A 228,650-nucleotide genomic window follows, 5' to 3' on the forward strand; every position below is an offset into this window, starting at 1 on the left:
GAGCCACCCCCCGCGAGGTGGGGACCAATAGCCACCCCCTCTCCCCCCCTTGGCTATTGGGAGCCACCCCGCAGGGGGGTGAGCCACCCCCGCGAGGTGGGGACCAATAGCCACCCCCCTCTCCCCCCCTTGGCTATTGGGATCCACCCCGCAGGGGGGGTGAGCCACCCCCCGCGAGGTGGGGACCAATAGCCACCCCCTCTCCCCCCCTTGGCTATTGGGAGCCACCCCGCAGGGGGGTGAGCCACCCCCCGCGAGGTGGGGACCAATAGCCACCCCCTCTCCGACCCCCCTTGGCTATTGGGAGCCACCCCGCAGGGGGGTGAGCCACCCCCCGCGAGGTGGGGACCAATAGCCACCCCCTCTCCCCCCCTTGGCTATTGGGAGCCACCCCGCAGGGGGGTGAGCCACCCCCCGCGAGGTGGGGACCAATAGCACCCCCTCTCCCCCCCTTGGCTATTGGGAGCCACCCCGCAGGGGGGTGAGCCACCCCCCCGCGAGGTGGGACAATAGCCACCCCCTCTCCCCCCCTTGGCTATTGGGAGCCACCCCCGCAGGGGGGTGAGCCACCCCCCGCGAGGTGGGGACCAATAGCCACCCACTCTCCCCCCCTTGGCTATTGGGAGCCACCCCCAGCAGGGGGGGTGAGCCACCCCCCGCGAGGTGGGGACCAATAGCACCCCCTCTCCCCCCTTGGCTATTGGGAGCCACCCCGCAGGGGGGTGAGCCACCCCCCGCGAGGTGGGGACCCAATAGCCACCCCCTCATCCCCCCCCTTGGCTATTGGGAGCCACCCCGCAGGGGGGTGAGCCACCCCCCGCGAGGTGGGGACCAATAGCCACCCCCTCTCCCCCCCTTGGCTATTGGGAGCCACCCCGCAGGGGGGTGAGCCAACCCCCGCGAGGTGGGGACCAATAGCCACCCCCTCTCCCCCCCTGGCTATTGGGAGCCACCCCGCAGGGGGGTGAGCCACCCCCCGCGAGGTGGGGACCAATAGCCACCCCAATCTCCCCCCCCTTGGCTATTGGGAGCCACCCCGCAGGGGGGTGAGCCACCCCCGCGAGGTGGGGACCAATAGCCACCCCCTCTCCCCCCCTTGGCTATTGGGAGCCACCCCGCAGGGGGGTGAGCCACCCCCCGCGAGGTGGGGACCAATAGCCACCCCCTCTCCCCCCCCCTGCTATTGGGAGCCACCCCGCAGGGGGGTGAGCCACCCCCCGCGAGGTGGGGACCAATAGCCACCCCCTCTCCCCCCCTTGGCTATTGGGAGCCACCCCGCAGGGGGGTGAGCCACCCCCCGCGAGGTGGGGACCAATAGCCACCCCCTCTCCCCCCCTTGGCTATTGGGAGCCACCCCGCAGGGGGGTGAGCCACCCCCCGCGAGGTGGGGACCAATAGCCACCCCCTCTCCCCCCCCTTGGCTATTGGGAGCCACCCCGCAGGGGGGTGAGCCACCCCCCGCGAGGTGGGGACCAATAGCCACCCCCTCTCCCCCCTGGCTATTGGGAGCCACCCCGCAGGGGGGTGAGCCACCCCCCGCGAGGTGGGGACCAATAGCCACCCCCTCTCCCCCCCTTGGCTATTGGGAGCCACCCCGCAGGGGGGTGAGCCACCCCCCGCGAGGTGGGGACCAATAGCCACCCCCTCTCCCCCCCTTGGCTATTGGGAGCCACCCCGCAGGGGGGTGAGCCACCCCCCGCGAGGTGGGGACCAATAGCCACCCCCTCTCCCCCCCCTTGTCTATTGGGAGCCACCCCGCAGGGGGGTGAGCCACCCCCCGCGAGGTGGGGACCAATAGCCACCCCCTCTCCCCCCCTTGGCTATTGGGAGCCACCCCGCAGGGGGGTGAGCCACCCCCCGCGAGGTGGGGACCAATAGCCACCCCCTCTCCCCCCCTTGGCTATTGGGAGCCACCCCGCAGGGGGTGTGAGCCACCCCCCGCGAGGTGGGGACCAATAGCCACCCCCTCTCCCCCCCTTGGCTATTGGGAGCCACCCCCGCAAGGGGGGTGAGCCACCCCCCGCGAGGTGGGGACCAATAGCCACCCCCTCTCCCCCCCTTGGCTATTGGGAGCCACCCCGCAGGGGGGTGAGCCACCCCCCGCGAGGTGGGGACCAATAGCCACCCCTCTCCCCCCTTGGCTATTGGGAGCCACCCCGCAGGGGGGTGAGCCACCCCCCGCGAGGTGGGGACCAATAGCCACCCCTCTCCCCCCCTTGGCTATTGGGAGCCACCCCGCAGGGGGGTGAGCCACCCCCCGCGAGGTGGGGACCAATAGCCACCCCCTCTCCCCCCCTTGGCTATTGGGAGCCACCCCGCAGGGGGGTGAGCCACCCCCCGCGAGGTGGGGACCAATAGCCACCCCCTCTCCCCCCCTTGGCTATTGGGAGCCACCCGCAGGGGGGTGAGCCACCCCCCGCGAGGTGGGGACCAATAGCCACCCCCTCTCCCCCCCTTGGCTATTGGGAGCCACCCCGCAGGGGGGTGAGCCACCCCCCGCGAGGTGGGGACCAATAGCCACCCCCTCTCCCCCCCTTGGCTATTGGGAGCCACCCCGCAGGGGGGTGAGCCACCCCCCCGCGAGGTGGGGACCAATAGCCACCCCCTCTCCCCCCCTTGGCTATTGGGAGCCACCCCGCAGGGGGGTGAGCCACCCCCCGCGAGGTGGGACCAATAGCCACCCCCTCTCCCCCCCCTTGGCTATTGGGAGCCACCCCGCAGGGGGGTGAGCCACCCCCCGCGAGGTGGGGACCAATAGCCACCCCCCCTCTCCCCCCCTTGGCTATTGGGAGCCACCCGCAGGGGGGTGAGCCACCCCCCGCGAGGTGGGGACCAATAGCCACCCCCTCTCCCCCCCTTGGCTATTGGGAGCCACCCCGCAGGGGGGTGAGCCACCCCCCGCGAGGTGGGGACCAATAGCCACCCCCTCTCCCCCCCTTGGCTATTGGGAGCCACCCCGCAGGGGGGTGAGCCACCCCCCGCGAGGTGGGGACCAATAGCCACCCCCTCTCCCCCCCTTGGCTATTGGGAGCCACCCCGCAGGGGGGTGAGCCACCCCCCGCGAGGTGGGGACCAATAGCCACCCCCTCTCCCCCCCTTGGCTATTGGAGCCACCCCGCAGGGGGGGTGAGCCACCCCCCGCGAGGTGGGGACCAATAGCCACCCCCTCTCCCCCCCTTGGCTATTGGGAGCCACCCCGCAGGGGGGTGAGCCACCCCCCGCGAGGTGGGGACCAATAGCCACCCCCTCTCCCCCCCTTGGCTATTGGGAGCCACCCCGCAGGGGGGTGAGCCACCCCCCGCGAGGTGGGGACCAATAGCCACCCCCTCTCCCCCCCTTGGCTATTGGGAGCCACCCCGCAGGGGGGTGAGCCACCCCCCGCGAGGTGGGGACCAATAGCCACCCCCTCTCCCCCCCTTGGCTATTGGGAGCCACCCCGCAGGGGGGTGAGCCACCCCCCCGCGAGGTGGGGACCAATAGCCACCCCCTCTCCCCCCTTGGCTATTGGGAGCCACCCCGCAGGGGGGTGAGCCACCCCCCGCGAGGTGGGGACCAATAGCCACCCCCTCTCCCCCCTTGGCTATTGGAGCCACCCCGCAGGGGGGTGAGCCACCCCCCGCGAGGTGGGGACCAATAGCCACCCCTCTCCCCCCCTTGGCTATTGGGAGCCACCCCGCAGGGGGGTGAGCCACCCCCCGCGAGGTGGGGGACCAATAGCCACCCCCTCTCCCCCCTTGGCTATTGGGAGCCACCCCGCAGGGGGGTGAGCACCCCCCGCGAGGTGGGGACCAATAGCCACCCCCTCTCCCCCCCTTGGCTATTGGGAGCCACCCCGCAGGGGGGTGAGCCACCCCCCGCGAGGTGGGGACCAATAGCCACCCCCTCTCCCCCCCTTGGCTATTGGGAGCCACCCCGCAGGGGGGTGAGCCACCCCCCGCGAGGTGGGGACCAATAGCCACCCCCTCTCCCCCCCTTGGCTATTGGGAGCCACCCCGCAGGGGGGTGAGCCACCCCCCGCGAGGTGGGGACCAATAGCCACCCCCTCTCCCCCCCTTGGCTATTGGGAGCCACCCCGCAGGGGGGTGAGCCACCCCCCGCGAGGTGGGGACCAATAGCCACCCCCTCTCCCCCCCTTGGCTATTGGGAGCCACCCCCGCAGGGGGGTGAGCCACCCCCCGCGAGGTGGGGACCCAATAGCCACCCCCTCTTCCCCCCCTTGGCTATTGGGAGCCCCCCCACCCCGCAGGGGGGTGAGCCACCCCCCGCGAGGTGGGGACCAATAGCCACCCCCTCTCCCCCCCTTGGCTATTGGGAGCCACCCCGCAGGGGGGTGAGCCACCCCCCGCGAGGTGGGGACCAATAGCCACCCCTCTCCCCCCCTTGGCTATTGGGAGCCACCCCGCAGGGGGGTGAGCCACCCCCCGCGAGGTGGGGACCAATAGCCACCCCCTCTCCCCCCCTTGGCTATTGGGAGCCACCCCGCAGGGGGGTGAGCCACCCCCCGCGAGGTGGGGACCAATAGCCACCCCCTCTCCCCCCCTTGGCTATTGGGAGCCACCCCGCAGGGGGGTGAGCCACCCCCCGCGAGGTGGGGACCAATAGCCACCCCCTCTCCCCCCCTTGGCTATTGGGAGCCACCCCGCAGGGGGGTGAGCCACCCCCCGCGAGGTGGGGACCAATAGCCACCCCCTCTCCCCCCCTTGGCTATTGGGAGCCACCCCGCAGGGGGTGAGCCACCCCCCGCGAGGTGGGGACCAATAGCCACCCCTCTCCCCCCCTTGGCTATTGGGAGCCACCCCGCAGGGGGGTGAGCCACCCCCCGCGAGGTGGGGACCAATAGCCACCCCCTCTCCCCCCCTTGGCTATTGGGAGCCACCCCGCAGGGGGGTGAGCCACCCCCCCGCGAGGTGGGGACCAATAGCCACCCCCTCTCCCCCCTTGGCTATTGGGAGCCACCCCGCAGGGGGGTGAGCCACCCCCCGCGAGGTGGGGACCAATAGCCACCCCCTCTCCCCCCCTTGGCTATTGGGAGCCACCCCGCAGGGGGGTGAGCCACCCCCCGCGAGGTGGGGACCAATAGCCACCCCCTCTCCCCCCCTTGGCTATTGGGAGCCACCCCGCAGGGGGTGAGCCACCCCCCGCGAGGTGGGGACCAATAGCCACCCCCTCTCCCCCCCTTGGCTATTGGGAGCCACCCCGCAGGGGGGTGAGCCACCCCCCGCGAGGTGGGGACCAATAGCCACCCCCCTCTCCCCCCCTTGGCTATTGGGAGCCACCCCGCAGGGGGGTGAGCCACCCCCCGCGAGGTGGGGACCAATAGCCACCCCCTCTCCCCCCCTTGGCTATTGGGAGCCACCCCGCAGGGGGGTGAGCCACCCCCGCGAGGTGGGGACCAATAGCCACCCCCTCTCCCCCCCTTGGCTATTGGGAGCCACCCCGCAGGGGGGTGAGCCACCCCCCGCGAGGTGGGGGACCAATAGCCACCCCCTCTCCCCCCCTTGGCTATTGGGAGCCACCCCGCAGGGGGGTGAGCCACCCCCCGCGAGGTGGGGACCAATAGCCACCCCCTCTCCCCCCCTTGGCTATTGGGAGCCACCCCGCAGGGGGGTGAGCCACCCCCCGCGAGGTGGGGACCAATAGCCACCCCCCTCTCCCCCCCTTGGCTATTGGGAGCCACCCCGCAGGGGGGTGAGCCACCCCCCGCGAGGTGGGGACCAATAGCCACCCCCCTCTCCCCCCCTTGGCTATTGGGAGCCACCCCGCAGGGGGGTGAGCCACCCCCCGCGAGGTGGGGACCAATAGCCACCCCCTCTCCCCCCCTTGGCTATTGGGAGCCACCCCGCAGGGGGGTGAGCCACCCCCCGCGAGGTGGGGACCAATAGCCACCCCCTCTCCCCCCCTTGGCTATTGGGAGCCACCCCGCAGGGGGGTGAGCCACCCCCCGCGAGGTGGGGACCAATAGCCACCCCCTCTCCCCCCCTTGGCTATTGGGAGCCACCCCGCAGGGGGGTGAGCCACCCCCCGCGAGGTGGGGACCAATAGCCACCCCCTCTCCCCCCCTTGGCTATTGGGAGCCACCCCGCAGGGGGGTGAGCCACCCCCCGCGAGGTGGGGACCAATAGCCACCCCCTCTCCCCCCCTTGGCTATTGGGAGCCACCCCGCAGGGGGGTGAGCCACCCCCCGCGAGGTGGGGACAATAGCCACCCCCTCTCCCCCCCTTGGCTATTGGAGCCACCCCGCAGGGGGGTGAGCCACCCCCCGCGAGGTGGGGACCAATAGCCACCCCCTCTCCCCCCCTTGGCTATTGGGAGCCACCCCGCAGGGGGGTGAGCCACCCCCGCGAGGTGGGGACCAATAGCCACCCCCTCTCCCCCCCTTGGCTATTGGGAGCCACCCCGCAGGGGGGTGAGCCACCCCCCGCGAGGTGGGACCAATAGCCACCCCCTCTCCCCCCCTTGGCTATTGGGAGCCACCCCGCAGGGGGGTGAGCCACCCCCCGCGAGGTGGGGACCAATAGCCACCCCCTCTCCCCCCTTGGCTATTGGGAGCCACCCCGCAGGGGGGTGAGCCACCCCCCGCGAGGTGGGGACCAATAGCCACCCCCTCTCCCCCCCTTGGCTATTGGGAGCCACCCCGCAGGGGGGTGAGCCACCCCCCGCGAGGTGGGGACCAATAGCCACCCCCTCTCCCCCCCTTGGCTATTGGGAGCCACCCCGCAGGGGGGTGAGCCACCCCCCGCGAGGTGGGGACCAATAGCCACCCCCTCTCCCCCCCCTTGGCTATTGGGAGCCACCCCGCAGGGGGGTGAGCCACCCCCCGCGAGGTGGGGACCAATAGCCACCCCCTCTCCCCCCCTTGGCTATTGGGAGCCACCCCGCAGGGGGGTGAGCCACCCCCGCGAGGTGGGGACCAATAGCCACCCCCTCTCCCCCCCTTGGCTATTGGGAGCCACCCCGCAGGGGGGTGAGCCACCCCCCGCGAGGTGGGGACCAATAGCCACCCCTCTCCCCCCCTTGGCTATTGGGAGCCACCCCGCAGGGGGGTGAGCCACCCCCCGCGAGGTGGGGACCAATAGCCACCCCCTCTCCCCCCCTTGGCTATTGGGAGCCACCCCGCAGGGGGGTGAGCCACCCCCCGCGAGGTGGGGACCAATAGCCACCCCCTCTCCCCCCCTTGGCTATTGGGAGCCACCCCGCAGGGGGGTGAGCCACCCCCCGCGAGGTGGGGACCAATAGCCACCCCCTCTCCCCCCCTGGCTATTGGGAGCCACCCCGCAGGGGGGTGAGCCACCCCCCGCGAGGTGGGGACCAATAGCCACCCCCCCCTCTTCCCCATCCCCCCCCCTTGGCTATTGGGAGCCACCCCGCAGGGGGGTGAGCCACCCCCCGCGAGGTGGGGACCAATAGCCACCCCCTCTCCCCCCCTTGGCTATTGGGAGCCACCCCGCAGGGGGGTGAGCCACCCCCCGCGAGGTGGGGACCAATAGCCACCCCCTCTCCCCCCCTTGGCTATTGGGAGCCACCCCGCAGGGGGGTGAGCCACCCCCCGCGAGGTGGGGACCAATAGCCACCCCCTCTCCCCCCCTTGGCTATTGGGAGCCACCCCGCAGGGGGGTGAGCCACCCCCCGCGAGGTGGGGACCAATAGCCACCCCCTCTCCCCCCCTTGGCTATTGGGAGCCACCCCGCAGGGGGGTGAGCCACCCCCCGCGAGGTGGGGACCAATAGCCACCCCCTCTCCCCCCCTTGGCTATTGGGAGCCACCCCGCAGGGGGGTGAGCCACCCCCCGCGAGGTGGGGACCAATAGCCACCCCCTCTCCCCCCCTTGGCTATTGGGAGCCACCCCGCAGGGGGGTGAGCCACCCCCCGCGAGGTGGGGACCAATAGCCACCCCCCTCTCCCCCCCTTGGCTATTGGGAGTCATTGTGGTCTCAGAGCCTGTTTTGCATAATGTGAGTGGTATCGTCTCCTCCTGTGGAAATAGTAAACTCTTTCACAGATGGGTGTGCACCTTCATTGTATTGCTCAGGTAACAATGATATAATTAAATATTAAACATCAAGTCGATTGTAATATTTATCAATAATACTGTCAATTAATATTTTCCCATAATATTGATAATTAGTTTAAGTAGATTATGATGGACGTGAAAAATTAATTTTTAATAATTATGTCATTTATTAAAATAATTTTTACTATTAATGATTGCTTTTTTGCCAGCATCAGTTAGTAGTGATTTAAGTAACATTAATGTTGATATCATTATTTTATTATTAATAGTGTTATTATTATTAATACTAATCATTAACATTTTTAATCAGTGTTAATGTTTAGTATCTTTATTGTCATTGTTAATTTTGATTATAATATTAATTATTATTATATTTATTACTATTAATAATTAATAGACTTATTCCTGATATCCGGTGTGGAGCAAATATTTCTCCCAATATCGCAGAAAGTATACATTCCTCTGTGATGTTATTCCTAATAACCAGGGGGTAGAGGATGACATAATGGAAACTACCGCAGTGTGTGTACATCCTTTCGGTCATCTTGTTCCTTCTATCCAAAGTGCGAGAGCATGATAGTACTCCCAATATCCCAAGGGGCGTGGACCTCCACTGAGATATATTCCCTCACCTCCAGCCGGGAGAGGAAGATGGTATCTCCAATATCACAGGGGTGTGCATCCCCTTGTGATACTGTTCCTTATATCCTGGGATGGGAAGATAATACTAGTGGCACATCGCGGGGATTTTACACACCCACTGTGCTATTGTTCCAAATAACATGATATGATGCCCAGTATCACAGGGGTGGCACATCCTCCTGTGATATTGTTTCTTATATTCAAGGGGAGAGAATGTTATTACTCCCATTATCGCAGGGGTTGTACACACCTCCTGTGATATTGTTCCTAATATCCCGAAGAGAGAGCATAATATTACTCTCAATATCTCAGCGGGTGTACACCTCGTTTCTAATATTTTTCATAATATCCAAGATGGGAGAAGATGATAAGACTCCCAATATGCCAAGATGTGTACAGCCACCTGTGATATAGTTCCTAACATCCAGGTGGGGATAGGATGATATTACTGCCCATATCGCAGGAGTTGTAAAACTCCTTCGATATTTAGCCTACGATACTGAGGGGAGTGAATGATATTTCTCCCAATATAGAAGAAGGTGTACACCCCCCTGAGACACTACACCCAGTATTCACGTTGGGTGACGATGACAATATGCCCAATATCGCAAGGGATGTACACAAACCCTGGGATATTGTTCCTTATATCTAGAGTGGGAGAAGACGCTATTACTCCCAATAACGCAGGGCTGCGGCTGTACACCCCTCCTGTGATATTGTTCTTAATATCTGAGGCAAGAGAGGATGATACTACAGCCAATATTGCAGGGGGAGTACAGCCACCCAGTGATGTTGTTCTTAATGTACTCCACCTCCCTCCACCAGGGATATCGTTTCTAATATCCAGGGGAAGAGAGGATAACATTATGCCCAATATTGCTGGGGAGTGTGCACACCCTCTGTGATGTTGTTCCTAGTATCCAAAGGTAGAGACGGTGATGTTACTGGCCATATTGCAGGGGTGTACACCCTTCTGTGATATCGTTTTTGACATTCAATGGGGGAGAGGATAACATGAATTCCAATGTCGCTGAAGGTGTACAGACCCCTGTGATGTAGTTCCTAATGTACTCCTAATGTACAGGGGAAAGAGAAGAGTCTTGCTCTTAATATCGCAGGCGGTGTAACCACCCTGCCCCCTGTATGCTGTTCCTGATATGCAGCGGGGTGGAGGCTGATAGTACTCCCAATATCCCAGAAGGTGCACACACACCTGTGATATACTTCCTAATATCCAGCGGGAAAGAGGCTGATTTTACTTTCGATGTCGCAGTGGGTGTACACTGCCCCCAACCCTGGGGTATCGTTCCTAATATCCAGGCGGGAAGAGATGACATGGATGACAATATCGAAGGGGTGGACAACTCTTCTGTGATATGCTTCCTGATATCCAGGGGGTGAATGGATGTTATTACTCCCAATAACGTAGGAACTGTACAGCCACCCTGGGATTTTGTCCTTAATAACCACAGGGGAGAGGTGAGATTACTACCAACATTGCAAGGGGTGTACACCCTCCTGTGATATTGTTTCTTATATCCAGGAAAGGAGAAGATGGTATTACTACCAATATTGAAGAGATATACAACCCCCATGGATATTGTTCTAAAGATACAGGTTGAAAGCGGATGAGACTCCATCCAATATAACAAGGGGTGTACATCCCACCTGTGACGTGAATCGTAAAACCTAGACGAAGAGAGAATGACATTGCTTCCAAAAACTCACGGGGTGTACACCCACCCTGTGACATCGTTTCTGTCATCTAAAGGTAGAGATGGTGATACTGCTCCCACCACCAGAGAAGGTACACACCCCCTGTGATATTGTTTCTCATAACTTGGGGAGAGCATGATATTACTTCCAGTATGACAGTGGCTTGACACGAGTCTGTGATATTGGTTCTGCACATCAATTCTGTGACCCTCGTTTCCCATGCGTTCTCCCCACACTTTTGGAACCTCGGGAAGGCTTTGTCTTTGGGTACAGATGAAGAGACGAAGGGTCTGAGAGGTGAAGCAAGTTTGTTACTGGAAAGTGGTTCCGATCCAGACCCCAAGAGAGGTTTCTTGGATCTCACAGAAGAAAGAATTCGGGGCGAGTCCATAAAGTGAAAGCAAGTTTATTAGGAAAGAAAAGGAATAAAAGCAAGGCTACTCTGGCCGGGCGTTGCGGCTCACTCCTGCAATCCTATAACTTTGGGATGCCTAGGCAGGTAGATCACCTGACGTGGTAAGTTCGAGACCAGCCTGGTCCAACATGGCAAAACCGTGTCACCACTAAAATACAAAAGATTAACTGGGCGTGGTGGCAGGTGTCTGTAATCCCAGCTACTAGGAAGGCTTGAGGCAGGAGAATCGCTTGAACCCAGGAGGTGGAGGTTGTAGTGAGCCAAGATCACGCCACTGCATTCCAGTTCGGCCAACAGAGCGAGACTCCATCTCAAAAAAAAAAAAAAAAAAGAGAAAGAAAAGAAAATAAGAATGGCTGCTCCATAGGCAGAAAGGCACCAAAGGTCGCTGGTTGCCCTTTTCATGGTTATTTCTTGATCATACGCTAAACAAGGGTTGGACTATTCATGAGTGTTCTAGGAAAGGGATGGGCAATTCCCAGAAATGAGAGTTTCTGCCCTCCCTTCTTCTGAGACCATGTAGGGAAACCTCCAGATGTTGCCATGGCATCTGTAAACTGTCGCGGTGCTGTGGGAGTGTCTTGTAGTAGCTAATTCATTATAATTAGCACATAATGAGCCGTGAGGACAATCAGAGGTCACTCTCGTGGCCATCTTGGGTTTGGTAGGCTTTGGCTGACTTTACTGCAACCCGCTTTATCAGTAAGGTCTTTAGGACCTGTATCTTGTACCGACCTCCTATCTCATCCTGTGACTAAGAATGCCAGCCTCCTGAGAATGAGGCCCAGCAGGTCTCAGCCTCCCTTTACCCAGCCCCCATTCAAGATGGAGTCGCTCTGGTTCTCGTGCCTCTGACAAGTTGGCCTGGGTTGAGTGTTCCCTAGTGTGTAGTGGTTGGAGCTCTTCCTAGGAGTAAGAGGTATTGCCAGTAGGAAACAGGCCTCTGTTAGCCCGGGGGGTGGCACTCTGCCCCATTATATCGGCCTCATTTTAGTGGTGACAAAACTGGGGCTCAGAGACATCAACTCCCTCATCCCGAACCCCAGACTGTCAGTGGTGGGCTGGGGTTTGAATGTGGGGCTTGAAGACCATCATTTCCTCTGGTCCCCCAGACTCTGCTGCCCAAGAGGAACAGGATCCAGGATCCAGGCCCCTCATGGCACCAGCCAGGGTGGGCGTAGATGGGGAGGCAGAGGTCCAAAGCCCGCCGGACTCTGAAGCAGGTCAGGGACCAAGAGAAACCCGGACCTACGGGCCCCACCCCGAGAAGAATGGCTGCAGGCCCGGCCCAGCGGACAGGAGGTCTGTGTCCTCAGTCAACGTGACGGCGCTTCCGGCTGCTCCAGCCAGGCCGTACTGTCTTTACGTTTCCAATCATGCGGCCTCCCCTCCAATTCCCAAACCCAACCCACAGAGACAGCGATCTGGGGTCCACGTGAGGTTTGTCAGCAGCTCTGACCCGCTGCTTCCCGCCAGCCCCGCGGCCGGTTCTGGAAAGTTCTCTGCTGCCCCCTGGTGGGGAGGCTCGGGGCAGGGCTCTGGCTGCAAGCATGGGGTCCCAGAACCTCCTGGCTCTGTCACCTCTGCTGGGTGGAAAACCAACCCAGGGCTGAAGCAGCAGATGGGTGCCTGATTCCTTATTATCAGAGCTCCGCCCAATGACAAGTCTCTCTCCGGGCCTCAGCTTCCCTTCCATTAAACGAGGGGCTTGGGGGATACCAAGGAGGGGTAACTGCTTAGTGAGGATGGGAGCTTTCTTCTGGGGAGAGAATACATTTTGAAACTAGATGGCGTGAGTGGTTGCACAGGACTGTGAATGTACAAATGCCACCACATTATTTGCGTTGAAATAGTTAATTGCATGCGATGTGAAAGTCACCTCATTTAAAGTGTTTAAAAGAGGGGTCTGGGAGAGTGCAGTGTATGTGAGAATCACGTGGGACACCCACAGTCTCTGAACGTCAGTTTCCTTGCGTAAACTGACAAAGAGACAGTGTGAACTGTATTCCCTGGGGCCAAGAGATTCCAAGAAGGGAAACCTGGGATTCCTGGGACTGGGATGAGGGCCGGGGGCCGGAAGGGGAGGGGGTGGGTGGGGAGAGCTGGGGGAAGCCCAGATAAGGCTTTCAATACTGGGTAGCAGCGTCTACACAGGCGGAGATCCTTGCATCTCACTTCCCGCAGGGCTGACCAGTGGCCAGAGGTGAGACTGGCCAGGCTCGGCCCAGCCAAGTCTGGGAGCAAAGGACACTGAGTGAGGGATCCCCGGGGCCACCCTCACTGGCCTGCGGCTCTCCTGACACCACGAGAGAGCTCCAGGAGCTGACCTTGGGTCCTAATGGGGGGACACCTTCCTGGCTCCAGGCTGGCAGGGTGGTGTGGTGGTCAGTGTACTGGGCTCTGCGTGTCCGCCTCTACCTGCTGTGTGACGGTGGGCCAGACTCCTAACCTCTCTGTGCCTCTATTTCTTCAATGGCGAACAGGGACACTAACAGCCCCCACATCCGGGCACAGTGGCCTGAAGGTTAAAGGCAAGGTGGCACGAGACCTACAGCAAGAACTCTGAGCAGGGAGAGCAGGGAGCTGCCCAGAGTTCAATCACCATCTCCCCTCTGGCCGCCGAGGAAACCGAGGCTCATGGTGACCTGGCCCAGGTCTGTTGGACTCACAGTCCTTCTCATCCCCAAGATCAGAGGGCTGCCACCAGGGAAGGAGCTGTCCCCTAGACACAGCCCAGGAAGCACACAGGGAAGGATGCCATGGGGACTTCGGTATGTTTTTGCAATAAAAACAAAAACAAAAACATTTATTGCTATTTGAACCCTGCTTTTATGCTTCCATTACCCAGAAAATGAGCTACGGGAGACACCAGGAGAGGCAGGAGATCATCCTCCTTGCACAAAACCCACTCCCTCGGATACTGTCCTCAGCGAGGGTGGCTGGAGGCCAACCAGGGGGCCCACCCCCAGAGTGGCAGAGGAGGTAGGTTGACCCTGTGGACGCTGAGCTCTGTGGCGAAGGTCCTGGCCTTCTGGTAGACAGTAGAGCCACTTCTCGCAGTCCAGGAGGAAGTTGTGGGAGATGGTGGCCGGCCGCGTGTAGATCTTCAGCTGTGCCTTCTTGTTGCCCAGGTCCACGGCGGCTGCCAGTGCCAGCTGGTAGTACCCGGCTGCATCAAACGGATCCTGAAGGGGACAGGTCATGGTCAGCAAAAGGGGGACTCGGAGCCCGTCTTCCCAGAGGCCGTTCCTGTGTCCAGGTCATTCCACATGTCCATCCGATGCTGGCTCACCCCATGAGCCCCGAAGCCTGTGACACTGCTGTGGTCTCAGCTGCAGGAGGTGGGGACGACCCTGACACCCCTGGAAGCCTTCCTGACTGTCCCTACGCCCCACTCACCCCAAGCCTCCTGCCCCAGTGCCACCCTCTCTGCAGGCAGTGGCTGCTTTCCCCATGGACTGAGGTCAGGGCAGATCCTGCCTGCTCTGAGAGTTCCATGCAGGACCCGTGGCTCCAAGCCACAGCAGGGGCACTGCGTTGAGTGACCCAGGCTCCCCTCTGGCCCCTGTCCATGCTGACCATTTCCAGGCCCTCCACGGGCCAGGCCAGGTACAAAACCATCTCACAGGTGTCCTCTCTGGCAATGTTCCCTGAAATATTGACGGAGTGTGACTCCCCAGACATCCACTCCCATTTTCAATGCGTCTTTGGCTCAAACTCACCATCCCTGGGTTGGGATGCCGCCTCCCAGACCTCCTCCTTCACCCTCCCATCCCCCACCCGGCTTCTCCCCAGGCACCTCCTCCACATGGCGGTCACCCAAGGGACCTCTCTAAGACCCATGCCTGGCCTGTCCCTCTTTACCATCTCAAGATGGCTCCCAGGGCCAATGACAGAGTCCAAGATGCAGCAGTCCATTCCCTCACTGCCCCGCCCCACACACGGAGCAGGGGGCGTGAGAAGGCCCCGAGTCACCGCCACCGCTCATCCAACGCCCCCCGGCCCAGCCGAACACTGGACTCTGTGCTGGGTGCATGGTTGAGCCTAACGTCCCTGCTTCCAGTCTGAGGGACCTGGGAGTGAACACTGACCACACAGGGTGGCCCGGGCTGTGGCAGAGGGAAGCCCAGGAGGCCCCAGACTCAGCCGGGTGTGGAAGGCAAAGGCTTCCTGAAGGGGTGGGGGCTTCCCAACTAAACAGGAAGGAGCCAGCCAATGCATATGTCTGTGTGTGTGCCTGTGCATGTGAATGTGCGTGTTTGTGTTCCTGTGCGTGCATGTCCCTGTGTGTGTGCCTGTGTGCATGCCTGTGTGCACGTCTGTGTGTGCGTGCCTGTGTGTGCGTGTGCCTGTGCCTGTGTGCATTTGCGTGTGCATTTCCATGTGCCTGTAGTGAGTGACAGCCTGAGCCAGTAAACACCTAATCCACCCTATTCCAGGGCTCACTCTCATGTGTAGACTAAAGGGGACCCCATTTTAGAGGCAATTGGCAAAGATGCCCATTTACCCCTGCTTCTCTGCCAGCCTTCCAGGTCCTATCCAGCCCGGCTTCTTCTCCCACTCCTCTGGTCCCTGGGTCCAGAGCCTCCTATACATGGAGGAGGGTGTAGCCTTGGAAAGACAGCCGCCATTGGATAATTCCAAGGGGACCTCCCTGTGGGAAGCTGGCCTGTGCTGACAGCATAGTCACGATGAGGCCCAGAGGGCTGTGCATAGGAAGGAGGACTGTGCATGGGAAGGAGGACTGTGCATGGGAAGGAGGACTGTGCACGGGAAGGAGGGCTGTGCACGGGAAGTAGGGCTGTGCACGGGAAGGAGGGCTGTGCACGGGAAGGAGGGTTGTGCACGGGAAGGAGGGCTGTGCACGGGAAGGAGGGCTGTGCACGGGAAGGAGGGCTGTGCACGGGAAGGAGGGCTGTGCACGGGAAGGAGGGTTGTGCACGGGAAGGAGGGCTGTGCATGGGAAGCAGGGCTGTGCATGGGAAGCAGGGCTGTGCATGGGAAGCAGGGCTGTGCATGGAAGGAGGGCTGTGCATGGGAAGGAGGGCTGTGCATGGGAAGCAGGGCTGTGCATGGGAAGGAGGGCTGTGCATGGGAAGGAGGACTGTGCATGGGAAGGAGGGCTGTGCTACTTGGCGCTTTCCTTTCTCCTGGACAGGCGGAGTGGGCGGCAGGCTTGACCAAGAGAGATAAAGGCCTCTTCTGGGAGGCCCGTCCCCCTGGGTCCCAGGCGTGCCCCTGAGTGGTGAACAGCGTCCCCCTGGGCCTGACACTTGGCACCTCCCTATCTGGCTGGGACTTGGGAGGCCACAGAAACTCCGTCTGACCACCAGGTGTCGCCAGTACTGGGCGGGGGCCTCCCGGGCAGCCCCAGGCCTGCGGTGGGGTATACGGGGCAGGGTCTTAGGGCTGCCCCAGCTCCTCATGTTGTTCTAAAGCCCCCAAGATCTCGGCCCTTGGACTGGAGTGCCCTGGCCCCTCAGCTCGTAAGGAGCACTGACACGAGGCTGGTGTGATGCTAAGGAGGGGCGGTGCCCGCTGGGCAGATGGGTGGAGACACCACAGGTCTCAGTCTGCCAATCCCAGCTCTCCACCCCTGCAGGGCTGGGGGCAGAAGGAGCACAGCACCTCCCCTCGAGACACACCCGACCTAACAAGGCCTCAGCCTGGCTGGCTGGGGCCCCGCCCCACTGCACCTGCCCTGAGCTGGGGTTTCCCTGTCTGTGAACCCAATGGTAAGACACTGGTCCCACCCCACCCTTCTTGGGTGATGGGAAGATTCAAGGTGTCTCGGGACTCCAGGAAGGAGTTGCTCAGTGCAGGCTGGCACCCTGGGCAGGCTTCCTAGAGGAGGCGCCAAGATTTGGGTTAGATCTTGCAACGTGGATTCAATGTGAGGATGATGCCGTCCTCTGAAATGTCACTCTCCCGACCCTGTTTTCTTTGTTAAATGCACCTTGATACTTGACTGTCAAGACTCAGCTTTGGTGTCACCTCCTCCAGGAGGGCCCCCTGACTACAATCCCCCTTCTTTACCCAGAGGCTACCATTGCCCACTCATGTGTCAGCCTCCCTGGCTGAGACTGAGTTCTTGAGGGTGGGGCCTGGCCATCTGGGGAGCTAGGTTTTACCTGCTAACCTTGCCGGCTCCTCCAGCTGGGTGTAGAGCTCCAGGGAGGCCACTGGGCCATTCCTAAGGAAGGCTGGAACCCAGGCCTCTGGGGTCCGGATGGAGATCCCACTGCAAGGGGGCCAGGAACACCCCGAGCCCTGACCCTCCCCACCCACCTTCAGGTCGTAGAAGATGATGTCACCGAGCACCAGGTACACCTTCACGTAGTAGAGGGTCTCCTCGTCGAACTCCAGCGGCGAGTTGCAGAGCTAAACGGCCTTGAGGTAGAAGTTCTCCCCCAGCTTGCCATGGCCCAGCCGGTGGTGCAGGGCGGCCAGCCGGTGGTAGGCCACACGCTTGTTCGGCAGGTCCCCTGGGGTGCAGGCCAAAGGGGCAGGTGTGAGGATGTGGCTCTCTGGGGCAGGGAGGGAACATGCCCCTCAGGAGCAGGTATACAGACCCCAGGCAGCACACGTGGCTTGTCTCCAGGCACCTGTGGTCACCTGGGCAGCTCTGGCCATTCCCTTCCAGGTTCCCAGACTCACTTTTCCATCTGCAAAGCAGAACTAATAAGGCCTGCCCCTGTCTACTGAGAGGCTTTGGCAAAGTCGGACTTGGATGGCCCAGTTCTGTGCCTACACATAGCCACCTGCCTTTGCTCACCAGGGGAGCCCAAAAGCCATGCAGTGCAGGTGCTCCCGGGCTCCCCGGCTCCAGGCAACCCACAGACGTGACATCCGACTCCTCCTGGGTGTGTCCTGATCAGAGCCCCCTACCTTGGGGAGTCGGCTGCACACCTACTGTGTACTGGGCCACGGGGCACAAGGCGCTGGGGCATGTGGCCTGCCTAGGGTTCCCTGTCTCTGGAGGGGGACAGACGACCCTGGCACAGCACCAGGGGATGCACGGCCTTAAGGGGCAGACTGCTGGAAGGGGAACTGGGATTTTATCAGCCAGAGAGCCATGTGGTTGATGAGGGTGGGAAGGGCACAAGAGATAGGGAATGTGTCACTCAGCCTGACACATACAGGGACCAACGAGATGCCTGGGATGTCTGGAAGGCAGAGGGCACACTGGGCGGCCCTTGTGGTCAGCAGCGGGAACAGGCAGAGGAAGCAGAGCTCAGTCAGGCAGGGAGCTCTGCACTGCGTGAGAGACCTCGGGCTGTGCCCCACAGCCGGACGGGGAAGCCAGTTGGGCAGATCTGCCTGCCTGGACAGGAGACCAGGAAAATCCAGCAGCTGTTTCAGCTCCTGGCCTGCAGACCTGGAGGCTGGGCTCTGGCAAAGTGTGGGTCCTGGCAGGGCGGGGGCTCAGGGGATGTACCCAGGGTGATGCTGAGTGCTAGGGCCATGTAGGCAAACTCCAAGTCCTCCTGGGGCTCCTCCAGTGTGGCCAGCAGTGACACCAGCTTGTTGCAAGCTGTAGCTGCAGCTCCACCTTGCGGTTGCCCGTAGTCACTGCCAGGGGCAGGGCCCGGTCCTACCACACAGGCAGGTGGGGTCAGGTTTCCCGCAGCACCCACCTTGCCCAGCGCCCTCCTCAGAGCTCAAACACGTGCTTGGAGCTTCCCACACCCCAGCTACCCCTGCACCTCGACACAGCTCTGTGCTCTGGGATAACACACAGTTCAGACATCCAAGTTGGGGGCTGAAGAGTCACCTGAGGCCCATCCAGCTACACTCGACAGCCTCAGACCAGCCTCTCCCACCTGGGCACCGGAGGTCTGACTGGGGGGAGCCAGCACTCCTCTCTGCTCTAAAAACACCACATTGATCTGTGCCCAGGGCTGAGCCACACCGTGAGCTCAGAGGAAGGGAGAAGCCGTCCCACTTCGGGGTGTATGCAGACCTGGGTCTCCCACTGATATGCTGTGTGTCCTTTGGCATGTCCCTGTGCCTCTCTGAGCCTCAGTTTCCTCATCTGGAAGATGGGGACAGGACTTCCCACTCAGGGTTGCTTGAGGTCATCAGGTACAAGGGGAGAGCCATTGTCACGTCCAGGCCCCGAGCGTTTGTCCCAGGCAGGGGCATGGTCAATATCATTCCCGGTGAGACCACTTGGAAACTCATCATGTGCATGGGTGGCCCTGCCTCCATTTGGGAGGCCTCTACCCTGCCACACCTGTGCCTCAGCCCTCCAGGTGCTCCACTGAGGCCCACCCACATCAGCCCACAGACCAGCTCACCCGGTAGAAGGACATGCCTTCCTCCCGCTCCCAGGCCCCATTGAAGAAGATGTCTCCAGCTGCCTCAAACAGCTCCAGCCCCAGGTTGAGGTTGCCTGTGTACAGGTCCACATTCTGTGCCACCTGAAAGGAGACAGAAGTTCCCTCAAGACCCACACCTAGCGAGGTGGCTACGCGCACCTTTGCTAGGCTCCTTCCTCTCACACACTACAGGTACACTTGAGCATTTTTCAGACCCTGTGCATTAGGGCTGCCCCCACCACTGGCATGAGGACAATGAACTGATGCTCCTGAGTGCCAGGAGGTGACTGAGCAGCTGCAGCCCAGGAGCCCGACACCTGTGATTCCTACCAACAGGGCTAGCCCTAGCCCACTCCCCCTGCACTCAAACCAGTCTCCGTGGCCCCCAGATTGCTGGGAGCCTAGCCCCTGGCTCCTTTCTGCGTTGCCACATCCCTGCCACATCAGCAGTGTTTGTGGGTGGGCCTGGTCCCCTCTTGGCCATGAGCTCTTCATCCCTCTCCTCAGCTCAAGGAGGTATATAGCAGGTGCTCAATAATGAAAGCTTCATCAGGCTCGTGGGCTTCACAATTTGTTCCAGATCACACTGTGTTTGGGAAAGCCTCTGAAAACAGCCACTATGATAGATTCATTTTATAAGGAGATGTGCCACATGTCGCTTGGAGCAAGTTCTTCTGTGTGTTAATTGAGTGGTCACATTATTTGAGCATGTGCTGTATACCAGCAGGTGCTGTGCACTGTGGGGGGCCCGCGCCTCTGCCCTCAGGGAGAAGATGCTGGCCACCGGGGGAGGATGTGAGGGAACCAGTTGGAGGGAGGGACAAGGCACACAACAGGTGCTCAGCAGTGGCTTAGGAATGAGTGGATGGATGGATGAATGGATGAGGAGATGTAGACACATGGATGGATGGAAGGGTGTGTGGATAGATGAATGCTTGGATGGATGGATGGATGGATGGATGGATGGATGGATGGATGGATGGATGTGTGGATAGATGAATACTTGGATGGATGGATGGATGGATGGATGGATGGATGGATGGATGGATGGATGGATGGATGGGTGGGTGGGTGGAATGATGTGTGTATGTATGTATGCGTGGGTAGATAATGTATGGATGGGTGGAGGGTAGATGATGTATGTACATGTGGATGGATAGATGGTGGATAGACGAATGTATGGATAAACAAATGGACAGATAGATGCATGGAGGGATGGATTAATAGGTAGATTGGTGGGTAGATGGATGAATGATGGATGGATGAATGGACGAACAGGTGAATGGATGGATGGGTGAAAGGATGGATGACGGATGGATGGATGATGGATGGATGGATGGGTGAATGGATGGGTGGATGGATGATGGATGGGTGGATGAATGGATGGGTGGATGAATGGATGGATGATGGATGGATGGAAGGATGAACAGGTGAATGGATGGATGATGGAAGTATGGATGGATGATGGATGGATGGATAAATGGATGGATGATGGATGATAGATGATGGATGGATGGATGGATGGATGATTGATGGATGGAAGGATGAACAGGTGAATGGACGGATGATGGAAGGATCAATGGACGGATGGATGGATGAACAGATGAATGGATGGATAGACCGGTGAATGGGTGGATGATAAAAGGATGGATGAATGATGGATGGATGAATGGATAGATGGATGAATGATGGATGGATGGAAGGATGAACAGGAGGTGAGCGGATGGATGATGGAAGGAGGGATGGATGATGGATGAATGGATACATGGATGAATGGACAGATGGATGGATGGAAGGATGAACAGGAGGCAAGTGGATGGATGATGAAGTATGGATGATAGATGCATTCATAATGGATGAATGGATGGATGGATGGATGGATGGAAGGATGGATGTATGATGGAAGGATGGATAGATGATGGAAGGATGAATGGATGGATGGATGTACAGATGAAAAAGTGAATGGATGGATACACGGGTGAATGGATGGATGATAAATGGATGGATGAACGATGGATGGAAGAATGGACACGAATGGATGATGGATGCATGGATGGATAAATGGATGGATGGATAAATGGATGGATGGATAAATGGAAAGATGGATTGATGGAAGGATGAACAGATGAATGCATGGATGATGGAAGAATAGATGGATGGATGGATGGATGAAAAGTGAATGGATGGATACATGGGTGAATGGATGGATGAGAAAAAGATGAATGATGAATGAATAGATGGACAGGTGAATGGATGGATCATGGATGGATGAAAGATGGTTGGATGGATAGAAGGATGAACAGCTGAATGGATGGATAATGGAAAGATGGATGGAAAGATGGATGAAAGGATGGATGGATGGAAGGATGGAAGGATGGAAGGATGGATGGATGAATGGATGGACGAACAGGTGAATGGATGGATGAAGAAATGAATAGATTAATGAATGATGGATGGATGGATGGATAGAAGGATGAACAGTTGGATTGATGATGGAAAGATAGATGGAAGGATGGATGGATGGATGAACAGGTGAATGGATGGATAAAAAGATGGATGGATGATGGATGATGGATGGATGGATGATGGATGGGTGGAAAGACGAACAGATGAATGGATGGATGATGGAAGGATGGATGGATGGATGGATGGACCCACAGGTGTATGGGAAGATGATGGAAGAATGGATGGATGGATGGATGGATGATGGATGGATGGAAGGATGAACAGGTGGATGGATGATGGATGGATGGATGGACAGATAGATGGATGATGGAGGGATGGAAGGACGAAGGGATGGATGGATAGATGATGGATGGATGGACGGAAGGATGGATGATGGATGGATGGATGATGGATGGGTGAATGGAAGGACCCACAGGTGTATGGGAAGATGATGGAAGAATGGATGGATGGATGGTGGATGGATGGATGGAAGGATGAACAGGTAAATAGATAGATGACGGAAGGATGAATGGATGGGTGGATGGACAGGTGAATGGATGGATAGACGGGTGAATAGATGGATGATAAAAGGATGGATGAATGATGGATGGATGAAAGGACAGATGGATGGATGATGGATGGATGGATGGAAGGATGAACAGGTAAATAGATGCTGGAAGGATGAATGGATGGGTGGATGGACAGAGAGTGAACAGCACAGGGGTCCTCCTGCATCCCTTGCCACCCCCCTGATGTACAGGTCCACCAGCTCACTCTGTCGCAGGATGTAATAGATCTTCCCTGCTTGCAGCCAGGCATGTGCCTCCTTCTCTTTCTTCTGGAGGTCAATGAAAATTCCCAGACTTCGTTTGGTGTAGTCCAGAGAGGATTTGTAGGCCCTGGAATCACTGGAATCAGACACAGGTGTCAGAACAAAGGCTCTCATCCTCCTGGAACCAGTCTGCCTCCTCTCGTGGGTCTGGTGACAGATGAATCTGGAATGTGGGGACTGGGAACGGCCCTCTTGTATGTGCAGTGTTCTGCCCTTCCCAGGCTGCTGGGAGGGCCAGGGTGAACACACACGGCATGGAAAAGATGAAGGACATCCTTCTGAGGGAATCGAGCATCATGCTGCCCTGTGGCAGGAGGAATGTGCTAGTCCATCTCCCCTGCCTCCCAGACATGGCCTGTGTCTTCTCCAGACGCACCAAGAGCCGTTAGTGTTCAGAGGCTATCTAGGCCGATGGTTCTCAAGGTGTGCAGGCATCACAGTCACCCGGAGGCCTGTCCTTATAGCTTGCTGGCCCTGCCCCCAGAGCTTCTGGCTCCACAGGCCTGGGCCAGGCCCTAGAACTCCCACTTGCCACAGGCTCCTAGGTGACATGGATGCTGCTCTGCTGGTCCAGGGACTACACTTTGAGAAGCATGGCTCTAGCACACTGACCCATTTTCCTTCTGTGAACCTGAGGCCAAGACTGGAGCCAGTCTCCTGGGTCCCCATGGAATCTGGCCCCTTCCCTGCTCTCTCAGTAAGTCCAACACTTGAGGGGCTGTGACTGCAGCAATGTCACCAGGCCCTGTGGGTGGGGTGGCCAGGGCCATGGTTACCCCACCAGGTCAGCATGCTCAGGGGAAGCCGAGTGGGCCACATATGGGACGTGAGACCTTGAAACCCTGCCCCGGGGAAGCAGGTGACACAATTGGCTCTGTCTTCTGTGGGAGAGAAGCCACAGGTGGCTGCTGTGGTCACATTTAAGGGGACAGATGAAGGCCAGGAGTCAAGACTCGGGGCAGGCAGAGGTCAGATGACAAAGGCCACCATAGTAGGAAGAACAGCCCAGAGTGCACGTGCACGTACTGCCTCTGCTGGGGTTGAGATGACCTTTGACCCAACAAGGGAGACTCAAGCTGGGACTCACAAGCCAGCAGCAGCCCTGGGACGACCCCAGACCCACCAGCTCAAAGCATCTGATGGCAAGGAACCAAATGATCCAAAGGAAAGGGGCTGAGGAGGCCCTGGGCCAGCTTCCCTGTGCCCCCCTCCCTGCCACCCCTACCCCCTTGCACCCCTCCACACCCCCACCACTGCAAAGCCAGTCCTCACCACTAGGTGCCCAGGGACAGGTAGAGCTGACTGGTGGTCTCCAGGAGCTGCCCTCTCCAGCACCTGGTCGGCCACCTCGCGGGCAAGGGAGAGCTGGAACTCATGGTAGATGACACACTGGGTCTCGCTGGGCATGACGACGCTGTAGAAGTAGCACAGCCGCTGGACGGCCCGCTGTTGGCCTGGGCAGAAGACAAAATGGAAGACGTCAGCCTCCCAGCATCGAAGCGAGGCTGGCTGGGTTCAGAGGCCCCTGCTCTGTGCTTGTCTCTTTCACACCTCTGTGAACCTGGGCCCCATAGGCAGGGAGCCTGGGCTCAGACAGGCCATGCACCTGTGCAAGGGCAGGCGCCGAGCACACCGTGACATGGGCACAGCTTGGTGCACATGCTCATGGTACAGGCCGGCCTTCTTTACAACTCCCAGGGCCGAGGTTCTGGCCAGGCTCGGCCCCTGCACCAGGCCATCTATTTCTGCTTCACAAAGCCCCTCTGGCCAGGACCAGGGCCACCTTCAGCCTGAGATGATGAGACCAGGGACACAAGTAGCCCCTGTCACAGATGGAACCCTGAGAGAGCAAAGCCAAGCATCACGTCTGCCACACACGGCATCATGTTGGGGGAATGGGGTTCAAAGCCGGCCCCTGGCATTTCCACACATGCTTCTCTCATGCAACAAGGCTCCAAACCCACAGGCTCACTGGCCTCTCCCAAAGCCAGGGCGCTGGGAACGGTGGAAAGCTTCTGATTTTCTAGTGTCAGAAACATTCCGAAGATTAACAAAGGAAACCAGGTACGCCGAATGGACATCTGTCACACACGCCCCCCAACAACAGCTGAATACACAGTCCTCTTGAGCGCCCATGGGACATTCCCCATGACAGACCATGTGCCAGGACACAAAATGAGCCTCAGTGAAGGGAGAAGGACTGAGACCAAAGCACAGGTGTTCTTCAGCTGTACTGGCACGAAACTGGAAATCGACAGTGAAGGAAACGTGGGAAATTCAAAAATATGTGAAAACTACACACTCCTAAACAACCAGTGAGTCAAAGAAGAGACCATCAGGGAAACTGAAAATTAATTTGAAAAGAATACAAACAAATGCACAGCCCAGGCCAGCACGGTGGCTCACACCTCTCATCCCAGCACTGTGGGAGGCCGAGGCGGGAGGATCGCTTGAGTCCAGGAGTTTGAGATCAGCCTGGGAAACATGGTGAAACCCTGTCTCTATAAAAAAAAAAAAATACAAAAATTAGCCGGGTGTGGCTGTGCACATCTGTAATTCCAGCTGCTCAGGAGGCTGAGGCATGAGAATGACTTGAACCTGGGTAGAAGTTGCAGTGAGCCAAGATTGCACCACTGCACCCCAGCCTGGGCAATAGAGCAAAACTTAAAAAAAAAAAAAATAGCACAGTGTATCAAAAACACCAAGATGTAGCTAAGGCAGTGCTGAAAGGGAAATTTATAACTGTAAATGTCTACATTCAAAGAAAGAAGAAAAATCTCAAATCAAAAGCCTAACTTTCCACCTTAAGAAACTAGAAAATGAACTAAACCCAAAGTGAATAAAAGGAAGAACATAATAAACGTGAGAGTGGAAATGGGAAGTAAAAATACAGAGAATGGAAAAACAAAAGAGATAATCAACAGAACCAAAAGTGGGTTTTTTGAAAATAATAACAAAATTGACAAATCTTTCACCAGACTGACCAAGAAAACAAAGATGGGGCACAAACGACTAAAATCAGAGACTGAGCACCATGGCTCACGCCTGTCATCCCAGCACTTTGTGAGGCCGAGGGGGAAGGATCACTGAGGCCAGCATTCAAGACCCCCCTGGGAGAACATGATGAGACCCCATCTCTAATAAAAATAAACAATTACAAACCCAAGTTTCTAAAATCAGAAATGAAAGAGGAAACATGATTGCCGACCTGACAGAAATAAAAGGATTCCATGAAAACACTACGAACAATTGTACACCAAGAAGCCAGACCATCTAGACACAACAGTCAGACTCTTAGAAGGACACAAACTACCGAAAGTGACTCAAAAATGACCCCAAGGAAGCATGTGGGGTATCAGCCCCGCCCTCGGTCTCCCCGACCGTTCAGCTCAGGGTGGGGAGACAGGGAAGCATGATCCCCGTTCCCTGGCCTGCATTTCCAAGTCTGAATCCCCCAGCACCCAGGGGAGGGCCTCGTAGGAGGAGGTACCACAGGCTATTGTGCCAGGAGCCACCGGAGGCTGCAGTGGGGACTGGGGCGCTGGGTTCCTGGAGGGTCTCCTTCCAGTCAGAGAATGTCCCTGGGGAAGAAGCCTGGGTCTGAACCCCCCAACCTTCCTTGGGCAGATGTGTGGGACCGGGGCCCCTTCACACGGTCCTTTCCAAAATCTCATCACTCCTAGGGCCAAGAGTGGGTGCCAGGCCTGTGCTGGGAAATGAGCAGATTCAGATTTGGGCACAGCCCCTGGAGCTCTGGTCCAGGCCACAAGAGGCACCTCTGAGTGGTCTCACTATGCCATGACAAAGCGCTGCAAGGCAGAGGGGACTCAGCAGTATCCCTTGTCTCAGCCATTTCCCTGCACTCAACTTCCTCATCTATCCTCTGCGGCCTAGATTTCGGACAGCCCTGCCCAGCTACTGTCCGTTCACTGCTCGGTCTGCAATGACTGTTCGATAGCACTCCGTGGCTCCCCAGTGCTCTTGGGGAAAAGGCCAAGCCACAGCCTGAGGCCCCAGGCCCTGCTTAGCTCTCCAGAAGAGCTTCTCACCATCCAGCACCCAACCCACCCACTCCCAACTCTGCACCTCCCTGCATAAGCCCTGCTCACTCACCCCACTCACACCCCACTCATCTCCGCTCCCACTTCCGTTCACTCACCCCCACTCACACCACACTCATCCCCACTCACACTCCCACTCACTCACCACCACTCACACCCCACCCATCCTCGCTGACTCACCCCCACTCGCTCACCCCTGGGCCTTCACACAGGCTACACCATCAGCCCCTCATCCACACCTATTACTTGACTAAATCCTCTTAACCCTCTGGGCCCAGACTAAAGAGGCTTCCCTAACCCGGGGCCAAGTGCTGCCCCGCCATCACGCCACTCACCCTTTTGTGGCTTCTCTGGCCTGAAGCTCACATTCCCACGCTCAGCACCTCCCTCCCGAGGACCCCACAAGTCCCTTTTGTGGGTGGGGCCTGGCACACTCAGCACGAGCTGCTTTTGCGTGAACTGCTCTGTGGCTTTGGGCAATCACCCGCCCCTGTGTCCTCTGTGAAGTGGGATGACCGGTGCACAGGGCTGCCGAGATACCAAGCAAACACAGGCACAAGAACTGGCGTTCAGGGCCTGGCTCATGGAGGGGCCCCAAGTCCTAGCTCAGCACAACATGCCTTGATCCCAGGGTTATGTCTCGGGATTCCCAGCACACAGGACTTTCCGTGCTCAAGGCAGGATGGTCCCTGGGCAAACCAAGAAGAGCTGCCTGCCTCAGTAGGGTACAGAGGGCCTGGCCCTGCATGGGAACGGCCTGTCTCCAGGGCGTTTGCCAACATCTGCTGCTGGCCATGACTCAGCGCTTTCGATGGTGGGAAAACCACCACTTGTTTCCGAATCACAAACCCCAGGTGTGCCCTGACCCAAGTGGCCCCAGAAGGCTCACAGGAGGAACTGGGGCACTCACTCTCCACGTGGTCCATCTCCACGGCCACCAGAAGGACCCACTCGTAGTAGCCCTTGCACTGCTGGGCCGGGCCCTGGCGGGTGAAGAGGTAGCCCAGGAGTATGTGGGTGAAGTACCGGCCACACTCCCCACAGGGAAGTCTGAGTCTCCAGGAGGTAATGCTGGGCCAGCTGGTCCCAAAGTTGGCCAGCAACACTGCCTGGTTCCTCCGATGGCCCAGGTCCCAAGGCACCGGTAGTGCGTGGTAGTAGCCCTTGGCTGCCTGCCTCGTCTGTCCCCTCCTCTTCAGAGCCACGGCCACCAATGTTGGCAATCACACCCTCCTGGTCCTCGCTGACCACCACTGCATCCTGGACAGACTGCAGGATGTTCAGGGCCACCAGGCTCTGCCTATGAAGCACATGCAGCCAGGCCAGGGCCACCAGGGGGTCCACGATGGCACGGACTCCGGCAACAGCACAGGCTTCCACCGCCTGCGTCATGAAGGTGATGGCTGGGCCATGGTAGCCATGGTGGCTGTACGGCTGGGCCAGGCTGGCGTGGAGAAGGCCGCGCAGCGCCTGGCCTGTGCCCGGGATTAGGGAGGCCAGCGCTCGCCTGAGGTAGTGGGAAGTCTGGGTGGGGAGGCTCTGGGGCTGGAGGGCGTTCTGGAGCACCAGGTTCACGTTCCTCAGCAAACCATCCAGCGAGTCCTGTGTCCTCAATGAGGCCACCTTGACACAGCTCAGCACCAGGTGGGGCAGGCACTCGCGGCTGTAGATGACAGCCAGGAGTAGGCAGCAGTCTGAGAGCCACGCAGCGTCTGGGGCTCCCGAGTCCCTGTGCAAAAAAAACAGCTGCTCTAGGAAGGGCAGGGCCTCCTCAGGCTGCTTGAGGTGCACGTGGTGCCTGGCCAGCAGGAAGCAGGCCCGGGCCTAGGCTTGCTGGCTCTGGCCACCCACCGCCCACTGCAGCACCAGCTGCAGGAGCTCCCCGTCCGCCTCGGTGCTGCAGATGTGGTCAGGCGTCCCCAGGGCCAGGGCCATGGCTCTGGGAACCACCTGTGTACACTTCTCCTGGTTCTGCTTCCAGTAAATGCCGGCCAGGTTGGCGTACACAGCCACCACCAGGAACAGGTCCCCGAAGCTGCCCTCCAGGGCCCCCAGTGTTTCCTCCAAGTACACCCGGGCCTGGGACAGCTTGAGCCTCCTGCTGCACAGCCGCCCCAGGAGGAAGCAGAGCCTGGCCAGGGCCATGAGGAGGCCACTTTTCTTGGCCGCCCCTCAGGCCTGTGCCAGGCGCCCAGTCAGCTCCTACTCGTCGCTAAAGCTGCTGAACATGCTGCTCAGCCATGGCAGCGCCAGGTTGTACAGGCCACAGAAGCTGGCCTTGAATCCAGAGCTGTTCAGGAACAGCAGCAGTGAGCTCAGGGTCTCTGGATCCTCCCAGTTGTCCTCAGCTTCCAAGCAGAAGGAGGGCTCCTCGGGGTCCTGCAAGCTCACGTTGCTGGATGCTACACAGAGACCCCAGGACGCTGGCTCCTGGGGGCAGCCTGGGCAGGTCTTGCATTGTTCCAGAACATTCTTCACCTTCGGCAGGGTCTCCTGTGGCTCCAGGCCCAGGCAAGGTGGAGGTATTTCTGCAAGTCACAAAAACACCTAGACAGATTAGAGTCCAACAGTGAGTCCTTGGTCCACTTGGGGCAGGATCCCTGCATCCCCGTCCTCTGTGTCCCTGGCGCAGCTTGCCATGAGCCCTTGAGAATTATGCGTAATGCAAACCCAGGGTCTGGAGCACGTACGATCTCCGGGGACACAGAGAACACGCAGGCCCGTGGCCCGACTCTCCTACAAAATCACCCTCCTGTCCTGCTTTGTCGCCACCTCACAGCATGGTTTTAGGAGACTATGTCAGCTCAGTGATCCCTCAGAGATGCCTTTCCCTTTAGATAGAATCAAAGCCTTCTAACTGGACCCATGTATATGCAGCACTACAACTACAAATGTAACTTTTGTCAGCATATTGGGCCCCCCGGTGGGGTACAGGAATCCATGAAATCCTCAACAGCCAATCAGAGCTATTGATCAGCTCAAAAGCTGCTATGCAAAATTGGTAAAGCCACCGACGGCACAGGACAGGGGTGTTGTACCCATGTACCCAGCTCCGTGCAGGGAAATGGACCATCCCTGCAGGAAGGATGGGAAAGCTTCCAGGCCCCTGTGGCCACCTTCACCTTGGATGGTCTGAAAACCTGAAGCCCTCGGTTCCTAACAAAGGCCAGCCTGCTCAAGCAGCCCACTGGTGCCTGCTGGCTTTGGTGGATTCCTAGCCAAAGCCCCCTCCCAGAGGTGAGCAAACAAGCGCATTTCCTGTTGGAAAACCTGGGATGAAAGGAGGCATTACTGGGAAGGAAAAAACCTAGATTTAAACAGACCCTCTGTTTTAAGCTCACTTGCAAAAAATATTTTCAATACAAACTGCCTCCTTATTCATCTGTAAAGCCTTGGCATTAAAAAAATAAATAAATATGATTTAGAGGCAAATGTGACCTGACTACACTAGATGAGCTAAGAAATCTCCCCCACCCGGCAGAGGCCCACAGCCCCTCCCAGCCACTACCCTGACCTCCAGGGCAGCTGGAGAGCCACCTGCCTTTGCTCCAGAGACTTTGGCAGAGGGTGGAACCACCCCCTCCCCGAGGCAAACATACAACAGCCTTCCATTCCCCACTGGCTTCCCGGGCCTCCTGTGGGACCTTGTGCCTGCATCCCGAATGTACTGGGATGGATCCCATTCCCAGAGAACTTCCAAGGGCCCTTGGTGCATTCACATCACCAGGCTGTCCACATGCGGACCCTGTGTGAGGGGAAGCGACAGAGCCTCAGAGGGGAGACGGGAGAGCCTCCCTGAATCAGCCCCTCAGGAAGGAGCAGACCCTTCAGGGACCTCAGTTGAGGCCCCTGCAACCTAAGGCTCTGAATTCTGCTATCCGCTAAGGGCTGTGTGGCCTCCCATCTCTGAGGCAGAGCACAGGGCAAGCTGCAGCTTCTCCAGGTCATGAAAAAGGAACCCACAGCTACATGTGGGCCCCAGCAGTGGAAAGGATGCCCCACCTCGGTCGGGGACCAGGCGGGGGTCAGCATGTTCATTGGAAGAAGTGTGGGACCCCACAGCCTCCAGTGCCAGAGTAGACGGGAGGTTCAGGCCCACCTCAGGCGACGTCCCCCAAGCCCCCAGCCCGCACCACAGAGGGGTGACTGTCGCATCCAATGCCCACTGTACTCAGCTCTGTCCCCTCCTCCGGCATTACCCCAAGGCCCAACGCATAACCAGAGGAAGCCTGAGCCACTGACAAAACCCACCTTGTTCCTGCGGCTGCTCGGTCACAGCTTCCTCTACTGAGTCTGCCAAGGGAGAAAAGAGAAGCAATGAACACCCCCAGCCAGCACCTCTGGGCCCATGTCAGGTTGAGCTGGTGTCGGTGTTGCAGGGTGAGAGCATTGCAGGGTGCAAGGGTTGAAAGTCACATCATCCTCTTCCCTCCTGGATCATGGGAACAACATCACTGGGGGGTGGACACTTTCTGCGATATTGGGAGTAACATCGTCTTCTGTGCCTTGGAATATTAAGGACAATATCATGGGGGGCCGTGTACATCTTCTGCAATATTGGGAATAATATTATCCCCTCTCCCCGTGCATACTAGGAAAGATATCAGAGTGGGTGGTCACCTCCTGCGATATGGGGATACCATCTTCTCCCCTTCTCCCCTTCTGGATATCAGGAAGAGTATCACACGGGGGTGTAAGGTGTCTGCGATACTGGGAGTAATATCAACCTCTCAGCCTTGGAATATTAAGAAGAATATCACAGGGTGGATGTACACCCCCTACCATATTGGGAGTAATATCAGCCTCTCCTCTCCATGGATAATAGGAACAATATCCCAGGCTGGATGTACGCCTCCTGCTCTATGGGGAGTCATATCCCTTCCAGGGTACTCATAACAATATCACAGGGCGGGTGAACACAGCCTGCGATACTGGAACTATTATCATCCTCTCCCCATCCGGATACTAGGAACCATATCACAGAAGAGCTGTACGCTCCCTGCGATATTGGGAGTAATATCATGTGCTTCTTCCATGAATATTAGGAGGAATATCACCGGGTGGCTGTCCATTCATTGCTATGTTGGGAGTCATGTCATACTCTACCACCTGGATATTAGGATCAGTGTCACAGGGTGAGTGCACACCTACTGCGATATTAAAACTAACATCATGTTCTCTGTCCCTGGATATTAGGAACAACATCACAGGTAGGTGTACACCCCCTGCAGTATTAAGAGCAATAATATGATTAATTAGTAAACATCAATGATCGATTTTAATAATTACCAGGCTGATCTCGAACTCTTGACCTCAGGTGATCTGCCTACCTCAGCCACCTAAAGTGCTGTAATTACAGGCGTGAGCCACCGCGTCCAGCCAACACTTCTTGACATCTCTTTTTGGACCTCAAATTTAGCATGCCGAAAACACATTTCTGATTCCCCCTGCTATAACCCACTCCTCCCATAGTCTTCCCGATCCCAATAACAGCATCTCTAGTCTTCCAGTTACTCAGGCCAAAATCCTTGACATCATCCTTAAAACTTCTTTTTCTCTCTCTTGTCATCCAACCCATTTAAACTCTCCTTTCAAAATATATGCCAGACCTAACCACTTCCCACCTTCCTCATCATTTCCAACCAGGTCCAGCCCTCATCATAGCGCTCTGGGTTACTGCAAAAGCCTCCCAATCGCCAGGCACACTGGCTCATGCCTATAATCCCAGCACTTTGGTAGGCCAAGGCAGGTGGATCATCAGAGGTCAGGAGCTCAAGACCAGCCTGACCAACATGGTGAAACCCCTCTACTAAAAATATAAAAAATTAGCCGAGCATGGTGTGGGCGCCTATAATCCCAGCTATCCGGGAGACTGAAGCAGGAGAATCACTTGAACTCAGAAGGCAGAGGTTAGAGTGAGCCGAGATTGTGCCATTGCACTCCAGCTTGGATGACAAGAGCGAAACTCCATCTTAGAAGGTTAAAAAAAAAAAAAAGCCTCCCAACCCACCTCTCTCCTTCCGCCTTTCACCCTGGTCTGCATTCTACCTTCCACTCTCAAACATTTCCGAAAAAAAAAAAATTATATCCACAGAGAGAGAAAGTACAAATGGGGTGAAATGTTTGGGGAATCTGAGGGAAGAGTATATGGGAATTCTCTATACTATTTTTGCAACTTTTCCATAAGTCAGAATTATTTGGAATTCAAGAGTTAAACAAAGAAAACAAAAACACACTATCTCCCTTTGTGAATCCATCCTGTCTTTCCCCTGGCAACTTAAGGACGCTCTCAACTAACACATCTATTTTTTCATGAACACTAAAAGAACTCTTGCCGAGTTTTGACTTTCTGTGCTTGGCAGTAGAAGTGTGTGTGTGTGTGTGTGTGTGTGTGTGTGTGTGTATATGTGTATGGTGTGTATGTATATATAGAGAGGGAGAAATATATATGTGTGTACATATATAAATATATATTGTATATTTAAAATGGTAATGTGTATATATATAAATATGTGTGTGTGTGTAGATATATATAATACATACGCCATAGCCTGTCCTTAACCAGTTCTAAACTTAGTCGGAAAAACACATACCTAAGCAGAGAATTTCAAAATAATATGATGAATATTTTGATAGAGGGATGTGTTGCTATGGAACACGCTGCTAAGACACAAAACCTCCTAGATGGGGCAATGAATGAACGAAGTTTTGCACCTATAGGCACCCCCTCTGATATCCCCTCAAATGTTTATAGTTATATGCATTTGCTTCCCCCAGGACCCCTATTTCATAAGGGTTAGTCCTAGAGCCTAGCAAGTTCCTACTACAGCTGGCACACATATGCCATTCAAGAAACAGTGGCGGAGTGAATGACGAGTTAAGAACCATTTGTCAGCCAGTGCTCAGTAATACAACATGCACTGGTATGCAAATTATATTTTTGTTGAAAACAACTGCAGGATCACAAATTATCTTTCCAGAGAAAGCAAACCTCAAAAGCTTCTTTACCCTAGTAAAGCACGTTATAAGAAGCTCCCCTTATATGAAAGAAAACCTCATTCGTTATCAATGGCATGTAAACCTAATAGGCCTTCACCTCTGATGACATCTCTTCCATCCCCAGGAGTAGATAAAGGAGGTTCCGGAAACCCTGGTAGTTGTGAAGGTGGCTCCCAGCTCTGACAGTCTTGAACCCTGCGGGCACGGAGGTCACACAGCAGAAGAACAACCAAGGCAAGCATCATCAGGCTTCGAATATGTTTGAATCAGAGACGGCAAATAGGCTGCAGCCAACTGAAAACACCAGAGATTCATGGTGGCCACCTGAGAGGTTATGCTCTTAAAAAACAAAAATAAAAAATAAAAATTAAAAAATTAAGAAAGGAAGGGGTCAAGAATCCATCAGGTCTGACTGAGACGTGTATCAGTGACTAACACCCCGTATGGCAAAAGTACTCCGGTGCGCTTTGGGTACTCACAGCTTCAGCAGTATTCAAAGGCGTGTGCTTCCCTAAGACTAAGCCACGGGAATACCCCCAGCAACACTGCCAGGAGAAACGTCTCACGTGGATTTGGCTAGAAATACAGTTGTCTTTAACAAATTAACACTGAATAAATCCTGACTTATTAGAGCCTGTGAGAATGACATTCTCAATGATAACAGTTATCACTACAATCTCCAAACATCTGCGATCCTGCAGGGAGGAGCTGTGACAGTGCAGGCCAAGTGTCCAGAATGCTTCCCAGACTGCCTGTTAAAGAATAAAAGAAATGAAACCTCCCCTAAGAATGTCTTCACTCACATTTAGCCAGTTGTTCCTTTGTGTGCATCTCTGTTCTAAAATGGCCATTCTTCCCCACAGCCTGAAGTCATATGCTAAAATAAATGACACTCACATGAAGCCAGAAACGTGCAGATGTGAGGAAACCACCACAAAGGAAATGGGCTGGAGAGTGTGGCCAGGAGGATGGTACTTCCTAGGAAGCAATTACTTCATCTCTGCCCATGAAGCAGGCAGCTGTCATTGTCCCCCAGGCCCACGCCAGCCACTCGAAGTAGGTTCTAACCAAACTACCTCCAACAAGCAATGTAAATACACCACACAATTGGCTTCTGAAAGGACACCTTGCAACCAACAAGAAACTGTTAGCACAACTTTGACAAACTGTGCAACTAAAAACCTTGGAAAGGGACAAACACTGCCACATTTTGACTCAAATAGTGTTACGTGGTAGCACTGCAATAATTCACTGAAACAAAAGAATGAATGAGGAATATGTTTATATAGGAATCAGAGGAAGCATGACTAATCATTTAAAGAAATAGGTCAAGAAACTGCTACGTTCAAATGCTACCGTGAGACACTGTCAGGGCCTTAGGCAAATTCACTTCTCTTGGTCCTGTTTCTGGGTTCATCAAGACCCAGCTTTGGACTAGGGAATCTGTTGCTTTCCAATGCCTTCCTTCTGTGATTCCAGCCCAGATTTTAGGACTGCTCTCCCACTTGGTATATGAAAGCACTTTCGATGTAGAACAGCAAGAGTACATTTCTGTATTGAATGCGGCTTGGGACCTACTCTATGAGGAAGAATATCATCATGTAACTTTAAGCATGACGACAAGGCGCACTCTAGATAAGGCCACGTTTTCTAAGTACAAACTTTGTGAACATTATTTTCAGCTGCTGGGCTTTTTCTCCACATACTGTGAGCCTGGAGGACATTTTCTCCCTCGTGGTTACACATTCAGAGTCAGGGAAGGTGACTTTAGCAGTAAAGAGGGGAGTGCAGTGAGAAGTGATTGGGCACTGAGAAGGGCAGACAGGGACTCTACCTCGGTGGCCTACAGCATTCCTGGGCCTCCGACTTTACTTTTCCATCTGTACAAGGGATCTAAAGGCTAGTGATTCTAGGCCACGACAGCTCTTCATACACACATACACAAATATCACACGCCTGTGTGAAAAGCTGTGACACTTGGCTGATTTTCTGAAGAAGTTATCTTGTATCATTTCTACTCAAGTACTCCACCTCCTTCCAGACAAGTATCTGAGGATGATGGGCTATCCCACAGCCATGTGTGTAACCTCTGCTGCTTACGATCCCTGTTCACATAGCATTTTCCAAAAGCATTTGGTGGGAAGTGACGGAAGAAAGAAGAATAAGGTTCTTTCAGCCCATTCATTCATTCATTCAACAAATATTGACTAACTATCTACGTGCCAAGCACTGGTGATATAACAGGGAACATACATTTTTGTAGGTAGAGACAGACAACCAAAAAATATGTTAAAGAGTGATCAAGACTGTAGAGGAAAATACACCAGGAAACAGGAAAGAAGAATACCCCTAGCCACCCTACACTGGGGTGACGCTAGTGTTACAAAATGGAAACAGCGGCCGGGCGCGGTGGCTCACACCTGTACTCTCAGCTCTTTGGGAGACTGAGGCAGGCAGATCACCTGAGTTCAGGAGTTCAAGATCAGCTTGACCAAAACGGCGAAACCCTGTCTCTACTAAAAACATAAAAATTAGCTGGACGTGGTGGCACATGCCTGTAATCTCAGTTACTCAGGAAGCTGAGGGGCAAGAATCACTTGAACCTGGGAGGCAGAGGTTGGAGTGAGCCGAGATCATGCCACTGCCCTCCAGCCTGGGTGACAGAGCAAGGATCTGTCTCAAAAAATGTAAAAATAAAAAAAAATGTAAACAGAGAATAAGATACCAAAAGAAAGAACATGAACGATTAATTGTAACAAAAGCCTTTGTAAGCTGTTACTTTCCTTCCTGGATCCTTGTCCCTTACAAACAGAAAAAAAAGGCGGATGGGGGTAGCATCAAAATGATGTTTTAAGATGGCTTCGGGTTTCAGATGTCTGACAGCCATACTCATGTACTTCAAGGAAAAAGCTCTAGCTCTAGAAGCCATCTGGGCAATGGTTTAATGTCTTTTTATTTTTTTTCCAGAGAGTTTTAAAATACAGGAAAACGTGTGTGTTTATTTGGCTGCTCTGTGCCCGCACACGTGCAAACTGTGCTAACAGGTTTCTCCAAGTTTTGCTGAATTTGCCAGCTTGCCATAAACAGGCTTCCATGTCTTAATTGTCTATAAATAACACAAACACACAAAAATGCAAATCAAGACAAACTGTCCCTTCAACTGCTGCTGCCATGATGACAGCAAGCGACAATTGGCCAAATCAATACGTGGAGACTGAAGCTGTCCGGCAGAGAGCACAGGGTCGACTGCTTTTCCCATAGCATTTAAAGAAACAAGCGGAAACGGCTCTCCACACAGGACAGACACGTCCTTTGTTCTTTGAATCAATACTGCCAATGCCCAAAATACTTTCTCCATCACACTATCTATATGGAATTCACGTTCCTTCCAATACCATGAGTAACACCAGTGATAGACTATGTTTAACCATAATGACCCATTAGCATTCATTTTCCTCTAAAATGTTGAAATAATAACACTGAGTGTGGGCTCACGAGGTGCCAGGCTCTGAGTTTGATCTCGTTTAGTTCTCATTGAAATCCTGCAAGATCAGTAACATATTCTCTCATTTTTCATAGATGAGGAAACTGAGGCATAGAAAGGCTAAGTAAGTTGTCCATGGTCACAGGTGATTTAGGAAGTTTTCTTCAAACTTTCAAAAGTTAACTACTGCCACTATTACACATGGGTTTTTGTTTGCTTTTGTTTGTTTTGAGACAAGGTCTTGCTCTGACCAGGCTGGAGTGCAGTGGCATGATGATGGTTCACTGCAGCCTCGACTTCCCGGGCTCAAGTGATTCTCGCACCTCAGCCTCTCCAGTAGCTGGGATTACAGGCATGAGCCACCACACCTGGCTAATTTTTTAATTTTTATTTTTTGTAGGGATGGGCTTTCACCATGTTGCCCAGACTGGTTCCAAACTCTGGGCTCAAGAGATCCTCCCAGGTCGGCCTCCCAAAGTGCTGGGATTACAGGTGTAAGCCACTGTGCACAGCCCTACAAATGTGACTTGTACAAAGTCAGAGCAGTGAGCAGGAAGAGAACAGAGACTTCAGCGAGTCTCCTGGCTGTGGCAATGCCATATCCCTCCTCCATACCGTAATGTGTCTACACCCACCAAGCTCCTAGACGTTGAAGGCAGGCCAGCTCAGACACGAAACAGCAGTCAAGAAAGAGAAGATGCAGACATGCGTCTTGATTTCAGCTCGAGCGTGCCTCTCTGCCCTGCAGCTGCACAGGCAGAAACCAGGGGCCGTGAGTCTCAGGCAGTGTGTTTGGTTCCTGGCTGGTTATCTTTTGGGAGACCATCCCATACAATTAGTGTTACACTTCTCAAAAAGGAAGTGTGAGTTTTATAGAAAAATCGATTCCATTTGGGAGAAAGGCCTAATAAAACCACAAAAGGATAACACATTCATACAACAACAAATTCAATTCATCTGTCACAAACTGAAATCCCAAAGCCCTCGGCACACAGCTGCTTTTCTGAGCTGAAATTCAACTCCAGTTGAGAAACAGGTCAACTTTTCTAAAGAGATTTCTTTTTCACATGCCTTCAATAAAAATTCCTTTCCCTCACTTGTCATTTTCCAGATTTAATGGCTCTGTTGGCCTTTCTCTCATTTAGGCCGTGAACACTGACTGCATGTCTAATATGGCCAGGACTCCAAGGAAGGCACCCTAGGGAACACAGATGACCGCAGCACAGCGACAACCTCAAGGAGCACACACGGGGAAGGCAAGATGATACAATCGAAGACTTCACACAGAAAAGAACTTGGCATCCATACCCCGTCCCATTTCTAGAAAACAACGATGCTGACTTAGGAACATTTACCGAACAGCCTGCAGTGTGGAGGCAGCACGAGGGGGTTCCATGCGGGGAAGAGCCCCTTCAGAAGGCGGCGTTCAAGCAACGTGGAGGCAGGAGACGTCCCCACGCACAAGGGGCAGCCTGGGCGCCTGCAGAAATGCCCATGCATCTGGGAAGAGGGAGAGAGGACAAGATACTTAAATGCTCCAAAATGAATAGAAGCCTCCCAAGAACCTCCCCCGAAATGGGGCAGGGATTTACAAAAGACCAAACCGAGCATGCGCAGTTACCTGAACATAGCGCCACCAGAGCGAGCTATCAAGGAAGAAACAGGGTCACTAGAAGCCTGAGCCTCTACTCCCAGCTCTGCAACTCATTCACCCTATGACCTTGGTGAAGGCTCTTAGCTCTGTGAGCCACAAGAGAATCATGGGAAAACAGAAGATATGAAAGTGTTCTACCTTTTTCACAGAACTGCTGAGGGAATAAAATCAGATAACGGATTTTAAAATTCTCTGTGAATTACAAAGCAAAATGCAAACGTATGAAATCATTCTTAGCATTAATAACAGCACTGTCAAATTAAGAGAAGAGTTAAGACCACAGCATTTTCCATCCCCCGACTCCCGAGACAAATAGTGAGTCCAGCTGACGTATTTGGGCAACCCCAGTATCTAGGCTTTGAGAGTCTCAAACAGCTCATGAACTCTGACAGTATCACTCCAGCCCAGTGCTCATTAAGTTCTCCAAGACAGCCAACTGACCTAAAAAACTACAGCTTTTTCAGCTGGACTTGAAGCCCTCCAAGCTCACAGCACAGCTCAACAATGAAGAAGAGGTTTTCTGCCACTAGACTCAAAAGCTGGCTTTCGTAGATTCCCATAGAAAGAACATTCAAGGCCAGGCATGGCGGCGCATGCCTGTAATCCCAGGAATTTGGGAAGCCGAGGCAGGAAGATCACCTGAGGTCAGAAGTTCAAGAACAGCCTGGCCAATATGGCAAAGCCCCATCTGTACTAAAAATACAAAAATTAGCCGGGCATGCTGGCAGGCACCTGTAATTCCAGCTACTCAGGAGGCTGAGGCAGGAAAATCCCTTGAACTCAGGAGGTCGAGGTTGCAGTGAGCTGAGATCACGCCACTGCACTCCAGCCTGGGTGACAAGAGCAAAAGTCCATCTCAAAGAAGAAAAAAAAAAAAGAAAGAGCATTCTTTTTTGCTGATGTTAAATTTCCTGTGCTTAACACAGAGAAATCATACAACACTGAAATCCCAAAAAACATATCATAAAAAGCATTTAGTGACTAAAGACATTCAATATAACCTGTAACAGTGAGTTCCCCTCCTCTTTCCAGCCTGCTCCACTAACACTGTGACCCTTAACACAATGCTTTCACTAACACAGAGGAAAATTAATAGGACCGCTTACCCCTCTCAGCTGACAGCTAAACCACTCTTTCTCCCTGGGCTCACTAAAGATGACCTTTACCCAAAACCAGGCTGCAACGACCCTGTAGATGTTGACTAACAATTTCAAAATTCCCATATTCTTTGTCCACTCCTAAGGAAGATGAACTGAAGCCAGGTGTCTCCAAGTCAGAACTAACAGAGGCCTTAAACATCAGATGGCCCATTCCGTTCATTGACAACCGGGGGATCTAAAGCTGAGCTTATGGAAGAAAACAGCCTGTTGAGTAACAAAGCGAAAACCAAAGCCTAGTCACCCAACCTCTGGTCCAGATCTCCTGTGACATTCCAGCACCCATACAGGATGAGTCTCCCTAACCAGAAACTCTGAAATCTACAACTTTTGAGTGCCGACGTGATGCTCAACGAAATGTTCATTGGAATAGCTCAGACTCTGGATTTTTGAATTCAGGAGGCTCAACCAGCAAGTATAATACAAATATTCAAAAATCCAAAAATGTAAAGAAATCTGAGACACTTCTGGTTCCAAGCAGTTTGGACGAGGGATATTCAACGTGCATTTTTTTTTTTTTCTCTAATGAAGGAAATTAAAAACGAGGCCCAAGCAAAGTCATTCAATCCATACTAAAGTCATTCAATAGTTTAATTAGTACCCATTTAAAGTTAAGTTCTACCCGCAGATATTTAAAAGGATGAATACATACATGCCTATAATTCCAGAAGTTTGGAAGGCCGAGGTGGGAGGATCACCTGATGTCAGGAGTCCAAGACCAGCCCGGTCAGCATGGTGAAACTCCATTTCTACTATAAATGCAAAAATTAGCCAGGCGTGGTGGCGCACACCTGTTATCCCAGCTACTCGGGAGGCTGAGGCACGAGAATCGCTTGAACCTGGGGGAAGCACGTTGCAGTGAGCCGAGATCACATCACTGTACTCCAGCCTGGACCACAGAGCAAGACTCTGTCTCAAAAAAAAAAAAAAAAAAAAAAAAGGAAAAAGAAAAAAGAAAATTTAAATTGTGTTTTCACATGGAGCCCATGTTCCCAGAACACAAACCCTGCTCTGTGCTCCAAGGGCACACAGGGTGCCCCTTTATCTTAATGTTCACCATATTCCATGACAGCCATTGGCACGTGCCCGTCCATCACACTAGACTTCCTGTGCATGAGACAGGGATCATATATTATTACCTTTCTGTCCCCAGTGTCTGGCCTAGAAGACACTCAGTAAATGATTCCTGAATTAAGTCACTTACTAAAATATGTTAAACTTGTATTAACAAAATTGATTTAATAAGTTTGCCAATGCAGCGTTCATACCACACAGCTTAAATCTCAACCTGTGGATTTATCTTGTGTTCTGCTAGATTATCACCTATTAACATTCAGGAGGCACCTAGTGTGTGCTAGGCATTACTAATTGCTGGAGACCTAGCAGTGACAAAACAACATTCCTTGTTCAAAGACAAGTTCTAGTATAAAGAGGAATAGAAGGAACAGGCTAGATTGATGAGAGAGCTAAGAAAAGGACAGGCTGCCATGGGAAGCACCTGGTCTTGTCTGGATGGTACACAGTTAACAAAGTCTGAGTGCTTCGTATAGCATAAGATCATCTCCTCCAAAGAAGCGAATGAAGCTTTGATTCCCCAGTACCAGAAGTCACGATAAAGGTGTGCACAGCCACATGCTTAGTGTAGGAAGTGAAACCAAACGAACAAACAAAGCTCCAACTTCCAGAGGCAATGGTCCAATTATGAAATCCTCTGGCTACGTTCAATTGAAATTCAAGGTATTCAAGAGGCCAATATTTAAGGGATAAATTAACCCAACCACTTAAAACTAAAGTAGTCAAGGGGTAAAGGTATAGTACCTTTTACAAATTTATTAGCTCTTAATATTTACATTTAAATATGACGACGATGGTGTAATAACTTTATTAACTAGTTATTATGTGTTAGGCACGAAACTAAGCACTTTACACACACATTTGCACGATCCTGTGAGATGATAATGACCCCTTGTCATCCCATTTCATAGATGAAATTTAGGTTTATATAAGCTTAAAAACTTGCCCCAAATGACACAACTACTTAGCAAAACCCAGGCAGCCTGACTCAATAGGCCTTGTTTAAAGAAGTAATATTTATAAACTGTCCAGCACAGCGGTGGTACAAACAAGAGTTCAGTAAATGCCTAAAGAGTACTTCATACCCAAAATCATTTCCCGCCAATCAAACTAGACTTACTCTGGTTCTGCATAACCAACTGTCAAATTATTGTTCCATGAAGAAAAGGTGGAATGGGTAGAGATCAGGAAAGAGTGAATAACTGCTAAATATACTTGATGGCAGGTAGTAACAGGAGGTGGCATTTAGACTGTTTCCACATTTGTTTGGGTAACACTTTGTTTTCACAGTTCTAAAGCACAAGAGCCATTCTAAGCTGGTGAAAGCGTAAGGCATGTCTATGATCCAGGCCTCCAATTCACTGTGGATCAGTGGATCTCAACCTTTACGGTACATCAGAACCACCTGGGGGTTTTTAACAGCACTAGAGCTGCCCAGGCTCCATTCCTGCAGATTCTATTTCAACTGGTCAGGAGTAAGCAAGCATGCTTTTTTCACAACCATCCAGATGCAGCTAGGTTTGCAAACCACTGTCCAAGATGCTCTCACACTTCCACTCAGTTCAACACACACTCACTGAGATTCTAAGCACTATGAATCGGGCTAAGTTAACAAGTCAGGCTCCACTCCCTAATAATATTGGCAAAGAAACCAACATCAGAGATTTATTCCAGTCCAAACCAAACAAATTGCCGGGTGAAAAAAATGCCCTGGCATAGTTTGCCATACAGAACAGCTTCCTGTATCTTCCCGGTCAGTAGCCTAGAGACTGACTCTGAGCCATGAGAATTCAGAGTCAGAGAAAAATGCCAGTCTGAGGCATCTGCCATACTTCTATCACACCCCCAAAAGCGCCCAGCTACATTTCACATCCACTGTCCTAACAGGGGTTGAAACAGGGAAGAGCAGTGCAATACAGAAAACAGAGCCTGCTGGGCATCAAAAGGCTGGAGAATTCCAGTCCTAGCCCTGCTACCAATCGGTCTGGTCACTTGTCTCTGGTCCTGGTGTGGCCAACAGTTACGCGAGAGGGTGAGGCATAAAAACACAGATGTCAGGCAAGCTCCAGCATCCAAAATACATCGAAATTAAAAAGCATTAAGGTGATATCAAGGAATGTATGCCATCAACCAGAAAAGTAACGGAAATATTCCTTTTCCCATTCTTAAGAAATCAAAAGTGGAAGCAGAAAATTGAGCAATCAGCCTACTAAGTTGACTGCGGCAACAGAATACACTCACGGATTCTGTTCACAAAAGGAGGGGTGACAGACCAAAAGGAGAACTGCAGAGCGTCCCTCTCTCCTCTGTCCACCCATGACACCAGCATGTGAGCGCGTCCACACGCAGCGCCCAGTCTCCTGTCCCACTGACGCCAGAGTCCACTCACCGCAAGCCTACAAAGTGCCACATGTGCTAGGATGCTCCCTCATCTCATCACCATAGACATCCCTGCTGGACGTGAGTATGTGACAGACGAAAATCACGGAGGCCTAGGGAAGTTGAGATCCGCATTCCCACTGCGGTGAGGGCGTGCTTGAGAGGGACCCCACGGCTAGGCCCTCCATGCCGCTCTCCTCAGTAATCACTCCCAGACCAGAGCAGCGAGGGGGAATTTTCTTCCTCTCACTCTTTTCAGCCCCTTGGCTGACCCAGCATTCCCCAGAAAGCTATCGAGTTCTGGCAGCTCTGAGGCCACAAAGCCACAAAGGCACGGGACACACAGCCCATCTGTCTCTAACGGGTCTTTTACTTGGTCATGCTGATCATTTCTAAGAGCAGATGGGTTAAAAAAGACTTGGCAAGTTACCACGAAATGGCCCCTCCACTCCTCCCTGGGGGAAGGCTGACTAGTGAGCAGTCAGGCCGGCTTTCTTCCCCCACTCCCTGCATTCCTGTCCCCAAGGAGCCACAGACAATCCCACCAAATAGAGGCAGGAGACAGCCGCCTCCTTCCTACAGCTGGAGGGGGAAGGGTCCTCTCGGGCCTTTCTAACTGCATGAAAACCAAACTGTGAGCTGTACTGACCCGGGCCTCACCCATGTTGCAGGCATGTACAACACAGGTGCCCAGTGCTATCATCAGGCAGAACTACGAATGTGTTTTCCATCGTTTTCATACAGTGATTCCAGAACCGTTATCCACACAGCTCCACTTCTCACACATACGACGTGCTTCACGGATTACACAGCATGTTCACCATGCCCCTCATCCGCTTCTCCCAGCAGCCTTGTGTGATCCCTTGGGTATGCTTCCTCATACTGAGGTTTGAAACCAAAATTTTCCCAAGAACATCCAGCTAGTGTTAGAACCAGGATATGAGGGCTTCTGATTCTAGAACCGGTATTTGTGCCACTATTCCACATGGGCCCCTCCAGGGATTTCTGCCTGATCTGAAAATGCAGACAGCAAATCCGTCTCTCTACAGTCCTGGGGTTCCCTATAGACAAGAAGTCAAACTTCTAACAGAAAGCTTATACTTATTTGGAAGGCTACCTGGGATATTTCTTTTAAGTTAGTTTGTTCATGTTTTGGAAAGATTGTTCCAATGGCAATGTGGGGCATGAAGTGTAGAAAGGATTCCATGATGAGACAGAGAAACAATTCGGTGGCTCTTACAACAGTTCAAATCAGGCATGAGGCACGACCAGAAAGGACAGAGGGAAAATGTATTGGAAAGAAATGCAAAATGAAGTCCACTCAGACCCAGGATGGAAAAAAGGGGATTAAGCATGATGGTGGTTTCTACTTTGAAAGACTGATGAACAAGGATGTCATTAACTACTGCAGAGTGGTATCTGGGGCCTGGGTGCACCAGTTTGTTTAACCATTCACCTGCTGAGCAGTCTCCGGGCTGTTTCCAGTTTCTAGCCTTTATAAATGCTGCTGCTATGAACAGATACATACAGGCTTTTGTGTGAACATAAGTCCTCATTTCTCTGGGATAGCAGCCCATGAATGTGAATGCTGCCTCCTACGGCAATTGCACATTTAGCTTTTTAAGAAACTGTCAAGCTGTTTTCCAGAATGGCCCTACCATCTTCCATTCCCACCAGCCAAGTGTGAGTGATCCGGTTTCCCTGCATCCTCACCAGCATTGGTCTTGTTACTACTTTTTATTGTAGGCATTCTGATAGGTGTATAGTGACGTGGCTTTAGTGTGCATTTTTCTGATGGCTCATGATGTTGCACATCTTTTCATGTGCTTATATGTTATCTGAAATGTCTCTTCAGGTCTGCTATTCATTTTCAAACTAGATGATTTGGTTTCACTGCTGAATTTGGATAGTTCTTTATATATTATAGATATGAGTCCTTTATCAGACATGTGGTTTGCAAATAGTTTCTCCCAGTCTCTATCTCCTCCTTTCATCTTTATTTTGTATTTCACGTTTTAATCCATGATCTATTTTGAGTTAATTTTTGTACGAGGTATGAGGTTTAGATCAGAGTTCAGGTTTTTTTTCGTATGAATAATCAGGTAGTCAGTAACTTTTTTTAAGAGACAAGGTCTCACTCTGTCGCCCAGGCTGGAATGCAATGACAAGATCAGAGCTCACTGCAGCCTCAACTCCTGGGCTCAAGTTATCCTCCTGCCTCAGTCTCCTGGAGTAGCTGGCACCACAGGCAGGTACCACGGTGACCAGTTCATTTTTTTAGTTTTTGTAGGGACAGGGTCTTGAGCCATGTTACCCAGGCTGGTCTGGAACTCCTAGGCTCAAGTCATCATCCCACTTATATGGGGCCAGGCAGTGGCACATGCCTGTAATCACAGCACTTTGGGAGGATGAAGCAGGAGAATCACTTGAACCCAGGATTCCAGACCAGCCTGAGCAACAGAGGAAGGCCCTGTCTCTGCAAACATTTTAAACATTAGCTGGGCGTAGTGTTGTACACCTGTGGTCCCAGCTACTTGGGAGGCTGAGGTGGGAGGATCTCTCGAGCCTATGAGGCTGAGGCTGCAGTGAGCCATGATCGGACCACTACACTCCAGCCTGGGAGAAAGTCAGACGCTCTCTCCAAAAAAAAAAAAAAAAAAAAAAAAAAAAAAAAAAAAAAATCCTAGAGCATCACCCATATTAAAGACAGGTATTGTCTTTTTCAAATTTAATTACTGTTATATAATGGACATGTAAAATGTCCAGTTTGAAAGTTTGAAAATATATAACTCTAAGTATTCTTACCTTAAAATTCTGATTCCTACCTAAGATATTGCATACTGTTTACATAAGTATCACAATGCCTGGACAACAACTAAAAATGTGTAAGAGTAAGAATAATGAGCATGTATGCCTATTAATTAAGGTATTTTCCCCCTTATTACATAAAAAAGTCATCACTGCAAATCCCTATGACCGTATCGAAAGTAAACCTACAGTTTTACTTCTCTATATTATAAAATGCAAGGTTAAAACTCGAATACTAAACATTTCCTGAAGCCAAGGGTAGTTTACTTAAAATAAATGCCTAGGGTCTATATCAAAAATATGAAAAAGCTAGCTACTTCATAGCCATTCCAATCTAAGTTCAGCTTTTTTTAATTGACACATAATTGTGTACTGTACATATGTATGGAGTACACAGAGTGATGTTATAATACATGTAATGTATGTGATCAGCATAATTAGCATATCCACCATCTTAAACATTTATCATTTCTTTGTGTTGGTAACTTTCAATACCCTTCCTCCAATTATCTGGAACTATATATTCTTTTTTTTTTTTTTTTTTTTTTTTTTTGAGACAAAGTCTTGCTCTGTTGCCCAGGCTAGAGGGCAGTGGTGTGATCTCAGCTCACTGCAACATCTCCTTCCCAGGTTCAAGCTATTCTCCTGCCTCGGCCTCCCTGGTAGCTGGGATTACAGGCACCCACCACTATGCCCAGCTAATTTTTGTATTTTTAGTAGAGATGCGGTTTCACCACGTTGGCCAGACTGGTCTCAAACTCCTGACCTCAGGTGATCCACCCACCTCAGCCTCCCAAAGTGCTAGGATTACAGGCATGAGCCACCGCGCCCAGCCTGAAACTACATGTTCTTGTTGACTAGAGTCATCCTATGTTATAGAACACTAGAACTTATTCCTATCCAGCTATAATTTTGTATCCTTTAACAAATTTCTCCCTATCTTCCTCTTCCCCCACCCTTCTCACCCTCTAGGATCCTCTGTCTACTTTCAACTTCAATGAGATCCACTCTTTTTTGCCTTCCACATAAGAGAACATGTGCTGTGTAACTTCCTGTCCCTGGCTTATTTCATAATATCTTCCAGTTCCATCCACGTTGCTGAGAATAACAGGACTTCATCCCGTGTTATGGCTGAATAGTACTCCATTGTGTATAAACACCACATTTTCTCTATCCATCATCTGCTGTTGGACACCGAGGCTGATTCCATATCTTGGCTATGGTGAACAGTGCTGGAGGAAACATAGAGGTGCAGATGCCCCTCCGACACTGATTTCCTTTTCTTTGGGTATCTACACTGTAGTGGGACTGCTGGGTCACACTGTAATTTCATTTGCAGTTTTCTGAGGAACCTCCATACTGTTTGCCATAGTGGGTGCCCTAACTTACTCTTACTCTTTTTCTTTTTTCTCTTCGAGACAGTCTCACTGTGGCCCAGGCTGGAATACAGTGGTGCAATCTCGGCTTGCTTACTGTAGCATCCGCCTCCCGGGTTCCAGTGGTTCTCATGCCTCAGCCTCCTGAGTAGCTGGGATTACGGGCACCCGCCACTACACCAGGCGAAGTTTTGTATTTTTTAGTAGAGATGGGGTTTCACCACGTTGGCCAGGCTGGTCTTGAACTCCTGGGCTCAAGTGACCCACCCACCTCAGCCGCCCAACAGTGCTGGGATTACAGGTATGATCCACCGCTCCCAGCTAATTTTTGTGTTTTTAGTAGAGACGGGGTTTCACCATGTTGGCCAGGCTGGTTTCCAACTCCTGATATCAGGTGATCTGCCCGCCTCGGCCTCCCAAAGTGCTGGGATGTCAGCGTGTGCCCCACGCCCAGCCAGCTGCTCTAGTGTACACCCCCCTACAGTGTGTAAGAGCTCCTTTGTCTCCATATCCTCGCCAGCACTTGTTACTTTTTGTCTTTTTGATAATACTCATCCTAACAGGTGAGATGATACCTCACTGCGGTTTTGATTTGCATTTCTCTGATTATAAGTGATGCTGAGCATTTTTTTCACGTATTTTTTGGCCATTTGTATGTCTTCTTTAAAGAAATGTCTGTTCGATTGGGTGTGGTGACACAAACCTGTAAGCCCAGCACTTAGAACGCTAAGGCAGGAGGACAGCTTGAGCCTTGACCAGCCTGGGCAGCATAGCAAAACCCTAGCTCAAAAAAAAAAAAAAAAAAAAAAGGAAGAAGAAAAAAGAAATATCTGTGTCTGTTCAGCTATTTGACCTCCAAAAACTAAGAGCCCATTTTGGAATCTAACAACCTGCCTGATTCAGAGACAATCTGTGTTTGGTTCTACTCTGCTACTTCTTATGTGACTTTGGGAAGTTCCCTTAGCCACTTTGAATTCAATTTTCTCAACATTAGCCAGGAATAAGTAGCACCTGCCTCTGCTGGTTAACGCTGAGGACTGAAAGGAGAACCTCCACAACGCCACATGACAATGCCGCCTGGCGGAAGCCCCTCAATGCGGGGCTGGTAGGATCATCTGAAGCTAAGTACAACTTTCCTTTCCACTGTCCCAGGCTCACTCTGCATACGATTAGCAAGGAATAGAGAATAAAGGAAACAGAAATAATTGCTTACTTTTTAATAAGAAATTTGTAAAAAGTTGAGGTGGTGGAAAAATAGGAGGGAGAGGAGGGGAAGGAAAAGCAGTCGGTCACAAGTTTTAGTCCAGGGCTCATACCTGGCCTCCTCACTCAGGCAATCACCAGTCCCCACTCCCTGGGGAGGGGTACTTTCTCGGCTGGCTTCACCCACATGGAAGGCACTGCCACAGGTGTTCAGAAACCAGGAGCACCTTGAAATGGGCAATGTGCTTTGGGTAGGAGACCTACAATTTCCCCAAAGAAACCAGGGCATAAAAGTGACCCACATAGGAGGTACCAAGGCTGTAAATACTTGGTGGCAAAAACTGATGTCATACCTGCTGTACAGGAGACACACACCCAAATAAAACTTGCCAAAATAGCAGAGAAAAAAATACAGCAGACATCCAGTGCCATTCTGTTACAGAAATATTTATATCCCAAAGCCAGGGACCTCTCTGAAACACTGTGTTTATTTCCACGTTTCATGGAAGATGTTTGAGTGCGCTCACGTGTGTGTCAACAAACTTCCAGTCCCTGCTCTAAACCCTGTGGCTCCTCAGCAAAACCCAAAAACAAATATCAGTTTTCCTTCCAAATGAGAAGTTTCCTGACTTAGCGAAACCAGCATCAAATCCACTTATTATGAGATAGCTGATTACAGGCAAAGCCCTCTAGTCCCAGGATGACTCCCCTCCTGCAGGAGCGGGAAGGATGGCCATAGCACTGGCCTGCCAGACCACATCTCCAGGCAGTTCGAAACCATGGCTGCTCAGGTGAGCCATGATAAAAATCGAAACCAAGTATCTCTGAAAAGTGTACATGTCAAGAACCAGACCTCGGACCGGACTCAGCAGAAATGGATGTTGCAAGGTTTGTTCAGAGACCTCCTTTCCATGCCCCCTTTCCCCGGGACCTCCCTCCTTGCACTAGGGGCCCAGGGCCAATGGACCTCTCCCTTATCTCTAGCCCAGTGCATTTTCAGGAACAGCTCCCAGACTGTACCAGACCCTGAAATGTATTCACTGAATGCACTATTTCTTCAAATGGTCATAAATCATCTGACTATAACAACAATTGTTTTAAAAGTGTTCTCTCTCTCTCTCTCTTGGGAATTCTGTCATGAGTTTGAGCAAGCAGCTTTGCTTCTCCTTACTGCAATTCTATCATTTGCAAAATGTTAACAATTACTGTGTTCACCCATAGCATTGTTGTAAAAAGCCTTAAGACACACTTCATGTAGCCTGCCTGGAGCACAGACACTGTCACATGGTAAATGCCCACTGAAGGTGAGTTATCTGTAGCTATTATTACCCGCCACTCCAGCGAACGAAAGGAGTCGATCAGGTCTCATCGTATCACCATGAAAAGATGTCCATGTAGACTGTGCAGTGGGAGTAGGGGGACTCAGTGTTTATCAGGTACTATTTTGTTTTTTACAAAGTGTACATATATATTTGTAGGTACACTGGAAAAGATCTGGAAGGAAATACACCCAGTGTTAATAGTGACTACCCCAAAGACACATTCATCCAAACACACAACAGAAAAACACTATCTTTCTGCCTTCCATATCATTTGAACTATTTTCAATAAGCATCTATGGCTTTTGTAAAGTTTTTGAAAGGAATTTATTGCATTTTTTTCTGGAGAAACAAGCAGGAGCATGAAAAAGATGGAAACAGAAGGTAAAATGGAATGGGACTTAATGGAATTGAGTCCAAGCCAGGCTCAGCAGGCACACGAACCACGCACCTCTCACTACAACTCAACACCAGCTCTCTCTTCTCTTGGTCCAATGGCCCAAGACTTAGAGATAAAATGTTTATTGTGATCACATCAATCACACCAAGGAGCTTGGAACCACCCTTTCAAACTCCTCTGGTTCTGTGTACCTGCCCGGGGCTGTTAGTTTTTCTCCTGTGTCTTTGCTGGACTGTAATCCCCTAGTGGTGGAAATGCACCGTGACACTTAGCCATCATCCCCACAACACTCAGCACCGCATAGAGACCAGGGCAGTGATGTCCACTCGGACTGTGATTCCACTTATAAAGCAAAGGACCAGGGACCAGATGCGACTTGTCTTTGGTAACTCACCAGCTGTGGCTTGAACCAGAACAAAGCCAGGTCTCCTGATGCCCAGAAAAGAGCTAGTGCTTGTCCCACTAGAAACGCGGTAAAAATGTTTTGCTTGCTGTGAAAAGATGCACTACTGGAGAAGATGGGTGCAACTTCTCATGGAGGCATTCAGCCCAGATCACCAGGAAACAGAGCTGCCGGATGAGACACTCGGCCCAGACCACCAAGAAACAGGGCTGCCGGATGAGACACTCGGTCCAGATCACCAGGAAACAGGGTTGCCGGATGAGACACTCGATCCAGGTCATTAGGAAACAGGGCTGCTGTAAGAGACACTCGGCCCAGGTCACCAGGAAACAGGGCTGCTGTAAGAGACACTCGGCCCAGGTCACCAGGAAACAGGGCTGCTGGATGAGACACTAAGCCCGTCCACTGGAAAGGAAATCTGGCTGGGCAGTGGAGGGAAATTCACACAGCCCAATGGCAGCAACAACACGAACAAAAAATACCTGCCTGGAAAGCCATAGCCTGGCTAGCAAATTCGAAACAGAGCCACAATCCTAGCAGCACACATCACTGCAACACAGGGCTTCAGTCAGTGTGAGCACACTTTAAGTAGAAATGTAAAATGTCCATGTTTTATGGAACAAGGGGGCTATTTGTGTGTGTGTGATGTCAAAGAAAACAGCTGAGAAGAAACTGTTGGCAAGGAAATAGAAATAGGCGCCCTTACACATTGACAGTGAGATAACGGTATGGCCCTAACAGAAGGGAATCCAGCAACACCCATCAACATTTAAAATTCGCAGAACCCTGGATCCCACAATTCCATTTCTAGCAATGCATCCTATGAACATATTCACGCAAATACGCAAGAATTATGTACAACTCAGCATTGATTAATCCAAACGGTTGGGAACAACCTAAATACTTACCGGTGGACAACCGTGTTTATCTTATGCCAACATCTGTGTTTTTAAAAACAAGACACACAGGCTGGGCACAGTGGCTCACTCGTGTAATCCCAGCACTTTGAGAGGCTGAGGCAGGTGGATCACTAGGCCAAGATATCCAGACCATCCTGGTCAACATGGTGAAACACCGTCTCTACTCAAAATACAAACATTATCTGGGCGTGGTGGAGCACACCTGTAGTCCCAGCTACTCAGGAGGTTGATGCAGGAGAATCGCTTGAAGCTGGGAGGCGGAGGTAGTAGAGAGCTGAGATCACGCCAGCCTGGTGACAGAGCAAGCCTCTGCCTTGGAAAAACAAACAAACAAAAACTGGCAAGAGTGGTCACAGAGCAGTGATGGGAGTAGGACTGCCTTTCACTCTCCAGGACCTTTTGAATGTCGCTCATATTACGTATTCAAAATATATGACTATAGCAAATATTTTCAAAGTAACTATGAAAAACTGGGAGAATAATAATATCTAACACACAGGACTGCTGTATAATTAAAGGATGAAAAACATTAAGCACTATCAGAGTTCAAAGGAAGAAGGATTAATTCTAGCTTGGATGTCACAGCGGGGATCATGTAAAGGAAGCGAGTATCTCAAGTCTTGAAGGATGGAGACGATTTAAAGAGGCAGAAGTGTGGAGACGATGTCCCAGATGGAGATAAGAACATAGGTGAAGACGATGGCCCAGATGGAGATAAGAACATAGGCGAAGACGATGAAGAGATGAGAAGGTATAAATTCTAAGTGCAGCTCTGAGGCTGGGCTTCAGAACAGGGCTTAGGAAACAAGCTGGAGCGCAAGGGTCATGGTGGGAATGGAAACACTGAAACCCAAACTTGCATATCACGACCTGATCATGAGCCTTGAATGCCAAGCCAGGGAACCTGTCCTTGATCTTAACAATGAAAAATCACTTGGCCGGGTGTGGCGGCTCAAGCCTGTAATCCGGTGCTTTGAGAGGCTGAGGCGAGAGGACTGCTTCAGGCCAGGAGTTTGAAACCACTCTGGACAACACGGCAAGACTCTATCCTTACAAAAAATTTAAAAACTAGCTAGGCAGGATAGCACACCTGTAGTCCCAGCTACTCAGGAGGCTGAGGCGCGAGGATCACTTGAGCCCAGGAATTTAGGGTTACAGTGAGCTGTCAGGGCACACCTGCATTCCAGCCTGAGCAACAGAGCAAGGGCATGTCTCAAAAATCAAATAAAATGAAATAAAATCACTACAAGTTTGTATAGACATAAAGTATAAAATCATACCCTATATGATTTAATTTTATAAGAAAACGACACAACTAAGACACAAGCAAGGGCCCTGGGCTCACGGCGCTATCTTTATAGAAAGGAATGAACTACCACGTTTATTTTCATGGCATCACCAACTTAGATACAGGATACAGTATTCTGGAACCATCTCTGTATCAGTCAAATCAGATGGCCATAATACCGTAGGCAAATACCATCAAAAACACCATAGGCTATGTGGTTTAAACATTAGTTTATTTCTCACAGCTCTGGAGGCTGGAAGTCCAAGATCAAAGTGTCGGCCAACTCAGTTCCCGGACAGGGACCTCTTCCTGGCTTGCACACAGCCACCTTTCTTCTTGTTTCCTCACACCGGGGCAGTGGGAGCTCTCTGTTTTCTCCTCTATTTTTTTTTTTTTTTTTTTTTTTTTTTTTTTTTTTTTTGAGACAGAGTCTTGCTCTGTCACCAGGCTAGAGTGCTGTGGCACAATCTCAGCTCACTGCAACCTCCCACCCTCTGGTTCAAGCAACTCTCTGCCTCAGCCTCCCGAGTAGCTGGGATTACAGGCACGTGCCACCACACCAAACTAATTTTTGTATTTTTAGTAGAAACACGGTTTCAGGATGGTCTCAATCTCCTGACCTCGTGATCTGCCCACTTCGGCTTCCCAAAGTGCTGGGATTACAGGTGTGAGCCACCACACCTGGCCTGGTTTCTCTTCTTCTAAGGGCACTAATCCTGTCAGACCAGGGCCCATGCTCATGACCTCATCTAACCCTAATCACCTCCCAAAGGTCCTACCCCCTAATACCATCACACTGGCAGTTAGGGCTCCAGTACAAGAATCTGGGGGAGACATAAACATTCAGTTTATAACAATGTCTTTTCAATCCTGTTGAAAAAAACAACCAAATGAGTAGGCGACAAAGTACCTTATATGTAAACAAGTCGGGACTTTTCATATTTCTGCTAACACATTAAGGTCAATTTAAAATGTCTGATAACAAGAGTCAGAAGCAGAGATAAATGAAAGTTAGTTACTCTGCATTTTAGGCCCACATTGAGCTGTCTTTCAATGACATTGTGGTACAAGGAACACTGCTTTCTATTCCTGGTTTTGTCACCAAAAAAAGCTGGAACATTTCCCTGTATTTCCATTTATCTTGAAAATCAGTGGACTGACCTAGCAGACCTCCAAGGTCCCTTCCATTCACAAATTCCACAAATAACTTCCTACCAACAGATACTACACAAATAAACCACACTGACGAAGGGGAAAGCTAACACTAGCAAACAATGAGATGCACACAAGACAAGACGTATAGAGAAGTGGATCAACCACAAACTGGTGGACGATGAGCCGGCGGTGGATAAAAACACATTCCCTATCGATGGACAGACAAGCAAGGGCGCCGAGGTAGTATTGTTGAAGATTTCCTATTTTAAACCTTCAAGATAAATGGCCCAATTGTTTATATTCATTCTGATTAAATGTGAACGTGAAAACTTCCTCCAGGGGACACAGACATCTAAAAAGTTCCCAATGTATCCAATTTGTCATTTGATATTTTTACTGACAAGAAAAATGAGGGACTGAATATACAAACAGATCATGCCTGATCATATGTAGAAAGACAGAACTCAGACCACAACCTGTAGCTGCCCACCCAGGAAACCAATCCCCTATCTACAGTAAACAGCCAGGAGGCCAGCCAGGCTAGCACTTCAGACAGGAAGCCAGACTGCTCTCTCTCCACAACCCAGAAACTAAGAAACGACTCTGTCCTAGGTGGCCAGGACTTGACTCAAAACTAACAGCCACCCTAATTTTGGCCCCTGTTTCCAGTTAGGATCATTCAGAGAAAGCCAAATATACCCCTAATCAACCAAGGACACTCCGCTTCTGCACAGCCGCCTCCAGCCCTCACAACAGCCTCCACTGGGAGCCGTTCTTTTCCATCCTGAAGCTTCCCCACTCCTCATCCGCCATTCACTTGCATATCAGTCTGTGCCACACGCAAGTGATGGTGCCAACTCTCTTGCCACAGCACTTCTGAGAAAGTCGCCTCTGCCTGTCTCATGTGGGCAGCCTTCCTTTATTTCCCCCAAAAAACAAGTCTTAAATGAGGGGCTTCTCTCTATATGGCCACGCTATACAATTCAGAAGCCCAGCATGGCAGATTCCAAGCCTGGAAAGACCATACACCCCTCAGGTCCTCTTTCCACAAAACACAGCTTCCTTAAGTTCTTCAGTCACTCCCACCAACCAGGGAAGGAACCACGTGTTATGGAAAGATCAAGGGCCTTGACGTCAAACTTCTAGGTTCATCAAGTACTTCATCTTTCCACTTAAGAAATTACATGGCCTCGGCCAGGCGTGGTGGCTCACACCTGTAATCCCAGCACTTGGGGAGGCTGAGTCGGGTGGTTCAACCGAGGTTGGGAGTTCAAGACCAGCCTAACCAACATGGAAAAACTCCATCCCTACTAAAAATACAAAATCAGCCTGGCATGGTGGTGCATGCCTGTCATCCCAACTACTCGGGAGACTGAGGCAGGAGAACCACTTGAACCTGGGAAGTAGAGGTTGTGGTGAACCGAGATCACGCCATTGCACTCCAGCCTGGGCAAGAGCAAAACTGAGTCTCAAAAAAATAAAAATAAAAATAAAAATAAAAAATTGACGTGACCTTGAACAATTTTCTTAACTTCTTTAAGCCTCTATCTTCATCTTCAATAAAATAATTTTACCTCCAAGATTGCATTAAATGGAATCCCACAGGAAAAACAGCTGACAAATTTAGGGGACCAACAGCTGTGCACTCCTACTGTCGCCCCACTTTACTCCAAGAGAGAAGCGGAAGATGTCCAGAAAAAGCCTGTTGATCCCTACACCTCAGCATCCTGTGTTCACACAAGGCGCAGTGGCACCCAGACTTACCGGGGTCACCCAAATACAAGACATGTTTTGATTTTTCAACTTAGGTACACATGACTTCTAACGTTCACCATATATGATCCATAATTTAGAAGAGATTTTCCTACACTACCCCGTGGTTCTATTTTAGCAGACTTAGATGTGCCATAATAGCTCACTCTCTGAAGCCCTCTTCAGTATCAAAAACAAAACTTTAATCTGTAACACAGTTATCAGCAATGAAAGTGGAAAAGGTACCTACGAGTCAAAATGACCCTCTGCCCCGCCCCGCCCTACAAAAAGCTGTTCAGGAGTATTTGGGCTGTTTATGAGAACGCTGTCTGTATTCCCAGGGACAGACAAACACCTACCCTGGTTAGAAGCTGCGCTGCTCAGCCTCCGGGCTAGAAAGCTCCCCACGCCCTCTACCCAAGGAGAAGAGAAGCAAATGGGGTGGCCAGGCTCCAGGAGGTGGACTGTTTAGTGTGGTTTCTGCAGTCCAGGTCACCGCCATGGGTGAAGTTCTTCCTTCCTTCTTTTCCACCCAAGTGGCCAAGGTCCTACGGCTGCTGTGGGGCCTCTTCCCTATGAGTCAGCCTAGCCATTGTTCTTTTTTTTTTTTTGAGACGGAGTCTCACTCTGTCACCCAAGCTGGAGTGCAGTGGCGTAATCTTAGCTCACTGCCACCTCTACCAACCGTGTTCAAGCAATTCTCCTGCCTCAGCCTCCCAAGTACCTGGGATTACAGGCACCTGCCACCACGCCCAGCTAATTTTTATATTTTTAGTAGAGACGGAGTTTCAACTTGTTGGTCAGGCTGCTGTGGAACTCACGACCTCAGGGGATCCACCTGCCTCGGCCTCTCAAAGTACTGGGATTACAGGCATGAGCCACTGCATCTGGCCGAGTCAGCCCAGCCATCCTGACTTTTTGTTGTGGTAAAACTACCGTCTTCCACGTCTACCTTCCAAGTAGCTAAATCAGAGATCTGGCCCTTGGAGCAGGCTTGAAGAATCCCTGTTTTTGGTCCTCAAGAGGTCCTACCAGGGTCTGCGACAATTCCAAGACTTGTGTTCTTAAAGAGAAAAGAAACCTCACATACACGGCTCTCGCAGAGCTCAGGCGAGCCCGTATCGGAGGCAAGGCTTGGGAGGCGGCCCTAAGGTTTGGGTGTGCCATCTATGATAACAGATAAGAGATCTGAAGCCAGCTGTCTAGGTTCAAACCTCAATTCCAACAGCACCGGCTGTGTCATGTTAGAAGACGTCCCCAGCCTCTCTGTGGTTCAGTTTCCTCACTGTAAAAGGGCCACAATAATAGAGCTGCTCTAAAAATTAAGTGAATTGGTGCATATAAGGTATTCAGAACAATGCTTGGCACATGGGGGAGTTCAATAGACACGTATTGAACAGAGTAACTTAGCAATTAGTAAATATACTCATGCAGGCCAGGCGCGGTGGCTTATGCCTGTAATTCCAAAACTTTGCGAGGTTGAGGCGAGACGGTCATTTGAGCCCAGGAGTTTGAGACTAGCATGGGCAACACAGCAATATTCCATCTCTAAAACTGTGTGTAACATACATGTCTATATACACTCAAATGTTCACAGTGTATTTATAGTATACAAAATAGCTGGAATACAGAGTTAACTATTCACAATGGTTACTTCTAGAGAAGGCGGAATGCAAATTTCAGCTTTTTACCCCACATATATATTCTTGTATCATCTGAAATATTTAAGCAAATTGTATGTATAAATTTGCCCCGAAACACATAGCAGAATAATGTAGTTTTGACTCAAAAATCTTCAAATCATGATGGAATTGTCCTGTGAAAGTAAAGTTATAGAGATAAAAAGCCTCCCTCCAGCCTAAATGCTCGTTCATATGACCTATATTACACAAACCAATGCAGACGCCCCAATCCTTTCCCCACTGTCATAAGAATTTTTCAGTGAACTGCATTCGCCTTTACAAACTAGATGATAGTTAGAGTTACCAGGCAAGAACGTGGATCCAGTTCTGCTTTTTCAAAGCCCAATGTTCCTCCCATAATAGCAATGCATTCTTCAACCGGTCAACTGCCCCCAACACCTGAGCTCTCTGTTGTACACAACTCAACGAGGCCTGGGAGAAAGCAGGTGCAAATTTCACTTACTCAGTAACAACACATCCCACCTGATTCCTCTGCTGGGCTAGTTCTCAAGTCATCTTTTTCTAAGCTTTCATTCGGCTCTACCACACGTACCTAGGCTGGGTAAAACACTTTACCAAGTTTTTTTTTTCGAGACGGAGTTTCACTGGGTCGCCCACGCTGGAGTGCAGTGACGTCATCTCGGCTCAGAAGCCAGCGCCCGGGTCCATGCAGTCCCCTCCGCGGCAGACGCGGGGATCCGGGGAGCAGTGGGGACCGGCCCCCACCCGCAGGGCGACCGGGACCCCCGCGCAGGCCCACGCGGTATCGCAGCAGGCGCGAAGCCCCCGGTGCCACCCGAGGCCGAGACAAAGCCCAGGCGCAAGGACCTCGGATCCCGACTTCGGACCCTGCGGAATCCAACTCGGAGCCGCCACGCCCGGCGTAGAGAACCCCGCCCGGTCCGCAGACCCCGTCACCCGGTCTCACCTCAGGCCGCCCGCTCACAGGGCCCGCTCCTCGCCGCGGCGCCTGGGCCGACTGGAGCGCAGCTGAGCAGCCTACAGAGCGGAGGCAGCCTCAACAATGGAGTCCCGGGGCGGGGCCGCCGCCGCCGCTTCAGCGCGTGTTCCCCGCTCAGGATCCGGCTCGGAGCAAGGAGCTGCAGCTGGCGCGGGGCTGCGGCCGGGACACACACCCTGCAGGTGCACACGGCCCCGCCCGCCGCCCGCCACCCCGCCCCCAGCGGAGGCGGGCGCCCAGGGCCCGCCCCCCGGCCAACGGAGAGCGAGCTGCACGGAGAGGGCGGGGCCTGGGGGAACAAATGGAGGTTGGGCGGGAAGGCGCTGGGACTGGGCGTACCGGGTCCCGCGGGAGGACTGGACCCAAGAGCTGACCGGATCCTGGCCTTCTAGAAGACCCAGCTCAACGTCCACCTGCAGTCTGGTCTACAGGACGCGCTCATCTCAAGCCCAGAACTCAGGCTTTTAGGGCAGAGAGCGAGAGACAGGCTTGCTTTACAAAAAGGGAAACTGAGGTCCAAGGAATAGGATTGCCTGCTACCGGAAGTCACGTAGTCCCATTCACTCGTTCACCTTGTCATTCAGCAAACATTTGGAAGCACGTATGGTGGGCGTTAGGACTGAAGAAGGGCCGGGCGCGGTGGCTCGCGCCTGTAATCCCAGTACTTTGTGGGGCCGAGGCATGTGGATCACTTGAGGCCAGGAGTTCCAAACCAGCCTGGCCAACAAGATGAAACCCCATCTCTGCTAAAAATACAAAAACTTAGCCGATCGTGGTGGCGTGTACCTGTGGTCCCGCTACTGGGAAAGCTGAGGCAGGAGAATCGTTTGAATCCGGGAGGTGGAGGTTGCAGTGAGCTTAGATCGTGCCACTGCATGTGCTCCAGCCTGGGCGACAGAGTGAGACTCTGTCTCCAAAAAAAAAAATTAATAGATGGGAAGTAGAAGCGAACTTAGGCCTTCCCTGAAGGAGCTCGGCCAAGGAGTACCTGAAATGTCTCTGCATCTCTTTAAGGTCTGATAAAGGAACCAGGAGCAAGCACTAATCACTTCCCTTTCCTGCCTCAGAGCTTTCATGTGTTTGCTGTTCCCCACCCGAAATGCCAAGTACCAATGGTATTTATTTATTTATAGAAATGGGGTCTCCCTATGTTGCCCAGGGTGGTCTCAAACTCCTGGCCTCAAGCTATCCTCTCGTCTCAGCCTCCCAAAGTGTTGGGATTACAGGCATGCACCACTGTCCCCAGCCCTGATCGTCTTTAAAACCTCTTTCCTCATCTTATTTGAGATTCCTGCTTCATGTGCCCCCACACCCTTGGTTTTTCTGTACCTCCATAGCTGCTCTGCCCAACTTGTATATGTCTGGGCTCAGGCCAAATGCCCTTCCATTTGCAGTGGGCACTGCCACAGGAAATCTCATGCACTTCCGGGCTTCACAAACCATCCACATGCTCTGCTGCCAGCCAGAGACATCCATCCCAGTCAGATGCCCAGCCCTGACCTTTCCCAAAGCCCCAGTTGGACACAGGGAAGCATCTCCAATTTTCCGCGGGCCAAAACAGAGTGCTTTATTAGTGCCCTAAGCTGCTCATCCACATTCTTGTGATTCTCTGTAAACAGCCCCTCCATCCACCCAGCTGCTCAGGTGAAAATCTCAAATTTTCCTCCAGTCCTTCCTCCCCGAACCTCTCATGCAGCCCTCTGCCTTCCTAGGACACTGAGCACCCCTCACTCCCAGCACCAGCTGGGGTGCTGTCTGAGTCGCTGCCACCCACTTGGCATGAAGTGTGACCTCTCGCCCGGTGTGGTGGCTTACGCCTGTAGTCACAGCACTTTGGGAGGTTGTGGCGGGCAGATCGGTTGAGGCCAGGAGACTGGGACCAGCCTGGTCAATACAGTGAAACTAAAATACAACAATTAGCCAGGCATGGTAATGCGTGCCCATCTTCCCAGCTACCCTACCCAGGAGGCTGAGGCAGGAAAATTGCTTGAACCTGGGAGGCAGTGGTTGCAGTGAGCCAACATCACACCACTGCATTCCAGGCTGGGCAACAAGTGAGACTCTGTTGCAAGTTAAAAAAAAAAAAAAAAAAACCCAAAAAACACACAAAAAAAAACAAAAACAAAAAAAACAAAAAACGAAGAAGAAGGAGAAGTGTGACCTCTCTAAGGCAAGGCAGTGTCCCACTCTGATTCACTTCCATGTGCAAAACAGGACCTGCACCCTGAAGGCACTCACTCAGGGAGGCTGCTGGGATGGGTGGATGCACAGTTAAGGTCTTCATGGTGGCTGGGACTGACCCCATCCCCATCGCTTTTCCCACAGACACCTGTACACTCATCACTCCCACACTCGCACCCACCACTGAAAGCCTGGCCCCTAATCTGATTTGCCTAACAAGCTCCCCAGATGAACAACACATGCTTCCCTACCTCTCCCCTGCTAGGGCCCCACCGTGTTCTGGGATGTACTCAGGGATCAGGAGAACAAAACCTCAGGGAGTGAAAGGACATTCCAGGATGCAGGCCTCTGCATCCCCCTCCATGCCCTCACACCTGCCTGACACACCCTCACCCCTGTACCTGGCCAGCTCCTACCAACCCTTAAATTCTCACCAAGTTCAGTGGTGGCAGCCACACCCTAAAGTGATAGACCTCCCAATAACCTATGCCCTTGCATAGTCTTCCTGACCTTGGGTACGAGCAAAACCGGTGACTGGCTTCTAACCCATAGAGCCTGGCAAAAGCAATGCGATGTCACTGTCACGGTGCATCACCTTCGCACACTAGAGAGGAAGGTTCCGCCTGCAGGCGCTCCAGGAAGGAGATACTGTGCTGAGAAAGGACCTTTGGAGGGGCCCCCGTAGGCAAGGAAGCAAAAAGCTGGGCCCTTGCCAATCGGGTCTGAGGAAATGAATTCTGTCAGTAACCTCAGTGGACCTGGAAATGGATTCTGCCCTGGTGGAGCCTCAGATGAGGATGCCTCCCAGCTGCTTGGCGTGAGATCCCAAACACAGAATCCGCTAAAATGGGCTCAACTACTAGCTTGCCAAAATTGGCTTAAAGGTGTGTGGTGTTTTAAGCTTCTCAGTTTTTAGTTATTGCCTACAAAAGTGTTAAAATGTGAGACAATAACTTAGGTCCCCTCCCCATCACACATTCTTCTTTCTGGCATTCATCACAATTCTACTTATTGATTTAAAATCTCCCTCTTGACTGGGTGCAGTGGCTCAGGAGTTCCAGACCAGCCTGGCCAATATGGTGAAACCCCATCTCTACTAAAAATACAAAAGTTAGCTAGACGTGGTGGTGCAATCCTGTAATCCCAGCTACTCTGAAGGCTGAGGCAGGAGAATTGCTTGAATCCAGGAGGCAGAGGTTGCAGTGAGCCGAGATGACACCATTGCACTCCAGCCTGAGTGACAAGAACAAAACTCTCTCTCAAAAAAAAAAAAAAAAAAATTGTCTCTTGCCACTAGCATGAAGGTCCCATGAGAATAAAAATGGAAACTCTTGCTCATAACAGTGTCCCAAATGCCCAGCACGGTGTAGTTCTAGGGCAGTGGGTCGATGGTGGACACTGTTGGTTGGAGGACCCAGCTGGCCCTCCCAGCTGTCTTCTCCCTAGTCTGTTCCATTATAGAGAACAGAATAGTTTCTTGTCTTTCCAGAGTCCCTCTTAGTGGGGATCGGCCAAGTGACATTGTCTTGCCCCGGGAGACATAATTGGAAGTTGGGTGAAAGGTTTCTAGCCGTGGTGTGCTGGGGTGATTTGAACCAGGACATGAAAGCTGACCATCCATTGTCCAGGAATTCTGCAAGTTGATTGTTCAACACATTCAGTACTTAAAAATATCAAATAATATGAACTCGCAAATTAAAAAATGCATTAGACCAGATGCAGTGGCCCATGTCTAACATATTGGAAGCCTGAGGCAGGAAGATCACTTGAGCCCAGGAGTTCAAGACCAGCTTAGGCAAAAAAGGAAGACCCTGTCTCCACAAAAAATAATAAAATTAGCTACGCATGGTGGTGTGTGCATCCAATCCTAGCCACTCAGGAGGCTGAGGTGGGAGGATCCCTTGAGCCATCTGTTCAAGGCTCCAATGAGCTATGATAGTGCCACTGCACTCCAGCCTGGGTTACAGAGCCAGACCCTATCTCAGAAATAAACATATTTCATATATTAATAAATTTATAATAAATGTATATTTATATACACATTTATGTATTGTAATTATATATTTAGACATAAATACATATTTCTTGCTTTATTTATTTATTTATTTATTTTCAGACGGAATTTAACCCTTGTCGCCCAGGCTGGAGTGCAATGACGCAATCTGGGCTCACCGTAACCTCCACCTCCGGGGTTCAAGTGATTTTCCTGCCTCAGTCTCCTGAGTAGCTGGGATTACAGGCACGCACCACCACACCTGGCTAATTTTTGTATCTTTAGTAGAGATGGAGTTTCTCCGTGTTCTCAGGCTAGTCTCAAACTCCTGACCTCAGGTGATCTGCCCATCTCAGCCTCCCAAATTGCTGGAACTACAGGTGTAAGCCACTGTGCCCAGTCTATATGATATATTTATATATTATAATTATGTATATTAATTTTATATAATTATATATAAATATACAAACTTCCTTGCCTTCTCTTGTTTCTACCTACAGTCAGTCCCATGACTTCAAATACTATCTACATGTAATAATTATAAATGTATATTATATATATACATATATATATATTTTTTTTTTGAGACGGAGTCTCACCCTGTCGCCAGGCTGGAGTACAATGGTGCAGTCTCAGATCACTGCAACCTCTGACTCCCGGGTTCAAGCGATTCTCCTGCCTCAGCCTCCCAAGTAGCTGGGCTTATAGGCACCCACTACCACGTCCAACTAATTTTTGTATTTTTAGTAGAGACAGGGTTTTGCCATGTTGGCTAGGTTGGTTTTGAACTCCTGACCTTAATTGATCTCCCGCCTCGGCCTCCTAAAGTGCTGGGAATACAGGCGTGGGCCACCTTGGCCAAAATATTTTTCTGTTTCCAAGCATTTTACATGAGAGGAAAGTGGAGAATAAATCATCTGACACTTTACTGTAAAAGAAATCTTTGTGCCTCTCTTCTTTTCATCTTTCCTAAGTGTACATATTACCAAAATGTCTTTAGGTTGAGGTCCCTCCGTGAAAACTTTACAGGGTGTTGTGTCCTCAGCCACCCTCCTGTCTTTCTCTAGTCCTGGAATTTTAAAACTGTCTGGGGATGACCCAGGATACCCACAGTGGCCATGTCTATTGGAGGGTCTAGTGACTATCAGCCCCGGGGTCATCTCATCGCCAAGGACAGCCTGAGGTAGGGGGTAGACTCGCTCAGGGGAGCAGCTGGATGCTCTTGGCCTTAGAGGAATCTCTTGGTATAGTTTTATCTAAAATGGTGACCCCTTGGGATTATTAAAATTTTAGGACATTAAAATGAATGGACAATTCAACGTAATGTCATTAAAGTTAGGTCATTAAAACTGTTCCTCCAGCCGGAGCTTTTATTCCTCGGAGACACATTGATGGTCTGCCAATGGGATACTGATATTGAGAGGAAAAGGTAGAAATGATTTCTGCTCTCTAGATTGTCTCAGACTTGTGAAGAGAGAAAAACTGTCCCAAAGGACAAGGAAAACCCACCCCAGAGAGGATATGCAACAACCTGAACATGAAAATGCACTGAAGGCACACAGGAGGACAAAGAGCAGTGCCAGTGCCTCCTAGGTGGTCACTGAGTACTTTACTGAACAGGATGGGTGTCCCGAGGGATAGAATGGCTGCCGTGACACTTAGAAAGGTCTGTGTTGGAGTCAGCACTGCCTCTCCCTGAATTTGTTACCTTGAAAAGGCTTGTCCGCTTATTTGTGTTTCAGTTTTTCATTGACTGTAAGATACATTTTATCAGTACAGCTTGAAAGATAAACATACTACTTCCAAAGAGGCAAGGTAAAATGGTGTATTTTATTTGCTAAAAATTCATATTTATTTCTTCCCCAGAGTGAGTGTAGTAAGTTTTAAAGGTCTGTTCTTTTTAAGGGTAATTTCAAATGGAATTGTAGGACTTAGCTTTATCAATGTTACTGGTGAAATAAAAGTGTGATAGATAAATTGATGATTTACAAAGATTCACCAAAATGTCGGTTTCCCTCTTGTAGCATGGTGAAGAATTAATGACAGTGGACACATCTGTATCCTCTTATCTGGATATTCGAGGGTTTTGTTTTGTTTTGTTTTGTTTTTGGAGACACTGTCTTGCTCTGTAGCCCGGCTGAAGTGCAGTGGCGCCATCTCTGCTTACTGCAACCGCCGCCTCCCGGGTTCAAGTGATTCTCCTATGTCAGCCTCCCGAGTAACTGGGATTATAGACACCCACTACCACACCCAGTTAATTTTTGTATTTTTAGTAAACAGGGGGTTTTAGGCCTGACACAGTGGCTCAGGTCTGTAATCCCAGCCCTTTGGGAGGCCAAGGTGGGCCGATCATGAGGTCAGGAGTTCCAGAGCAGCCTGACCAACATGGTGAAACCCTGTCTCTACAAAATATACAAAAAAATTAGCTGAGCCTGGTGGCAGGCATCTGTAATCCCAGCTACTCGGGAGGCTGAGGCAAGAGAATTGCTTGAACCCGGGAGGTGGAGGTTGCAGTGAGCCAAGATGTTGCCACTGCACCCCAGCCCAAGCGACAATGTGAGACTCCGTCTCAAAAAACAAACAAACAACAGAAAGACGGGGTTTTGATATGTTGGCCAGGCTGATCTCAACCTCCTGACCTCAGGTGATCGCCCTCCTCAGCCTCCCAAGCTGTTGGGATTACAGGCATGAGCCACCATGCCCTGCCCATTGTATTTTCTTTTTATTCCCTAAATTTTAATATGTTTGAGTTTGTCTGTTCCTTTATCACTGTTTTCTTACATAAAAGAAATTCTGCCTAATCCTTCATAAAAAAAAATCTTCCTGTGACTTCTGAAAGTGTTCTGGTTTTATCTTTCATATTTGAATGTATAATAAGTTGATTATGGCTCACGGAATAGAGAAGAATGCAATGCATTTTCCCAAGTAGATGCCAGCCTGGTTTGTCTCATATTTTAAAGTGCATGTGATTTCTTTTTCTATTCTACAGTGCCTACTCTATCATTCCTCAACTTTCCATATAAATGCTGGGTCATTAAGACTTTCTTTTCCCTTGGTCTGCTTGCTCATCTCTCTGCTAATACTGTGCTGTCCTGAATATTTTTGTTTGAAAATCTTAGAAGTATGTTAGACAAGCCATCACTCTTTTTTTAGATGGCTAAAAATCATTAGACATTTGTCATTTTTACTACGTGTGAAAAAGTAGTTTTTCTTGCCTAAAAACAACCCGATTTGGGAATTTATGTGATTTCATAGGAATAGCATCTGGAAGTGATGACATTAATGTCATTTTAAAAAACGTGTGTCGTATTTCCTCTTATTCTTTTCTGCCTTGACATTGTGCAATAGAAATTTTTAAAATTGTTCTATTAGTATTGTCAAATATCAATTATTGGTTTTATTTACTACTCAATTAAATTTAACGAGCCTACTCTGTCTTGGTTTAATCACATGGAATGGGCTCAACTCCCCAGTTAACAAGTGACAGCACGTGTAAAGTATTGTCTACCAGGGAAACTCATTGAACACTTAGTGTTCAGACAGTGTCTTGGTGTCTGGTTCCCTAAGCACCACTGCAGTGACGCAAAATAATAGACCTTCAGCAGAAAAAGTTTTGGCAAATACATTGCATAAGCCGTTTAGATGCAGTGAGTCATTCTTATTAGGGTTGGTGGAATCCCTTTCAAAATGTAAGTTACTAATACAAAGATGGAACTTTGCGAGCAGACGTTTTTAAGAATAAGTAGTCTCAGGACTGATAATATTAACTCCCTTATGCACATCAGGTAGGACTTTATTATGACAGATACTAGAAATGTACAAAGTGAAGTTAAAAGGTAACTCCTCGCAGCACATCTTACTCCCTGGATTCTCTAATAAGATGGGTGTTTCTACTTTGCTGTTGCCTTTTTGAATAGTTAGATTCTAGCATTAGTACTGCTGTGTGGGAGGGAGTATGTGTGAACAGAGTAAGAGTTCTGACAATCAAGGCACAAAATAAATGCTTGGAAATTTTAGAATCATGCAAACAGCTTATGGATTGAGTACAGATTCCCAGTGCTGTCAGTCTCACCCATCCTTCTATCCCCATGTGTGGAATGTTCTAGGACTCCATGGCTTTTGAGGATGTGGCTGTGAACTGTACCCAGGAGGAATGGGCTTTGCTAGATTCTTCTCAGAAGATTCTCTGCAGAGAAGTGATGCAGGAAACCTGCAGGAACCTGGTTTCTGTAGCTGAGAATGACAAAACATTTCACTTAATTACAGAAGTATTTCCCTATCATCAGTGCTATTTGTGATTTGGAATGTAGCAGGGGAATGATTTGGTGAAGAAATCAGGCATGGGCACTGTGTACAATGAACATTAAATCTAGTAATGTTTCTATAGTTTGTAATAATTCATGATAATTTTGTGGGTCTGTATTTTAGGAAACAAATGGAAAGACCAGAATATTGAAGATCACTTCAAAAAACCTGGGAAAGATATAAGATAACTTGCACTGAGAAGAGGAAATAAAGTCCTCTGAAGGAATCTTAGCTTGTCATGAACTTAAAAACAAGCAATCAAAACAAATGAGAGTCACTTGAAATTTATTTCTTTTTAGAAAAATTTCACCCGAAACGCAATGTACTTCAGTGTAGCAGTCAGTGTTTGGAAAACAGTTTACTTGAAAATAGTACTACAAAATTGTGTACATGAATGTTACTAATTTGGTCATAGTCATGCAAGTGGTAGCTGTGTTTTCAGTAGTAACCCATTTACTTTCAAATAATTCAGTCATGGCAAAAAAAAAAAAAAAGAGCGTTTTCCTTGGTATTGGTAGCAGTGTAAGTCAAAGACCTATTAGTAAGTAGAAAGTTATTAAACCAAGCAATAATTATGTGCTTTACATTTTTTTTTACAGAAATCATATGATACAGAGACTGTGTGAAAGCAAAGAAGGTAGTCAGTATGGACAGTTGTCAGCCAAATTCCAATGCTTGATCTGAATGAGAGCATTTCTGCTGGATTAAAACAATGTGAATGAAGTATTTGTGGAAAAGTCTTTGTACGTCATTCTCTCCTTAATAGGCACATCCCAGCTCACTCAGGATACAAACCATATGGAGAGAAGCAATATAAATGTGAACAGTGTGGGAAACTCTTCGTTTCTGTTCCAGGTGTTAGAAGACACATGATAATGCGCAGTGGAAATCCAGTTATAAATGTACGATATGTGGGAAAGCTTTTTATTTTCTCAATTCATTTGAAAGACATCAGAGAACTCACACAGGAGAAAAACCCTATAAATGTAAACAATGTGGTAAAGCGTTCACTGTTTCCGGTTGTTGTCTAATACATGAACGAACTCACACTAGAGAGAAACCCCACGAATGTAAGGAATGTGGAAAACATTCAGATATTCTTGTTCTTTTAAGACGCGTGAAAGGACTCACACTGGAGAAAGACCCTATAAATGTACCAAATGTGATAAAGCCTTCAGCTGTTCCACTTCACTTCGTGACCATGGAAGCATTCATACTGGAGAGAGACCCTATGAATGTAAACAATGTGGCAAAGTCTTTAGTCATTTGAGTTCCCTTTGTAACCATAGAAGTACTCATACTGGAGAGAAAGCCTATGAATGTAAGCCACGTGACCAAGCCTTCAGTCGTCTCAGTTCCCTTCACCTCCATGAAATAATTCATACTGGAGAAAAATCCTATGAATGTAAGAGATGCGGTAAAGCCTACATTCGTTCCAGTCATCTTACTCGCCATGAAAGAAGTCATGATATAGAGGCTGGGTGTAGTGACTCAGCCTATAATCCCAGCACTTTGGGAGGCCAAGGAATGTGTATTGCTTGAGCCCAGGAGTTCATAACCAGCCCGGATTAAAACAGCGTGAAACAACCTGGGCATCAAGGTGAAACCCTGTCTCTAGAAAAAATAAAATAATGCCAGGCACGGTGGCTAACACCAGTTACTCGGGAGACTGAGGCAGGAGAATGGTGCGAACCCAGGAGGCAGAGCTTGCAGTGAGCCGAGATCGCACCAGTGCACACCAGCTTGGGCGACAGAGCGAGACTCCGTCTCAAAACAAATAAATAAAAATAATTAGCTGGGCATGGTGGCACATTTCAGTTGTCTTAGTTCTTTTTCAAGGACCTAAAAAGCAACGTTGGGTTGGCGAAAGCCCTGTGCATGCGGACCACGAGGTCAGGAGATCGAAACCATCCTGGCCAACATGGTGAAACCTCGTCCCTACTAAAAATACAAAAAGTAGCTGGGTGTGGTAGCATATGGTTGTAATCCCAGCTTCTCAGGAGGCTGAGGCAGGAGAATCACTTGAACTCAGGAGGCGGAGGTTTCAGTGAGCCGAGACTGTGCCACTGCACTCCAGCTTGGCGACAGAGTGAGAATCCATCTCAAAATAAACAAACAAATAAATAAAGCCCCTTGAATGTAAGAAATGTGGTAAAACATTTACTCTTTCCCATTCCCTCATAAACATGAAAAGGCTCACACTGCAGAGAAACCTTAAGAATGTAGGAAATGTGGTCAAGCCTTCAGATTTTCCTGTTTTTGAAGATTTGGGAGGACTCAGAGTGGAGAAAAGCCTTTTGAATCTAAATTTGTGGTAAGGCCTTCAGTTGTGTTAGTTCCATTTGAAGACATCAGCTCATTCCTGAGAAAAACCCTATGAATGTCCAGAATCTGGGAATGTTTCATTTCTCTCATCCCCACTCAAGGACAAATGAAAATGCACACTATAGCTGGCTGGACCTTGTAAATACAAGAACGTACACAGGATTAAAACTCTAATAGTTTAGAAACTGCAAGAATATTTTCAGTTTTCACATTTACTTGAAACGTCATGTGAAAACTCCCACAGGAAAGAAGTTCTATAAGTGAAGCTTTTCTAATTTGGAAAGCCTGATGCAAATTAGTTATCGTGTAGTGCTTGAAAAAATGTATGAAATGTTACACAAGTTACAAGTATATTGTTTTTTCCGTGACTCATTCTTAAAGAGTCTTGAGAATGCATTTCACCTTGTTTTGCAGGAAAACCTTGAGGTGAGAGTTCTGTAAATGCTCTTTAAGAAGTAGTACTTGAGTTTCATAGATAATGATATTAAGTTTGTTGGTAGAATTTTTGTCTATTCATTTGATAATGTGCTGGATTCATGGTTGAATTTTGATGTTTTTCTAACATGGAGGTAAGTTTAATTTTTTTGTTTCATTATTATCTTTTTTTTGAGATGGAGTCTCACTCTGTTGCCCAGGTTGGAGTGCAGTGGTGCGATCTCAGCTCACTGCAACCTCCACCTCCTGGGTTTAAGCGATTCTCCTGTCTCAGCCTCCTGAGTACCTGGGACTACAAGCGCCCACCACTACGTCCAGTTAATTCTTTGTATTTTTAGTGGAGACAGGGTTTCGCCATGTTGGCTAGGCTGGTCTTGAACTCCTGACCTCATGATTTGCCCTCCTCGGCCGCCCAACATGCTGGGATTACAAGCATGAGCCACCACACCTGGCCAGGTAAGTTTCATTTGTATGTATTGCCCTGTGATTAATGGACCAGTGAATAATGATTGTCAATTGTTGGGATAGTCTTACTAGCCTCATTTGGAAAATTTTGATTATCCCTTGTTCATTATACACATTCCACCTTTCCTTGTTAAAGGAAAAACTACTCTTGATGTAAAGATGTTTATTTTTTGCTAATACTGAGTTGGTATTAATTCCTAAGTACATAAAGTTTACCATAGAGTATCATCTCGTGAGTTCTTTGCATCTGTTGCCCTTTATTCTTTATTATTTCTGTCTGTTATTTGGATCGTTCACTTTGAATGAAGGAGAGAGGACTGTGATAGGAGGATATGTTGTAACCAGTCTGAGGGAGGAAGCATTCAGTCTCTCAGTCACATATGATAGCGTTGGGCTTTTCATCGATGCCTTTGGTATTGTAGTAGATCGTATTACACCATTATGGTATGATGGTTTATATATTGTATTTTAGAGTATTACAGTCTTACCAGTCAGTGTATCATGATTCAGTTCCCTACCAACCAACAGACAAACCAATCACGTACTCCTGTAGGAACAAAGGAACATCCTCGGCCTGGCGCGGTGGCTCACGCCAGTAATCCCAGCACTTAGGGAGACCGAGGCGGGTGAATCACGAGGTCAGGAGATCGAGACCATCCTGGCTAACACGGTGAAACCCCGTCGCTACTAACAATACAAAAAATTAGCCACGCGTGGTGGTGGGTGCCTGTAGTCCCAGCTTCTAGGGAGGCTGAGGCAGGAGAAGGGCATGAACCCGGGAGACAGAGCTTGCAGCGAGCCGAGATCACACCACTGCACTCCAGCAAGGGTGATAGAGCGAGACTGTCTCAAAAAAAAAAAAAAAAAAAAAAGGAACATCCTCACTTTTTAAATGTGATACCACTCTCTGCTCCCAAGTTAATCCCTGTTTGGGCCTGTGGGAACTTACACCATTCTCCTATATGTAATTAATAACTGATGTCTGGTTTTCCTGTATAGTAGATGTTATGTGTTTAACGGTGCCAGTAAAAGTAGGGTGCGAATTCCTTCCTCACCAGTGGGGTGCATGAGACGGTATTGAAACAATTGACAACACAAATGGAATGGACCAGCCCTCATGAAGGACACCTGCTCAACTTGACCTACCTGCTGTCGGCTGATGGTTCCGTAACACATCAGCAGTCACCTGAGTCAGAACCATGAGCTGATGTTGGGCCTTCCGTTTGGTCTGCACAGTGTTTTGTTTTCTTCAGGTGTTGTCATCTTCTCCCACACTAAAACGCTCTCATCTCCTAGACATGAATGTTTAATTGCACCCCAGCATGACATTTGACCTGTGCTTAGCAGGCAGTTTTGAGGCCCTGGCTTATTAATGCACGGAAGCACAGCACATAAGCCGACACTTATGTCCTAATTAGCAAGAATCCGGCTGTATCTCTGTAGTCCCTGCATCTACTCTGGTCACCATCTCTGTATGCTGAGGGCAGCCATGTGAACATTATTAATTATTGTACACTCCAATCAATAGTTATTATGTAGGCAGAAGTAGTGGCCTTGTTTGTTTCTTGTGCTGCTGCTCCCCTTGCCGCTGTCCCCTACACCCTCCTGATCAGGTGTACATCCATGGTGCCTCATGGTTCAGTCACTGATGAGTAATGAAAATGGGAAGCAAGAGTTTGATATTAGCCACTATCGAAGCATATGAAGAAGCATCTCAGCTGCTTGCATTGAAAAATTCCTAGCCAGTGTGTGGGCTTTTCTTATCACTGCTGCTTATCAGCATGTCAAAAGTCTCATCTTCGGACTGCAAGTCTTGCTGGCCTTAGACATAATGGCCTTACTGCATGTGGAGCTAACCCCAGGAAGATGGAGTGACAGTCTCTGGAGGATTAGGTGGTCTCCTCCAATGTGGCTTGATGGGCTCCTGAACTCTTTCCTGTAACTATACAGAGAGTCTACACTGCCAGCGATCGTGTGCCTCAACTCTGTAGATGTAGAAATTAAAAATATTCAAAATATTCTGAAACAGTTTCCATTGAAAGGAAAGAGAAAAGCAGTCAGGTGCCACGCTCTGGTCAAGAGAACTAGTAGATGGCTCACAAGAACACTCTGTCGCTACTGTCTGTGCCTCTGTCACAACAAATATCCTGATCCTTCAGTTTGAAGGGTGCAGGGCCATTTTCCTCCCTTTCCTACTGGTAGTTCTCAAGATAACTGTATGATATGCTGGGAATGCAATATCCTGATAATCAGGTGACATTGGTCAGAACAGCCCAGGCTCTGTTAGAGTCCGTGCTCGAAACAGAATGGCCTTTAATGCTTGTGTCCAGCAAACCACATCGTAGGAGAAAACCCAAGATGAGCTGCTTTCTGGGGTCCCTCAGTTGTAGTGCAAGTGAAGCATTTACAGTCAAAACTCCATCCATCTGCTCTGGATAGCCTTCCTGATCTTGTGGTAGCGGTTCATATTGAATCCTGGACTTCTGTTGTCTTTTGTTTGCTATTTGTAAGTAATAAATTCACTTCATGGAATTTATGTATGAATGTGTTTGGTCTCATTGTACTCAGAAAAGTTGGTAGCCATTGCACAGTGAACCCGCTTCATAATTGGTGAAAACACCTATGGCCCCCTTGTGCCACAGCAAGGAGGTTAATTCAGCCAAACATAAACTTCATGTTCGAAAAACCCTGTAGCACAATTATTACCATGTGGGAGGCCTTTAACAATGGTGATGCTGATTTGAAGAACTCTGAAAGAAGAAATTTACACAAATGGATTGGGTACACAGGAGTCCCTCCTAACTTAAAGCAAACCTTGCTCCCCTCTGCCTAAAAAGATTGGAGAGGCCAAGCACGGTGGCTCAGGCCTGTAATCCGAGTACTCTGGGAGGCTGAGGGGGGCAGATCACAAGGTCAGGGGTTCAAGACCAGCCTGACCAACATGGGGAAGCCACATCTCTATTAAAAATACAAAAAGTAGCCACGCATGGTGGTGGGCACCTGTAATCCCAGTCACTTGGGAGGCTGATGCAGGAGAATTGCTGGAACTTGGGAGGCGGAGGTTGAAGTGAGTCAAGACCATGCACTGCACTCCAGTCTGGGTGAGAGGGCAAGACTCCGTCTCAGGGAAAAAAAAAAAAAAAGTGGATAAGAACTGAAACAGGTTTAAAATTTCACCTAATTGGAAATACAAAGTTTACAAAAATAATATTTCAAATAAAATGCTAAATGAGTGCTCATTGAATTTTATGCCTCCACAAAGTAGGTTGTGAATTAACTTCCACATCTGTTGAAAGCCACAAAAGTTCGGCAGCCTCCGTGTCTGAAATTCACATGTGGCTCAAATAAGAATTATACCTGGGGATACCCCAAAGTTTAAATATGGTATCCACTGTGATATTATGAGGAATTACTGTACATAAAACAGATTGCCTTCCTTTAACTCTATAAATAATATTATCTTGCCTAAATTCTCCAAAACGCATCGCTCTGCAGTATCCTATAGTGGACATAGGTTTCCTGACCAATGAGCAGTAAAAGTAAGTGTGTGCGACTCACCTATGTTCTTATCAAAATGGAAATCCCCGAATCCCACCAGTTAGAACAACATGACAGAATGTCAGGATTTTGGAATATATAGGTTTTCTGTAAGGTTATTAGGTACTGATTCCATTTTTAAAATAGATATCAATATATTTAGATGACCTATTTCTCCTGTGTTTTAGTATCAATAGGTTGTGTCTTTTAATTCATTCAGTTGGTCTAAGTTATAACTTTGCGGTTATGGAAATTGTAATATTCTTTATTATTTTATCATCCATGGGCTTTCTAATATAAAGGCCTCTTTTAATTCTTCTATTATTAGGTTGGTGCCAAAGTAATTGTGGTTTTGGACCGTGAATTTTAAATTTTTATAATTAGACTGCAACATATCTTTATTAATCAAAATAGAACCCATTACAATGGACTGGGCACAGTGGCTCACGCCTGTAATCCCAGCACTTTGGGAGGCTGAGGCGGGCGGATCAGGAGGTCAGGAGTTTGAGACCAGCCTGACCAACATGGTGAAATCCCCTCTCTACTAAAAATACAAAAAGTAACCGGGCGCGGTGGCATGTGCCTGTAATCCCAGCTACTCAAGAGGCTGAGGCAGGAGAATCTCTTGAACCCAGGAGGCAGAGGTTACAGTGAGCTGAGATTGCACCTTTGCACTCTGGCCTGGGTGGCAGAGTGAGACTAGGTCTTTAAAAAAACAAAAACAAAAACAAAAAGAAACCATTACATTGAACACATTTTTGCCAAAGAGAAATAAACTTGTTTATTCCATGCTTTCAGGGTTCGATGAACTCTTGGAAAGCATTTTCTGCACCCTGCTGGTTGTGTAAGTGTTTTCCCTGCAAAAAGTTGTCAAGATGCTTAAAGAAGTGGTAGTTGGTTGGCGAGAGGTCAGATGAATATCGCAGATGAGACAAAACTTCACAGCCCAGTTTATTCAACTTTTGAAGTCCTGGTTGTATGACATGTGGTCACGCGTTGTGGAGAACCGGTCCCTTCATATTGACCAGTGCCAGCTCCAGGTGCTGCAGTTTTCCATGCATCTCATCGATTAACTTGGCATACTTCTCAGATGTAATGATTTCACCAGGATTCAAAAAGTGTAGTGGATCAGAAGACCGGCAGCTGACCACCAAACCGTGACCATGACCTTTTTTTGGTACAAGTTTGACTTTGGGAAGTGGTTTGGAGCTTCTTCTCAGTCCAACCAGTGAGCTGGCTGTTGGATGAAATCCACTTTTCGTGGCATGTCACAATCTGATCAAGAAATGGTTCAATGTTGTTTCATAGAAGAGAAGATGACAGTTCAAAAGGATGATTTTTAAAATATTTGCTCAGCTCATGAGGCACCCGCTTATCAAGATTTTTCAGCTTTCCAATTGGCTTCAAAAGCTGGATAACCATACAATGGTCGACATTCAGTTCTTCGCCAACTTCGCGGGTATGTGTAAGAGGATCGAATTCAGTGGTTGCTCTCAATTGGTCGTTATCAACTTCTGGCCCAGAGCTTGGGGATGAGGCTGCCATGACCACCCTGTTCTCTTCCTTCTGGGGTCCCCAGGAAGCTCCCAGGACTGAATGATCCCCATAAAACACAGTGTACAGGATGGGAGGGCTGGAGGTCAATTACGCCCAACACCTACCACCACAACCAAGAGGCCCCCATAGAGGTTGGCCCTGAGCTGTGTGTCCCTGTGGGATGCAGGCTCCCACGGATACCTCAGGGGATGAGCATGGGTCCTCCTGGCTGACAGAGCCTGGTGGGCACTGGGTGTGTGGGGCCTGTGTAGGTAGGTTGGACAGCACTGGGCCTAGCCAGGGAGCCAGGGACTGGTGTGGCCAAGTTGGGCAACAATATGTTGCCAGAACCGAAACTACAGTGCAATCAGCCCAGCTGGTAGGGAGAAGGAGGCCTGCCTGCCTAGCAGGACCATCCACCCCTGTACTGGCCCCAAGTCCAGACTGCCTGCCTGTACTGGACATTGCCTTGTCCAGGAGGCCTGGGCATGATGGTCAGGTGGTGTGTCCCTGGGTTCCAGGCCTTGGTGGTCCCTTGGGAGCCGAGCATCCTCTGGGCAGGAGGAGGGTCCACTGTTTGCATCGGCCCCTGGGGGTATGCCCCCACCCCAGCTCCTCAGTGCACATGGGGACGTGGCCAGGGCTCCTCACCTGCTCTGTGGCTCCAGCTCTGAGCAGCTCATTGGGTGACTCTGACAGCTTCCTCCCCAAAGCTTGGGTCCTCCTCTGTGGGAATGGGGTGTCCCAGGCCCCCTGCAGGCAGGAACCCACCCCCAGTGCCTCTGGTGGGCCCTTCTGGGCTTTCTTACCTACTGGCTTGTGAGACCCGGTTGTCCAAACTTGGTGTCCTATTTTTATTTTGGCCTTTTTGTTAGTGTGTGTTTTCTGTAACTACTGCTGTGTAGATCTTCTATTTGAGTTTTAGGTAGAGAATCTTGTCCACCCAGAGGTCCCCCACCCCAGAGAGCCTTCACTTCTCCCCCCACCGGGCTGGCCCTGCCTGTGCTCCGCTTGGTGTGAATGTTGAGTGTGATGGATCCACACGGCTGCTTGACCCTGCATCTCCCTTCTTCTTGCTGAGGCCGGTTCTGTTCTCTCTTTCTCCACCTGAACTGCACTTGAAGCCAAGACGAAGGATGAGAAGTGGTTGCTACGAAGGACCCTCCTGCAGCGAATCTGCTGTGAGGAGGCCGCGCTGGCCCAGCCTGTCATTTCCTTCTGTAAGCTCATTCCAGAGGTCGGCAAGGGGCGGCCTGTCCCTGCCTGCTCTTGTCGCCTGTGAATCAAGAATGGATTTTACATTTCCAACTGGTTGAACAAATAAAAAAATAACACTTCATGACACTGAGAAGTTTCCATGTCCATAAGTAAAGTTTGATGGGGGTGCAGTCATGCCCATCTCTTCACAGGCCACCTGCAGAAGGCTGCTGTTGTGCAGCCATGGCAGAGTTGCATCCTTGAGGCAAAGGTCAGTTGGCAAAGCTGAAAATACCGACTCCTAGCTCTTTAGGGAAACAGTTTCCAGTCCCTGGTTTAAGGGTTGTGTGGCAGAACCCCAGGATCTTGGTCAGTTTGTTCCTCACTCAGGGCCTGCTGTGGCCTTCGCTAGTATGTCTGCAAAGTCTGTGTGTTATGGTGCCTCTCATGGGGCGTTGAGCTCTGTCGTGCTAGATTTCAGGGTGTCTGCCTCATAGTCAACTGTCTCACCAACAGAGACCCTGTGGCCAGATTGAAACTAGTAGGAACTGTTGGTCTTTGGCAGCAAGGATACCTTAGAGCTGAGCTTCCACCCTCCCTGAGGTGGTCCCATGACACTCAATGTCTGGGTCAAGTTTGGGGCGGGGCTGGTGTCCTGAATTGCCCTGCGATGTGGATCGTAATAGCCAGTGGGGAGAGGGGGATGCTAGTACTCCCCATATCGTGGGGAGTGCCTCACTCCCTGCGATGTGGATCGTAATAGCCAATTACTCCCCCCTGCAATGTGTGTCCATTCTTAGCAGTCTCTTTTTTTCAGGATATTACGAACAATTTCAAAGGTTGTGTGTAAACAGCCTGCGATAGGAGAACGAATACCATCCTCTGCACCTCTGGATATTAGGAACCATATCACACAATGAGTGTACACTTTTTGGGAGATTTGGGATAATGTCGTCCTGTGTTTCCCTGAATATTTGGAGAAATATCACAGGATGGCAGTATAGCCACTACTTCTTGGCTGGAACATCATACTTTACCTACTGGAAATTAGGAGCAGTATCACAGACTGGGTGTCAAGCCACTGTCATACTGGAAGTAATATCATGCTCTCCCCCACAAGTCATGAGGAACAATATCACAGCGGGTGTGTACCTTCTCCGGTAGTGGGAGTAGTATCATCATCTCTTCCTTTAGATGACAGGAACAATATCACAGGGTGGGTGTACAATCTGTGTGTTTTTGGAAGCAATGTCATTCTCTCTTCTTCTAGGTTTTACTACTCATATCACAGGTGGGGTGTACACTCCTTGTTATATTGGATGGAATCTCATCCTCTTTCAACCTGTAACTTTAGAACAATATTCCATGGGGTGTGTCCATCCCTTCAATATTGGTACTAATACCATCTTCTCCTTTCCTGGATATGAGAAACAATATCACAGGAGGGTGTACACCCCTTGCAATGTTGGTAGTAATATCACCTCTCCCCTGTTGTTATTGAGGACAAAATCCCAGGGTGGCTGTACGGTTCCTACTTTATTGGGAGTAATATCAACCACTTACCCCCTGGATATCAGGAACCATATCAGACAAGAGGTGTCCACCCCCTTCGATATTGTCAGCCATATCATCTTCCCGTCTGCATATTAGGAATGATACCCCGGCGCTGGGGGCGGTGTACACCCTCTGCGATATTGAAAGTAAAATCAGCCTCTTTCCCGCTAGATATTAGGAACTATATCACAGGTGTGTGTGCACCTTCTGGGATATTGGTAGTACTCTCAGCCTCCACCTCGCTGCATATTAGGAACAATATACGGGGGGCAGGGTGGTTACACGTCCTGCAATGTTGAGAGTAATATTCTTCCCTTTCCCCTGTACGTTAGGAACTACATAACAGGGGTCTGTATGCCTTCTGCGATATTGGGATTAATGTTATCCTCTCCCCCACTGAATGTCAAAAACAATATCACAAAAGGGTGTACACCCCCTGCGATATGGCCAGTAACATCATCGTATCTACCTTTGGATACTAGAAACAACATCACAGAGGGTGTGTATACTCCCCTGCGATATTGGGCATAATGTTATCCTCTCTTCCCCTGGATATTAGGAATGATATCCCTGGTGGTGGGATGTGGAGTACATTAAGAACAACATCACTGGGTGGGTGTACACCCCCTGCGATATTGGGTGTAGTATCATCCTCTCTTCCTGATATTAAGAACAATAACACAGGAGGGGTGTACAGCCCCAGCCCCTGCGTTATTGGGAGCAATAGCATCTTCTCCCCCTCTCGATATAAGGAACAATATCCCAAGGTTGGTGTACATCCCCTGGGATATTGGGCGTAATGTCATCATCTCCCAAAGTGGATATTGTGCGTGGTGTCACAGGGGGGTGTACGCCTTCTTCGATATTGGGAATAATATCATCCTCTCCCCTCAGGATCATAGGCAAAATATTGAAGGGGTTTCACCACTCCTGTGATATGGTCAGTAATATCATCCTCTCCCCACCTAGATGTTAGGAACTATATTACAGGCGGTTGTACACTTCTTGTGATATTGGGAGTCATATCATCCTCTCTCACTCAGGATATAAGGAACAAGATACTGAAGGGATGGACACCCACTGTGATAGTTTCAATAATGTCATCCTCTATCCCCTGGCTATTAGGAATAACATCATAGAGGGGTGTACACTTTCTTCAATATTGGGAATAATATCATCCTCTCCCAGCTGGATATCAGGAACAAGTCTATTAATTATTAATATTAATAAATATAGTAAAATTTAATAGCAATCATCGATATTAATAATCACAATATAGTATAAATTAATACTGGTAAAAAATATTAACGATTAGTATAACCATCATAATATCACTATTAACAATAAAATGATGTCAGCAATTAATGTTACTTAAATCAATACTAAGTGATGTAGGTAATAAAATAATAATTAATATTAAGAACTAATAATATTGTTAAATGACATTAATATTACTAATTATTTTCAAGCATCCATAATCATATATTTAAAATAATTATCCATAATTAATAATGGTATCCTATTAATAGTGTCATTGATAATTATTAAAATCGACATAGATGTTTAATAATTAATCATATTATTACTCCTAATACTGCAGGGGGTGTACACCTACCTGTGATGTTGTTCCTAATATCCAGGGACGGAGAGCATGATTTTAGTTTTAATATCATAGTAGGTGTGCACTCACCCTGTGCCACTGATGCTAATATCTAGGGGGTAGAGTATGACATGACTCCCAACATAGCAATGAATGGAAAGCCACCCAGTGATATTGCTCTTAATATTCACGGAAGAAGCCTATGATATTACTCCCAATATCGCAGGGAGGGTACAGCTCTTCTGTGATATGGTTCCTAGTATCCAGAAGGGGAGAGGATGATAATAATTCCAGTATCGCAGGCTGTGTTCACCCGCCCTGTGATATTGTTATTTATATCCTGGAAGGGAGAGGATGATATGACTCCCCGTAGAGCAGGAGGCGTACACCCAGCCTGGGATATTGTTCCTAATATCCATGGAGAGGAGAGGCTGATATTACTTCCAATATGGCAGAGGATGTACATCCACCCTGTGATATTCTTCTTAATATTCCAAGGCCGAGAGGTTGATATTACTCCCAGTATCGCAGACACTGTACACCTCCGTGTGATACTCTTCCTGATATCCAGAATAGGAGAAGATGGTTTTAATGCCCATATCGCAGGAGGTGAACACCCACTCTGTGATATCTTTCCTAGTATGCAGGGGGAGAGAGGATAATATTATTCCCAATATTGCAGAAGATGTACACATGTCCACCCGTGATATTGTCCTTAATAATCCAAGGCACAGATGATGATGTTACTCCCAATATCACAGAAAGTGTACACCCCCCAGTGATGTTGTTCCTATGATCCAGGATGGGAGAGGATGATATTACTTTCAATATCGCATGGAGTGTACACACCCCTGGTGATACTGTTCCTAATTTCCACCAGGGAGAGGATGATACTACTCCCAATATCACAGGGATTAAAAACATGGGGGTATACAGTGTCTGTGATACTAGGAGTAATATCAACCTCTCGGCCTTGGAATATAAAGAAGAATATCACAGGGTGGATGTACACCCCCTGCCACATTGGGAGTAATATCCTCTCCCTTCCAAGATATTAATAACAATGTCACAGGGCCGGTGAACACAGCCTGCAACACTGGAATTATTATCATCCTCTCCCCCTCCGGATATTAAGAATCATAACACAGAAGAGCTGTACCCTCCCTGCGATACTGGGAGTAATATCATACGCATATTCCGTGAATATTAGGAGCTATATCACCGGGTGGCTATCTATTCATTGCTATGTTGGGAGTCATGTCATACTCTACTACACTGAATATTAGTGTAGCATCACAGGGTGAGTGTACACTTATTGTGATATTAAAACTAAAACCATGCTCTCCCTCTCTGATATTAGGAAAGACATCACAGGTAGCTGTATACACACTGCAGTATTAAGAGTAATAATATGATTAATTATTAAACATCAGTGACTGATTTTAACAATTATTGATGATACTAATAATTAATAGGATACCATTACTAATTATGGATAATTATTTTAAATATATGATTATGCATGCTTAAAATTAATTATTAATATTAATGTCACTTAGCAATGCTAGTAGTTCATAAAATTAATCATTATTTTATAACCAACATCACTTAGTATTGACTTAAGTAACATTAATTGCTGATATCATTATTTAATTACTAACAGTGATATTGCTATTATTAATACTAATCGTTAACATTTTTAACCAGTATTAATTTTTACTATCTTTATTGTGATTATTATTATCGATGATTCCTATTAATTTCTATTATATTTAATAATAATGATAATTAACAGACTTGTTCCTGATATCCAGCTGCGGGAGGACAATGTCAGGTGGGGAAGCTTCGTGCAGGTTCCCCATGACAGGGGGGAAAGCAACGGAATCCAAATACTGGTCCTTACTTGGGAAGCCAAGAAGGCCACTGGGAGGATGGGAAGGTTGGCACATGAGGGAAGGTGCAGAGGTGGAAAGGGCATAAGAGTTCCATTTATTTATCACAAAACACAGAACAGGACTGGGCCAGAGACTGAATTCTTCCTGTCTCCTGGGGAAAACCGGATACATGGCCTGAACTTTTTCTCTTCTGCAGGCAACAAGACCCGCAGAGGAAGGCTCCCTTCCAGACCTTTTCTGGGAAACCTTTGGAGAAGCCGCTGCCAAATCGAAAAGAATCCATGGAATCTTGGATTTATCTGAGGGTGAGTGTCACCATGGGTCCCTGTTCTTTGCTCCACTAGGTCACTCTGGTTGATTTTCTTTCCGGTTGCTGTGTGTGTGAGGGGATCGGGGAACCCCTCTTCCCTGCCTTCTTGGGGTCAGGGACTCCACGATCCTTCCAGGTCCATTTGATTCCAGGTGAAGGCATCTGAAGATGCCATATTTCCTGTTGCTTTCTTTCTGTGCAATGATGGCAAGCCTGTCAGCAACATCTTCCTAGCAGCGTGAGGAAATTAGTCCCTCAGGGACCCCAAACATGGAGGAGGCTCACCCTAGGAACATGCATGTTTTCAGAAAAGGCGTCCTGGGAACCCTTGAGCCACCAACCTGCCTTCAGAAGGGCATTAGTCCGTCCCACTTCATGGAAGGCTGAGTGGAGGCACTTTGATCCAGTGAATGCCCAAGACACAGTCTTTAGAAAAATGGTATTCTTAGATCATAGCTCAAGAGTGCATTTTTCATGGGTCTTGTCCCGATCAGCACTCACGTTAAGGATCTGTCCCTACTTCCAAGGACCGCCTGTCCATACCGTATTAAGAATTTCCTGCTGTGTGCACCTTGTCTTTGGATGTGGTTGATTTCCATATTGGCTCGATGCTGACGAACTTCTAACGTGTGTGGTCTCCTTTCTTTCAGGTTGTAAGCAGGCCAATGCCGGTCCACACAACCAATAAGAGGCCACGCGTGGACCCTGCCCTCACTGATGGCTCAGCTACGAAAATGTCTGACACGGTATCCGTCTTGGCTTCACTATCTCCCCTCAGAAAAGCCAGTCCGAGCTCCTCGTCAAGTCTCCGACCAAAGGAACGACAGACAGGGGCTGTGGCCGACATCCCTCAGCCTGGAGTCAGGCAGCAGGGCCCGGAGCCTCTCGTCGTGGTGAAGCCGACACACAGCAGGCCTCAGGGTGGCAGTCGAGAAGTTCCCCAGGCTGCCTCCAAGCCCCACGGCCTGATCCGGGTCATCAGCCCCCAGGAACAAGACAAACGTGCTGCGGTGACCTCACAGCCCTGCCCACCAGCCGACACACACAGCTTGGGCCTCGGCTCCAATCTCAGTTTCAGGCCAGGAGCCAAGAGAGCTGCCCAGACTCCGACTCAGGCTTGCCTGAACTTCCCCAAGAAACCGAGAATGGGTTCCTTCCAGATGCCCGAAAATGCCCTCCAGGGAGGTGAACTGGGGGTCCCGGAGACTCTCCAACCTCCGCCAGCTGCAACCGAACTCAGACCAAGTCCGTCTCCCCAGATGAGCAGGGGGACACCCGCCCAGGTGTCCAGCACCAACCGGCAGCCTCTGCACAGCAGACCTTGTCTGCCTACTGCCCAGGCCTGCACCATGTCCCATCACCCAGCGGCCAGCCACGATGGGGCCCAGCCTCTCAGAATGCTCTTCTGGAGACTGGAAAACGGATGGTGGAGCTCCAGCCTCCTGACAGCTCCCTCGTTTCCCTCTCCTGAGAAGCCGGGAGCCTTCCTCGCTCACAGCCCTCATGTCTCAGAGAAGTCTGAGGCTCCCTGTGTTGCTGTCCCCCTGAGTGTCCTCTATGAGTACCTTCAGGTTTCCTCCTCCTCAGAGAACAGCGATTCTGACCTGGAGTGAGACTACAGGTGGCCGGGGCTCCATTGCATCCAGCTCCCGTGATTTGGAGGGGTCTGTGGGACTGAGGAGCACAGAGCAGAGAGCAGACTGTGTGTGGTGACTCCCAAGCTCCCCGGCTGGGGTGCTTCTGTGGATGTTGGAGCCCAGGCCAGGCAGGGACCAGATGCAGAGACTCTGCCTCATCAAATTCTGGTGAGGGACATTGTAGTTCGCCGGGATCTCCGGAAACCCGCCACCAGAAGCTTCTGTGCCAGTGATTCGTTGCCTCAGAAACTGGGTGACGGTGACGCGCGGGATTCAGACTTCCGCTGTGATGTCAGTAGGAAACCGGGGAATGACTGTGTGTTTGCTCTCTAGATGACTGAATCAGGGAACAGTTAGGGAACCCTGAGAGATGCAGGCCTTCAGCTGTGCCCCGCCCTGACAGCAGTGTTTTGGACGCTGTGAAGCGTTCTGCGAAATGCGTTCTTGGGGTGTTTCCTCAGCCTCGAAAATTGGGCTCTGGAATGCCATTAGAAATAGGTGTGTTTAATTTGTTTTGAAGTGAATAAAATTCTCAAAAAAGATGACGTACTCTCTTTTGACTTTCATTCCGTGTTTGTGTGTAACTGATTTTCCAAGGGCTTGAAAATTTCTTGACTTGTCAGCAATCCAAGTCATTATGTCTCCGAAACAGAGTTGATTGAAGGGACCACAGGTCTTCGCAGGACCTGTGACTTCTTAAACATCCACAGGGGCAAGAGAACCTCAGCCCCACTCTACCAACACGCACCTAGTCAAATTCTGCCAAGTGAATCTCACGCACGCTAACACGTGGGGAGGGTTGCTTGCACCACGAGTCCCCATTTGGCTCACGGCGATGCCACGTGTCGGGTTTCACACGTATGTGTTGCACCGCAGTCCATTTCACAGTGCTAGAATAAATGTATTGGCTTTCTGTCGGTTTGTTGGAGGCAAAAACCTGTGATGTTCTTGGTTTTTGGTGGGAGAGTTTCACTCTGGAAAAGAAAATATTCTGAAAATGGAGGTTGTCCTAGATTGTATTTCAAGGTGAGTCTACTTGATGCCAGTGAAGCATATTTTGGCATATAATACATATGGTTGTATTATATTTTGTCTCTATTACCTCATTTTAAAAAACCATTTTGTGAAAAATGTCAGAGTTAGATATACCAATGTTAAATTTCTGATCAGGTGTCCAGAAGCACTGGAAAATGTGGCCTAGAATGCAAAATTCCCAGCCACTTCTTTGTTGAACTCTCTGCAGAGCGGCATTACATCCAGGGGTTTTCAAGGTGCACTAGTGTGGCATGAGCTGGTCTTTGGCTTCCTGTTGTAGTTGGAATCGTGCAGATTGTTTAGGGGTGGTGTCTGCTTGTCCCATCTTTCCAAGTCATCATTAACCTTTCCTCAGCACCCACGTGGACTCAGAACTTACCTAGAGTCACAGGCAGGTCTGGGAAGCTGGCCTTGAGCCTTTATGCAGTCCATGATGGTTCCATGCCTCTGATCCGCTGGGGCACATTCTGCAGAGGGATAGGCTGGCATAAGCTGTCCCTACCTTTCTGAAAATCATGGAGATTCCTGGTACCTGAAGCCACATAGAAATATCTGTGGAGTCTCAGGCAGGCCATGGATGCCATTCACAGGCTCCTGTTCTTCCACTTAATGGCAGCAAGAGTGATTCCTGAATTTTCTAATTGACGTCAAAACATTTTGGTGACTTTGTTGTGTCAATGACCACTCCTGTTTCTGTGGCATCCAGTTCACCTGTAAGGTTTTTGGGGATTATGTGGAAATTCGTGCATTTTTTCAGAGCCTCACTTCATCCTGGAGGCTCTCAGGCATGCACAAGCAGATTCCTGCCTTGGTGGCATCTTGGAGCATTGCAGGAGACCCCTTAGGTCTAGGAGGCACTAGGAGGTCCATCAGGAATTGGGAGGGCATGTGTCTGCCCATCTGTAGTGTGAACTTCTATTCACCTTCAGAATGCAGATTCTTCCTGAACTAAAAAATTATCTTCATCTTGGTGTAAGTAGCCACAAAAGAATAATTCATACTAACTCCATTAATAAAAATAACTGAAAATCAACAATGAAGTTAATAATGACAATGTTAATTATTATAATATTGATAGTAATAATAAAACAAAGGCACTAGAGATTAGAGATTCCCTTAAGTGAAGGACAATGTGAAGATATAGGGATACATGAGTTGTTTGGACTCAGAGTCCAATGAAACATGTTCCTCAAAGGCAAAGACAAGAAGCATAAGGAAAATATAAAGTTCATGGATGACCACCTGGGCTACTTTGGAACCCATGTGGGAACACTGCAGGCAAAGTGTACCTTGTCCTGGGACTGCCCACCACCCAGCCCCCACTCACCTTCATGAGGTAGGACAGCAGGATAACGGGGAAGGAGTCCATGCAAGGGATGCAAGACTTGTGTCACACCTGATTCAAAGAAGCACTGCTTATGACAGATGTTTCTCTCCTAACACTGTGTCACCTCTAACTGCCTGGCTGCATGTCTGCCATCTGTTCTTCTTAGGTCACAGGAGGGACAGACATTACTGTCCACCTATCTGCATACAGAGCCGTTGGAGGACATTACCCTTGTTGCTTCCTCTTTGAAAAAGGGCAACATACACGGCAGATGCCATTCTCTGTCTCTTTGGAAAACTTTGCCACCACATTTAAGGTTTTCTTCAGCCACAGAAAGCCACCTGCTTCAAAGTCTCACCCTCCACAAGTGGCAAGCACACAATTATTAATGGAGGCAAGGGATGCATAGGTTTTGCCATTTGATTCAATTGGGACAAATAGGGGAGGTCTTCTTAGCTGAACAGCTCTGTCTGTGCGGCCAGTTGACAAAGTCAGGCTGCATTGCCATTAGACTTGTCCCTTTGCACATAAGGCTTCCCTCCAATCCTTTCCACAGATGTGGATCCTGACATTACTTCCTAATAAACATCCTGCACACTAAACTTCATCTATATCCAGCTCTCTGGGAACCAAACCTGTGACAAAAGTGAAAAGTTTCTAGGGAAAATATGGTTTCCTTATCAGACAGGGATCAAATTCTGCTGAGCTAGAAAATAAGGTAAAGTCTGATGCCATCTCATGATTTTTTTTATTAGGACATTACCACTGCCAGCAAGAATTATGTGTATCAATTCATGGGGACAAAAATCATATTGGAGTGGGATGAGGTTGTTTGAGTTGAGGAGAAATTTTGACGAATGAATTTTACCCTCAACTTGAGTTCAGGAGAGGAGATGAAGATGAAAACAGCTGGAAATAAAAGGTGTCCAAAAATATTTTTCTGGTTTTTCAAAAATCAAATTTCAGGTTGGGAGACACTATGTTTAAATTCTAGAAGGATGTAGCATACTGAGAGGAAATAACTATAGATAAATTGTCCTTTTTGTAAATAATACACTTCATGATATGACAGGAGACCAAGGGACACAACACAAATTTGGAGTTAAAGAAATGAACAGACATTTTCGATATTCAGCTGTTATGGCAGAGATGCCAGAATGATGGATGTCCATGTAGCAGTACTTTTTTTTTTTTTTTTTTTTTTGAGACGGAATCTTGATCTGTAACCAGGCTGGGGTGCAATAGTGTGATCTCAGCTCACTGCAACCTCCGCCTCCTTGGTTCAAGAAATCCTCCTGCCTCAGCCTCCCAAGTAGCCAGGACTACAGGTGCGCACCACCACACTCAGCTAATTTTTGTATTTTTAGTAGAGATGGGGTTTCACCATGTTGGCTAGGATGGTCTCGATCTCCTGATCTTGTGATCTGCCCCCCTTGGCCTCCCAAAGGGTTGGGATTAGAGGTATGAGCCACTATGCCCAGCCCATGTAGCAGTACTTTTGAACTTAATGGCTGAAAGCATCCACCTCCAATTATTATATTTGCAAAAGAGTACAAACCATGTAATGAATTTTAAAGGGAAGACAAGCCTGTGGGGGCTCAACAGCCATGGCAATGTTTTGAACTTCTTTTTATTAAACACGTAAGAAGTAAGTGAAGTTCAAAACCTAACAGAATTGCCGGGAATTATTTGAAGAACTACCAAGATGACTTAGACACTATGAAATCCTTACGATACCCTCTGGTGGAGTTTCCTCCTGGAGCCAGTGATTTTAAGCCAGAGGCAAATGTCTCTGCAGGCATAAGAATTCGACCCAAATGTACTATTCAATTTTAAATGAGATGACAATAAAATTATCTGCTATATAGTAACAACTTTTTTTTTTTTTCTTTCGGACAGAGTCTTTCTCTGTTGCCTAGGCTGGAGTGTAGTGGGGCACTCTTGGCTCACTGCAATCTCTGCCTCCTAGGTTCAAGTGATTTTCTCACCTCATCCTCCTAAGTAGCTGGGATTATAAGCATGTGCCATCATGTCTGACTGATTTTTGTATCAGCAAAATTATTTCTGGGGTGGAGAGTTAGGGACCTTTATTCTCCCACATCCAAAAACATGTTCTCCAAATGATCTGTCAATAGAAATAACTGATACCTATATTTGCTAACCTATCTTTTTCTTTCTTTAAATTCAGAACTAGAGTGTGGAAAAGTTATATTAAGAAGGTTCTCTCAATTTTCAACACAAGTGATGGGCTAGGCACTATTCTAGGTGCTACAGATACACATTCACATACCCACAATAGTTTTGCCTTATTACCTCCTACATTCTAATAATGCATCAAAAGAAAAGTATAGATTAGCTTTTTATTTTTTTGAGATGAAGGTTAATTCTGTCACCCAGGATGGAATGCAGAGGCAGGATCTCAGCTCACTGCAACCTCTGCCTCCTGCGTTCAAGCGATTCTCCTGCCTCAGCCTCCTGAGTAGCTGGGATTACAGGCATGTGCCACCATGCCCAGAAAATTTTTGTATTTTTCAGAAAGACAGCTTTCATTATGTTGGCCAGGCTGGTCTCAAACCCCTGACCTCAAGTGATCCATGCACCTCGACCGTCCAAAGTGCTGGGATTATAAGCATGAGCCATAGTTCCCAGTCAAAGAGAATAGCTTTAAATAGAAAGCATGAAACCAAAAGAAATGTATGTCCATCAATTTTATACTGTATTTGGCCAGGTGCAGAAGATCGACTTGTAGTATTGTAAGGGAATAAGGTCAGTTCACATCTAATTGTTAGGACCAGTCGCCAGAAACCAAAAGTTGGAGGAGTTGTATCTTTTGAGGTGGGTTGCACAGGCAAGCAGCAAGTTGCTATCTCTCCAAAGTCCTAAGCTGTTCTATTTCTCCTACTGTGGAAAAATACATCTCCTACTTGATTTCCATTTATATAGGAAAATGCTTAATAAAACTAATAAGGGCTACATTCTAGGGACACAGCTAGACCACACATATACTGAATCTTGATTCTGGAAACACATCTTGTTCAATGTAACTGGATTTTCATGACTACAAAAATGTAACCCTGACACAATATTGGAGAGTCAAAAGAAAAGGACATTTTGGACTGAAATTTTTTATTTTAAAAATATGTCCTTGAGTTCTATTAATAATAGCCAAAACCTGGGAACAACTCAAATGTCTATCGAGAGGAAATCAAGAAACAAACTATATGCATATTATAGAGCAATATTGGGCAATAACGGGGGATAATCCACTCTATTAATCAATAACTTGGATCAATATAATCTTTCTCACCCTAAGTGGGGAAAGCTAAGCTAAAAAGTGTCCTGTAATATAAATAAATGTACACAAAATTCTAGAACAGACAAACCTAATATAAGCTAAAAAAAAATTAGAAAAGCCAGGTGCAGTGGCTCATGCCTGCTATGCCAGCACTTTGTGAGGTGGGTGGATCACATGAGCTCAGGATTTTGAGACCAGCCTGGCCAACATGCTGAAGCTACTCCATCTTTACCAAAAATACAAAAATTAGCCCAGTGTGGTATTGTGCGCAGGAATAGAAAACCAAATACTACATATTCTCCATTGTAAGTGAGAGCCAAACATTGGGTTATATGTTGTTTAGCTCTCACTTATGTGGAAACAATAGACACTGGAGATTCTTAGAGGGAGGAGGGAGGGTTGAGTACAAGGACTTAAAAACTGTCTATTGAGTATTATGTTCACTAGGTGTGTGATGAGATCATTCATACTCTAAACCTCAGCGTCACACAATACATCCATGTAACAAACCTGCACATGTATCCTCTGTGTATAAAATTAAAATTAAAAAACTAAAATGAACAAACAGATACGAGTAGGAATTTCTCAAAAGAGGAGATACAAATGGACGACATATATATAAACAATTCTTACCCTCTCTAGTCATCACGGGAATGCAAATGAAAATTACCATGAAATATCACTTCACACCTGTTAGAATAGCTATTATCAAAAAGATGGATGATAACAAGTGTTGGTAAGGATGTGGAGAAAAGGGAGCCTTTGTATACTGGTGGTGGGAATGTAAATTAGTATGGCCATCTTGGAAAATAGTATGGAGGTTTCTCAAAAAATTCACAATAAAAATACCACTTTGTTCCAACAATCCCACTTATTTTATTTATATACATATATATATATATATAAAATGGTATTTTTATATGAAGTGGTATATATATATATATGAAGTCATTGAAATCAGTATGTGAAAGAGATATCTGCACTCGTATATTCTTTTCAGCACTGTTCACAACAGTCAAGATATATGAAAACACATATGTTATCATTCATTCATGGACGGATGAATTAACGTTTTTTATATATATACGTATGCACAATGGAATATTATTCAGTATTATACAATAATGAAACCCTGTCATTTGTGACAGCATTGATGGATCTGAAGGGCATGAAGTCATGTGAAATAAACCAAACACAGAATGACAAATATTGTATGATTTCACTTGTATTTGAAATCTCAAATAAACTCAGAAGCAGAGAGTAGACTGGAGGTTGCCAGGAGCTGTGGTGCAGGTAAATGAGTAGGTGTGATTATAGTACAAAGTTTTAGATATACAAACATAAATAAGTTCAGGAGGTCTAATTTACAGCATAGTGCTTTTAGCTATGAATGCTGTATTGCATACTTAAAATATAATAGGAGGGTGAATTTTTTGTTAATTGTTCTTACTAATAGAAATAATAATTAGAATGGGAGGGAGAACTTCAGGAGGTGATGATTATGTTTATAATCTTGATGGTAGTGATGCTTTCACAACGTATCCTTATCCTCAAACTCACTGAGATATACGCATTAAATAGGTACAGCTTTTTAATGTAATCATATCTCAACAAAGTGTTTTTAAGGGAGGTTGGTTAAAAAATGTAAAAAGGAAAAGTAGATGTTCCTTTGCCCTTCTCCCACGCCTTTTTTCTCCCTGATGTCTAGAATTCAGAAATAATAGGTGGAAATTTAGCAGCCAAACTAGGGTATTTTCTAAAGTATAGCAGAGCAGATACCTGGAAGGGACCTGCATCCCTAATGACATTAGAAAGAATCTGTACTAGCCCTGAATGGTGTAACTACAGGATAATTTTGAGTGAAAAAGAAATCAACTTCTGTCTTGTTTAAGTAACTTCATTCAGGCATTAATTTTATAAACATGTAGAGAATACATACTCCTTATGAGTAGAAACAATGTTTATAAATAAAACAATGGTGATAAATAAAAGAAAATAAAAAGCCTTGAAACAAAGTGGTTTAATAGCTATTCATAGTTATTTTGTTGAAAGATTCTGCTGCTAATATTACTCAATATTTTTGTACGCTGGTGCAAGTAAGGAAATTTACATTGTCTAATAAAAATTATTTATCAATTTATAAAACAGTAAACATTTCATAGAATGGGGCTAACAATCTGCATTGCAAAATAACTTTCAGTTGATTTTATGCACAGTAATTATTGAGAATCCCAACAGATCTGGACCTACATAGGTGCTATCAAGACTTAAGGAAGAAAATTTTCCTGACTCTATCCCTACCTCCAGTTCTTAACAGATCTAGAGATTCAGAACTCAAATCCAGACCTCCTGCTTCCATGTGCAGTGGCCTTTCACTGTCCTGTTTCGCTTCACTTGTTGAAGAGGATTTGAGAATAAATGACCACGTGATTCAACTCTCTCCTCAGCTCTGAGGAATATAGCCCTGTCCTGGCAAACAAGAAGCTCACACAGTAGTAGAGGAGGCAAATAGACATTCACTAATCTAGCATACAAGCAGTAGGCACTGTACCATAAACAAGGCACTGTAGGGGTTCAGACCAGGAGCAAAGCAGGGATTAGCAGGGCTAGTAAAGTCTGGGAAGTGTTCACTAACAAAATGTCTAATCATTAACTAAACCAAATTATTTCTCAACATGGCCTAATTAATTGTAACTTAATATAAATGGTTGGTTGCTCATAAACCTTAATCTTTTGCCAAAATATTTGTAGCTTATGTTCCCATTTAACAAGGTTTTCTGGTCAAAACTATGCACCCACATCCTTCTAATGAACTTAGTGTCCAATAAAACATGGACTTTCAGTCATCCCATGAAGGTGATTTTATGTGCATAGTACATCTCTGTCTGCGAATATGCCTAATGAGGTATGGAAGGACACTTATTATCCAAACAAAGACATTCCACTGGTGCTAGAGAGCTACAGACGGAAGTTTTTTCTGCCTACTGGAAATAAAGCCAAGCTTTCTTCTTCCTTCAGCAGTGAGGATTGCTGTCCTCCTCTTTATCATTCTCTCTCTCTCTTTTTTTTTTAATGGGCCAAACTCTACCAAATAACAAGATAAACTTTGTGTAAGCCTTGGTAAGAGCAGAGTGTCTGACACCTTATGACCTTATGGTGCTATAATACTCAAAGCAAAAGCAAAATCACCTATGACCAGAAAAGGGAGTCACAGGAAATCTAGAAGACTTATTGGCCAAGAGACCTGCAGCCTCATAGTTCCTTAGCTCTCCAGAAGAACTCTCACGTGAAATGAAGTCAGTGGTGTTTCAAGTGCTTGAAACCCTCGTTACTCTACCTCTAAATGTGAATTAATTAGGCAAGTTTACTAGCAGTTACTAGACCTCAAAAGCAAGATAATCAGGCATTATTCTACTAAATATTGGTCTCCATAACTCCTCTATTTTCTTTAGGAAAAGTTAGTTAGCCTAAGACATTTGGCATAAGGCCTATGCCAAAGCTATGTTGGGGTCAGCCAGGAAGGATTCCTGGGGGTCTCCTTGAAAATATTACAGTAATCGAAGAAATCGTCAACCTATTGCCCCTCAGTACTGTTGGTCCCTTGTACTTGATTTTTCCCCTTAAGTTTTATTCCAATTTCTAACATTACCATTCCCTCTTCCTTCTCAGCAACTAGTCCTTCAAAGTAGAACTTAAACAATGACCAGACATGGCCCTGCAACAGAGCGTATCCTTCTACATTTAGCATGCAATCATGAATCACAGGTACAAGACCCCTTGAACAGACGTGGTTTTGGTGACTACATGTAGGACTTACTGCTTTTACCCAAGAAGAGGATCAGACATCCTAAGTAGCTCAGAAATTTTTCTGGAGCTCTTGAATGTGTAGAGGCAAGAAAGATTAAGCAACCTGTTGCCTTACATGAGGCATACTATCTTCTTATGTTTTCTTTTGAATTCAGGATTTCAAGGTTGGGGAAGGAGTGGGAAAGTAGCCATGGACATGTGAGAATGTGGATGATCCTTTTACATAGTCAGGAACGGTCAAATTCTATGCTTTATGTTGTTTGCTAAAAGACACTTTCCAAAGCTTTCAACAGAAAATGTAATGGCACACATGCCTATTCTTGGTGAACCCAGACTTTTTGTCTAGTCTGTGATAGTCAATTTTGAAGGACTGCTTAGGGTAATGAATCCTTCAAGTTGTAAAGATGAAGGGCAGTTTTTGGACAATTCCCATTTTTCTGTAGGAAAACTAATCTGGAAGAAGTAAAAGGGAGAGATTGAAGTGGGAGAGAACGGAGGTGGAAAATGAGTTCAGTTGATCAAATATTTGTTAAGCACCCACTGTATGTCGGGCCCTTACAAGGAAGCAAGCAAAGAACAAAAGCATGTGATGGCCTTGCTCCTAAGAAGCTAGAGACCAGTAACTTGGATTGCTATAGAGCAGAAAAACGTCCACAAGCCCCTACAATACAGCACTGGCATAGGATGAAGAAGAAGTTTCTTTCTATGAGATAAATAGCATACAACCAAATAAGAAAGTCAAAAGTTACACAAAGTTCAAAAACCTAAGGCACCAACCTTTAAGAGATCTGAGTGTTGGTGGTGACTTTGGAAGGAAAGTTATTATTAGGATTATTTTAGTACTAAGAGTTTTGAGCTGTCTATCCAATATTTTCATCTGTACCTCTGCTTTGGTAATACTGTGTGTATGTGTGCGTGCGTGTGTGTGTGTGTACGTGTGCCTTTTCATGTGTTTGAAATATATTATCTATCCCACACTCCACATTGGTTTGGGGGTTAATTACATACAGGCTGCTCTGAATCTATACTCTTGGGTACGGGGTTAAGCTACTCTACCACATTGTGAAGAGTTGATATGTAAGAGACTCTGAACATCTTATAAATTATCTTTAAAATGTTTCCTTTTTCGTGAAGGGAAGAATAAGTATTTGTAAACAAATGCAAAAATTTCTTTAACTAAATGAAAGAACAGTTAGTTAACCTTGTTGTGATTAGCAGAGAGGATAGCTGCAGACACTATAAAATCACTCAGCAACAAGATTTGACAAAACGTTAAAGATGGCTCTATTTTTCCTGTTTTATACAGGAAAATATTAAGGCCCTGGGAATTGAAGTACTTTTCCCAACAGTGGAGTAAATGTCAGAGTCAAGGCTGTGTTTTACATCTCGGTTTCCCCACACATCCCACCCTATGGTTCTGTTGTGCTGTTCCTTTGTGTGACTCCTCAAAGCCTGGTTAAAGGTGATACCGTATCAAATTGTATTAACTCAGTAGCACAAAACACCAGGGAATTGATTTATAAGAGTATTAACCTTGTGGCATTACTGAAGACCCATCTGATTAGTAGTTATCGAGTAGTCACCCTGGCTAAATATATGGGTTTGATTTTTAATTTTGAAAATGAAAAATATTTTAAAATCTATGTCTTACATCCATATCCCCAGGAAATTTTAATCAAGCTTTAAAACTTCCAAATTTAGATAAACTCATGTTTTTTGTTGTTTTAATTTTCACTCAATGAAAATAGAAAAAAAACTAATTGGATAGAACAGCACAGCAGAAGCATTACTTATCGCCAAAAATGGGATGCAACAAGACTGAAGAAGAAAATGCAGGACAGTGCTTAAAAAAGCAGTCTAATGAAAAGTGGGGTCTCCTCAGGGTGTCCTTAGGTAGACATTGCAGCAGAACTGCAAAGTTTTCTTTAGAAGGCTAGGGAAGAGAGGAGGAAACAGAGAAGGGGCAAGAGTGGAAAATAGAATGAGGCTCAGAATACCAAGCGTTAGTGCTGTCCCTATCACCTTCCTCACTTGATCACTGGGTGATCTTGGGCAAGTTTCCTCCTTTCCCTCAGCTCATTTCCTCATCTGGAAGGTAAGTCACTAGACAAGATAGTCTTTGATGTTCATTGTAACTCTAACTGATCTTCCCCAAGCAAATAGCTGGGAAAGACACCGTGCCCACAATATGCAAGACACAAGGTTTACAAGCAAAGAACAAATCAAAACAAAAGATGTTTTAAAACCCCTAATGTCACTTGAATTCTTACAAATAAGCAATGGTACATCATACTTTTACAAAGTCCTTCTGTGATTTCATTTTTAAAATCATTTCAAGTTTTATTTTACTTCATATTAAGATAATGGGAGATAAAGTGTTACATGGGTTCATGCAGGAATATATGTAAGAGACACAAAAATCCACAATAGGTAATTGTTATGTTAGTAGTTCCCTTTACTGAGGGGGAGCAGACAAAAGAATGTTAGAAAAAGCTTCATAAAGTGGATTATATAGAATGTGCTTTAAAAGAGTTTGGTATTTTATTGAGTGGGAAAGAGAAATACGAGGAGTTATTGTTCAAGGGTTAAAGCTATGCAAAATGAGTCAATTACAGAGATAGGCTCTAAAACATAGTACCTATAGTTATTACTGAGGTATTTTGTAATTAACAATTTGTTAAGAAGGTAGATCTTAGGGGTTCTGACAACAACAACAACAACAATAAAGGGACATAGGAAACATTTGGAGGTGATGGATATATTATTACCTGGATATTGGTTGTGGTAACAAGAGTAATATCTATGTGCAAATTTGCCAAACTGTATGCATTAATTACGTACAGTGTTTGTATAACAATTTTACTTCAGTTCCTACTATATTACCTGGCAAACAATACTTTATACTTAAAGTAAGAGCAATGATTATTGCATGTGCATGTTGAAAATAATAAAGAAAGGCCGGGCGCGGTGGCTCAAGCCTGTAATCCCAGCACTTTGGGAGGCCGAGACGGGCGGATCACGAGGTCAGGAGATCGAGACCATTCCACACCGTGAAACCCCGTCTCTACTAAAAATACAAAAAACTAGCCGGGCGAGGTGGCGGGCGCCTGTAGTCCCAGCTACTCCGGAAGCTGAGGCAGGAGAATGGCGTAAACCCGGGAGGCGGAGCTTGCAGTGAGCTGAGATCCGGCCACTGCACTCCAGCCCGGGCTACAGAGCAAGACTCCGTCTCAAAAAAAAAAAAGAAAAGAAAATAATAAAGAAAGCAGGTGACAGTAAGACATCCTGAGTCTTTTGGAAATAAATAGCATTCACCTGCTTTCTCATCCATTGAGATATCACCAGATTTATGTACTTGTGTGTCCCTGGAAGTTTCTTGTGGGAGATTTAGTTATTCTCTTTTCGTTAGGCTCTACTAACCAAGAACAAATCACAGACTCAGACAGCATCATAAAAAGGCCCAGACCCACGATGTCCAGAGACTCCAGGCTCAACCCACATTGATGCTGGCCCTTCAGCCATGAGACTCCATTTGCTTCTTCTTATTCTCCTTCTTTTTTCAATTCTTTTATCCCTAGGTAAGTTGGTAGCTGATTACTACAAGGTTCTGCAGATTAGAAGGCTATATCCCTGGCCAGACAAGATCCTAGAATCAGTCCTGTGGGTTCAAGAACCTAATATTTACAGCTTCACTAGGACAATAATAGGGAAAAATAGAAAAGAGACTCATTTAGCAGTAGTTCCTGTTGATAAGATTCCATCCATGTTTTTTGAACTAGTGAGTGGATATAATAATGGATGCTGCTGAAATTCAATCCTGTCAGATCAAACTGCCTACATATAAATTTCCATGTCCCACCAAGGCATCTCAAGATACAAAGTAAGAATACAACAGAATGTGACCTCAATGAGATGTCTTTGTGGGACCTCGAAATTTATATGCAGGCAGTTAGATCTGACAGGATTGAATTTCAGCAGCATTTATTATTATATTTGCAGAGGTTGCAGTGAGACAAGATGGCGCCATTGCACTCCAGCCTAGGCGACAGAGTGAGACTCCAGAGAGAGAGAGAGAGAGAGAGAGAGAGAGAGAGAGAGAAAGGAAGGGAGGGAGGGAGGGAGGGAGGGAGAGAGGAAGGAAGGAAGGAAGGAAGGAAGGAAGGAAGGAAGGAAGGAAGGAAGGAAGGAAGGAAGGAAGGAAGGAAGGAGAGAGAAAGAAAGAAAAAGAAAGAAAAGCAAGCAAGCAAGCAAGCAAGCAAGCAAGCATTAGTGAGGGAGAGTGAGTGAGAGTGAGTGTGTTTGGGCCCCTACTGATGATGCTAAACTATCACAAGCCCACACTCAGCCTTTCAACATTTGCTGGAGATTCACTTGTTTCCTTGTTATCTCCACCAAGGGCAGCTTCCTCCTGCTTCTGCTGCTGCAACTCAGCTAGGCACAAAGCATCTGTGGATCCGTTCTTTTTTCAGCAGGGCTTCATCACTCTGAATTTAAGTTAATTAGCTTTTTTTGAGACCTCAGTTCTGTGTTTTAAAATGAAATCTATGATCTATAGATTATCCAGCTTATTCTTTTTGTCAGGGCAAGAACATTTTTCTATAACTTTCTAAATTCTTTTTTTTTTTTTTTTTTTTTGAGACTGAGTCTGGCTCTGTCGCCCAGGCTGGAGTGCAGTGGCCGGATCTCAGCTCACTGCAAGCTCCGCCTCCCGGGTTTACGCCATTCTCCTGCCTCAGCCTCCGGAGTAGCTGGGACCACAGGCGCCCGCCACCTCGCCCGGCTAGTTTTTTGTATTTTTTAGTAGAGACGGGGTTTCACCGTGTTAGCCAGGATGGTCTCGATCTCCTGACCTTGTGATCCGCCCATCTCGGCCTCCCAAAGTGCTGGGATTACAGGCTTGAGCCACCGCGCCCGGCTAACTTTCTAAATTCTAAACAAAAGTAAAAGTTCACTTCTTTTCAGAATCCCCACGTGTCAGAAAGTGTTACTATTATCATCAGTTTAGTGATATTTATGGAATACCAAGTTGACTCTAATATCAGCTTTTGGGTTAAATTCTTTCTTTCTGATATGTAGCCTTTGAAATTTTATTTGCTGCAGATCTCTTGGTAGTGAACAATTTTCATTTTTATCTGTCAATTTCATATTGTGATTTTTGATCTTGAAAGACAGCATTACTGAGTACCCAATTCTGTATTAACAGTTATTTGCTCTCAACATTTGTTGATACTAGTTTACTCATTTTTAGTTTTTGCTTTACTATAATAATCAGATAAATATTATTTCCTTATAAATTATCCTTTTTTTCAATGTTTGTATGGTCTGGTGTTTGGTTTTAATGTTTTATAATTTAACTAAAGTGAGTTTATTTTTATATCATCTGTTAGAAATATATTCTTTGAATCAATGGATTTATACCTTTTCTTAATTTCTTTTTGAGAATCTCTTGAAATGGTGAATCCTTTTACACTTCTCTCCCCCCATATTTGAATTAAATAAATGTTAGACCTTGTGTTTCCATGTTACATTCTGAGTATATCATTTAAACATTTTTTTCTTCACTAGTTATCCTCTTACCTGTGTCTAATATATCATTAATAACTTGCATTTATTTTTAAATTTTTTTTTTGGAGATGGAGTCTCCCTCTGTTGTCCAGGCTGGAGTGCAGTGGTGCGATCTTGGCTCACTGCAACCTCCACCTCCCGGGTTCAAGCGATTCTTCTATCTCAGCCTCCTGAGTAGCTGGGACTACAGGCACCTGCCACCATGCTCGGCTAATTTTTATATATATATTTTTTAGTAGAGACAAGATTTCACCATCTTGGGCATGCTGGTCTTGAACTCCTGACCTCGTGATCCACCCATCTTGGCCTCCCAAAATGCTGGGATTACAGGCATGAGCCACCACGCCCAGCCAGACCTGCCCGTTTTTTCTATCATCTATATTGTTTTACTATTGTTTTTACATCTTTGTAATAGTAGATTGTTTCTTTAAACAATTGATACATACCTGCTTAATTATTTCTCCACATTGACGATTTCAATACATCTAGTTTTAAAGGGTTTAGATATGCTATTCATTTCATTAACTTTTATTCATGGTGTCTTGCTTACCTGATCATTTTTAATACTGAACTCATTGTTCATCCTTAACCTGACATCATTTTATGGTCTGAAATGAGAATGCTATTATCCAGACTTCCTCTGTGAAGCTGACTCAATGCTTTAACTCAATATAGAAGTTTCAGCATTAGCAAACTGGAACTTCTGATGGCCCAAGAGTCAGTAGTACCATCATTAGCATTACTGATCATAGCAGATCTTCCCAGAAGATCTGGGAAACCCTCACCCCCTCCATCAGCTATCCAATACAAAGTGCCCACTGCTCAAGCTCCAGTTCACAGACTATTTTTGTGTTTGAAAGAGGAGATATTTTAAGAACTTGCCTAACCATTTTCAGGGATAGAAATGTTTCAAAGAGATCCTCTACTATATATATGTTCTATAGCAGCAGTCACTTGAGAGCAGCTCACTTGCAGTCATGGCCAAAAGCCTAAATCTTTCTTTCATTCTAGTCACACCTATTTTGTATCTTTTGGGGATATCTCAGATTCAGATGCATTCATAGTATTCTATGATTTGCGACACTACTATAGATTCTTCAAAATGTTACAACATTCCAATGGTATGTTGGGAGGTATAGAAGGAGAGGAAAAACAATGGGCTCAAATCTCCTCTGACTTCTCTTCTTACAATATGTTTCATTGTTCAAAACTTTTAGAACTATATTAATACAGCATTGACAGTGGGCATTCTTCTTTTCCTTCTGACTTTAATAGGATTGAAGGAAGTGTTTTGCTATGAAATTGCTATATGGGTTGTATTCAGATAAATTTTGACTTTATAAAGCCAATATTCTCCTCATTATTTTTAAATGCTTACCAGGATTCACAGTATTATTTTCAGTTCTCCCTGTTTAAAGGCATATTTAAATAACTTCATGACTTGGGTATAGTATATATGTTACTGTGCTACAGAAACAGAAAAACCACCACCATATTATATTCTAAGATACTTGGTACACCAATTGCACCATCTTTTTTTCATCTAAGACATTCAATTCTTCCACAGGTGGGAGCACATGAATTAGCATCATTTACTACTCGTAGCTTTCACTACAGACTTTCAGACTTATGGTGCCTAAAAGAAATAGAATACTTCTAGCTGGGTTTAAAAGCTACAAATAAACATAGAAAATATACACTATTTTCAAAGTATCACTTGAGTGTTATGCATGTATTTCAATATTATATTGCTAATTTTAATTGTTCAAAGTTAAAGAGCTTAAACCTCCCCCTCATGCATTCCTGAATCACCCATTATTCCCACACATACATTGTTCGATACAGCATAAACCTAAGTAAATAAAGATGTGGCAAAATGAAAAAAATAAAATAACATTATACCATTCTCATCTGTGAATGGCATCAGTAGACAGATGTGAATAAAAGTAATGTGATTATAATTTTAAAAATCATATTTAATAGGATCCATTTATTATTAAATGAACATTAGGCTACTTAATGAATAATAAATCTTTGACACAATGAAAACTCTTAATGCAGAGTGAGACCAAAATGAAAGTAATAACTGTTTTTCTCCTAACCCTTGCTTTAGTTGGTCTTTCCACCAGACTGTCACTTTAAGGATATTATAATAGCACAAAGCCACCAGCTTTACCATTAGAGAGATCTTCATTAAATTATCTTTGTTGTAATAAAGGTTATCTGGAGGAAATACTGGTCTGGACACAATAATAAATGTCAAGCTTTCTAATATTTTCCACTTTTAGACACAAATTGAAAGGATCATTTATAATGTCAAAAATATACTTTTTTCTAACTAATCTATCCTATGACTAAGACGTTATTAGCAATTAAAGTAGATAGAGCAAATCTAAATGTGGAGAGAAAAAGTAATTTCCACTTGTTTGAACAGATGAAAGCACGAATAAATTGAAAGCCTGAAATATTAGCTTGGGGGAATAAAATCACTCGGGGGAGCAAAAGCAGGATATACCAGCCTTTAACTCTACACTTCCCCCAAGAAAAAATTTATAGATAGCTATGTACAAACCAAAATAGCGCTGGGAGGGTTCAAGGGACCACTTAAGAAACTATAGCAACACAGTGAAGCCAAAAAAAAAAAAAAAAAAAAAAAAAAAGAGAGAGAGAGAGAGTGAAAGAAAAAACAAACAAACAAACAAAAAAAAAACAAAAACGAATAGCCATATAGAAAAAACAACTCCTGAAATCAGCATACCTGAGACAGCAGAAACATCTTTTTTGGCTAGGAACGAAAAAAGCAGAAAGGGACTATCAGTATCAGCCACAAGGTGGAACCACTATGGCCCTCAGTAACCCTCTCTGGCAGAAGACACTGGCATTTTTGCCCTGCAGTAAGCAACAGCCATTTCTGAGAGAAAATCCAGAGGAAAAGATGAAGATGTACCATCCCTTCCCACATCCCTTTTCCCCCACCAAAAATACCGTGACTGTTGTGCCAAACCAGGATCGGAACTACTACCTTTCTTAATCTGCATGTGTCTCTGACATATGAGCAGCAACCATTTCAAAAGCTCCCACATAGAAATGCTCATACTAAATTTATTCTGTTACTTAAGAGTGTTTATGGATTTACATTCCATTTGTGGACTATCTCACTGGATCTTCTTTCCTGCAGTAAGAGGTGGTTTGGGTGCTGCTGAAGGTCATTGTCTCAATTTGTCTGGTGTTTGCAGAAGAGATGTCTGCAAAGTAGTAGAAGATCAAATTGGTGCCTGCCGAAGAAGGATGACGTGCTGTAGAGCATGGTGGATTTTAATGCCAATTCCAACACCACTTATCATGTCAGATTATCAAGAACCCCTTAAACCTAAGTTGAAATGAAACTGATGTAAAATAAAAATACATCAAAAGTGAAGTTATTTGCATCTAAGAATATTGAAGTATACATATTAAGTACTTCCATCTTGATAACCATCTTGTGTTTTCACTTATCAACATAAATGAATAAATACTAATTTCAAATATACCCAATACTATTTCTTTGTGAGTCATTAACAGATCTTAACAAAACCTTTAAAAATGAGAAAACTGTTACTTTTGTTTCCAAGATGGTGGATTGAAGGCATTGTTAGCCTGCCTATTGCACTTGGAAAGACAAAATGGTGTGTAGAGATTCACACTGAACTTTCTTTCAAGAAGCAACACAGGAACTTAACAGGAAAATTGAAATAAGCCACAGACCATTTGAAAGAAGCAGCAGGATGCAGCTTACACCATAAGCTAGGCAGAAAATTTTGAGTTTCCAGGGTGTGAGAGGGGGATAAACTGACTGTAAGATATACACTTCCATTGGGAAACCTATCAATCTAGGCCATGGGGGAAGGCCTTAATCGTACTCAGGGCTGGAGTTGATTCAGTGAAGAGTGACGAGTATATGAGGAGTGGCATTGGGATGTGCTTTGAGTCTCCAGCACGTTCCCAATTTCTGGCAGGATGGAGGGAAGCCATTTCTGATTCTACCTCAGAGAGGACCTCCCAGAAGTCTGCCAGCTAACTCAAATGGTGGTCACAGGTTGAGAGAACCTCCCAACTGAAATGTTTGATATAATTTTCTGTGGGGACAAACTCCCCAGGCCAGAACTGAGAGGTGAGTGGGACGTGTGATGCAGCAGCAAGCACAGGAGCTGGATGCCCCTGCTCTGCAGGTGGATCAGGAGGGGTTTGGCCTGAAGGCTGCAGTTACTGTCTCAATAGGAGAGGCTTATGGTATGGGTCAGTTTTGAGCTCTGAGTTTAGACTTCTTGAAACTTAGCTAACTACTCCCAGTGGAACACTGTGGGTGTGAGACCTGCCTCGCCAAGGATGTGGGAGCTGGATGGGGCTTACTGCCAAGCTGCTACTCCCCATTCTTCATATGGACTCTCCTTGTACAGAGGCAGAGGCAGCTTCACTTCTCTCTGGAAAATTACCCCAGTGGCCTAAGAACTGCCTTCCAATTCCCACTGGAGCCACTGCTTGTCCCACACGTAGAGAGCCAGAGCATCACTTTACCTGACCTAGTTCCCACTTGGTTTTGCTCAACCACCTACCCTGGTAGATTAACACAAATAACAGAAGAAACTTTTAGAAGCCCTTTGGCTCTACCCGTTCCCTGAGACACGAGAGTACCTCCCATGGGTAACATAAGGCAAGTCCAAATCTCACCACTACCACCACAGCTGGCAGTCTTTTGCAAGCACCACCTCCTGGCTGAAGGCCAACTGACACAGTCCATTAGAGCATCTTGAATTCAGAACATACAATGTCATGACAGGCCGGGGAGCCTCCTCTGCCCTAATTTGGCTCTCTATCACACATTCTCTCTCTCTCACACACACACACACACACACACGTCACACACACACATCAACCTACTGGCAAACCGAGGTAACACACACACACACACACACACACACACACACACACACACACACACACACCTGCTCAATTCAGGCCATTATCCCTGATGAACATCGATGCAAAAATTCTCAATAAAATACTGGCAAACCGAATCCAGCAGCACATCAAAAAGCTTATCCACCACGATCAAGTGGGCTGCATCTTTGGGGTGAAAGGCTGATTCAACATAAACAAATCAATAAATGTAATTGATCACATAAACAGAACCAAAGGCAAACACCAGACAATTATTTTGATAGACGCAAAAATGCCTCTGATAAAATTCAACATCCCTTCCTGTTAAAAACTCTCAATAAACTACGTATTGATGGAACATACCTTAAAATAATAAGAGCTATTTCATACAGCCAATATCATAAAGAATAGGCAAAAGCTGGAAGCATTCCATTTGAAAACCGGTACAAGACAAGGAAGCCCTCTGTAACCACTTCTATTCAACATAGTATTGGAAGTTCTTGCCAGGGCAATCAGGCAATAGAAAGAAATAAAGGGTATTCCAATAGGAAGAGAGAAAGTCAACTTGTCTCTGTTTGCAGATGACATGACTTCCTATTTAGAAAACCCCATCATCTCAACTGAAAAACTTCTTGAACTGATAAGCAACTTCACCAAGGTCTCAAGATACAAAATCATTGTGCAAAAATCACAAGCATTCCATTACACCAACAATAGTCAAGCAGAGAGCCAAATCAACAATGAACTCCCATTCACAATTGCTACAAAGAGAGTAAAATACCTAGGAATACAACTAGGAGTACAACGGCTGTGAAGGACCTCTTCAAGGACAACTGCAAACCACTGCTCAAGGTAATAAGAGAGGACACAGACGAATGGAAAAACATTCCATCCTCATGAATAGGAAGAATCAATATTGTGAAAATGGCCATACTGCCCAAACATTATAGATTCAATGCTATACCCATCAAAATACCGTTGACATTTTTCACAGAATTAGAAAGAACTATTTGAAATGTCATATGGAATCAAAGAATACCCCATATAGCCAAGACAATCATAAACAAAAATAACAAACCTGGAGGCATTACGCTAACTTCAAACTGTACTAGAAGGCTACGGTACCAAAACAGCAGGCTACTGTTGCCAAAACAGACATATAGACCAATGGAGCAGAGCAAAGACCTCAGAAATAACACCACACATCTATGACCACCTGATCTTTGACAAACCTGACAAAAACAAGCAAGGGAGAAAGGATCTCCTATTCAGTAAATGATGCTGGGAAAACTGGCTTGCCATATACAGAAAACCAAAACTTGACCCCTTCCTTACACCTTATACAATAATTAACTCAAGCTGGATTAAAGATTTAAATGTAAAATCCAAAACCATAAAAACCCTAGAAGAAAACCTAGGCAATATCATTCAGGACACAGGCAAGGACAAAGATTTCATGACAAAAATGTCAAAAGCAATTGCAACAAAAGCCAAAATTGGCAAATCGGATCTAATTAAACTAAAGACCTTCTGCACAGCAAAGAAACTATCATCAGCATGAGCAATCAACCTACAGGATGGGAGAAAATTATTGCAACCTACCCATCGGACAAAGGTCTAATAACAAAAATTGACAAGGAACTTAAACATATTTACAAGCAAAAAAAAACAAACAACCCCATCAAAAGTGAGCAAAGGATATGAACAGAAACTTATCAAAAGAAGACATTTATCTAACCAACAAATATATTTTTTAACAGCTCAACAATACTGATCATCAGAGAAGTGAAAATGAAAACTACAATGAGATACCATCTCACACCCATCAGAATGCTGATTATTAAAAAGTTAAGAAACAATAGATGCTGGTGAGGCAGAGAAGAAAGAGGAACGCTTTTACACTGTTGGGGAAACTGTAAATTAGTTCAACCATTGTGGAAGACAGTATGGTGATTCCTCAAGGATCTAGAACCAGAAACACCATTTGATAAAGACACATGCACATGTAAGTTTATTGCAGCACTATATACAATAGCAAAGACATGAAACCAACCCAAATGCGCTTCAGTGCTAGACTGGATAAAGAAAATGTGGTACCTATACACCATAAAATACTATGCAGTCATAAAAAGGAATGAGATCATGTCTTTTGCAGGCACATGGATGAAGCCATCATACTGAGCAAACTAACACAGTAACAAAAAAATCAAACACGGCATGTTCTCACTAATAAGTGAAAGTTGAACACTAAGAAAACAAGGACACAGTGAGGGGAACAACACACAATACGGCCCGCTGGGGACTGGGGGTGAGGGAAGAGAACTTAGAGGATGAGTCAATAGGTGCAACAAACCATCATGGCAAAGGATACCTATATAACAAACCTGTACGTTCTGCACATGTATCCCATATTTTTTAAATTTAAAAACAGGAAATACTTATGTACATACATACATACATACATACACACACACATTCTTCCCGGATCTTCATTCCTGGTAAGCCAAGGAACCTGGAGAAACACCAGAATTCTGTCCCTCTGAAAATGCAGGACAGGTCTACCTTCATCAGCAAAAAATTTTGGACCAAATGTGGTAACTGCGGGTCCACCCCACAATGAGTAACTGAAAATTGAGGCAGTATTTCAGATCCAAAAAAACAGATGAAGCAATTCGTGACACATTTGGGTTGTTTTTGCCTTTTCCTACTATGAAGAATGCTAGTAGGAAGAAGGAAGAACGGTGTACAAATATCTGTTTGATTCTCTGCTTTCAGAATCCTTTGCTTGTTTGTGTGTTTGTTTGTTCTTTCCTGAGACAGGACATCACTCCAGTCAGCGAGGCTTTTCCAGTCTGTAATTTTTGTTCTTTCCTTTTGTCAAGTTTTAGAAGATTTTATTTAATTTCTATTGAATTTTAAGGCATTTTTAGATGTGTATTAAAACATTATCTCACATGCTGTGTGTTACATTTCATTTATTTTCATCATCCCTTTTTTATTTTATTATTTTATTTTATTATAGTTTATATTCTAGGGAATATATGCACAAAGTGCAGGTTTGTTACATATGTATACACGTGCCATGTTGGTGTGCTGCACCCATTAACTCGTCATATACATTAGGCGTATCTCCTAATGCTATCCTTCCCTCCTCCCAGCACCCCACAACAGGCCCTGGTGTGTGATATTCCCCTTCCTGTGTCCAGGTGTTCTCATTGTTCAATTCCCATCCATGAGTGAGAACATGTGTTGTTTGGTTTTCTGTTCTTGCAGTAGTTTGCTGAGAATGATGGTTTCCAGCTGCATCCATGTCCCTACAAAGGACATGAACTCATCCTCTTTTATGGCTGCATAGTACTCCCTGGTGTATATGCGCCACATTTTCTTAATCCAGTCTATCATTGATGAACATTTGGGTTGGTTCCAAGTCTTTACTGTTGTGAATAGTGATGCAATAAACATATGTGTGCATGTCTTTATAGCAGCATGATTTATAATCCTTTGGGGATACAGCCAGTAATGGGATGTCTGGGTCAAATGGTATTTCTAGTTCTAGATCCTTAAGGAATCACCATGCTGTTTTCCACAATGGTTGAACTAGTTGATAGTTGACAGTTCTACCAACAGTGTAAAAGTGTTCCTATTTCCCCACATCCTCTCCAGCACCTGTTGTTTCCTGACTTTTTAATGATCACCATTCTAACTGGTGTGAGACGGTATCTCATTGTGGTCTTGATTTGCATTTCTTTGATGGCTAGTGATGATGAGCATTTTTTCATCTGTCTGTTGACTGCATAAATGTCTTCTTTTGAGAAGTGTCTGTTCATATCCTTTGCCCACTTTTTGATGGGATTGTTTTTGTTTTTGTTTTTTTTCTTGTAAATTTCTTTGAGTTCTTTGTAGGTTCTGGATATTAGCCCTTTGTCAGATGAGTAGATTGCAAAAATTTTCTCCCATTCTGTAGGTTGCCTGTTTATTCTGATGGTAGTTTCTTCTGCTGTGCAGAAGCTCTTTAGTTTAATTAGATCCCATTTGTCTATTTTGGCTTTTGTTGCCATTGCTTTTGGTGTTGTAGACATGAAGTCCTTGCCCATGCTTGTGTCCTGAATGGTATTGCCTAGGTTTTCTTCTAGGGTTTTTATGGTTTTAGGTCTAACATTTAAGTCTCTAATGCATCTTGAATTAATTTTTGTATAAGGTGTAAGGAAAGGATACAGTTTCAGCTTTCTACTAGCCACTTTTCCCAGCAGTATTTATTAAATAGGGAATCCTTTCTCCATTTCTTGTTTTTGTCAGGTTTGTCAAAGATCAGATAGTTGTAGAAGTGTGGTATTATTTCTGAGGGCTCTGTTCTGTTCCATTGGTCTATAGCTCTGTTTTGGTACCAGTACCATGCTGTTTTAGTTACTGTAGCCTTGTAGTATAGTTTGAAGTCAGGTAGTGTGATGACTCCAGCTTTGTTCTTTTGACGTAGGATTGTCTTGGCAATGCGGGCTCTTTTTTGGTTCCATATGAACTTTAAAGTAGTTTTTTCCAATTCTGTGAAGAAAGTCACTGGTAGCTTAATGGGGATGGCATTGAATCTATAAATTACCTTGCACAGTATGGCCATTTTCACTATATTGATTCTTGATTCTTCCTATCCATGAGCATGGAATGTATGGAATGTTCTCCCATTTGTTTCTGTCCTCTTTTATTTCATTGAGCAGTGGTTTGTAGTTCTCCTTGAAGAGGTCCTTCACATCCCTTGTAAGTTAGATTCCTAGATATTTTATTCTCTTTGAAGCAATTGTGAATGGTAGTTCACTTATGATTTGGTTCTCTGTTTGTCTGTCATTGGTGTATAAGAATGCTTGTGATTTTTGCAAATTGATTTTGTATCCTGAGACTTTGCTGAAGTTGCTTATCAGCTTAAGGAGATTTTGGGCTGAGAGGATGAGGTTTTCTAAATATACAATCATGTCATCTGCAAACAGGGACAATTTGACTTCCTCTTTTCCTAATTGAATACCCTTTATTTCTTTCTCTTGCCTGGTTGCCCCGGCCAGAAGTTCAACACTATGTTGAATAGGAGTGGTGAAAGAGGGCATCCCTGTCTTGTGCTAGCTTTCAAGGGGAATGCTTCCAGTTTTTGCCTATTCAATATGATATAGGCTGTGGGTTTGTCATAAATAGCTCTTATTATTTTGAGATATGTTCCATCAATTCTGAATTTATTAAGTTTTTAGCATGAAGAGCTGTTGAATTTTGTCAAAGGCCTTTTCTGCATCCATTGAGATAATAATGTGGTTTTTGTCTTTGGTTCTGTTTATATGCTGGATTATGTTTATTGATTTGTGTATGTTGAACCAGTCTTGCATCCCAGGGATGAAGCCCACTTGATCATGGTGGATAAGCTTTTTGAAGTGCTGTGGATTTGGTTTACCAGTATTTTATTGAGGATTTTTGCATGGATGTTCATCAGGGATATTGGTCTAAAATTCTCTTTTTTGTTGTTGTGTCTCTGCCAGGCTTTGGTATCAGGATGGTGTTGGCCTTATAAAATGAGTTAGGGAGGATTCCCTCTTTTTCTCTTGATTAGAATAGTTTCAGAAGGAATGGTACCAGCTCCTCCTTGTACCTCTGGTAGAATTCGGCTATGAATCTTTCTGGTCCTGGACTTTTTTGTTGGTAGGCTATTAATTATTGCCTCAATTTCAGAGCCTGTTATTGGTCTATTCAGGGATTCAACTTCTTCCTGGTTTAGTCTTGGGAGAATGTATGTGTCCAGGAATTTATCCATTTACTCTAGGTTTTCTAGCTTATTTATGTAGAGGTGTTTTTAATATTCTCTGATGGTACTTTGTATTTCTGTGGGGTCAGTGGTGATATCCCCTTTATCATTTTTTATTGCATCTATTTGATTCTTCTCTCTTTTCTTCTTTATTAGTCTTGCTAGCTGCCTATCAATTTTGTTAATCTTTTCAAAAAGTCAGCTTCTGGTTTCATTGACTTTTTGAAGGGTTTTTTGTGTCTCCGTCTCCTTCAGTTCTGCTCTGATCTTAGTTATTTCTTACCTTCTGCTAGCTTTTGAATGTGTTTGCTCTTGCTTCTCTAGTTCTTTTAGTTGTGATATTAGGATGTCAATTTTAGATCTTTCCTGCTTTCTCTTGTGAGAATTTAGTGCTATAAATTTCCCTCTACACACTGCTTTAAATGTGTTCAGAGATTCTGGTATGATGTATCTTTGTTCTCATTGGTTTCAAAGAACATCTTTATTTCTGCCTTCATTTCGTTATGTAACCAGTAGTCATTCAGGAGCAGGGTGTTTAGTTTCCATTTAGTTGAGCAGTTTTGATTGAGTTTCTTAATCCTGAGTTCTTGTTTGATTGCACTGTGGTCTGAGAGACAGTTTGTTATAGTTTCTGTTCTTTTATATTTCCTGAGGAGTGCTTTACTTCCAACTATGTGGTCAATTTTGGAATAAGTGCGATATGGTGTTGAGAAGAATGTATATTCTGTTGGTTTGGGGTGGAGAGTTCTGTAGATGTCTATTAGGTCTGCTTGGTGCAGAGCTGGGTTCAATTCCTGTATATCCTTAACTTTCTGTCTCGTTGATCTGTCTAATGTTGACAGTGGGGTATTAAAGTCTCCCATTATCATTGTGTGGGAGTCTAAGTCTCTTTGTAAGTCTCTAAGGACTTGCTTTATGAATCTGGGTGCTCCTGAATTGGGTGTATATATATTTTGGATAGTTAGCTCTTCCTGTTGAATTGATCCCTTTACTATTGTGTAATGGCCTTCTTTGTCTCTTTTGATCTTTCTTGGTTTAAACTCTGTTTTATCAGCGACTAGGATTGCAACCCCTGCCATTTTTTGTTTTCCATTTGCTTGATAGATCTTCCTCCATCCCTTTATTTTGAGCCTATGTGTGTCTCTGCACGTGAGATGGGTCTTCTGAATACAGCAAACTGGTGGGTCTTGTCACCACCAGGCCTGCCCTATAAGAGCTCCTGACTCTTTATCCAACTTGCCAGTCTGTGTCTTTTAATTGGAACATTTAGCCCATTTACATTTAGGTTAATATTGTTACATGTGAACTTGATCCTGTCATTATGATGTTGGCTGGTTATTTTGCTCATTAGTTGATGCAGTTTCTTCCTAGCATCGATGGTCTTTACATTTTGGCATGTTTTTGCAGTGGCTGGTATGGGTTGTTCATTTCCATGTTTATTGCTTCCTTCAGGAGCTCTTGTAGGGCAGGCCTGGTGGTGACAAAATCTCTCAGCGTTTGCTTGTCTGTAAGGATTTTATTTCTCCCTCACTTATGAAACTTAATTTGGCTGGATATGAAATTCTGGGTTGAAAATTCTTTTCTTTAAGAGTGTTGAATATTGCCCCACCCCTCCCTTCAGGCTTGTAGAGTTTCTGCCGAGAAATCCACTGTTAGTCTAATGGGCTTCCCTTTTTTTTTTTTTTTTTTTTTTTTTTTTTGAGACGGAGTCTCGCTCTGTAGCCCAGGCTGGAGTGCAGTGGCCGGATCTCAGCTCACTGCAAGCTCCGCCTCCCGGGTTCACGCCATTCTCCGGCCTCAGCCTCCCGAGTAGCTGGGACTACAGGCACCCGCCACCTCGCCCGGCTAGTTTTTTGTATTTCTTAGTAGAGACGGGGTTTCACCGTGTTATCCAGGATGGTCTCGATCTCCTGACCTCGTGATCCACCCGTCTCGGCCTCCCAAAGTGCTGGGATTACAGGCTTGAGCCACCGCGCCCGGCCATGGGCTTCCCTTTGTGGGTAACCCGACCTTTCTTTCTGGCTGCCCTTAACATTTTTTTCCTTCATTTCAACTTTGGTGAATCTGACAATTATGTGTCTTGGAGTTGCTCTTCTAGAGGAGTATCTTTGTGGCGTTCTCTGTATTTCCTGAATTTGAATGTCAGCCTGCCTTGCTAGGTTGGGGGAGTTCTCCTGGATGATATCCTGCAGAATGTTTTCCAACTTGGTTCCATTCTCCCCCTCACTTTCAGGTACACAAATCAGACGTAGATTTTTCCTTTTCCCATATTCCCATATTTCTTGGAGGCTTTGTTCATTTCTTTTTACTCTTTTTTCTCTAAACTTCTCTTCTCACTTCATTTTATTCATTTGATCTTCAATCACTGACGCCCTTTCTTCCAGTTGACCGAGTCGGTTACTGAAGCTTGCGCATTTGTCATGTAGTTCTTGTGTCATGGTTTTCAGCTCTCTCAGGTCATTTAAGGACTTCTTTACATTGGTTATTCTAGTTAGCCATTCAGGAAATCTTTTTCCAAGGTTTTTAGCTTCTTTGCTATGGGTTCGAACTTCCTCCTTTAGCTCGGAGAAGTTTGATCGTCTGAAGCCTTCTTCTCTCAACTCGTCAAAGTCATTCTCTGTTCAGCTTTGTTCCATTGCTGGAGAGGAGCTGCATTCCTTTGGAGGGGGAGTGTTGCTCAGATTTTTAGAATTTTCAGTTTTTCTGCACTTCTTTTTCCCCATCTTTGTGGTTTTATCTACCTTTGGTCTTTGATGATGTTGATGTACAGATGGGGTTTTGGTGTGGATGTGCTTTCTGTTTGTTTGTTAGCTTTCTTTCTAATAGTCATGACCCTCAGCTACAGGTCTGTTGGAGTTTGCTCAAGGTCCACTCCAGACCCTGTTTGCCTAGGTGGCAGCAGTGGAGGCTGCAGAAGAGTGAATATTGCTGAACAGCAAATGTTTCTGCCTGATTATTCCTCTGGAAGCTTCGTCTCAGAGGGGTACCCGGTTGTGTGAGATGTGAGGTGTCAATCTTACCCTAGTGGGGGTGTCTCCCAGTTAGGCTACTCCAGGATCAGGGACCCACTTGAGCAGACAGTCTGTCTGTTCTCAGATCTCAAACACCATGCTGGGAGAACCACTACTCTCTTCAAAGCTGTCAGACAGGGACATTTAAATCTGCAGAGATTTCTGCTGCCTTTTGTTTGGCTATGCCCTCTCCCCAGAGGTGGAGTCTACAGAGACAGGCAGGCCTCTTTGAGCTGTGGTGGGCTCCACCCAGTTTGAGCTTCCCCACCACTTTGTTTACCTACTCAAGCCTCAGCAATGGCAAGCGCCCCTCCTCCAGCCTTGCAGCCTCCTTGCAGTTAGATCTTGGACTACTGTGCTAGCAATGAGGGAGGCTCTGTGGGCGTGGGACTCTCCAAGCCAGATGCGGGATATAATCTCCTGGTGTGACATTTGCTGAGACCCTTGATAAAGGACAGTGTTAGCGTGGGAGTAACCCAATTTTCCAGGTGCTGCGTATCACGGTTTCCCTTGGCTAGGAAAGGGAATTCCCTTCCCCCTTGCACTTCCTGAGTGAGGTGATGCCTCGCCCTGCTTTTGTTGCTCTGTGTGCTGCATTCACTGTCCTGCCCCCACTGTCCAACAAGCCCCAGTGAGATGAACCCGGTACCTCAGTTGGAAATGCAGAAATCACCCGTCTTCTGTGTTGCTCACGCTGGGAGCTGGAGGCTGGATCTGTTCCTATTCGGCCATCTTGGAACTGCCTCTCATCGCTCCTTTAATGAACAAAAGGTTTTAGCTTAGATATCTTCCTGTTTGTCAAGTTTTCTGATTTTGACTTTTCAAAATATGCTGTCATATACAAGAAACCCTTGGATATAAAATTCCATGAATATTTCTCTTTTCTTGCAGTCATCACTTCAGTGGATGTCATCAATTAATCTCTGGGTTATAGCATGTTTTCTTGAAAGTGTTCTGAAGTCTATTTTGGGCCTTGAGAATTTCATCAAACTTAAGTGAATATTTCTACAAATTGAACGCATAGTCCCTTTTGATGCTTTATTATTTGCATATATTGCTTCCACAAGACCATTTCATGCAAAGACTTGTCATGTCCCCACAGCCAGATCATTGCAACATGATATAGAATCAATTGGTCAAAAATGGGAAGGTTATCTCTGGAATGTCTATTTGACTCCATTGATCTCTCCATTTTAATTAAGACACAATATGCTGTGTTAATTACATAACATCGCTGCACATTCTCAAATCAGAAAGTGTAGTTCCAACTTCTTGTCGTTCAATCGCGGAAAGAATGATCTTATCTCCCAGATGCACATGCTTGGAAGTACTTCTCAACACACACACACACTCTCACATCCAGACACAAAGATACAAATACACACACAGACACAAACTGTTTAATACGTACACAATTGTTAACTGGCATTGTTTTACATGAAATAAGGCAAATGTGTAGCCACTGTCCTAACTCAGTTCCACTCCTATCATATTTGCCCATAACACTGATTAGTAAATCTGATTCAACTGTTCTATAATCACAATTTAAGCTGTGTCCATTAAATTCCCTGAGGAATGCAAAAGGATACAACCAAAGACACAAAACTTAATTGACTGCTGATATTTCATTGTTAAATTGGGTAATTGATGGGTAAACGTAGTGGAACCGGTGGGTGGGCATTAGTTATATAAGGGGTGAAGCAGCAAGATACTTCATTATTAAAAGGTGTTTGAAAGAAATTGAAACACAGGAGTGTGTGTATTCAGCTGAAATAATATTAGAAAACCCGGAAATAAATCTCACTTAGGGTGTTAAAAAATTGCATTAGGGGAGATTCTGGGTCCATCGTCCAACTATGCAAACTGGATCTTGGAAGCAGGATCCCTTTCCTGCAATGAGACTTGTTTATTGGTGGTGGTGTTTCAGTGGAAACGATTTTAGAGAATGGCCCCTTCCTTTTGTGTATCTGCTGATTAGATTTCATGGCTGATTAGATTTCATGGGAAATCTGGGGTTTTAAACTCTATTTAAATGTTAACATAATTCATTCAAATGACAAAAAATCAACAGGTTCTTTGATGTGGAATCATCACAGATCCCTTTCTTCTTAGGTACAGTTATTAAAGTTGACCTACCAGAGTGAAACAATTATGGAGAATGGCCCCTTCCTTTAGTGTATTTGCTGATTAGATTTAATGGTACATTTATCATTAGGTATAGTGATCAAAGTTGACCTACCCAAGAGTAGAGATGTCCAGGGCAGAACTCAGGACTCTGTAGAATCACAGAATCTTGGATGCAACACTGTTCAAGCACATAAATATGCTCATTCAGAGTGTTTCGGTGTGACATGTGTGTGAATTGCAGTGTAATGAGCATGACACGCAGACAGGTTATCAAGTGGACTCACCTCAAAATCAGTTATGGGCATTACAGAACACTGATGGCAAGTTCCCGGATCCAGAGGAAAGAAACTCCAGCATCCTGTGTAAAGCCACGGCATCTGGATTTCTCATGCTTCCGGGGATCATGCTCCTGAAAATAGTGACTCCTTCCTCCTTGTGGAGCATCTTTCTCAGCAGCGCTCATTTCTTCTTCCAGGACTCTGTCCAACAGAAAGGGGAAGCCTTCTGATAGAGCACACCTGACCCATGAAAAGAAAAGGGAAAGAAAGGAGGCCAAAGGTCACACTCTCCCCATTCCACCATCCTCCCTAAAATCATCCTGATTTCATGGGCCCTGAGACCGGGGATGCTTCTGTACACCTCGAGGCCTTGCCACCTGGCCTAAATTCTATTCTCTTTCTCATTATCTGAAAATTTTTAAGAAAATCCCTAGAGCCAGGATCTTTATTCCTAGTAAGCCAAAAGTCCGAAAGAAACACCCAAATTCTGTCCCTCTTAGTTTGGGAAACAAGTCTACCTTCATCAGCATGACATTTTCCACCAAATGTGGTAACTGCAAGTCCACCACACAATGCTTAACTGGAATTGGAAGCAACATCTCAGACGATGAAAAATACATGCAACAATCCCTAAGACAAATGGTTTATTTTTCCCTTTCTTACTAAAACAACCGCCAGTTTTAACAATGGTATGCAAATCTCTTTTAGACGCCCTGCTTTTAAATCTCTATGTTTCCTCCTGAGACATGGACTCACTCCCATCACCCAGGCATTTACAGTGTTTAATTCTGGTTATATGCTATTCTCAAATTTACAACTATTTATTTCATCTCTCTCAAATGTTGATCCATTATCACATACATATTAAAATATTATCTCCCATGCTGTGTGATATGTTGTTTTTATATTCATCCTTTCTTAAATGAACCAAAGGTTTTAGTTGGATTAAATTGTGATTAGTCAAGTTTTCTGATTTCATGATTTCTTAAATTGCGGTCGTATGACCTCAATCACTGGAAATAGAATGTCATGAGTATTTCTCTTTACTTGCAATCATAAATACGGGGAATGTCATCAATTGGTATGTCGGTGATTGCATGATTTCCTGAAAGTCTTTCACAGTCTAATTTGGGCACTGAGTATTTCGTCTAAGTTCAGTGCATGTTTCCAACACTTGATGCTTTATGATTTCGGTATATAGCTTCCACAAGAGCATTTCCTGCAAAGACATGTCTTGGTCCCCACTGGTAAGTCATTTCACTCGAACACAGAATCAATAGGCTGAACATGGAAAGGTTATCGCTAGAATACTTATTAGACTGCACGGATTTCTTCTTTGATATTAAGGAAACAAATACACTATGTTATTAACTGTACTTCATTGATGATTCTCAAGTCAGAAAGTACAGGTCTGACTTCCTGTCCTTCAATGCCTGAAAGGATGATCGTAACTGCCAAAAGCACATAGTTAGAAGCACATCGCAGCTCAAACACACACACACCCAGACATATAAACAAAAACAAAGAAACACTCACATGGGCATGATTCCGCATGCCCACAAGTTCACGCAAGCAAACACATACACACAAACACACACATTGTTTTGTAAGGACAGAATTATTCCCTACCACTGTTTTAAGTAAACTAACGCATTCCCCAGGAGTTTTAAGTGAACTCCCTGGGGAATACAAGGGGACATACCCTATGACTCATTCTTTAACTGAGTGCTGATATTGGATTGGTGGACCGCGTACCTGATGGGTGGGTGGGGTGTTCGCGGTAGGCGGGGGTGAGTTATATAAGGGCTGATGCAGCCAGGTGGCGCGTCATTTGAAGACTCTCTCGGAAGAGATAGCGTCTTTCTGCAACGTGTGGTCCCAGCAGAAAAAGCTTGTGATCCTTGCTCCTGGCGACATGGAGGCCGATTCACTCCACTTGGGAGGTGAGTGGCAGTTCAACCACTTTTCAAAACTCATATCTTCTCGGCCAGATGCAGCTTTTGCTGAAATTCAGCGGACTTCTCTACCTGAGAAGTCACCACTGTCATCTGAGACCCAAGTCAACCTCTGTGATGATTTGGCTCCTGTGGCAAGACAGCCTGCCCCCAGAAAGAAGCTTCCTCTCAGTAGCAGGAGACCTGCTGCGGTGGGGGCTGGGCTCCAGAATATGGGAAATACTTGCTACTTGAATGCTTCCCTGCAGTGCCTGACATACACACTGCCCCTTGCCAACTACATGCTGTCCCAGGAGCACTCTCAACTTTGTCAGCGTCACAAGTGCTGCATGCTGTGTACGATGGAAGCTCACATTACATGGGCCCTCCACTGTCCTGGCCACGTCATCCAGCCCTCACAGGCATTGGCTGCTGGCTTCCATCGAGGCAAGCAGGAAGATGCCCATGAGTTTCTGATGTTCATTGTGGATGCCATGAAAAAGGCATGCCTTCCCGGGCACAAGCAGGTAGATCATGACTCTGAGGACACCACCCTCATCCACCAGATATTTGGAGGCTGCTGGAGATCTCAAATCAAGTGTCTCCACTGCCAGGGCGTTTCGGACACCTTTGACCCTTACCTGGACATCGCCCTGGATATCCAGGCAGCTCAGAGTGTGAAGCAAGCTTTGGAACAGGTGGTGAAGCCCGAAGAACTCAATGGAGAGAATGCCTATCATTGTGGTCTTTGTCTCCAGAAGGCGCCTGCCTCAAAGACGTTCACTCTACACACTTCTGCCAAGGTCCTCATCCTTGTATTGAAGAGATTCTCCGATGTCAAAGGCAACAAACTTGCCAAGAATGTGCAATACCCTGAGTGCCTTGACATGCAGCCATACATGTCTCAGCAGAACACAGGACCTCTAGTCTATGTCCTCTATGCTGTGCTGGTCCACGCTGGGTGGAGTTGTCACAACGGACATTACCTCTCTTATGTCAAAGCTCCAGGAGGCCAGTGGTATAAAATGGATGACGCCGAGGTCACTGCCTGTAGCATCGCTTCTGTCCTGAGTCAACAGGCCTATGTCCTCTTTTACATCCAGAAGAGTGAACTGGAAAGATGCAGTGAGAGTGTGTCAATAGGCAGGGAACCAGGAGCCCTTGGCGCTGAACACAAAGACAGGCGAGCAACGCAAGGAGAGCTCCAGAGAGAACCCTGCCTCCAGGTACCCGACTTAGAGGAGCACTTGGTGGAAAGAGCCACTCAGGAAAGCACCTTAGACCACTGGAAGTTCCTCCAAGAGCAAAACAAAACCAAGCCTGACTTCAACGTCAGAAAAGTTGAATGTACCCTGCCTCCCAAAGTGCTTGTGATTCATCCATCAAAATACAAGAGTGGGATGAACAACCGTCATCCTGAACAGCAAAGCTCCCTGCTGAACCTCTCTTCAAGGAACCTGACACCTCAGGAGTCCATGAACACTGACACACTCACTTCTCTGCAAGGGAGGACCAGGAGATCCAAAGGGAGGAACAAACACAGCAAGAGGGCTCTGTTTGTGTGCCAGTGATCTCAGGAAAAGTCTCCACCCAAACGCAGGAGTGCATGCGCACACACACTGACACACACACACATACACGTACACACACACACCCCCACGAGGGGGTTCACGCACGCACACACACACACCATCACATCACATACACAGTCAATCCGACATAAAGTAATGAGGAGCCCAGGTTTCTGTCTACACGAGAGGGACAACTGGATAGTGATGGCTGCGTTTCAGGATGAGCCCAGACATGGGAAACATCGAGTTTTGCAGTCGTGAGTCTTCTGAACCTGTGGAGGCAGTGTCTGTGTGTTTGTGTTCATGGTAGATGACATTCAGTGTGAATTTCTGAATATGACATATTGCGGTGTAGGATTGCGCGTGAGGTTATTGCAGGGGACGGGGTTGAATATTTTCTCTTGGGTGTGTTTCATTCGTCAGTTGTTGGTGAGCACCAGAAGTTGAAATTTTGTGAACGTGGGACTTCTGTGGTTCCTTCTCCCTACCTTGAGTAGTGGAAACTGGGACGCATTTGAAGAGAGGAAGGGTGTTCTTCTTTTGAACCTGCCTTGCAGTTTTTACATTGCTTGTTGAATGGCCCTCAGGCGCCCTAGGACTTGTGCCCTTGGTGGAACCCACAGAATGCTGGAGACAGACAGACAGACACACTTGCCTATTGAATGCTGTCCATTTCCAATGAATTGAAGCAGAAAATCATCCCACTGGTATGTGAGTCATTTGGAAGTAAGTCGTATTGATAATAAAGGAAATCAAACACAGGAGCGTGTGTGTATTCAACTAAAATAAAATCAGCAAGTGCTGAAATAAATCTCATTTGGTGTGTATCAAAATGGCATTTGGGAGATTCCGGGTCAATCGTCCAGCTGCGAAAGGTGCATCTCTGAAGCACAGTCCCTGAGCTGCAATGAGACTTGTTCATCCGAGGTGGTGTTGCAGTGGAAATGATTGTGGGAAATGGCCCCTTCCTTTTGTGTATTCGCTGATTGGATTTCAGGCTCCGTTTCTCGTTCGGTACAGTGATCCAAGTTGACCAACCCGAGAGTAAAGATGTCGAGGGCATAACTCAGGGCTCCGTACAACCACAGAATCTTGGGTGCAACCCTGCTCAAGCACACAAATGTGCGTATTAACAGTGTCTCTGTGTGACGTGTGTGCAAAGTACAGTGTGATGAGCATGACTGGCAGACAGTATGTTGCCATCGTATGTCCCCAACCACCGGAAATAGAATGTCATGAGTATTTGTCTCTTCTTGCAATCATAAATTCGGGGAATGTCATCAATCAGCCGGTCGGTGATTGCATGATTACCTGAAAGTCTTTCACCGTCTAAACTGTGCATTGAGTATTTCGTCTAACTTCAGTGCATGTTTCCAACACTCGATGCTTTATGATTTGAGTATCTAGCTCCCACCAGAGCGCTTCCTGCAAAGACTTATCTTGTTCCCCACTGGCAAGTCATTTCACTCGGATATAGAATCAAGAGCCTGAACATGGAAAAAATCAAGAGGCTGGAATGTCTATTGGATTCCCCGGATCCCTACACACACACACGCTCACAGGTGTACAGTCATTTCTACATAACATAATGTGGTCCTCAGGTTTTTGTCTATGTAAAAGGGACAACTGGTTAGTGATGGCCACATTTCAAGATGATCCCATATCTAATATGTTGTTGTGGAGTTGTGAGTATTCTGATCATGTGAAGGGACTGTCTCTGTGCATGTGTTTTCACAGTAGATGACATCCTGTGTGAATATCTGTAGACTACATTTTGAGGTGTAGGTTTTCCCCTCAGGTTACTGGATGAATTTGAATTTATTGTTCTGTCTTGGTTTGTTTTGATTAGTCAATTGGTAGGCGAGAGTAGGTGAAATTTTGCTAAAGTGGGATATAGGTGAATCATTCTCGTGAATGTGAATAATTGAGACTGGGATGCATTTGTAACATTGGAAGGGTGTTCTTACTTTTTATTCCAACTTTTTTTGCATTTGTTTCCAACTGATCTCAGGTGCCCTGGGTAGAACCTAGGTAATTCTTGGAACAGACAAACAGATGCTGCTAATTTTATGGTATGAGTTTAAGTTTAATTTAAAGGGAAAATTTTCTCACCAGTATGTAATTCATTTTCAAATAAGTTATACTTATCATCAATGGAATAATACACAACACACTGAAGTGTGTGAGTATGAAACTACAGTCAAATTAGAAAGTTCTTAAATAAACTGCATTTCATGAGTAAGGGATGGAATTTTCAGAAATTCGAGATCAACCATCTAGCTGTGAAATCTGTGTCTTTGAAGCAGTATCCCTGTCCTGAGAGTTGTTTTTCTCTGGTGGTATTTCAGTGGAAACTACTTTGGGGAATAGCCCCTTCACTTTTTATATTTGCTTGTTACTTTTCATTGTAAATCTGTGTTTTTAAACTGTATTTAAATGTTAATAGAATCCATCCCAATAAAACATAACCAACAGATCTTCTCATTTCTAATCATCACAGATCAATCTCTTGTTAGTTATGGTGATCAGTTTACTTACCTGAGAGTAAATGACACCTGGGCAGAACACAGGGCTCCATAGAAGTACAGAATCTTGGGTCCAACCCTGTCCAAGCATCAAAATGTGTATATTAACAATGTGTCTGTGTGAATTGTGTGTCAAGTAAATGGAGTTTAGTAAAACTTCCAGTAGATTATTAATTTGGCTCACTTAGTAATCAGCGAATGAGCTTTAAAGAGTATCAATGACCAGTGCCTACCCCTTAGAGATAAGAACTTCCAATGTCTTGTGTGAAACCATGGCATCTGGATTGCTCATGATTCTGAAGATAATTCTGTCCCCCATGGTTTCAGAATCACTGCAGGAGGTGGAAACAGATAACACATCAGTCCCTTGCTCTCTCTGCTCTCTTCACTCAGGAAAAGTCTCACTGGGACCAAGGAAAATCCTATGGTTTCCTAGGGAGAAGGATTTTTCTCAGGAGAGAAAATGGTGACTCCTTCCTCCCTGTTGAGCCTCTTCCTCAGGATTGCCCCTTTGTCTCTCCAGGACTCTGTTCATCAGACCTGAGATGCCCCCTGGTTGAGCACATCTGGCCTATGAACAAATAAGGGGAAGGAATGGTTCCAAAGACTGTACTATGCTCACTCCACCATCCCCTCTGAAACTATCCTGACTTCATGAGCCTTGGGTCAGGAGCTGTTTCTTTATATCTCTAGGCTTTGCCTCACAGCCTAAATCCTGCCCCATTTCCTACATCTTGTAAATTTTGACAAAACCTGTAGAGTCTAGATCTTTATTCCTGACAGGGCAAAGGGAGACACACCAGAATTCTGTCCCTCTGAGACTGCAGGACATCTCAGCTTCCATCAACATGAAATTTTGCATCAAATATAGTTACTGCAGGTCCACCTCACAATGAGTAATGGAAGTTGAGACAACATCTCAGACCCTGTACAGTTTTTGACCAAGCTCATTTAGTTTGGCAATGCTTTTACTCTATAAATCGGTTGTGAAAACACTTAGGATTCATGTTATTTAGTCTTTTAATCAGTCTGTTATTTTCAATGTATTTACTACACATTAGCTTAATATTTCTGATAAACTTTGTTGCAAAATTCTCAATATAATAGTGGCAAACCAAATCCAGCAATACATCAAAAAGCTTATTCACCAAGATCAAATCGGCCTCATCCCTTGGGTGCAAGGCTGGTTCAACATATGCAAATCAATAAATGTAATTCACCTCATAAACAGAACTAAAGACAAAAACCCCATGATTATTTCAGTTGACTCAGAAAAGGTCTTTGATAAAATTCAACGTTCCTTTATGCTAAAAACTCTCATGAAACTAGGTATTGATGGAGCATGCCTCAAAATAATAAGCGCCATTTATGACAAACCCACAGTCATTATCATATTGAACAGGCAAAAGCTGGAAGTATTCCATTTGAAATTTGGCACAAGGCAAGGATGCCCTCTCACCACTCCTATTCAATATAGTGTTGGAAGTTCTGGCCAAGGCAATCAGGCAAGAGAAAGAATAAAGCATATTCAAACAGGAAGAGAGGAAGTTGGACTTTCTTTTCTTGCAGATGGCATGATCCTATATCTACAAAATCTCATCACCTCAGCCCAAAAGATTCTTAAGCTACAAGCAACTTCAGCAAAGTCTCAAGATACAAAATCAGTATGCAAATATCTCAAGCATTCTTATACACCAACAATAGACAAGAAGAGAGCCAAATCACAAATGAATTCACATTTACAATTGCTACAAAGAGTATAAAATACCTACCTAGGAATACAGCTAACAAGGCAAGTGAAGGACCTCTTCAAGGAGAACTACAAACCACCACTCAAGGAAATAAGAGAGGACACAAACAGATGGAAAAACATTCCATGCTCATGGGTAAGAAGAATCAATATCATGAAAATGGCCATACTTCCCAAAGTAATTCATAGATTCAGTGCTATTCCCATAAACTACCATGGACATTCTTTACAAAATTAGAAAAAACTACTTCAGAATTCATATGAAATGAAAAAAGAGCCCATATACCCAGGACAATCCTAAGTAAAAATAACAAAGCTGGAGGCATCCTGCTACCTGACTTCAAACCATATTACAAGGCTACAGTAACCCAAACAGCATGGTAGTGGTACAAAACAGACACATAGACCAATGGAATGGAAGAGAGATATCAGAAATAAGCCTGCACATCTACAACCATTTTATTTTGGATGAAAACAAACAATGGGGAAAGGATTCCCTATTTAATAATAAATGGTGCTGGAAAAACTATCTAGACATATGCAGAAAACTAAAACTGGACCCTTCCTTATACCTTATACAAAAATGAACTGAAAATGGATTAAAGATTTAAATGTAAAACCCAAAACTATAAAAATCCAACCCCATATAAAAGTGGGCAAAAACTGGGTGCAGTAGCTCATGCCTGTAATCCCAGAAGTTTGGGAAGGTGAGGTGGGCAGATAACTTCAGGCCAGGAGTTCAAGATCAGCCTGGCCAACCTGGTGAAACTCAGTCTCTACTCAAAATACAATAAATTAGCCAGATGTGCTGGCAGGTGCCTGTATTCCCAACTACTCAGGAGGCTGAGACAGAAGAACCACCTGAATCTGGGAGGTAGAGGTTGCAGTGACCCGAGATTGTGCCACTGAACTCCACCCTGGGTGACACAGCAAGACTCTGTCTTAAAAAGCAAAAATAAAAATATTTTAAAAAGTGGGCAAAGGATATGAACAGACACTTATGCAGCCAACAAACATATGAAAAAAAAAGCCCAACGTTACTGATCATTAGAGAAATACAAATCAAAACCACAGTGAGATGCCATCTCATGCCAGTCAGAATGGCGATTATTAAAAAGTCAAGAAACAACAGATGCTGGTGAGACTGTGGGGAAACAGGAACACTTTTACACTGTTGGAGCGAATATAAATTCAAACGCTGTGGAAGACAGTGTGGTGATTTTTCAAAGACCTAGAATCAGAAATACCATTTGACCCAGCAATGCCATTACTGGGTATATACCCAAAGGAATATAAATTCTTGTATTATAAAGATACTTGCATGCATATGTTCATTGCCACACTATTCACAATAGCAAAGACATGGAATCAACCCAAATGCCCATCAGTGACAGACTGGATACAGAAAATGTGATACATATACACCATGGAATACTATGCAGCCATAAAAAGGAGTGAGATCATGTCCTTTGCAAGGACATGGATGAAGCTGGGAGCCATTATTCTCAGCAAACTAATGCAGGAACAGAAAACCAAATACACATGTTCTCACTTATAAGTGGCAGATGAACAATGAGAAAACATAGACACAGGGAGGGTAACAACATACACTGGAGCCTGTCTGGGGGTGAGTGAGGAGGGAGTGCGTCAGAATAAATAGCTAATCCATGTGGGGCTGAATACCTAGGTTACGGGTTGATAGGTACAGCGAACCACCATGGCACACACTTACCTATGTAACAAACCTGCACGTCCTGCACATGTATCCTGGAACTTAAAATGAAATAAAATAAAATTTTTAAAAACTTTATTTTTTCTAAGTCGTGTTTGCAATTTTCAATGTGAACTTTCTAGTAGACATTTATCGTATATAGAATTATATAGTTGATTTTTGAACAACTATGGGTCTGCCATTCTTTAAAATGCAAATTCTTTATGAGTGTGTGTATATGTACACATATGTGTGTATATATATTTGTGTGTGTATATATATGTGTACGTGCAGATAGATAGATAGAGAGATAGATAGATAGATAGATAGATAGATAGATAGATAGATAGACAGATAATGCTCCTGGTCTTCTGTTTGAGTAGGCTGAGAAGGAGGAGGGGGAGGAGTGATTGTTCTTGCAGTCTCAGAGGTAGCTAGGTGGAAGAGAATCTGTACAAATGAACACATGAAGTTCTCATTTGTAAGTGTGATTTAAATAATTGTACACCTGGACATAGAAGTGGAATGATAGACACTAGAGATCTGGAAGGGTGAGAGGGTGGGAGGGGCAAATAATAAACAATGGTTCAGATATCTGGATTCCTTGATCCCAAATGGTGTACAATTATTTCTCTTTAATTTGTGTCCATTTACCAGCAAGTTTGAGAGGAGTGAGCCAAGCTCAGAAAGGCATTCAGCTCTAAAATCAGATGTGCATGGCAATGGGCAGAAGTACCCTCTCCCTTTCTCAGAACAAATCCAAGCTTCCTTTATACCCCTTACGTACAGGAAAGTTATGTTCCAAAATGTATTTCTGCTGGAGGCAAAACATTTTATATTTTATGAAAAAAAAAACTTGTAACTTGGTAGAACTTAGAAATTAATATTGGAAAAACAGTAGGGCACTCTCTTTGAGACTTAATCTTTGAGACACTTCAGCAGCATATACAGCTTGTAATTCATCCTGAGAAAATCCAGATAGTATAAACTTGAGAATGTTCATGAGGAACGGAAAAGTACACATTTACTCACATATTTTACATTAAAGTTTATCAAGGGTAGAAATTCAAAAATCTGTTTTACTATGAATGTTCATATGAAAGTACAGACATTCACCTAAATTTTCCTGAAATTATTTAAAAATTAATTTGTCATTGGTAACAGAAACTTCCAAACATCTCCATTTTACAAGTTTCATTATCCATATTTTCTCTAAAATATTCAGAAGTAGAAAAAAATATATAGATTAAAATAGCTCCTATTTTTCAAATTTAAAATAATTGTTCAGTAACTGGGAAGAAAGGTTTACACAAATTGGAAATTCTGTATGTACATAGAAATTAATAAGATGAGAAAATTATGGCAAATAATAGGGGGCTTCAATAAGTTCATGCAAAATAACAATTATGAAAAAACTATGCATGAACTTTTAGCTTTTGCTTCAAAACACACATATGCTAGTTTATTTTAACTTTTTTTTTTATTTTTGAGACAGGGTTTCACTCCTCTCACCAAGGTTGCAGTGCAGTGGAGCAATCTTGGCTCAAAGTAACCTCTGCTTCCCAAGTTGAAGCGATTCTCCTGCCTCAGCCTTCCAAGTAGTTGGGACCTTGTCTGGTTAATTTTTGTATTTTTTGTAGAGGCTAATTTTTGTATTTTCTGTCGAGGCAGGGTTTTGCCATGTTGGCCAACCTCCCAAAGTGCAGGGATTACAGGCGTGAGCCACCATGCCCGGACCTGTTTTAACATATATGAACAGGATTTAAAACATCAGTCTGAAAAGAGCCACATGAATTCTGCCGAACTTGAATCCTGCCAAACCTGAAATAAGAACAAACATCAAATTTATGGTGAAGCTGGGGTACAAAAAACGGTGAAATAAATTATTCTTTATGAAAAGTCTATGGGAAAAATGACCTGAAGGATCAGTCGTTTACAAACGGATACCTGATTCTAAGAAGAGGTAAGACAATGTTGAAGATGAAGCCCACAGAGGAGGGGCACCCATTCCAATTTTTGAGAGAAAAAAAATTGTTTCTATGCCCTAATTGAGGAGAACTGACAATTAACGGGAGATATTATAGCCAACACCACAGACATCTCAATTGGTTCAGCTTACAGAACACTGACTATAACGTGAAAGTTGAGAAACTTTACATTTGATGAGTCCCGAATACCCTTGTGCCTAGATCAGCTATGGACAAAAGCAGAGCTATTAGTGACTATTTTGAACAAGCAGAATCAAGATCCTGAAGCATTATTTTGAAGAATTATAACAGGGAGTGAAATTGACTTTATCAATAGGATCCTGAAGGCAAAGCACAATTAAAACAATGGCTACCAAGAGGTAGAAGTGCTCCAGTCAAAGCAAAAGCAAACTTCTCAAAAGCAAAAGCCATAGAGGTTTTGGGGATGCTCAAGGCATTTTGCTTGCTGACGTTCTGTAGGATCAAAGCACCATAATATTTGCTTAGTAGGAGAGTTCTTAGAGAAAATTAGCAAATACTTTTGCAGAAAAGTGCCCTGTAAAGCTTCACTAGAGAGTCCCTCTGCACCACAACAACACTTCTGTTCCTTCCTCTCGACAAACACCAGTAATTTTCAAAGAGTTTTCATGGGAAATTATTAGGCATCAACATTACAGTCCTGATTTGGTTTCTTCTGACCTTATTTTTCCTAATCTTGAAATAACTGTAAAGGGCACCCATTTTTCTTTAGTTAATAGTAGAAGACTGCATTGACATGGTTAAATTCCCATGACCCTCAGTTCTTTAGCAATGGACTGAATGGTTGGGATCATCCCTTAATGCAGTGTCTTGACCTTAGTAGAGATTATATTGAGAAATAAAGTTGATATTTATATTTTTATTTTTAATTCCATTTTCACTGACATTTTTAAATCCCTTCACAATTCACGTTTGTCTCAAAGGTATTTAAATTTAGAAATCATATCAAGTGAGGTTGGTGCCACAATGGCCGAATAGGAATAGCTCCGGCCACCAGCTGCCAGCGCGAACAACACAGAAGATGGGTGATTTCTGCATTTCCAATTGAGGTACCGGGTTCATCTCACTGGGGCATGTTGGACAGTTGGTGCAGGACAGTGGGCACAGCCCAACGAGTGAGAGCCGAAGCAGGGCAAGGCATCACGTCACCTAAGAAGTGCAAGGGGGAAGGGAATTCCTTTTCCTAGTGAAGGGAAACTGTGACACAGAACACTGGAAAATTGGGTCACTCCCACCCAATACTGTGCTTTACCAAGGGTCTTAGCAAACAACACACCAGGAGATTATATCCCATGCCTGGATCGGAGGGTCCCAAGCCCACAGAGCCTCTGTCATTGCTAGCACAGCAGTCTGAGATCGAACTGCAAGGTGGCAGTGAGGCTGGGGGAGGGGTGCCCACCATTGCTGAGGCTTAAGTAGGTAAACAAAGCAGCCAGGAAGCTCGAACTGGGTGGAGCCCACTGCAGCTCAAGGAGGCCTGCCTGTCTCTGTAGACTCCACCTCTGGGGACAGGGCATAGCTAAACAAAAAGCAGCAGAAACCTCTGCAGATGTAAATGTCCCTGTCTGACAGCTTCGAAGAGAGTAGTGATTCTCCCAGCATGGAGGTTGGGATCTGAGAACTGACAGACTACCTGCTCAAGTGGGTCCCTGACCCCCGAGTAGCCTAACTGGAGAGCCTAACTGGGAGTAGCCTACCTGGAGTGGACCTCAAGCAAACTCCAACAGACCTGAAGCTGAGGGTCCTGACTGTTAGAAGGAAAACTAACAAACAGAAAGGACATCCACACCACAACCTCATCCATACATCAACATCACCAAAGACCAAAGGTAGATAAAACCACAAAGAGGGGGAAAAAGCAGTGCAGAAAAGCTCAAAATTCAAAAAATCAGAGCACTTCTCCCCATCCAAAGGAACGCAGCTCCTCACCAGAAACAGAACAAAGCTGAATGGAGAATGACTTTGACAAGTTGAGAGAGGAAGGCTTCAGTTGATCAAACTTCTCAGAACTAAAGGAGGAATTATGAACCCAGCACGAAGAAACTAAAAACCTTCAAAAAAGATTTGACAAAAGGGTAACTAGAATAACCAATGCAGAGAAGTCCATAAACGACGTGATAGAGATGAAAACCATGACACAGGAACTACATGACAAATGCACAAGCTTCAGCAACCGACTTGATCAACTGGAAGAAAGTGTATCAGAGATTGAAGATCAAATGAATCAAATGAAGCAAGAAGAGAAATTTAAAGAAGAAAGAGTAAAAAGAAATGAACAAAGCCTCCAAGAAATATGGGATTATGTGAAAAGACCAAATCTACATCTGATTGGTGTACCTGAAAGTGATGGGGAGAATGGAACCAGGTTGGAAAATACTCTGCAGGATATCATCCAGGAGAACTTCCCTAACCCAGCAAGGCAGGCCAACATTCAAATTCGGGAAATACAGAGGATGCCACAAAGATACTCCTCAAGAAGAGCAACTCCAAAACACATAATTGTCAGATTCACCAAAGTTGAAAAGAAGGAAAAAATGTTAAGGGCAGGCAGAGAGAAAGGTTACATTACCCACAAAGGGAAGCCCATCAGACTAACAGCAGATATCTTGGCAGAAACTCTACAAGCCAGAAGAGAGTGGGGGCTGATTGTCAACATTCTTAAAGAATTTTCAAACCAGAATTTCATATCCAGTCAACTAAGTTTCATAAGTGAAGGAGAAATAAAATCCTTTACAGACAAGCAAATGCTGAGAGATTCTGACACCACCAGGCCTGCCCTACAAGGGTTCCTGAAGGAAGTACTAAACATGGAAAGGAACAAACAGTACTAGCCATTGCAAAAAGATGCCAACATGTAAAGACCATCGATGCTAGGAAGAAACTGCATCAACTAATGAGCAAAATAACCAACTAACATCATAATGACAGGATCAAGTTCACACATAACAATATTAACTTTAAATTTAAAAAAGCTGGATGGAGAATGACTTTGACAAGTTGAGAGAGGAAGGCTTCAGTTGATCAAACTTCTCAGAACTAAAGGAGGAACTATGAACCCAGCACAAAGAAACTAAAACCTTGAAAAAAGATTTATAAATGGGTTAAATGCTCCAATTAAAAGACACAGACTGGCAAGTTGTATAAAGAGTCAAGACCCATCAGTTTGCTGTATTCAGGAGACCCATCTCACGTGCAGAGACACACATAGGCTCAAAATAAAGGGATGGAAGAAGATCTAACAAGCAAATGGAAAACAAAAAAAATGGCAGGGGTTACAATCCTAGTCTCTGATAATACAGACATTAAACCAAAAAGATCAAAAGAGACAAAGAAGGTCATTACATAATGATAAAAGGATCAATTCAACAAGAAGAGTTAACTATCCTAAATATATATGCACCCAATACACGAGCATCCAGATTCATAAAACAAGGCCTTAGAGACTTACAAAGAGAGTTGGACTCCCACACAATAATAGTGGGAGAATTTAACACCCCACTGTCAACATTGGACAGATCAACGAGACAGAAAGTTAATAAGGATATCCAGGAATTGAACTCAACTCTGCACCAAGCGGACCTAATAGACTTCTACAGAACTCTCCACCCCAAATCAACAGAATACACATTCTTCTCAGCACCACATTGTACTTATTCCAAAATTGACCACATAGTTCGAAGTAAAGCACCATTCAGCAAGTGTAAAAGAACAAAAATTATAACAAACTGTCTCTCAGACCACAGTGCAATCAAACAAGAATTCAGGATTAAGAAACTCAATCAAAACCACTCAACTACATGGAAACTGAACAACTTGCTCTTGAATGACTACTGGGTACATAACGAAATAAAGGCAGAAATAAAGATGTTCTCTGAAACCAATGAGAACAAAGATACAACATACCAGAACCTCTGGGACACATTTAAAGCAGTGTGTAGAGGGAAATTTATAGCACTAAATTCTCACAAGAGAAAGCAGGAAAAATCTAAAATTGACACCCTAATATCACAACTAAAAGAACTAGAGAAGCAAGAGCAAACACATTCAAAAGCTAGCAGAAGGCAAGAAATAACTAATATCAGAGCAGAACTGAAGGAGACAGAGACACAAAAAAACCCTTCAAAAAATCAATGAATCCAGAAGCTAGTTTTTTGAAAAGATCAACAAAATTGATAGGCAGCTAGCAAGACTAATAAAGAAGAAAAGAGAGAAGAATCAAATAGATGCAATAAAAAATGATCAAGGGGATATCACCACTGACCCCACAGAAACACAAACTACCATCAGAGAATACTATAAAAACCTCTACGCAAATAAACTAGAAAACTTAGAAGAAATGGATACATTCCTGGACACATACACTCTGCCAAGACTAAACCAGGAAGAAGTTGAATCCCTGAAGAGACCAATAGCAGGCTCTGAAATTGAGGTAATAATTAATAGCCTACTAACCAAAAAAAGTCCAGGACCAGAAAGATTCATAGCTGAAACCTACCAGAGGTACAAAGAGGAGCTGGTACCATTCCTTCTGAAACTATTCCGATCAATAGAAAAAGAGGGAATCCTCTCTAACTCATTTTATGAGGCCAGTATCATCCTGATACCAAAGCCTGGCAGAGACACACCAAAGCAAGAGAATTTTAGACCAATATGCCTGATGAACATTGACACAAAAATCCTCAATAAAATACTGGCTAACCGAATCCAGCAGCACATCAAAAAGCTTATCCACCATGATCAAGTGGGCTTTATCCCTGGGATGCAAGGCTGGTACAACATACTCGAATCAATAAACGTAATCCAACATATAAACAGAACCAAAGACAAAAACCACATGATTATCTCAATAGATGCAGAAAAGGCCTTTGACAAAATTCAACAACACTTCATGCTAAAAACTCTCAATAAATTCAGTATTGATGGAACGTATCTCAAAATAATAAGAGCTATTCATGACAAACCCACAGCCAGTATCATACTGAATGGGCAAAAACTGGAAGCATTCCCCTTAAAAACTGGCCCAAGACAGGGATGCCCTCTCTCACCACTCCTATTCAACATAGTGTTGGAAGTTCTGGCCATGGCAATCAGGCAAGAGAAAGAAATAAAGGGTATTTGATTAGGAAAAGAAGAAGTCAAACTGTCCCTGTTTGCAGATAACATGCTTCTCTATTTAGAAAACCTCATCATCTCAGCCCAAAATCTCCTCAAACTGATAAGCAACTTTAGCAAAGTCTCAGGATACAAAATTAATGTACAAAAATCACAAGCATTCTTATACACCAATAACAGACAAACAGAGAGCCAAATCATGAATGAACTCCCATTAACAATTGCTTCAAAGAGAATAAAATACCCAGGAATCCAACTTACAACAGATGTGAAGGACCTCTTCAAGGAGAACTACAAACCACTGCTCAATGAAATAAAGGAGGACACAAACAAATGGAAGAACATTCCATGCTCATGAACAAGAAGAATCAATATTGTGAAAATGGCCATATTGCCCAAGGTAATTTATAGATTCAATGCCATCCCCATTAAGCTACCAATGACTTCCTTTACAGAATTGGAAAAAAACCACTTTAAAGTTCATATGGAACCAAAAAAGAGCCCGCATTGTCAAGACAATCCTAAGTCAAAAGAACAAAGCTGGAGGCATCACACTACCTGACTTAAAACTATACAGCAAGGCTACAGTAACCAAAACAGCATGGTACTGGTACCAAAACAGAGATATAGACCAATGGAACAGAACAGAGCCCTCAGAAATAATACCACACTTCTACAACTATCTGATCTTTGACAAACCTGACAAAAACAAGAAATGGAGAAAGGATTCCCTATTTAATAAATACTGCTGGGAAAAGTGGCTAGCCATAAGTAGAAAGCTGAAACTGTATCCTTTCCTTACACCTTATACAAAAATTAATTCAAGATGCATTAGAGACTTAAATGTTAGACCTAAAACCATAAAAACCCTAGAAGAAAACCTAGGCAATACCATTCAGAACATAGGCATGGGCAAGGACTTCATGTCTACAACACCAAAAGCAATGGCAACAAAAGCCAAAATAGACAAATGGGATCTAATTAAACTAAAGAGCTTCTGCACAGCAAAAGAAACTACCATCAGAGTGAACAGGCAACCTACAGAATGGGAGAAAATTGTGGCAATCTACTCGTCTGACAAAGGGCTAATATCCAGAACCTACAAAGAACTCAAACAAATTTACAAGAAAAAAACAAACAACCCCATCCAAAAGTGGGCAAAGGATAAGAATGGACACTTCTCAAAAGAAGACATTTATGCAGCCAACAGACACATGAAAAAATGCTCATCATCACTAGCCATCAGAGAAATGCAAATCAAAACCACAATAAGATACCACCTCACACCAGTTAGAATGGCAGTCATTAAAAAGTCAGGAAACAACAGGTGCTGGAGAGGATGTGGAGAAATAGGAACACTTTTACACTGTTGGTGGGACTGTAAACTAGTTCAACCACTGTGGAAGACAGTGTGGCGATTCCTCAAGGATGTAGAACTTGAAATACCATTTGACCCAGCCATCCTATTACTGGGTATATCCCCAAAGGATTATAAATCATGCTGCTATAAAGACACATGCTCATGTATGTTTACTGCAGCACTATTCACAATAGCAAAGACTTGGAACCAACCCAAATGTCCATAATGACAGACTGGATTAAGAAAATGTGGCACATATACACCATGGAATACTATGCAGCCATAAAAAGGGATGAATTTGAGTCCTTTGTAGGGACATGGATGTAGCTGGAAACCATCATTCTCAGCAAACTATCACAAGAACAAAAAACCAAACACCGCATGTTCTCACTCATAGATGGTAACTGAACAATGAGATCACTTGGACACAGTAAGGGGAACATCACACACTGGGGCCTGATGTAGGGTGGGGGGAGGGGGAAGGTATAGCATTAGGAGGTATACCTAATGTAAATGCCGAGTTCATGGGTGCATCACACCAACATGGCACATGTATACATATGTAACAAACCTACACATTGTGCACATGTGCCCTAGAACACAAAGTATAACAAAAAAAATCATATCAAGTGTGAAATAAAGAAAATTATATAGAGAGAGGGAGAACAGAATCTATAAATATGCATATTTGTGTACATACATCCATATACATACATATCTGTGTGCATGCAGTAATTTTATTCTCCTAAAGCAATGCCTCTGCCTTCCACCCTCACTGTACATGTCCTAGTCCTGTGATGTCCCTAGAACTGAGCACTTGATTTCCTTCTCTGCCTCCCACATGAACAGGGAATAGAAATGGAAACTATACTCTGTGGTTACTGTTGTGAAAATCCATGTCCCCCACAGGCTAGTTTTGCATCTTACATTCCAGTTCCCATTGTAAAAAAAGCAAGCAACAAACAAAAACTACAAAAGAAAAAATGAAATATTTGAAAGTCTAGAGCCACAGAGGTTCCGGATTCACCCACCACCCACAGTGACCTCCGCCGCCCTCCAGACCTGAAGGCAGTTGCGCCTGAACAGCCTGCCTCTTCACCATCCATGAAAAGAGGTGACCTTAAACTTCAATAGATTTTACTCTGTTCAAAAGGAACCAGGTCAACATTCAAAGTCAGTGGTCTGGCAACTCTCAACTTTGGCCAGAAAGTATTGGAAACATTTAACGTGCAGTGGATGAAGCAGCCTGGCCCCACTGCACACAACACACTCGTGGGGACTCAAAGGAGGATACTCAAGATCCGCTGGGTGGAAGTGAGGACAGACCCAGAAACACGGGGGGTAGGGGGGTCAAACCAGTAAGGCTCAGGCCCTGACCTCCTCCTAGGCCCTGCCCCTCCAGAACTTGCAGTTTTTTCTGACCCAGAAGTGGATTTCACTGATGGAAAAGAAGTTCAGTATTTCTGGTCCAGCCCAGTAAGCTGCTCCCGTCGCCCAGCCTTCCACACCCCTGCAGACGTCACAATGCCTACTCCCACTAACCCCACAAGGGAGCTATGCATCGCCTAGAGACGGTCCTTGGCCTGCAACCCCGCGATGGGGTCCAGGGTCTGTGTCCATTTCTGGTTAAAATTGCTCTAAGGCTGGTCGCTGTCTTGGCCTTCCCTGCTTCCTCTCTGTTTACTTCTCCCCTCCTCACCCCCTATGAAGCTTTTACTCAGGAGATGGATTATCGCCCCTCTTCGAGTATCAAGGACACCACCACGACACCGCACTGTCTCCTTGACCCTGGGATTCTGCAGACCTCAGTCTTCCTCTGAGGTCCCCTCACTCCCTACCTCATTTTTTCCATCCTTCTGGGGCCTGGGTCTGCTATACCTCAGGCTTCCTCTTCACAGTCACAGACGGAAGGAGCCCCCTTCATCCTTGGGCTCTGGCCACAGTTCACCTGCTGCAGGACATTCAGTGGCTTTCAGTAGTTCATCCAGACATCCAGATGGAAGTGGGATTTCCTGGAAGAAAAGCAGGACCCCAGAATTACACTGAATTCTAACACAAGAGCCCAGAGTCCCCTTCTGCATGGGACATTAAGCTGCAAACACTACATAGGCACTTAATGCTCAGCTTCCCTTTTAACATCTGGTCCAGCTGTGTCCCTCCTCCTTGGAATATCTCAGAAAATATATCTCCACATAGAGTTGTTTAAACTCATCATCCTATGTGATTCCAGACCATCGGGGGTACAATGGGTCCTCACCAGAACTTCCACTCTGCTTGGAAGACTTAGAAAATCCTGGGGCTGCTCAGAGGGTCAGATTCCCATTTCTGGGTTTCAGAAAAACTTCAGTCTTCCCCGGACAAGTGAGGAGACAGAAAATGTCTAGTCTCTGGCACATCTTTTGCAAGCAATGGCGGCTCCCAGGAATCAAAACCATCAATGAATATATTTTTGAGACTCTGGTCAAAAGAAGAGTCATTCTGCAATTTCAGGTAGGATGGAGTGGTTTTGTGGCTCCTGAGGTGATTTTGAAAAGATCTGGACCCTCACAAGAACCATGGAGGACATTTCTGGCATTTCCAGACCAGGAGGAGTGACTGATGGACCTCCAGTGTTACTAGGAAAACTTTTTGTTGGACAGCTTTGCTTTGGCTTTCAGGCCTTCACATAGGTTGCTTAGATCATGGAAGTGCTTCTGCATTTCTGCATAGGCTCAGGATGCCTTCTCAAGTCGTCCCTGCAATTATGAGACAGTTTCTGTCTCCAGAGGTCACTTAGAATAACACAAGAGGCTTCACCTTCAAAGGGACACCAGACAATATAGCCACAGTTCAGCCAAGATTATCTGTGTTTACATACCTGTAAAGTAACACTCCTAGTTACCTCCATTAACGTGGACATCTTTCATGAATAGAGAAACTCTAGTGATTGTTATATAACAGCTGCCACAAAAATTAACCAATAAAAATAAATGATAAATGAAAAATATTTAATAATTATGATAGTGAACGCAATGACCTAAATAGTAAGAATTTTAATACTGGTGACAATATGAACATAAGGATACAAAAATCAATGTGGAGATTCTCCTAAATATATGAAAAGTTCACAAATTGGGTCCTCCTTGTGTAATTCGGAGTCAGAGTCAAAGAATTTCACTATGAAATGTGTTCCATGACGGCAAACATGAGAAACAGGTGAAAGGAAAGCAAGCCACAGGAGAGCATGGGCTAATAGGACCACTTGTGTGCAAACCTCTCTAGTCAAGGACTACCAGCCAGAGGTGAAGAGAGTTTGGCTTGTGTCTTGCCTACCACTGGGCACACAAAAGCTTTCGGTAGTGCAACCAGATGGCTGGTTTGGCCTGGCTCCCTGCAAAGAAGACATGTATCTGATCCTCACCAGCCCATCAGTCCTGGAACTCAGAATCCTACATGCAGTAAACATGAAGCTCCAACTCCATAGCTGACTTCACCTCCTTACTGTCCTTCTGCCATCTGGTGTTTCAGGTGCTCTCCAGATCTGGACTTCTTGGCTCCCCTACCTTTATCAAGTGAAGTCAGGATGTATCATTCTCAGAGTTCTCCTGCCAGTCCAAGGTGAAACTCACCAATACAGGCATACCCTGGATGGACTTCCTTGGAATATTTAGAAAACAATGAGCTTGCTCGGGGGTGGTGTGAGCTCTAGGAGTAGAGTTACGGTTTCCCATGGAAACCTGAGAGGACTTAGAATAGTCCCAGAGGCCTAAGCAGTCCAATCTGCCCTGGAAACATCAGGAATGATATACTTGGTCTTCCTGAGGCTCCAAACTTTTTCTAAATAAACTCAGAGGTTACAGAACCATTTTTCTCTCAGGAACTGAAGTGGAGTTATTTGCCTTCTGCCAGCATCTCACTTTTTTTATTGTCTAAGTTAGCTTTTGAGCCCAGAAGTAGATATTCCTTGTATTTGATTTACACAGGGAGCTTCCTAGAACGCCCATGCGTCTGGATACTTTCTGCATTCACTCAGGTATTCACAAAATGCTGCAGTTCTGCTGAAAATCTATGAGATGATCATTTGATCACCCGAGCAACTTTAGAATGTGTCTTCTACGGAAGCCCTGGAGCCTCCCTTCTGGTATTTCATCCATTGCTGGTACTGAGTACCCAGGGTGAAACCCTCCATCAGACATTGTCAGCAATTCCAGTATGGAGATGGCACTTACGTGATGGGGCTCAAGAATCAGATGGTAGAAGACCAGCCAGGAGGTGAAGTCTCAGTAGGCTTGGGGGCTTAATGTTCGATGCACACCAGACTTCTGAGACTCAGGAAGCGGGTGTGGATCTGTCTGCCCAGTGCTTCTCATCTACAGCCTGGACCAGCCATTTCTTGGGGCGAACTACTGAAAGTTTTTGTATGACCTGTGTCAGGCAGGACTCTGGCCAGACCCTTTTCCATAGTCCATTTGTAATGTATTTCCACGTGGCACAGGCATCTCCACTTTTGCCCAAGCCCTCGTGTGGCTCAGAATTATTCTCCCTACTGCCACTCTTCTTTGCCATCACAGAAGATATTTCAAGATGCAGCCCCAAGCCTCTCCCTGTAATCAATAACATGAGGGCTCATATGGGAACAATGCCACAGGCTTACAGGAATATGCTCTTAAATATCTGCTTTTTTATTATTCTCTTCATTAAAATGACATTTATATCACACCATTGTGATTGCTATTAATATTATTATGTGGGTACAGTTCTTTATCATGGATAGATTTGTGGTAGTTATTAGGCAATGTTGAATAATTTTGTTTATGTTCTGAAGACTGTTGAATTTGCTGAAGATGATTAAAAGACAACCTGAAAACATACATACCACAGCAACCCCAAGACTCCTACTGTACCAGCTGGTGTCCTGTAGAAGAATGGGCTTCCTGACTTATTCTTTTCTTTTTCGGGCAAGTACCTATTCATACCAGCATAGGAGATGGATGAAGTGCACCCTGGTCTTGCCATGGGCTCAGAAAGAATTCATACATATGCTTTATGTGCTTGGAACTCTATGTGTAGGCCTGTGAGCCCTAGAATGCACTTTCTTTCACCAACTAGTCCACCTAAAAGTTTTCTAAGTCAAATTCCCCCTCCATGCTTGGATAGGTCATGAATGGCTTTCTGTTACTCACCTAAGATGAAGGGATACTGCTAAATCAGGTTTGTGGCCAAGAAACTTTTACCTGGAGTGGCAGGAGAGGGACTACCTGTTCACCAGAGTCTCTGCAACATTTTCTTTTTCTTCTTCTTCTTTTTTTTTTTTTTTTTTGCGATAGAGTCTCACACTAACACCCAGGCTGGAGTCCAGTGGCACAATCTTGGCTCACTGCAACCTCCGACTCCCAGGTTCAAGCGATTCTCCCGCCTCAGCCTCCTGAGTAGCTGGGTTACAGGTGCATGCCACCACGCCTGCCTAATTTTTGAATTTTTAGTAGAGACGGGGTTTCAGGCTGGTCTCAAACTCCTGACCTCGAAATCTGCCCGCCTCGGCCTCCCAAAGTGCTGGTATTACAGGCATGAGCCACCACGCCCAGCCTCTGCAACATTTTCTAAGTCAGTACAGTAGTTCTTTGAGCCACTTTTTCAGTCAAAGAACTCGTGAAAAAGTCCTCCAAGAACTTGTGACCTTCTGGAAATTGTCAAAATCTCTACAGGTGTCCAGAGTCATCCAGAGCTGTATTGCAAACCACTGACTGGGTTCCACCATTAGTAAAGCAAATGCAAAATATGCCATGCCCACCAAAAAGAACCCAGAAGCCGTGGTATTTAGCTCTTTCCATCTTTCTTGCCTCCTGCAGGTGGGAGATTACAGAGTATGATGCCCTCCTACGCCTCTGGAGGACATGCCAGTGCCTAGAGGTACCAGTAGAGAGGGACCAAGAAAGAGCAGATGACAGTCAGGTGGCTGGGAATGACATTGTCCTGGGGTTTTTTGCTTGTCATGAACTCTGCCGCTGGGCAAATGTACGGGTCTGGACACATATCTTCTCTGGATCCCTGCCCCATCAGCCAGCTATCTTATCTCCTGAAAGCTGGTAGGTGTTGGTCAGCATGGTGTTGCAGGACCAGGGTTATATTAACATTCCCTCTTAGGCTGAAACAGCAGAAGTTAACACAGGAGTCCCCAGGTGTGCACATGCCAACCTCCAGATTGTTTTTCTTCTCGTTCTAGATGTTCATCCTTGCTTTCTGGGACTTGAAATAACCCTACACCACCAAATATTTATGCCTATTATCCACTTAGGGAAAACTTGTATGTCCCAAGTCCATAGGGTTAGTATTATTATCACTAGTACTAGTATCATGATGATCATCATTCCTGTTAATATTCATCAATATTTTTATTAGTACCATTGTTAGTATGGATTTTTCATTATTGTAGAGCAAGGAATATAGTTTATCCATTCACAAATGGTGTTCAGTTACTAAAGATGACTACAAGGCATGCTCTGCAGACATATACACACACAGCTGTGCTGGAGACCCAACTTTGCCACCAATTGCTCTTTCATAAGATGAGCTCCCTCAATACCCACCAGTTTTTCAGGACTCGACCTGAGCTGGTTGGGCTAGACCTGGAAAAGTTTCCTATTCTCAGCTGTACCTGGAAAAATTTTAAAGACTCTTCCAAGGCCCAGTAATAGCTTTTGGCAGCTTCCAAGACCAGAGAGGGTTTCTTGGCCATTCAGAGCCATTCAAATATTCTAAGTAAACTCAAGGAACCAGAAACCCCACTTGCAGTCATGAAATACCAGTGAATGGCTTCTGTGAGTCTCTTCAAGTTTTTCAAAGATAACTGCCTGGAAAGGCTGGCCAGGAAGTCACCCAAGCCCATCCCTCTGCAGGATGTTCTGTGTCAGCCAGGGACCCAGTGAATTGCCATTGAACAGAAGGGTGGAACAGAGACAGCATGCCTGAGCTTCTGGAAACATTCTAAGTGCCCTTGTTGGCCCAGAAAAGACTGGTGCTGCCCTACGAGGCACAGATATGGCAACCTAGCCACTCTAGGAACCACACAAGATTTAAAGGCTCCCAGGAAGTCCAGGAAGGGCAAACATGGCCTTTTAGAGCCATCAGATTTTATTCTAAGTCTTCGTGGGAGACAGAGCACTTGGCTTCATAAAAACACCAGTGGAGGTGATATCACTTGCCCCAGTATCCGGTCTTTTCCACCTCATCTCAGAGCCAGGCTGCCACCATTTCCCAAAGCTGCTGTGCAATGAAAGGGGAATATTCTAGGTGCTCTCCTGTGCCCATGAAATTCTGTGGCTGCACTAAAGGCAGGGGTTGTCCTCCGGAATGCTCTTCAGGAATCTGACAACACTAGTCAAGATTAGAGAAGTTCAATTCAAAGTCATACAAAACCAATCACAAAAAAAAAAAAAAAAAAATACATAGTGAGACAAAATGATGAACACACCTGCTAATAATCATGAATGACAATAACAACAATGATGATCTTAGTGATAATGCCACCAACACTGTTAATGGCAATAACAATAAACCTGAGGTAATGGGTGTTAGGGTCCCGATTCACCGATGTGAAGGATGGCGCCAATTTCTGGCCTTCCAGAAATAAAGGAAAAGTAAACACCTGAAGGAGGAGGAGGTGAACCTGGAGCTCCCGCCGGCCTCTGGGCGCTCCTTGGTGGAAGGAGAGGGACTTGGTCCTGAGCCTGCCCAGGATCCACCCGCACCAGAACTCGGGAGTCCCAGTCCCTGGATGGGCTCAGTCCCACCCAGGCCAGACGCCCCGGAGCCCCGGAGCCCGGGTCCTCCAGCCCTCGCTGCCGCCGCTCCTCGCGGAGCCCGGGCCCCCCGCGCCACCTCAACCTTAGCGCGGCTCTGCCAGGGCAGCGCCAAGGATGCTCCGGGCCCAGCGGGGGCATCCTGCCCCAACGGGATACTGACGCCCTGAGGGCGCGGAACAGCGCGGCCTGTGCAGGGCCCGCCATCTTGGGCCTTGCAAAAAGAGCTGCCTCTTCAACGCCCCCACCCGGAACCTCCCCAGAGGCCCCAGCCCCAAAGCCAGGGCGGCGACGCCTTCCTCACGCTGGGTAAAGAAAACTCAGGTCCTCCCTGGAGACCCGGCTCGCCGCGGCAAGCAAACCGCGCATGCGCCCTGCATGGCCGGACCGATGGGTTTCATTGCCCTTTGCCGGCCATGAGGTGGCAGCACAGGACGTTTGGCCTTTACTGCTTAGCGGTGGACCTGAGTCTGAATCAATGAAATTCAGGTATGGATCAGTACCTTTCTTTTGGAAGATCAAATGGAAATTGAGTACGATATCTTGTGCTTTAATTAAAGAAGATGGGAATAAAGAAACAAATTCGAAAGTTAATATACAAAAGTCGATTGATTCCCTCTACGTGAAGGGAAGAAGAGCTTGAATAAGAGAAGCATTCTGTGTTATGCTTTAATGCTGGAGATCTGCCACCATGCATTTGTCAAATCCCGTAGAATTTCACAGCACAAATAGTACATCCTAATGTGGCTCAGGACTACATAGAATGTCAGCCACAGTTTGAGGGTAAATTACATATTTAATTAAATAGATTAAACAATAAATAATGTTATGAGCTCTACCTGGACACAATCCTTGCCTCTCAAACCAGTTTGCCAAGGGCTCGAATTTCTTGCTCGTTATCCTCACACTTGACATAAACCCTGGCTGCTGAGTAAAATCAATCACTTGTGGAGATTTTTTAATATAATGATGTGTCAATTTCAACCATGGATAAGGCCATTTAGCCTTAGTAAGGCCTATCGTATTAAGATTGTGCCTGTTTTGCAAGATTTCAAGTCATCATCCCACTTATTATTCAGGAAACGTTTTCTCTTGAGTTTTAGGTTCAGTACTGAGGCTCCTTGATGGACAATACATTTTCCAATTCTGAGGACAAGGCAGAGGAGGCCCCGTCTGTGAGAACTTTCATTTTGCTTCTGGAAAAGTACATTGAATCAAATATAGGAAAGGCTTGCGTGGTGGCTGACAGGTTCGGCTGTTTTAGCATGCTGGTGTTTTACCTTCTGGACAGAAGTAAAAGGAACACAGCTGTGTCTGTCTCTGTGTAATAACTCAGGACTTACCTGAGTAAACTCTGGGGTGTCATGAGATGAACAGCTACCTCCACTTAGAGAGGCTTCAGGGACAAAATTTCAAGAGATTTCTGAGGGATAGAAGAGCAGGGCTGCCTTATTCTCTGATCCCAGGTAACTACTCAGAGACAGAGGCAAAGGCTGGGGACACCCAAATGCATATACTAGGTGTCTTTGATCCAGCCTCCGTTTCCTTGCTAAATCTATGCAATGACACACTGAGAAATCTGGCGAGTGGGGCTGAAGATCCCTGATGTGTCAGTTCCAGGGTTGGATGGAAACAAGTGGTTTTAGTGGACATGGAAGTAAAGGGAGGTGAGCTGTGAGGAAAGAGCCGTTGAAGACTGGGGAGACTCAGAAGTTGGGGTAGAATCTCGACCCATAATCCGAGGAGTGCAGATGCAAATCAATTTGTTAGGGCTGCATAAATGAAAGAAGGACTTTACCAACACACTAAGTTTTTCCAACAACCGATTGTATTCTTTGAATATTTGTAAGTGTTGATATTTTGGAAATGTTTAATGAGATTTCATATATAATTCTGCATTCAATTTATGCCCAGGTCACTTTGCTATTATACGTTTATGTGCTGCATTTTTATGAATAGACATTTTCTCAAATTTCTGAATTATTTTGCCAAACTATATGTTAAGAGTTTTTTCTAGAGGTCCACCTTCTTGACTCACTTTACTGATGAGAAACCTATCAGGTTTCTCCATAGTGATTTTCAATTTTAATAGCTCCTCAATGTGAGAAACTTAATGTTAACTAAGAAATGAATTACCCCTAAAGAATCTTCTCCTTTCAAGATGCTAACCGTGTTTTGTCCAGTGTGAAATCTCACATGTGCCACAAGCGTTACTCTGTGAAGAAAGGATTTCTCTTGATTTTTCAAGGCATAACTTCTCCAGTAAGAAGTGTTTGGTATTCCAAGAGAATTCATTGCCCTTGGAAAGACTTTCCCTTCTTATTTAGCTTATAAAGGATTTCCTCTCTTATTTTCCATTTTAGCAGCATTTTATCACTGTGTTTTCTTGTGAACATCAAGCCTAGTGCTTGGCTGAATGTTTATTCACAGAAAATACAAATAAAGGGTTCATCCAAATAAAGTTTTCTTACGTTATTTGACAACAAATTGCACATAAAAACATTTTAACACTGAACGCAGAGCTAGAGATTCTCTACCTGAAAGTCCCACACGTTTTAAGTTATTAAAACTGTTGCTGAAGACTTTTAGTTTATTATGTTGACAGTTTCAGCTCTCTCGTGTCATTTATGATCAGATCACTAACAAGCCTTTGGTACATATATGTCGTACAATTTCTCTTCCATATGAATTTATTGATGTGGACTGAAGAATAAAGGTAACTGAAGTAACGTCCATGTTGATTATAGTAATTCTTCAAAATGTGAGTCCTTTGGCATGTTTAGATGTTACAACTGCAGCTGAAGTCTCTTCCATATTCCTTACATTCGTCATTCCTAACACCATGTCATCTAAAGTCAGAATATGTTCTGAAGACATTTATCATTTTCTCTCCAGGGTGAATTTTTTGATGTTATTTAAGATTAGTACACTGACTGAAGGCTTTCCCACATAAATGGCATTCATATGGCTTTTCTCAAGTGCGTGTTCTCTCATATCATCTAAGTCAGAAGGTAGACTGAAGGCTTTCCCACATAGAAGACAAGCATGTGGTTTCTCTTCAGTGTGAATTCTTGTGTGTCCTCTAAAGCCAGAGGTTTGACTAAAGACCTTCCCACTTTTATCACATTCATAACGCTTTTATCCAAGGTGAGTTCTCTCATGTCTTTGAAGATTAAAGGTTTGAATAAAGCCTTTCCCACACTGATGACACTTATACGGTCTCTCTCCCCTGTGAGTTTTCTCATGTCTTCTAAGGTGAGAACACTGAGTGAAGGATTTTCCACATAGATGACATGCATATGGCCTCTCTCCAGTGTGAGTCATGTGCCATCTAAGGTGAAAGTAATTAGTATAGGCCTTTTCACATATATTACATTGATATGATTTACCTTTAGTATGAATTTGTTTATGTGGTTTAGGGAACAACTGATTACTAAGGGATTTTCCACACTGTTTGCTGATGTAGGGTTTCTTTTCACTCTGAGTTAACAAACGCTGAGTCATTGTGGAACTGTGAGTGCAATCTTCTCCCAAATCATTACATTCAAAGGGATCCTCCAGAATGAGAGAGTTCTCCTTTAGGGACAAAGATTAAAAGCTCTTAATGATTTACCAACATACATCTATACATTCATTTCACCACCTTTGAATTCTAGACCAACTATTCAGTGGTAGAGCCCAGTTGAAATCTTTCCAATGTTACTTGTGTGAAAGGAAATTAAATTTTGGCACCCCAAACTCATTGAACCAAAGGGAAAAATCGAGCTGGGAACAGGGTCACACAAACCTGCCTCCTCCTTCTGGTTCCTAAATAGTATGGCTACAAGATGAAAAGCTACATGCCTCCCCCATATTTTGCCCACAAGGAAATTCCTCATGAGCTGTTAAAGTTACACCATGGCAATGCAAACTGATAGCTTGTCTTTATAGGCGCAGTCATCCCCAGTTCACCAGACACAAATGCATATCTGATTGTTTCCCTGCCCCATTTTGCCTATGTTGTCTTATATAAAATGCAGCTCTCCTGCATTATTCCTCTGCCTCATTTGTTTATGTCATCTTATGTAAAAAATCCAGATTCAGTGACCCAGAAAAATGCATGAATGACTATTTTTTTCTATGCACCTTTTACATGAAAATTGTGTACTTCTCAATATCCCACCCTTTCCCCCTTTAAATTTAGAGAAAATCATCTTTGGAGAAAGGTATGTACCTGTCCCCCAGGTACATGTCCTTAACTCTGGCAAATAAATCTCCTAAAATGATTGAGACTTGTCTCGTCATTTTTCTCGTTTGACACTTGCGTACACATTGTCTCCTGCAGACACAGATATTTTCTCTTTTGTAAGATCCCAACTGCAGAGTTATTCTATTGATTGTGATGATATCAATATCTTTCAAAGTCTGAACATGAGCAATGTATATGCACTTGTTCTATTTTAAAGATCTCATGTTATGGTTTAGAACACAGGTCACTTTATTCACTGAATTCAAACTATCAATTTTTTTTTTGCTTAGAAAGCACGTAATGCCAGCCTAATTACACTCAGGTGACTGTGCGTCATTACTAACTTAACCCATTACCAGGTCTTTAACTTAGATGACTGGTGTACACAACTATAAAACTCACCATTGTCATACCGGTGGATGCGGCTTTTTTGATAGGATGCATGAATATCGTGTGTTTTTTCTTAAGGGCACTTTCCTTGTCTGAAATAATTGAAAAATAAATTGTTACCTTGGTATTATGGTAATAAAATTGTTTGAAAAACCCCAAGGCCCTTTTACTTTTTTTCAAAAATTGACACTTAGATGTGGCAAATGTGTCAAATGAAGAAAATACTTCAATAGAAGAAACAGATTGTACAGCGTCAGCAATTAGAAAAGTGCTTTAAAATTAAAATGTGAAAAGAGATAAAATGGAGATGAGATATCAGGCAGGTAAATAGAGGGATAGTCTTCACAGGGGTATCGGGAAAAGAGTCAGCATGTGACAGTTTAATCCCAACAGGTACATGAATTATCCTTTTCCCGAAAGTAAAAGAAAAGGCAAGAGGACACAAGAGTGCCATCTGACATATGAACAAAATGATAATAACATCTAAGGAATTCTGCTCCAGTAGCTTAACCTACATTTTAGAAATTACCACTCATTTAATAAAACTGCTAATTAATATTTGACTGATATTATTCATTGACAAAGCACTTCCTCCTGTTAAAGCACAGGACCTTGTTCCTTACACAGATTCTGGCCTTGGAGAAATTCTCTTCCTTCCCGCCAGAGCTCTTTTCCTTGCTCCAGCTGCAAAGTTATATAGGATTTGCTTATCTGTACCCTGTTAGTGGAAACAGTACATGTGTTTTGAGTTCACTGTCAATAAATGTGCATTATCACCAACTGTAAGGCAGGCTACCGAGGAAGAATAAAAACAGTGAAGGTCAGCTCAGGCCACAAGACCTAGAACACAGAAAACTCCCCAGGATTTTTCTGACCCAACGTGAGACTAGAAAATAAATCCAAACAAAAGGTCCATCAGGAAAAGGAAATTCAAAACAGTCAGGACCTATGAATGCTGAGTCCATGCCTAAGTTCCAAGACACAATGCATAATACACAGTCTTTTCAGAAAGAGATTAATTAAACCTCTGCACAGTATGTTTATTATTATTCTCATGCAGAACAAAAAAAACATTCGATTTACAAAAATAATTGGTGTTCTATACAGAAAAGATATTGCTATTGTTTTCACTAATTGGTCTCAGCCTAAGCATAGCGACTAAAGCAGAAGAGTTATTTAGAAAATAGTTAATTTAATACATTGAAAATATTCATTAAGTTCCTAGGTCTGTTCTGAGTATTAGAGACTTAGTACCAAGGAAACCATGAAATCCCTGTCAAGATTACATTCTAATTGCGTGACACACTAAATAAAACAAAATAAAATAAAATAAAGATATTTCTTTAGACAGATTTAGAGAGCTCAAACTTTTTTCAGATAAGATCTGTGAGAGAATCAGAGAAGAGATTAGAGTGAGATATGGGGAAGCTGTTCCAACACTTATTGAATGAATGAGTCAATGTGTGTCTACATACATATGTGAATGTTGAGGGACTCACTGAGGGACACCAGGTGACACACGTTTTCCAGCATTACATCTCTGTACAGCTTTCTCTTGGATGTGTCCATCATGGCCCACTCTTCCTGGGTGAAGTCAATAGCTACATCTTCAAAAGTCACTTTGTTCTAAAACATCACAGACATTTTAGTTTAGACAGAGAATCCCTTTTAATGTCCAGAGGAGGAAGGCTGAAATGACATAGGTAGGAGCTGGGTATGCAGAACACTCAGTGTTTTAGGTTCCAGCCAGTTCATTCTCAATACTAAGCTGGTATCTGCCTTTCAAATTCACTCACAGAGACATACCCACTCTTACTCCATTAAACTTTCCTATGAAGAAATATAGCATGAGATGTGGCATAATATAGCCCAGATATTTTTTAGTAATGTGTTAATCACCTGTACATAACTGATTATAAAATTTTCACTTGAACCTTCATAAATAAAACAAATTTACCATGAATTTCAAGTAAATTACAGATTTGTCACAAGGCAAATAACCATGATTTACTACTTTTTAAACACGACCGTGATTAAACGAATTATTTCTCTAGATAAAACACAGGTTTCTCACCAATCAAATGGTTAAAAGACCTATTGTGTGTTTTGAATAATCTAAAGAAGTAATAGAAAACATGTTTCCTATCTAGCAAATATTTATTAAATACAGGTCATTGGTCCCTTATTCATTAAAAAGTTAGAAAGTGATGAACCAGACTCCAGCATTCTTCAGAACTGAACAAGTTTTACACAGAATATAGGATTCAATTCATACATATAGTCACTCTAATGTTATGTAATTCAGGTGTTCATGACAAGGCTTAAAGACAGTCCAGCCGCACAAGACAAGACCGCTGAGGCTGCTATACTGAGGAAGTCTTAGTCTGATGATTCCTGTGATATGAAGCCTCCTGTTCTCAACTTTCTCTGATCAACCCAAACATCAGTTATCACTGCCTCTCTTTTAACTTTACCTTGTCACTTGGCTTGTTCAAGGATAAAAAGGCCTCTTTACTGTTTTGTTTTTTTCTAACCAGCCCTTATAGAGCATTTCCACAGAACCCTAAATTGTACTATATCTACTATATTCCTTCTCCTGAGTGTGCAACCATAATTAAGTAATTGTATTTCTTATATGTTACTTTCAGTTACCAGAAGGCAAAATGGTTAATTATCAAAAGGCAAAACGAATGGGGATAAGAATAATAATGACTTCTTTACTTGTCCTTTTGCAAAGTTTCTAAAAGCATAAATATATTTTATCAAACTCTCCTTTTTCCTCAACACTGTGCAGCTCTTGCCCAAGGCCTATCACACGGGATTTATTGAACTCAGCTGCTAGAACATCAGCCTCATTATTGGGCTGTGATCTTCTGCTCTTCACCCATCTCTATTGCCTGCATTCATCACAATCCTAAGTCTATGTCAGCCAACGGGACAGTTAATGGGTCAATTATTTCCCTATGAGGTTATAGGATGGATAGAAGAAAAAGAAATACATAAATGAGACCTCCATGTCTTTTCTTGTAAATAGCCTGCATAGGGGCTGGAATAAAGTAGTGTAATATTAGAAATTATATTGATAATTTAGGAATCATTGACACATGATACCCAACCTAGAGTCCTGAGAAAACTTAATTGGAGGCCAGATACCTGAAAGTCTCCTGATTGCATTTGGAACACCCAGGCTGGGTGGATTTTGCATCATAAAAACAAACAAAAAAAGAATAAAAATGAAACACCCATGCAAACTGGAGAAAACTGCCCATTTGCCAGCAATATGGGTATAATTTCAGTAGAAAGAGCCATCCCCCACTCACTAGTGAATGTATTGTCAAGAACTCAGTTTCTCTCTGTCTTCTTCTGGATTTCCACTTGCAGACACTTCAGGCACTAAGAAAAGCTGAGGTTGGAGAAAGAACACGTGAGACACCAGCCTTGTACATAATTTTCAGACCAACCTGTGATGAAAAGCCAGACCTTCACTGAAGGGTGACACCACCTGCACCACAGCCTGACCAACAGACACAAACACACAGAGGCCTCTCCTCTTTTCCCATGGTCAAAATTAGGAAGCCTATGACTATGGTTTCTGACAAAGAAGGAACACAGATATCTTATGAATGAGAGCATCAAAAGCACTGGGTTTTGTATGTGAATTGACACAAGTCCAGATATTCAATTCCCTCACTGATTTTAAAACACAGGGATCCCTGACTCCGCCTACATGTGGAATATGATTTCCACCTGTAGATAAACACTGTGGGATTTCTCAGATTTTATTATCCCAGCTTTATGCCCTAGCAATGTTTCTCCAACACCAATCACAGCCTTCTGAAACCTTACTCCACTTTTACTTTCTCTCAATTTTGACTTTTGTATTTCCCTTTGGAACTCAGAAATCAATCAAGTAAGAATCTGTTTTAGGGACAAGTGCGGTTGCTCTCGCCTGTAATCCCAGCACTTTGGGAGGCCAAGGCAGGTGGATCACCTGAGGTCAGGAGTTCGAGACCAGCCTGGCCAAAATGGTGAAACTCCATTTCTACTAAAAATACACAAATTAGCTGGGCATGGTGGTGTTTGCCTGTAATCCCAGCTACTCAGGAGGCTGAAGCAGGAGAATTGCTTGAACCCAGGAGGCAATTACAGTGAGCCGAGATCCTAACACTGCACTCCAGCCAGGGCAACAGAGCAAGACTCTGTATCACACACACACACACACACACACACACACACACACACACACAATCTGTTTTAGGATGGGGATAATCAACTCAGGAATTTATTTCACTTGGAGAGTCAACACTCCCATCCTGCTGATCTAGCCCTTAAAATCCCCCGCATCAGAAATTCGCAGCAGTACCCTGCGTCATGGTGTTTCTGTCCTGTGTATACAGTCACAATCCTCTAGGATGCTCAGAAAATACAAAATGACTTAGGGCTGAGAGAAATTTAGCGGCTCAATCTGATATTTTACTAAGGTGGTATCTAAAATTCTTGCAATCATGGTTTATATTAGTCTTTGTTAGTTGCAATATCTCTGATTATCATGATACATATTTGCTGAGAAATACTGATGTTCATGTGTATATTCATACATAGATATGTAGGTATATAGATGGATATGTTTATATGAACGCATGTGTTTGAGATGGGGGAAAACATGCATGTATTATTTCCCTGCTAAAAATATAAAAATAATTAAATATATTTTATGTACAAATGATAATTATGTGTCATAAACAAAAAATTAACTGACCTATTTGTACATGAAATCCAGGAAAAATAAAAAGGGTAGCTTTGTATTAATTGTGACATTGTGCTTACAGATATACACAAATTTCCTTATTTAACCCTTATAATAACCCTGCTGATTATAGTTTATTTACCAGTTTAATAAATGATCAACAGAGTTTGACAAATATGACAAAATTACAAAACTAGAAAATGACACAGCAATACTTTTAATTATATTCTGCCTTGTCACTGCCTCTTCTTGCTTTTTTACAAAATTACTCCCCTAACCAAGGTTCTCTATGATTCTGGGGACTCCAGGATTTAGACCCCAGTTCCCAAACTTCACTGTGTTTATTTTTACTGCCACATTTTAATGCACATTTACAGACTTCAACAAGCACTTTTCAATATCAACTTTTTTCTTATTTCTTGGACTATTTCCTACATCTGTTCATCAAGACTCCAGTAACATATGACTCCATCTGCCTGTCCCTTCCGTGAATGTACCTGACAGTACATGTATTATGTAGTCTATAATTCAAGCAGAACAGATATTCCTTCAAAACAGTAAGGTATTAGAGAATGCCTACAAAGCTTCAGTGAAACCAGCTGTAACCCTTAATACTATTACCATGTAAACTCTTCCTCGAATATCAAAATAAGATTTGGACTTTAGAGAATATCTGTGTGTGATTATAACCCAAACATGAACTAAAAGTAATTTAAATGGTCATATACAGACTGTGCCAGGGACAAAAAAGGACAAATATTATAAGAAAATTAAAGCACACTTATTTCCTAAAGGACTCTTGTGTGGAATCTATAAAAACTATTTCAAGATATAGAGATTAAATATATTTCAAAACACATACATACACAAGCAATCTTTAGGAGAAATTTTTTAAAACTTATGTTATGAGTCTAAAATTTTCATTAATTCATGGAAAAAATGTATTGACAAACTTCTCACCAGAGCAGGAATAACAACTTACGTATTTGGTGACTTCAAGATAAGAGCCTGCACAGCTTAGTATCTCCCTCCAGATCTCTCTCTCTCTCTCTCTCTCTCTCTCTCTCTCTCTCTCTCTCTCCTTTTTTGTTTTTTGACAGAGTTTCGCTTTTGTTGCCCAGGCTGGAGTGCAATGGTGAAATCTCAGCTCACTGCAACCTCCACCTCCCAGGTTCAAGCTATTTTCCTGCCTCAGCCTTCCAAGTAGCTGGGATGACAGGCATGCGCCACCTCGCTTGGATAATTTTGTATTTTCAGTCGAGATGGGGTTTCTCCATTTTGGTCAGGCTGGTCTGGAATTCCTGACCTCAGGTAATCCACCCGCCTCAGCCTCTCAAAGTGCTGGGATTACAGGCGTGAGCCACAGCGCCCAGCCCAGATCTCTTAAAAAGTCATGAGGAAGGAGCCATTCTGCATCCTCAATATTCCCTTAATATTTTAAGGACACTCATAACAACTAAGAGGCAGACTTGTGACTTCCTAGCCCTTTCAGGGCTATTTAGGCACACCTTAGTGAAGTATTAGGAATGCAGTATTAGGTCTCAAGTTCCTGGACACCAAAACCATGTTCTCCAACAGATCTTCAGTAAAAATAGCTGATGTCTATATTCTTTTGCCTGTCCTTTCCCTTCCTTTTAATTCAGAACTGCGGTCTTGAAAAGTGCTATTATTTAGTAGGTTCTCTCAATTCTCAACACCAGCACTATACAGTGTTGAGTAACATCTCAGGTGCTAGGGAAACAGCAGCCGACATTCTAGCAATGCACAAATAGAAAAGCAAAGATCACCACAGAGTAAAAGAGAATAGATTTTTTAAAACTATGAAACCAAAACGAATATATATCAGATTACACTATAAATGGAAAATCCTATTATCTTGACTGGATTGCAAGTCAAAACCTCTCATGACTTCCAACATCCAATATATTCAAAGCAGTTCAAGAATGGTGAAAGTGGAATGGAATTTAAAATTATTCTAAGGTTGCATGTGTGAAAGCACCATGCCTTGAAACAAAATATTTATTTTTAAAGTGCATAATGAACACTGCATACAAAGTTTGTGTAACAAGAGAGAGAAAAAAATCTCACATTTTTTAAAAAGGAATATGCAACATATTTACATATAATAAAATAAAATTAAACTAAAATAACAACAATGAAAGACACAATCTGACCTCTGAAAATCAAGGGAGAAATCTCTTTTAAATAAACTTGGCACAATTTTTAAAGTAAGTTATGAAAAATAATAATACCTGAATATAGTATGTAAAAGTACCAACACAATAAAGCTAAAACAATATCCGTGGAAAAATTATTTGCTGTAGATTACTTTTAAAAAATGATCTAAGTCCTTTCCTGAAGAAGGTAAATGAATGAAATTTAAAAATTGCCTGAGAAAAATCTGTGAAAGGAAATGAATATAGAGAAGCAGAATATAATTTAACTATAAAGCACACAAATAGAATTTAAAAATAAGGCCGCGTGCAGTGGCTCATACCTGTAATCCCAGCACTTTGGGAGGTGGAGGCAGGCGGATCACCTGAGGTCAGGAGTTTGAGACCAGCCTGACCAACATGGAGAAACCCCGTCTCTACTAAAAATAGAAAAAAAAAAAAAAACTGGCAGGCGTGGTGGCACATGCCTGTAATCCCAGCTACTAGGGAAGCTTAGGCAGGAGAATCGCTTGAACCTGGGAGGCAGAGGTTGCATTGAGCTGAGATCATGCCATTGCACTCCAGCCTGGGCAACAAGAGCAAAACTCTGTCTCAAAGAAATAAAAAATAAAAATAAAATAAAAATAAGTGGCAGCCAACATGCCCAACATGATTTTCTGTGATGAAAGAAATTCTCTGTATCTACATTGTCCAATGCAGTAACTACCACACATATGTAGTCACAAAATTTCTACTTTGGCCACAAATTTGGCTATTACTACTAAGGATATGCCATTTAGTTATTTAATTATAATTAATTTACAGTTTATAGCCACATGTGACTAGTAGTTACTCTATTGGTCAATGCAGATCTAGAATCTTGGAGAAGGCAGTTAAAATAATGAGATATGGTCAAAACAAAAATGGAAAAGGTGCACAAATAGTGAACACAGAATATGAGAATGTGAAGTAACAATTCACACAGTAAAATTTAATAATGAGATGCTGCCTTGATGGGACACATGTCTAATGATATTCAAGGCTTGTCTTGTTACAGGTAGAAGAGCAGGAGCAGGGCAGGAGAGGGCTCTTCCTCTACCCACTAGAAATGTCAGGTGATGGCCTGTTAATGATCACTTTGCCTCTCTAAAAATGACAATTAGGCAGCACCAGAGAGAGGCCATTTCATGGTGGTCTACACCTGTTAACATCAAAAATGTTAACTAAATGCAGACCCCAGGAAGAAGCAACTTCTTGGGCATTTATGTTAAGAGACAAAAATGGCAAAGCATAATCTTCTGGGGACACACTCCACTGGAAAAGGAAAGAAAACTTCAGATGGACATGCACATAACTCCCTAAACGCACCGTGCATGCTCAATTCCAAAGGGTAAGGAAAGCACTGTGCATGCCGGAAACTCTCCCTAAAGGAAGAATCATGGGAAAGAGGCAAGCCCATCCCAGGAGCAAGGTTAAAGGCCCTTCTCTTTTCTCTCTTGGACCTTCAGGCATCCACTTGGGTCTCTTCCAAGAGAATTTTCCTTTCCTTTCTGTTCTAAAGCCTTTTTAAATAAACTTCCACTCCTGCTCTGAAACTTAGCCTCTTTTTCCGCTGTATGCCCCTCAGTCAAATACTTTCTTCTGAGGAGGCAAGGACTGAAGTTGCTTATGGACCCATGCAGATATGCTGCCAGTAACTCGAATCTCTTCTACTGGTAACAGTATCATTGTAAGGGAATGAGACCAGTTCACATCTCAGTGCTCGGAGAACTCACCAAAAATAAAAAATTGGAGGATGCTGTGAACTTATCTACCTTCCAAGGCAAGTCCCACAAGCAAGAAGCAAGACTCTCTTCCCCCAAGGTCTTAAACTCTTCTGATGCTCCTTCTCTGGGAAAACGCATCCTCTGATTGGCTTCCCCTTATATAGGAAAAAACAATTAATAAACCTAATCAGCACTACATTCCAAGAGACATGCCCTGATTGCACAGATACTGAACCTCATCAAAACTTCATTCTGGAGACACATCCGGTTCAATTTGATTGGATTTTTGAGACAACTACTAAAAACCCCACATCAACTTGGAAACCAAAGAGTTAAGGCTATTTTGAAGGAAAAATAGGAAGATTCATTCCTTTTTTCATTCATAAGTACTTTTTTATTTTATTTTATTTTTTTTGAGATGCAGTCTTGCTCTGTCGCCCAGGCTAGAGCGCAGTGGTGCGATCTCGGCTCTCTGCAAGCTCCGCCTCCGGGGTTCATGCCATTCTCCTGCCTCAGCCTCCCGAGTAGCTGGGACTACAGGCGCCCGACACCACGTCCGGCTATTTTTTTGTATTTTTTTTTAGTAGAGACGGAGTTTCACCCGTGTTAGCCGGGGTGGTCTCGATCTCCTGACCTCGTGATCCGCCCACCTCGGCCTCCCAAAGTGCTGAGATTACAGGCGTGGGCCACCGCATCCGGCCTTATAAGTACTTTTGAGTGTATTATATGTACTAGAAAGCATTCGCAGTCATGGGGTACAGCAAGAAACCAGACAAACTCGAGTCTTATGGAGACTCTATATTCTAAAATTATTTGGAAGTAAACTGGACCTGAAAACAAATGGGAAGTGAATAGATCTAAAAAGTTTCAATATTCATGATGATGTAAAAAAATAAAATATATTGCAGAAATGAAGTCAGGAAGTGTTAGGGGGCATATGGTACTTTTAAGGCCATTGGTATCCTCTGAAATTCAAGCAGGCTGAATACATTTGCATAACTAAAAGGAAAGCAGATGCTAATAGAAGACAATGAAGAAAGAGCCTGAAAGACATTTCAGAGACCTTGGCTGGTGGCAGCCCCTCCCTTCAAAGGTCTGGAGGCCTATAAGGGAAGACTGGTTTTGTGGGCTGGGCCTAGGGCTGCACCACCCAGGGCAAGCGCAGGACAGTGCTCACAGCATTCTACCTCCCAACCACTCCAGCTCCAGCCAAGGCTAAAAAGGCCCCAGACACAGTTTGGATCACTGCTTTGAGGGTGCAAGCCATAAGCCTCGGCAATTTCCATGGGATATTAGACCTGCAGTTGCACAAAGTACAGGAGTGCGCTGCTGATAGAGACACATCCGAGACTGGGCAATTTACAAAAGAAAGAAGTTTCATTGGACTTACAGTTCCACATGGCTGGGGGGAGGCAGAAGGCGAAAGGAATTTCTTATATCACAGCAGGCGAGTGAGAGAATGAGAGCCAAGAAAAACTGGTTTCACCTCATCAAACCATCAGAACTCGTAAGACTTATTCACTACCACGAGAACGATATGGGAGAAACTGCCCCCATGATTCAATTATTTCCCAGTGGGAACCCTCACAACATGTGGGAATTGTGGGAGTACAATTTGAGGTGAGATTTGTGGGGGGACACAGAGCCAAACCGTATCAGAAGCCTTCACCTGGATTTCAAAAGATGTATGGAAAAGCCTGTATGTCCAGTAGAAGCCTGCTGGGGTGGAGACCTCATGGCAAATGTCTACTATAGCAGTGCAGAGGGAGAATATGGGGTAGGAGCCCCCACAGAGTCCCCACTGGGGCACTGCCTAGTGGAGCTCTGAGAAGACGGCCACCATCCTCCAGACCCCAGAATGATAGATCCACTGACAGCTTGCACCCTGAGCCTGGAAAAGCTGCAGGCACTCAACGCTAGCCCTTGACAGCAGCCATGGGGACTGACCCTTGTATTCAAAAGAAAATAATTGTTCTACCATAAAGACATGTGCACTCATATATTTATTATAGCATTATTTGCAATAGCAAAGACATGAATATTTTCTCTATCATTGGATAGAGAAAATGTAGTATATGTACACCATGGAATACTATGCAACCATTAAAAAATTATGTCCTTTGCACCAACATGGATGCAGCTAGAGACCATTATTCTAAAATAATGCAGGAAGAAAAAACCAAATACCATACGTTCTTAGTTATAAGTAAGAACAAAGCGCTGATTACACATGGATGTAAAGATGGCAACAACGGATACTGGGGACTACAAGAAGGGGAAGGGAAGGTGGGGACCAAGACCTGAAAAACATATACACCATGAAATACTATGTTTTCTACCTGGGTTACAAGATCATTCATACTCCAAGCCTCAGCATCACACAATGTGCCAATGTAAAACCCTGCACATGCATTCACTGAATCTAAAATAAAAGTTGAAATTTTTTTTAAATAGGTGAAGATCTGAATAGACGTTTCCCAGAAGAAGAGATACAAATGGCCAACAAATATATGACAAAATTCTTACCATCTCTAATTGTCAGGGGGATGCATACAAAAACCACCATGAAATGTCACCTGACACCTCTTAGAATCGCTGTTATCGAAAAGATGAATAGCAAGTATTAGTGAGGATGTGGACAAAAGATAACCCTTGTATACTTGTGGTGGAAATGCAAACTACTATGGCCATTTTGGATAATAGTATGAAGGTTTCTCAAAAAATTTTTAAATAAAACTACCTGCTGATGAGGTTGTTGAGATATAGGAACACTTTTACACTGTTGGTGGAATGTAAATTAGTTCAACCATTGTGGAAGACAGTATGGTGATTCCTGAAAGACCTAGAACCAGAAATATCACTTGACCCAGCAATCTCATTACTGTGTATCAACCCAAAGGAATATAAATCATTCTGTTATAAAGATACGTGTACACACATATTCACTGCAGCACTAGTCACAATAGCAAAGACATGAAATCAACCCAAAGGTCCATCAATGATAGACTGGATAAAGAAAATGTGGTACATATACACCATGAAATACTATGCAGCCATAAAAGGGAATGAGATCATGTCCTTTGCAGGGACATAGATGGAGCTGGAAGCCATTATCCTCAGCAAACTAACCCGGGAACAGAAAATCAAACACTGCATGTTCTCACTTACAAGTGGAAGCAGAACAATGAGAACATATGAATACTGAGAGGGGAACAACACACATTGGGGCCTGTTGGGAGGCAGGTGGAGGGAGAGTATCAGGATAAATGGGTAATACATATATGCATTGGAATATTATTCAGTGTTACATAACAATGAAATCATGTCATTTGTGACAACATGGGTGGACTTCAAGGGCATTATGTTATATGAAATAGGCCAGCCACAGAATGACAATTACTATATGATTTCACTTGCATTTGAAATCTAAAATAGACAAACTCACAAAAGCAGAGAGGAGAATGGTGGTTGCCAGGGGCCCTGGTGCAGGGGAAATGGGTAGATGTGGTTAGAGCACAAAGTTTCAGATATACCATAGAAGTAAGTTCTGGAGGTCTCATTTACAGCATAGTGCTTAGAGCTAAGAATACTGTATTGCACACTTAAAATTTGCTAAAAGGGTGGATTTTGTGTTCTTACCAAAATTTCTTACCAGTAATAATAATAATAATGGGGGGGGACTTTAGGAGGTGAAGGATATCTCTATAATCTTAAGGGTAGTGGTGTTCATGATGTATACTTACCCCAGACTCACTGAGATGCATACCTTAAACATGTACAGCTTTTTAAATGTAATCATAGCTCAACAAATTGGGTTAAAAAAATAAAAAGAGGGGGTTGGTTAAAAAATTTAAAAGGAGGGGTAGATGTTCCCTTGTTTTTCTCTCTTGGCTATTTTCTTTCCTGGTGCCTGGAATTAAAAAATGATAGGTGGGCATTTAGCAGCCAAACTGGAGCCTCTTCTAAAGCACAGCAGAGCAGACAGCTGGAAGGGGCCTGCGTCCCTAATGAATTTGGCAAGCATCTCTACCAGCCGTGATAGGTGTAACTATAGATTTAAGTGAGAAAGAAATAAACTTCTGCCTTGTTTAAGCCACTTTGTTCAGACATTAATTTCATATGCATATAGAGAATATATGCTCCTTATGAGTAGGAAAAATGTTTATGCCATATGGTTCGTAATGGGTATTCCGCAATGTAGGATGATGCTGATTATGATGACAATGATGACAAACAGCATGAAATAATAAGTAATGAAAAAAAGTGGCTTAATAGTTGTATATGGTTACTTTATTTAAATATTCTGCTGCTAATATCATTCAATGTATTTGTATGCCGGTGGGAGTTTTATTTGATGTAGACTAAGAAAGTTTACATTATTTAATGAAAAATACTAGATCAATTTTAAAAAACAGTAAAAATATCATGAGATGGAACTAAGCATCTGTATTACAAAGCAACTGTCCCAGTTGATTTTATGCATAATAATGATTGAGAATCCCCTGATCTAGATCCAACATATCTCAACCTTTATAGGTGCTATCAAGGAAGCACCTAAGGAAGACAATTTTCCTGACTATATCCATACCTCCAGTTGGTAATAGATCTAGAGATCTAGAACCCAAATCCAGACCTCCTGCTTCCATGTGCAGTGGTCTTTCGCTGTTCTGTTTTGTTCCACTTGGTGAAGAGGATTTGAGAATAAATGGCCACATGATTCAACTCCCTCCTCTGCTCTGAGGAATATAGCCTTGTCCTAGCAAGCAAGAAGCTCATACAGTAGTGGAAGAGGCAAATATACATTCACTAATCTAACATACAAGGCAGTAAGCACTGTAACATCAACAAAGCACTTTGGGGTTTCAGATCAGGAGCAAGTGGGGTGATTAATTCTTAGCAGGGCTAGAAAAGTCTGGGAAGTGTTCACTAACAAAATGTCTGGTCATTAACGAAAGCAACTGGTTTCTCAACACAGTCTAATTTATTGTAACAATATAAATGGTTGTTTGTTCATAAACTTTCATCTTTTGCCAAAATGTTTGTAGCTTATGTTCCCATTTAACAAGGTTTTCTGGCCAAAATTGTGCATCCACATCAGTCCTCCCATCAAAGCAATTTTGCATGCATAGAACACCTCTATCTATGAATATCCCCAATGAGGTACAGAAAGTCTCTTCTTGTCCAAACAGAGACATTCCACTGGTGCTAGAGAGCCATGGACGGAAGTTTTCTCTGCCTCCTGGAAATGAAGCCAAACTTTCTTCTTTCTTCAGCCATGAGGATTCCTGTCCTCCTCTTCACCATTTTCTTCTTTATGAGCCAAGTTCTACCAGGTAACAAAATAAACTTGGTAAGAACGGAGCACCTAACACCTTACAGGGATTCAGAGCAATCACCATCATCTATGACCAGATAGGGGATCTCATAGGAAATCTGGAAGACACACCAGTCTCCGGCTCCCTGGTTAGGCCCAATTCTGTCCAACCCACCTGTACAGGCCCCGCACACCCAGTGCCCACCAGGTCCTGTCAGCCAGGAGGACCCGTGCTCATCCCCTGAAGTATCCGTGGGAGCCTGCATCCCACAGGGACCCACATCTCGGGGCCAACCTCCATGGGGGCCTCTTGGTTGTGGTGGCAGGGTGAGGGGTAGTTGACTTCCAGCCCTCCCATCCTGGCCACTGTATTTGTGGGGATCATCCAGGCCTGGGAGCTTCCTGGGGACCCCAGAAGGAAGAGAACAGGGTGGTCATGGCAGCCTCAGCTCCAGGCTCTGGGCCAGAAGTTGATAACGACCAATTGAGAGCAACCACTGAATTCAGTCCTCTTACAGATACACGAGAAGTTGGCGAAAAACTGAATGTCGACCATTCTATGGTCATCCAGCATTTGAAACCAATTGGAAAGCTGAAAAATCTTGATAAGTGGGTGCCTCATGAGCTGACCAAATATTTTAAAAATCATACTTTTGAACTGTCATCTTCTCTTATTCTATGAAACAACAATGAACCATTTCTTGATCAGATTGTGACATGCCACGAAAAGTGGATTTCATCCAACAGCCAGCTCACTGGTTGGACTGAGAAGAAGCTCCAAACCACTTCCCAAATTCAAACTTGTACCAAAAAAAGGTCATGGTCACGGTTTGGTGGTCAGCTGCCGGTCTTCTGATCCACTACACTTTTTGAATCCTGGTGAAATCATTACATCTGAGAAGTATGCCAAGTTAATCGATGAGATGCATGGAAAACTGCAGCACCTGGAGCTGGCACTGGTCAACATGAAGGGCCCAGTTCTCCACAATGCGTGACCACCTGTCATACAACCAGGACTTCAAAAGTTGAATAAACTGGGCTATGAAGTTTTGTCTCATCTGCCATATTCACCTGAACCCTCGCCAACCAACTACCACTTCTTTAAGCATCTTGACAACTTTTTGCAGGGAAAACACTTACACAACCAGCAGGGTGCAGAAAATGCTTTCCAAGAGTTCATCGAACCCTGAAAGCACGGAATAAACAAGTTTATTTCTCATTGGCAAAAATGTGTTCAATGTAATGGTTTCTTTTTTTTTTTTTAAGACCTAGTCTCACTCTGTCGCCCAGGCCAGAGTGCAAAGGTGCAATCTTGGCTCACTGCAACCTCTGCCTCCTGGGTTCAAGAGATTCTCCTGCCTCAGCCTCTTGAGTAGCTGGGATTACAGGCACTTGCCACCACACTGGCTACTTTTTGTATTTTTAGAAGAGACGGGATTTCACCACGTTGGTCAGGCTGGTCTCAAACTCCTGACCTCCTGATTCACCCGACGCAGTCTCCCAAAGTGCTGGGATTACAGGTGTAAGCCACTGTGCCCAGTCCATTGTAATGGGTTCTATTTTGATTAATAAACATGTGTTGCAGCCTAGTTATAAAAATTTAAAATTCACGGTCCAAAACCACAATTACTTTGGCACCAACCTAATAATAGAAGAATTAAAAGAGGCCTTTATATTAGAGAGCCCATGGATGATAAAATAATAAAGAATATTACAATCTCCATAACCCACAAACTTGGTAAATTAGACCAACTGGATGAATTAAAAGGCACAATCTATTAATACTAAAACATAGGAGAAATAGGTAATCTAAAAATATTGATATCTACTTTAAAAATGGAATCAATACCTAATAACCTTACAGAAAACCTATATATTCCAAAATCCTGACATTCTGTCATGTTGTTCTAACTGGTGGGATTCGGGGATTTCCATTTTGATAAGAACATAGGTGAGTCGCACACACTTACTTTTACTGCTCATTGGTCAGGAAACCTATGTCCACTATAGGATACTGCAGAGCGATGCGTTTTGGAGAATTTAGGCAAGATAATATGATTTTCAGAGTTAAAGGAAGGCAACTTGTTTTATGTACAATAATTCCTCATAATATCACAGGGGATACCATATTTAAACTTTGGGGTATCCCCAGGTACAATTCTTATTTGAGCCACATGTGAATTTCAGACATGCAGGTTTCCCAACTTTGGTGGCTTTCAACAGATGTGGAAGTTAATTCACAACCTACTTTGTGGAGGCATAAAATTCAATGAGCACTCATTTAGCATTTTATTTGAAATATTATTTTTGTAAACTTTGCATTTCCAATTAGGTGAAATTTTAAACCTGTTTCAGTTCTTATCCACTTTTTTTTTTTTTCCCTGAGACGGAGTCTTGCCCTCTCACCCAGACTGGAGTGCAGTGTCATGGTCTTGACTCACTTCAACCTCCACCTCCCAGGTTCAAGCAATTCTCCTGCCTCAGCCTCCCAAGTAGCTGGGATTACAGGTGCCCACCACCACGCCCGGCTAATTTTTGTATTTTTAGTAGAGATGTGGCTTCCCCATGTTGGTCAGGCTGGTCTTGAACCCCTGATCTTGTGATCTGCCCACCTCGGCCTCCCAAAGTGCTCGGATTACAGGCCTGAGCCACCGTGCCTGCCCTCTCCACTCTTTTTAGGCAGAGGGGAGTAAGGTTTGCTTTAAGTTAGGAGGGACTCCCGTGTACCCAACCCATTTGTGTAAATTTCTTCCTTCAGAGTTCTTCAAATCAGCATCACCATTGTTAAAGGCCTCCCACATGGTAATAATTGTGCTACAGGGTTTTACGAACATGAAGTTTATGTTTGGCTGAATTAACCTCCTTGCTGTGGCACAAGGGGGGCGATAGGTGTTTTCACCAATTATGAAGTGAGTTCACTGTGCAATGGCTACCAACTTTTCTGAGTACAATGAGACCAAACACATTCATACATAAATTCCATAAAGTGAATTTGTTACTTACAAATAGCAAACAAAAGACAACAGAAGCCTAGGATTCAATATGAAGCGCTACCACAAGATCAGGAAGGCTATCCAGAGCAGATGGATGGAGTTTTGACTGTAAATGCTTCACTTGCACTACAACTGAGGGACCCCAGAAAGCAGCCCACCTTGGGTTTTCTCCCACGATGTGGTTTGCTGGACACAAACGTTAAAGGCCACTCTGTTTTGAGCAGGGACTCTAACAGAGCCTGGGCTGTTCTGACCAATGTCACCAGATTATCAGGATATTGCATTCCCAGCATATCATACAGTTATCTTGAGAACTACCAGTAGGAAAGGGAGGAAAATGGCCCTGCACCCTTCAAACTGAAGGATCAGGATATTTGTTGTGACAGAGGCACAGACAGTAGCGACAGAGTGTTCTTGTGAGCCATCTACTAGCTCTCTTGAACCATGAGGCACCATGGATGTACACCTCATCAGGAGGGTGTAGGGGACAGCGGCAAGGGGAGCAGCAGCACAAGAAACAAACAAGGCCACTACTTCTGCCTACATAATTACTATTGTCTTGGAGTGTACAGTAGTTAATAATGTTCACATGGCTGCCCTAAGCATACAGAGATGGTGACCAGAGTAGATGCAGGGACTACAGAGATACAGCCTGATTTTTGCTAATTAAGACTTAAGTGTCGGTTTATGTGCTGTGCTTCTGTGCATTAATAATCCAGGGCCTCAAAACTGCCTGTTAAGCACAGGTCAAATGTCATGCTGGGGTGCAATTAAACATTCATGTGTAGGAGATGAGAGCATTTTAGTGTGGGAGAAGATGACAACACCTGAAGACCACAAAACACTGTGCAGAACAAAGGGAAGGCCCATCGTCAGCTCATGGTTCTGACTCAGGTGACTGCTGATGTGTTACGGAACCATCAGCCGACAGCAGGTAGGTCAAGTTGAGCAGGTGTCCTGCATGAGGGCTGGTCCATTCCACTCGTGTTGCATTGCCAATTGTTTCAATAGCGTCTCATGCACCCCACTGGTGAGGAAGGAATGACACCCTAAGTTTACTGGCACCGTTAAACACATAATATCTATTACTAAACAGACAAGCCAGATATCAGTTATTAATTACATACAGAAAGATGGCATAAGCTCCCACAGGCCCAAACAGGGATTAACTTGGGAGCAGGGAGTGGTATCACATTAAAAAAGTGAGGATGTTCCTTTTTTTTTTTTCCTTTTTTTTTGAGACAGAATCTCGCTCTATCACCCTTGCTGGGGTGCAGTGGTGTGATCTCGGCTCACTGCAAGCTCCGTCTCCCATGTTCATGCCATTCTCCTGCCTCAGCCTCCCTAGAAGCTGGGACTACAGGTGCCCACCACCATGCGTGGCTGATTTTTTGTAGTTTTAGTAGAGACGGGGTTTCACCGTGTTAGCCAGGATGGTCTCAATCTCCTGACCTCGTGATCCGCCTGCCTCGACCTCCCTAAGTGCTGGGATTACAGGCGTGAGTCACTGTGCCCGGCCGAGGATGTTCCTTTGTTCCTACAGGAGTACGTGATTGGTTTGTCTGTTGGTTGGTAGGGAACTGAATCATGTGACACTGACTGGTAAGACTGTAATACTCTAAAATACAATATATAAACTACCATACCATAATGGTGTAATACGATCTACTACAATACCAAAGACATCGATGAAAAGCCCAACGCTATCATATGTGACTGAGAGACTGAATGCTTCCTCCCTCAGATTGGTTACAACGTATCGTCCTATGACAGTCCTCTCTCCTTCATTCAAAGTGAACGATCCAAATAACAGACAGAAATAATAAAGAATAAAGGGCAACAGATGCAAAGAACTCACGAGATGATACTCCATGATAAACTTTATGCACTTAGGAATTAATACCAACTCAGTATTAGCAAAAAATAAACATCTTTACATCAAGAGTAATTTTTCCTTTAATAAAGAAAGGTGGAATGTGTATAATGAACAAGGTATAATCAAAGTTTACCAAATGAGGCTAGTAAGACTATCTCAACAATTCATAATCATTATTCACTGGTCCATTAATCACAGGGCAATACATACAAATGAAACTTACCTGGCCGGGCACGGTGGCTCATGTCTGTAATCCCAGCACATTAGGAGGCCGAGGCAGGCAAATCATGAGGTCAGGAGTTTAAGACCAGCCTAGCTAACATGGCGACACCCTGTCTCTACTAAAAAGACAGAGAATTAGCTGGATGTAGTGGCGGGCGCTTGTAGTCTCAAGTACTCAGGAGGCTGAGGCAGGAGAATCGCTTAAACCTAGGAGGTAGAGGTTGCAGTGAGCCGAGATTGCACCACTGCACTCCAGCCTGTGCAACAGAGTGAGACTCCATCTCAAAAAAAGATAATAATGAAATAAAAAAAATTGAACTTACCTACATATTAGAAAAACATCAAACTTCAACCATGAATCCAGCAAATTATCAAATGAATAGACAAAAATTCTACCAACAAACTTAATATCATTATCTATGAAACTCAAGTACTACTGCTTAAAGAGCATCTACAGAACTCTCACCTCAAGGTTTCCCTGCAAAACAACGTGAAATGCATACTCAAGAATCTTTAAGAATGAGTCACTGATAAAAACAATATACTTGTAACTTGTGTAACATTTCATACACTTTTTTCAAACACTGCACGATAATTAATTTGCATCAGGCTTTCCAAATTAGAAAAGCTTCACTTATAGAGCTTCTTTCCCATGGGAGTTTTCACATGACTTTTCAAGTAAATGTGAAAACTGAAAATATTCTTGCAGTTTCTAAACTATTAGAGTTTTAATCCTGTGTACGTTCTTGTATTTACAAGGTCCAGCCAGCTACAGTGTGCATTTTCATATGTCCTTGAGTGGGGATGAGAGAAATGAAACATTCCCACATTCTGGACATTCATAGGGTTTTTCTCAGGAATGAGCTGATGTCTTCAAATGGAACTAACACAACTGAAGGCCTTACCACAAATTTAAATTCAAAAGGCTTTTCTCCACTCTGAGTCCTCCCAAATCTTCAAAAACAGGAAAATCTGAAGGCTTGACCACATTTCCTACATTCTTAAGGTTTCTCTGCAGTGTGAGCCTTTTCATGTTTATGAGAGAACGGGAAAGAGTAAATGTTTTACCACATTTCTTACATTCAAGGGGCTTTATTTATTTATTTGTTTGTTTATTGATTTATTTATTTAGAGATGGAATCTCACTCTGTCACCAGGCTGGAGTGCAGTGGCACAGTCTCGGCTCACTGAAACCTCCGCCTCCTGGGTTCAAGTGATTCTCCTGCCTCAGCCTCCTGAGTAGCTGGGATTACAACCATATGCTACCACACCCAGCTACTTTTTGTATTTTTAGTAGAGACGAGGTTTCACCATGTTGGCCAGGATGGTCTCGATCCCCTGACCTGGTGATCCGCATGCACAGGGCTTTCCCCCAACCCCCTGTTGCTTTTTATGTCCTTGAAAAAGAACTAAGATCACTGAAATGTGCCACCATGCCCAGCTAATTATTTTTATTTATTTATTTATTTATTTGTTTGAGACAGAGTCTCGCTGTGTCGCCCAGGCTGGAGTGCACTGGTGCGATCTCGGCTCACTGCAAGCTCCGCCTCCTGGGTTTACGCCATTCTCCTGCCTCAGCCTCTCGAGTAGCTGGCGTGAGCCACCGCGCCTGGCATTATTTTATTTTTTGTAGAGACAGGGTTTCACCATGATGCTCAGGTTGTTTCACATTGTTTTAATCCAAGCTGGTTATAAACTCCTGGACTCAAGCAATACACACTCCTTGGCCTCCCAAAGTGCTGGGATTATAGGCTGAGTCACTACACCCAGCTTCTATATCATGACTTCTTTCATGGCGAGTAAGGTGACTGGAACGAATGTAGGCTTTACCGCATCTCTGACATTCATAGAGTTTTTCTTCAGTATGAATTATTTCATGGAGGTGAAGGGAACTGAGGCGACTGAAGGCTTGGTCACATGGTTTACATTCATAGGCTTTCTCTCCAGTATGAGTACTTCCATGGTTACAAAGGGAACTCAAAGGACTAAAGGCTTTGCCACGTTGTTTACATTCATAGGGTATCTCTCCAGTATGAATGCTTCCATGGTCACGAAGGGAAGTGGAACAGCTGAAGGCTTTATCACATTTGGTACATGTATAGGGTCTTTCTCCAGTGTGAGTCCTTTCATGCGTCTTAAAGGAACAAGAAAATCTGAATGTTTTTCTACATTCCTTACATTCGTGGGGTTTCTCTCTAGTGTGAGTTCGTTCATGTATTAGACAACAACCGGAAACAGTGAACGCTTTACCACATTGTTTACATTTATAGGGTTTTTCTCCTGTGTGAGTTCTCTGATGTCTTTCAATTGAATTGAGAACATAAAAAGCTTTCGCACATATAGCAAATGTATAACTGGATTTCCACTGTGCATTATCATGTGTCTTCTAACACCTGGAACAGAAACGAAGAGTTTCCCACACTGTTCACATTTATATTGCTTCTCTCCATATGGTTTGTATCCGGAGTGAGCTGGGATGTGCCTATTAAGGAGGGAATGGCGCACAAAGACTTTTCCACAAATACTTCATTCACATTGTTTTAATCCAGGAGAAATGCTCTCATTCAGATCAAGCTTTGGAATTTGGCTGACAACTGTCCATACTGACTACCTTCTTTGCTTTCACACAGTCTCTGTATCATATGATTTCTGTAAAAAAAAATGACAAGCACATTATTATTGCTTGGTTTAATAACTTTCTACTTATTAATAGGTCTTTGACTTACACTGCTACCAATACCAAGGAAAATGCTTTTTTTTGTTGTTGCCATGACTGAATTATTTGAAAGTAAATGGGTTACTACTGAAAACACAGCTACCACCTGCATGGCTATGACCAAATTAGTAACATTCATGTACACAATTTTGTAGTACTATTTTCAAGTAAACTGTTTTCCAAACACTGACTGCTACGCTGAAGTACATTACATTTTGGGTGAAATTTTTCTAAAAAGAAATAAATTTCAAGTGACTCTTATTTGCTTTGATCGCTTGTTTTTAAGTTCATGACAAGCTAAGATTCCTTCAGAGGACTTTATTTCCTCTTCTCAGTGCAAATTATCTTATCTCTTTCCCAGATTTTTCAAAGTGATCTTCAATATTCTGGCCTTTCCATTTGCTTCCTAAAATACAGACCCACAAAATTATCACAAATTATTACAAACTATAGAAACATTACTAGATTTAATGTTCATTGTACATAGTGCCCATGCCTGATTTCTTCACCAAATCATTCCCTTGCCACATTCCAAATCACAAATAGCACTGATGATAGGGAAATAATTCTGTAATTAAGTGAAATGTGTTGTCATTCTCACCTACAGAAACCAGGTTCCTGCAAGTTTCCTGCATCACTTCTCTGAAGAGAATCTTCTGAGAAGAATCTAGCAAAGCCCATTCCTCCTGGGTAAAGTTCACAGCCACATCCTCAAAAGCCACGGAGTCCTAGAACATCCCACACATGTGGATAGAAGGATGGGTGGGACTGACAGCACTGGGAATCTATAGTCAATCCATAAGCTGTTTACATGATTCTAAAATTTCCAAGCATTTATTCTGTGACTTGATTGTCACAACTCTTACTCTGTTCACACATACTCCCTCCCACACAGCAGTACTAATGCTAGAATTGAACTATTCAAAAAGGCAACAGCAAAGTAGAAACACCCATCTTATTAGAGAATCCAGGGAGTAAGATGTGCTGCGAGGAGTTACCTTTTAACTTCACTTTGTACATTTCTAGTATCTGTCATAATAAAGTCCTACCTGATGTGCATAAGGGAGTTAATATTATCAGTCCTGAGACTACTTATTCTTAAAAACGCCTGCTCACAAAGTTTCATCTTTGTTTGTATTAGTAACTTACATTTTGAAAGGGATTCCACCAACCCAAGTAATAAGAATGACTCACTGCATCTAAATGGCTTATGCAATATATTTGCCAAAACTTTTTCTGCTGAAGGTCCATTATATTGTGTCACTGCAGTGGTGCTTAGGGAACCAGACACCAAAACACAGTCTGAACACTAAGTGTTCAATGAGTTTCCCTGGTAGACAATATTTTACACGTGCTGTCACTTGTTAACTGAGGAATTGAGCCCATTCCATGTGATTACACCAAGACAGAGTAGGCTCACTAAATTTAACTGAGTAGTAAATTAAACCAATAATTGATATTTGGTAATACTAATGCCACAATTTTAAAAATTTCCATTGCACAATATCAAGGTAGAAAAGAATAAGAGGAAATGTGACACATGTTTTTTAAAATGACATTTATATCACCACTTCCAGATGTTATTCCTATGAAATCACATAAATTCCCAACTCAGGTTGTTTTTAGGCAAGAAAAACTACTTTTTCTTACGTAGTAAAAATGACAAATGTCTAATGATTTTTAGTCATCTAAAAAAAGAGTGATGGCTTGTCTAACATACTTCTAAGATTTTCAAACGAAAATATTCAGGACAGCACAGTATTAGCAGAGAGATGAGCAAGCAGATCAAAGGGAAAAAAAAAGTGTTAATGACCCAGCATTCATATGGAAAGTTCATGAATGATAGAGTAGGCACTATAGAAGAGAAAAAGAAATCACATGCGTTTTAAAATATGAGACAAACCAGGCTGGCATCTACTTGGGAAAATGCATTGCATTCTTCTCTATTCCATGAACCATAATCAACTTATTATATATTCAAATATGAAAGATAAAACCAGAACACTTTCAGAAGTCACAGGAAGATTTTTTTTTTTTTTACGAAGGATTAGGCAGAATTTCTTTTATGTAAGAAAACAGTAATAAAGGAACAGACAAACTCAAACATATTAAAATTTAGGGAATAAAAAGAAAATAGAGTGGGCAGGGCATGGTGGCTCACCCCTGTAATCCCAGCAGCTTGGGAGGCTGAGGAGGGCGATCACCTGCGGTCAGGAGTTTGAGACCAGCCTGACCAACATATCAAAACCCTGTCATTTTGTTGTTTGTTCGTTTGTTTGTTTTTTGAGACGGAGTCTCACATTGTCGCTTGGGCTGGGGTGCAGTGGCAACATCTTGGCTCACTGCAACCTCCACCTCCCGGGTTCAAGCAATTCTCTTGCCTCAGCCTCCCGAGTAGCTGGGATTACAGGTGCCTGCCACCAGGTTCAACTAATTTTTTTGTATTTTTAATAGAGACAGGGTTTCATCATGTTGGTCAGGCTGCTGTGGAACTCCTGACCTCATGATCGGCCCACCTTGGCCTCCCAAAGGGCTGGGATTACAGACCTGAGCCACTGTGCCAGGCCTAATACCCCGTGTTTACTAAAAATACAAAAATTAGCTGGGTGTGGTGGTGGGTGCCTAAAATCCCAGTTAATCGGGAGGCTGACACAGGAGAATCACTTGAACCTGGGAGGCGGAGGTTGCAGTAAGCAGAGATGGCGCCGTTGCACTCCAGTTGGGCTACAGAGCAAGACAGTGTCTCCAAAAAAAACAAAAAACAAAAAACAAAAAACAAAACAAAACCCTCAGATATCCAGAGAAGAGGATACAGATGTGTCCACTGTCATTAATTCTTCACCATACTACAAGAGGGAAACTGACATTTTGGTGAATCTTTGTAAATCATCAATTTATCTATCACACTTTTATTTCACTGGTAGCATTGACAGAGCTAAGTCCTACAATTCCATTTGAAATCACCCTTGAAAAGAACAGACCTTTAAAACTTACTACACTCACTCCGGGGAAGAAATAAATACGAATTTTTAGCAAATAAAATACATCATTTTACTTTGCCTCTTTGGAAATAGTATGTTTATCTTTCAAGCTGTACAAGTAAAATGTATCTTACAGTCAATGAAAAACTGAAACTCAAATCAGCGGACAAGCCTTTTCAAGGTAACAAATTCAGGGAGAGGCAGTGCTGACTCCAACACTGACCTTTCTAAGTGTCACGGCAGCCATTCTATCCCTCGGGACACCCATCCTGTTCAGTAAAGTACTCAGTGACCACCTAGGAGGCACTGGCACTGCTCTTTGTCCTCCTGTGTGCCTTCAGTGCATTTTCATGTTCAGGTTGTTGCACATCCTCTCTGTTGTGGGTTTTCCTTTTCCTTTGGGACAGTTTTTCTCTCTTCACAAGTCTGAGACAATCTAGAGAGCAGAAATCATTTCTGCCTTTTCCTCTCAATATCAGCATCCCACTGGCAGACCATCAATGTGTCTCCAAGGAATAAAAACTCTGGCTGGAGGAACAGTTTTAATGACCTAGCTTTAATGACATTACGTTGTATTGTCCATTCATTTTAATGTCCTAAAATTTTAATAACCCTAAGGGGTCACCATTTTAGATGAAATTATACCAGGAGATTCCTCTAAGGCCAAGAGCATCCAGCTACTCCCCTGAGAGACTCTACCCCCTACCTCAGGCTGTCCTTGGCGATGAGATGACCCCGGGGCTGATACTCACTAGACCCTCCAATAGACATGTCCACTGTGGGTATCCTGGGTCATCCCCAGACAGTTCTAAAATTCCAGGACTAGGAAAAGACAGGAGGGTGGCTGAGAACACAGCACCCTGTAAAGTTTTCACAGGGGGACCTCAACCTAAAGACATTTTGGTAATATGTACACTTAGGAAAGATGAAAAGAAGAGAGGCACAAAGAATTTTTTTCTACAGTAGAGTGTCAGATGATTTATTCTCCGCTTTCCTCTCCTGTAAAGTGCTTGGAAACAGAAAAATATTTTGGCCAAGGTGGTTCGTGCCTGTATTCCCAGCACTTTGTGAGGCCGAGGTGGGAGATAAATTAAAGTCAGGAGTTCGAAACCCACCTAGCCAACATGGCAAAACCCTGTCTCTACTAAAAATACAAAAATTAGTTGGACGTGGTGGTGGAAGCCTATAAGCCCAGCTACTTGGGAAGCTGAGGCAGGAGAATCGCTTGAACCTGGGAGTTAGAGGTTGCAGTGATCTGAGACTGCGTCATTGCACTCCAGCCTGGCTACAGGGCGAGACTCCGTCTCAAAAAATACATATATATATATATATATATATATATATATATATATATATATAAATATACATTTAAAAGTATTACATGTAGATAGTATTTGAAGTTATGGGACTGACTGTAGGTAGAAACAAGAGAAGGCAAGGAAAGTTTTTATATTTATATTTATATATAATTATATAAAATTAATATACATAATTATAATATATAAATATATCATATAGGCTGGGCACAGTGGCTTACACCTGTAATCCCAGCAATTTGGGAGGCCGAGGTGGGCAGATCACTTGAGGTCAGGAGTTTGAGACTAGCCTGACCAACATGGAGAAACCCCATCTCTACTAAAGATACAAAAATTACCCAGGCATGGTGGTGTGTGCCTGTAATCCCAGCTACTCAGGAGACTGAGGCAGGAAAATCACTTGAAGGGTGACAAGGGTTAAACTCCGTCTCAAAATAAATGAATAAATAAAACAAGAAATATATATTTACGTCTAAATATATAATTGTAATACATAAATGTATATATAAATATACATTTATTATAAATTTATTGATATATGAAATATGTTTATTTCTGAGATAGTGTCTGGCTCTGTCACCCAGGCTGGAGTGCAGTGGCACTATCATAGCTCATTGGAGCCTTGAACAGATGGCTCAAGCGATCCTCCCACCTCAGCCTCCTGAGTGGCTAGGATTGCATGCACACACCACCATGCGTAGCTAATTTTAAAATTTTTTGTGGAGACAGGGTCTTCCTTTTTTGCCTAAGCTGGTCTTGAACTCCTGAGCTCAAGTGATCTTCCTGCCTCAGGCTTCCAATGTGTTAGATGTGGGCCACTGCATCTGGTCTAATGCATTTTTTAATTTGCGAGTTTATATTATTTGATATTTTGAAGTATTGAATGTGTTGAACAACCAACTTGCAGAATTCTCGAACAATGGATGGTCAGCTCTCATGTCCTGGTTCAAATCGCCCCAGCACACCATGGCTAGAAACCTTTCAGCCAACTTCCACTTATGTGTCCTGGGGCAGGACAATGTCACTTGGCCAATCCCCACTACGAGGGACTCCAGAAAGGCAAGAAACTATTCTGTTCTCTATAATGGAACCTGACAAGGGAGAAGGCAGCTGGGAGGGCCAGCTGGGTCCTCCAACCAGCAGCGTCCACCATCGACCCACTGCCCTAGAACTACACCGTGCTGGGCATTTGGGGCGCTGTTATGAGCAAGAGTTTCCATTTTTCTTCTCATGGGACCTTCATGCTAGTGGCAAGAGACAAATTTTTTTTTTTTTTTGAGAGAGAGTTTTGTTCTTGTCACTCAGGCTGGAGTGCAATGGTGTCATCTCGGCTCACTGCAACCTCTGCCTCCTGGATTCAAGCAATTCTCCTGCCTCAGCCTTCAGAGTAGCTGGGATTACAGGATTGCACCACCACGTCTAGCTAATTTTTGTATTTTTAGTAGAGATGGGGTTTCACCATATTGGCCAGGCTGGTCTGGAACTCCTGAGCCACTGCACCCAGTCAAGAGGGAGATTTTAAATCAATAAGTAGAATTGTGATGAATGCCAAAAAGAAGAATGTGTGTGATGGGGAGGGGACCTAAGTTATTGTCTCACATTTTAACACTTTTGTAGGCAATAACTAAAAACTGAGAAGCTTAAAACAACACACACCTTTAAGACAATTTTGGCAAGCTAGTAGTTGAACACATTTTAGCGGATCCTGTGTTTGGGATCTCACGCCAAGCAGCTGGGAGGCATCCTCATCTGAGGCTCCACGAGGGCAGAATCCATTTCCAGGTCCACTGAGGTTACTGGCAGAATTCATTTCCTCAGACCGGCTTGGCAAGGGCCCAGCTTTTTGCTTCCTTGCCTACAGGGGCCCCTCCAAAGGTCCTTTCTCAGCACAGCATCTCCTTCCTGGAGTGCCTGCAGGCGGAACCTTCCTCTCTAGTGTGCGAAGGTGATGCACTGTGACAGTGACATCCCATTGCTTTTGCCAGGCTCTATGGGTTAGAAGCCAGTCACCGGTTTTGCTCATACCCAAGGTCAGGAAGACTATGCAAGGGCATAGGTTATTGGGAAGTCTGTCACTTTAGGGTGTGGCTGCCACCACTGAACTTGGTGAGAATTTAAGGGTTGGTAGGAGCTGGCCAGGTACAGGGGTGAGGGTGTGTCAGGCAGGGGTGAGGGCATGGAGGGGGATGCAGAGGCCTGCATCCTGGAATGTCCTTTCACTCCCTGAGGTTTTGTTCTCCTGATCCCTGAGTACATCCCAGAACACGGTGGGGCCCTAGCAGGGGAGAGGTAGGGAAGCATGTGTTGTTCATCTGGGGAGCTTGTTAGGCAAATCAGATTAGGGGCCAGGCTTTCAGTGGTGGGTGCGAGTGTGGGAGTGATGAGTGTACAGGTGTCTGTGGGAAAAGCGACGGGGATGGGGTCAGCCCCAGCCACCATGAAGACCTTAACTGTGCATCCACCCATCCCAGCAGCCTCCCTGAGTGAGTGCCTTCAGGGTGCAGGTCCTGTTTTGCACATGGAAGTGAATCAGAGTGGGACACTGCCTTGCCTTAGAGAGGTCACACTTCTCCTTCTTCTTCGTTTTTTGTTTTTTTTGTTTTTGTTTTTTTTGTGTTTTTTGGGTTTTTGTTTTTTTTTTTTTAACTTGCAACAGAGTCTCACTTGTTGCCCAGCCTGGAATGCAGTGTTGTGATGTTGGCTCACTGCAACCACTGCCTCCCAGGTTCAAGCAATTTTCCTGCCTCAGCCTCCTGGGTAGGGTAGCTGGGACGATGGGCACGCATTACCATGCCTGGCTAATTGTTGTATTTTAGTTTCACTGTATTGACCAGGCTGGTCCCAGTCTCCTGGCCTCAACCGATCTGCCCGCCACAACCTCCCAAAGTGCTGTGACTACAGGCGTAAGCCACCACACCGGGCGAGAGGTCACACTTCATGCCAAGTGGGTGGCAGCGACTCAGACAGCACCCCAGCTGGTGCTGGGAGTGAGGGGTGCTCAGTGTCCTAGGAAGGCAGAGGGCTGCATGAGAGGTTCGGGGAGGAAGGACTGGAGGAGGATTTGAGATTTTCACCTGAGCAGCTGGGTGGATGGAGGGGCTGTTTACAGAGAATCACAAGAATGTGGATGAGCAGGTTAGGGCACTAATAAAGCACTCTGTTTTGGCCCGTGGAAAATTGGAGATGCTTCCCTGTGTCCAACTGGGGCTTTGGGAAAGGTCAGGGCTGGGCATCTGACTGGGATGGATGTCTCTGGCTGGCAGCAGAGCATGTGGATGGTTTGTGAAGCCCGGAAGGGCATGAGATTTCCTGTGGCAGTGCCCACTGCAAATGGAAGGGCATTTGGCCTGAGCCCAGACATATACAAGTTGGGCAGAGCAGCTACGGAAGTACAGAAAAACCAAGGGTGTGGGGGCACATGAAGCAGGAATCTCAAATAAGATGAGGAAAGAGGTTTTAAAGACGATCAGGGCTGGGGACAGTGGTGCATGCCTGTAATCCCAACACTTTGGGAGGCTGAGACGAGAGGATAGCTTGAGGCCAGGAGTTTGAGACCACCCTGGGCAACATAGGGAGACCCCATTTCTATAAATAAATAAATACCATTGGTACTTGGCATTTCGGGTGGGGAACAGCAAACACATGAAAGCTCTGAGGCAGGAAAGGGAAGTGATTAGTGCTTGCTCCTGGTTCCTTTATCAGACCTTCAAGAGATGCAGAGACATTTCAGGTACTCCTTGGCCGAGCTCCTTCAGGGAAGGCCTAAGTTCGCTTCTACTTCCCATCTATTAATTTTTTTTTTTTTTGGAGACAGAGTCTCACTCTGTCGCCCAGGCTGGAGCACATGCAGTGGCACAATCTAAGCTCACTGCAACCTCCACCTCCCGGGTTCAAACGATTCTCCTGCCTCAGCTTTCCCAGTAGCGGGACCACAGGTACACGCCACCACGATCGGCTAAGTTTTTGTATTTTTAGCAGAGATGGGGTTTCATCTTGTTGGCCAGGCTGGTTTCGAACTCCTGGCCTCAAGTGATCCACCTGCCTCGGCCCCAAAAAGTACTGGGATTACAGGCGCAAGTACTGGGATTACAGGCGCGAGCCACCGCGCCCGGCCCTTCTTCAGTCCTAACGCCCACCATACCTGCTTCCAAATGTTTGCTGAATGACAAGGTGAACGAGTGAATGGGACTACGTGACTTCCGGTAGCAGGCAATCCTATTCCTTGGACCTCAGTTTCCCTTTTTGTAAAGCAAGCCTGTCTCTCGCTCTCTGCCCTAAAAGCCTGAGTTCTGGGCTTGAGATGAGCGCGTCCTGTAGACCAGACTGCAGGTGGACGTTGAGCTGGGTCTTCTAGAAGGCCAGGATCCGGTCAGCTCTTGGGTCCAGTCCTCCCGCGGGACCCGGTAGGCCCAGTCCCAGCGCCTTCCCGCCCAACCTCCATTTGTTCCCCCAGGCCCCGCCCTCTCCGTGCAGCTCGCTCTCCGTTGGCCAGGGGGCGGGCCTTGGGCGCCCGCCTCCGCTGGGGGCGGGGTGGCGGGCGGCGAGCGGGGCCTTGTGCACCTGCAGGGTGTGTGTCCCGGCCGCAGCCCCGCGCCAGCTGCAGCTCCTTGCTCCGAGCCGGATCCTGAGCGGGGAACACGCGCTGAAGCGGCGGCGGCGGCCCCGCCCCGGGACTCCATTGTTGAGGCTGCCTCCGCTCTGTAGGCTGCTCAGCTGCGCTCCAGTTGGCCCAGGCGCCGCGGCGAGGAGCGGGCGCTGTGAGCCAGCGGCCTGACGTGAGACCGGGTGACGGGGTCTGCGGACCGGGCGGGGTTCTCTACGCCGGGCGTGGCGGCTTCGAGTTGGATTCCGCAGGGTCCGAAGTCGAGATCCGAGGTTCTTGCGCCTGGGCTTTGTCTCGGCCTCGGGTGGCACCGGGGGCTTCGCGCCTGCTGCGATACCGCGTGGGCCTGCGCGGGGGTCCCGGTCGCCCTGCGGGTGGGGGCCGGTCCCCACTGCTCCCCGGATCCCCGCGTCTGCCGCGGAGGGGACTGCATGGACCCGGGCGCTGGCTTCTGAGCCGAGATGACGTCACTGCACTCCAGCGTGGGCGACCGAGTGAAACTCCGTCTCGAAAAAAAAAAACTTGGTAAAATGTTTTACCCAGCCTAGGTACGTGTGGTAGAGCCGAATGAAAGCTTAGAAAAAGATGACTTGAGAACTAGCCCAGCAGAGGAATCAGGTGGGATGTGTTGTTACTGAGTAAGTGAAATTTGCACCTGCTTTCTCCCAGGCCTCGTTGAGTTGTGTACAACAGAGAGCTCAGGTGTTGGGGGCAGTTGACCGGTTGAAGAATGCATTGCTATTATGGGAGGAACATTGGGCTTTGAAAAAGCAGAACTGGATCCACGTTCTTGCCTGGTAACTCTAACTATCATCTAGTTTGTAAAGGCAAATGCAGTTCACTGAAAAATTCTTATGACAGTGGGGAAAGGATTGGGGCGTCTGCATTGGTTTGTGTAATATAGGTCATATGAACGAGCATTTAGGCTGGAGGGAGGCTTTTCATCTCTATAACTTTACTTTCACAGGACAATTCCATCATGATTTGAAGATTTTTGAGTCAAAACTACATTATTCTGCTACGTGTTTCGGGGCAAATTTATACATACAATTTGCTTAAATATTTCAGATGATACAAGAATATATATGTGGGGTAAAAAGCTGAAATTTGCATTCCGCCTTCTCTAGAAGTAACCATTGTGAATAGTTAACTCTGTATTCCAGCTATTTTGTATACTATAAATACACTGTGAACATTTGAGTGTATATAGACATGTATGTTACACACAGTTTTAGAGATGGAATATTGCTGTGTTGCCCATGCTAGTCTCAAACTCCTGGGCTCAAGTGACCGTCTCGCCTCAACCTCGCAAAGTTTTGGAATTACAGGCATAAGCCACCGCGCCTGGCCTGCATGAGTATATTTACTAATTGCTAAGTTACTCTGTTCAATACGTGTCTATTGAACTCCCCCATGTGCCAAGCATTGTTCTGAATACCTTATATGCACCAATTCACTTAATTTTTAGAGCAGCTCTATTATTGTGGCCCTTTTACAGTGAGGAAACTGAACCACAGAGAGGCTGGGGACGTCGTCTAACATCACACAGCCGGTGCTGTTGGAATTGAGGTTTGAACCCAGACAGCTGGCTTCAGATCTCTTATCTGTTATCATAGATGGCACACCCAAACCTTAGGGCCGTCTCCCAAGCCTTGCCTCCGATACGGGCTCGCCTGAGCTCTGCGAGAGCCATGTCTGTGAGGTGTCTTTCCTCTTTAAGAACACAAGTCTTGGAATTGTCGCAGACCCTGGTAGGACCTCTTGAGGACCAAAAACAGGGATTCTTCAAGCCTGCTCCAAGGGCCAGATCTCTGATTTAGCTACTTGGAAGGTAGACGTGGAAGACAGTAATTTTACCAGAACAAAAAGTCAGGATGGCTGGGCTAACTCGGCCAGATGCAGTGGCTCATGCCTGTAATCCCAGTACTTTGAGAGGCCGAGGCAGGTGGATCACCTGAGGTCGTGAGTTCGACAGCAGCCTGACCAACAAGTTGAAACTCCGTCTCTACTAAAAATATAAAAAGTAGCTGGGCGTGGTGGCAGGTGCCTGTAATCCCAGGTACTTGGGAGGCTGAGGCAGGAGAATTGCTTGAACACGGTTGGTAGAGGTGGCATTGAGCTAAGATTACGCCACTGCACTCCAGCTTGGGTGACAGAGTGAGACTCCGTCTCAAAAAAAAAAAAAAGAACAATGGTTGGCTGACTCATAGGGAAGAGGCCCCACAGCAGCCGTAGGACCTTGGCCACTTGGGTGGAAAAGAAGGAAGGAAGAGTTTCACCCATGGCGGTGACCTGGACTGCAGAAACCACACTAAACAGTCCACCTCCTGGAGCCTGGCCACCCCATTTGCTTCTTTTCTCCTTGGGTAGAGGGCGTGGGGAGCTTTCTAGCCCGGAGGCTGAGCAGCGCAGCTTCTAACCAGGGTAGGTGTTTGTCTGTCCCTGGGAATACAGACAGCATTCTCATAAGCAGCCCAAATCCTCCTGAACAGCTTTTTGTAGGGTGGGGCGGGGCAGAGGGTCATTTTGACTCGTAGGTACCTTTTCCACTTTCACTGCTGATAACTGTGTTACAGATTAAAGTTTTGTTTTTGATACTGAAGCGGGCTTAAGAGAGTGAGCTATAATGGCACATCTAAGTCTGCTAAAATAGAACCACGGGGTAGTGTAGGAAAATCTCTTCTAAATTATGGATCATATATGGTGAACGTTAGAAGTCATGTGTACCTAAGTTGAAAAATCAAAACATGTCTTGTATTGGGGTGACCCCGGTAAGTCTGGGTGCCACTGCGCCTTGTGTGAACACAGGATGCTGAGGTGTAGGGATCAACAGGCTTTTTCTGGACATCTTCCGCTTCTCTCTTGGAGTAAAGTGGGGCGACAGTAGGAGTGCACAGCTGTTGGTCCCCTAAATTTGTCAGCTGTTTTTCCTGTGGGATTCCATTTAATGCAATCTTGGAGGTAAAATTATTTTATTGAAGATGAAGATAGAGGCTTAAAGAAGTTAAGAAAATTGTTCAAGGTCACGTCAATTTTTTATTTTTATTTTTATTTTTATTCTTTTGAGACTCAGTTTTGCTCTTGCCCAGGCTGGAGTGCAATGGCATGATCTCGGTTCACCACAACCTCTACTTCCCAGGTTCAAGTGGTTCTCCTGCCTCAGTCTCCCGAGTAGCTGGGATGACAGGCATGCACCACCATGCCAGGCTGATTTTGTATTTTTAGTAGGGATGGAGTTTTTCCATGTTAGTTAGGCTGGTCTTGAACTCCCAACCTCGGTTGAACCACCCGACTCAACCTCCCCAAGTGCTGGGATTACAGGTGTGAGCCACCACGCCTGGCCGAGGCCATGTAATTTCTTAAGTGGAAAGATGAAGTACTTGATGAACCCAGAAGTTTGACGTCAAGGCCCTTGATCTTTCCATAACACGTGGTTCCTTCCCTGGTTGGTGGGAGTGACTGAAGAACTTAAGGAAGCTGTGTTTTGTGGAAAGAGGACCTGAGGGGTGTATGGTCTTTCCAGGCTTGGAATCTGCCATGCTGGGCTTCTGAATTGTATAGCGTGGCCATATAGAGAGAAGCCCCTCATTTAAGACTTGTTTTTTGGGGGAAATAAAGGAAGGCTGCCCACATGAGACAGGCAGAGGCGACTTTCTCAGAAGTGCTGTGGCAAGGGAGTTGGCACCATCACTTGCGTGTGGCACAGACTGATATGCAAGTGAATGGCGGATGAGGAGTGGGAAAGCTTCAGGATGGAAAAGAACGGCTCCCAGTGGAGGCTCTTGTGAGGGCTGGAGGCGGCTGTGCAGAAGCGGAGTGTCCTTGGTTGATTAGGGGTATATTTGGCTTTCTCTGAATGATCCTAACTGGAAACAGGGGCCAAAATTAGGGTGGCTGTTAGTTTTGAGTCAAGTCCTGGCCACCTAGGACAGAGTCGTTTCTTAGTTTCTGGGTTGTGGAGAGAGAGCAGTCTGGCTTACTGTAGATAGGGGATTGGTTTCCTGGGTGGGCAGCTACAGGTTGTGGTCTGAGTTCTGTCTTTCTACATATGATCAGGCATCATCTGTTTGTATATTCAGTCCCTCATTTTTCTTGTCAGTAAAAATATCAAATGACAAATTGGATACATTGGGAACTTTTTAGATGTCTGTGTCCCCTGGAGGAAGTTTTCACGTTCACATTTAATCAGAATGAATATAAACAATTGGGCCATTTATCTTGAAGGTTTAAAATAGGAAATCTTCAACAATACTACCTCGGCGCCCTTGCTTGTCTGTCCATCGATAGGGAATGTGTTTTTATCCACCGCCGGCTCATCGTCCACCAGTTTGTGGTTGATCCACTTCTCTATACGTCTTGTCTTGTGTGCATCTCATTGTTTGCTAGTGTTAGCTTTCCCCTTCGTCAGTGTGGTTTATTTGTGTAGTATCTGTTGGTAGGAAGTTATTTGTGGAATTTGTGAATGGAAGGGACCTTGGAGGTCTGCTAGGTCAGCCCAGTGATTTTCAAGATAAATGGAAATACAGCGAAATGTTCCAGCTCTTTTTGGTGACAAAACCAGGAATAGAAAGCAGTGTTCCTTGTACCACAATGTCATTGAAAGACAGCTCAATGTGCGCCTAAAATGCAGAGTAACTAACTTTCATTTATCTCTGCTTCTGACTCTTGTTATCAGACATTTTAAATTGACCTTAATGTGTTAGCAGAAATATGAAAAGTCCCGACTTGTTTACATATAAGGTACTTTGTCGCCTACTCATTTGGTTGTTTTTTTCAACAGGATTGAAAAGACATTGTTATAAACTGAATGTTTATGTCTCCCCCAGATTCTTGTACTGGAGCCCTAACTGCCATTGTGATGGTATTAGGGGGTAGGACCTTTGGGAGGTGATTAGGGTTAGATGAGGTCATGAGCATGGGCCCTGGTCTGACAGGATTAGTGCCCTTAGAAGAAGAGAAACCAGGCCAGGTGTGGTGGCTCACACCTGTAATCCCAGCACTTTGGGAAGCCGAAGTGGGCAGATCACGAGGTCAGGAGATTGAGACCATCCTGAAACCGTGTTTCTACTAAAAATACAAAAATTAGTTGGGTGTGGTGGCACGTGCCTGTAATCCCAGCTACTCGGGAGGCTGAGGCAGAGAGTTGCTTGAACCAGAGGGTCGGAGGTTGCAGTGAGCTGAGATTGTGCCACTGCACTCTAGCCTGGTGACAGAGCAAGACTCTGTCTCAAAAAAAAAATATATATATATATAGAGGAGAAAGCAGAGAGCTCCCACTCCCCTGGTGTGAGGAAACAAGAAGAAAGGTGGCTGTCTGCAAGCCAGGAAGAGGTCCCTGTCCGGGAACTGAGTTGGCCGACACTTTGATCTTGGACTTCCAGCCTCCAGAGCTGTGAGAAATAAACTACTGTTTAAAACACATAGCCTATGGTGTTTTTTATGGTATTTGCCTACGGTATTATGGCCATCTGATTTGACTGATACAGAGATGGTTCCAGAATACTGTAGCCTGTATCTAAGTTGGTGATGCCATGAAAATAAACGTGGTAGTTCATTCCTTTCTATAAAGATAGCGCCGTGAGCCCAGGGCCCTTGCTTGTGTCTTAGTTGTGTCGTTTTCTTATAATAGCTTCCTAATTTCTCTTCTCCCCCTCTAATTTATATTATATATCTGGATTAAATCATATAGGGTATGATTTTATACTTTATGTCTATACAAACTTGTAGTGATTTTATTTCATTTTATTTGATTTTTGAGACATGCCCTTGCTCTGTTGCTCAAGCTGGAATGCAGGCGTGCCCTGACAGCTCACTGTAACCCTAAATTCCTGGGCTCAAGTGATCCTCCCGCCTCAGCCTCCTGAGTAGCTGGGACTATAGGTGTGCTATCCTGCCTAGCTAATTTTTAATTTTTTTGTAAGGATAGAGTCTTGCCGTGTTGTCCAGAGTGGTTTCAAACTCCTGGCCTGAAGCAGTCCTCTCGCCTCAGCCTCTCAAAGCACCGGATTACAGGTTTGAGCCGCCACACCCGGCCAAGTGATTTTTCATTGTTAAGATCAAGGACAGGTTCCCTGGCTTGGCATTCAAGGCTCATGATCAGGTCGTGATATGCAAGTTTGGGTTTCAGTGTTTCCATTCCCGCCATGAGCCTTGCGCTCCAGCTTGTTTCCTAAGCCCTGTTCTGAAGCCCAGCCTGAGAGCTGCACTTAGAATTTATACCTTCTCATCTCTTCATCGTCTTCGCCTATGTTCTTATCTCCATCTGGGCCATCGTCTTCGCCTATGTTCTTATCTCCATCTGGGACATCGTCTCCACACTTCTGCCTCTTTAAATCTTCTCCATCCTTCAAGACTTGAAATACTCGCTTCCTTTACATGATCCCCGCTGTGACATCCAAGCTAGAATTAATCCTTCTTCCTTTGAACTCTGATAGTGCTTAATGTTTTTCATCCTTTAATTATACAGCAGTCCTGTGTGTTAGATATTATTATTCTCCCAGTTTTTCATAGTTACTTTGAAAATATTTGCTATAGTCATATATTTTGAATACGTAATATAAGCGACATTCAAAAGGTCCTGGAGAGTGAAAGGCAGTCCTACTCCCATCACTGCTCTGTGACCACTCTTGCCAGTTTTTGTTTGTTTGTTTTTCCAAGGCAGAGGCTTGCTCTGTCACCAGGCTGGCGTGATCTCAGCTCTCTACAACCTCCGCCTCCCAGCTTCAAGCGATTCTCCTGCGTCAACCTCCTGAGTAGCTGGGACTACAGGTGTGCTCCACCACGCCCAGATAATGTTTGTATTTTGAGTAGAGACGGTGTTTCACCATGTTGACCAGGATGGTCTGGATATCTTGGCCTAGTGATCCACCTGCCTCAGCCTCTCAAAGTGCTGGGATTACACGAGTGAGCCACTGTGCCCAGCCTGTGTGTCTTGTTTTTAAAAACACAGATGTTGGCATAAGATAAACACGGTTGTCCACCGGTAAGTATTTAGGTTGTTCCCAACCGTTTGGATTAATCAATGCTGAGTTGTACATAATTCTTGCATATTTGCGTGAATATGTTCATAGGATGCATTGCTAGAAATGGAATTGTGGGATCCAGTGTTCTGAGAATTTTAAATGTTGATGGGTGTTGCTGGATTCCCTTCTGTTAGGGCCATACCGTTATCTCACTGTCAATGTGTAAGGGCGCCTATTTCTATTTCCTTGCCAACAGTTTCTTCTCAGCTGTTTTCTTTGACATCACACACACACAAATAGCCCCCTTGTTCCATAAAACGTGGACATTTTACATTTCTACTTAAAGTGTGCTCACACTGACTGAAGCCCTGTGTTGCAGTGATGTGTGCTGCTAGGATTGTGGCTCTGTTTCGAATTTGCTAGCCAGGCTATGGCTTTCCAGGCAGGTATTTTTTGTTCGTGTTGTTGCTGCCATTGGGCTGTGTGAATTTCCCTCCACTGCCCAGCCAGATTTCCTTTCCAGTGGACGGGCTTAGTGTCTCATCCAGCAGCCCTGTTTCCTGGTGACCTGGGCCGAGTGTCTCTTAACAGCAGCCCTGTTTCCTGGTGACCTGGGCCGAGTGTCTTATCGGGTAGCCCTGTTTCCTAATGACCTGGACCGAGTGTCTCATCCGGCAGCCCTGTTTCCTGGTGATCTGGACCCAGTGTCTCATCCGGCAGCCCTGTTTCCTGGTGGTCTGGGCCGAGTGTCTCATCCGGCAGCTCTGTTTCCTGGTGATCTGGGCTGAATGCCTCCATGAGAAGTTGCACCCATCTTCTCCAGTAGTGCATCTTTTCACAGCACGCAAAACTTTTTTACCGTGTTTCTAGTGGGACAGGCACTAGCTCTTTTCTGGGCATCAGGAGACCTGGCTTTGTTCTGGTTCAAGCCACAGCTGGTGAGTTACCAAAGACAAGTCGCATCTGGTCCCTGGTCCTTTGCTTTATAAGTGGAATCACAGTCCGAGTGGACATCACTGCCCTGGTCTCTATGCGGTGCTGAGTGTTGTGGGGATGATGGCTAAGTGTCAGGGTGCATTTCCACCACTAGGGGATTACAGTCCAGCAAAGACACAGGAGAAAAACTAACAGCCCCGGGGAGGTACATAGAACCAGAGGAGTTTGAAAGGGTGGTTCCAAGCTCCTTGGTGTGATTGATGTGATCACAATAAACATTTTATCTCTAAGTCTTGGGCCATTGGACCAAGAGAAGAGAGAGCTGGTGTTGAGTTGTAGTGAGAGGTGCGTGGTTCGTGTGCCTGCTGAGTCTGGCTTGGACTCAATTCCATTAAGTCCCATTCCATTTTACCTTCTGTTTCCACCTTTTTCATGCTCCTGCTTGTTTCTCCAGAAAAAATTGCAATAAATTCCTTTCAAAAACTTTACAAAAGCCATAGATGCTTATTGAAAATAGTTCAAATGATATGGAAGGCAGAAAGATAGTGAGTGTTTTTCTGTTGTGTGTTTGGATGAATGTGTCTTTGGGGTAGTCACTATTAACACTGGGTGTATTTCCTTCCAGATCTTTTCCAGTGTACCTACAAATATATATGTACACTTTGTAAAAAACAAAATAGTACCTGATAAACACTGAGTCCCCCTACTCCCACTGCACAGTCTCCATGGACATCTTTCCATGGTGATACGATGAGACCTGATCGACTCCTTTCGTTCGCTGGAGTGGCGGGTAATAATAGCTACAGATAACTCACCTTCAGTGGGCATTTACCATGTGACAGTGTCTGTGCTCCAGGCAGGCTACATGAAGTGGGTCTTAAGGCTTTTTACAACAATGCTATGGGTGAACACAGTAATTGTTAACATTTTGCAAATGATAGAATTGCAGTAAGGAGAAGCAAAGCTACTTGCTCAAACTCATGACAGAATTCCCGAGAGAGAGAGAGAGAGAACACTTTTAAGACAATTGTTGTTATAGTCAGATGATTTATGATCATTTGAAGAAATAGTGCATTCAGTGAATACATTTCAGGGTCTGGTACAGTCTGGGAGCTGTTCCTGAAAATGCACTGGGCTAGAGATAAGGGAGAGGTCCATTGGCCCTGGGCCCCTAGTGCAAGGAGGGAGGTCCCGGGGAAAGGGGGCATGGAAAGGAGGTCTCTGAACAAACCTTGCAACATCCATTTCTGCTGAGTCCGGTCCGAGGTCTGGTTCTTGACATGTACACTTTTCAGAGATACTTGGTTTCGATTTTTATCTTGGCTCACCTGAGCAGCCATGGTTTCGAACTGCCTGGAGATGTGGTCTGGCAGGCCAGTGCTATGGCCATCCTTCCGGCTCCTGCAGGAGGGGAGTCATCCTGGGACTAGAGGGCTTCGCCTGTAATCAGCTATCTCATAATAAGTGGATTTGATGCTGGTTTCGCTAAGTCAGGAAACTTCTCATGTGGAAGGAAAACTGATATTTGTTTTTGGGTTTTGCTGAGGAGCCACAGGGTTTAGAGCAGGGACTGGAAGTTTGTTGACACACACATGAGCGCACTCAAACATCTTCCATGAAACGCGGAAATAAACACAGTGTTTCAGAGAGGTCCCTGGCTTTGGGATATAAATATTTCTGTAACAGAATGGCACTGGATGTCTGCTGTATTTTTTTCTCTGCTATTTTGGCAAGTTTTATTTGGGTGTGTGTCTCCTGTACAGCAGGTATGACATCAGTTTTTGCCACCAAGTATTTACAGCCTTGGTACCTCCTATGTGGGTCACTTTTATGCCCTGGTTTCTTTGGGGAAATTGTAGGTCTCCTACCCAAAGCACATTGCCCATTTCAAGGTGCTCCTGGTTTCTGAACACCTGTGGCAGTGCCTTCCATGTGGGTGAAGCCAGCCGAGAAAGTACCCCTCCCCAGGGAGTGGGGACTGGTGATTGCCTGAGTGAGGAGGCCAGGTATGAGCCCTGGACTAAAACTTGTGACCGACTGCTTTTCCTTCCCCTCCTCTCCCTCCTATTTTCCCACCACCTCAACTTTTTAAAAATTTCTTATTAAAAAGTAAGCAATTATTTCTGTTTCCTTTATTCTCTATTCCTTGCTAATCGTATGCAGAGTGAGCCTGGGACAGTGGAAAGGAAAGTTGTACTTAGCTTCAGATGATCCTACCAGCCCCGCATTGAGGGGCTTCCGCCAGGCGGCATTGTCATGTGGCGTTGTGGAGGTTCTCCTTTCAGTCCTCAGCGTTAACCAGCAGAGGCAGGTGCTACTTATTCCTGGCTAATGTTGAGAAAATTGAATTCAAAGTGGCTAAGGGAACTTCCCAAAGTCACATAAGAAGTAGCAGAGTAGAACCAAACACAGATTGTCTCTGAATCAGGCAGGTTGTTAGATTCCAAAATGGGCTCTTAGTTTTTGGAGGTCAAATAGCTGAACAGACACAGATATTTCTTTTTTCTTCTTCCTTTTTTTTTTTTTTTTTTTTTTGAGCTAGGGTTTTGCTATGCTGGCCAGGCTGGTCAAGGCTCAAGCTGTCCTCCTGCCTTAGCGTTCTAAGTGCTGGGCTTACAGGTTTGTGTCACCACACCCAATCGAACAGACATTTCTTTAAAGAAGACATACAAATGGCCAAAAAATAGGTGAAAAAAAATGCTCAGCATCACTTATAATCAGAGAAATGCAAATCAAAACTGCAGTGAGGTATCATCTCACCTGTTAGGATGAGTATTATCAAAAAGACAAAAAGTAACAAGTGCTGGCGAGGATATGGAGACAAAGGAGCTCTTACACACTGTAGGGGGGTGTACACTAGAGCAGCTGGCTGGGCGTGGGGCACACGCTGACATCCCAGCACTTTGGGAGGCCGAGGCGGGCAGATCACCTGATAACAGGAGTTGGAAACCAGCCTGGCCAACATGGTGAAACCCCGTCTCTACTAAAAACACAAAAATTAGCTGGGAGCGGTGGATCATACCTGTAATCCCAGCACTGTTGGGCGGCTGAGGTGGGTGGGTCACTTGAGCCCAGGAGTTCAAGACCAGCCTGGCCAACGTGGTGAAACCCCATCTCTACTAAAAAATACAAAACTTCGCCAGGTGTAGTGGCGGGTGCCCGTAATCCCAGCTACTCAGGAGGCTGAGGCATGAGAACCACTGGAACCCGGGAGGCGGATGCTACAGTAAGCAAGCCGAGATTGCACCACTGTATTCCAGCCTGGGCCACAGTGAGACTGTCTCGAAGAGAAAAAAGAAAAAGAGTAAGAGTAAGTTAGGGCACCCACTATGGCAAACAATATGGAGGTTCCTCAGAAAACTGCAAATGAAATTACAGTGTGATCCAGCAGTCCCACTACAGTGTAGATACCCAAAGAAAAGGAAATCAGTGTCGGAGGGGCATCTGCACCTCTATGTTTCCTCCAGCACTGTTCACCATAGCCAAGATATGGAATCAGCCTCGGTGTCCAACAGCAGATGATGGATAGAGAAAATGTGGTGTTTATACACAATGGAGTACTATTCAGCCATAACACGGGATGAAGTCCTGTTATTCTCAGCAACGTGGATGGAACTGGAAGATATTATGAAATAAGCCAGGGACAGGAAGTTACACAGCACATGTTCTCTTATGTGGAAGGCAAAAAAGAGTGGATCTCATTGAAGTTGAAAGTAGACAGAGGATCCTAGAGGGTGAGAAGGGTGGGGGAAGAGGAAGATAGGGAGAAATTTGTTAAAGGATACAAAATTATAGCTGGATAGGAATAAGTTCTAGTGTTCTATAACATAGGATGACTATAGTCAACAAGAACATGTAGTTTCAGGCTGGGCGCGGTGGCTCATGCCTGTAATCCTAGCACTTTGGGAGGCTGAGGTGGGTGGATCACCTGAGGTCAGGAGTTTGAGACCAGTCTGGCCAACGTGGTGAAACCCCGTTTCTACTAAAAATACAAAAATTAGCTGGGCATAGTGGTGGGTGCCTGTAATCCCAGCTACCAGGGAGGCCGAGGCAGGAGAATAGCTTGAACCTGGGAAGGAGATGTTGCAGTGAGCTGAGATCACACCACTGCCCTCTAGCCTGGGCAACAGAGCAAGACTTTGTCTCAAAAAAAAAAAAAAAAAAATATATATATATATATATATATATATATATATACTTCCAGATAATTGGAGGAAGGGTATTGAAAGTTACCAACACAAAGAAATGATAAATGTTTAAGATGGTGGATATGCTAATTATGCTGATCACATGCATTACATGTATTATAACATCACTCTGTGTACTCCATACATATGTGCAGTACACAATTATGTGTCAATTAAAAAAAGCTGAACTTAGATTGGAATGGCTATGAAGTAGCTAGCTTTTTCATATTTTTGATATAGACCCTAGGCATTTATTTTAAGTAAACTACCCTTGGCTTCAGGAAATGTTTAGTATTCGAGTTTTAACCTTGCATTTTATAATATAGAGAAGTAAAACTGTAGGTTTACTTTCGATACGGTCATAGGGATTTGCAGTGATGACTTTTTTATGTAATAAGGGGGAAAATACCTTAATTAATAGGCATACATGCTCATTATTCTTACTCTTACACATTTTTAGTTGTTGTCCAGGCATTGTGATACTTATGTAAACAGTATGCAATATCTTAGGTAGGAATCAGAATTTTAAGGTAAGAATACTTAGAGTTATATATTTTCAAACTTTCAAACTGGACATTTTACATGTCCATTATATAACAGTAATTAAATTTGAAAAAGACAATACCTGTCTTTAATATGGGTGATGTTCTAGGATTTTTTTTTTTTTTTTTTTTTTTTTTTTTGAGTGAGCGTCTGACTTTCTCCCAGGCTGGAGTGTAGTGGTCCGATCATGGCTCACTGCAGCCTCAGCCTCATAGGCTCGAGAGATCCTCCCACCTCAGCCTCCCAAGTAGCTGGGACCACAGGTGTACAACACCATGCCCAGCTAATGTTTAAAATGTTTGCAGAGACAGGGCCTTCCTCTGTTGCTCAGGCTGGTCTGGAATCCTGGGTTCAAGTGATTCTCCTGCTTCATCCTCCCAAAGTGCTGTGATTACTGGCATGTGCCACTGCCTGGCCCCATATAAGTGGGATGATGACTTGAGCCTAGGAGTTCCAGACCAGCCTGGGTAACATGGCTCAAGATCCTGTCTCTACAAAAACTAAAAAAATGAACTGGTCACCGTGGCACCTGCCTGTGGTGCCAGCTACTCCAGGAGACTGAGGCAGGAGGATAACTTGAGCCCAGGAGTCGAGGCTGCATTGAGCTCTGATCTTGTCATTGCATTCCAGCCTGGGTGACAGAGTGAGACCTTGTCTCTTAAAAAAAGTTACTGACTACCTGATTATTCATACGAAAAAAAACCTGAACTCTGATCTAAACCTCATACCTCGTACAAAAATTAACTCAAAATAGATCATGGATTAAAACGTGAAATACAAAATAAAGATGAAAGGAGGAGATAGAGACTGGGAGAAACTATTTGCAAACCACATGTCTGATAAAGGACTCATATCTATAATATATAAAGAACTATCCAAATTCAGCAGTGAAACCAAATCATCTAGTTTGAAAGTGAATAGCAGACCTGAAGAGACATTTCAGATAACATATAAGCACATGAAAAGATGTGCAACATCATGAGCCATCAGAAAAATGCACACTAAAGCCACGTCACTATACACCTATCAGAATGCCTAAAATAAAAAGTAGTAACAAGACCAATGCTGGTGAGGATGCAGGGAAACCGGATCACTCACACTTGGCTGGTGGGAATGGAAGATGGTAGGGCCATTCTGGAAAACAGCTTGACAGTTTCTTAAAAAGCTAAATGTGCAATTGCCGTAGGAGGCAGCATTCACATTCATGGGCTGCTATCCCAGAGAAATGAGGACTTATGTTCACACAAAAGCCTATATGTATCTGTTCATAGCAGCAGCATTTATAAAGGCTAGAAACTGGAAACAGCCCGGAGACTGCTCAGCAGGTGAATGGTTAAACAAACTGGTGCACCCAGGCCCCAGATACCACTCTGCAGTAGTTAATGACATCCTTGTTCATCAGTCTTTCAAAGTAGAAACCACCATCATGCTTAATCCCCTTTTTTCCATCCTGGGTCTGAGTGGACTTCATTTTGCATTTCTTTCCAATACATTTTCCCTCTGTCCTTTCTGGTTGTGCCTCATGCCTGATTTGAACTGTTGTAAGAGCCACCGAATTGTTTCTCTGTCTCATCATGGAATCCTTTCTACACTTCATGCCCCACATTGCCATTGGAATAATCTTTCCAAAACATGAACAAACTAACTTAAAAGAAATATCCCAGGTAGCCTTCCAAATAAGTATAAGCTTTCTGTTAGAAGTTTGACTTCTTGTCTATAGGGAACCCCAGGACTGTAGAGAGACGGATTTGCTGTTAGAAGTTTGACTTCTTGTCTATTGGGAACTCCAGGACTGTAGAGAGACGGATTTGCTGTCTGCATTTTCAGATCAGGCAGAAATCCCTGGAGGGGCCCATGTGGAATAGTGGCACAAATACCGGTTCTAGAATCAGAAGCCCTCATATCCTGGTTCTAACACTAGCTGGATGTTCTTGGGAAAATTTTGGTTTCAAACCTCAGTATGAGGAAGCATACCCAAGGGATCACACAAGGCTGCTGGGAGAAGCGGATGAGGGGCATGGTGAACATGCTGTGTAATCCGTGAAGCACGTCGTATGTGTGAGAAGTGGAGCTGTGTGGATAACGGTTCTGGAATCATTGTATGAAAACGATGGAAAGCACATTCGTAGTTCTGCCTGATGATAGCACTGGGCACCTGTGTTGTACATGCCTGCCACATGGGTGAGGCCCGGGTCAGTACAGCTCACAGTTTGCTTTTCATGCAGTTAGAAAGGCCTGAGAGGACCCTTCCCCCCTCCAGCTGTAGGAAGGAGGCGGCTGTCTCCTGCCTCTATTTGGTGGGATTGTCTGTGGCTCCTTGGGGACAGGAATGCAGGGAGTGGGGGAAGAAAGCCGGCCTGACTGCTCACTAGTCAGCCTTCCCCCAGGGAGGAGTGGAGGGGTCATTTCGTGGTAACTTGCCAAGTCTTTTTTAACCCATCTGCTCTTAGAAATGATCAGCATGACCAAGTAAAAGCCCCGTTAGAGACAGATGGGCTGTGTGTCCCGTGCCTTTGTGACTTTGTGGCCTCAGAGCTGCCAGAACTCGATAGATTTCTGGGGAATGCTGGGTCAGCCAAGGGGCTGAAAAGAGTGAGAGGAAGAAAATTCCCCCTCGCTGCTCTGGTCTGGGAGTGATTACTGAGGAGAGCGGCATGGAGGGCCCAGCCGTGGGGTCCCTCTCAAGCACGCCCTCACCGCAGTGGGAATGCGGATCTCAACTTCCCTAGGCCTCCGTGATTTTCGTCTGTCACATACTCACGTCCAGCAGGGATGTCTATGGTGATGAGATGAGGGAGCATCCTAGCACATGTGGCACTTAGTAGGCTTGCGGTGAGTGGACTCTGGCACCAGTGGGACAGGAGACTGGGCGCTGCGTGTGGACGTGCTCACATGCTGGTGTCGTGGGTGGACAGAGGAGAGAGGGACGCTCTGCAGTTCTCCTTTTGGTCTGTCACCCCTCCTTTTGTGAACAGAATCCGTGAGTGTATTCTGTTGCCGCAGTCAACTTAGTAGGCTGATTGCTCAATTTTCTGCTTCCACTTTTGATTTCTTAAGAATGGGAAAAGGAATATTTCCGTTACTTTTCTGGTTGATGGCATACATTCCTTGATATCACCTTAATGCTTTCTAATTTCGATGTATTTTGGATGCTGGAGCTTGCCTGACATCTGTGTTTTTATGCCTCACCCTGTCGCGTAACTGTTGGCCACACCAGGACCAGAGACAAGTGACCAGACCGATTGGTAGCAGGGCTAGGACTGGAATTCTTCAGCCTTTTGATGCCCAGCAGGCTCTGTTTTCTGTATCGCACTGCTCTTCCCTGTTTCAACCCCTGTTAGGACAGTGGATGTGAAATGTAGCTGGGCGCTTTTGGGGGTGTGATAGAAGTATGGCAGATGCCTCAGACTGGCATTTTTCTCTGACTCTGAATTCTCATGGCTCAGAGTCAGTCTCTAGGCTACTGACCGGGAAGATACAGGAAGCTGTTCTGTATGGCAAACTATGCCAGGGCATTTTTTTCACCCGGCAATTTGTTTGGTTTGGACTGGAATAAATCTCTGATGTTGGTTTCTTTGCCAATATTATTAGGGAGTGGAGCCTGACTTGTTAACTTAGCCCGATTCATAGTGCTTAGAATCTCAGTGAGTGTGTGTTGAACTGAGTGGAAGTGTGAGAGCATCTTGGACAGTGGTTTGCAAACGTAGCTGCATCTGGATGGCTGTGAAAAAAGCATGCTTGCTTACTCCCGACCAGTTGAAATAGAATCTGCAGGAATGGAGCCTGGGCAGCTCTAGTGCTGTTAAAAACCCCCAGGTGGTTCTGATATACCGTAAAGGTTGAGATCCACTGATCCACAGTGAATTGGAGGCCTGGATCATAGACATGCCTTACGCTTTCACCAGCTTAGAATGGCTCTTGTGCTTTAGAACTGTGAAAAAAAAAAAATTGTTACCCAGACAAATGTGGAAACAGCCTAAATGCCACATCCTGTTACTCCCTGTCATGAAGTATATTTAGCAGTTATTCACTCTATTCTGATCTCTACCCATTCCACCTTTTCTTCATGGAACAATAATTTGACAGTTGGTTATGCAGAACCAGAGTAAGTCTAGTTTGATTGGCGGGAAACGATTTTGGTTATGAAGTACCCTTTAGGCATTTATTGAACTCTTGTTTGTACCACCGCTGTGCTGGACAGTTTATAAATATTACTTCTTTAAACAAGGCCTATTGAGTCAGGCTGCCTGGGTTTTGCAAGTAGTTGTGTCATTTGGGGTAAGTTTTTAAGCTTATATAAACCTGACTTTCATCTATGAAATGGGATGACAAGGGGTCATTATCATCTCACAGGATCGTGCAAATGTGTGTGTAAAGTGCTTAGTTTCGTGCCTAACACATAATAACTAGTTAATAAAGTTATTACACCATCGTCGTCATATTTAAATGTAAATATTAAGAGCTAATAAATTTGTAAAAGGTACTATACGTTTACCCCTTGACTACTTTAGTTTTAAGTGGTTGGGTTAATTTATCCCTTAAATATTGGCCTCTTGAATACCTTGAATTTCAATTGAACGTAGCCAGAGGATTTCATAATTGGACCATTGCCTCTGGAAGTTGGAGCTTTGTTTGTTCGTTTGGTTTCACTTCCTACACTAAGCATGTGGCTGTGCACACCTTTATGGTGACTTCTGGTACTGGGGAATCAAAGCTTCATTCGCTTCTTTGGAGGAGATGATCTTATGCTATATGAAGCACTCAGACTTTGTTAACTGTGTACCATCCAGACAAGACCATGTGCTTCCCATGGCAGCCTGTCCTTTTCTTAGCTCTCTCATCAATCTAGCCTGTTCCTTCTATTCTTCTTTATACTAGAACTTGTCTTTGAACAAGGAATGTTGTTTTGTCACTGCTAGGTCTCCAGCAATTAGTAATGCCTAGCACATACTAGGTGCCTCCTGAATGTTAATAGGTGATAATCTAGCAGAACACAAGATAAATCCACAGGTTGAGATTTAAGCTGTGTGGTATGAACGCTGCATTGGCAAACTTATTAAATCAATTTTGTTAATACAAGTTTAACATATTTTAGTAAGTGACTTAATTCAGGAATCATTTACTGAGTGTCTTCTAGGCCAGACACTGGGGACAGAAAGGTAATAATATATGATCCCTGCCTCACGCACAGGAAGTCTAGTGTGATGGACGGGCACGTGCCAATGGCTGCCATGGAATATGGTGAGCATTAAGATAAAGGGGCACCCTGTGTGCCCTTGGAGCACAGAGCAGGGTTTGTGTTCTGGGAACATGAGCTCCATGTGAAAACACAATTTAAATTTTCTTTCTTTCTTTTTTTTTTTTTTTTTTGAGACAGAGTCTTGCTCTGTGGTCCAGGCTGGAGTACAGTGGTGTGATCTCGGCTCACTGCAACGTGCTTCCCCCAGGTTCAAGCGATTCTCGTGCCTCAGCCTCCCGAGTAGCTGGGATAACAGGTGTGCACCACCACGCCTGGCTAATTTTTGCATTTATAGTAGAAATGGAGTTTCACCATGCTGGCCGGGCTGGTCTTGGACTCCTGACATCAGGTGATCCTCCCACGTCGGCCTTCCAAAGTTCTGGAATTATAGGCATGTATGTATTCATCCTTTTAAATATCTGCGGGTAGAACTTAACTTTAAATGGGTACTAATTAAACTATTGAATGACTTTAGTATGGATTGAATGACTTTGCTTGGGCCTCGTTTTTAATTTCCTTCATTAGAGAAAAAAAAAAAAAAATGCACGTTGAATATCCCTCGTCCAAACTGCTTGGAACCAGAAGTGTCTCAGATTTCTTTACATTTTTGGATTTTTGAATATTTGTATTATACTTGCTGGTTGAGCATCCTGAATTCAAAAATCCAGAGTCTGAGCTGTTCCAATGAACATTTCGTTGAGCGTCACGTCGGCACTCAAAAGTTGTAGATTTCAGAGTTTCTGGTTAGGGAGACTCATCCTGTATGGGTGCTGGGTTGTTGCAGGAGTTCCGGACCAGAGGTTGGGTGACTAGGGTTTGGTTTTCGCTTTGTTACTAAACAGGCTGTTTTCTTCCATAAGCTCAGCTTTAGATCCCCCGGTTGTCAAAGAACGGAATGGGCCATCTGATGTTTAAGGCCTCTGTTAGTTCTGACTTGGAGACACCTGGCTTCAGTTCATCTTCCTTAGGAGTGGACAAAGAATATGGGAATTTTGAAATTGTTAGTCAACATCTACAGGGTCGTTGCAGCCTGGTTTTGGGTAAAGGTCATCTTTAGTGAGCCCAGGGAGAAACAGTGGTTTAGCTGTCAGCTGAGAGGGGTAAGCGGTCCTATTAATTTTCCTCTGTGTTAGTGAAAGCATTGTTAAGGGTCACAGCGTTAGTGGAGCAGGCTGGAAAGAGGAGGGGAACTCACTGTTACAGGTCATATTGAATGTCTTTTCAGTCACTAAATGCTTTTTATGATATGTTTTTCAGGATTTCAGTGTGGTATGATTTCTCTGTGTTAAGCACAGGAAATTTAACATCAGCAAAAGAGAATGCTCTTTCTTTTTTTTTTTTTCTTTGAGATGGACTTCCGCTCTTGTCACCCAGGCTGGAGTCCAGTGGCGTGATCTCAGCTCACTGCAACCTCGACCTCCTGAGTTCAAGGGATTTTCCTGCCTCAGCCTCCTGTGTAGCTGGAATTACAGGTGCCCGCCAGCACGCCCGGCTAATTTTTGTAGTTTTAGTACAGATGGGGCTTTGCCATATTGGCCAGGCTGTTCTTGAACTTCTGACCTCAGGTGATCTTCCTGCCTCGGCTTCCCAAATTGCTGGGATTACAGGCATGCGCCGCCATGTCTGGCCTTGAATGTTCTTTCTCTGGGAATCTACGAAAGCCAGCTTTTGAGTCTAGTGGCAGAAAACCTCTTCTTCATTGTTTAGCTGTGCTGTGAGCTTGGAGGGCTTCAAGCCCAGCTGAAAAAGCTGTAGTATTTTATGTCAGTTGGCTGTCTTGGAGAACTTAATGAGCACTGGGCTGGAGTGATACTGGCAGAGTTCATGAGCTGTTTGAGACTCTCAAAGCCTAGATACTGGGGTTGCCCAAATACATTGGCTGGACTCACTATTTCTCTCGGGAGTCGGGGGATGGAAAATGCTGTGGTCTTAACTCTTCTCTTAATTTGACAGTGCTGTTATTAATGCTAAGAATGATTTCATACGGTTGCATTTTGCTTTGTAATTCACAGAGAATTTTAAAATCCATTATCTGATTTTATTCCCTCAGCAGTTCTGTGAAAAAGGTAGAACACTTTCATATCTTCTGTTTTCCCGTGATTCTCTTGTGGCTCACAGAAGCTAAGAGCCTTCACCAAGGTCATAGGGTGAATGAGTCGCAGAGCTGGGAGTAGAGGCTCAGGCTTCTAGTGACCCTGTTTCTTCCTTGATAGCTCGCTCTGGTGGCGCTATGTTCAGGTAACTGCGCATGATCGGTTTGGTCTTTTGTAAATCCCTGCCCCATTTCGGGGGAGGTTCTTGGGAGGCTTCTATTCGTTTTGGAGCATTGAAGTATCTTGTCCTCTCTCCCTCTTCCCAGATGCATGGGCATTTCTGCAGGCCCCCAGGCTGGCCCTTGTGCATGGGGGCGTCTCCTGCCTCCATGTTGCTTGCACGCCCCCTTCTGAAGGTGCTCTTCCCCGCATGGAACCCCCTCGTGCCTGCCTCCACACTGCAGGCTGTTCGGTAAATGTTCCTAAGTCAGCATCGTTGTTTTCTAGAAATGGGACGGGGTATGGATGCCAAGTTCTTTTCTGTGTGAAGTCTTCGATTGTATCATCTTGCCTTCCCCGTGTGTGCTCCTTGAGGTTGTCGCTGTGCTGCGGTCATCTGTGTTCCCTAGGGTGCCTTCCTTGGAGTCCTGGCCGTATTAGACATGCAGTCAGTGTTCATGGCCTAAATGAGAGAAAGGCCAACAGAGTCATTAAATCTGGAAAATGACAAGTGAGGGAAAGGAATTTTTATTGAAGGCATGTGAAAAAGAATCTTTTTAGAAAAGTTGTCCTCTTTCTCAACTGGAGTTGAATTTCAGCTCAGAAAAACAGCTATGTGCCCAGAGGGCTTTGGGATTTCAGTTTGTGACAGATGAATTGAATTTGTTGTTGTATGAATGTGTTATCCTTTTGTGGTTTTATTAGGCCTTTCTCCCAAATGGAATCGATTTTTCTATAAAACTCACACTTCCTTTTTGAGAAGTGTAACACTAATTGTAAGGGATGGTCTCCCAAAAAATTACCATCCAGGAACCAAACACACTGCCTGAGACTCACGGCCCCTGTTTTCTGCCTGTGCAGCTACAGGGCAGAGAGGCACGCTCGAGCTGAAATCAAGACGCATGTCTGCATCTTCTCTTTCTTGACTGCTGTTTCGTCTCTGAGCTGGCCTGCCTTCAACGTCTAGGAGCTTGGTGGGTGTAGACACATTACGGTATGGAGGAGGGATATGGCGTTGCCACAGCCAGGAGACTCGCTGAAGTCTCTGTTCTCTTCCTGCTCACTGCTCTGACTTTCTATAAGTCACATGTGTAGCGCTGTGCACAGTGGCTTACATCTGTATTCCCAGCACTTTGGGAGGCCGACCTGGGAGAATCTCTTGAGCCCAGAGTTTGGAACCAGTCTGGGCCACATGGTGAAAGCCCATCCCTACAAAAAATAAAAATTAAAAAATTAGCCAGGTGTGGTGGCTCATGCCTGTAATCCCAGCTACTGGAGAGGCTGAGGTGCGAGAATCACTTGAGCCTGGGAAGTGGAGGCTGCAGTGAACCATCATCACGCCACTGCACTCCAGCCTGGTCAGAGCAAGACCTTGTCTCAAAAAAAACAAAAACAAGCAAAAACCATGTGTAATAGTGGCAGTAGTTAACTTTTGAAAGTTTGGAGAAGAGTTCCTAAATACCTGTGACCATGGACAACTTACTTAGCCTTTCTCTGCCTTAGTTTCCTCATCTATGAAAAATGAGAGAATATGGTACTGATCTTACAGGATTTCAACGAGAACCAAATGAGATCAAACTCAGAGCCTGGCACTTCGTGAGTGCACACTCAATGTTATTATTTCAACATTTTAGAGGAAAAAGAATGCTAATGGGTCATTATGGCTAAACATAGTCTATCACTGACGTTACTCATGGTATTGGAAGGAACTTGAATTCCATATAGATAGTGTGATGGAGAAAGTATTTTGGGCATTGGCAGTATTTATTCAAAGAACAAAGGATGTGTCTGTCCTAGTCTTGATTTGCATTTTTGTGTGTCTGTGCTCTTTATAGACAATTAAGACATGGAAGCCTGTTTATGGCAAGCTGGCAAATTCAGCAAAACATGGAAAAACCTGTTAGCACAGTTTGCACGTGTGCGGGCACAGAGCAGCCAAATAAACACACACGTTTTCCTGTATTTTAAAACTCTCTGGAAAAAAGAAAAAAGACATTAAACCATCGCCCAGATGGCTTCTAGAGCTAGAACTTTTTCCTTGAAGTACATGAGTATGGCTGTCAGACATCTGAAACCCGAAGCCATCTTAAAACATCATTTTGATGCTACCCCCTGCCTGCCCTTTTTTTCCATTTGTAAGGGACAAGGATCCAGGAAGGAAAGTATCAGCTTACAAAGGCTTTCGTTACAATTAATCGTTCATGTTCTTTCTTTTGGTATCTTATTCTCTGTTTACATTTTATTTTTATTTATTTATTTATTTTTTGAGACAGATCCTTCCTCTGTCACCCAGGCTGGAGTGCAGTGGCATGATCTCGGCTCACTCCAACCTCTGCCTCCCAGGTTCAAGTGATTCTTGTGCCTTAGCTTCCTGAGTAACTGGGATTACAGGCGTGTGCCACCACGTCCAGCTAATTTTTATGTTTTTAGTAGAGACAGGGTTTCTCCGTGTTGGTCAGGCTAATCTTGAACTCCTGAACTCAGGTGATCTGCCTGTCTCAGTCTCCCAAAGAGCTGAGAATACAGGTGTTAGCCACCGCGCCTGGCCGCTGTTTCCATTTTGTAACGCTAACATCACCCCAGTGTAGGGTGGCTAGGGGTATTCTTCTTTCCTATTTCCTGGTGTATTTTCCTCTACAGTATTGATCACTCTTTAACATACTTTTTGATAGTCTGTCTCTACCTACAAAAATATGTGTTCCCTGTTATATCACCAGTGCCTGGCACATAGATAGTCAATATTTGTTCAATGAATGAATGAATGGGCTGAAAGAACCTTATTCTTCTTTCTTCTGTCCCTTCACACCAAACGCTTTTGGAAAATGCTATGTGAACAGGGATCATAAGCAGGAGAGGTTACACACATGGCTGTGGGATAGCCCATGATCCTCAGATACTTGTCTGGAAGGAGGTGGAGTACTTGAGTAGAAATGATACAAGATAATTTCTTCAGAAAATCAGCCAAGTGTCACAGCTTTTCACAGTGATGTTCGCGTATGTGTGTATGAAGAGCTGTCGTGGCCTAGAATCACGGGCCTTTAGATCCCTTGTACAGATAGAAAAATAAAGGCCAAGGCCCAGGAGTGCTGCAGGCCACCGAAATAGAGTCCCTCTCTGCCCTTCTCAGTTGGCGAGGTGGGATAAGTGTTCAGATGCCTGGTCATGGATAGCTTTTACTTCCACGTATCACATGGGGATTTGGGACCGGGGAAGCCCGCTGAGAACTGATGATTATCTGTCCCCTAACCAACTGGGTTCTTTTTCATCCTGAGCTCAGAAAGATTGCTCCTACTGCAGCCAGGGAAGACAGGTTGTTGACTGGTTAGAAATCATGGCAGGTTATTTTCTCCACCCGCAGTTCGCAGTTGGAAAGCAGAGCTATCAAAAAGTTATCTTCTCTATTGTATTTCAAATATGGGTGTTTAAAAAATTATATAAGCAAATTAAGCATTTCTTGGATGGTAGTTGTGTGTGTTCTTGATGCGAATGAGAGGTGCATTCCCTTGTAAAATCCCTGGGACTTTGTAGGAGGACGTGAGCCTTAGAACAGAAGTTGGTTTTCTAGATGATGATGTAGACATGATGCTGAGCACTAGACAAAGATGTTGATTGAAGTGATTTAAAAAAATTTTGTCTGAGTTCAGATTTTACACCAATATTTAGAAAATCTGCAAAAGAACTTTTAGGAATGTTCTCAGGCATCCAGTTCAGCCCCCTGCGCACGTTGTCATAAAATCCGAGTGTGTGTACAGGGAGACGCATTGCTTTCTGTTCTCATCACAGATCCTTCCCTGGCTCTGCACCTGCCTGTCATGCACGTCCGTGTGAGGAGACCACCAAACAGGCTTTGTGTGAACAATCAAGTTTTTTAATCACCTGGGTGCAGGCGGGCTGAGTCCGAGAAAGAGAGTCAGGGAAGGGAGATAAGGGTGGGGCCGTGTGATAGGATTTGGGTAGGTAAACGAAAATTACAGTCAAAGGGGGGTTGTTCTCTGGTGGGCAGGAGTGGGGGGGGTCACAAGGTGCTCAGCGGGGGAGCTTTTTGAGCCAGGATGAGCCAGGAAAAGGAATTTCACAAGATAATATAATCGCTTAAGGCAAGAACCGGTCATTTTCACTTCTTTTGTGGTAGAATGTCATCAGTTAAGGTGGGACAGGGCATTTGCACTTCTTTTGTGATTCTTCAGTTACTTCAGGTCATCTGGGTGTATACATGCAAGTCACAGGGGATGCGATGGCTTGGCTTGGGCTCAGAAGCATGACATTGCTGTCTACCCGACCTTCCCTACCTTTTCCCTCCTGTGCGGTTCTCTCACAAAGTGAATGGCCTCAGCCACAGCTTCTCTGCAGCTGCATCAGACTGTGGCGACAGGCATGGTGGCTCCTGCAGGGCCTGCTGTTCCCACGGAGCCCAGTCTTGCTTGCCGCTGCAACCTGGACACCATTTTGCACCGAAAGTATGTAATTCTACGGAATGAGAGCCCACATGCTGGGAATGGAGGCATCTTTATCACGGTGCTCTGCATATTTTAATCTTGGGTGGAAAGTATGGAAAAGTATGTGATACCTGTGGTTTGATGTCAGAAGGACGTTGTGAACTTGACGTGGACTGAGGATGTTCAGGTGCAACAGGCACCCCGGCTTCATTAAATGAGACTTCCCCATCTCCCTGCCAGGCACGCACAGGTGTATGGCCACATCTTATGTGTTATCCTTATCTAGAGTGCGCCTTGTCGTCATGCTTAAAGTTCCATGATGATATTCTGCCTCATAGAGTAGGTCCCAAACCACATTCAACACAGAAATGTACTCTTGCTATTCTACATAGAAAGTGCTTTCATATGGCCGGGCACGGTGGCTCAAGCCTGTAATCCCAGCACTTTGGGAGGCCGAGACGGGTGGATCACGAGGTCAGGAGATCGAGACCATCCTGGCTAACACGGTGAAACCCCGTCTCTACTAAAAAATACAAAAAACTAGCCGGGCGAGGTGGCTGGCGCCTGTAGTCCCAGCTACTCGGGAGGCTGAGGCAGGAGAATAGCGTAAACCCGGGAGGCGGAGCTTGCAGTGCGCTGAGATCCGGCCTTTGCACTCCAGTCTGGGCGACAGAGCGAGACTCCGTCTCAAAAAAAAAAAAAAAAAAAAAAAAAAAAAAAAAAAAGTGCTTTCATATACCAAGTGGGAGAGCAGTCCTAAAATCTGGGCTGGAATCGCAGAAGGAAGGCATTGGAAAGCAACAGATTCCCTAGTCCAAAGCTGATTTTTGATGAACCTAGAAACAGGACCAAGAGAAGTGAATTTGCCTAAGGCCCTAACAGTGTCTCACGGTAGCATTTGAACCTAACAGTTTCTTGACCTATTTCTTTAAATGATTAGTCATGCTTCCTCTGATTCCTATATAAACGTATTCCTCATTCATTCTTCTGTTTCAGTGAATTATTGCAGTGCTACCACGTAACAGTATTTGAGTCAAAATGTGGCAGTGTTTATCCTTTTCCAAGGTTTTTAGTTGCACAGTTTGTCAAAGTTGTGCTTACAGTTTCTTGTTGGTTGCAAGGTGTCCTTTCAGAAGCAAATTGTGTGGTGTATTTACGTTGATTGTTGGAGCTAGTTTGGTTAGAACCTACTTCGAGTGTCTGGTGTGGGCCTGGGGGACAGTGACAACTGTCCGCTTCATGGGCAGAGATGAAGTAATTGCTTCCTGGGAACTACCATCCTCCTGGCCACACTCTCCAGCCCATTTCATTTGTGTTGGTTTCCTTGGCATCTGCATGGTTCTGGCTACATGTGAGTCTCATTTATTTTAGCATATGACTTCAGGCTGTGGGGAAGAATGGCCATTTTAGCACAGAGATGCACACAAAGGAACAACTGGCTAAATGTGTGTGAAGACATTCTTGGGGGGTGGTTTATTTCTTTTATTCTGTAACAGGCAGTCTGGGAAGCATTCTGGACATGTGGTCTGCGCTGTCACAGTTCCTCCCTGCAGGATCGCAGATGTTTGGAGATTGTAGTGATAACTGTTATCATTGAGAATGTCATTCTCACAGGCTCTAATAAGTCAGGATTTATTCAGTGTTAATTTGTTAAAGACAACTGTGTTTCTAGCCAAATCCATGGGAGACGTTTCTCCTGGCAGTGTTGCTGGGGTATTCCCGTGGCTTAGTCTTAGGGAAGCACACGCCTTTGAATACTGCTGAGCTGTGAGTACCCAAAGCGCACCGGAGTACTTTTGCCATACGGGGTGTTAGTCACTGATACACGTCTCAGTCAGACCTGATGGATTCTTGACCCCTTCCTTTTTTAATTTTTTAATTTTTATTTATTTATTATTTTTTTTTAAGAGCACAACCCCTCAGGTGGCCACCATGAATCTCTGGTGTTTTCAGTTGGCTGCAGCCTATTTGTCATCTGTGGTTCAAACATACTCGAAGCCTGATGATGCTTGCCTCTGTTGTTCTTCTGCTGTGTGACCTCCGTGCCCGCAGGGTTCAAGACTGTCAGAGATGGGAGCCACCTTCACAACTACCAGGGTTTCCGGAACCTCCTTTATCTACTCCTGGGGATGGAAGAGATGTCATCAGAGGTGAAGGCCTATTAGGTTTACATGCCATTGATAACGAATGAGGTTTTCTTTTATATAAGGGGAGCTTCTTATAACGTGCTTTACTAGGGTAAAGAAGCTTTTGAGGTTTGCTTTCTCTGGAAAGATAATTTGTGATCCTGCAGTTGTTTTCAACAAAAATATAATTTGCATACCAGTGCATGTTGTATTACTGAGCACTGGCTGACAAATGGTTCTTAACTCGTCATTCACTCCGCCACTGTTTCTTGAATGGCATATGTGTGCCGGCTGTAGTAGGAACTTGCTAGGCTCTAGGACTAACCCTTATGAAATAGGGGTCCTGGGGGAAGCAAATGCATATAACTATAAACATTTGAGGGGATATCAGAGGGGGTGCCTATAGGTGCAAAACTTCGTTCATTCATTGCCCCATCTAGGAGGTTTTGTGTCTTAGCAGCGTGTTCCATAGCAACACATCCCTCTATCAAAATATTCATCATATTATTTTGAAATTCTCTGCTTAGGTATGTGTTTTTCCGACTAAGTTTAGAACTGGTTAAGGACAGGCTATGGCGTATGTATTATATATATCTACACACACACACATATTTATATATATACACATTACCATTTTTAATATACAATATATATTTATATATGTACACACATATATATTTCTCCCTCTCTATATATACATACACACCATACACATACACACATACACACACACACACACACACACACACACACACACACTTCTACTGCCAAGCACAGAAAGTCAAAACTCGGCAAGAGTTCTTTTAGTGTTCATGAAAAAATAGATGTGTTAGTTGAGAGCGTCCTTAAGTTGCCAGGGGAAAGACAGGATGGATTCACAAAGGGAGATAGTGTGTTTTTTTTTTCTTTGTTTAACTCTTGAATTCCAAATAATTCTGACTTATGGAAAAGTTGCAAAAATAGTGTAGAGAATTCCCATATACTCTTCCCTCAGATTCCCCAAACATTTCACCCCATTTGTACTTTCTCTCTCTGTGGATATAATTTTTTTTTTTCTGAAATGTTTGAGAGTGGAAGGTAGAATGCAGAGCAGGGTGAAAGGCGGAAAGAGAGAGGTGGGTTGGGAGGCTTTTTTTTTTTTTTAACCTTCTAAGATGGAGTTTCGCTCTTGTCATCCAAGCTGGAGTGCAATGGCACAATCTCGGCTCACTCTAACCTCTGCCTTCTGAGTTCAAGTGATTCTCCTGCTTCAGTCTCCCGGATAGCTGGGATTACAGGCGCCCACACCATGCTCGGCTAATTTTTTATATTTTTAGTAGAGGGGTTTCACCATGTTGGTCAGGCTGGTCTTGAGCTCCTGACCTCTGATGATCCACCTGCCTTGGCCTACCAAAGTGCTGGGATTATAGGCGTGAGCCAGTGTGCCTGGCGATTGGGAGGCTTTTGCAGTAACCCAGAGCGCTATGATGAGGGCTGGACCTGGTTGGAAATGATGAGGAAGGTGGGAAGTGGTTAGGTCTGGCATATATTTTGAAAGGAGAGTTTAAATGGGTTGGATGACAAGAGAGAGAAAAAGAAGTTTTAAGGATGATGTCAAGGATTTTGGCCTGAGTAACTGGAAGACTAGAAATGCTGTTATTGGGATCGGGAAGACTATGGGAGGAGTGGGTTATAGCAGTGGGAATCAAAAGTGTGTTTTCGGCATGCTAAATTTGAGGTCCAAAAAGGGATGTCAAGAAGTGTTGGCTGGGCACCGTGGCTCACGCCTGTAATTCCAGCACTTTGGGAGGCTGAGGCGGGCAGATCACCTGAGGTCAAGAGTTCGAGACTAGCCTGATAATTATTAAAATCGATGATTGATGTTTACTAATTAATCATATTATTGCTTCTAATACTGCAGGGGGTGAACACCTACCTGTGATGTTGTTCCTAATATCTAGGGACAGAGAGCATGATTTTAGTTTTAATGCCACAGTAGGTGTACACTCACCCTGTGACACTGATCCTAGTATTGAGAGGGGTAGAATACGACATGACTCCCAACTTAACAATGAATGGACAGCCACCCGGTGATATTGCTCCTAATATTCACAGAAGAAGCATATGATATTACTCCCAATATCCCAGGGAGGGTACAGCTCTTCTGTGATATGGTTCCTAGTATCCGGATGGGGAGAGGATGATAATAATTCTAGTATCGCAGGCTGTGTTCACCCAACCTGTGATATTGTTATTAATATCCTGGAAGGGAGAGGATGATATGACTCCCCATAGAGCAGGAGGCGTACACCCAGCCTGGGATATTGTTCCTAATATCCATGGAGAGGAGAGGCTGATGTTACTCCCAATATGGCAGGGAGTGTACATCCACCCTGTGATATTCTTCTTCTTTTTTTTTTTTTTTTGAGACGGAGTCTGGCTCTGTCGCCCAGGCTGGAGTGCAGTGGCGCGATCTCGGCTCACTGCAAGCTCCACCTCCCGGGTTCACGCCATTCTCCTGCCTCAGCCTCCCGAGTAGCTGGGACTACAGGCGCCCACAACCGCGCCCGGCTAATTTTTTGTGTTTTTAGTAGAGACGGGGTTTCACCGTGGTCTCGATCTCCTGACCTTGTGATCCGCCCGCCTCGGCCTCCCAAAGTTCTGGGATTACAGGCGTGAGCCACCGCGCCCGGCCAATATTCTTCTTAATATTACAAGGCTGAGAGGTTGATATTACTCCTAGTATTGCAGACGCCGTACACCGCCATGTGATACTCTTCCTGATATCTGGAAGGGGAGAAGATGGTATTAATCCCCATATCGCAGGAGGTGAACACATACTCTGTGATATCTTTCCTAGTATGCAGGGAGAGAGAGGATAATATTATTCCCAATATTGCAGAAGATGTACACGCCCCCCGTGATATTGTCCTTAATATTCCAAGGCACAGAAGACGATGTTACTCCCAATATCGCAGAAAGTGTACGCCGCACAGTGATGTTGTTCCCATGATCCAGGAGGGAAGAGGATGATGTGACTTTCAACCCTTGCACCCTGCAATGCTCTCACCCTGCAACACCGACACCAGCTCAACCTGACATGGGCCCAGAGGTGCTGGCTGGGGGTGTTCATTGCTTCTCTTTTCTCCCTTGGCAGACTCAGTAGAGGAAGCTGTGACCGAGCAGCCGCAGGAACAAGGTGGGTTTTGCCAGTGGCTCAGGCTTCCTCTGGTTATGCGTTGGGCCTTGGGGTAATGCCGGAGGAGGGGACAGAGCTGAGTACAGTGGGCATTGGATGCGACAGTCACCCCTCTGTGGTGCGGGCTGGGGGCTTGGGGGACGTCGCCTGAGGTGGGCCTGAACCTCCCGTCTACTCTGGCACTGGAGGCTGTGGGGTCCCACACTTCTTCCAATGAACATGCTGACCCCCGCCTGGTCCCCGACAGAGGTGGGGCATCCTTTCCACTGCTGGGGCCCACATGTAGCTGTGGGTTCCTTTTTCATGACCTGGAGAAGCTGCAGCTTGCCCTGTGCTCTGCCTCAGAGATGGGAGGCCACACAGCCCTCAGCGGGTAGCAGAATTCAGAGCCTTAGGTTGCAGGGGCCTCAACTGAGGTCCCTGAAGGGTCTGCTCCTTCCTGAGGGGCTGATTCAGGGAGGCTCTCCCGTCTCCCCTCTGAGGCTCTGTCGCTTCCCCTCACACAGGGTCCGCATGTGGACAGCCTGGTGATGTGAATGCACCAAGGGCCCTTGGAAGTTCCCTGGGAATGGGATCCATCCCAGTACATTCGGGATGCAGGCACAAGGTCCCACAGGAGGCCCGGGAAGCCAGTGGGGAATGGAAGGCTGTTGTATGTTTGCCTCGGGGAGGGAGTGGTTCCACCCTCTGCCAAAGTCTCTGGAGCAAAGGCACGTGGCTCTCCAGCTGCCCCAGAGGCCAGGGTAGTGGCTGGGAGGGGCTGTGGGCCTCTGCCTGGTGGGGGAGATTTCTTAGCTCATCTAGTGTAGTCAAGTCACATTTGCCTCTAAATCATATTTATTTATTTTTTTAATGCCAAGGCTTTACAGATGAATAAGGAGGCAGTTTGTATTGAAAATATTTTTTGCAAGTGAGCTTGAAACAGAGGGTCTGTTTAAATCTAGGTTTTTTCCTTCCCAGTAATGCCTCCTTTCATCCCAGGTTTTCCAACAGGAAATGCGCTTGTTTGCTCACCTCTGGGAGGGGGCTTTGGCTAGGAATCCACCAAAGCCAGCAGGCACCAGTGGGTTGCTTGAGCAGGCTGGCCTTTGTTAGGAACCGAGGGCTTCAGGTTTTCAGACCATCCAAGGTGAAGGTGGCCACAGGGGCCTGGAAGCTTTCCCATCCTTCCTGCAGGGATGGTCCGTTTCCCTGCACGGAGCTGGGTACATGGGTACAACACCCCTGTCCTGTGCCGTCGGTGGCTTTACCAATTTTGCATAGCAGCTTTTGAGCTGATCAATAGCTCTGATTGGCTGTTGAGGATTTCATGGATTCCTGTACCCCACCGGGGGGCCCAATATGCTGACAAAAGTTACATTTGTAGTTGTAGTGCTGCATATACATGGGTCCAGTTAGAAGGCTTTGATTCTATCTAAAGGGAAAGGCATCTCTGAGGGATCACTGAGCTGACATAGTCTCCTAAAACCGTGCTGTGAGGTGGCGACAAAGCAGGACAGGAGGGTGATTTTGTAGGAGAGTCGGGCCACGGGCCTGCGTGTTCTCTGTGTCCCCGGAGATCGTACGTGCTCCAGACCCTGGGTTTGCATTGCACATAATTCTCAAGGGCTCATGGCAAGCTGCGCCAGGGACACAGAGGACGGGGATGCAGGGATCCTGCCCCAAGTGGACCAAGGACTCACTGTTGGACTCTAATCTGTCTAGGTGTTTTTGTGACTTGCAGAAATACCTCCACCTTGCCTGGGCCTGGAGCCACAGGAGACCCTGCCGAAGGTGAAGAATGTTCTGGAACAATGCAAGACCTGCCCAGGCTGCCCCCAGGAGCCAGCGTCCTGGGGTCTCTGTGTAGCATCCAGCAACATGAGCTTGCAGGACCCCGAGGAGAACTCCTTCTGCTTGGAAGCTGAGGACAACTGGGAGGATCCAGAGACCCTGAGCTCACTGCTGCTGTTCCTGAACAGCTCTGGATTCAAGGCCAGCTTCTGTGGCCTGTACAACCTGGCGCTGCCATGGCTGAGCAGCATGTTCAGCAGCTTTAGCGACGAGTAGGAGCTGACTGGGCGCCTGGCACAGGCCTGAGGGGCGGCCAAGAAAAGTGGCCTCCTCATGGCCCTGGCCAGGCTCTGCTTCCTCCTGGGGCGGCTGTGCAGCAGGAGGCTCAAGCTGTCCCAGGCCCGGGTGTACTTGGAGGAAACACTGGGGGCCCTGGAGGGCAGCTTCGGGGACCTGTTCCTGGTGGTGGCTGTGTACGCCAACCTGGCCGGCATTTACTGGAAGCAGAACCGGGAGAAGTGTACACAGGTGGTTCCCAGAGCCATGGCCCTGCCCCTGGGGACGCCTGGCCACATCTGCAGCACCGAGGCGGACGGGGAGCTCCTGCAGCTGGTGCTGCAGTGGGCGGTGGGTGGCCAGAGCCAGCAGGCCTAGGCCCGGGCCTGCTTCCTGCTGGCCAGGCACCACGTGCACCTCAAGCAGCCTGAGGAGGCCCTGCCCTTCCTAGAGCAGCTGTTGTTTTTGCACAGGGACTCGGGAGCCCCAGACGCTGCGTGGCTCTCAGACTGCTGCCTACTCCTGGCTGACATCTACAGCCGCGAGTGCCTGCCCCACCTGGTGCTGAGCTGTGTCAAGGTGGCCTCATTGAGGACACAGGACTCGCTGGCTGGTTCGCTGAGGAACGTGAACCTGGTGCTCCAGAACGCCCTCCAGCCCCAGAGCCTCCCCACCCAGACTTCCCACTACCTCAGGCGAGCACTGGCCTCCCTAACCCCGGGCACAGGCCAGGCGCTGCGCGGCCTTCTCCACGCCAGCCTGGCCCAGCCGTACAGCCACCATGGCTACCATGGCCCAGCCATCACCTTCATGACGCAGGCGGTGGAAGCCTGTGCTGTTGCCGGAGTCCGTGCCATCGTGGACCCCCTGGTGGCCCTGGCCTTGCTGCATGTGCTTCATAGGCAGAGCCTGGTGGCCCTGAACATCCTGCAGTCTGTCCAGGATGCAGTGGTGGTCAGCGAGGACCAGGAGGGTGTGATTGCCAACATTGGTGGCCGTGGCTCTGAAGAGGACGGGACAGACGAGGCAGGGAGCCAAGGGCTACTACCACGCACTACCGGTGGCTTGGGACCTGGGCCAGCGGAGGAACCAGGCAGTGTTGCTGGCCAACTTTGGGACCAGCTGGCCCAGCACTACCTCCTGGAGACTCATACTTCCCTGTGGGGAGTGTGGCCGGGACTTCACCCACATACTCCTGGGCTACCTCTTCACCCGCCAGGGCCTGGCCCAGCAGTGCAAGGGCTACTACGAGTGGGTCCTTCTGGTGGCCGTGGAGATGGACCACGTGGAGAGTGAGTGCCCCAGTTCCTCCTGTGAGCCTTCTGGGGCCACTTGGGTCAGGGCACACCTGGGGTTTGTGATTCGGAAACAAGTGGTGGTTTTTCCACCATCGAAAGCGCTGAGTCATGGCCAGCAGCAGATGTTGGCAAACGCCCTGGAGACAGGCCGTTCCCATGCAGGGCCAGGCCCTCTGTACCCTACTGAGGCAGGCAGCTCTTCTTGGTTTGCCCAGGGACCATCCTGCCTTGAGCACGGAAAGTCCTGTGTGCTGGGAATCCCTAGACATAACCCTGGGATCAAGGCATGTTGTGCTGAGCTAGGACTTGGGGCCCCTCCATGAGCCAGGCCCTGAACGCCAGTTCTTGTGCCTGTGTTTGCTTGGTATCTCGGCAGCCCTGTGCACCGGTCATCCCACTTCACAGAGGACACAGGGGCGGGTGATTGCCCAAAGCCACAGAGCAGTTCACGCAAAAGCAGCTCGTGCTGAGTGTGCCAGGCCCCACCCACAAAAGGGGCTTGTGGGGTCCTCGGGAGGGAGGTGCTGAGCGTGGGAATGTGAGCTTCAGGCCAGAGAAGCCACAAAAGGGTGAGTGGCGTGATGGCGGGGCAGCACTTGGCCCCGGGTTAGGGAAGCCTCTTTAGTCTGGGCCCAGAGGGTTAAGAGGATTCAGTCAAGTAATAGGTGTGGATGAGGGGCTGATGGTGTAGCCTGTGTGAAGGCCCAGGGGTGAGCGAGTGGGGGTGAGTCAGCGAGGATGGGTGGGGTGTGAGTGGTGGTGAGTGAGCGGGAGTGTGAGTGGGGATGAGTGTGGTGTGAGTGGGGGTGAGTGAACGGAAGTGGGAGCGGGGATGAGTGGGGTGTGAGCGGGGGTGAGTGGGCAGGGCTTATGCAGGGAGGTGCAGAGTTGGGAGTGGGTGGGTTGGGTGCTGGATGGTGAGAAGCTCTTCTGGAGAGCTAAGCAGGGCCTGGGGCCTCAGGCTGTGGCTTGGCCTTTTCCCCAAGAGCACTGGGGAGCCACGGAGTGCTATCGAACAGTCAGTGCAGACCGAGCAGTGAACGGACAGTAGCTGGGCAGGGCTGTCCGCAATCTAGGCCGCAGAGAATAGCTGAGGAAGTTGAGTGCAGGGAAATGGCTGAGACAAGGGATACTGCTGAGTCCCCTCTGCCTTGCAGCGCTTTGTCATGGCATAGTGAGACCACTCAGAGGTGCCTCTTGTGGCCTGGACCAGAGCTCCAGGGGCTGTGCCCAAATCTGAATCTGCTCATTTCCCAGCACAGGCCTGGCACCCACTCTTGGCCCTAGGAGTGATGAGATTTTGGAAAGGACCGTGTGAAGGGGCCCCGGTCCCACACATCTGCCCAAGGAAGGTTGGGGGGTTCAGACCCAGGCTTCTTCCCCAGGGACATTCTCTGACTGGAAGGAGACCCTCCAGGAACCCAGCGCCCCAGTCCCCACTGCAGCCTCCGGTGGCTCCTGGCACAATAGCCTGTGGTACCTCCTCCTACGAGGCCCTCCCCTGGGTGCTGGGGGATTCAGACTTGGAAATGCAGGCCAGGGAACGGGGATCATGCTTCCCTGTCTCCCCACCCTGAGCTGAACGGTCAGAGAGACCGAGGGCGGGGCTGATACCCCACATGCTTCCTTGGGGTCATTTTTGAGTCACTTTCGGTAGTTTGTGTCCTTCTAAGAGTTTGGCTGTTGTGTCTAGATGGTCTGGCTTCTTGGTGTACAATTGTTCGTAGTGTTTTCACGGAATCCTTTTATTTCTGTCGGGTCGGCAATCATGTTTCCTCTTTCATTTCTGATTTTAGAAACTTGGGTTTGTAATTGTTTATTTATTTTTATTAGAGATGGGGTCTCATCATGTTCTCCCAGGGGGGTCTTGAATGCTGGCCTCAGTGATCCTTCCCCCTCGGCCTCACAAAGTGCTGGGATGACAGGCGTGAGCCATGGTGCTCAGTCTCTGATTTTAGTCATTTGTGCCCCATCTTTGTTTTCTTGGTCAGTCTGGTGAAAGATTTGTCAATTTTGTTATTATTTTCAAAAAACCCACTTTTGGTTCTGTTGATTATCTCTTTTGTTTTTCCATTCTCTGTATTTTTACTTCCCATTTCCACTCTCACGTTTATTATGTTCTTCCTTTTATTCACTTTGGGTTTAGTTCATTTTCTAGTTTCTCAAGGTGGAAAGTTAGGCTTTTGATTTGAGATTTTTCTTCTTTCTTTGAATGTAGACATTTACAGTTATAAATTTCCCTTTCAGCACTGCCTTAGCTACATCTTGGTGTTTTTGATACACTGTGCTATTTTGTTTTTTTTAAAGTTTTGCTCTATTGCCCAGGCTGGGGTGCAGTGGTGCAATCTTGGCTCACTGCAACTTCTACCCAGGTTCAAGTCATTCTCATGCCTCAGCCTCCTGAGTAGCTGGAATTACAGATGTGCACCGCCACACACGGCTAATTTTTGTATTTTTTTTTTTTTTATAGAGACAGGGTTTCACCATGTTTCCCAGACTGATCTCAAACTCCTGGACTCAAGCGATCCTCCCACCTCGGCCTCCCACAGTGGTGGGATGAAAGGTGTGAGCCACCGTGCTGGCCCGGGCTGTGCATTTGTTTGTATTCTTTTCAAATTAATTTTCAGTTTCCCTGATGGTCTCTTCTTTGACTCACTGGTTGTTTAGGAGTGTGTAGTTTTCACATATTTTTGAATTTCCCACGTTTCCTTCACTGTCGATTTCCAGTTTCGTGCCAGTACAGCTGAAGAACACCTGTGCTTTGGTCTCAGTCCTTCTCCCTTCACTGAGGCTCATTTTGTGTCCTGGCACATGGTCTGTCATGGGGAATGTCCCATGGGCGCTCAAGAGGACTGTGTATTCAGTTGTTGTTGGGGGGCGTGTGTGACAGATGTCCATTCGGCATACCTGGTTTCCTTTGTTAATCTTCGGAATGTTTCTGACACTAGAAAATCAGAAGCTTTCCACCGTTCCCAGCGCCCTGGCTTTGGGAGAGGCCAGTGAGCCTGTGGGTTTGGAGCCTTGTTACATGAGAGAAGCATGTGTGGAAATGCCAGGGGCCGGCTTTGAACCCCATTCCCCCAACATGATGCCGTGTGTGGCAGACGTGATGCTTGGCTTTGCTCTCTCAGGGTTCCATCTGCGACAGGGGTTACTTGTGTCCCTGGTCTCATCATCTCAGGCTGAAGGTGGCCCTGGTCCTGGCCAGAGGGGCTTTGTGAAGCAGAAATAGATGGCCTGGTGCAGGGGCCGAGCCTGGCCAGGACCTCGGCCCTGGGAGTTGTAAAGAAGGCCGGCCTGTACCATGAGCATGTGCACCAAGCTGTGACCATGTCACGGTGTGCTCGGCGCCTGCCCTTGCACAGGTGCATGGCCTGTCTGAGCCCAGGCTCCTCGCCTATGGGGCCCAGGTTCACAGAGGTGTGAAAGAGACAAGCACAGAGCAGGGGCCTCTGGACCCAGCCAGCCTCGCTTCGATGCTGGGAGGCTGACGTCTTCCATTTTGTCTTCTGCCCAGGCCAGCAGCGGGCCGTCCAGCGGCTGTGCTACTTCTACAGCGTCGTCATGCCCAGCGAGACCCAGTGTGTCATCTACCACGAGTTCCAGCTCTCCCTTGCCCGCGAGGTGGCCGACCAGGTGCTGGAGAGGGCAGCTGCTGGAGACCACCAGTCAGCTCTACCTGTCTCTGGGCACCTAGTGGTGAGGACTGGCTTTGCAGTGGTGGGGGTGTGGAGGGGTGCAAGGGGGTTGGGGTGGCAGGGAGGGGGGCACAGGGAAGCTGGCCCAGGGCCTCCTCAGCCCCTTTCCTTTGGATCATTTGGTTCCTTGGCATCAGATGCTTTGAGCTGGTGGGTCTGGGGTCGTCCCAGGGCTGCTGCTGGCTTGTGAGTCCCAGCTTGAGTCTCTCTTGTTGGGTCAAAGGTCATCTCAACCCCAGCAGAGGCAGTACGTGCACTCTGGGCTGTTCTTCCTACTATGGTGGCCTTTGTCATCTGACCTCTGCCTGCCCCGAGTCTTGACTCCTGACCTTCATCTGTCCCCTTAAATGTGACCACAGCAGCCACCTGTGGCTTCTCTCCCACAGAAGACAGAGCCAATTGTGTCACCTGCTTCCCCGGGGCAGGGTTTCAAGGTCTCACGTCCCATATGTGGCCCACTCGGCTTCCCCCAAGCATGCTGACCTGGTGGGGTAACCATGGCCCTGGCCACCCCACCCACAGGGCCTGGTGACATCGCTGCAGTCACAGCCCCTCAAGTGTTGGACTTACTGAGAGAGCAGGGAAGGGGCCAGATTCCATGGGGACCTGGGAGACTGGCTCTAGTCTTGGCCTCAGGTTCACAGAAGGAAAATGGGTCAGTTTGCTAGAGCCATGCTTCTCAAAGTGTAGTCCCTGGACCAGCAGAGCAGCATCCATGTCACCTAGGATCCTGTGGCAAGTGGGAGTTCTAGGGCCTGCCCCAGGCCTGTGGAGCCAGAAGCTCTGGGGGCAGGGCCAGCAAGCTATAAGGACAGGCCTCCGGGTGACTGTGATGCCTGCACACCTTGAGAACCATCGGCCTAGATAGCCTCTGAACACTAACGGCTCTTGGTGCGTCTGGAGAAGACACAGGCCATGTCTGGGAGGCAGGGGAGATGGACTAGCACATTCCTCCTGCCACAGGGCAGCATGATGCTCGATTCCCTTGGAAGGATGTCCTTCATCTTTTCCATGCCGTGTGTGTTCACCCTGGCCCTCCCAGCAGCCTGGGAAGGGCAGAACACTGCACATACAAGAGGGCCGTTCCCAGTCCCCACATTCCAGATTCATCTGTCACCAGACCCACGAGAGGAGGCAGACTGGTTCCAGGAGGATGAGAGCCCTTGTTCTGACACCTGTGTCTGATTCCAGTGATTCCAGGGCCTACAAATCCTCTCTGGACTACACCAAACGAAGTCTGGGAATTTTCATTGACCTCCAGAAGAAAGAGAAGGAGGCACATGCCTGGCTGCAAGCAGGGAAGATCTATTACATCCTGCGACAGAGTGAGCTGGTGGACCTGTACATCAGGGGGGTGGCAAGGGATGCAGGAGGACCCCTGTGCTGTTCACTCTCTGTCCATCCACCCATCCATTCATCCTTCCAGCATCTATTTACCTGTTCATCCTTCCATCCATCCATCCATCATCCATCCATCTGTCCTTTCATCCATCCATCATTCATCCATCCTTTTATCATCCATCTATTCACCCGTCTATCCATCCATTCACCTGTCCATCCACCCATCCATTCATCCTTCCGTCATCTATCTATTTACCTGTTCATCCTTCCATCCATCCATCCACCATTCATCCATCCATTCTTCCATCATCTTCCCATACACCTGTGGGTCCTTCCATTCACCCATCCATCATCCATCCATCCATCATCCATCCTTCCGTCCATCCATCCATCATCTATCCATCCATCCCTTCGTCCATCCATCCCTCCATCATCCATCTATCTGTCCATCCATCCATCCATCATCCATCCACCTGTTCATCCTTCCATCCATCCATCATCCATCCATCCATCCATTCTTCCATCATCTTCCCATACACCTGTGGGTCCATCCATCCATCTATCCTTCCATCATCCATCCATTCATCTGTTCGTCTTTCCACCCATCCATCATCCATCCATCCATCATCCATCCATCTTTTTATCCATCCATTCACCTGTTCATCCATCCATCCATCCTTCCATCTATCTTTCCATCATCAATCCAACTGTTCATCCTTCTATCCATCCATCCATCCATCATTCATTAATCTATTCACTTCTTCATCCATCCATTCACCTGTTCGTCCATCCATTCATCCATCCATCCTTCCATCCTTCCATCCTTCCATCCATCCATCCTTTCATCCATCTTTCCATCCATCTTTCCATTATCCATCCATTCAGCTGTTCATCCTTCTATCCATCCAACCATCTTCCCTCCATCCATGATCCATCCATTCACCTGTCCATCTATTCATTCATCATTCATCTTTTTATCATCCATCCATTCACCCATGTATCCATCCATTCACTTTTCATCCATCCATCCATCCATCTATTCTTCCATCATCCATGCATTCATCTGTTCATCCTTCCATCAATCCATCTTTCCATTTATCCATCCATCCATTTATCCATCCATGCATCCATCATCCATTCGTGTCCATTCTTCCATCCATCGTTCATCCATCCATTTATCATCCATCCATTCACCCGTGTATCCATCCATTCACTTTTTCATCTGTACATCCATCCATCCATTCATTCTTCCATCATCTATCCATCCTTCCATCATCCATCCATCCTTCCATCCATCCATCCATCCATCCATCCATTATGAATGCATCTATCATCCATACTTCATCATCCATCCACTTGCCTCCTGTTCATCCTTCCATCCATCCATCTGTCCATTCATCCATATATCCATTCATCCATCATCCATCCCTCCTTCCATCATCCATCTGCTCACCTCCTGTTCATCCTTCCATCCATCCATCATTCATCCATCTATCCATTCATCCATCCATCATTCATCCATCCTTTTATCATCCACCCATTCACTGGTCTATCCATCCATTCATCTGTTCATCCATCCATCCGTCCATTGATCCTTCCATCATCCGTCCATTCACCTGTTCATCCTTCCATCCATCAATCATCCATCCATCCATCCATCCATCCATCATCTATCATCCATCATCCATCCATTTATCCATCCATCCATCATCCATCCATACTTCCATCATCCATCCATTCACCTGTTCATCCTTCCATCCATCCATCATCCATCCATTCATCCACCCATCCATTCATCCACCCATCTATCATCCATGCACCCATCCATTCACCCATGCATCCATCCATCATCCATCCATCCATCATCCATCCTTTCACCCATCCATCCATTCACCTGTTCGTCCATTCATCCATCCATCATTCATCCATCTACCCACCAATCTACCTATTAATCCATCCCTCCATACATCTATCTGTCCATTTGTTTATCCATACATTCGTCTATCCACCATCTATCCATCCACATGTACATACATCATCTACCCTCCACCCATCCATACATTATCTACCCACGCATACATACATACAGACATACACACATCATTCCACCCACCCACCCACCCATCCATCCATCCATCCATCCATCCATCCATCCATCCATCCATCCATCCATCCAAGTATTCTTCTATCCACACACCCATCCATCCATCCATCCATCCATCCATCCATCCAAGCATTCATCTATCCACACACCCTTCCATCCATCCATGTGTCTACATCTCATCCATTCATCCATCCATCCACTCATTCCTAAGCCACTGCTGAGCACCTGTTGTGTGCCTTTTCCCTCCCTCCAACTGGTTCCCTCACATCCTCCCTGAGGGCAGAGGCGCGGCCCCCCACAGTGCACAGCACCTGCTGGTATACAGCACATGCTCAAATAATGTGACCACTCAATTAACACACAGAAGAACTTGCTCCAAGCGACATGTGGCACATCTCCTTATAAAATGAATCTATCATAGTGGCTGTTTTCAGAGGCTTTCCCAAACACAGTGTGATCTGGAACAAATTGTGAAGCCCACGAGCCTGATGAAGCTTTCATTATTGAGCACCTGCTATATACCTCCTTGAGCTGAGGAGAGGGATGAAGAGCTCATGGCCAAGAGGGGACCAGGCCCACCTACAAACACTGCTGATGTGGCGGGGATGTGGCAACGCAGAAAGGAGCCAGGGGCTGGGCTCCCAGCAATCTGGGGGCCACGGACACTGGTTTGAGTGCAGGGGGAGTGGGCTAGGGCTAGCCCTGTTGGTAGGATTTATAGGTGTCGGGCTCCTGGGCTGCAGCTGCTCAGTCAACTCCTGGCACTCAGGAGCATCAGTTCATTGTCCTCATGCCAGTGGTGGGGGCAGCCCTAATGCACAGGGTCTGAAAAATGCTCAAGTGTACCTGTAGTGTGTGAGAGGAAGGAGCCTGGCAAAGGTGCGCGTAGCCACCTCGCTAGGTGTGGGCCTTGAGGGAACTTCTGTCTCCTTTCAGGTGGCACAGAATGTGGCCCTGTACACAGGCAACCTCAACCTGGGGCTGGAGCTGTTTGAGGCAGCTGGAGACATCTTCTTCAATGGGGCCTGGGAGCGGGAGGAAGGCCTGTCCTTCTACCGGGTGAGCTGGCCTGTGGGCTGATGTGGGTGGGCCTCAGTGGGGCACCTGGAGGGCTGAGGCACAGGTGTGGCAGGGTAGAGGCCTCCCAAATGGAGGCAGGGCCACCCATGCACATGATGAGTTTCCAAGTGGTCTCACCGGGAATGATATTGATCATGCCCCTGCCTGGGACAAACGCTCGGGGCCTGGACGTGACAATGGCTCTACCCTTGTACCTGATGACCTCAAGCAACCATGAGTGGGAAGTCCTGTCCCCATCTTCCAGATGAGGAAACTGAGGCTCAGAGAGGCACAGGGACATGCCAAAGGACACACAGCATATCAGTGGGAGACCCAGGTCTGCATGCACCCCGAAGTGGGACAGCTTCTCCCTTCCTCTGAGCTCACGGTGTGGCTCAGCCCTGGGCACAGATCAATGTGGTGTTTTTAGAGCAGAGAGGAGTGCTGGCTCCCCCCAGTCAGACCCCCGGTGCCCAGGTGGGAGAGGCTGGTCTGAGGCTGTCGAGTGTAGCTGGATGGGCCTCAGGTGACTCTTCAGCCCCCAACTTGGATGTCTGAACTGTGTGTTATCCCAGAGCACAGAGCTGTGTCGAGGTGCAGGGGTAGCTGGGGTGTGGGAAGCTCCAAGCACGTGTTTGAGCTCTGAGGAGGGCGCTGGGCAAGGTGGGTGCTGCGGGAAACCTGACCGTGGCACCTGCCTGTGTGGTAGGACCGGGCCCTGCCCCTGGCAGTGACTACGGGCAACCGCAAGGTGGAGCTGCAGCTACAGCTGTGCAACAAGCTGGTGTCACTGCTGGCCACACTGGAGGAGCCCCAGGAGGGCTTGGAGTTTGCCTACATGGCCCTAGCACTCAGCATCACTCTGGGTACATCCCCTGAGCCCCCGCCCTGCCAGGACCCACACTTTGCCAGAGCCCAGCCTCCAGGTCTGCAGGCCAGGAGCTGAAACAGCTGCTGGATTTTCCTGGTCTCCTGTCCAGGCAGGCAGATCTGCCCAACTGGCTTCCCCGTCCGGCTGTGGGGCACAGCCCGGGGTCTCTCACGCAGTGCAGAGCTCCCTGCTTGACTGAGCTCTGCTTCCTCTGCCTGTTCCCACTGCTGACCACAAGGGCCGCCCAGTGTGCCCTCTGCCTTCCAGACATGCCAGACATCTCGTTGGTCCCTGTGTGTGCCAGGCTGAGTGGCACATTCCCTTTCTCTTGTGCCCTTCCCACCCTCATCAACCACACGGCTCTCTGGCTGATAAAATCCCAGTTCCCCTTCCAGCAGTCTGCCCCTTAAGGCCGTGCATCCCCTGGTGCTGTGCCAGGGTCGTCTGTCCCCCTCCAGAGACAGGGAACCCTAGGCAGGCCACATGCCCCAGCGCCTTGTGCCCCGTGGCCCAGTACACAGTAGGTGTGCAGCTGACTCCCCAAGGTAGGGGGCTCTGATCATGACACACCCAGGAGGAGTCGGATGTCACGTCTGTGGGTTGCCTGGAGCCGGGGAGCCCAGGAGCACCTACACTGCATGGCTTTTGGGCTCCCCTGGTTAAAATCAGAGAGCAAAGGCAGGTGGCTATGTGTAGGCACAGAACTGGGCCATCCAAGTCCGACTTTGCCAAAGCCTCTCAGTAGACAGGGGCAGGCCTTATTAGTTCTGCTTTGCAGATGGAAAAGTGAGTCTGGGAACCTGGAAGGGAATGGCCAGAGCTGCCCAAGTGACCACAGGTGCCTGGAGACAAGCCACGTGTGCTGCCTGGGGTCTGTATACCTGCTCCTGAGGGGCATGTTTCCTCCCTGCCCCAGAGAGCCACATCCTCACACCTGCCCCTTTGGCCTGCACCCCAGGGGACCGGCCGAACGAGCGTGTGGCCTACCACCGGCTGGCCGCCCTGCACCACCGGCTGGGCCATGGCAAGCTGGCGGAGCACTTCTACCTCAAGGCCATTTAGCTCTGCAACTCGCCGCTGGAGTTCGACGAGGAGAACCTCTACTACGTGAAGGTGTACCTGGTGCTCGGTGACATCATCTTCTACGACCTGAAGGTGGGTGGGGAGGGGCAGGGCTCGGGGTGTTCCTGGCCCCCTTGCAGTGGGATCTCCATCTGGACCCCAGAGGCCTGGGTTCCAGCCTTTCTTAGGAATGGCCCAGTGGCCTCCCTGGAGCTCTACACCCAGCTGGAGGAGCCAGCAAGGTTAGCAGGTAAAACCCAGCTCCCCAGATGGCCAGGCCCCACCCTCAGGAACTCAGTCTCAGCCAGGGAGGCTGACACATGAGTGGGCAATGGTGGCCTCTGGGTAAAGAAGGGGGATTGTAGTCAGGGGGCCCTCCTGGAGGAGGTGACACCAAAGCTGAGTCTTGACAGTCAAGTGTCAAGGTGCATTTAACAAAGAAAACAGGGTCGGGAGAGTGACATTTCAGAGGACGGCATCATCCTCACATTGAATCCACGTTGCAAGATCTAACCCAAATCTTGGCGCCTCCTCTAGGAAGCCTGCCCAGGGTGCCAGCCTGCACTGAGCAATTCCTTCCTGGAGTCCGGAGACACCTTGAATCTTCACATCACCCATGAAGGGTGGGGTGGGACCAGTGTCTTACCATTGAGTTCACAGACAGGGAAACCCCAGCTCAGGGCAGGTGCAGTGGGGCGGGGCCCCAGCCAGCCAGGCTGAGGCCTTGTTAGGTCGGGTGTGTCTCGAGGGGAGGTGCTATGCTCCCTCTGCCCCCAGCCCTGCAGGGGTGGAGAGCTGGGATTGGCAGACTGAGACCTGTGGTGTCTCCACCCATCTGCCCAGCGGGCACCGCCCCTCCTTAGCATCACACCAGCCTCGTGTCAGTGCTCCTTACGGGCTGAGGGGCCAGGGCACTCCAGTCCAGGGGCCGAGATCTTGGGGGCCTTAGAACAACATGAGGAGCTGGGGCAGCCCTAAGACCCTGCCCCGTATACCCCACCACAGGCCTGGGGCTGCCCGGGAGGCCCCCGCCCAGTACTGGCGACATCTGGTGGTCAGACGTGGTTTCTGTGGCCTCCCAAGTCCCAGCCAGATAGGGAGGTGCCAAGTGTCAGGCCCAGGGGGACGCTGTTCACCGCTCAGGGGCACGCCTGGGACCCAGGGGGACGGGCCTCCCAGAAGAGGCCTTTATCTCTCTTGGTCAAGCCTGCCGCCCACTCCGCCTGTCCAGGAGAAAGGAAAGTGCTAAGTAGCACATTCCTCCTTCCCATACACAGCCCTCCTTCCCATGCACAGCCCTCCTTCCCATGCACAGCCCTGCTTCCCATGCACAGCCCTGCTTCCCATGCACAGCCCTCCTTCCCATGCACAGCCCTCTTTCCCATTCACAGTCCTCCTTCCCATGCACAGCCCTCCTTCCCATGCACAGTCCTCCTTCCCATGCACAGCCTTCCTTCCTATGCACAGCCCTCTGGGCCTCATCGTGACTATGCTGTCACCACAGGCCAGCTTCCCACAGGGAGGCCCCCTTGGAATTCCCCAAGGGCGGCTGTCTTTCCAAGGCTACACCCTCCTCCATGTATAGGAGGCTCTGGACCCAGGGCCTAGAGGAGTGGGAGAAGAAGCCGGGCTGGATGGGACCTGGAAGGCTGGCAGAGAAGCAGGGGTAAATGGGCATCTTTGCCAATTGCCTCTAAAATGGGGTCCCCTTTAGTCTACACATGAGAGTGAGCCCTGGAATAGGGTGGATTAGGTGTTTACTGGCTCAGGCTGTCACTCACTACAGGCACATGGAAATGCACACGCAAATGCACACAGGCACAGGCACACGCACACACAGGCGCGCACACACACACGTGCACACAGAGGCATGCACACAGGCACACACACAGGGACATGCACGCACAGGAACACAAACACGCACATTCACATGCACAGGCACACACACAGACATATGCATTGGCTGGCTCCTTCCTGTTTAGTTGGGAAGCCCCCACCCCTCCAGGAAGCCTTTGCCTTCCACACCCGGCTGAGTCTGGGGCCTCCTGGGCTTCCCTCTGCCACAGCCCGGGCCACCCTGTGTGGTCAGTGTTCACTCCCAGGTCCCTCAGACTGGAAGCAAGGACGTTAGGCTCAACCATGCACCCAGCACAGAGTCCAGTGTTCGGCTGGGCCGGGGGGCGTTGGATGAGCGGTGGCGGTGACTCGGGGCCTTCTCACGCCCCTGCTCCGTGTGTGGGGCGGGGCAGTGAGGGAATGGACTGCTGCATCTTGGACTCTGTCATTGGCCCTGGGAGCCATCTTGAGATGGTAAAGAGGGACAGGCCAGGCATGGGTCTTAGAGAGGTCCCTTGGGTGACCGCCATGTGGAGGAGGTGCCTGGGGAGAAGCCGGGTGGGGGATGGGAGGGTGAAGGAGGAGGTCTGGGAGGCGGCATCCCAACCCAGGGATGGTGAGTTTGAGCCAAAGACCCATTGAAAATGGGAGTGGATGTCTGGGGAGTCACACTCCGTCAATATTTCAGGGAACATTGCCAGAGAGGACACCTGTGAGATGGTTTTGTACCTGGCCTGGCCCGTGGAGGGCCTGGAAATGGTCAGCATGGACAGGGGCCAGAGGGGAGCCTGGGTCACTCAACGCAGTTCCCCTGCTGTGGCTTGGAGCCACGGGTCCTGCATGGAACTCTCAGAGCAGGCAGGATCTGCCCTGACCTCAGTCCATGGGGAAAGCAGCCACTGCCTGCAGAGAGGGTGGCACTGGGGCAGGAGGCTTGGGGTGAGTGGGGCGTAGGGACAGTCAGGAAGGCTTCCAGGGGTGTCAGGGTCGTCCCCACCTCCTGCAGCTGAGACCACAGCAGTGTCACAGGCTTCGGGGCTCATGGGGTGAGCCAGCATCGGATGGACATGTGGAATGACCTGGACACAGGAACGGCCTCTGGGAAGATGGGCTCCGAGTCCCCCTTTTGCTGACCATGACCTGTCCCCTTCAGGATCCGTTTGATGCAGCCGGGTACTACCAGCTGGCACTGGCAGCCGCCGTGGACCTGGGCAACAAGAAGGCACAGCTGAAGATCTACACGCGGCCGGCCACCATCTCCCACAACTTCCTCCTGGACTGCGAGAAGTGGCTCTTCTTCTACCAGAAGGCCAGGACCTTCGCCACAGAGCTCAGCGTCCACAGGGTCAACCTACCTCCTCTGCCACTCTGCGGGTGGGCCCCCTGGTTGGCCTCCAGCCACCCTCACTGAGGACAGTATCCGAGGGAGTGGGTTTTGTGCAAGGAGGATGATCTCCTGCCTCTCCTGGTGTCTCCCGTAGCTCATTTTCTGGGTAATGGAAGCATAAAAGCAGGGTTCAAATAGCAATAAATGTTTTTTTTTTTCTTTTTTTGCAAAAACATACCGAAGTCCCCATGGCATCCTTCCCTGTGTGCTTCCTGGGCTGTGTCTAGAGGACAGCTCCTTCCCTGGTGGCAGCCCTCTGATCTTGGGGATGAGAAGGACTGTGAGTCCAACAGACCTGGGCCAGGTCACCATGAGCCTCGGTTTCCTCGGTGGCCAGAGGGGAGATGGTGATTGAACTCTGGGCAGCTCCCTGCTCTCCCTGCTCAGAGTTCTTGCTGTAGGTCTCGTGCCACCCTTGCCTTTAAGCTTCAGGCCACTGTGCCCGGATGTGGGGGCTGTTAGTGTCCCTGTTCGCCATTGAAGAAATAGAGGCACAGAGAGGTTAGGAGTCTGGCCCACCGTCACACAGCAGGTAGAGGCGGACACGCAGAGCCCAGTACACTGACCACCACACCACCCTGCCAGCCTGGAGCCAGGAAGGTGTCCCCCATTAGGACCCAAGGTCAGCTCCTGGAGCTCTCTCGTGGTGTCAGGAGAGCCGCAGGCCAGTGAGGGTGGCCCCGGGGATCCCTCACTCAGTGTCCTTTGCTCCCAGACTTGGTTGGGCCGAGCCTGGCCAGTCTCACCTCTGGCCACTGGTCAGCCCTGCGGGAAGTGAGATGCAAGGATCTCCGCCTGTGTAGACGCTTCTACCCAGTATTGAAAGCCTTATCTGGGCTTCCCCCAGCTCTCCCCACCCACCCCCTCCCCTTCCGGCCCCCGGCCCTCATCCCAGTCCCAGGAATCCCAGGTTTCCCTTCTTGGAATCTCTTGGCCCCAGGGAATACAGTTCACACTGTCTCTTTGTCAGTTTACGCAAGGAAACTGACGTTCAGAGACTGTGGGTGTCCCACGTGATTCTCACATACACTGCACTCTCCCAGACCCCTCTTTTAAACACTTTAAATGAGGTGACTTTCACATCGCATGCAATTAACTATTTCAACGCAAATAATGTGGTGGCATTTGTACATTCACAGTCCTGTGCAACCACTCACGCCATCTAGTTTCAAAATGTATTCCTCTCCCCAGAAGAAACCTCCCATCCTCACTAAGCAGTTACCCCTCCTTGGTATCCCCCAAGCCCCTCATTTAATGGAAGGGGAAGCTGAGGCCCGGAGAGAGACTTGTCATTGGGCGGAGCTCTGATAATAAGGAATCAGGCACCCATCTGCTGCTTCAGCCCTGGGTTGGTTTTCCACCCAGCAGAGGTGACAGAGCCAGGAGCTTCTGGGACCCCATGCTTGCAGCCAGAGCCCTGCCCCGAGCCTCCCCACCAGGGGGCAGCAGAGAAGTTTCCAGAACCGGCCACGGGGCTGGCGGGGAGCAGCGGGTCAGAGCTGCTGACAAACCTCACGTGGACCCCAGATCGCTGTCTCTGTGGGTTGGGTTTGGGAATTGGAGGGGAGGCCGCATGATTGGAAACGTAAAGACAGTACGGCCTGGCTGGAGCAGCCGGAAGCGCCGTCACGTTGACTGAGGACACAGACCTCCTGTCCGCTGGGCCGGGACTGCAGCCATTCTTCTCGGGGTGGGGCCCGTAGGTCCGGGTTGCTCTTGGTCCCTGACCTGCTTCAGAGTCCGGCGGGCTTTGGACCTCTGCCTCCCCATCTACGCCCACCCTGGCTGGTGCCATGAGGGGCCTGGATCCTGGGATCCTGTTCCTCTTGGGCAGCAGAGTCTGGGGGACCAGAGGAAATGATGGGTCTTCAAGCCCCACATTGAAACCCCAGCCCACCACTGACAGTCTGGGGGTTCGGGATGAGGGAGTTGATGTCTCTGAGCCCCAGTTTTGTCACCACTAAAATGAGGCCGATATAATGGGGCAGAGTGCCAGCCCCCGGGCTAACAGAGGCCTGTTTCCAACTGGCAATACCTCTTACTCCTAGGAAGAGCTCCAACCACTACACACTAGGGAACACTCAACCCAGGCCAACTTGTCAGAGGCACGAGAACCAGAGCGACTCCATCTTGAATGGGGCCTGGGTAAAGGGAGGCTGAGACCTGCTGGGCCTCATTCCCAGGAGGCTGGGCATTCTTAGTCACAGGATGAGATAGGAGGTCGGTACAAGATACAGGTCATAAAGACCTTACTGATAAAGCGGGTTGCAGTAAAGTCAGCCAAAGCCTACCAAACCCAAGATGGCCACGAGAGTGACCTCTGATTGTCCTCACGGCTCATTATGTGCTAATTATAATGAATTAGCTACTACAAGACACTCCCACCAGCACCGCGACAGTTTACAGATGCCATGGCAACATCTGGAGGTTTCCCTACATGGTCTCAGAAGAAGGGAGGGCAGAAACTCTCATTTCTGGGAATTGCCCATCCCTTTCCTAGAACACTCATGAATAGTCCAACCCTTGTTTAGCGTATGATCAAGAAATAACCATGAAAATGGGCAACCAGCGACCTTTGGTGCCTTTCTGCCTATGGAGCAGCCATTCTTTATTTTATTTTCTTTCTTTTTTTTTTTTTTTTTTTTTTTTGAGATGGAGTCTCGCTCTGTTGGCCGAAATGGAATGCAGTGGCGTGATCTTGGCTCACTACAACCTCCACCTCCTGGGTTCAAGCGATTCTCCTGCCTCAGCCTTCCTAGTAGCTGGGATTACAGACACCTGCCACCACGCCCAGTTAATCTTTTGTATTTTAGTGGTGACACGGTTTTGCCATGTTGGACCAGGCTGGTCTCCAACTTACCACGTCAGGTGATCTACCTGCCTCGGCATCCCAGAGTTATAGGATTGCAGGAGTGAGCCGCTACGCCCGGCCAGAGTAGCCTTGCTTTTATTCCTTTTCTTTCCTAATAAACTTGCTTTCACTTTATGGACTCGCCCCGAATTCTTTCTTCTGTGAGATCCAAGAAACCTCTCTTGGGGTCTGGATCGGAACCACTTTCCAGTAACAAACTTGCTTCACCTCTCAGACCCTTCGTCTCTTCATCTGTACCCAAAGACAAAGCCTTCCCCGAGGTTCCAAAAGTGTGGGGAGAACGCATGGGAAACGAGGGTCACAGAATTGATGTGCAGAACCAATATCACAGACTCGGTGTCAAGCCACTGTCATACTGGAAGTAATATCATGCTCTCCCCCAAGTTATGAGAAACAATATCACAGGGGGGTGTGTACCTTCTCTGGTGGTGGGAGCAGTATCACCATCTCTACCTTTAGATGACAGAAACGATGTCACAGGGTGGGTGTACACCCCGTGAGTTTTTGGAAGCAATGTAATTCTCTCTTCTTCTAGGTTTTACGATTCACGTCACAGGTGGGATGTACACCCCTTGTTATGTTGGATGGAGTCTCATCCTCTTTCAACCTGTATCTTTAGAACAATATCCCATGGGGGTTGTATATCTCTTCAATATTGGTAGTAATACCATCTTCTCCTTTCCTGGATATAAGAAACAATATCACAGGAGGGTGTACACCCCTTGCAATGTTGGTAGTAATCTCACCTCTCCCCTGTGGTTATTAAGGACAAAATCCCAGGGTGGCTGTACAGTTCCTACGTTATTGGGAGTAATAACATCCATTCACCCCCTGGATATCAGGAACCATATCACAGAAGAGTTGTCCACCCCCTTCGATATTGTCATCCATGTCATCTTCTTCCCGCCTGGATATTAGGAACGATACCCCAGGGTTGGGGGCGGTGTACACCCACTGCGATATCGAAAGTAAAATCAGCCTCTTTCCCGCTGGATATTAGGAACTCTATCACAGGTGTGTGTGCACCTTCTGGGATATTGGGAGTACTATCAGCCTCCACCCCGCTGCATATCAGGAACAGCATACAGGGGGCAGGGTGGTTACACCGCCTGCGATATTAAGAGCAATACTCTTCTCTTTCCCCTGTACATTAGGAACTACATCACAGGGGTCTGTACACCTTCAGCGACATTGGAATTCATGTTATCCTCTCCCCCATTGAATGTCAAAAACGATATCACAGAAGGGTGTACACCCTCTGCAATATGGCCAGTAACATCACCGTCTCTACCTTTGGATACTAGGAACAACGTCACAGAGGGTGTGCACACTCTCCTGCAATATTGGGCATAATGTTATCCTCTCTTCCCCTGGATATTAGAAACGATATCCCTGGTGGAGGGAGGTGGAGTACATTAAGAACAACATCACTGGGTGGCTGTACTCCCTCTGCAATATTGGCTGTAGTATCATCCTCTCTTGCCTCAGATATTAAGAACAATATCATAGGAGGGGTGTACAGCCGCAGCCCCTGCGTTATTGGGAGTAATAGCGTCTTCTCCCACTCTAGATATAAGGAACAATATCCCAGGGTTTGTGTACATCCCTTGCGATATTGGGCATATTGTCATCGTCACCCAACGTGAATACTGGGTGTAGTGTCTCAGGGGGGTGTACACCTTCTTCGATATTGGGAGTAATATCATTCACTCCCCTCAGCATCGTAGGCTAAATATCGAAGGAGTTTTACAACTCCTGCGATATGGGCAGTAATATCATCCTATCCCCACCTGGATGTTAGGAACTATATCACAGGTGGCTGTACACATCTTGGCATATTGGGAGTCTTATCATCCTCTCCCATCTTGGATATTATGAAAAATATTAGAAACGAGGTGTACACCCGCTGAGATATTGAGAGTAATATTATGCTCTCTTCTTCGGGATATTAGGAACAATATCACAGGAGGTGTGTACAACCCCTGCGATAATGGGAGTAATAGCATTCTCTCCCCTTGAATATAAGAAACAATATCACAGGAGGATGTGCCACCCCTGTGATACTGGGCATCATATCATGTTATTTGGAACAATAGCACAGTGGGTGTGTAAAGTCCCCGCGATGTTGCCACTACAATTATCTTCCCCATCTCAGGATATAAGGAACAGTATCACAAGGGGATGTACAACCCTGTGATATTGGGGATACTATCTTCCTCTCCCCGGCTGGAGGTGAGGGAATATATCTCAGTGGAGGTCCACGCCCCTTGCGATATTGGGAGTACTATCATCCTCTCGCACTTTGGATAGAAGGAACAAGATGACCGAAACGATGTACACACACTGCGGTAGTTTCCATTATGTCATCTTCTACCCCCTGGTTATTAGGAATAACATCACAGAGGAATGTACACTTTCTGCGATATTGGGAGAAATATCATTTTCTCCACACCAGATATCAGGAATAAGTCTATTAATTATTAATATTAATAAATATAATAATAATTAATATTAATAATCGACATTAACAATGACAATAAAGATACTAAACATTAACACTGATTAAAAATGTTAATGATTAGTATTAATAATAATAACACTATTAATAATAAAATAATGACAGCAACATTAATGTTACTTAAATCACTACTAACTGATGCTGGCAAAAAAGCAATCATTAATATTAAAAACTAATTTTAATAAATGACATAATTATTAAAAATTAATTTTTGACGTCCATCATAATCTACTTAAACTAATTATCAATATTATGGGAAAATATTAATTGACAGTATTATTGATAATTATTACAATCGACTTGATGTTTAATAATTAATTATATCATTGTTACCTGAGAAATACAATGAAGGTGCACACCCATCTGTGAAAGAGTTTACTATTTCCACAGGAGGAGACAATACTACACACATTATGCAAAACAGGCTCTGAGACCACAATGACTCCCAATAGCCAAGGGGGGGGGAGAGGGGGTGGCTATTGAGTCCCCACCTCGCGGGGGGTGGCTCACCCCCCTGCGAGGTGGCTCCCAATAGCCAAGGGGGGGAGAGGGGGTGGCTATTGGTCCCCACCTCGCGGGGGGTGGCTCACCCCCCTGCGAGGTGGCTCCCAATAGCCAAGGGGGGGAGAGGGGGGTGGCTATTGGTCCCCACCTCGCGGGGGGTGGCTCACCCCCCTGCGAGGTGGCTCCCAATAGCCAAGGGGGGGGAGAGGGGGGTGGCTATTGGTCCCCACCTCGCGGGGGGTGGCTCACCCCCCTGCGAGGTGGCTCCCAATAGCCAAGGGGGGGAGAGGGGGTGGCTATTGGTCCCCACCTCGCGGGGGGTGGCTCACCCCCCTGCGAGGTGGCTCCCAATAGCCAAGGGGGGGAGAGGGGGTGGCTATTGGTCCCCACCTCGCGGGGGGTGGCTCACCCCCCTGCGAGGTGGCTCCCAATAGCCAAGGGGGGGAGAGGGGGTGGCTATTGGTCCCCACCTCGCGGGGGTGGCTCACCCCCCCTGCGAGGTGGTGGCTCCCAATAGCCAAGGGGGGGGAGAGGGGTGGCTATTGGTCCCCACCTCGCGGGGGGGTGGCTCACCCCCA

General features: G+C 46.3%; 2 protein-coding genes and 2 pseudogenes across 6 annotated transcripts; 2 read left to right on the forward strand and 2 right to left on the reverse strand.

Annotated features, from left to right (window-relative positions):
- Nucleotides 1-28,413: 28,413 nt before the first annotated feature.
- Nucleotides 28,414-134,618, reverse strand: LOC105499857 (SH3 domain and tetratricopeptide repeat-containing protein 1-like). 5 transcript variants are annotated; one of them, XR_011618763.1, is made up of 6 exons: nt 134,370-134,618; nt 120,606-120,671; nt 114,569-114,802; nt 112,807-112,912; nt 30,695-30,736; nt 28,414-28,990 (listed from the first exon to the last, which is right to left on the reverse strand). XR_011618763.1 is itself a non-coding variant. In XM_071089710.1 (3 exons), the coding sequence occupies exons 1-3, from the start codon at nt 33,685-33,687 to the stop codon at nt 28,646-28,648; spliced, it is 516 nt and encodes a 171-aa protein (XP_070945811.1). In that variant the 5' UTR covers nt 33,688-34,253; the 3' UTR covers nt 28,414-28,645. The 5 variants fall into 5 exon arrangements, 1 of the variants encoding a protein (XP_070945811.1); XR_011618765.1 differs by lacking the exons at nt 28,414-28,990; nt 30,695-30,736; nt 112,807-112,912; nt 114,569-114,802; nt 134,370-134,618 and adding exons at nt 101,433-101,731; nt 120,826-120,924; nt 133,954-134,362; XR_011618766.1 differs by lacking the exons at nt 112,807-112,912; nt 114,569-114,802; nt 120,606-120,671; nt 134,370-134,618 and adding an exon at nt 33,540-34,258.
- Nucleotides 96,355-101,840, forward strand: LOC112423337 (beta-defensin 109). Its single transcript, XM_024787069.2, has 2 exons — nt 96,355-96,469; nt 101,635-101,840. Exons 1-2 carry the CDS (start codon nt 96,412-96,414, stop codon nt 101,838-101,840), a joined length of 264 nt encoding a protein of 87 aa, XP_024642837.2. The 5' UTR covers nt 96,355-96,411.
- An 8,571-nt stretch (nt 134,619-143,189) lies between the features above and the next one.
- Nucleotides 143,190-159,173, reverse strand: LOC139361201 (zinc finger protein 705A-like; annotated as a pseudogene).
- A 42,913-nt stretch (nt 159,174-202,086) lies between these two features.
- LOC139361200 (SH3 domain and tetratricopeptide repeat-containing protein 1-like) lies at nt 202,087-222,313 on the forward strand (annotated as a pseudogene).
- Nucleotides 222,314-228,650: the final 6,337 nt, after the last annotated feature.

The sequence above is a fragment of the Macaca nemestrina genome, unplaced genomic scaffold, assembly GCF_043159975.1.
Source record: "Macaca nemestrina isolate mMacNem1 unplaced genomic scaffold, mMacNem.hap1 Scaffold_100, whole genome shotgun sequence".
Lineage (NCBI taxonomy): Eukaryota > Metazoa > Chordata > Mammalia > Primates > Cercopithecidae > Macaca > Macaca nemestrina.

Coding starts and splice junctions, on each gene's coding strand:
- LOC105499857 (XM_071089710.1), bottom strand. CDS start 33,687: ATGATGCTTGCCTTGGTTGTTCTTCTGCTGTGTGACCTCCGTGCCCGC. Junction 30,737..33,539: donor TGGAAGAGATGTCATCAGAG/GTGAAGGCCTAT, acceptor CTCCCTTGGCAG/ACTCAGTAGAGGAAGCTGTG. Junction 28,972..30,694: donor CGAGCAGCCGCAGGAACAAG/GTGGGTTTTGTC, acceptor TGTGACTTGCAG/AAATACCTCCACCTTGCCTG.
- LOC112423337 (XM_024787069.2), top strand. CDS start 96,412: ATGAGACTCCATTTGCTTCTTCTTATTCTCCTTCTTTTTTCAATTCTT. Junction 96,470..101,634: donor TTCAATTCTTTTATCCCTAG/GTAAGTTGGTAG, acceptor TCTTTCCTGCAG/TAAGAGGTGGTTTGGGTGCT.